This window comes from Amphiprion ocellaris, chromosome 4, assembly GCF_022539595.1.
Source record: "Amphiprion ocellaris isolate individual 3 ecotype Okinawa chromosome 4, ASM2253959v1, whole genome shotgun sequence".
NCBI classification, from domain to species: Eukaryota; Metazoa; Chordata; class Actinopteri; family Pomacentridae; genus Amphiprion; species Amphiprion ocellaris.
In genome coordinates, this window is record NC_072769.1 from 33,931,628 (window position 1) to 34,177,075 (window position 245,448).

Consider the following 245,448-nt stretch of genomic DNA (forward strand, 5'->3'; position numbering starts at 1 on the left):
AGACTCAAAAATGGAAACATTTGCAAAGATTAGAGTAAAAATCAGTGAAAAGAGTCCAAAATTAATGCTAGGATGAAAGAACTGGAACTCCTTTATGATGTTTTAAGGTTTATTTGGTTTTAAGGTTCTTTTATTTGCTTGTTCTGGAGCTTTTGACTGTATCACAGAGTCTTCATCACCAGACTGGCGTTTTCTAATTCTCAACAACTTTGTCTTTAAAGTGCAGTTTAGGAAACTATCCAAACTCAAGGTCTATTTACTCATTTGTTCTAAAGTTTTCAACTGTTTTCAGGTGTAAATAATAGCTTCATAATGGATAATAGCTACATATATTTTTTATTTTTATTTACTGGTCATTTCTGAGAACGCGCTATAAATGTCAGTACATTATTAATAAATGCACTCAGTGTTCTCGCTTTCTAACAACCCATTAACGCTGCAGTTTAGCAGCACATTAATAACAGCTCCTGAGTTTTCTAATAAGCAGCCAAGTCTGCAGCTTCACCGAGTGATTAATAAAGAGTTTTTTTTAATTATTCCATCCATTTTAATAGTTTCCTAATAAACAACTAACAAATAAATACAGATATTTTCCAGCTCTTTTCCAAGTTTAACCCTCCTGTTAGGTTAATTTCTCAGGAGCAGCAATGCTCAGGACATGTTTAATTATCCAAAAAATGTCAGAAACCAAAAAATACCTATGAACATCATTTATGTCTCATTATTAACTCCATTATGAACCAATCAATCAATATTTAGTATAACGGTGTTCTTTACCTCTCACAGATCATGGTTCAATGAAGATAATTCACTGGTTTTCATAAAACAACAAAAAAAAAGGCATGTTAAAAATTATTTAATGTACATTGGAAAGACTTATATATAAAATTCAATAGTTTTACAAGACTGATCTTTTTAAAATTTAATTTTGCATTTAGAATTGATAGCTGATAAATCAACATGATACACTTCCTCTGTTCCTCTTCTCTTCCTCTGGGTTTGCAAATGTGTGAATGAACCATTTTCATTTTATATGTCGATTACACTTATTAAGCCGAGAAGAAGTTTCATACAAAAAAATTAATAATTTTAACAATTAAAATTTATTTTCTTTACTTTAAAATGTTTGACCTGCAACATAATGGGAGGTCTAAAGACTAACCATGATAAAATAAGAACCACCAGAAACTTGGCAACACAAATATTCTTAATAAAACTTGGGATTCTACACAAACACACAGATCTCTGCTGGAGTTGGAAAGTCTTAATGTGTGTTTTCTCACATGATAGATTTTTCTTTAAAACAAAAAAAAGTCGCCTCCTTGCTCGTTTAAGGTCATGTGAGCCATGGATCAGGTCTTTGCAAATTTTATGGGACAAAATGTCAGACAGAAATCTTAAAAAGTTTCAGAAAACTCTTGTTCAAGTTGCAAATATATATTCATTTGGAATGTTTTGGTGCTGGAACTTCATCAGCAAATGGTTCATTACAAAGAGAAGCCATTTTAAACAGGGAGTTGCTTAAAGTCAGTGGTGATTCCTCAAGTGTGAATCGCAAACATCAGTCTACTGAATGACCCATTCAATAACATAGAGAACAACAACATGAAGACACTCTATATAGCAACAAATATAAATGTGCCCTGAAATTGTTTCTATTAAAGCAGGCATAAGGTGGCGTGAACATTTACAAACAGTTCAAGTAAAATATCTCTGAAATAGCAATATTTTAAGTTTTTCTCTTTATACTAGAAACATATCAACATATCCAGACTTTCTTTATGTTAGCCGGCTCAATAAAACCTAAAACTCCAATCACAGCTAACAGTGGTTAACAACTTTCTTTGTTAACAAGGTTTTCTTCTCAAAGCTCACTTCAAACGAAGTGTTTAACGCATCATGTGACTCTTTTGCACAAATTAAACTGATCTGGTGCCACCTTCAGCAGTCAAGAGGATCAGTTTGTTACAATCCAGAGCTATGATTAATCTAAAATAATATGCAACAAACACCAATAGACTAATCAGCTTCCTAACTGTGTTCTATCAGCTGCAGTGCCAGCAGAGTAAAACGGTCCTGGCAGCAAATCAGGAACAAACATAAAACGATATTTATGGATTTTACGCACCATCAGCTGAATGCATGTAGGTTTCCGTTGCCATGTATCACAGACAGTGTGCATTAATGAGAGTGTTTTGCTTTGTTCAGTGGTTTTAATGACATACAGCTCAACAGGTTTGTAGATAAAACATGTTTCCTTTGCTGAGAATCATCAGGAAGCAACCTGGTTAAAGAGAGACACTTTATACAGCTGATTTAAATCCTAACCTCCGAACAGGGTAGCTGTGCAGCATCAGTTACCACGGTGATCTAGGTTAAAGCTAAATCAACACGCTAACCCACTAATCTTGCTTTGTCGTCCAGAGGGCTGAACTATGAAGCAAGAATAATGTGTCAGCATCTAACTGAGTCCAAAGTCAGAGTTTTCAGTGTCATGAAGGTGGCTCTCTTTTAGATCTCCATGGTAACTGATGCTGTGGAGCTAATCTGGTCCAGACCAGCTTCTGTTCAGATTTTCAGATTTAAATCAACTGTAAGAAATGTCTGCCTTTCTTATTCTCAGCTGAGGGAAAATGTTTTATCTGCAAACCTGTTGAACTGTACGCTACTGAAACCACTGAATGAAGCCGTTTAGTTACAGCATCACACACTGTATGCATCGGGTTGCCATGGAAACCTGACATGTATTCAGCCGGTGAATATGTTTTTACTATGTTTGGTCCATTTTCATGCTGGTACTGCAGTTGACTGAACACAGATTGGAAAATTGATTAGTTTATTAGTATTTATTACAGAGAATATTCAATCAGTAACATTAATTTCACTTTGATTTTGGTCACAAATGAAAGCAATATCCTGCATTATGGGACAGTGTCAGATCTAAATGCACTGAAATACAATATCATGTTTAAATATATGAAGTTTAAAGCTTAATAGTTTTATTGTGCAGCTGTCAGAAATAAGTGGCTGCATTGATCAGCAAAATGAATATATTAACACATGTTTAACAGTTTTCTACTAGTATTCTTGACTTGCATCATTTGCAGTAGCAGCGCTTTATACTTCCTCACTGTTCCCCATTAAAACAACCTGTTGACTGAACACATGACGAGTTAAACATTCCCTTTAATATCAACACTCACAAAGTTTAAAGCAGAAAGTCTGATTTAATAGAGAAACTGAAAACCACCTTTATGACACCTGTGATCTCTGACTGGGGTTTTAGTTTTTGTCGAACCGACTTAGAAAAAGAAAGCCTGAATTTGTCAAACTGGTGTCATAGTTCAGCTCTCAGTCCTCAGCTTTGATCACGACATTAACTCCACCAAAACAACAACAGACAGCAGTGACTGGATTTAACTCCAGTTTTATGTCAGAAACAGAGCAGTGGAAGTTTCTTATATCAGCCTGTATCATGAATTTAAGTTGACGGTTCAGGGACACTGGCACAGGTGCCTTTTCTTGTCTGAAAACTGTTTTGAAAGAGGCTGAGCAGTGATGGTTCTTCTGGTCGAAACACACTAAAAGCATCAATCCACCATAAAACATCCCATTATGGCCTGTTGATAGTGTCCATGTATGCATTCATGATGCATGGATTTCTTGAGGCCTTGATGTTTATTTTACTTAAAAAGTACATTCATAAGTGATGTCAACTGATGTTTCCTACATGTTAAATGTTATCTGTTTAAATATGTGTTTTCCTCATTATCGGTGCTTTTGGTGGCCTGTGGGATCCATTTATAGTGAGTTTAATATGCACAGTCATGACAGAGTGAAGCTAAATTAGATTTTCAGTGTAAGTCTGTATCTACATTGGAAATGGAGGAGACCTTGTTGTATCTATTCTGAAGGATTCTTTTTATTCATTGATTCTCTTTTCATCTACATGTAACTTGCAAGGTTTTGCATGTATTTCTTGGGAATGTTTTGGCTTAGGGGGCTTTATGTATTCACGGCTGTTACAATATACAGTGTTTTGCCAAATCTAGCCCTGAAACATTGCAAATAAATGTATGTTTGATGCCGGAGTCCGTTTGATACTTTTTTAAAATTAATGTATGAACTAATCAAGATTTTAGAATCAGAATCTGAAGATAGTCTGGATGAAGAAGTTGTGTTTGTTTCCATCTAAATAATTAATGTTTTAACTTTGTTGTCACTTATTTATTCATGAGTATTTCGTGTTTTACAAAGATACTTTTTCAATTAGGGTTATAATTGATTTAAAACAACAAGTACATGATTTATTCATCCAAAATAAACACTGCAGGTGCCGGATGTTTTTACTGAGCACAGTTTTACTCACTGTGCAGCTGCAACCAGTAATTTATGCTTCAGGGAATTTCAGTTATTAATTTCATCTTATTTTTACTTCCAAATGCTTATATTTTAGATTCGTTTGTTTTTATATATTTAAATACTTCAGATAACATTTTTATTTATTTTTTAACTAACTTTGCTTTTTAATATTTTATTTGCTATTGTTATGCAACTTTTGAAAGATTAAAAAATGCAAAAACAATTTTTTAAAAAAACTGTCATTATACAAATTGTACTTATGTTAAATTGGAGATAATGTGCAGCAAAATCATACATAGGGGCATTAATTTATGTTCACTGCAGAAAAAAAAAACTGGTTAAAAGTGTGTTTTGATAAGTAACAGATAAAAATCCAGCTGCTGTGGTTGACAGAACAGTACCTTAAAATTACCGTAGAACATTTTCTTCATTTATGGTAAAGAAATGTATCGATACTGTTGATTTTACAATTTAAAAAATGTGCTTCATTCCATATGTTACTGTAAAAATAAAGTTTTAACCTTTAAAGAAATTTTAGTTTTACTTGAAAATTTTACATGAAAAAAAGAATATATCTATTCATGTAAAATAATGTTTGTATGAACTATTATCAATAATACAGCATTTTTCGATTATCAGCACATCAGTTAGAGTATTTCACATTTAATATATGTATTTTTAGCAACAATTATGGTTATAGTTGTCATGAATATGAAATAAATGCAAAAATCACCACGTTACTTGTTATAAATATTATGGCATGTTGCCATTATTAGCACAACAGTATGTACATTTAACTGGGAAAAACTGTATTTTTTTTTTTTTAAAGAAATAATTGCATAAATTACAGTACTGAATATTTGACATATTATAGCATTTTTCCATTAATAACTGTGCAGGAGCAGGGATTTTTACACAAAAGTTTACCGTATTAGTCTAATGACACACTTCTTAGGATTCTTGCACATGTTCCTCTGCACTTTCAGACTTTATTCTCTCTCATTTTCTCCCTCCAGCCTTCACTTCCTCCTCCTTCATCATCTTTATTTCTCTCACTGTGAAGGCAGCTCTTCCTATATTTTCCTTCCTACATTCCCCACAAATCCTTTTTTACTCTCATGTTCCCTCCCTCACTGCTTTCCTTCCCTCTCAGGGGAGGGTGGTGGTCTGCTGCATTGAGAAAACCTACAAGAAAAGAAGAAAGGTGTGGAGAGAAGATGATCATGGATTAGAGGAGGGAAAAGAAGGAATAAGATACCTGTAGGGAGTTGCAGGAATTCAGGTCAAATATAGATCTTCAGAGTCCCACCACTCACCAGAATCAGGTGATAGAGAGGTGTAGCTGTAAATGGGATGATGTAACCTCCCACTGGGTGAAATACAGATCTCATAGTCTCATAGTCAAGGATGGAACAATGACGTGCCCTCCTGGTGCACATTAATGTAGCTGCTGAGTTTTGATGGTAAAGAAGTGACAAAAATAAGTGAAGGTGAAAGAGGGACGAAGTAGATGGAGAAAGGTGCATCAAATGGAGCAGACAAGGGAGAAGTTAGAGACAAACAGATGGGAGAGGTGATGAGAAAATGAAATCGAGTGGAGGCTGCCACCTTGTAAATACATATTCCATCTCTAACGCTGCCTTTCATAGAAAACTCCCCCTTCTCTCTCCACTCCTTCCTCCTCCCTTCCCCTCTCTCTGAGCCACAGCGCCGCAATAGCAGTATGAATAATTGAACGAGCCTGAATCGGGATTGAGAATTTCTGTTGGTTGCGGTTGCTGGTGCAGGCAGGCTGGCGGGAAGGCAGGCGTTCACGACAAAAACAAAATAAAACACACAAACAATCCCAGACTGCCCCGTCTGCTCTGCTTAAGGAAAAAAAAAGGTGAGAATAACCTTGAATGAACACATAATGTGCAAGGTGAGGGCTTGCTATTCGGCCACAGATGCACCAGAGTCTCTTGCAGCTTTTGTTTGACATTGAGTCTGGAAGCAGGCGAAGGAAAACAGTTTGATGTGAATATTCCCAAGCAGATTCTTGAGGGGATTCTGTGCAGGATCAATCAGCTTTCCCAGTGGAGAGCTGGGGAAAAAAGCACACATAAAAGACAAAAGTTGTACTGCACCAGATGTATGTGATACTGTATGTGAGAGACAGGAGTGCTGCAGTGTGTGTGTGTGTGCAAGGGGAGGGACAAAATAAGAAAGCGCCGCAGTGGATGTGAATGCATTCAGTTGGTTTGTGTGGAAAGAAAACAGTACCTGCTTACGATGAGACGTGGAACAGAAGAGAAGCGTGGCCAAAAGAGCAGGAGGGTTTATCCACTGGATGTTGTCAGGCCGAGCCCGAAATGCAACTACATCTGCAGCACGAGCATGTTTGAATCTGTGTGTGTGTGTGTCTATATATATATATATATATATATATATATATATATATATATATATATATATATATATATATATATATATATATATATATATATATATATATATATATATATATACTGTATATGCATGCTCCAGTTCCAGCTTAATTGGCCCAAATCTGCCATTCAGCGAGGCCTCGGCCCTCCATGTGGCCTCAAGGGAAAGAGGGAACATAAGTGACATATTAAACCAATGCTCCCTCTCTCACTATTACACCTGCCCACCTGCCTTTCCTCCATCTGGGAACCATGCCAATAGATGTGCAAAGTAATTAGGTCAGCTGTGAATAGTTTAAGGCATATTCAGAGGTTTACAGTGTACACACACAACTTCATGATGCAATATTGGGCTTGTGAAGACTACTGGTTGATTATACAGTATTTGTTAGAGCATTTGTTGCAACCAAAGACAAAAAACAGTCTTATGTATATACTTGATCAATTCAGTCTCCAGAAAAATACTTTTCTATACAACTGAACTGCATTTTAATTATGTTTTGAGGGAAATGCTTTTTCAAAAATCATGAGACATCATGGACATCATTAAGCATCACATAAGTCTTTGTCATAGTGCCCATGGTGAGCTAAACCCCCACAATTTTCTCTGCTGCTGTAATCAGTGAATACATGTTTTGGGCCATAAAGTTGACTTTGTTGCATATGACAATGGGGCATAGAAATTACATCGTAGTCCATTCTGGTTTGCCGTATACAGCTATATTACTATACAGCTATAGTATACAGGAGCTCTGGTTGGAGGTCATCAAGCATCACATAAGTCTTTGTCATTGTGCCGGTTGCTACCTAAATCTGTGGTCTTCTGCTTGCCAACTTAGACTACCAGTTGTCTGAGTGAAAGCCTTGTCTGCTTGACCTAGCATTAAACAGTAGGATGTTCCACGTAATGCAACAACCAGGAACTATGGCTGCTTTTTTAAAGCTTGTTTTTGTGCATTTGTAACCTATCCCAAACAAGTTTCTCATCAACAAATCTTTGCCATTTATTTTATTTCTGCATGAGTGTTACAACCTTTAAACCCACGTCAACCTGATGGCAAGAAACAACATTTGTCCGGGAGGGTGAGGGTCCTCTTGGACGGGCCCCTGTTGGATGCTGGTAGACCTGGACCAAAAGCTCTGCTTCCCACCTGAGATCGCATCCACCAACCTGCGAACAGACCTAGTGCTATGGTCAGCTTCGCTTAGGCACGTCTACATCATCGAGCTTGCAGTGTCCTGGGAGAGCTCCGTAGAGGAGGCCTATGAGTGCAAGAAGCTGAGGTATATGGAGCTTGCCTTTGATGCAAAACAGCGAGGATGGAAGGTGAGGGTCCGACCAGTTGAAGTAGGCTGCAGAGGATTCGTAGTCACCTCGACATCCAGGATTCTCCGGGAGATGGGAGTATACGGGAAGGCCCACCGGCAGGCGATCAACGATTTCTCCAGAGCCACTAAAAGGGAAGTCAGTGGCTGTGGATGAAGAGAAAGGACTCCACCTGGGCCTTCAGGTGAGTAGATGGCATCTAGGGGGTGAACCTGGGATGCTGGGATTCACTGCTGAACCTTCTGGAGGTGTCGTGGGCCTATCAGCGAAACACAGATTAAGGAGGGCGCCCACTTGATAACCCAGAGGATGCCCTCACCCACTTGACCATCCCACAGAGTCTTAGGCGTCTCATGTATGCAAGAAGGTATATCAACATCTAGCCCTACACAACAGATCTTAACTGTCTTTTTAGCCAAACAATCATATACCAGATGGGGAGGGACTTGTCACCCAGGAAAAACAGAAAATGGGGGAGAAGTTTCAAACACATGAGCTCTGACTGGAGGTCATTAAGCATCATCGAAGTCTTTGTCATGGTGGCCCGTGGCTAGCTAAACCCTTACAATACTCTCTGCTAGCCAACGTGAAATTTCTGTAGTCCGAATGACTGCCCCTTCTGGTTTCAACAGTATTAAACAGTAGGATGATATTATTGTTGCAATCAATGAACACATGATTTGAACCACAAAGTTGGTTCTGTTGACAGTGGAGCATAGGGACGCTGACCTAGTCAATTCTGGTTTGCCTTAAATACATGAGCTCTCTATAGAAAGCTAACTCTGTTTAATTCAGTCAAGTTTTGGCTGAAGGTTATCAAGCATCACAGAAATCTTTATCTTGGTGGCCTGTTACTAGCTAAATCCCCACATTGCTCTCTGCTTGACAACTCCAACTGCTAGTAGTCTGAGTGACGCCTCCTCTGGTTTCTACAGTATGAAGCATTACGAGACTCCACCTGGAGGAACAGCCAGGTACTACAGCTAATCTACCATACACTTTCTGACATGCGTGAAGAGTGTACAAGTTTTTACCGTCTTTTAGAGCTTGCTGAGGCATGGTACCTCACCCTCTCCACACGACATTTCAGACAGTGTCCCACCAGAAACAAGGTTACAACAAGGTTCCTGTTGACCGTTATCCAGTACTGGACAACTGAAAAGTCTGTGGTGCTGTATGGAAAGTCGAGGGATCCCTAGAGTCATGAAGAATCATCCTTTGGACACTATGAATAACAAAATGTCATTGTTTAGTTCACCAAACACTGTCATCCCTTGAGCCTCGCTGTGAAAATGACTAAAATAAGGCTGCAAAGCAAAACAAAAAAATCAGCTTTGGCCACAAATCTGCATAATTTCATGTTGTTTCCCAGTTGGTTGGTTTGCAAACGTAGGCTGTAGAAGGAGTCACGTTTTCAGTCCAAGATTTCTGATACTGGCAGAAATTTGAAACAGACTGCCTTTGCTCACTGAAGCTCTAAATCAAGGCGCTGGTGAACATGTCTCACATGTGATCGAGAAACACGTTTGAAGAGTAAAGATTTCAAAATGTTTTTCTCAAAACTGTCAACTTGCACAGAGGCCTTAGACAAAAAAAGACAGAAAAAATATGAATCTGGCTGTTTTTCAGTCAGTGTTTTGAAGAGAAGAAGCCAGAAAGAAAACCAGTTGTTTGCCAACTACTAAAAAAAAGACTCAGAGAAGAAGAAACAAACTAAATTTTGGCATCTACAAGACAGAAATGGTGAGAAATATTAAGGAAATGTTTTTAATCAGAAAAGTAGTAATAAACTTGGTATCAATCATGTTTCATGCTGTCCAGAGACGAAGACAACGAAAGAAGCAGCTGATTAGTCAGGTGAGCTAAATGTTTGCAACTTCAAAACCTTTCAAGAAAACATGTTTTCAACATCCATTGTGCACATTATCTCATTTTAAAAAGTAAAGAAACACCTGAGGTAGGTGCAAAAACACAAATTGGGTATGTTTATTCAAATTTTGCTATTTCCATAAACTTTTCCTAAAGTGAGACTTCAAAATGCACAAAAATTCATTATGAAAAATGATTATTAATCATCTTATTACAATATCGTACAACAACATTCTGCTGAGAAGGCTTGAGTCCTGGCATGTGGATGTTACTTTGACAAACAGCCAATACTTAAACCAACACTGTTCTTTACAATATTGCATTCTTAAACAAGTGAACTGCATTCTCAGTGACAGTTACAACGCAGTTTAGCTTTAAAATACACACAATATGTTCCCTATGATGTAGAAAGGTGTAGAGTTTGAAAGAGCCACAAAAACCACATAAGGCAGCACAACAGAAGGAATGGAGGCACAAACCAGAGGCTGAACTTAGAGCCAGAAGATCAGGATTCGTATTCTGTAACAGATGAGATTGTCAGTTTTAAGTTTTGCTTTCTGTCCTTGTTTGCTGTAGGTTTGCACTCACTTTCTGGTTCAGTTTTGGCACCAACGCTATGTGGTTGGGTTTTGTAAAATACTACACTACGATTGAAACTTTTACTTGTTAGAAGATTATTAAAGGTTAGGCACCGAATTACGTGGTTAGGATTAGAAAAAATGTCATGGTTTGGGTTAAAAAAACAACCATTTCCCTTTATGTCCGCCTCCATTTCTGGGTCACCAGTGTGACAAGTCCAAATACATCTAATACATAATTGGTTGACTGAAATATGAGCTGCACCCGATTGGACCAACGCTTCACTTGCAGGCGGTCTGCTCCAGAAGACCAACATGGTGGCTCGTTTGGAAACTTTTGGTTACATTACCAGAACAGTGTTTCTCAAAAAATGTATTTCTGGAGACATTTCAAGTAAAAGAAATACATCATGCAATGGCTGAATCTGTTTTCATTTTAGCTCAGCAACGACCACCTAAACTTTGTGCAAATACAAAGCAGATTACACAACACCTTGTTTCTTGAAATTGTGAGACTATCAGAATGCATTTCATGGCTACTTGCACGGTCAGTGAAAGGAAGCATTGAAGTGATGGATCCGGTGGAAATCTACCATAAGAATAATGGTCTTGCTGAACCCTAGTCTCCTGGGTGAAGGACCTTCTGGCTGCATCCGCCATTTTCAACCTGAAGGTCTTTCCTACAATGTCATAGGTAAGAAAATAACTTTGTTTTAAAGCAAAATTTCTTGAAAAGCATAGAAGAGAAGGCAGCTTACCTGTTAGATTTATAGGAATGTAAGTTTGTGAAGATGGGGTTGCAGGAAAACCTTGAGGACCACGACAACATGGCCTTCAAACTCCTAAAATCTGATCTTAATTTAGTCAGTGGTATCACTCGTAGATGTTGAAACAAGCACCTCAGGACACCCCCAGAGGTTCCATGTTGTTACCCCGATGTGTATGAGCTGTTTTTGAGACACCAAAAAACCTGAGTCCTAATGTACTGTACGTTTTGCACACTGGATTCATAACACAGCTAGCACTAAAACTCAATTTCATGAGTTTACAAACCCAGCCATGTGTCACATCTTCACTGTCTTCAAACCCAATCTAAGACTCTCTGATAACATCATCGCTGTTATTTTCTTAGACCGGTTATGTTCTGAACAGACGGCATTGCATTAAACTGCACGGCTGCAGATGTAACTCCAAATGAGGCATCTGTTGTATTTAAACGGTAAAGCAGAGCCAACAATTAGGGGAAATGAAAGCAAAAATCTCCGGTGCCGAGTGAGCTTTGGTAAAAGCAGACTGCATCCCAACAAGCTAAATCAAACTAGCGAGGGCCAAGAGAGCTAGCTAGTCGGCCAGTGCAGCTATAATGCTTGACGAATGCTCTGCTCTCATGATTATGTCCAACACACCGCCGCTCATTAGTCGTGACGACCATTCGACTACACATGATTTATCTCCGCATAAAGCCTCACTGGCAGGGATATTGTTGTGCTGCTGCAGCAAAAAACATTACATAATATAACATATAAATAAGTTCAAATTACATAAGCAAAGCACAGAGAAGCAGCAACTTTTTCTCGGATCGGCGGCTGGGGACTGAGAGCTGGCAGATGATGGAGGGAAGCGAATCAAAGCGTTGATTCAGCAGCTGAGTGGAAGCCAAGCAGAAGCCGAGTGGCTGCAAAAGCAAACGATGACAAGGCAACGAGAGGAAGGAGAGACTTCAAAAGCAGCCGGGAGGGAAGAACCCGGGTTCCCCTCCAACAGAGGAGCTCCACAGTAAGAGCACATGAGAGAACAAAGAATACAGAGAAATGCAAACTGCTGAAGTGGAGGAATAATACAGGAAAACAGGAAAAAAATTACTACTTCCATAAACTTTTCCTAAAGTGAGACTTCAAAATGCACAAAAATACATTGGTTGAGAAAATATCACTAGTTGACGTCAATCAGTTATAACCGTCATTAACATGTACTCAAAGATGAATGTTTCATTTTTGTCATATTTCAATTCTCCCATCATTAGAGATTATTTGTCTAATATTACAGATTCTGAATCAATGACGTGCTGACAAATAACAGTGGAAGTTTCAGGCTTTTATCTTTAATAGTTCCTGAGAGAGCATTTGATGGATCAAGCTAAAACCTCACAACTATCTTTGCAAATATCCATATTTGCTGCTAAAAAAAACTTTAGGGACGTCAGAGATGGCCGAGCAGAAATTGTTTGAAAAATGTGCTGATTTAATATGGAATGACCCTTTAACAAATTTTAGATACAATTATCCTCTAAATAACTAATTGCTGAAAACATAAATAGAGTTGAACAAATTTTAGCTCTAACATTAGGGAATTGGTGCTTTAAGATGACAACACATCAGATAAAAATGATCACTTAAAGGAGATAAATCACAGTAAAGATGAGTAATTTTTCAGTTTATAAAAATGTATGACTACATATAGCAATCTGTTAAGACATGGATGATTTGTGTTGATATAATTTACTGTTTTATTAATTTTTTTCAAACAATGGAACGTAATTTAATTAAGTTTTTATTGTAATTTATCATATTACGCTCTGTAATTTAAAAAAAGGGGAAAATGTTATAAAAGAAACATTAAAGAACATTTATTATAGTGAAACTACAGTATATCATATATTCAATCTGCTTCTGTCACTCAATGATATATTTACCATTTTTGCTGCATTTTTTTATTCACTTATTTCAGAGCAAGCACTATCTATCTGTCTCCTCTGTCCCGACAATAAACACAGCAGATATTTTTAGGCTGAAGTATCTGTTTATTGTCAACAAATCCCACAAAACCACCAAACAGCAATTAATCTCTGCTGCTGACGTCTCTCTACAGACCTCCACTGTTACTCAGAAGCTATTAAAAATACTTATGGACTTTTACAGGTTTATAACACAGATCAACAGAATATTGGCCTGGCTGATTATCAGAGCCAGTATTTAACATTTTCCAGTTAGCAGTCAGCCAAATTAAATTGACCATAATTCAACATTGAAAAGCAATATAGGGAGGAAACACATAACGGGGTTTGGGCACAGTTTGCAGGGACTGCAACACAGGAAGGAAAACTCCAAAAAGCAGAATACTATCAGTTCAGCATTCGGTGTCCTGCAGCTGTAAATACTCACTACTGCACCAAATGTGGAGTAACCTGAGTCTGAAAATAGTCCTAGCTGTTGACAGGAATCCTTAATTCCTGCTAATGGAGGTCATAAAGCATCACAGAAGTTTCTGTCATGATGCCTGTTGCTAGCTAAACGCATCATTAACTGCCTGTAGTCTGAGTAACCACCACCTTTGGTCGCTACAGTGGTAAACAGTAAGGTGCTCCACCTGGTGGAACAACCAGGTACTACAGCTAATCTACAAGACATTTTCTGATATGCATGGAAGGAATACAGGTTTTACTGTCTTTTGGAGCTCGTCGAGCCACGATACACTCTACAATCTCCACATTACCCTTCAGATAGTGACCGACAGTGTTTTACAACAAGGTTTGTGATTATCTACATGCCATTAAGAAACAGCTCTGAAGCAGAAACACGTTTTAGGGCTGTTAAAATTAACACATTAATGCGGATTAATCCATCATCATGATTAATCTGACTAAAAATTTTAACGCAATTAACCCATCTGCAGCACAGAATGACCTAAAATCCCTGAAACGTCTCTGGCAACAAATTTTGGCCAGTTTGTCCAAGTAGATTTACCGTCGCAAATGTCACCGCACATGCGCAGATGGGCAGTTGACCCGGTAGTGGCAGGACCAAGCAACTTGAAATGGAAGACAATGAACAGCATGTTGGTTGTTTTGATTAATCGAAATTAATCCACAACAACCATGTGATTAATCTGACTAAACATTTTAATGACAGCACTAGTTTTTTTTCCTTAATGCATTGCAGAGATATTCAGTTGTCAAGCAGATACACTGTCTTGATTATAATAACTTTATTGTGACTTTCAATGGTGCCCCTTTACTGGCTAAACCCCCACATTGCTCTCTGCTTGCCAACGCAGAGATGACCAAGTCTTCTGGTTGCTACAGTAAGAAGATTGGGACTCAACACATACTTGCAGTGAACATTTGCTATTAGTTGAAAAATGTTCGAGGCCCTCGGAGGAGTAGTTTTGTAAAAAATCCTGAGTAATGACAGAAACAGTCCAACAGAGCAGCTGTTTCTGAATCATGCATCATTATAGATTTTTAACAATATAAAAGGGCCTCCAGTCTAATAATAATGTAGAGCTGCAACTTCACCAAAAACAACTGTCAGCTTCTTTTTCCCAGCAACACTTGATGACTGAATGAATAGCCCCTCGCGGCAATGCAATATTTTTGCGAGCAGACTGATTACAGTCAAATATGCTGGAATCATAAAAATGAACAATGTGTTGCGATCGTCCCATGGGGAGAAGGGAAAGAATTTGACCTCGTGAACCAGGCTCGACTCCGTGTGGGGTAAAGGCCAACCAATTCCCCGTCAGCTTCTCCCAGACGCCCCCCACCTTCCAATTACTGCACCGATGTCCCAAAGAGAGACAACCTGAGCTGTGTCCACACTGCAGAAATCCCTCCGTCTATCCTTTCACACACAAGTAGCTCAAAGCCTCATTAAAAATCCTTCTTCTTGGTCCTCTCTCATGCACACTCCCCTCAGGGATTTCTGACCACCCCTCCTCTATTCCACTTAACAGAGCCACAGACTGACCTTCACAAAGAGGAACAAGCAAAAGAGTCGCCTTACAAAGGTCCATCCAGACACATTTTATCATGTAGTAGCCTGGCAGTGAAAATGTTTTATGCAGAGGAGCCTTGGCAGAAACTTCTTATGACGATCACCCAGAAAGAGAAACAGTATTAAAAAGTAATGCATCTAATAAGAAAAAAGATAAAAAATAACAGAAGGGAAGATTTAAATATTAAACTTAGCCAAAAATATTTGGAATTTAAGATATAATATGTTTGTAACATCTTGCTCTGCTCTGCACTTCTGCCCAAAAGCATCTATAGTAGGAATTTTACGCACGCTGGAATAACTTATGAGGAACCCCAGTGGCACTAATCCATCATTAATGTGATTAGTTCAAGCTGTCTGCAGAGAAAAAAGAGAAGCATATGAAGAGAAACCAAGAGCAAATACAATTTAATCTCTATACTGATCCCTGCATAAAAAATGTCGCTTGTAGTGATGAACTCAGAACTATCAGCGGCTGCAGCAGCACAACAGTGAAAAAACACTGACAATGCAACATGACGTTTTCTGCAACATTAAAAATGCAGTAATTTTCACCAGATTTCCCCCAAATAACTCTATTTGGAGAGAATTAATCACTCTAAAAGCATTAAGAGGGTTTGTTTGGTTATTGTGGCATAAATCCAAAATTAGACTACATCGCTAGCATCTCAATAAACCACCAGCTGTCATTTTACATTTTATTTACTGCAGATTAAACAATATGCAATTTACTGAGCTTTGAAAGTGCTCATGCAACTTTTGTGGATGTCTATTTTAATGCTAAGCTAAGCTAACCAATGTATGGCTGTAGCTTCTTATTTACTCATCAGATGTTTGACAAGAAGTCAAATAAGTGTCTTTTGTTATTTCTACTTCTATTCCCTAGAGCTGGTTAAGATCCTTTTTTAAAGGATTATGTCAAGAAAAAGAGAGGGATGTGTGAGATACAGAACCAACAAAAAAAGTGCATGATAGCAACTAGCATGACACTGACACTGCAATATTTAGTTTTTCTGTTATACACTGCAAAATGAAAATACAAGAATTTTGATCAGATGATAATTTAGAGTAAAGATTTTTGTTTTAGATTTCACTTGTAGATTAGTCATAGAAAATGATGTCAGTTTTCTTTTTGCTTCAAACAGCAACACAAATTGTTGTGTAATGTGTGTTTATTATTACAATACATAGTAAAATATATTAATAGTGTGGTTCAAGTTAAGCAACTAAAACACCTGGTTAAAGGTAGAACAGAGCATTGTTTTGGTGTGAAAAGGTGAACTTTAATTGCATGAACTCAGTCTCCAGTCTGATACTCTGTATTGGCTGTATTTTTTATATTTATTTGTCTCACCCTTGCTTTTAAAGTCAGTTTGTGTTTTCCAGAATGTTAAACTATTCCTTGAAAGAAAAATAAAGAAAAAAAGTCAGCTTGCTTTTGAGGATTTCATCAACTTAAACTCTAAACTTTGTCTCTTTAAACTGTAATTCTAATGCCAGTGAAAGCATGAAAAATATATGTTTATTACTCCCTTAGCATTTGATGTCATCATGTCCACTACAAATTTTCTGCTGCTCAACCACTCGTTTCTTCAAGTGAGACTACAGAATAAAGAAAAGAAGAGAGTGTTAAGCTTAATGACAAAACCACATTTTACAATTTAGGTTTGAGTAAACTTAATACTTAAGTTGGACAAACTAAAAACTTCAAGTTCATTTTTTTGTAAAACTAATTTTCAGCAAAACCCATTTAATTGGAATCGGACCATTTAAGTGCATCTAACTTAAACAAGAGGCACTGATATTACTTGTTGATTTAATTAGGATGATCTTAATTCTATTGTGCGTTATCACTTGAAGCAATTTATTTACGTTGGTCCAACAATCCTAATTTTTCAGTGTATATAAAACAGGCTGTTAACATGTTTGTTTGGGCTGTAAAATTGAACATTTCTGTATGAGGATCCATGCAGATTGACTGGCCTTTGGAGTCAGCCTCCAGTGAACATTTGAGGAATAGCTACAGCCTTGATTCTTCGGCTTTGGGTCCTTTTTTCCATCTTGGAGATTGTTTTTTGGATGTGGTACATGCCCTACCACCAGACAGACCTCAGAAAGAGTGTAACACAGCTTCCGCTGGATATAAATACTCTGGACATCCTGAGCTATTATCACAGATCAGGATCAGGGTCAATCACAGCATTTTAAAAGTGATTGGCACCAATCCATGACCAATAATTAGTTTGTATCCACTGCTATGCAGATGTCAGAAAAGGATAGCACTAGTTCAGTGAGAATACATTTAGTGTTGCCAGAGGTCCTTATGCATCACATAAGTGTTTGTCATAGTTCCTGTTGCTTGATAGTACTTTTTCTGACATGTATGTAGAAAATCCTGGTTTTTATCGTCTTTTGGAGCTTGTGGAGCTACAGTATCCTCCAAAACTACATTTTAGACAGAGTCCCACTGGAGCTTTACAACAAGGTTCATGATCAGCTACATAACATTAAGGAACAGCTCAGGTCAGAAAATCCTTGATGTGATGCATTTTGTCATTTTGTCTGCAACACACATTAAATTCTGCTGCTCTAAAGTCATTTTACTACTTAACAGAACATGACAAAGGACCTGTCTGCACTTCTGGAATTTCAATATTTTCCAGCACTTCAGCTGCAAATTTTACCTGATCGTCCTTGAAAATCTCATCGGACAGCATCCAGTGACACGCAGATTAAAGCTTCGAGTTACACTTGATGCATGAGGAGGGTAAGAGTGTGGCAGCTCTGCAGAGGTGAAGGAGGAGACCACTGGGGGACTTTCACTCAGAGGACAGAGCTGAGCAGACGCAGATGAAAAACCTTCTCCGGAATCTCCAGCAAGGCTTCCCGCACATTACCTCAGGGTATCCTCAGCTGCTGCACACTAACACACACAAACACATGATCACCTGGACGACAGCACACAGTGTCCCTGATGCATCAAACAGTGTTACCTTCAATCAGGGAGACACAAAAGTGCCGGGGCGTGTTCTTTGTTCGTCTCCTGCGCAGCTCTGTATGATATGATTTCTGTCTCGACCGCTTTAATCTCCATCCAGCTGAAAACCACCACGAGGTCCCAGGTTTACTGCTGCAGGAGGGAGGCAGTTAATATTTCATGGCTGCAGACTTTCCGCTCACGAAGAGCTGGGGACCACATGAAACACTGTTTGATGGTTAAACCAAGTAGGTGAGAAATCAGCTGCACGAAACCTGCAGGATAAAAGCGACGGAAAGAGCCCGTTCTCTTCTTTCTCTTGGAAGTCATTCATCTAAGAGAATCAGATATTGTTTTGTGTCGTGAAAAAGCAAAGTCCCGGTGATTTTGCACAGTTAACAATGTGTGACAGTGTGTCTGCTCGCATAGCCACCAACATATCAAGGATACCCCATCGGTGTTTTATAGAAAACCAAGCAACAAACAGGGGAATCCCGTTCTGCTGCACGTGAGAAAATATCTGAATGTTCACTGTTGTGGTAAACAGAGGTGGAGACTTGAAACTCAGACTTTTTAGTTTGGTTGGACTCCAGTTGATCCACACTTGATTGGAGTGTGAAGTTGAAGTTGTTTTTAGTGACATGACTAGTTCAAACTAAGAACTGCTTGACATGTCATAAAAAAATATAGCATTGATGAAATTTTCATATGCAATATTTGAATGCAGAAATAAAACATTTTCTACTTTTAATTTTCCTCCTCTGTGTCTACATTACTGTTATTTCTCTCTAAAGAGGTAAAGAATTCTTCAGCCGGCCACAGACATATATTTTCTATGTATCTCTGGGTCTTACAGAAGCTTCAGCCTTCACCTCCGTCTCACTCACAGCTTCTGTAGCTCACAGAGAGAAACATCTCCAAGGCAGCATCAGTTTTGAGCTTCTTTTCATTTGCCCTGGTCAAAACCTTAAGAGCTTCTCAGACTGATTCTTGAGATTTTCTGTGATTCTCCTCATCATGTGGAGAGTGAAACACAGAGGAGCAGCAGTTATGTTCCCTCACTGCACTGTTTTCTTTTTATTCAACCTTGTGAACCTAAAAAACCTGCTGGCAGATTTGAAAGGCATTGTATCCTTTAAAAAAATGCCAAAATCTCACCATTTGTCATAACCACAATCTATAAAACTCTGACAGAACTGTCAGAGTTTTAACATTGAAGTGAATCACTAGAAAAGTTACAGAAATCTAAGCTTGAAATCCGATATTTTGTTAAAATAACTTCACTCTATATGCTTTATCTAAAAATTCATCAAAACTTAGACAAGATTCAGAAAAAAATAAATATTCTGTACTCTTTAGAGGAAACATGAAGTAATTAGTGACACAGTTGCAGCTAAAAGTCATATGACAATAATTCAGGAACTGTGTTTGCACAGAGAAGAATGAACAAAAGTTTGGAGACAAATTAAAAATGTAAGTAGTAAAACATCTATAGTATGTAGAGTCACCATTTTTTTCCTGTATTGGTGTCACCTGTGGTGACAATGTTGTATATGATGATTCCAGGTTTTTTCAACTTTTGTAAGATAAGTAATCAAAGGAATTTAGGTTTATTTTTGTCTTTTTTTTTTATGATTTATGACATTTTAACTGTCATACTGCTCAAGCCTTCCAGGGTCTGCTGCTGAGAAGCAATCCTAAATCATGATGCTGCCACCACCATGCTTCATGGTGGGTAGTGCTTGGTGCTGTATTTGCTTTTTTGTAAAGTGTCCTTGAGTGTCAAGAAAGGGGCTTACAAATAAAATGTATTATTATTATTTGGTGTCTGTACAGGACATTTTCAGCTCGCTTTCCGTCCAGCCACGGTTGCGCTGTTTCCATAGAGGTGCAGGACTTTATACTGCAGTGAAAAATGAGGCCACAGTGAGAGTAAAAAATGTAACAGGAGCAAAAACGTGAAGAAACTGCTTGGAGTTCAAAGTGTGAAAAAAGCACATTTTGTTTCTTCAGTAATTTTCTTTCAGTAATAACTCAGTAGATGAGAAAATCTAGATTGTTGTCCATTACTATGCTGGTAACACAAATTAGCTCTCCACTGTTTTCAAATTCATAAAGTTTATACCATATATTTAGAACAATCTTTGGCTTTGTTTTAGCTCCAAAAACAAGAAACTCAACCCAGCAATGGCACCGTCTTGAAGAGGTCAAGGCCAGAAACCTCAAATAAAACATGAAAAATGGTCAGATACAGAAGTCAGAATCTATTATAATGCTCAGAAAAAGCCTAAATAAGAATATAGGAAGAGATCGTGGTTGATGCTGAGCTGAAACAACCTGCTTTTCTTCAAAAAGAACAGGGAGGAAGAATGTAGACGAGGGAAAGGCTGCTGAGAGAGCAGTGGCAGAGCTGTCAGAGGAGACGGCAGGATCGCTGCCCTCTGTCAGCATCCTCAGGCCCGAAATAACCCAAAAGCAAATATGTCCGCCCAAGTTTCAACTGCTCGGGGCCTCTGAAGCAGCGAGAGTGAGAGGAGAAGATGGAGTGATTGCAAATGGGAAAACTCTGCAGCAAACAGAGAACTAAGAAACTGTCAGATTGTTTCTCTGAGTGTCAGCAGAGAGCAGAGATCTGACCTAAAGGTTAGCAAGGAAAGCAGGTAATTCTGTGCATCACAAGGTTAAAAAAAAAATCCAGCAGCATTAACACAGCTTAATTCTAATGCTTTTATTGTTTGGAAATAATACTGAAATCCTTGTGGGAGTCAGTTTAAAATATGAGCAGGTGGAATTCATTCTAAGTGAAGTTTTTGAGGAAAAAGAGTTTTGACAACTTGCACAGATGCACCGCACTAATTTGCTGCTATGAATAGCATCAGCAGGTTGGGCTGATGAAGACCTTGTACGCTGAAAATGTATGCTTGCTGCTTACTGTGGTTACTGTCTGGCCAAAACTGCATTTATTTGTATGATTTCAGGTTAGGTTGAAGACAAAACCTGACTCACAACTTGCACATCCACTCTGTAGAAGCCAGAGTCAGAGTTTAGGGTGACATTTGCAGCTCAGACGGCTGTACTACAAAGCAAATTTGACATATACAGGCTTTTTTGTGTTAGATGGCTCAGTAAAACCTGGAATTCCAGTGAGAGATAATTGGTATATCAGCTTTCTCTGTTTCTGCACAAAATGGACCAATAGCTTGCTGCCAATTTCTGTAAAAAGACTAGAAAAGACTAGACGCTATGTCTGGCAGATAAACACTTGTTTCATTTTTTAGAGATCTGTTTTCACTTTGACTTAAAGAGTCTTTTTTAAATTCTTCCTTTTCAAAAAAATGTTTTTGAACTGACCATGATAATACTGAAAGGTAATTAAACGGGAAAACTTTCAAGGGTGAGGCCACTGTACATATAGTACTGATCATTTAGAGCGTGGAAAACATTTCGGACTTGATGGTTTCTCAATTAAAAAACTGTCAGTTATTTAAAGTTTAATATTAGTTTGTAATCCTGGGTTTTGACTTTTAACAGATCAGGCTTTAACATTTAAGGTGCTAACGTTTCTCTTGACCTTTAAAAAATGCCAATCAGAGCAAATATTCCTACTGAGCATCACTAAAGGACTATTTCACATGACGTCAGCAGTCTGTTTTATTGCGCGCAGCATGGAATAACCTGCCCTCCTTCCCTTAAATGTCACAGTTTGCCCTCTCAGCGTCACTGTTTGCCCAGCGTCCTAAGATGTCCACCAGCTGATCCTCCGACCCCTCCTGCTGATCAATACTGCCCCATCTGACCACTTCTATTCCTGGACACCATCCCTGCAGAGTCAGCCCCCTTCCCTCCTGCCCTTCTTTTTCCGTTTGCCTCACCGGGACCAGAATGACTAAACACCGGATGCTGCCAAGTCTGACGAAGGGACACACTCGGTGACGACACGTACAATATGGCCAGTTCAACATAAAACACAATCCTCACCATCATACCAAACAGATGACCAACACTCTGTGGCAGATCAAGGACGTTTATGATTTATTTAAAAGGCTCCCTGAGTAAAAAAGCTGAGTGACCCAAAAAATGCAATGAGAACAGTATATAAAAAGAGCCAGTCTGACCCACATCCAGTTAAAAATATGGGGCAAGTACATAAAAAGATTCCCTTAATCTGATGGTGTTTTCTTGGTTTAGACTAAAACGGCTAATGCATACATACATTCACTCTGTTTCTCACACACACACACGGTCGAATCTTCTGTACTTGCTGGCCTTTAGTTTTTTTGGTCTTGAGATCCTTCGCTGCATCATCTGGAACCTGCAACAGAAGAACCGACAAACAACAAACCGTTTAATGCAACACATATGATATAGAGTCTTAATGCGTTTAGAATCCCTCAGACACTTTTGAAAGGCATGCTGTCTTTAAAAAATTGCCAGAATAACAGCATTTATTAGAGCTAGAAACTGTAAAAACAGGAGAAATTATTGAATTTTCAACTTTCTAACAGTCGGAGTTAATTCTGTTGCATTCTTTGGGGAAAATGAACCAAATCCAACCTTAAAATTGTGATATTTAATCAAAACTACTTTATGCCTCATTTAAAGTGGAGAGAGTAAAAATGTGACAGGAGCACAAAAAGTTTTGAGGGTTAAAGACAAAAAAAAAAAAAAAAAAAACCTACATTGCGAATGTTTAAAGTTAAGCAACCAGTATGTAGGATTTAGGGGGATTTGTTAACAGAAACGGTGTATAGTACAGATAATTATGTTTTTATTAGTTTATAAATTAGCTTTCCTTTCATGTGGAAATAGGAAGCAGATTCTTTGCAATGACATCTCAGAACAAACCAGCCAAACACTGGTTTTAAAGAGGGGTTTGGTGCAGCTTCTCCTGTAGATGCCAGTGAATCTACACTCAGGTCCTTCCTCACCTGAACATCACTCAGCATTCAGAAGCTGCTCTCAGCTCAGACTCTTAAGAACACCTGAGATATGCAGAGTCCAGCCTGAGCTGCTGTTTTTTAAAGCATCTCAGAATTACCCCGAGGATTTGTGCTGAAAATTATCCTCGGACTATAAACACTCAGAGCACATACGACAGGTTCTGCTTTTACTTTCAGAAAGGACTAATCCTCGGAGAGAAGAGGCTGTTTTACACTCAGAGCTGTGGAGGAGAGATTTTTGATGACATGTTGTTTGAAATATTTCTGCAGAAGATAGCATCACTTTATTATATGCAGCTATTATAGGTTTACATGTTGTCAAAAGAGATTTACATTAACATATTTTCATATGCAAACACAGTCAGTCATGTGGCCTGAAAAATAAATGTCACCTATCAGGTAAATGAACTACATGACTGTATTTAATGAAGTTTCACTCTGCTCTGACTGAGATCTCTTGCTGTGCCAATTATTTCAATCTTAAGGCTGATTTATGGAACATCAGTTGTGACAGAACTGGGTTTTGCTTTTGTTGGACAGTTGAGGAAACAGACGTTCAGGGGTGTTGAATCACTCCAGATTCATCACTATGGTGCCTGCACAGACAACATGTGTTGCATCTTATTCAAAGCCTGTTATCTAGAGGTTGGAACACAGATGCTGTCAGCAGTGAATCCTCAGTTTGAATCCCAACCTACTGGACCTTTACTGCTCTCTGTCCCTTATGTCTTGTTTGTCCTCAGTGCTCCGGCCTAAATAAAGGCAGCAAATCACCATTTGTCAAAACGATCTTTCACTAAACTTATTGTCATAAAGTGTTGTCAAAGCGTGTGAAACAAGGCAAAAAAACACATCAGGCTAGATTTTTTTTTGCTGCTTGACACAAAAAAAAACTTGAGCAATGAGCAATATATGAGCAATCTATAAGTCTGTCTGATAGAGCATCATGTACTCTAACTTAAGGGTTCTTGTGTGTGTGTGTGTGTGTGTGTGTGTGTGTGTGTGTGTGTGTGTGTGTGTGTGTGTGTGTGTGTGTGTGTGTGTGTGTGTGTGTGTGTGTGCCTTTTAAAACATTTTATTTAAAAGACAGGTTGTTGACATGACTCAGCAAAATGAGTGAGGAACATCTGAAAAATGCTGAAAAGGAAGCTATGGTTGCGAAAAGAAACACAAAGCCAGTTGTATGTTAATATTTCAGCTGCAGAAAGGACGATGTTGACCACAAGGGAACACAGCTAATTTGTTTGATCGTTTAAATCAGCGCCACAAAGCTCTGTGTGACCAGTAAACAGTCAGATCTGAATGTCACCCAAAGCTAAAAACTCTTCTCTTTCCAGAGTTACACCATATGAGAAAAGTTCCAAACAGTTTCTTTAATATGCAGATGCTATTCCCTACAAATCATCACAGTTCTTCTAGAATGATTCATTCTTTCTTTTATAAAAATGTACATTTCTGTGTTTTTTCATATCGCTTCATACATCACAGAAAAACTAAATATCACAAAATGATCTTTTTCCAATCTGTTCTATCATCGAGTCCCTCTGGCTGAATGTTCGAGCACAAAACAGGTCTGAACACTTGTTTCATTTGTAAACTAAACACAACAGGCAACATGATAATACCAAGTTTGATTCCGTTGACACTGATAATTATTGATTATTTAGAAAAAGACCTGGAGAAAAGAGGGTTCGAATTGAATTTAACCATGTTATTTTGAATTTAGTCATGTCAACCTACTCATGACAGGTAATAGTTTTAATGTCACTACAAGAATGTAGCCACACGAACCTACAGGGTTGGAGATCTAGAGAAAGTTCGATCTACTCTGATGGGAGCTGCTGATGAATTCTTGAAGCAGGTGGACAGACGAAATGTGCAGCAGGTCTGATAGTAAAACATATGCTGCAGGTGGCCACAGCATAAGGTGTGCTGTGTATCTTAAGTTTTTATTTTGTACATTTTTACATTTTGTTTCATTATTTTTTCTTCTTTTTTTAAATACCTGAGCTCCAAAAATGGCCTTAAAATTTCGATACTTCATCAAAACCACTTTATTCTACGTGTCATTTCAAATTTACCAAAAAGCAAAAAGTTTCTGTCAAAAGCAAAAAAATCTGCACACCTTGATGCAACTACGAAACTATTAGCTGTTACCAACAATCATGTTTCAAAAAAATCCATACATTTTACAGCTGACAAATGAACAAAGCAAAATAAAAATGTAAGTAGAAAAGTAGTAGTTGTTTTTATGTTATTTAGCCATTCACATGTGCATATTGGATGCTAAATCGAATTTTAGGGTCATATTCTTTGTGGTTCAAAACCCTTCAAATAAAGTGTACAAAGAGAAAACAAATAAACAAAAAAAACCAAATCTATTTTTCATTCCCTAAAGTTTTTTGTGAGCAATAATCTTGAAAAAGGTGATAAATTGCTTCAGTTCTTGGATCAGAGATGAATCATGCTTCAAAATTTTGACCAGTTAGGAGGAAGTTTCTTATTAGTTATCGGCCTTGATCTGCAGCCAGTAGAGTATCCACATCTGATGGTATAGAAGGAGTAGTTTCACATGGAGGCAAGTTTAAACCGAACAGCTTCATCACACAGCAGTGAACACATTACACTGTCACACCACACCTATTTATGCGCTGTAGCAGCAAAACCCGGAGCCCAACAGCGAGGCCCATTAGCGTCCGTCATTATTTCCCCCCCGAACGGCGAAAAGACCTCGGCCCTGTTAGCTAGGGCCCTATAGCCACACAACACAAAGCAATTTGCTGTGAATAGCCACCCAGGACATTTCCAGTGCATTACAGAGGCAATCAGCATCAGCAAGTTAACTGGAGCAGAGCGACAGGGAGGAAATAGAATAAGAGGCCACACGATGGATAAAGAAATAGAGAAAACAGAGAGAGAGCAAGATGGAGGGCTGTTATCATGTCGCAGTGCTGGTCAAGGTGCTGAATGGGCAATAAAAGAACAACATAACAGAGGTGGAACGGCATGAATGTGGACGTTACGTAAGTCTGAGCTGGAGGAGGAGGCTCCCAGCGGATCTGCTGCTAATATACCGCAGATATGGAAACAGTCGGTCATGGCTGGTAATTACAGAGAGGCTTTATTAGGTCTGTTGGTGGGATTTGATGTGCAGGTGGGAGGGTGAATGTATAGTGTTTTCTGCAACATCACGTCTGCAGGTAAGAACCTATTAAACACAAAGAGCAGTCTGGAGTCTGAGCACAAGGGATTGTTTCTTTACTTTTCTCTTGTACAAGAAACGTATCAAACTGCACTTTGCTTGTACTGTTTTGTTTTGCCTTATATTTCCATGCAGCTCAGTAAGCAGATCTGATTACCACCAATGCTAGGATTAAAGGATAATTTCATTTTTTTTTGCAACCTTTTTTGACCATAGTAAGAATATCTACTAATCAAGGTAATTGCTGATAGCTGGAACATAATAGCAATGTTATTTATATAGTACATTTAAAAACAAGGGTTGATCTAGTGGTTTGACAGACAAAGCAAATGCAGGATACCCAAAATTGAGGTGAAATTAAGATAAAAGTTAAAATAAGAAGACAAAACATGCAAAAACACAAAATGCATGTCAATATTAATGGAAAGAAAGTAAGAAGAGCAATAAAAAGACAACATCACATAAAAGAAAGTCTGTAAATTTTACTATCGATGTCATGATTAAAGGATGATTCCAGTTTTTTTGCAACCTGCCTCTTATTTTGGCCATAACAAGAACACTGCTAATACTAATCAGGTTAATTTCTGAGCTACCTGCAACATAACAGTGATGTTATTTTTGTAGGACTTTTAAAAACAAGAGCTAATAAAGCGACTTGACAGACAAATAAAAAGCAGGATGCCTGAAATTAAGGCAAAATTAAGATAAAAGTTAAAACAAGAACACAAAAGATGCGAATTGAATGTCAATATTAATACAAAAAAAATAATAAAAGCAATATAAGTACAAAAATATATATTATCCAGTCTATAAAAATGGGTTTTAAGAGACTCTGCAAGTCTTATTTCTTCAAACAGGCTGTTCCAAATCCAAAGGGTCCTGATGGTCAAAGCTGTGTCACCTTTAGATTTAAACCTGGACTTTAGATCAGCCAGAAGTGCTTCAGGTTCATAAGAGGTCAACAGTTCTGCTACGTAACTCGAGGCCAGACTGAAAAGTGCATTAAAAGTAATCGGTAAAATCTTAAAATATAATCCAAAATGAACAGAGAGTCAGTGAAGAGAAGGTGAGGCGATGCTGTTGAGCTGGTGCATTCTGAGCTCGTAGGAGGAAAAAGAGTCGTGATGTGTTGGAAGCAGAGAAGATGTGCAACGCAAGAATCTGAATCACTTTGACAAGGGTCAAACTGTGGGTCAAAGCATCTCCAAAACGGCAGGTGTTGTGGGTTGATGTCATTATCTATACAACCTTATACAAGTGTGTGCTGTACAGCCTCGTGGCAGGGCTGGAATGAGACCACAGGTCCATCACAGAGATGTGTCAACGTGCATGCAGCCAGTTGTGGTCATGCTGCACTTTTTCTATTTTTAGTTTCTTATTTAACACACTGTTTGTCTATTTTTTTTGTAAGAAACTTCCCCTCTGGGATTAAAAAAGCAGTTATGATTCTGATTCAGGGACACAGACAACCATTCACACTCAAATCTAATTAACCTAAGCATGTCTTTGGCCAGAGAACATGGAAACTCCACACAGAAAGGTCTCACGCTACGTTCTGAACCCAGAACCTTCCAGCTGTGAGGCAAAAGTGCAAGCTGCCACTGTGACACCATCTCGCCATTATGCAGTTCCCATTATTTAAAAAGCATTTGCATTATACTTTCCCATTATGCAGAGGCTAATACCTTCCAAAAGCAGTCCAAGGAGGAACAACCAACGAACCAGCATCACAGCTTGTGTATAAAGCTGTGTAGCTGTAATTAGGCTGACTTTGCTAACCTCTGTCCTTTAATAAAATCTCTTACAATGTGCACATAAATGTCAGAAGTAGACCATGGAACAATGAAAGAAGGTGGCCGGGCCTGATGAATCATTTTTGCTCCTGCAGACAGTTAGGTGTGATGTTTACCTGGGAAGAGATGCAGCAAGATGCACTATGGGGGCAGTGTGATGTTCTGGATGATGTTCTGCTGGGAAACCTTGAGTCCTGCACATGTGGATGTTACTTTGACACCTAAACATTGCTGCAGACCACCTTAATAGCATCAGCAGTATTCCCTAATGGCCTCTTTCAGAGGTATCACTGCAAACATTGTTCAGGAATGGTTTGAGGAACGCAACAAAGAGTTCAAGATGTCGACTCATTCTGCAAATTCTCTAAATCTCAATCTGATCAAGCCTTTGTGTCCAATTCATGGAAGCTCCACCTCGCAAGGTCCAGGGCTTAAAGCATCTGCTGCCACAGGACACCTGATTTAGAGCTGTTTTGGAGACCTACATGATATTTTTTTTATTAATGTGTTTTTAACCAGCTCTTTCAGTCTGTCTGCCAGTATCCATCTCCAGCAAGTATTTATACCAGCCCTGGGATTTTTGTTTAATTTCTTTTCTCCAGTTTCTTTATGATCTTCTGCTTGTTGTTTAATTTAGTTCCATTTTATGTGTTACTTTAATGGTAGCCCACCCTCGAGAAAACGTCCCTTTAAGAGCTTGTAAGAAATAAATGCTCTGAGGGCTGCAATGTTTCCAGATGATGGTCAAAACTATAAAAGACAAAAGACGATCCAAGAAAGCACGTGAGAAGAGATTGGATTTGTCAGGTTAAAGACCTCAAAAATCTATTTTCTCAAACACAACCGAGTCACTAGGAAGACAGGAGGGGTCTGTCATGAACAGATGATTTTTCAGCCAAAGTTTCAAAACTTCTGAGTAGATTTCATATGAGGAACTTTCAGCATTTGGTTTTCTGTGGGATATCACATATTTCTGGTAGCCAGCCAAAATTTACTAGCATTGGTGGTGCTTAAACTGCCAAATGTGAGTTAATCTTTCTATCTTAAACACTAACTGATACTTGAAACGCCAGAAACAACATTTATAAAACTCTGTGTTTTAAAAGTGGGTGCTGCTGCCTGCTTTCAGCACCACAGGGGGTCAGGTTTGCTTTTCTGCTTTGGTTCGCTACAAGACAGTTTGTTTGTGTCTGGATCTTTGAGTTAAAGTGAGTAAAGTTTATGATACTGCACTGCCATGCTTCAGTGAAGACAAAAAGAACAGAATGCATAAATCACCACTGTGCATGAATCATACATCAATAACAGCCTAATTTTAAACCAGATCAATGATGATGAAAATGCAGAAGACTGGTATAGTTTTTGATTTTTAAAATCAGTCTTGAATCATATAATTATCAGGTGTAATATTTTAGTTTTATTTGCAGTGTAGTTTTTTTTCGCATGTGTAATATTAATTTCCCACCTCAGAGTCATTGCTAGTATGAGTTCTTGCTTTCTATTCTAGCCCAGAATTTCCATCAGGATTAAAAAAGTTTTATCTTATCTTAACTTTATGACGGCATCTTCAAAGTATATAGGAGCTTTAACATGCAGTTTAATTCCTCTCTAAGCTGATGAATAAGCAATGGGGTGAATTTTGCAGTTGCTTTCCCAACACTTCCTGTTTTTCCAAAACAAAGTCAGTGTATCAGATCTGCATCTGATGTGACAGAAAGCTGGTGGTAGGAGAACAAAGAGGTAAACAAAGGAAAATGCATCATTTTCTGCTCTTCTATAAAATATCACACACACAAAATATCTTTTTTTTTAGCATCTGTTTCACAGAGAAACAGCATTTCTTGCTGTGCCTCTTATCTCAGTATACTGTAACAGGTGTAAAGCTGCTCCACTGTGCTCGCCTACAAATCATCGCTTTTGAAATGCGGAGCAAAGACAATGTCAGATCGACACGGAAAAGTTGGGAAAATTTAAGTGGCCTAATCCCGTTTTCACCTTCCCATGTGGTCTCTCCTATTATGCACAGTACTTATAGTAGCAATTATCCTCCCTATGAGTGTGGCCTCATTCTTTTCTTTGCTTGGAGTGAAACATTTTGACACTGCATGTTTTATCTATTACAAGGTTATTGTTGATCAAAGACAAATAATGGGCTTTGAAACCAACACCCTCTGTAAAGTACAACTTTGATGCTTATGACTCAGGTAGTTGGAGTTGTTCTAATAGGCTATTATAGATCTTCGCTAATTAGATATAAGACATGATGATTCATGAGGGGGTATTAAAGTGCTGCAGCAGTAATTAGAATTTTTAAATTTATATAAATCCAAGGATGATGCATTCATAGGCACATATGCATGAATGTCAAGGAGTTTTTCAGTTCTGATTAAGCACTCCAAGCAGAAAAGAAAGCATTTATTTGTAGTGTCTGGCAGGCTGTGTTCAGATTTAGTCAACAGCTTCAGGTTTCTTTGCTCCAATATTCCTTGCCGTGCTGTTAGATGCACCGCAAGCTGTGTGTCAAGCAGTACTGTAGCATTCTTCAAAAAGTAAAAGCCTCTAGTTCTTTGAAGGATGAAGGAAGTGAAAATCTACCGAGCCCCAAATTATTGATGTTGCAGCTACAGGTAAGCTCTGGAATAAAATAGAAACTCAGAGTAAAGAAGTGATAGAAACCGCTGGGCCACAGAGGTTCCCTTAACGCAAAAATCTCTCCAAATTTGATCATCTTCAACTTGCAGCTTTTCTATGGTTTGTTTAATTGCAATAAAACAAAGAGAGAGCAACAGATATAAAATGTTGTGTGTCTCGTAAATAAAAAAAAAAGCACAGTCACCACTGTAAATGCCAAGGTTGAAAATTGAAAAAACCTATACAGCACTAACAGAGTTATAGCTTCTTCTTCTTTTTTTTTTTTAATCAGTGACTCTCGACATCATCCAACTTGGCTGCTGTTATCTCTTATGAATGTGATACCTGGGGTCCCACAGTAATCCATCCTTGGATCACTTCTGTTATACTGGTGCTAGCAAAAAATAATCAAACAAATCTTTTCATCGAAGGCTTTTGCTTCCGTTCTTTCTTTAAATGCATCGGTTGTCCTTACAGTTGGCAAACAAAGCAAAATTTAGCATTAATTCACAGCCGACAGTCAGTATGAATCCACAGAAACCACAAAGCCCATCTGATAGAGATGTTTTACCTACGCAGACTGAAAACTGAAAGCATTGCTTCTACAGATGTTCAAAGGATTCAAAGAGTGACAGGTCAACATGACATCTTTGAGTTTTCACAAAATTACCTTTCTATATAACTAACTAGCATTGTCAGTTAAGTTTTTTTGTAAAGATATTCTCCGGCAGATTATGTTTGGTTCACAAATGTGCTCCTAATCAACATATCTTACTTTACTTACTTACTGTCACCCCTTCAATTATATATTCATTATCCTGGTAACTCAATCGGATCTTAATCTAAGATCTGAATCTTGAAACATTTTGTGAAAATGTCATATTTTAACCCAAACAATGACCTTTTCCACATAGTTTTCATACCTAAACCTAATTAAAGTGAAAACAAAACTTATGTCTAAGAATAACTGGTCCAAACATATATTAACACTTGAACTAGTCGCAAAATTCCCTGACTTGGATGTGGCAGATACCTGATGTTGTTGTAATAGTTTATTTTGAGATTCAGTTACCCTGTTTGGACTGACCCGCCTTCTGTTGTTCAATGTTCTTCCTGAATATCCTTCTTTTCGTCTTTGCTCTGTACGTAAAGCACTTTCTAAACTCTGCTTTTAAAAGGTGCTATATAAATAAAGCTATTATTGCTACAATTATTTATTTTAAAATGAATTCATGTTTACTTTAAAAGGTTAATGTCAATACACTGTAGTTGTATAGAATGCAGTTTTGTGGAGACCTTAACATAACTCAAGGAAGCGTGATTTATTTATGACAGGTTTCATGTTTTTATCTAACTTACAAGTGTGTCAGTGTTCACACCAGTAAAACAGTGAAATCAGATGTTCACAAGCATCCACATCAACAACACAAGTTATAAATAATGAACTGAATTCCCGCAGAAAGAGTGAAAGTAGGTGATTAAAATGTGTACAAAAGCACTGATGCACTCATCTCTGCAAGGATTCATCCTTTTATAAGCAGCAGTTTGACATGTGAAGGTGAAGAGATGTGCACATGTAATGATCTGAATGTAATATTAATGAAAGGTTTCTCTATTCCTGGTTGGATGTGAAAATATATGACACACAATGAGGTAATATTTTACTCCTGCTGTTTTATGGCTGGGCTGCACAGTGACGTGGTGGTTAGCACTTTTGCCTTGCAGCTAGAAGATCCCTGGTTCGCATCCCAGCCTTCCAGGGATCTTTCTGTATAGAGTTTGCATGTTCTCCCTGTGCATGTGTGGGTTTTCTCCAGGTACTCCGGCTTCCTCCAACAGTCCAAAAACATACTCAGGTTAATTAGTAACTCTAAATTGTCCATAGCTGTGAATATGAGTGTGATTGTTTGCCTGTATATGTATCCCTGTGATAGACTGGTGACCTGTCCAGGGTGTCTCCTGCCTTCGCCCTAAGTCATGCTGGGATAGACTCCAACCCCCCCACGATCCTAATGAGGATTACGCAGTATATAGATAATGGATGGATGGCTGTTTTATGGCTCATTTTCAAATCCTTCACTGTATTGCATTGTCAAAAAAATCTGTTTTTCTTTAATTAACCCTTTGAAGCACAAAAACTGCAGGTGGGTTTAAAAAATGTTCTACTTTTTAGAAAAAAAAACTACACTATTCGTCAGGACCAGAAACTGTAAAAACAAGAATAACTCACATTTTCAGCTTTTGGACTTTGGAATTTGAACTACTCTCTTATGTGATGCTGTCCAGTATATTTTATAAAATCCCTTTATTCTACAACCGGTATTCAAAAATAAGCCAAAAATAAGCTGTGTGCACTAACCAGATTCTGTAAAAAAAAAAAAAAAAAAAAAGGTATACTCCACTCTTCCATCCAGCTGAAAAGAAATTAACCACATAGCTGCACAGATTCTGTGACTTTTTGCCTGAACTGTAGGCTGTGTTTACACATGCATATAGCAGAAAAGCACAGAAACAAATTAAAAATGTAATTAGTAGCAAATATCTATAGTACATCGAGCCATCATTCTTTCCCAGTATTGGTAACACCTGTGGACACCTGGAAAAGTGTTGAAAAGATTTTTAAATTTTTGCAAAATAAATAAAGAAATTAAACCTACACTTCCACGGTCACATGATGAAAAAAGAGGGACTTTCAGTTGAACTGTTGGCAGTGTTCACAGACAGCAGAAAGGAGATTTTCATATTATATGGGATTAAAGAAAGTGCGTTATGCAGCACAAAAGATATTCAATGGTTCCCTGTTCTTCTAACCATGGCAGCGAAGTTTCCATAGATGTTCTCAACTTTATTTGCAGTGAAAAATGAGCCCAGAGCGAGGAAAAGATGTGTTCCATGGTTATTATTCCATTACTTTCCCAGTATTTTACATTTTTTGCTGAGGTAATATTATTTATGCCATCCAGCAACATGGCCCAGGAGTTTATCACTAACAAAGACTCTCACTTTTCCCCCGAAACTTGTTGTTTAACTTATCAATGTAGTTTGTTATACTCCAAAATAGAGAAAAACTAAATGCTCTGTATGTTCAGAATTCCAGGGTTCAAGTATGCTGAGTCAGTATAACAGTCAAACTTTTCAGCACTAATTTATTGTATAATGCACTACATGAAGTACTACAATATGCAGATAACATCCAACTACTCATTTTAAATACAGTATATCAAAAGGTACGACAAAATCCAAAATGTAGGTGTTAGATCCAAATAATAGATAACAGAAAACAACATAATAATAGTAGAATCATATTAACAATATCTGTGGTTTTCAGTTCCGGTCTGAATATGAAAACTCACATTTCCCATTACTGCATTTCCCTCTTGATTGGTTTTCCCACTAAAACCACTCACAAACTAGAATGCATTCAGAAACCTACTCTGCCTATTTGATATGTTTTCAGACTGCAATTCAATTTAAGATCCTCCATCTTATGTCCAAAGCTCTTAATGGCCTGTTTCTACACCACATATCAGACATGCTTTTAGTTTAAACCCGGCAGACCTCTAAGGCCTCAAGGCATCTTTGTCCTTCATCTTCTTAGAGTTTTCTCCAAATCTGGTGAGAACATTTAGCACTGATGTTCTTAAAACTGTAACCTCGCAGTTCTAAAACTGCCTCCTATCTTTTACATTTTCTCACTTTGGAGGATAATTTTAAATTCTTTTTGTGCCTTCTATACAGAGATTTAGAAGACAAGTTCTTTTAAAAGCAACCTTTATATCCATAGGTCTTCTTGCATGTTGATTTTTTGTTCCTCGTGCTTCTGTTCTGCTCTCCATTTTTTGCTTTTATGTTTTATTACCTTGTAACTTTAAACACTTTGAGCTTCACTCACATTAAGTGATGCTTTATGAATGAACTGGATTGATTATCAAAGTGTAGTATGCAACGTGTACAACAGTGTTTCAGTTGAACATTAGAACTAATTTCTATGCAGGAGTTTTGGACGTTGACAGAAGGAGTTGAGAGGGTTTAATGAAATGAGGAAAACACTGAAAAAAACAGTAGTAGTATTTTTCAATTTTTCAATAAAAGCAAAATTTTGTGCAAAATAAGTCTGGAAATACAACTTAAATGTTGTAATTTTTTTTATAATTTATTGCTTTAAGTTCTACTGCAGAAGGGCATTTCTGAGTTCTCTCTACTTCTAGTCATGACTGTGCCATTTCCAGAGAGGTGCATGACTTTACATTGGAGTGAAAAATGAGCCTACAGTGAGTAGTTCAGAGGGCTAATTAATGATTACTTGTTACAAATCTGTTCCACTATGGGTGTTTAAAACTTCACGGACAAATTAAAGTTTCACTAAGCTGCTAACAATAAGGACATGTTCATTTCTGTATTAAAAATTATTTCACTGTGAGGGCATCTTGCACAGCATCAGAGTTCAACTGTAAAAATGTATGCAAATCCCACAATTTCAGAAAGATGAGAAGAATTTGGCCTCTGCACATCCCTGCTTGCAAAAACTGCAATTACAGCAACTGCTCAGAGTGTTCTTTAAAATCTTTATTAACTTTGGGAGAACTGAGAGTATTTATATACCCTACAACTCATTACAAAGTAATGACACTGACCTATAATTTACATGACATGTGCAAATGGGCTTTAATCTCCACTGCCATCTAAGTCAGCTTCCCTCTCCCTGAGCACCGAGGTAATATAAAATAGATAAAATAAAGAAGGGAGATACAAAAAGGCTCACTGTAGAACATGGATTTAACAACAGCTGGCTTATGGATTTCATGATGTGCATAAATAAATATATACATGGCAGCAAACCTGCAGCTTCACATGGAGGTACTTCTGAAAACGCACACATGCAGAAACATTAGCACACAAAACCCCCTGAAGTCAGCACATTTCTAGATGGTAAACAAGCCTGTGAGCTGCTTTGCCATGCTGGTCAGGCTTCAGGCATTACTGGTGCACATAAGATTAACCCCCCTGCACACACTCACACACTCACAGGGCTGTAAACATTAGCAGTATTTTCCCATTTCCACTGCAGGGCAGACGTGAGAGCAGTAGATCTTCAGCCCTTCACTGGTAATAATCTCCTTTACACTTCACACTGCCAGGGAGATGAATCATGCTGGATGGGGTCACTGTGTGTGCTACAGAGAAGGGGGCTCTGATGTGCCCGGTGACGGCTGGCCTTTATGATCTTTGGCTGGGTGTTTGTGTGCATGTATTCAGGGGTGCAGATAGAGGCCAAGGATCTTGTTCAGATATTGTCTGAAGAGCTGCAGAGAGGTTTATGTACAGCCACGAGGAGCAGAGAATCACAAAAACCCTCTGATGTACCAAACAGCTTTTGCTAGCCTTTCCAGGCTGATACAGTGTCTACACAAAGTATTCATCCCTCCCTGAAGTTTTCCTCTTTAATTATTTTTTAACAGTGAATCAAGGTCATTATAACTTGGCTTTTTGGACAAGAATGTACAAAAAAGACTCTTTCCAATCAAAGAGAAAAAAGATTTCTACAAAGTAGTGTAAAAAAAAAAACACATACATGGTAAAATAAGTGATCACATAAGTATTCACCTCATTTAAGTCTGTATTTAGTAGATTCAACTTTGGCTGCAGTTACAGCATTGAGGCTGTGTGGATTAGTTTCAATCAGCCTGAACATCTGAACGTTGGAATTTTATCCCATTGTTTTTTCCAAAACTGCTCAATATCTGTCAGTTTACACAGGCATCATGAGTGAATACCTCTCTCAGTTGAACTGAGGTCTGAGTTCTGACTGGACTACTACAGAACTTTCACCTTGTGGTCTTTAAACCTTTTTTTTTGTGTAGCAGAGGTTGTATACTTTACTCAAAAACAAATCTCCTTCCAAGTGGCAGTTTTCTTGCAGACTGCATCAGGTTGTCCTCCAGGATATCTCTATACTCACCTCTTTACAAGCCTTCCAGCGCATCCCCACATCATGATGCTGCCACCACCATGCTTCCCATCATGATGCTGCCACCACCATGCTTCCCATCATGATGCTGCCACCACCATGCTTCACATCATGATGCTGCCACCACCATGCTTCCCATCATGATGCTGCCACCGCCATGCTTCACACATGATGCTGCCACCACCATGCTTCCCATCACGATGCTGCCACCGCCATGCTTCCCATCACGATGCTGCCACCACCATGCTTCACATCACGATGCTGCCACCACCATGCTTCCCATCACGATGCTGCCACCACCATACTTCCCATCACGATGCTGCCACCACCATGCTTCCCATCACGATGCTGTCACCACCATGCTTCCCATCACGATGCTGCCACCGCCATGCTTCCCATCACGATGCTGCCACCACCATGCTTCCCATCACGATGCTGCCACCGCCATGCTTCCCATCACGATGCTGCCACCACCATGCTTCACATCACGATGCTGTCACCACCATGCTTCCCATCACGATGCTGCCACCACCATGCTTCACATCACGATGCTGCCACCACCATGCTTCACATCACGATGCTGCCACCACCATGCTTCACATCACGATGCTGCCACCACCATGCTTCCCATCACGATGCTGCCACCACCATGCTTCACATCACGATGCTGCCACCACCATGCTTCCCATCACGATGCTGCCACCGCCATGCTTCACATCACGATGCTGCCACCACCATGCTTCCCATCACGATGCTGCCACCGCCATGCTTCCCATCACGATGCTGCCACCACCATGCTTCACATCACGATGCTGCCACCACCATGCTTCCCATCACGATGCTGCCACCACCATGCTTCACATCACGATGCTGCCACCACCATGCTTCACATCACGATGCTGTCACCACCATGCTTCACATCACGATGCTGCCACCGCCATGCTTCACATCACGATGCTGCCACCACCATGCTTCCCATCACGATGCTGCCACCGCCATGCTTCCCATCACGATGCTGCCACCACCATGCTTCCCATCATGATGCTGCCACCACCATGCTTCACATCACGATGTTGCCACCACCATGCTTCCCATCACGATGCTGCCACCGCCATGCTTCCCATCATGATGCTGCCACCACCATGCTTCACATCATGATGCTGCCACCACCATGCTTCACATCATGATGCTGCCACCACCATGCTTCACACATGATGCTGCCACCACCATGCTTCACATCATGATGCTGCCACCACCATGCCTCACAGTGGAATTTGTGTGTTTTGATAATGTCTCCCTCTTGTTTTACAAAGTTTTAAAAGTAAGAGGCAAAATCAAACAGCAAAAGCTTCATGACCACAAGGAGACAGACTGAAACTAAAGCACAGGACATTTGTGCATAACAGTAGCTCTGAGTGCAAGCAAACAGCTTTGAACAGGTTTGTACCTGAGCTGTGACTATTTAGGAGAGGCGGCAGGGTTGGGAGGAAAAGCATTACAATCTCTGAACAGAAACAGAATAAATAGTGCTCTCAAACTGAAAGACCACGCTTGTTGATTAAATACTGGAAAGTAACTCCACACATTTCTATCTGAAGTTTAAACGAAACCAACATGTCTTGGAAATGTGTTCATTAGCCTATGCATCATTCATGCCTTTGAATTGGTGGATTCATTCAAAAAAATGTGCTCACACACCAGCGTCTGACCTCAAGTTCCTTATACTTCACACAAATCCAAACCTTTTCCAACTTAATCAAAGTTCATCCTTTTTTTGAAATTCAGCCTTTAACAAACCAAATCAGAGTCAGGAAACCTAATTCACACTGAATTCCCCAGTGCTGAATATTCTCTCATCTGAAAAGAGTCTGATGAAACTGAATCTCATGAAAGACGCTGACTGCTGCTAAATAACACCTTTTCATCATTTCAAAAATCTTTTTTATAACATTACCACATTAGCCTTGCTCTCTGTGAACATTAAACATAAAATAGCCAGTTTAGTCGCGAGTTGAAAAAGAGGAAGCTTATGAAAACAGCTTTGAAAAATGGAGATTAAAGTGATGGAGTAGGTGAAATGAGGCTGGAGAAAGTCACTGACCTACACTGTGTGACGTTAGCAGTGACCTGAGTGATGAGGACAAGTTGGTTTGACAGTGAATGGGACACCAGCCATCGAGCCACTCCTCTGGAGATGCCGGCTACCTCCTCAAACCACTGACTGGCTTATGGAGGAAAAAAATTGCAGAAAATAGAAACACCTAAATTTATGGCTGACATGTACGGAGCGGTGACAGGCTGCAAGTCAAGATCAGACGCTGAGTTTATACGAACTTGTGCCTTCATGATTCAAAATGACACCAACAGCACATTTTATAGAAGCTGACACTCAGTATTTATGACAGACACTTGTAGTCGTAGTAGCAGAGTGCAAATGTGTCATTGCTTCATCTGAAAAAAACTGTACAATGTTACATCCATATGAGGTACTTTTACTTGAGTATCACGCTACTTTAATGCTTGTACTCCACTGCCTTTATTTCACAAGAAATGTGATTAACTCTCTGAACCCAAAGCAGTTTGTGGGCGATTTCTCCTCCTGTCACATTTTTTCTCACTGCATTTCATATTGCATGTTTCACTATAATATAAAATCCTGCACCTCTATGGAAACACCACAGCAATAACTAGAAGTAGAGACAACTTCATAATGTCCTTTGTACAGTATGACAAAGTCATAATCCCAATAATGATGAAAATCTCCGTAACATATGTATGTATGTGTAAACAATGCCTGCAGTTCAGCAGAAAAGTCCTGAATTTTCGTCATCTGACTGTTGATCGAAGTTGTGAAGCCCAGAATTTTTGTCTTAAACAGAAATCAGGTTGGAGCAAATTACTGATTTTTGGCAATATTTAATGACAAATGTAGAACATAGTAATTTTGATTAAATATCACAACTTTAAGCTTACATTTGGTTAATTTTCCCAAGCAAACTGGACATCACTGACGATGAGTTCTAGGACCATTAGAAAGTTGAAAATCTGGGCATTTTTTTCAGATTTTATTGGTTCTGGCTCTGACAAATGTTGCTATTTGGGTGATTTTCTAAAAACAGCAAACCTTTCAAATCCACAGGCAAGTTTGGGAATCAGATTAAACTACTGCCGTATATGGTTAATTTGTTTTACTATTTAGTCTCCCCTCAGTAATAGAGTTTAAATTAGGTGGATACAAATTAGAAAGAGTGGACTGTTCACATCCATGATAACTAAATCCAGTAAAATAAAATCTCTAATAATGAAACAGCAGGAAGAAATTCTATTCAATGAATTAATTTTACTGACAATATCACTACTTAATGAGCAACTTAAAAAGCACCTCATTACAGATTTATCATTTTATTTTAGAAATGTACAAGAATATATATACATGCAGAGTTTCCCACCTATATGATTGGAGTAAGTGTCATGTTTTCACCCAAACAATGCTATTTTCCTAAACCTAATCAAGTAGTTTTGGTAAACTTAATCAAGCTCCTAACAAGTAGTTATTGTTGCAAAAGTGTCAAGCGAAGTGTGACATTTTACTAAAGCAAACTATGTACTTTTTGGTGTGTAAACCTGTGTGAAAACTAAATTTAACTCTGTCTCTTAATTTTAGTTGTGCCTCCATCCTTTCTTCCTGCCTCCCCAGATAGACTTTTTCTCTTACCTTGGGGTGAGAATATTTTTCCAAACAAAAGCAAGTTGTATAGGAACATAATTTTTTGGGAGTTGGCGATGAACATAGAGAGATCATTCACCCTTTAACTATCCAACAAAGAATTAAAATAGTATAAAAAATGGATGACAGACAGACAGACAGTAGGAGCAGTTGTAAAAAGCAGAAAGAGTAACTATACATACTACAGGTTCAACAGGACAGTCTGTTATTAGCAACGCCTAAAGAGACTGTACAGTATTTTACATTAACACACTAAACTCAAAGGCAGCAGTAGAGACCAAAGACTGTTTCTGGCAGTGTTAATGCCAACAGCTTGCCTGCTGAAGCCCACTGGCTCCTTCCCAAAGAAAAACTATTTGCAAAACATCTAATATTGCCTCCTTTTCAGTTAGTGGAAATGAAAAGGAAGTAAATAGTTTATTGCTGTGAAGGTTGCTGACAGACACCGGCAGGTTTTACAACACACTTTCATAAAATGTTTTGAGAGTACAGTTAGTTTGTATTTGCTTCTTTAAATCCTGATCTGAATCCAGTCACTGAGCCTTTATCATTTCAGCCTGACTGATTACAAAATACCACAAAGGTAGTTTGCTGCCACTAGGTATAAAAGTACAGTGAGACAAGGCGACTGTCCTAAACATAAACTGTGTTCTGAGTAAGTCCGGTTTCTTGCTACCAGAAAACTTACTAAAGCCAAAGCGTCTTCTCTAAAGGTGCAACTTTGAGCATTAAACTCATGAACCATCAGCCCAAAACAAAACTCCACCAGACTATACCTCCATTCAGATACCTCCATTCAGAATTACATCAAAACCAGACAGGCAAGATAATCAAGTAGCAGGCTGATGGAAAAATATCATTCAATCAGTACATTGAGCTGGCCCACTCATCAACTATTTGACTGGGGTAAACTCCAAACTGTTAAAAAGTAACAGACTGCGCTCAAATGGATTATACTCACCATGCCAGGCCTCTAAAACTTCACAAGAGGGTCCAACCAGCACTGGACAAGCCATTTTAGTGAACAAGCTCAGTGGTTTATACTGCATTACAACTGGTGAAGTGAAGTAGATGTCAGTCAGCTTCATAGAAGTCTTTGTCATGGTGCTCCTTTACTAGTTAAACTCCCACAATGCTCTCTGCGTACCCAGCTTCCGAGACTTCTACACTAAGAGGTATACCTGGAGGTACAACCAGGTACTACAGCTAATCTACAGTGATCGACTTGTAATGTGTATAATCTAGGTAAATGGAATCAGGTATCGGCAGATACTCAGGATTTAGAGCAAAATACAAAAATTTGATGTGCCATTTCAAAGCTTAGTCAGGTGCCACTGATTAGTCAGCAGCAGTTCATTTATTGTACAGACCTCCTGAAACAAAGAAACAGAGCCGGCAGGTACAGAAACAACCAGTAGAAGCATCATTGGATGCAACAACCATCACTTCAGACATTCAGTGTTCTACATCTGGCGAATCAGACCAGAGCTTCAGAGGTCTTTGTCACGGTACTCCTTTACGAGTTCAACTCCCGCAATGCTCTCTTCTTGTCCAGTCTATAGCTACTACAGTATTAAACAGTAAGAGGCCTTCAACAAACAAAAAAGCACATCTGGCAGGTACAGACACACCAGTGCATGCAACAGTGGTCACTTTAAAACACCAACAGCATCTGGACTGATAAGTGATTACAAGCAGAGAGAATCAGTGAATCCCTGTTGCCTCACGTCCTTTTGTTGGACAATTTCAACATGATTTTTGCTCCAAAGCAGCTGCTTACCAATAACTGACAATCGCTTCATAAAGAAACACCCTCACACTTAATTCTGACTGGGTTGGTGCAATATAAATCAGGTCTGACAACTGAATGAGTGATGGAGGAGAGGCAGATTTAAGGAGATGGAGGTAAAGACAAACAAAAAAGCTGTAATGACAGAAAAAAACTGGAATGAGATGCAGCAGGAAGCGAGAAAGACAGAAATGTAGAAATATGGTATGTTTGAAGGTGCATGCCTGACATTAAAGCACAGGCTTTATAAGGCAGCTGACGCTGAATGGTTGGATGAGGAGGAAGAGAAAAGATGAAGCATCCCCCTGCTGCAGCCCGTCTGGGATGACAACTGACATAACGAATAGTACAATCTGTGCACCTCACAATCTGCACCGCGGCCAAGATTTACCACCATGTACAGTGTGTTCTATAGGTTCTGTAACTAAAACCATTGTAGCAAGGCGTCATTCATAAATTTATAAACACAGCAGATGTTTGCATGTGCAGAGGTAGAAAAAAAACACATTTGTGTGACATTTGAGCTCAAATATTACCATCCCTGATTCACTGCTCATCAAACCAACAAATCACACTCTCGCCTCGCCTGTAGTACAATGCTGTATTACTCTGATGCAAATAAGCTGCAGTGGGCGTGATGCATGGAGCTGGATGTGGCGTGTTTGCAGAAACTCGCAGGCCATACAAGCCACCACCAGTCATGTTGATCTACAGTGCACCAACACGCACATGTTCTGGCTAATGAATGGCAGTAAGGTGGGTAAAGAAGCCTGGAGGCGATGGGTTCTTTATGGTGATCTATGTGAGTGAAGGGGGCTGGATGTGGATGTGGGCGCTACTGTTTTTCCCACCGTAACAAGTCAGCGTGACTGTATGCTGCAAAAAAATGTATAAATAAGTTGAAAAAACGCACACATGCCGTATACATACGTACCCTTAGGGAAACCGAGAGAAATATGAAGGAATAAGCACACATGAAAAGCGGGATAATGACACTGGAGATGCTGATGGGATGTCGAGGTTGAGATGAGAGGCTGATGCTGATGCTGCAGATCAGCATGTGATTATTTCCAGGGCTTGAACCTGTGAGCTGCATTTATTATTTCCTCAGGGGTTATGATGAGTGTCTGTAGACATAACTGTGTGCATGTGTAATAGAAAGAGGGAGCGTGTACAGTAAGGTGTAGGTGTGTGTATGTGTAGATAAAAGAGACAGAAGAAAAGCTATTGTAGACAGATAAACAGGTTAAAAAGAAAATCTGCAAAAAAAAAAAAAAAAGTGAAAATCTGGCAGCAACAGAGCCAGGAAATAATACATTAAAAAATTGTAGAACACTGTGACATTCAAAAAAATGTGAAAAAAATATCCAATATCTCTGAAGTAACAGCATTTCTATTTGATTTAAATCAAGTAAAACTATTATGTTATTGTCATACATTGTAAAAGAAAACTTCTTTAAATACAAATCCTGATTTTGAATGTAAACAATATGTACTGTTTTAGTAATTTTTAAAAATATACATCAACATGTACCTTAATACTATTTTCTGTGATTTTACTGGATATTGTCCGTAAATGAGTAAAAGGAAAGTTTGTAATACAACAGGGTAAAAAATTGTATATTTTTCTATTTTCTAGGTAACTGCTTTGCTTCGTGAACCAGATGAACAATTTTCATTCAAGTCACTAGACACCAACTTTAAGTCTGCAGTCTCTGATTTTAGGTTGCAGTATTTCTGTTAGATGGAAGCTTGATTAGGAGAGACCAGTGTTAAGTTAGTGTGTGTGGCGTCCATTAGGAAGCTTTCCCTAATTTTGTAGTTAATTTCATGCTACATAACTTCATTTTTAACCGGCATTAGAGTAAAAACTAACTCCTTTGTTCTTTTTAAACCTTTAATATTATAATATGCTGACTCAGAATTAGGCTTTGTGGCTCCATTGACCAGCCAACACTTTTTTTTTTATAAAGGTTAAACAAAGGAAAAAAAATAGAAAAAACCTGGATCCATAACAGTGGAATATAATGTCAATATACTCTAAAATGCACTGGAACAGGAGCTTGACAGATTTTGACAGGCAAATACATGTTAAAGTCTACTGTACCAACAAACACTGTGGACCACACTAATAATATGCAATAATAAGTTAAGAATCAATAGAAAAAACGACACCAAACAAAACTGATGCAGAACTCATCATAAAATAATGTAGCAAGCTAAAAACTATGGTTAAATAGTTGAAGACAAAACACTTTTAAATGTCTGTGATCAGTTGTCATCACTCCAAACGGCACCTAGTAGTGGCCTAGCAGGAGTTGCATTATCATCCCGTCTGATCATAGATAAACACAGTGGCCACATTTCGTACATGATCTTCTGCAGTCGAGTAAATATGCGCATGGAAAATCTCGTGGCTCCCAACAAACTTCCTCAAACTAAACTTTAACAACTCACAAATCATCATATTCGAGTCAAAATCACTCACCAAATCCATCTGGTCCCTCACCATCAAACACTCCACTGCACTCTCTTCCCCTAACATCAGAAATCTCAGCATCACCTTTGACCAACATATTAAGCACATCACTAAAACAGCCTTCCTCCACCTCTAAAACATTGCTCAACTCCATCCAACCCTCCCACTTTGATTATGATTGATACACTGTTTAATCATGAGCTGATGATATGCCCTTGCTGAATTTACTCAATAAAACGCTATATTGCATTTAAAGAGAAGATTTAGGGATTCTTTGAGATTCACCTACTCCACATGCTAGTAAAAAGTTAAGTTGATTGTGTGCACCAGATCTAAAGGTTCCTATAGGTTGCTTTAGTCCTAACAGTCACTTTAAATCTTACCCCTGGGGTTTATTATTCCTAACCTCTAAAACCAACCTTGGAAAATCACCAAGTGCAACTAGTTATAAGAGGAAAGCTGTCGTTAACAGATGTGACTGATAGAATAGCTCTGCTACTGAGGCTACTATTTCTCAGTTGGAAATCATATAAGGAACAAATGATTAAACTGTGGGGTGTTTCTGAGTCCCATCAATTCCTGCCACCCGCTACATATTTAGGTCATGTGATGTAGCAAACCCCAGCCAGACAGTGGTGAAGCTCCTGATGTTTCACAAAGCCTTTATTTACATTCAGCCATCAGCCTTATTTTGAACACAAATTCAGGTTTCTGTCCTTCACTCCTTTCTTCAGGAAACACTGTCAGAGCTTGTCCCCATTCCAGCTGCTTCTAAGTTTAGACACATCCTTTGCTAGACAGCAGCAGCGTGGAATCATTTTCTTCCATCTTAATGTGAATTTTCTGAGTTTTCGGCAGCGTGTTCGTCAAGTCAAGAAACCGCTTCTTAGATACACACTTTCTGCGCTGCTGGAACGGTGACAAAATAAAAGCATAGAGGGAACGGTTATTTTAACAGTAGCAATACAAAGGCTTGCCAAAAGTGATGAACTGGTCAACAGACCTTTGTAAGAGTAATTTACACGCAATTCCGTATCCATACATAACATGCACATGCATAACACACGCCTGTGTTCAGCACAAGGTAATTTTTTATTAAAGATTTCATCCGTCGGAAATGATAGATCAACTGAGCAGCCTTGGCGGAGTACTGTGCTCTCTGAGTGTTTTTCTAGCATTCATAACTGTAAATACCACAAAGTGGGCTGCACAGTGACTCGGTGGTTAGCACTGTTGCCTCGAAGAAACTACAAGCCTGAGTCAACTGAAATAGACTTCAGCCTTCTGCAACCCTAATGAGGATTAAGTGGTGTATAGATAATGAATGGATATATACCATAAAGCTAACCATGTACAATTAGTGCCAAAACCAATCAGAACAGTGATTAATGACAAAAACCAGACAAGCGAAAAAGTAAAGAAGAAGAAAAAATGTCACCCCCGCTATAGCATAAAACCGTGGCTCATGGGTGAGAGTTTGCCACATAGGAGCAGATTTCACTGAACACACAGGTTACACATCCCCATCAGTATTTAGAACATATGCATTTGTTATCCCAAAACATGGACGTGTGATGTTTCGAATGTGCAAGACGTTTTGAAGAAATTTTGCTTGAGAGAACTGAAGAGTAAATAATGCAGATGTGTGTGTTGACTCAGCAGGGATAATATTAAAGGATATACAGAACAGTGTGGGTGACAGCATCACTGTAAGATATTATTTTATTTAAATTGTCAAAAGGTGCCTGAATTTTGTGTTTTACTTTGCACCACCACAATAAAGACATTTTCACCATAAAGTGCTGCAGAGAAAACTGAGTGTGTTTCCTGAGTTGGAAACACAGAGTTTAAACTGAGCGTATAAATCCGCTCTACACAGCTAGCAGCTCAGCTGAAAATTCACTGAATGTTGTACAAACAAATGGTTTGTTTTTTGGTGAATTTTTAAATGAGAGACAAAAAAAAGATTTTTGATGAAATATCATGATTTTAAGCTTAGATTTGGACAAATTTCCTGATGGAACAGCATGTCAAAGATGATTAGTTCAGGGACAGTCAGAAAATTGACAATCCAAAAATTCTTTCTGATTTTACAGTTTCTCGCTCTAGTAAATGCAGTCATTTTGTTGGTTTTTGAAAAGAAAAAATGCTTTTTGCACTACATATGTGTAACAAACTCCTAGAAAAATGCAGTTCTATCAAATTAAGGCTCACGACTTTTCTGTTTGCTTTTTATTAAACAATATCTGAGACATTTGGATATCCTAATCTGCACTGCACTTACTTGTTATATCTTCTTGTTTTTATTTTCTGTTTAACTCTATTTTAATTGTTTGGACATGGCTTTTTGTATTGTTTCATGTTTCTTTTACACTTTGTCTTGATGATTTTTATGTTTCATGTAAAGCATTTTGAATTGCCTTCATGTTGAAATGTGCTGTACAAATAAACTTGCTCTGATTTTAAACCAGTTGGCAGGTTTTTAGGGTTCAGAGGCACTTCAGTCTGCTTAAATAGAGTACAGACTAGACCTAACTTATTAAAAGCTTGACAAAACAATAAAATAACCTTAAAATCGACTTGAAAATCAACTTTTAATAAAACTAATAGCACTCACACAATTATTCTCTATTGATAAATGACACGGGAGCTCATTTTTTTCAGGTTAATCCATTCGGCTGAACATCTGGGCAGAACAACTGTCATGTATGTGCACACAAACAGTGGACTCCTACAAAAAGCAGTTCATTAACATTCTGACCATGGATGCAGCAGACATCTGGCAAATAGGCCTCTTCAATAGTTTAACACAACATCTCAATGTTACACCATGAAGCAAAGGTGGGAATCTCATTAAAAAACCTCTAGTCAGTGGGAAAAGCTTTGGAGAGCGTTAATCCTCGAACTCCTGATGAGGCCGAGCGTTGCTGCTGACTAAAGCACCTTGTAAGTGGGAATCCGGCGGCCTGCTGGCAGCGACGATGGAGTTACTGAGCAGGGGTGGACTTCACATAATGGCCACTCAATGAAAACAAAAGCCCCGACCATTTCAGCTGAGCCTCTCCTCCCCAGCGCCGGGAAATCTAATAACCAGTATCTCGTCCAAGGCTGACGCGTCCTTATTGCAATAGATTGGCCTCAATTGATTTGTCTTTAGAAGCTTGAGGGGGAGAAAAAAACAGGCCTCCATTGATCTTCTGGTTTACAGCGAGGCATGTGAAAGATACCTGAGGGTGTGCTACAAAGCAAGTTTGGCTTTCTTTGTGTAAGCCGTCTCTGCAAAAGCTAAAGTTCCAGTCAGAGATAACAGGTACGAACAGAAACTGTTGCTGCAAAAGCAGTTGACTGGACTGATGTCATTACCTTCAACTCCTACCGCGTGTTCCTCCCCTCAGTCGCCTAATTACTTCCTGCCTTTCCGTCTAAGTGTGTCTCCAGTTTTCAGTAAGTTATTGTATTTGAATGAGGATGTTATAAGATCTCCAGATATCTTTCTTGCTCAGCTGCCCCCAGCATTTCTCCTGAAATTTTAGCTTTTCTTTCTTTCGACAATGAAGCTATACGAAGTAGCAGAAGTCACTGGAACACAGATCTTTAGCTACAGATATACTTGTGTGTTCACGGACGAAGACCTGAGGGCTGAACTACAAAGCAGGTTTGACATAGTCAGGCTTTCTTTGAGTAAGTCGGCTTAACAAGAACTAATACCCCAGTAAGAGATAACGGATTTCATGAAGGTGGTTATCAACCGTCTTTGTAGACCCATTGTCTACTTTCTTCTTCTGCAAAAAATGGACCAATCATGTGCCGCCTCCTAATGGTTTTAATGGAGAACAGTGAGGAATAGAAAAAATTACATATTTAAGTACATTTAGGTCTGACACTGTCCCATAATGCAGTAAATCACTTTAATTTTGGCAAAACCAACGTAAAATTTACATTACTGATTATTATTGAATATTCTCTGTACTAATAAACTAATCAACTTTGTAATCTGTGTTCTGTCAGTTGCACATAAACATATTTATGTGATTTCTGCATCACCAGCTTAATACATGTTGGTTCCCATGGCAACGCGATCAATACAGCATGTGATACTGTAACTAAACGGCTTCATTCAGGGGTTTTAGCAATGTACAGATCAACATGTTTACAGAGAAAACATGTTCTCTCAGCTGAGAATCAGTATCGCTCATAATTAACTGTCAGGAAACACTTTGGTTGAAGGGAGACGCTTCTTCCAGCCGATTTAAAACTGAAACTCCGAACAAAACCTCCTCTGGACACGGTCAGCTCCACAGCATCAATTACTGTGGTGATCTAGCAGGTTAAAACGGACACATTCATGACACTGAAAACTCTGACTACAAACTCAACATAACTGCTGGCACACTCATCTTGCCTCATACTGCAGCCCTCAAATGCAGGGTTTCGTGTGCAGGCTTCTCTTCTATTGAATACAAACAAGGCCATTTGTCTGATGCTGCAGAGGTTCACGTGTCTTTATAACTCAGTCGGCGGCATCTATCAATCACACACACGTCAGGATGCCACAACAGAACAAGAGGCTGCAGACGGCGATGGAGAGTCAGTGCAATGAACCCCCTTTTTTCTCTCTCTCTCTTTTTTTTTTTTTAGTTTGAGAGTGAACAAATACACGGAGTTTGTCCTTGGAGAAAGAAACTCAAATGCCATTGATCTGAGCGGATGGAAAATTCTTGGACACTTTGCTTTCTTTTACTGCAGCATTTTCTTTTTTTTTTTACATTTTCATACTGAGCCCAGATGAGATGAAGTTTCTCATGAGAGCGAAATGACATTGAACCCAGCAGCGGTGTGCCAGAACGAAAGGTCGAATGAATTACAGCACAATAACAAGAGCTAAACAGGTCACGACTGGTTTGTCCACGACTCAAGTCACGATGATTTATCACTTGGACTCATCAGTTTTAAGGAATTGCCTGACTGTGTTAAAACATTTGGACTCTCTGAACCCAAAGCAGTTTCTGGGCTTTTTTGTCACATTTTCTTCACTGTGGGCTCATTTTTCATAATATATAAAGTCCTGCAGCTCTGTGGAAACAGACTAGGAGAGAGAACTCAAAATCAAAAAGTTACATTTTGTAGATTTTTTTTTTAAATTGCAAAAACCTGGAATCAGAATGTAAAGTGTTTTTTTCAAGCGTCCTCAGGTGTTACCAACATTTTTGTAATGTGACTGTTGGTCACAGCTGAGTCACTAATGGCTTCATACTTGCACTGATTAGTGCAGAATTTTTAGCTTTTTTTTTTTTTTTTTTACAGAATCTCTTTAACCCTCCTGTTGTCCTCATTTATGGGCACCAAAAAATATTGTTTCCTTGTCTGAAAAAAATCTAAAAATTCTGCAAAAAAAATTCCCCAGATTTCAGAAAATTTGCAAAACCTTCAGGAAGAAAATTCCAACAATTCCTTAAAAGTTTCCCTTAAAAGCTTTATTTTAAAAAAAAAAATCCCCCCAAATTTGACAAGAAAATTCTTGTAAATATTTTCAAAAAATGAGTAAAAATCTTCCAAAAAAAATCCTAAAAATATCTAAAGTGATTACATATATATCAGTAAAACTAATATTTTCTTTAAGAACATTCACAAAAAGGGTTCTTCAGAAACATTTTTAACATTTCTTTTTTTCCATCAATAAATGTTCAAAGATTTCCCAAAAAAATTGAAAATGTGGACATCAGAAGTTTCACTGTGAAAATTATTTTTTTTCCCACATTTTCAAACTTTAAAATGGGTCAATTCTGACCCCCAGGACAACACAAGGGTTAAATTAAATGCTTTGTAATGAGACATTTTGAATAAAGTGATTACGATGGGTTGAAGTGATTTTCATAAAACTGCAAGATTATTAGATTTGGTTAATATATGCAATGGAACAGCATGTCAGAGATGATTAGTTGAAGGACTGGCAGACGTGCAAATCTGAGCATTTTTGTCCGTTTTTACAGTTTCTGGCTCTGAGAAATGGAGTAATTTTGGTGACATTTCATAAATAAGCTGCCTGTCAAACTGAGGTTATGAGGTTTGGAGGGTTAACGTGGTTATTTCCACAGTTACTCCTGTCTTGAGGAGAAAAAGCTAAAGCTAAAGCGATATATATACCTCCACATTTTACTCTGAAACATGGAAGATCTTTCCACCCAGTGATTTGTCGCAGCGGTTCATCAGCGCATAAACCTGCAGGTCAGGAAAGTCTCGTTCTTGCCAACATCATTCACCAGCCGAAAAAAAAAATCCACAGGAGAAGGTCAAAGCATGATGGTAGTATGAAGGAATTGATGAATTTGTCTACGTGTCTTTTCCATGTCTGCGAGTCACCTCCGGACCTTCCTCCTGTTGGATCTGTGTCTTGTGAACACAGCAGCATGAATCCTTGGGGTGACTCAACCTTTTCTGCACGACTGATTTACAGCGACAGGGTTGCTGGAAATGAAGATATCGCAGCAATGGGGGGCTTTTACAGGAAATGAACGGATACATAATTTGTTGTCTTCATGAAGATGACACTTCTGGATGACTCGTAAGATTTACTGGAATTTTCTGAAAATATGTATATTTGTTTTCACTTGATTCATGAACAATAAAACTACATCTTATTCTTGCGTCATTGCCAAAAACTAAATGATGCAATGTTTGCTGGCGCTTTTTTTCCTTTTAATCTGACCCCACCCACTTATCCACCATTTGTCTTTTCTATGTCTTCCCAGTCCTGCAGATTGGCTAAAAAAAAAAAAATCCCGGAGTTTTTATCCTGTGTCCTCTGATCACAGCTAAGTCACTAATGGCTTCCAAGGTGCACTGAGAAGTGCAGAATTTTCCGTTTTTTTTTCAGAATCCAGTTAAAGCAAACAGTTTAACAATTTTTAAACGCAACACTGAGAATGAAATTCTAAAATATTGCAATTTTGAGACTAGATATAGTTAATCTCTCCAACAGTCAGAAAACGTTCAAACCAATTGAGCTGAAAAATTATAAGATACCTTCTGGGAACATGCGAAACTTTCCTTAATTTGTTAAACAAAAGGGGCAAAATATGTTTAAAATATGACTTTAAAGTGGCTAATTACCTGCAGAAATGGTACAAAAGCCGCACAAGATGTATGTCAACTGTGTGATGTGATTTTTTTTGGCTAAAAATGATAAAATAATTTAATAATTGGAGTCCTAGAGGTGAAGTTTATTTCTACTTTACATCTGGAAGAGCTCACTATACTCACTGAACCCACAGACAAGCAATTTTCCACACACAGCCTGCAGTTCAATCAAAAAAAACATGCAGATTTTTTTATGTAGTCTGGTTCCTGCAAATGGTTTACTTTTGGTGAATTCGATTTTATTTTTTTATTATAAAATATCACAATTTTGTGCTGAGATTTGGTTAATTTTTCTGAAGAAACCACAAGTGACAGATGAGTAGCTCCAGTGATTTATTCTTGCACATCCACAAAGTAGAGAGACTTGTGCAAGACAACAGAAAACCTTGGGTTATAAATTTCCCATAATGCAGCTCAATGAATTTCCATATACAGATATGTATATTTGTTTACACTTTATTCATCTATATTAAGACTAAGCTTCTTTAACAGTCATTGTGTCATTGCCAATTTGGGGCTCTACCTGCTGCTGCTTTCTTTCTCTCTATTTGACCGCACCCACCTCCCCATTTGTCCTTTCCATCCGCCTTCCCATCCCTCATTCTTGGAGCTCAGCGATTGTTCTTGTTATCGCTGAGGAGCGTACAGGGGTTTGGTGTCAGTGTGTTTGACGATGAGATGGCCGTGGTGAAAAATGAGGCAGCTGGTGGCAATTTATCAACAGCGGAGCTGCGCACGGCGGCTAAAACGCGACGCTGAGGGTTTTTCTGTGTGAGGCCAGGCGTGATGAAATGAATGCAGCTTCTCCTGCGCTGCATCAGACGGACAGGAGGGAGGATGGATAAAGAAGATGGAAGAGAAACGAGGGGAGAGGGTCTTTGCTCTGTCTGCAGAAGTCCACATCAAGCTTTTCTTCTTTAGAAACAGCAGTGAGCCTCTTTAACAAGGCCACAGACCCCCAGTGACACTGACTGTATGTGTCAAGAAACCCATATAACCACATGGGTTGGTTACAGTTTCTTGGTTCACTTCAGCATCTTCAACCAAGTACTTTATAAATGGACTAAAATTTGGATACCCTCTATCTCTATATATATACATATATCTATATCTATCTGTCTGTCTGTCTGTCTATCTATCAATCTATATCCATAAATAATAAATTATAAAAAAATAGATAACAATAATTAAGAGAATAATAAAATAAATAATTAAATTAGAACATTTTTAAATAAAAAGCTGAGAACACTTCGCTTCTAAATAAGTACAATTATGATCATTTTTGCACATTCTCAGAGGATTACTTTGTACAGTCCTGAACACTGGAAATATTTCTATTACTTTTTGCGACTTCTGTGTTTACTGTTATGCACTCAGTGATGCAGAAGACCTTCTGCATCAGGTAGAGCGAGAAACAACACTGATCTAACTCTTCCTGAATGCTGGAAAGACGAAGTTCATGTACCTTAACTCAACATCTGAAGAGACATTGCATGCACTAGATGGGTCCGAAATCGAAAAAGTTGACAATTTCCTATATCTTGGAGGTTACACGTGATACAGAAGCAAAAATTGGTAAAGCTTGGGGAGCATTAAACTGTCTGTCAAAAACATGGGTATCTCCAATTAAAACAACAGCCAAAATGAAAGTATTCAAGGCATCAGTGGAGTCCATCTTCCTCTATGGATCTGACTCCTGGTCACTATCGAAGGCACTCTCAAAAAGAATTGATGGGATTTAAACCAGAATGCTACAGTTGGTACAAAATATCTCCTGGAAATCACACCTCACCAACAAGTTGCTATATGACTCACATCCACGCTGGTCAACCGTCGTTGGGCAACGTAGACTAGCCTTGACTGGACATGTGGTGAGACACAACGAAGCAGCTGGTTGAGTACTGTTATGGAAACCTGATGCTGTCAAAAGGGTTGGAGACCTACCACAACATTAAGGAAGGTGCTAGAAGATGACACTGGTCTGGAAGTCAAAGAACTTTTGACTGCAATGCTGGACAGAGGGAGCTGGATGAAGAACTTTATTCATGTCACCGATTCCATCGGATGCAATTGACTGACTGACTGTTATGCACTTAAAAAGCAACACAAGTCAGATTCCTTGTATGAGAAAACCTGCTTGGCAGTAAATCCTTTTCTGATTCTGAAGCTCCCCTTCTTCCTCCTTCGTGCATCCCAGAGAGTCAGTCTTTAAGATTTTTGGTCCACAAATCTGCAACATACACTTTTTTACTTTGCTCTCTTGTGCAATTTGTATGTCTGTTGGCGTGGAAACAGATGACAGAATGCTGATAAGATGAACAAGGAGAGGAACTCTTTCACAGTCCAATGATGCCATGTCAACGCCCCACTCCTCGCTTCCACCCATCCTTTAACTCTCAAACCATCTCTTGATTTATCTCCCTCCCTATCATCTCCTTTCCCAACCCCCTCAATCAGCACCCACAAATCCCCAACCATCCTTACACTTCCTGACCTTCTTGCAATTTATCTCCTTACCTATCTCCTCTCCCAATGCGCCACTTCAATGCAGAAACACACAAATACACACTGGTCCTGTAGTATGTGTCAGCCTCGGGCTCATTGTGTAACTCTATCCACTGGGAGGTAATGCAGGAGGGGAATCACACATCAGAGTCAAGTAAAAAAAATGTCTGAAAAACAAGGAAACCAAAAAAGTGCCAGAGTGGTTTAATTAAAAAAACTCTTGGCTGAAAGTTGCCCTTCACTGCTTCATAATTACTGATGACTCCATCTGTTAATATCTCAACAAAAAAAAAGAGCAAAACATGCCAGCGATTTCATCCGACTGCCAGATAAAAGAGGAGTCACGAAGAATGGATCAGAGGGAGCTAAAAAGTGTATATACAAAGCACAAATAAATTCTGATGAAGCCAAAATGAGGAAACAGTAAGTGCAGGGGGAGAGGGATAGAAGTAATGCCTGCTGGGATTTTTAAACAGAGAAAAACGGCCTTGTCGTAATTCCAGCTTCGATTTTGACATCAAACTGAACAGGAGCATTTTCTGTTTTATGTTCATACTCGACGGACACACAAACAGAGCAAAGGGAGAAATATAAATAGCAGATGAAACAGTGACTTTTTAACTGCTTTGCACTGAATTCAGGGGTGTTTGAGGAAAAAGAAAGGAACATTGTACCAACAAGCTGGGCTGTTTGACTGCAGTTTGCTAATGCAGCATATAAAACAAGCTGATTGGACGTTGTAAAACTCACTGACTCTCCATATATTTGTATTTTAAATAGAAGATCCACCAAAAACTGCTACTTCGGGTGGATTTACAGAAGAAATAAACCCTCACAGAACAAGTTCCAGCAACAGAAATGCACTGTTTAAAACATAAAGCAGCATTAGTGAGTGTTTTTTTTGGCTGCTTGAGGCCAAAACATCACACAGAGGTTGGACATGTTATGGCCTTGTACTGTTGTTTTAACTAATGTGCTGCAAAAACTGCTGTTTACTCCTCCAGCATCCACTGTGCAACATTAGCATTCGTTTGAAATTCATGTTTCTGGATTCCTGACGAATTCAAGTAAAAAGAGATTATAGTTACAAAGCATAGTAAATCCATCATTAAGAAATGGAAGAAATATGGCATTCTGCATATCTGTCTAGAGCAGGCTGTCTTCAAAAAGTGAGTGACTGTACAAGTAAAAGACTAACTAGTTGCAAACTTCAGTGGTTGACAAAGCAGAGCCTGTCTATACAGCAAATGTTTACTATTCTTTTTGAGTCAAAGCTTTATCAGAGAAAGTGGCACCGTTGAAAAAAGCCCATTGCAAATGTCGACTAGAGTTAGACAGGTTAGACACTATGGTTGGTGGACACCAAACTCTGCACTTAATCACAAACACACCATCCCCAGTGTGAAGCATGGTGGTGGCAGCATCATGTGGGCAACTGAAACAATTTTATTTGTTCTGATGAGACCAAAATTGATCTCACCAACTCTAAAAAAGTCACAGAACAAACAAGCAACAGAACACAATTAGTATTCGACAATTAGTATCAGGACTGTAGTCTTGGTTGGTCGATGTGCTCTCATGGTCGTACAATAATTTCCATAAAGGATGTTTTACTTTCAAGAGGAGAAATGTGTTGCATTAACATCCTTTAGGAGTAATCCCGTATTTTCATCACTTTTCTACAACTTTGAATCACATCTTAACAAAACGGCAGCTAACTTGTCTGCGTTTTATTCCTCAATAGATCTTGTGCTGGGATCACAAGTTGATATAGTTCTATTTTCAGACATCATATGATTTCTGCCCTGAGTCTGTTTTTATCATTTCAGTGTAAAATAATCCTATTGAAATGATTTAATATGCTACAATATTAAAGTGCATCCACTTCATTGTGAAATATTTAGCTAATCTGGAGACAAGATGCACAAGTTTTTCCCCCACAATTTCCCCTTCCAGAAAAACTCGCCTAATCTCCTGTCTGGTCAATGTTTTTGGTAGTGATGCTGCCATCTTGTCACATCTCAGGAAATAACATACACCATTATTATGATTATTAGCAGTAGGTGAGTAAAGCTTCCAAAATGAGGATACAAGATTTCTAAAACAGTGAGAAAACTAATGATTTCTAATGGCACCATAAACAGACCAGATCAAATGTCTCACTAGTCACATTCTTTCCCCCAATAACAATCAGTTATAACTCTTATTCTCTACATTGCTTAAATTTTCATAACTAATGGTGCTGGTGTGGAGGAGAAACAATGACAGTGAGGAACAGAGGGGCAGAGAAGTGAGAGACAGACACATAGGAAAAAAACTCTATCATTACAGCTTTGTGGCCCTGTGTCACCTGAACATGTTTTATTTACTGTCCCACAGAAGCAGAGTTGGCGCTAGAAGTGTTTGCTCCGCATTCTGGGTCAGTCTGGGCCAAGAGCCTGAAACACACAGCCAGAGGCTACAGTCCTGCAGGACACACTGAGCCACACATGCACACAGTGATGAAGCAAACTTTGAGCTTCTGTGTCGACTTTTATTCACTATTAAATCTAACCTTTGGAAATAATAATCAACATATTCTTCCTTTTACGCATTAAAGGTTGAATTTATACATTTATAAAATGCCAGTAAAAAGTCCCCCCTTTACAGTTAGGCTTTAATTACAAGAAAAGACTTTCATTTCAGAGTGGAAAATTGATTTCTATTAAACATTGTCAATTAGCATAAAATGAAAAAGTAAAACAAGTGTTTGCGTAAGCATTTGCCTCCTTCAAATCAGTATTTGGTAGACAGCATTGAGGCTGTGTGGATAGGTTTTTAGGATTTCACCCTCTATCTTTACAAGCCTCTCACACCCTGCTGCTGTGAAGCATCCCCACATCATGATGCTGCCACCACCATGCTTCACGGTGAGGAGTGTGCTTGTGATGATGCACAGTGTTTAGTGTCACAGTGACTAGCCTGATGGTTAAATAGCTCAGTTTTGGTCTCATTAAACCAAAGAAGTTTCTTCCAGTTGACTTCAGAGACTCCCACGTCTTTGTTTTTGGTGGCCATCCCCAGACTTACTTTTCACTAAACTTTTTCACAGAGTTGGTTGGACTTCTGTTTTGTCTTCATGATGTAGTTATATCCAGGAGTACTGATTCACCTGTGACTGGACCTTCGGGATACAGGTGTCTTTACAGCACAATCAATCAGACACATTCACTCCACTTAGGTCATATACATTTTAAGAACTATGTGATCTTTATCACCAACTGGCTGCACCTGTGTTGAATTAGGCGAATCAGAAATTCAATCACTTATTATACCTTTTTAGTTAATTGGCATTATTTTGTAGAAATCTATTTTAACTTTAACATGAAACAGTATGTTTTTGTAAATACTTCCTCAAAAAGCCACATTATATTGATTATGCAAAAAAGCAAAAAAAATGGTAAAACTTCCAAGCAGTGTGAATACTGTTTATAAACACTAAAATGCACCCACGCTCAGTACAGATGACTCAAGTGTTCTGCTGCTACAGTCTCATTTGCTCTAGTATGAACAGTATCATAGCCTTATAACTAACAGCTCTGACCTCTCCACTGGTGCTACTGTTAAACTAGTTAGCACTTAGCACCATCTCTTAATTACCACTTTTTTGCCAAATTTGCCTCTGATCACTTCAGAACAACCCCTGAAGAGAAATCAAACCAATTTCTACTGAGCGGAATGAAAATTAAGTGACATCTGTGGTCCCCAGAATGACTCACTGGAGGACAAAAAAATACTAGATCCCGCTCTCCAATCACTTAATATGACTGCATGTGTGCACACAAATGAGCAATTATCATTTATGTTTAATGGGTATCAAATAAATGAATGTTGAAAATGAAAACTGCACAAAAGTACAAGTCACTCATTTGTGTGAATGTGTTAGTCTCTCCTGACATTTGCCAGACTCTGCAGAAATAAAACTTTAACTTGATTCTTGACTCCAGCACAAACACATGTACACACACATTCACACACATGGCGGCCGAATTAATCAGCCCAAAGTAAGGTGAGATACAGTGATGGTGTTTAAAAAATGTCAGGCTGACAGTCAGTGATGGACGGCAGGACTGGTGTTTCAGAGATGGAAGAAAAGGGTGGAGGAAGGCAATGAAACATTGACTGCCTCTGCAGCTCAGTCCTCCAGTTAATGCTCATGCTGAATAGTACCTCCAGCAACAAGCTGTGTCCTTGTACCACTATAACTTTTTAATGAGTCCGACTGCTCCCAACAGAGCTCATCGGACCAACCTTGGGCCGACTGCCTCTCCAGCATTTTCCATGACATTTTAGAAATGTTTTCGTAAAGGGCAGTTAAGTTTGTATACCAGCATGATGTTAATTGAACCCATCTCCATAACTGAGGCTGAATAGTTTCTTGATGAATTATTGAAAGTTTATTACAACGGCATTATATTGGTGTTAAAAATCACAGACAATAAGCCCAAAATATGCAGCAACTCGCACTAAAAACTAGTGAAAGTCATTGGTTTTCTTGAGGTCACATCAAAAAATCATATCAAATCATGATGTCCTTGGTTCAATTACAGCTGAGGCCCTTCATCCATTCATTCTCATGGTCTGTTCAAAACATCCACAACATTAAAACTTATCATGAAATGAACAACACTGATCATCCAAAGTTCTGCTGAGATGCCTCAAGTCCTGACTTTAATATCGATATTACTTTGACTCAAGCATTGTTGCAGTTTTGTCTCCCAAAAATACATTCCTATAAAGCTAAACTACACTCTCAATTATGTTTTGAAAGAGCGTATTTTCTGCCAGACTAAATTTATTTGTGACATATCTGTTAATTCCACTGCTTTAATGTTGCTCTTTTTCAGCCGAACAATCTTATAGTAGACTGATTTATCACCTTACAAACCCTGAAAATGGAGAAAATGCTTCAAAAATGCTGCAAAATGGTTGTATTTAAAAAAAACTGTGGCATCCAAACCTAACCAAGTAGTTTTTTTGCATAACTTTAACGAGGCTTCTAACAAGTAGCTATCACTGTGAAAGTGTCAACTACAGCATGATATTCCCCTAAAACCCAACAAAATGACGAGTGAAAACAAATTGAAAGTCTTTCTTACTATATCCCAGTCTCACCTGAGAAAATATGTTTCTTTCAAAGTACAAATAAGAATGAAGTTTAGGATTTTTTTGGGAGACAGAGCTGCTCCCTGTTGGTGCAGCAGCAGGACAATTTGCTCTGGAACCGCTCGAGGAACATGCCCAAGAGCTCAGGGTGTTGATTTTGCATCTAAACTTGGAACATACTCGATCCATTGAGGTTCCATCCCACAAGATCCGAGGTGTCCACTGCCGAAATCCAGACACTACAGGACACCTCCAGAGGTCTTGTATCCACAACCCGACAGTTCAGAGCTGTTTTGCCGGCACAAAAGGGATCTATACGATATTTGTCAGGTGCTTCTGATGTTGCGGCTGCAGTGAATCAGACATTTTGCAATGCTACTCAAATTCCCAAGTGTATACTTCATCCACTATACCAGTAGAGATAACTACAAAATCACCAACAGTGGTGTACAGAAGCTGCACAATAAATCCATCAACTTAGACCATCATGCATTGTGGTCTGTCTTTCTGTAGTGAGACAGAGAAGAAGAAACGTTGCTCATTAACGCAATTTTCTTTAAGCTGTTGAGACAGTCTGGTGAACATAACACTCCTCAGACATCTCAACTGAGCAGCATCAGGATTTCAAAATTAATATCATTAGTAATAAAAACTGCCCAGTGGAACCATATGTTAGACTTTGGTTTTTCAATCTAAACTGCAAATATGTTAGCAATACGTTGTTTAGGAGCTTTCTTATGAAATGTTTGCACACATGACTCTGTAGCTTTAGAAGTAAGTCGTTATTTTCATGTATTTGGCTTCGTTGCATGGTTTATTTTAAAGATTTTTCTATAATAGCACAGTTACAGCTGCAATCCACATCACGCTTGTGTAGGTAAATACAGTGCAGCCAAAGTATGTTTATAATAACATTAAATGTGCAGATTTGTGAGTTTTATTCACTGCTGAGGAGAGATATGTCAATTACAGTTGTTTAGAAAATAGCTTACTGATTTGTGCAAAGATAAAAATGAAGTCTACATTGCCATAGGTCTAATGTCCGTTATGTTTCTATGCCAAATCAATTTCCTTTGCACTTTGTAGTTTTGTCACTTTGTTATTTTTTTATCGAAACGCTGCCTTTCCCACCTTAGCCAAGAGTAAAAACTTTTTATGGATACTTAGTTTTTAGCGGTGCAAATTAAAAATGCACATAAAATAAAAGAGGTGCATGGCAATCCCCATTGCCATGTCTTTAAAGTAAATATTGTTCATAATTCATAAATGTGTATTCTCGCAATAATTTCCACACTAGTAATTACAGACATGAAAATCAGACAGTACCAACTGAATAAAGATCAGTGTAATACCCCCAATAATATTCCTATTAGTTTTACAGAACAAACTCAGCCTCTCAAAACAGTCACTTTAATTATGACGGATGTTGTTTTCATGATTAACTTGGTGCCGTGTTTAAATGGAGGATTAGTAGAAAGAGGAGCAGAAGTGAAAGTAAACTGCCATGTTGAAGAAATCACACCAGCTGCAGATGCCTTTTGTTTTTTATCAACAATTCAGGAATCAATAGCAGCAGATGCAGTTAAATCCACGAACAAGCAGCATGTCGCTCCGTCCCCCAAACTACTGATCAGCTTTTATCCATTTTCTGTGACTCCTTTGCTTTGCTCTCTTACTCAGTGATTGATTTTTCCAGCCTGAGCTCTCCTCGCCTCCCTGTGGTTCTCCTCCTCTGTTTGGATCTCCTCATCTCCTCTCCTGCTGCTCTGGCTTTCATGCGTCTCTCCTCTTTCTCTGACAGACAGAAACTCTTTCTCTGCCTCTGCCACCCGGGAACATGAACCTCGGCCTGCTGTCGAGCCACTAGTTGCCCAAGAATATCTGCAGGTGAGCGCTGGAAGGAGCTCTGCCCAATAGTAAAGGCAGATTTTCAACCTTCTCTTTCTGTTTCCATAATGGCATTTTACTGGAATCAGTAATCTGTATCCAACATGTGTCTGAAAACATGGACTTCCTCTGAACTATGCAGAAAATAGACAGTAAATAAGGGTGCATGTGACACACAAACAAACCTGATCTCCATCTATAACGGCTACTTTACTAGGAATCTAAAACTCCACCAACACATTGAAAATTGCACTTAGAGAGCACAAACATCTCAGAGGACGATCAATCCACCAGATTTAAAGATTACAAAAAAAACTAGCTGATGACAGATGATAAGGATGAATATTAGGGATTTTGTCTGTTTATGTTACATTCAAACAAAAAACAAAAAACCCCGACACAATTATAAATAGCAGAGATGAGAATAACATAATCAAAAAAAGAAAACAGTAATTTTTCTATTGTATTTCACACTACATACAATAATGTTTTTAAACAGTTTTTAACTGTTTTGCTTTGAATAATTTACTTTTATTTTTACAAAATTTCCCTGTTTTGTATAATATTGTAATGAATTTACATGTCCAAAAAACAGGCAAAAACACTGTCCGAATCAAAAAATAAAATTTTTACAAATCAGCAAAATTATTGTTAGTTTAAAGACATTTGCAATCAATTGAAAAAAATAATATGGTTAAAATATCAAATACATTTGAAAAATATTTTTCCTTGTTTCATTAAATTATGGATAACTGGAAAAATCACAGAAAAAAGTATGATTTTAAATGTTAACTGTAAAAAAAAAGATCAAAACTGTAAATATTGTCCACATGAAAATTATGCATATTTTACAGATAGTAATTAGACATTTTTGCAATATGTGTGCATGCAAACGTTTTGAAACTGCATTTAAATCTGCTAAAATAATAATTGCTCTTCAGATATTTGCCGTTATTTGAAAGAAAATTTCTGTTTATTATGGATTTAAAATTATACATAATTTTTAATCTGTTGTTTTACAAATTTCTCTGTTTTATTGAAGTAAGATAATATCTAATAATTTTAAAAATGCACACATCAAAAAATGTTTTTTGCTAGTTTTTTTTTTTTTTTTACAAAATGGTAAATCCTTTGTTTACACCATGTTACTGTAAGATCACACAATTTGTTATTGCATTTAAATCAGAAAAATATTGTTAGTGTACAGATATTTTCTGTTGAAAAATTTCTAAATATTTTGAACTATTTCACAGATTTTCTTTGTTTTGTGAAATTTTAGAATATCTCATAAAATCACTGAAAAAATGCATTAAATTACATGTTGACTTGAAAAAAACAGACCAAAACTGTAAGTAATGTCCAAATCAAACTTTGTATTTTTTATTTTTTTAAAAAAAGTAATTCATTCACAAAGTGTAACTGTAACATTACACTGTTTCACTGCATTTAAATCTGCTAGAAACAGTTATTTCACAGATATTTGCTCTTATTTTCACTTTTTGTATTGAAACATTCTTTCAAGATTTTTTCTGGCACTGATGCTGCCAGATTATTACCGTTTTCTTCATGGGATATGTTTTGACAGTGTATATCCAATGAATGTTCAGCGACATACGTGCACCAATGATAGTCCTGCTATAATGTAAATGCAGGGATCGCCTGCCTGAAGCACATTCTCCAGCTGCTCAGGTACAGTGCTCTGGTGAAATGTGCTGCCTGTTGAGTTAGAGGGTAAAGCTGGGTTAAGGCCTGCAGGAACCGGCTGCAGCCCTGCAGACTCAGCACAAAGCCCCATTGCCTGTCTCCGTCTCTTTGTAGAGAGGCTGATCAAAGACCTGAGCGCGCTCAGAGGATTCACAACGTCAGGCAGCTTCTCAGCGGATGAACATGGACATCCCATTATGTTTCCCAGTGGGGTATCGGGGATGTGAGAGTGCACACATCCTCTGGTCCCTGAGTGTGATCAAATCTGTGAGCTCACACATGAATCTGCACTTCGGTCCTGATGGTTTAATTCTGTGCACGTTGGGAAAAACTCAGGTTTGGAGGGCGAGAGCGCAAGATGAGTGAGTTTTGGAAAGCATCTGAGTATACTAAGGGTCTGCAGCTTTGATCGGTAATGAGGAAGGTAGGGTCAAACTCAGCAGCTCTGCCTGTTATTACAGATGAGAATCAAAGGATCAAAGGCTTTTTCTCTGCTCATCCTTCCTTCTCTCTTACTGCCTCTGCAGATCTGCTTAACCTCAGGCATCCTTGGCTCACCTCTGCCCCATCCACACCCCTCTGAAACTGCAGAGAACCTGTCAAAGGCTCTTAAACTCTTAAACTTCCCCCTCTGCTGGAGTAGGATGAATTTGTTTACTGTCACTGAACCAGAGCAAGTTTAAGCCTCTAAAGATGAACCCCAACCAGCTGCTGAACTGCAACCAGCCCTGTCGCCCCAAAATCAGATTTACAATCATGAACTAAAGTTCCCATACCTCCAGGGATGCCCGAGCAACTCGCCACTCAGACACAAGGCAGGGACTGATCATTCCCAGCTGGGTCGCCAGGGTGAGGGTGTATAAAGATTAAAGGCCTGAAACACCCTATGGCCCCAGTTCTTCACTGATGGCGTGTCCGAGTAGCACCAGAAGGTGTATCCAAACACTGTAAAGATCATGTACATCCTGGCAGTCCTGAGGCTCCAATGACTTCTACAACTCTTAATTTTCTATGATGGAAAGACTGAAACACAAGTGTCTTTGCCACAAAAAAACAATCATGCATTTCGGTTCTTTCATAGATGTTTTTAAAAGTTCTTCTGGAAATATGATAAAATCTGCCAGGTCAAAACTATACATAGAGTCCTGCTAATATTTCGTAAAATGTCCTTTGGCCACTTTTACCTTAAGCAGGCCTTTTAGTAGCCGTCCACAAGCTTCTGGGTGTATCTTTGACCTCTCCTTTTGACAGAATTGGTGCCGTTCAACTAAAGTTAAACTATATATACAACTAAACTGCATTCTCAATTATGTTTTGGGGAAATGGACTTTCTGTCAAACATGTTTCTAATCAGCAGATATTTGCCATGTAGTCTATTCTATTAATGTTGCTGCTTTTCAGCCACTGAGTCATATATTAGATCAGGCAGGATTCGTCACTGGTAATGAAGATAATGGAGGAAAAGCTTCAAAAACATTGTCAAAAGGTTGGATTCTCACCAAAACTGTGCTGTTTTCTGAAACTTAACCAGGTATTTTGGTGCCTAAACTTAATCATGCTTCTAAACAAGTAGTTATTGTTGTGAGAGAGGGATTTTTTACGGAAATACTATTATTGTGGTTGGCTAAGCTTAACTTAATCAAACAACGAGTGCTAAGAAAGTTAATCAAGAAGATAGTTGTTTGCATGCAACACGTGCGAGCAGTAACTGTCAGGATGTTGAAGGGCATCACCCAGTGGAATAGCTGTAGTTTCTAAAGCTGTACAAAGGAGCACCAGGTCAGGAGTGCCAGGAGTAAAGTCGTTGTTTACTTCAACATTCATGTGGTTAAGGACTGGGAATCTCAAAGAATCAGGCTGGCATGACAAAGTTCTAAACACAGGCAGTACCAATTAAATAAAAATCAATGTATTACCCTCCAAAAAATCTTCCGATTACTTTTACAGCGCAAACCCAGCCTTTGAGCCCAGTACAGTCAGTCTAATTATGACGGATTTTGTTTCCATGATTTACTTTGCGCTGCGTTTAAATGGACGAATCTTATAACAGCAGAAAGAGGAGCAGCAGTGAAACCAAACTGTCACGTTGAAGAAATCACACAAGCTGCAGATGATTTTAATCAACAATTCAGGAATCAACAGCAGCAGACGCAGTTAAATCCAAGAACAAGCAGCACATCACTCCGCCCCTCAAACTACTGATCAGCTTTTATCCTCTTTCCATGACTCTCTGCTCTGGTATAGAGTTCTACTGTAACGTTGCAATGCGTCTGAGGGAGAACATTTGGCACTGATAACCTGAACTGTGGCAACGACAGCAGACTGACGTTCACAGTGTGGCATTTATGTGAGTTTTTTGGCCATGACAGCGGTTATCACTCCCTAGCCACCCTATTCACCAGATTTGGCTCCCTGTGACTTCTTCCTCTTTCCCTAAATCAAAATCAAGTTGAAGTTTCGCCAATTTGTCACAGTTTAGGAGTTTAATCACAGAGAGTGCTTGCCATGTTTGAATAACAGGACTTTTAGGGAGTGTTGCAGGAGCACTGGGAGCAGAGTATCACCGCACAAACGCTTCAACCAGGATGACATATTTAAATCAGGTGCAGTTTTGGATTTTTATAGACACCGTCTCCTAAATTCTTGATCAACAGTAACACGTCACAGTCTTCGCTTTCAGGTACAAAATATACTTCCTACAAAGGTATTTCTTAGAACACCAGCTTATCTATGGTTGATCTTAAACCTGCCTGCTGAGGTAACATAATAAAAATCAGGACCTGCTATGCTACGTTGACGCCAAGCTTCTGTCACAGCTTCTATCTTGTTTTGTTCCTACTGTGCTGCAGCTAATAAGGCAGTGAGAGAAATAATCATCTGGCAAATCATGAAACTATTACACTTTTCCAAAGACACATCTGTCTTCTGTTTGTCCTCTTCTACAATAAATTTGCTGAGTTTAAGCAGCAAATTAGATGAGAATGATTAGGCTTTCTACCAACAAGCCCAGCTTTACTTTAGGATTTGGGGAATTCCTTGATGAGTCACTCACTGTGGCTTTTAAGCCTATTTTAAGCATATGGAGTTTATTGGTGTGAATGTGCACGCTGAAGTGCAAGAACCCACACTTGTATGACGACTGTTTTGTCACCTACCTCAGTTGTCTTTTTGGAGTCATGTATCTGCAGCTGGAAAGTGTTTGCGAAGGTATTCTCTGGAGCGACAGTCGGCCTGTGGAGGAAGAGATTCAACATTTAACAAGTTGTCACACTTTTTTTTTCCAGTTCAGGTGTGATTAGAGGTTAGCAGGAACACATTTTTCCACAGTTAGAAATGAAAACAAATTTAGACGGCACAAACTGAATTCTTGTGAGACTCTGATAAACAACATAAACCCCAGTTTCTGGCAATGTCTTCAACTAAACGTTATTTCAATTTTCAGACATTCAGAAGCAACTTTTAGGTTATGCAAAATATCATTAATTAAGTCATTTTCTGATTATATTTCCCACTCTCAAGTTCACTATGACATTAATTCAAAGGTTGGGGCTGCTCCATGCACAGATCAAACTAAAGCAACAGAAGCTGCATCATATGCAAATTATTATTGACAGGCAACAAAAGTACGGTGACATTAATTACATTTTTTGAGCTCAAATCCTCCACACTAAAAAAAAAAAGAATCCTTTTGAACAACAGTGAAAACCTAGCACCAAAGGGGCCACAAAAGACATGTTAAAAAAATGTTGTAAAACTGTAATGTTCAAAAATTGTAAAATAATTAAAATAGTGGCAAACATTAAAATATTGATATTTTAGCAGATTTAAATACAGTGAAACAATTTTTATTGTCACACATTGTGAAAGAACAATTGACTTTTTGTAAAAATACAGATTTTTGATCTTGAAATTATGTACAGCTTTATGTATTCGTTTTTCCAATATGAACAATCTACTTTTTTCTGTGATTTCACTAAATATTATTTGCAAATCAACAAAAAAAGCTTAGAAAGTAAATAAAATCTTCAAAAACATATACAATCTTTAATATAAATTTTTTTTCCTTTCTGTAAAGCAACTTTTTTCTAATTTAAATACAGTAAAATGCTGTTTGTTTGCAATCAGATGTTGTAAAACTACAAATTACAAATAACACATTTACATGTAATATAACAACATTTTTTTCAGTGATTTTACAAGTTATTTGTAGTTTTAAAAAACAATTTGCAAGCTTTATTATTTTCTGTATCGGTAATTTCATTTTGTATTTAATGACAATAAATAATGTGTAATTTTGTGGTGGAAGTTGTAAAAGAATGATTTACTATTTACAAAAATACAGATTTTAATGTGGATGCTATTTATAGCTTTGGCATTTTTTTGTCTTTTATGGTTAATGCATAAATTAATATTTTTCTGTGACTTTAGTAGTTATCTGCAATTTGAAAAAAAGGAAATCTGTAAAATGCTCTGAAACTTACTTAAAATCCTTTTTTTTTTTACAGTCTAGATTTGTTGTTACTTAGCTGTCTTGATGTGGGTATAGGAAATGTGTTCTCACTTTATTGTGTTTTCCCTTTAGATTTGTGTGTCTTGTAGATCTACAGATAAATCAATCCAATTAAATCCCAGACTCGAGGAAGGAGACACTATTAATTGTCTTAATAGCAAAAACCAGAAAAAAACGAGGCCCAGCTTAATTATTTTTTGTTGCCGTCTTCTTCTTCCCGGCAGCATCAAACAGAAGCTGCACCCACCAGCTTTTGATCAATGCTTTGATTCCATGAAGCTGTTTGACTTCATTAAGTCATATTGATGTGAAAGACTCGTGCCTATGTGTGTATATATACCAATTAAAAATGAAGCTGCTGTGTCAGAAAAACCAAATAAAAAATGAACACACAGTGAAGCTAACATCACGTTCCTGCAGGTGCAACATGTCTGCTATGTCTGCTTTCAACTATAATGTTTTCCAAAAAATGAAAAACAAAATAAGTTACTCAGCTCTTCACTGCCTGGAAATGTTGAAACGTGCTGCCTGATTCTTGCAGCTCTCTGCTGGCTGTGGAGTCTAACGTAGTGCATGAAGCTGCACTGCTTTTCTGCCTGGTGGGTAGAAACAATTATTTACATACCATACATGCTTATTTACATTGAGTAATAAAGGAAATATCTGGCTATTTTTTGTCCTTTGCTATTAAAAAAAACATATGAATTACATAAAAAAAAAAAAAACCAACAATCTGAAGTGCAAACAAACAGGCGGATATATAACCCTGAAGCCATGCTGGCCAATATGAAGCCTGAAAAAAGCTAATACCAGCTTCAGAAGGGAACCGACAATAGAAGGAAAGGATTCATACGTGTTTCTCAATATAATGTAACTGTACATTTATGTGTAAACATCAAAAAAAGTTGTGCAATTATACAAGATATGTCATTTAATAAACACAACTATGTAAAGAACAATCTATTTTTGTACTTGTATTCCTATTTTCCCGTATTTTAAAATTACTTGAAAAAAACCTGTAAAATGAAAATTTTAAAAGCTAATAAATTACAGTTTCTTTTTATAGTGTGGCATGATAAACCAACAACATATTTACAAGCCTGTGTTGTAATTAGGCGGAGTAGACCTAAAAATACTCATCGAACAAGGAAAATAGATTTCCCACTTCAGTTTGGAGGATCATTGCCCTTCTTTTGCTGTTAACTGTCACTTATTGTGTCTAAATTGAGAAAAAAAAATAAAACTTCATTCATTAAATCAATTGAAATATTTGTGAAATTATGATAAATCTTGTGAATGTATTTTAAGGTTAATAAAATAAAATAAAATCATTAATAAAATGACACAACCAGTATTTTTTTCTGCTAATTGTCATAGAAAGTATTTCCGAAATTATTATAAATCTTGCAAATGTATTTTTTGGTAAAATACAAATCAATTTATACTTAAAAGAATGATTTTATGGTCATTCTTTTATGTTTTTTGTTATTATTTCACATTAGACAGATAAATTCACTGTTTGTTTTTGTAATTTAATTAATATCTTCCTGTATTTCAAAAATACTGGGAAAAAAATCTTTAAAATTAAAAAGAAAAATTACATTAAATTTTTTTTCCTAGCGTGATAAAACCAGCCACTTATTTACAAGCCTGTGGTTGGCGTGTAATTAAGCAGAGTGGACCTTAAAAAACCTCATAGAAAATAAAAAAGAAAGTAAGTTTTCCCACTCAGTGAGGATTAACTGGCTGAATGTATCTGAAAAAAAGAAACTGGATGCGAAATAGTATAAATTGAGGGGAATCGGTTCCCTCTGCCCACAGCTCCTGGCAAGGTGAGGATGCAGAGGTGAACAGATGTGCACGGTTGGCTCTCTGCACGAGCTTTTGGTACATTCAGGCCACACACACTTATATATGAGCAGAGCGATGGCTTTGGTCCAGTGCCCTGAAGCAGCTCTTTATCCTGCAGCCTCCCGAAGGCTCTAAAGCCCTACAGCGATGCCCGTCTGCTTTATACCTTCTTCTGCTCCATATCCAGCTTCTCTTTTCCTAATCAGGTTTATAATTCTCCTTCTCCCTGGATTTCACCCTCCCTCACTTCCCTTTTTATCACTCTAATCAAACTTTTCCCTCCTTCCCTGCTCTATTCAAGCCCCACGGCTACTCTTGCGTCTCCATCCAGCGTCTCTCCATGGAGGTCCACAGTCCAGTGGCTTCAGCAGCAGAATGTCAGACAGCCATATATTAACATTTAGACAGCCTCGGGGCTCGAAAGGGAGCTCCGGTTTAAATCAGTCACATCCTTTTGGCACATTCGGAAAAGTTTCACAAGCCGACTGGTCTCAACCAGCGCCAGTGGAGCTCTGGTGTCAATCTTCACGGATGTTTTACTCTGTCAATCTTGACTGTTTTACGGCCGTGCAGGCTTCGCTTCCTCTCAGCTTCTCCTGTAAGACTTGTCTGTTCCCTTCAAATTCTACTAAACACACTGTTGTGTTGCAACGAGTGTCTGTCCTTGAGATGCAGCCGCTTCACTGAGGAACGAATGGGGAACGTTGTGTGTTTTATTGTCACCAATGCATCTGATCATTAACAGTACTGATGAATCGGTTAGTTTTTCTACAAATACTCAGAAAACTGTGAAAAACATCTTCCCAAAGCCCAAGACGACGTTTAAAAGTTGCCATTTTGCCCGACCACCAGTCCAAAACCCAAAGATGTTCAATTTGCACAGTTTATAAAAAAAATAAATAGAAGAGCACTAAATCCAACATCTGAGAGCCTGAGGCAATGTCAGCCTGTCAAACAGTCCACTCCACACTGAAATACCTCCATAAATAGTGGATGAATCACCATGGAATCTGATCCCCAGAAGATACATCACAATGACTGTGTTGATCTCATGACCGTCACAGTTTCTGTTTGTTCAGTACTTTGGTTTATGATCTGCAAAACTAATGATGTTCCCATCAGCCTCAGCTAGTTAGTGCTAATTACCAGCTCATCAACAAGCTACACTAAGATTGTAAACAGCTGGAAAACAGTTACACCTGCTAAATACCAGAATGTGACCTCTCAGCAGACTAACACTCCTTCATTATCATTGATCCTGTCAGTGCATTTACAAAATCAGACAGTTTTAAAGTACAGTAAGAAACGTGCGGATATAAAACTGTAGTAGAAAATCAAGTGTTTGTATGAAAACAGTGATGTAGCTGATTATTTAGTCTATTTGGTGTATTAAGGACTATAACACAGTAGAGTGACTGATGTTGCACATTCCTGAACATATGTGAAAATGTAAAGATTTAAAGAAGTGAAAAACTTTCGAATCATGCTTCCTGTTGGCCTAAATGCAAAAAAGTCTCTCCATTCTATTCAGGAACATTTAAAATATTGTGTAATATATTTTTCTTATGTTTCGCATTAAAAAATATGAAGACGAGGACGATATGAATTCAAAACATTTTACCATTTTGTACTCAAAAGATTCCTCCACAGTGGAGACAGTAAAGAACCCCAGAAGTTTCCTCGTGGCTCTTCTCCCACTAAGAGTGTACAATTCTAGGTACTTGTACTTTGCATTTAATGCTACTTTACACTTCCATTTCTATAATTTTAGATGGAAATATTGTACTTTCTACTCCACTACATTCCTCTGGGAGCTTTTTAAAGATATATATTTAGCATAATACAAAATATAACAGACTACTAAACATAACAAAAAATGGGAGATTAAACCACATCACTATTAACTTGGCACAAGTCTGAACTACATATAGTCACATTTACAGATAGACATGCACAAGCAACGTACTTCCAGGAGTCTTTCCTCTGAGTTTATTAAAAACCTGAAGCATCAGACAGCAGCTGAATCCATGTGAACATCTCCAAAAAGGGAAAGTTTCTGCACTTCCGAACATGAAACAACATCGTTAACTTCATGAATTACTCATAAATTTTGCCCGAAATGAAGACAGGATCAACCAGGCTCGAAGAGCAAATCACCTTTTGTAAGTTGCAGGTAAATCATTTGTTACGTAGCAGAGTTAGATTTTTATCTTTGGTCTCTCAATGCATTATAATGCATTATGTCACATGCTGTACTGTACAATCTCACATGTATGACAAAAACTGGATTCATATGTCTGAATGATAGAATGTCATCAATTCTTTTACACATCGATGAAGCAGCGGTGTTAAATATATTCCAATTCTGAAAATGGGCTGATGAGTTGTTATCTACTCCACCAAAAACTTTCCCCCTGAAGTTCTCACTTTGTTTTCATTTCTATAAATGTTTCTACATCTCACTAAAGATCACAGTAGAGAGAAAGTAAAAGCTGAAAATAGATCAGAACTTTCTACCTCCCATTAATCATGTTTGGATCCCTCAGATTTATCTTCTGTCCCTGTTTATAAAACTGGACATAAAGTAGTTCAAAGCTGCAGCAGCTACAACAGTAACCTGCTGCTGATGCTTCACTATTATGAACAAAAAAACACTCAGAGAATGCCGTGCTCCGCCAAGGCTGCTCAGTCGTCATATGATTTCAGACGGATGAAATCTTTAAAAAAAATTCATGGTCCGCAGCGGTCGACTGTTAGTCAGATCGCAATCATGTGATCGTTAGCAGGCAGCTCACGTAGTTGTTACCATAGTTACAATGATTCTGTGTCGCCATCTCGCAATGATACAGAAATCTTTAACAAATCCATGGATCCAGACTATAAGCCGCATCACTGCCAAAATCTAATCACTTGGTCCTTGTGTCATTTCTGACCTTCTCTGAAAATTTCATCCCAATCCGTTTCTGAGTAATGTTGCTAACAGACAAACCAACGCCGATCGTCACATGACTATAAAATGATGGAACATGTATAAATATATCAGTCAGAGAAAACAAGTCTTTAATACTTAACTTTCATTCTGCTGCTGTGTATTTTTACTTAAGCTGGATTTCTATTGAACTTTTCCTGTGAAAGAATATTATATTGCTATACTGGTACTTCTAATGCAGGAACTGAATTATTTTTCCACTACTGAGTGAACACTGGTGAAACTGGAAAGAATAGATATTCAAGGGTAAGACGAGAATCAATAACAGACATAAAATCATCACAATGACCAGAAACACAACTAAATGGATGCAACCTCATGATGTGATATTAATGTTGCCTTTTCTTTAAAAATAAAGTGAGTTATTACAGTCTAGCTGATGTCCGGTGGATGCAGTAGAGCTTGGAGAGTTTTTTTCTTCAAATTTAAAACTGGCCTTTAACTAATATGTAAATGTGCTGCTTTCTTCAGCAGATTTTACACTTTGCTTAAAGACAGATTCTTGATCTCAACGGGACTAATGAAGATAAATAATGATTACAATAATTAAAGCAAAGTGCGGCTGCCTCAACACAAAACCCTGCAGATACAAGAAAACAAATAAAAACTAAGAAGAATCTATGAGAGCAAATGCAAGTTCTGGAAGTTTTCCCCACACATTTGTCTGCAGCCCAACTTTGTAAAAAGACAAAGAAAAGTGAGATGTATTATTATTATTCAGCACTGGGACGGCAGAGTAGAGCAGGGCGGAGCACACTGATGCTGCAAAGTCCCTGAAAGTACAAATTCTTGGTAGTTAGCGAGCCTCAGCAGCCTGCTTGTTTGTGTGCATACGGGCCACGTTTGTGTTACTGCAGAGGTGACAACAACCGAAAATACACTATTGCTGTAGGTGTGAATTATTCAGAGATGGAGCAGCGGGTGGTTTGGCTGGAAGGATGGATGGATGGATGGAAGCAGTACAGTGAAGAAGAACCAAGTTGAAGGACTCATCAGAAGCCACACAGGCTGGTGACACAACACAACACGCACATATACAGAAAAACATACATTTCATTGCGGCCTACAGGGAGATGTAACAAATTGTTGCATCTGCAGCACTAAAAACAACTGAATTGTTTGCTTCTCGTATACAAATATATCCTGTGCTTCAGAGAAAACATGCATCAGCAGTATCTCTCAGTTTCCACCGCACACCGCCTCCTCCTCCGCTATTCTTTTATTCTATGCATGCAGCCTCCCCACTGTCTATCACTCACATTGAAATTCCATCTGTTTTTGCAATCTGGGAGCGCAGCTGTAGAGCTTTTTACATTCTCCGTCTCACCGGTCGGCGCAGAAGAGAAAGTATGGAAACCCTACAGGAAGCCCTACAGGAAGATGACTTAGTAGGTTTTTAGTGGATGTAAACATCAAAATGTCCAGCTAACAGACTGGACAGTGGCTCTTTATGAAGGAGAACACATGGAGCCAGCAGTGCACAGGTACAGTAGTGGAGGGAAACATAATTAGCGACTTCCGCTCTGTGCAAAGCACTCAGACAGAGAGGAGAGGTCTGGAAATAGGTTGTTCCTGTACATCTCTGCCTGGTCCTCAGAGTCCCATTACACTGCATGCCTTCCCATCAGTGAGTGGAGGAGGAGGAGTTGTAATGGATGTTAACCCCTCCAGCTTATTTTTTAATTAACACCTGAAAAAAATATCCCCAAATTCAGTCGGCAGCAGCTTCATAGCTGTGAGGCCAAAAGAGACTCGATAGATGGAAATTTTGAAGTCTTTTCTGTATAAAACTCAAACAAAAACTGATAGACTGTTAAAAAAAAAACAAAAAAAACCTTTTTAAAATAGTTTTTCCACTGATTTTTTTTTTTTACAATTTACAGTTATGTTACAAACTTTCTCGGTTTTGTTAAACCACAGATAGCAACTAGTAAAATCATTTTTGAAAAGTATTATTTACTTAAAAAAAAAAAAAAAAAAAGCCAAAATTGTAAATAATGTCAACATCAAAAATGGGACATTACCATAAAATTCCATTATTTTTTCTACTATTTAATTATAGTATCTAGAATATGTATAATAAATATCTAATAATTTCACAAATAACAATTTAGGACAGTACACTATAAATTTACTGTATTTTTAGTGTGTATTTAAATCAGCAAAAAGGATTGTTATTTTACAGATATTTGCTGATGTTTGAAAGGAAAACTATGTATAATAAGGATTGAAAAATTGTAAAAAAAAATAAATCTACAAAATGTTTAACTGTTTTAACTGTTTTGTTAAAGCAACTTGTAAAATCAAATTTAACTGCATGCCAATTGGAAAAAAAAACAAGCAAAACAGGTCAAAACTGTAAATAAACGATCAACACCAAAAAGTCTGTATTTTTGTTCGTGCCAATTCTTTCTTTTGCATACACTATTTTACCATATTAAACTCAGCAAATAATAGAATTATTTTATGGATATTTGCCATTATTCGAAAGAAAAAAATGCTCAAAACGCTGTATTTTTGGCAATTTGATAATTATATTAAGTTTCAAATCAGTTTTAAAATATTTTTGTTATATTTAACATTATTATAAGAAATAATGAAGGAAATATTTATGTGCATTAAAAATTGAACAATGGTAAATAGTTCTTTAATTACTATTTGAGGGTTTTACTTGTTTCAGTAATAGTAATGTGCTCTTTTACCATGCATGACCATACACTGTCTTCATGTATTTAAATATATATCATGATCAGCATAAAAAATATATAATTTTACCAATATCTGCTGTTATTTCCACCATTTTACCTTTTTTGAGATACACACAAAAGTGTTTCACCGCATTTTAAACAGCTGATTTTAATTTTGAGTTAATTTATGGTCCTTGCTGCCAGATCACTGCTTAATTACAGTTTTTAAAATGTATTTATTTATTTCACAGAATCAGAAAACATGTAAATTAGACAATAAACGGCTGCCTTAACAATGATTCAGTGAGTCTGATGTTATTAAATCTGAACTCCAGTCTGGAGATAATGATCAGTGGATGAAGTGTGTTCCAAGACTGCACAAACACAACAAGTACACCAAGGCCACAAACAGCATCAGCAATGTGTCTGAAGTCATTCAGATTGTTGTATGGGTCTGGAAATTATTTTATCTGAAAGGCTTCTTCTGTTCACTGAAATGAAAAAGACTCTTGAATGAGTCATCACGTGTTTCAATTGAAAAAAATAAAATATTTTCAAACTGAATCTGATTCACTGTATGAAAAAGTGGTTACATCAACCTCTGGATGTACTGACCTGGTTTTACTGCTAAAAGGAAAAGTGTAGGATTCAGTCGCTGTTTCATGTCACTATGTTCAGCTGTTTTCAGTCCCATTTGGAGTCACTGTTTTCAGTCATTTTCAGTTGCTGTTTTATGTTGTTTTCAGTCATCATTTTGTGTCACTATTTGCTGTCACTGTTTTATGCCACTGTTTTCAGTCGTTTTCAGTCGCTGTTTCATGTCACTATGATCAGCTGTTTTCAGTCCCATTTGGAGTCACTGTTTTCAGTCATTTTCAGTTGCTGTTTTCATACACTGTTTCTCAGTCTCTGTTTAATGTCATCGTTTTCAGTCATATTCAGTCACTATCTTACGTCACAGTTTTCAGTCATATTTAGTCACAGTCTGATGTCACTACTTCCAGTTGCTTTCGGCTACTGTTTTATGTCGCCACTTTATGTTACTGTTTCCATTCATTTTTAACTACTGTTTTATATCACTGTAGCAGTGTGCTAGATCCAGTATTTGATCCATTATACCCTGCATTAAAATTTAATAGAGATTTGCTGATATCAAACCACATGTGACACAAGTTACCAGCTTTGATTGGCTAGCCACTGCACAAGCGTGGTACCTATTATAAATCATACTTCTAATCATACTACTGCTAATTGATGCACCGGACCTCCTGATAAGGATTTTTTTTTTTTAAACCTCTGAACCCACTGATGGATTAGAAAGGCGTGTCACCTTTAAAGTAAAATTTATCAAAATGACACCATTTATCACAGCCAGAAAAGAAGGGAAAGGAAAAAAGGCTCAAACTGCACAGGGTTCCGGGGGCTGATGGCTCATATATTTGTGCAAAGCTACTTGTGCAGGTAATTTACTTGATATGACGCTGGGAGCTTTAATCTCCCATCTATTACTACTATTCTTTTGTATTATTTTTTCGTTCCAGTTTCCATTGAGGAAACAGGCAGGCCAGATAATTCCATGTGAAGTGTTCTGACAAGAGAGCAGTATGTTTGTCTAGGAACATTAGCTTGAAGAAAATTAGGTTTAAGTTCTACTGCTGTCCATTAGGGCTTTTAACTGACTGCTGAAGGAAGGAAGGAAGGAAGGAGCAGGAGATGGGACTGTTTGTATATGTGTGGACTGGCAGTGTGTCTGATGTTCTATCATTCATGTTTCTGAGCTTCTAACCAGAGGGCTGCATGTTTCAAAGCTCAAAATGTAATAGGGAAAAGTGAAAAAGTTGTTTTCTTTTTCAAACATTATTTTATGACCCATTTCCCATCATTTCTCAAAGCATTCCTCCTTTAAAATAGTTTGATTTTAATTGAAAGAAGAAATAAATTTGAAGTTCCGAGATTGTTATTGTACCTTAACAAGTTGTATTTTAATGTCACTGTTTGTGGTTTTCAGTAGCAGTTTTAAGTCAGTTTAATTTGTGCTGCACTGCTGAACTCTCCCTCTTAATATGTTTTCAAACTGCAAACTTCTAAATAATCAAAGTGTGGAGACCATTGCTGTTTATTTTTTTCCCATTAGAATTTGATATACTTGTAGAGTTCACAAATTAGTCTATAAGTATAAAAGTATAAAATAGTCTGTAAAAATAAGAATAATAAAACAACTGAAATATTTGCCAGCTGGGCACCAACAAAGTACTGCAAAATATTAGAAACTATTTATTTAAATATAGAGAGAATTTTCCATAGTGCAGAGCTGCTCAGTATTTGACAGGTTAAGAAAAAAAATTAAAGTAAAATAATCACCTAAATAGATTTTCACATTGAAATTTGTGCTGTCTGTTTCTGCAACTGAAGGAAAGTTTGAAATCATTTCTGTGCAGCTTGTTTTATTTTGAGGCTTTCAATTAAATTTGCCAGTGGGAGGTTCCATATTATAACGCTGCACTAAGCTTTATGTCACCTCTGCTAATCAGAACAAAAAAATCAACTCAAAAAGATTCAGTCGCACGTCAGATTAAAAGCATTATGAGTGTAAAAAACCTGCATGGCCACGAGATACTTCCAACTGTGTGCACAATTATCAGGCAAGTTATTATTCTCATCTTATTACTGTTTCTATGCACATTTTCCGACTCCAAAATGCAGAAACTTGGCTAAAATAATGAACAGCTTATAGTAAGCGTGCATAATTATAAAGCAGCTTCATTAATCATGCAAAAATGGGCCCAAAACACTGAAAATTGAAAAAATTTGAAAATGGCTTTCACATGGATGCAACATACAGCGAACGATCCACTGCTTTGTTGCAACTAATCAACAAGGTCGCAAGAAAGACATGGAGATGAAAAGGTGCAAATTAGTGTAAAGAAGTAAAAGGTGTCTCAGAGACACAGCCAAAGGTAAAAGAAGCAGAAACATCACAAATTAAAATTCACATGCTGGAGTGTCAAGACATTTGTCAAAGGTTAAGACCTGCAGTGAGGAAGAAGCTTTGAGCACCATTCTGGAGGCTGCAGTTGCTGCTTCAGTGGGGGTTGATGAATGACTGGTCCAGAAACTGCACTGGGATTCTGCAGGACCAGACACAAATCTCATGGCAGCAGGTGGTGAGGTGGTAAGTGAGAGCTGTCGAGTGAAAAATCTACTGAACGCTCATCAGAGAGGAAGAGGTCAATAAGCGAAGTTGAAAAAAAGATTATGACAGGTTTTCACGATACAAAAGCAAAGTGAGTCTGACATTTGAAGAAGCTTTCCAAGAGTAACTGACAAATATGGAAAAGAAGTGGACTTTGTGGTGACAAATGTGCAAAGTATTGATCTGCAATGGGCTTAAATCTGACACCTTTAGGTTGAGGCAAAACACCTGCTCTCCAGCACAAAATAAGTATGATACTATTGAGAAATGGCAGAAAAAAAGTAGTTAAAATTGAGTGTTACGAATCTAACTGTAATTTTGTGACATCATTACACATGGGGATACGTTTATTGATAATACTTCACTACACAATAACGTGTTTTCCCAGAAGAAAACTGTAAGACCAGATTTTCAACTGCCCCACAGTCCTTGAACTACATGTCAATCTAAGCTTAAAACATCACTTTATTCTACATGTCTCATTTAAAAATTTGTCAAAAATAAACTCCTTGCTCTAATCGGATTCTGTAAAAAACTACAAAATTCTGCTCTAATCAGCACAACCAAGAAATCTAATCTAATTGAGCTGAGGCGAATGCTCATGTGACAAAAATTCAAAGAACTTTTGACTGAAATCATTACACTGAGCAGCTCAGTCAAGTATAGAAACAGATTCCAAGTATAAATTGCTAAATATCTATTGTACATAGAGTCATCTTTTTTTTCCAGTATTGGTAACACCTGGACATTTGGAAAAATGCTTTACATGTTGATTCCATGGTTTGGCAATTTTTGGCAGATCAAATAATCAAAAAAATTCTACTCTTGATTTTTGCTTTGTTGGCATCATAACCGTCGCATTGCTCAAAAAAGATTTCCAAGTCATCCTTCCTTCTAGTCATGGTTGTACTGTTTCCACAAAAGCTGCAGGACTTTTATTGCAGCGAAAAAACTGTGAGCAAAAATGTGACAGGTAACAAGAAACTGTTTCTGACTGAGAGAATGGTATCTGTTCAAAAATGAAATAAACCATGATGAAAATAATCTCATAGCTGTGCATGCAGTGCAGATGTAGGGATCAGATGCGTGATTTCTGATCTGCAGCATCGTTCTGCTTTGTTATCTTCCTTTATCTGCCCTCTACCTGTTACTCTCCGGCTGTCATGGCGACGGTCGAGGCAGGTGTCTGCCAGCCGTCTGCCTCCATTCCAGGATCAGGTGGGGAGTGTGAGAATTTAAAGGTGTGAGGGAACACAGCTGAGACGGGTGTGAATTAGATCCCTTCGGTTCATGTGTTTCAGTCTTTTCCTCTATGAGATTCGGCTGCAGTGAGTTCACACATCATCCTTCAATGCGGGACACTAACATGATGTCATCTTTCCCTTTCAACTCTCTGAATCTCTCCTGCGGTGGAAGGCGGAGTTTTTTTCACTTGTGATGTAATGTCAGAGGGTTTTATAAAACAGCGAAGGACAGAATAAATAAAGGTTTTAAAGAGAAAGCAGCTAAAGGTTAATTTGCATTTGTGTTTTAGAAAACGAACGCCGAGCTGCTGTGACACCTGCTTCAAAATCTATGATCATTTTTGACTATCAATAACACAGAGAGCTGAAATAACCGATTCACTGATGTGCTGCCTCCTTACATTCTACTGCTTTTAAAAAAATATGAATAAAACAATAAGTCCTGCACCAATTTTTACCCTGTGGGACAGAAAGACTTCAGATTTTTTTCTAAGTATGTTAAAAAAATAAATAAAAAAAAAATCTAATAAATATGAAAGCATCCACCTCCCTAAAGAACAGGAGGGTTGGCACTCCCAAAACTACATTATATTTCTGTACAACTGCAACCCCATTTTCATTTTTGTAACACGAGTTATGCATAAAATAAAAGATATACAAAAATAAGGAAAAAAATATTTGGAATCCAGAATTAACAGCAGATACAGAAAAATACAAGAAAATGGGAAAAAAAAGAAAAGAAAAGAAAACATGACTCAAAATTATTTGTAAACATGAAAAAGTGGCAAAATAACTGCAATAGGGTCACAAGGGGGCTGGAGTCTATCCTGGACAGGTCACCAGTCTATCACAGGGCTACACATAGAGACAAACAATCACACTCACATCCATGCCTATGGACAACTTAGAATTCTGAAAACTTTGAGCTGGATGGCTCCTCATCTGGACTGTGGTACTTAGATAAAGTTCTAACTGGCTTCTAAAGTTGTGAGGAATGACAGAAATGAACATCTTTACATCTCCACATTTGTATAAAACACATGAAAAATGGATTTGCTAAACATGTCATATACAGTTCTGCTTCCTCTTTTCCTGCTACATACAGATGGGTGAAGGCAGATGCAGCAAACAGCCAAAACAGCACAAAAGTCGAGTCGCTGTTATTCTCAGCCAAATCACAGATACAGATGGGTGACAAATGAAAAGTCGCAGTGAGACACTGGCACCAAAGAAGTAACAAATGCAGATTCTTCTACGGAGCATTTCATTGGATGGACTAAATTCAAACCTGACTGTGAAGGCTTCAGATTTGAACACCTGCAGGAGATCTTAGATGCTGTTCACTTGTCTTTGCATTATTTTCTCCTCTAAATTTGATCTACATGACACTAGTATCAATACATCTCCAGACAACTCCTGTCATACATCTTCTCTCCTGACATTTGCTGATTTATACAGCTGATGCCATTTAACACTCACAATGTTTCTCTCCTGCATGCGCAAACTTTCATGTGGCCTTATCTGACAAACTGCTCTGCTCCTCTGGTGGTCAAACACACAACTAGACACAAACCACAACACATTATCTGCAACTGACACCACGACAAGCTTCGGTGTACATATCAGTGTGAGCATGGACACTGCTGCGTATTTGCGTTTTTGTAATCTGACCTCCATCTGGCCTGTTTCTGTCACCGCGTGCACAAAGAGTGAAACATCTCAGCTGTCAAAGTTCAAAAAGATCACTGTTGCGTAACTCTGCCCTTCCTGCCAGATTGATACGTGTTTGATTTATTTTTTCCACACGAGTTGTGACAGAGTTTTTTCACAAGCCCGAGGGCTGTGAACGCTGCTGTGCTCATACAAAAACAGCCGCAAATATGAAAGTGGTAAAAACACAATAGCAGAAATGCACAGAAAAGAAAGATAAAAGGATGTGGAGAAGAGTTGGAAGGATGGAGGTGAGGGTGTCCATGCTCAGAAACTGCTGCAGCCTCCACCTCCTCCACCGGCTAAAACACACCACACTTTGATGAAATAAACACACACACAGGAGGGGATGAGCTATAGCCGCCGTCACTGCTGCAGCTCCCCCGGAGAAAAAGATGATTTTGAGATGTGAAGATGCGTGTTTCCTGCGCAACCAGGTGAACAGAAGTCACACTGAATCCAACAGCAGAAACACAGCACAACCAAGTGGCAGAAAGAAAAAAACAAGTCTGCAGCGGGACGGGAGGAGGGATCAGTTCAGTTCAACGCATCCCCAAAATAGCAGTTAGTGAGCTTCTATGCTTTTAAGACTTTTAAGGAGAAAAAACGCAGAACAAAATGACTCATTTGACAACCAGGAAGGCTGCAAAACTGCCTCTTTACCCATTCATCCTATAAAGACTCCCAGCATGCAGTGGGCACATTATGGCTGGCCAGTATGAGGAAAAAGGGACACTAGAATATTCATAGAGATCTTAATCGCCACCACTGGACAACAGTTCAGTTTAGTTCATTGTTTTGTGTCAAACTGTCGCAGCCTGCGGTTAAACATAAGCAATCAACAGCACATTAGGACTAAAGCAAAAATATTTCAATACTCTCTCTTTTCTTTCAGGTTTGCTCAAATAAACAGTTTGTGAGCAGATTCACGTTTGTTTGCATAAGTGATGTTTTTAAAGTTTTAAACACAGATCTTAAAGTCTTCATGGTGAAAAGGAGAACACGACAACCTGAAACATTTAACAGCACTAGAAAGGATATTAACCCCCTGAACCACAAAACCTGTCAGCAGGTTGAAAAGTTTTGGAGATTACAAAAGCTCCAAAACTACACCATTTGTCAGAATCAGAAACTGCAAAAGCAAAAAACTAAATGTTAGATTTTCAACTTTCCAACAGAGAGATAACTGCGGGACACTAACATGATGTCATCTTTCCCTTTCAACTCTCTGAATCTCTCCTGCGGTGGAAGGCGGAGTTTTTTTTCACTTGTGATGTAATGTCAGAGGGTTTTATAAAACAGCGAAGGACAGAATAAAGGTTTTAAAGAGAAAGCAGCTAAAGGTTAATTTGCATTTGTGTTTTAGAAAACGAACGCCGAGCTGCTGTGACACCTGCTTCAAAATCTATGATCATTTTTGACTATCAATAACACAGAGAGCTGAAATAACCGATTCACTGATGTGCTGCCTCCTTACATTCTATTGCTTTTTAAAAAATATGAATAAAACAATAAGTCCTGCACCAATTTTTACCCTGTGGGACAGAAAGACTTCTGATTTTTTTCTAAGTATGTTAAAAAAAAAAAAAATAAAAAATCTAATAAATATGAAAGCATCCACCTCCCTAAAGAACAGGAGGGTTGGCACTCCCAAAACTATATTATATTTCTGTACAACTGCAACCCCTTTTTCATTTTTGTAACACGAGTTATGCATGAAATAAAAGATATACAAAAATAAGGAAAAAAATATTTGGAATCCAGAATTAACAGCAGATACAGAAAAATACAAGAAAATGGGAAAAAAAGAAAAGAAAACATGACTCAAAATTATTTGTAAACATGAAAAAGTGTCAAAATAACTGCAATAGGGTCACGAGGGGGCTGGAGTCTATCCTGGACCAGTCACCAGTCTATCACAGGGCTACACATAGAGACAAACAATCACACTCACATCCATGCCTATGGACAACTTAGAATTATGAAAACTTTAAGCTGGATGGCTCCTCATCTGGACTGTGGTACTTAGATAAAGTTCTAACTGGCTTCTAAAGTTGTGAGGAATGACAGAAATGAACATCTTTACATCTCCACATTTGTATAAAACACATGAAAAATGGATTTGCTAAACATGTCATATACAGTTCTGCTTCCTCTTTTCCTGCTACATACAGATGGGTGAAGGCAAATGCAGCAAACAGCCAAAACAGCACAAAAGTCGAGTCGCTGTTATTCTCAGCCAAATCACAGATACAGATGGGTGACAAATGAAAAGTCGCAGCGAGACACTGGCACCAAAGAAGTAACAAATGCAGATTCTTCTACGGAGCATTTCATTGGATGGACTAAATTCAAACCTGATTGTGAAGGCTTCAGATTTGAACACCTGCAGGAGATCTTAGATGCTGTTCACTTGTCTTTGCATTATTTTCTCCTCTAAATTTGATCTACATGACACTAGTATCAATACATCTCCAGACAACTCCTGTCATACATCTTCTCTCCTGACATTTGCTGATTTATACAGCTGATGCCATTTAACACTCACAATGTTTCTCTCCTGCATGCGCAAACATTCATGTGGCCTTATCTGACAAACTGCTCTGCTCCTCTGGTGGTCAAACACACAACTAGACACAAACCACAACACATTATCTGCAACTGACACCACAACAAGCTTCGGTGTACATATCAGTGTGAGCATGGACACTGCTGCGTATTTGCGTTTTTGTAATCTGACCTCCATCTGGCCTGTTTCTGTCACCGCGTGCACAAAGAGTGAAACATCTCAGCTAAGTTCAAAAAGATCACTGTTGCGTAACTCTGCCCTTCCTGCCAGATTGATACGTGTTTGATTTATTTTTTCCACACGAGTTGTGACGGAGTTTTTTCACAAGCCCGAGGGCTGTGAACGCTGCTGTGCTCATACAAAAACAGCCGCAAATATGAAAGTGGTAAAAACACAATAGCAGAAATGCACAGAAAAGAAAGATAAAAGGATGTGGAGAAGAGTTGGAAGGATGGAGGTGAGGGCGTCCATGCTCAGAAACTGCTGCAGCCTCCACCTCCTCCACCGGCTAAAACACACCACACTTTGATGAAATAAACACACACACAGGAGGGGATGAGCTATAGCCGCCGTCACTGCTGCAGCTCCCCCGGAGAAAAAGATGATTTTGAGATGTGAAGATGCGTGTTTCCTGCGCAACCAGGTGAACAGAAGTCACACTGAATCCAACAGCAGAAACACAGCACAACCAAGTGGCAGAAAGAAAAAAACAAGTCTGCAGCGGGACGGGAGGAGGGATCAGTTCAGTTCAACGCATCCCCAAAATAGCAGTTAGTGAGCTTCTATGCTTTTAAGACTTTTAAGGAGAAAAAACGCAGAACAAAATGACTCATTTGACAACCAGGAAGGCTGCAAAACTGCCTCTTTACCCATTCATCCTATAAAGACTCCCAGCATGCAGTGGGCACATTATGGCTGGCCAGTATGAGGAAAAAGGGACACTAGAATATTCATAGAGATCTTAATCGCCACCACTGGACAACAGTTCAGTTTAGTTCATTGTTTTGTGTCAAACTGTCGCAGCCTGCGGTTAAACATAAGCAATCAACAGCACATTAGGACTAAAGCAAAAATATTTCAATACTCTCTCTTTTCTTTCAGGTTTGCTCAAATAAACAGTTTGTGAGCAGATTCACGTTTGTTTGCATAAGTGATGTTTTTAAAGTTTTAAACACAGATCTTAAAGTCTTCATGGTGAAAAGGAGAACACGACAACCTGAAACATTTAACAGCACTAGAAAGGATATTAACCCCCTGAACCACAAAACCTGTCAGCAGGTTGAAAAGTTTTGGAGATTACAAAAGCTCCAAAACTACACCATTTGTCAGAATCAGAAACTGCAAAAGCAAAAAACTAAATGTTAGATTTTCAACTTTCCAACAGCCTTTAAGCTATGTATTGGTCATTCACGGTTTTGTCTGCAAAACTATCCAAATCTAAGCTTAAAATTAGGATATTTCATGACAGCAGATGTTGCTTCCAATAGAGAAATAACATTAATGGTAGAAAACCAAATTAATGCGTTAAGATTTATCAGTCTGCAGCTGTTACAACTTCAGCCAAGGTAAAGATTATTATTATTATTATTATTATTATTATTATTATTATTATATACATGCAGTGTATGTCTTAACAAGTGTTTATTCTGCTTCAGCACAAATTCAAGAAACATGGATCTACGCTTACTTTCGGACATTTAAACCTGCGAGGAGCAACATGATTTCCAATCGATACATTCAACAGGATTCAGGCAGCGTCTTGTTATTTTGGTTCTGTGCTTACTTTCACTTTACCACTGAAAAATGAATCATCCAGCTCTGTTCTCCTGCAACATGTTCACTTTGTAAATCTGAAACAACAGCAGAAGATAAAACATGAGCCTTACTTCTCAACAAGAGGCAAGTATTTAAAGGCAAACTCGAGATCAATCTTTTTAGTCAGGCTTTTGATTTATTTGATGGATTTTATTTATGTAATACTCTTCTTATTCACTTATTTAGTATATTCAATGTACCATTTACTATTTATTTTCTTGTTCTGTGTTTAAGAATTTTGACATCTATTTCGGACTATCTATATTTAAATAATAGACATTGCGTTGTATTTATTTTATTACATTTTATCTTATTTAATTTAGGTCATCTGGTGTTTACTCATTAAATGAGAAAGGCTGTAATAAAGTGGAGCTTCAGGGTACTAAAAGAAAATAAAATGCAGCATTTCCTTCCACCCAAACACTTGGATTTCATTATTTAAGATTGAGAAGATGACTGTAGATCTTTTTTTCTGTTATTTTTTTTTCTTGTCAACTTGTTTACAAAAACCTCTCTTTACCTTTTCTTTAACCTCTGTGACTTTAATTTTATTTACCAATTTCTCCTTTTATTCACATATGTACATATTTTAATCTATTCAATGTATTGGTTTTACTTCATTCTTTAAAATTATTTTCTTGTTTTAATGAATTTTGACTTCTGTTTTGCCCTTCACCTACTTGCTTACCTATCTATGTACCTATCTATGCATCTTGATATATGTTGTTTTCATTTTATTGCATCTGATGTTTATTCATTCAATCGTGTGCTTTTTATGATAATATTTACGTAGTTCCTTAATCCCTGTTTTAAAATCTTTCATTTACAACATGATGTTGTTTGTATTGTATCTGTGAAGCACTTTGTGTTATATTTCATTTGTGTGAAAAGTGCTTTATAAATAAAGTCTAACTGATTAACTGAAGAGAGAATTTAAATATTGTACTTTTTTTTCCACTTTAATTATAAATCTAACAGCATGGATCGAATAGGCTGAAAAAATTATTTGTCTGCCTCGGAGCTAAAACAATCCTCCCTGTCTGTCACACTGCAGCTCTGTCGCACTTGACAGCTGGCATCATATTATTGTCTGAAACTTTCTGCAGAGTTTTCTGCATCGGTGCTGGATTTTTTTTTTAACTTGAGCATCCCTAATTTGGCTGCATACATTGTGCTCTGCATTTCTACTTGTCTCCTGGTCCCTGCTGCTGGAAACGCAGCGTGATGCTTCACAGCAGGGCGCTGCCACATAGATCTTCAACTTTCCCACAAAACTTGAGCTACTCGTCGTTCACTTGAGGTTTTATCTGAAGAATTAATTAAATCTAAACTTAAAATCATGATCTTTCACAAAAATGTATTTATTCTGCTTGTGTCACAGAAAAATTTGCCAAAAATACACCATTTGTAGGAACCAAATTATGTGAAAAAAAACAAAAATTTCTGCACTCCTTGGTGAAACTATGAAGCCAGTAGTGACTCAGCTGTGACCAACAATCATGTGACAAAAATTCAGAGTCTGTTTGGTTGAACTGCAGGCTGTGTTTAAATAGTGCAGATAGGGGACAAGTATGGAAAATGAATCATCTGTGGTTTTAATGAGTCTAGTGAGCTCCTCCACACCTAAGGCATAAACAGGCTTTACCTCTAGGATGCAGATTAACAAATTATTTTATCTTTTAACAGGACAGATCATATCTCACAGTTAAATTACATCTTCTGCTGTTTTGTGACATTTTTGTAGTGAAATAACTATTTGAAAATGCCTCATATTTTGCCACTTTTCAGAAAATTAAGGAAAATCTCTCATCTCCTGAATCAATATTTCAGCTCATAACACCACAAAGATGCTTCATGTCACTATGACTGAATATGTCCTGGTTTTAGCCCTGTTCTAAAATGACTGTTTCAATGTCTGTAGCTTTAAAGTAGCTGCTGCTGGCCCCGCCCCCTTCAGGAAGAAGATGCTCTCTGCATCTGTGATTGACAGCACACAGCAAAACAGTTGGTGGATTGATTGTGCGAGATCAGGACTTTCTCTCTTAAGGTTATTTTACGTGGAAATATGTCACTGCACTGCTGCTGTTTTTAACTCCTGTTTGGTGAGTTTGTTGTTTCAAATGCACTATTATTCTAAAACATTATAATAATTTTATAAATCTGTCTTTTAATATTTATTATCATTCTTATCCAAGTTTCTCAATTGTGTGCCTTCATCTTTTATTTTTGTACTCAGCTACAGTATAAATGAGGCCTCCAAACCTTCGTGTGTTTTTAGTTTGAAGGTTGAATAAATTAAGAATTTTGCTCCAAATTAAATCCACTGCAAAACTCTAGAAAACAATTGGATGTCTACAGACTTCTGAAATAACTCTTTCATGTCATTAATATATTCCTTTCTACAACTAAGATGAGTTTCTTTTGGTATGTGGAGCAATATCTAAACTTTAGTCAGATTTCTCGCAATTTAAATCTGTCTGCAGCTGCTACAATTTCAGCCAAGATAAAGAGGATTATCACTTATAATTTTTAATTTTAATTATTATTATTATATACATGCATGTGTGTGCTGTGTACTGTATGCATTCGTGTGTTTATTCTGTTGGTTTTAGTGTCTGCAGTTTTAAATGTAGCTGCGCCGCTGCTGTCCCGCCCCCTTCAGGAAGAAGACTCTCTACATCTGTACATCAATTTATTTAAAATGCAGCATCCCTAATTTGGCTGCATACATTGTTCTCTGCATTTTGTATTATTTACAAGCTTCCTGGTCCCTGCTGCTGGAAACAGCGTGACGCTTCACAGCAGGACTCTGATACTTGAGTCTTCAAAACACTGTCCGAGTTCAACTTTTGTTTCTACTGATCACACACAGGCGTCTTGCTGCGACTTTCCTGCAGCTGTTGTAATGTAATACAGTGTTTTTGTACCTGTCTGATGGGTTCAGGGACTCGGTAGCGGCAGCAGGAATGTGTGAGGCGAACAGCAGTGTCCAGGCTGATCTTGTGGCCCACGGACACGTACACCGGCTTCACGCTCTTATCAGAGCTTCGCAGCGCCTGAAATCACAGAGAAAAATCTTGTGATAGTTATTAACTTTTTTTGACTTGCATCGGGGTGGGTGGCCTTTAAAGCTGCAACACAACACCTCTGTTAAAAGCGTTTGTTTCCATTTTGTTTTTAGCAGTGTGTCCTTTGCCGCACCTTTCCGAGCACTTTGCCCGAGGCGGCAGTGAGTGGGAAGCTGTCTCCTCCTTTTTGCAGAGCAGCGATCTGCGGAGGCAAAGAAACAAGAATCAAAGTCAGAGAGGATGTACAGCACACCAAAACAAACAGCAGCAGGCTGAAACAAAATATTAACCTGCTGCGGAGGCTTCGCTCTCTCTTCACTTTCGCTTTAACCTCAGTGAGACTCGAACAAATCTCTACTTTTGACAAAACGCACACGGTTGTTTACAGTCTCTGAATAAATAGAATACTAAGCTCCTACTGCAGCCAAAGAACAAAAACAACAAAATATATAACACCTGCTGTAAATTGTTGATGAGACATTTTTGCGGTTAAGATCTTCTTCTCAATTTATATACAAAAAAACCACCCTATAACAAAACAATATAATAAAACACTCTCTTTTCATTTCTGCTTTAACCTGTGAGGCTCGACTTTACATCCCACTCAAACTCTACTTCTGACAAAATGCATATGGTTGTATTTACTGTCTGAGTACATACAATTAAGCAAAATTTCTGCTGTCACCAAGAAATATAGACAACAAAAATGTGACTGACAGAAAAACTATCAAACAGGTTGAAAAAGAAGAGCATCAGGGCACTACTAGAAAGTATAGTGCAGCTTTTCCTTCCATTCAAACACTTGGACCAAGAGAATGTAATATCTGCTGTGAACTCTTAACTAGAACTTTTTCTGCAAATTTTTATAGCTAGCCTAAATAAAAGTAAATTTTTTAATTTGTCCAATTTTTTTTCTTTAAACCCAATTTTGTCATCTTTTCCTTTTAATGTGATACCATTGGTTTGCCACTAATTACTTAGCAAAGCAATTTCTTGTAAAGGATTGAAACCTGTTCATTAATTTGTAACGCCAATGATATTCTTTATTCTAATAGAAAGCACTTTATTGCAGTGGGTACTGTTTTAATTATAGGTTAAGCCGTTTTCTCTCAGGTAAACAGTTGGGATACTGATTTTAACATTATTTTTCAGAGTGGAGACATTTTTGTAAAAATGCCCTTTGTGTTTATTTCTAAAGTTTTGCCCCTGCAGCTGAAGGGACGGTGCAAAGTCAGATGTGTTGACAGGTGTGCTGTGGCCACAGTGATGAAGGGAGTTTAGCCTCGGTGATGGATGGAGTGTCAGCTCTGCTGTGACTGATTACAGCAAGCAGCCAGCGGGGAGACAGCAGGGGCCACACAGGGCCTCCGATCCCGGCTGGGACGAGGCCAACGCCGGGCCGAGAGACAGCGTTTGGCTGCTCTGAAGCAAGTGTAGGACCAAAGCCAGAACAGCAGAAGTCAGAAACACAGAGCGAGTCATCAATAACACACCAGTTTGAGTTACAGCCAGGCTGTCGGTGCGAAAGACAAGGAGAGAAGTAAGAAAAAAAAGATGAAAAAGTGAGAGGGAAAAGGGGAAGGGGAGGCAAGATGGACTGGAGGTTAATGAAGAAGAGAGGGACGAAGATCTGAAGGACTCTGAAGAACTTCAACAAGAATATCTTTTTCCAAAAGTGAAGCAAGGAAAAAACAGGAACATTTTCTACCCTCTTTCATCTTCTGACAAAAGAACACATTATGTTCAGAGCAAACATGGACACTGCAGTGAGATGCATGCATGTGCCTTAATGGACTTAATGGGTGGTCTGTGAGGAGGATGATACACTTCCCATCTTAGTACGTCAACAGATCCATTATTTATTTCTAAATATGGAAAACACATCCGTCATGCTTTCTTGTGTCATTTCAGACAGCAGGGTTTACTTATTTTATTAAAAATAGGTTCTGATCAACAAAATAAGCCTGATATGTTGATAAATTTCAACAGTAAGACAACATGGAAGCAGCTTGTAACATTGCACATGTAGTAACAGCTTTTATAAATAGAACTATTCTTATCTGTTTTCACATTTCAAGTTGTTTGTACTACATACTACGTAACCTTCCACATTCTCAAGCAATTAATTTGCACATTTCTGCACAATAGAAGTATTTCAATTATTTTTTCTGACCCATAATTCATGTATTTGCTACACTTGCTACTTATTTGACTGGAAACTGGAAACACATACACCTTTACTCATGAATCTTCCAAACTGAATTTGTTGCAAGTGAGAGAAAGTTCTGCAACCTTCAGAGACACTTCGCTAGACTGCATATTGGTTTTTAAATAGTGCGCTGTGGCAGTATTGTTGGAAACTCTGACGTCTAACTGAGTATGGCACCGTGTCGTCTGTCAGCGGAAAGTGTGTAGATCTGCGATGGTTAATCTTGTTTCTAAAAAGCTAATTTTCAGAAAGTTGGTAGGGAGCCTGATATGGCTTGAGTTTCACAGATTACTTCGCAGCTAATTTCCCACCGAGCACTCAAACGCCGAAGCCGGTGTTGCCTTGAAGCGTTGCAGTTCTGTTCGTGCCTGTAGACAGATTAGACAGAGCCCAAGAGAGCTGCAATTACATCAGTATGGACCAGAAGGGAGTTCTTAAATTTCATGCACAGAACACTGATCCAAAGCTAATAGCTCGAGCGGAAAGATGCAGCATGGGGGCTTAAGCCACCTGATACAGAAAACAAACGAGACTGGAGTACGTGGACGCAGATTGGATCAGAAAATGTGTGACTGCATCCTCGGGAGGCAGCTATGATCAGTGTAAACAAAGATCTCATTCCTCCCTGATGGCAGAGACGAGCTAATATTTTCTGACGCCAAAGCCAGTAACGCTAATTGAGCGAGATGGATTTACTCCTACAGAGAACTGGATTAGCATGTTACGCTACTGTATCGCCTGCTAATTGAGAAAGCAAATGTCCATTCTGCTTCACTTTCAAACTTCAGAGTGGCGCTTCTCATTAAGGAAATGCCCATCACTGCTGTCCTTCAGACCGACATCAATTACTATCACCTCAGACCAAAAACAAAAAAAAAAACAAGTTCAAGTGATTTCCATGAGGGATGTGGACGCTTCATATGAAGATCAAGTCTTTACCCTCTGCCTTGTAAGCAGGTTGTGAATGTTTTCTGCTCTGGTCACATTTTTCCTCAGTGTGGGTTTATTTTTCACTGCAATATAAAGTCCTGTATCTCTATAAAAACGGCACTATAGCTAGAATAGAAAACCTAAAAAGGTCTTTAAATGTCTTTTGGGCAGCTTAACACAGTTTTAATTCCACAAATCCTTAAAGAGCAAGAAAAAAAATAAAGTTCCATGTTTTTTATCATTTATTTTACAAAAATTTAAAACGCCTAGACCCGACATGTAGAACACTTTTCCAAATGCCGACAGTTGCTATCAATAATGGAAAAAAAACTGTCACTCTACTATAAATACTTTGCTATCTGTTAACTATTTGCTGTACATTTTTTATTTGCTTCCATCTTTGTCTACAATCTGCTCTGTGTAAACAAAACCTGCAGTTTAACAGAAAATTCCTTCAATTTTTCTCATGTAACAGTTAGTCAAATGAGTCACTATTAGCTGAGTCCCTCATGGCTTTATACTTACACTGAGGAGCACAGAATCTTTGACATTTTGCAGAATCTATTTAGAAGAAACAGTTTAGAACCACAGTATAATAGTGTAATTTTAGTGACATCTTTAAAGACAGCGTGTCTTTCACATCTGCCAGCGAGTTTTGGTGTTTAGAGGGTTAAACCATCTTGAAGAATAACATCTAAATATATGTGTAAATGGATCTACAGTCCGCAGAATTCAGGAAATGCTACTATCTTTATTATAAATCTCTGTGGTTTCAGAGCAGCAGCTACCAGAACCTCCACTGACCTCCACATCCTGATAAGTTACAAGAAAAAAAAATGTGTGTCATCTTATTTTAGACTCCAGCCAGACGCCTGTTCTTCTGATGGATTTTTTTTTTTTTTTTTTACTTTAAATTGTTTTTGTTCTTCCCTCAACAGGTCAGCAAGGCTGCACGCTGAAACAAAGTGAACATTTGCATATTAATGAAATCCAGATTTTGCTGTCCCACAGGTATACTTTGACCAATAGGCATTTGTTCCAGCTTGATTTGTATTCAAAAAGTCACATTAGCATTAGCTACACGAGGAGGCCTTGGTTCGCAATAAAAGTCACGCTGTCAAAACAGCAGCACACACTCACATGCACGTACAAATAAATGTGTAAGTGTAAGTTCACATGCACACAAAGGCGCACACTGAAAAGCAATTGAAGACTCTGTCCTTTGCTTCGTCCCTCTCTGACATTTCTTTGCTTTTTTTAGATACAGCGGGTGACAAAGACAACAGAAAAATGATTACACTTTTAAAACCCGATTCATTTAATGATGCTTGTTGACGATGGAAGCCTTTTACAGGAGAAGAATACGCACACAGCTATGAGAAACACCACAAATAAAGCAGCTTTTCATCATTTGTTTGGTAAAATAAATCACAAGAAAAGGCTTTACAGTGCAGTAATGAAAAACAGAATCACAGGTCTGAAACTCGAGTCAAAATAGCCTTGAATAGATGGTTTCTCAACAGTTTATAACATGATTTACAAACTCAAGTGAGCTCAGAACATGCAGGTCATGCCAGATTATCATGTATATGTGTTGTTCTAGCTATGCTGGGTTTTATGAGAAGCAGAGTAGAAGTAAGTCGTTTTGGCTTTGAATCTTAGTTTCAAACATCTAATACAGTCTCCTGTAGAAAGTATAACCCCCTTGGGAGGATTCCTTTTTAATTCATTTTCAGCATTGAATCATCATCAATATAATTCGGCTTTTGTGACAAGAATTTGCAAAAAAAAAAAAACTCATGTTAAAGTAAAAAAGATTTCCCTAGACTTTGCTGCAGTCATTTTATCCTCTACATTTACAAGCATTCTACATCCTGCTGCTGAGGAGCATCCCCACATCATGATGCTGCCACCACCGTGCTTCATATCATGATGCCGCCACCACCGTGCTTCACATCATGATGCTGCCACCACCATGCTTCATATCATGATGCCGCCACCACCATTGCTTCACATCATGATGCCGTCACCACCATACTTCACATGATGCTGCCACCTCCATGCTTCACATCATGATGCTGCCACCACCGTGCTTCACATCATGATGCTGTCACCTCCATGCTTCACATCATGATGCTGCCACCACCATGCTTCATATCATGATGCCGCCACCACCATGCTTCATATCATGATGCTGCCACCTCCATGCTTCACATCATGATGCTGCCACTTCCATGCTTCACATCATGATGCTGCCACCACCATGCTTCACATCATGATGCTGTCACCACCATGCTTCACATCATGATGCTGTCACCACCATGCTTCACATCATGATGCTGTCACCACATGCTTCACATCATGATGCTTCCACCACCATGCTTCACATCATGATGCTTCCACCACCATGCTTCACATCATGATGCCGCCACCACCATGCTTCACATCATGATGCTGTCACCACATGCTTCATATCATGATGCCGCCACCACCATGCTTCACACCATGATGCTGTCATCACCGTGCTGCAGGGGTGAATGCTTGTGCAATCACTTATTCTACATTTTTATTTTTGATTAATTGACATTACTCTGTAGTTAGCTGTTTTCAGTTGACATGGAAGAATCTTGACTTGTAAATTCTTGACGAAAAGCCAAATAAAATTGTCCATGATTCAAAGTTGAAAGCAACATAAAGGGAAGAACATTCAAAAGGGGAGTGAAAATGTTTTCATAGGTACTGTAAATATATTAAAACATTGTCAAACATGGCTTTGATCAGGTAAGAAAGTCAAATACAAAACGGGGTCAGTCTCACCTGTGACTGGTGCTCCTCGCTCTTGTATACCCCCTGCACCTGCAGCAGGTTCTTGGCCACGCCCACACACGGCAGCCCTGACAGAACTCCCAGGTGACACGCCAGGCCGAACTCTGCAACGGTCCCAACACAAATATTGTCAGTTTCTAGGGTGAAATTAAGTGACTACTGAGACAAAAGAACTAATGTAGATCAATGCAATGAATCTAAATATGTGACAAAGGGGCAGCATTGATCTAATAGATTTGTGGCCCTTACACAAATCATCATAGAATACTAAACAGCAACCCTCTGGAGAAAACCAAGAAAGATTGCAGAATATATTGAGCTGATCCACATGGAGCGCAGAGTTCATTATGAACTCTTAGCGAGCATTTTTCGACAAGCTCGAGGGGACCTGAATCTACTATATAAAAACGTGTGATTTATTGTAGCTACTTAACATTAGTGAGGTTAATAAATACTTTAGGTTCTAAGCCTTGTACTATACGTTATATATATATCATAGCCAAATAAAGTTTCATGTAACTTTTTTAGGGTTTAAACCCTTATATGTAAATTAGAACTATATGGTGATATTGGAAGTGACAAACACATTTTTAATTACATTTGCACTTTTCTTGCTTTGAAATGTCAAAATGTTTCTTATAAAACAAACACAACATTATTTTTTTGGGTTGATTATTCTCCCGTAAAACCACAATAACAAACCAGAAAATGCAAAAGACAATTTTATATCACCTCTGTAGTGGAAGAGACCATTCCCATCCACAAATACCACCTGTAGAGAGAGAACACAAACACAACTAAAAAAAAACCCCACTGTGTACCATTTTTTCATGCACATTTATTCATGTCACAGCAGGGAAAGCTCAGATGTGATGAATGATGCTAATCTTGGCTGCTTAGCTAATGTCATTAGTCCCACCCTGACTGAAACTTTGCTGCTCTACAGTCTGTGGCCTGAAATGATCCTGCATGCGACTGTGAGACAGCAGAGTGAAGCTGAGATCCTCCAGCTGATATTCTGGAAGCCAGAGGTGACTCCACAGACGTATTTCCGCAGCGACTCATAAGTCAACTTCAAAGGTTGCAGATAAAGAGAGCAGCGACTGCACCTGTCCAGAGCTAAATGTCACCGCAAGTAAATCCGAGTCTATGTGTGTGTGTGTGTGCATGGTTGTTGTGTATGTGGAAGTTGTGCATGTATTCGTCTCTGCAGAGCGGCGTGGACGGTGATGGGAGGCTGAGGAGGAGGAAGATGTGTGGGCTGCGACAAACAGAAGTGAGTGGGTGAGGATGAATTGGAGGTGAGAGGCAGCTGCAGTTCATTCAGTGGGTTTTAATGTGCAGGTTTGCAGCGAGCTGTCGGTGCTGTTGGGTGTCTGAATAATGCAGCGTTTCTTGTGCTTCATTGCTATTGCCATTTAGTTTGATTTGGTAGCGATGCAAGTCAGAGTTTTTAGATCAGGAATGGTTGGAGGCTCCAATCTCAGGATCACTCAGTCTCATATTATAAATCACATCACATCACAAGACAAGACGAGATGAGTCTGCGTTATTATTTTTCTGTTAATGTGAGCTCAAAGATGGGGATTTTCAAGCTTACTGTGATTCTTTTAAGATCAGATTTAATCAAAATCACTTTATGCTACATGTCTAAGTTTTTAAAAACTTACCAAAAGTAAGCCTTTTGCAGAAGCCTAGTTCTGTGAAAAACATTCAATTCTGTGCTCCTCACTGCAGTAATAAAGCTGTGAAAAACAGTCATATGACAAAAAATCAGGACTTTTCAGTGTAACTGAAGGCAGTGTTGACACAGACCATGTAGGAGACAAGTATGGAAACTTAAGATATGAATAGTCTAATATCTTTTAGTCACATGACGGCCTATTTTTTCCCAGTGATGTTCTGTGACTGTGTGCATCGGGTTTTTACATTTTTTGTAAAATTTCAGTCTTTCTTTTTTTACGATTTGTCGCATTATAACCGTCATCCTGCACAGAAGACATTTCTCTGTCTGACTAGCCATGGTTGTGCTGTTTCCACAGAGGTGCAGGACTTTATACTGCAGTGAAAAATGAGCCCACGGTGACTAAAAATGTGACTGGAGAAAAAAAAAAACCAAGGCTCAGAAGGTTAAACAACTACAAGACATAGTTATTTTAACAAAACAGTGAATATGTTTGTGTGTCAAGAGGCAAACCTGAGGCAGGAGCTCTGGCTGGTTCTTCTTCAGCCGCTGCAGAGCCTCCAGGAGATAAGGAGTTTCTCTGAAGGCCAGGAAACCGGCGATGTAGGGAGCCGTCAGAGTCACCATCTGACTGTCCTCATACAGCAGCTGGACGGAGGACACAGAAACTCTGCTTTATATTTTAAACCTCTGAGTGATGAGTGAGATGCTGTGGACTCACATAGTCACATTCGACCGCAGCCTCGCCGTGCAGATTCTACAAATGTTCTCCAGTGTAAATGTAAAAGTGAGTCCAGACACAAGCTGTGCAAGATAATCACCAACATCCCCCATATGCTGCAAAATGAAACATCTGTTACCTGTTGATGAAACACATTCTGAACATCGGACAGCTTATGCTCTGTAAATTACCTGCTGCATTAGGAAATAGACACAGCTGCAAATTAAGGTCATACAGCAATAAATTCCGTGTATTTGTCTGTTACAGGATCGGCTCTGTAAATCTGATGTTCCTGCTCTTCTTGGAGAAAACAGTCACACACAAAACATAGTTTTCATTCTCTATTTTTTCTTTCATGAACATCTATACATGCAACACCTGGAAAAATCTCACTGAACACAGAAAAAGCTTCTATTTTAAACAATTTACAGAGAGCAGCAACATCTTCATTCTGCACTGAGACAACTTAGAAATCAGACACAAAACAAAAATATCCCACATGAGCTGAACAGTTAATGTCTCCTCCTGCAACTGAGTTTTCTACACAAACTTCCAAACAAGCATCAACTGCAAAGAAACACCACAACTGAACTATTAAAAGATGCATAAATGAAACAACACAGCTACCAAATCACAAAGGCTGCTATTTGTTTTAATGCTAAAGAAATCTATTTTTCTAATAGATAAACACATTATTTTAAGAGGCACGGTCCGTGTTTGTACCAAAATTTCCACTTTTCAACAACTTCTGCTGCACAACTGGCTACATTTAACCTTTTTCTCACCACAACAATAGAAAACAAGTCAGAAAACAAGAGCATTTCCACGCTCTGTTCATATTTTTGAGCAGTCAAATAGATTACGCCAGTGACTACATATTGTAAACACAAGTATCACACATTGTTTGCTCCTCTGTGCTTCTTTCTGTCCACCTCTTGTATTTATTTTAAGCAGCAGATAATCACATCTCCCATGATGAGCCTTTATAACATCCTGCAGAGCGTCAGCTTACAATGAGAGGATGTTTCAAGGCCTCGAATGCTGTAAAATCCAAACCTTTCATTGCGGCTCACACGAATGGATACAAAGAGAATGTCGTCATCTGTGCACAAAGAAGAGTCAACAGCTTCAACACTGGAATATTTGCTGAAAACCTGCCTTTAGAAACGTCAGCTACCAATCGACTGTGGTGACCTTCATTTGCCTTCTGCTCAACAGCAACATCACCGAGAAGATTTTTATTCCAGTGTGCGGTTTAAAAGGTGTTAGGCTCCTGTTGTAATGCAAATCTTACAGTAAAAGCTGGACATGTGTTGCATCAGGCTCCAGTGTTACTCAGTGGCCTCAGGTGGCAGCATTGGAGTAAACTGAAAGCAAGCAGGGAACATAATCACATTATTGGGCAACATTTCATTAGCCTCAGCGGGTCCATGTATCAACAACGTATGGTGACACATGTCATTAACTATAACCAGTTACATAAGAAGGAAGGTGCCAGGACCTTGTGTTAATGCAGAGATAAACTGACTGTGAGGCTGCAGGAGAAGAAATGAACCGAATGAGATGTGGGAGTGTGAAGGTCACTTTAGCAACAGCCAGGTCAACGAGACTCGACCTGAATGTTGACATTCCTTTTCATGCAAGTCGGCTTTTCAGTGCCAAGACTGACGTGAAAATTTTTGCTTATATAACACATAAAGAAATCCCAGAGTGCCGTAGGTAAAGTTATTAGATTAGGTTGTGCTGTTTGCATTGAGGAACAGTGAAAAATGAGTTCAGCTTTACGTAACAAGAAGTCAACATGTTATTTACAAAGTGTTACTCTGCCCTATAGTGGTAAAAATAACACAATTTAAACAATGCTTGCTCAAATATAATTCAAAAACAGGCTGTTATAAGATATTTAATATTCAAATGAAGCTCCTGAGACACTTTCAAAGGCTGACAATACAAACCACAGAACTTAAACCATTAATCAGAGTCCATAGATGTTTCTTAAAAAATAGTCAGTTTTTAGCTTTCCAGTGGTCATTGAACTAGTCATCTCTGACATTCGATTCTGTTGCAAAAATCAACCAAATTGAAACGTAAAATTGTGATTTTTTTTTCCTTTATTCTATATGTCTCATTTAAAAATACACAAAAAATAAACTGTTTGCTATCATCAGATTCTTCAAAAAAAAAAAAAAAAAATTCTGCCCTCCTTGGTGCAGCCCTAAAGTTTGCCTGACTTGGCTGCAGTTTTCGATTATTTTAGTAATTGAGTATTATACCGATTATTCTGCCGATTAATGGAGTTGTCGGATTCGGCGCATGGCATGCGCGTTACAGCATCAAAAGCGGAAATGAGCACGCTGTGCAGCAGAAAAACCCATCCTGATGGAATGTGGGTGGACATCTGCAGAGTATTGTGTATATATATATATATATATATATATATATATATATATATATATATATATATATATATATATATCATGAAACTCAAAGCCATGGGAACCCACATTTACGATTATAGGTCCAGGTCCGTATTGGATGAAGTCTGAGTCCAGACTCGGACCACGGTCCACCAGTTCGTGACCTGGGGTCTAGGATGTAGTGGATTAAATGAAGCCTTTATTCAGAGAATTTTGCTTTGAGGAATTTTAGTAAGTATGAAAATAAATTAAAAATATAAATAGTTAAATATGTCTAGTATGTTGGAGCGGCACAGTGGCTCTGTGGTTAGCACCGTCACCTTGCAGCTAGAAGATCCCTGGTTTGTGTCTGCATGGAGTTTGCATGTTCTCCCTGTGCATGTGTACTCTGGTTTCCTCCCACAGTCCAAAAATATGCTGAGATTAACTGGTAATGTGAAACTGTCTGTATGTGTGAATGTGAGTGTGATTGTTTGTCTCTATGTGTAGCCCTGTGATAGACTGTTACCTGTCCAGGTGTCCCCTGCCTTCACCCTCAGTCAGCTGGGACAGACTCCAACCCCCCTCCAGTCTACCCTAATGAGGACTAAGTGGTGCATAGATGATGGATGGATGAATAGTATGTAGAGCCATCATTATTTTTTCAGCCCTGTACGCACTTGGAAAAATGTTGCACACGTTGATTCACATTTTTTTCTCCGTTTTTGTAAAATTAATAACCCAATAAATTCTGCTTTCATTTTTTTCTTTTTTATGATTTGTAGCCTTATAACTGCACTCTGAATCCAGTGATTCGAGTTAAAACCTCAGTGGAACCTAACCTTTAAGCAATTTCCCCTTGGGGATCAATAAAGTCTTTCTGATTCTGATTCTTCATGGCTGTGCTGTTTCCATAAAGGAGCAGGACTTTATATTGAAATGACAAATAAACCCACAGTGAGTTAAAACACCCAGAAACTGCTTAGAGGTCAGCAGGTTAAAGGTGTCTCTATTGGAAAGATGTGCAGATTTCTGTACTTTATCCTATCAGTGCTGCTGCAGTTCCTCTCTGCCACCACCAGGGGTAGAGACAGCTCATATATTCCTCATACTAACTGTATGTGTAGCTGGTTACCTCCATGTCGGGGTAACTCAGCACCACCAGCTGAGCACAGGCGTTCACATCATCCCCTTTAATGAAGGACAGATCCACCCCACCGACTCTCTGCAGGCCTGAGAAGTCCGGATTCTGCTGCCAGGCTTCGGTGTCGTCCTCCACCAGCTGCTGCCGGAGATGGGCCTGTTCACTGCACCAGATACACAAACACACACTCATGGTCAGGATGGAGTATACAGCCCAAAGGAGACAAACCACAGGAATCCACTGGAGAGTATTTAATTACACCGACCAAAGCTAGAAAACAACTATTTCTAATGTGCTCTAATAATATTAATAATCTTTGTAAAATCACCAACGTCTTCGGAATCAGTTGAAAAAAAAAAAACCTAAGGGTGGATGTAACAACAAGGAGGACAAATTTGTGTACTTTAAGAGTATTTGGATATTGCAAATTTCTCCACTGAGGGATTAATTAAAGCTTATCACCATCAGGTCATATTTATTTTCTGACTAATATGTTTTTAGGCCTTACAGTTAAAAATGAATTTGGTTTTCTTCATCAGTAACACAGCTGGAGACAGAACTGGCAGACAACATGATTAAAAAGAATAAAATGCTTTTTTTAAGCCTAAGAAAACTACATGGTTTGGTTAGAGGTTGGTTTTAAAAAAAAAAAAAAAAAAAAAAAAATATATATATATATATATATATATATATATATATATATATATATATATATATATCACAATCTCATCATCTAAATTACTACATGGTTAAGAATACAGATCGAGGTGCCAAACTTTTACTTGTTTGTTTTAGTTTCCCTAAGGTCTGTAAGCAGCCTTCTCACAATCCAATTGAAAGAAAAGCAGCAAGTAAAAGTAAGTTTATTTATTTTTATCAGTGACTTATACGCAAAGAGATTTTCTGATTGATCACTTGCTTAACTGTAATAATTTTTTGATTTATGTCACATTTGGTTGCTTTACTTGTATTTGATGTTACCTGCATTGTTTTATGTGTCTTCGAAGACATTCTGTGTCTCCTTGAGGTCATTTTGAGACACATTTTAGCCATTTTTTGTCACTGTGGACTTGGTTTTTATGCCTTTGTTTATATTTTGGTCAGTTTTTGTCTCATTTTGATTGATTTTATTGGCGGTTCCTGGATTTAAATTTTTTTATGTGTGTGTCAGATTTTTGTCTTGCACCTCTGTAATGTCATCTTTCTTTAAGGTGTGTTTGTGTCACATTTACATTTCACTGCCTCATTTGATCATTCTGCATCTCTTTGTTCTTGTCTGTATTCAGTTTTGGTTCTTTTGTATCATATTTATCTCTTTGTAACCATTCTGTGTCTCTTTTTAGTAACTTTTGTCTCACATTTGGGTTAATTTGTGTCTTAATTTGATTGTTTTCTATCTATTCGTGGTTGTTTGTCTCATTTTTTTTATTTTGTAACACAATACTGACATTTTCCATGTTTTTGTTGCCATTTATGTCTCTTTGAGGTGATTTTTGTGTCACACTTGCATTATATTAGCTCATTTAATCATTTTGCATCTATTTGCTGTTGCTTGCATTACATTTTGGTTGTTTTCTGTCATAGTTTGGTTGTTTTATATCTCTTTGTAGTCATTATGTTTCTCCTTTAGGTATTTTTTGTGTCACATTTCAGTTAGTCTTATCTGGCATCTATTTGTGGTCATTTGCTTTTCATTATGCACATTTTACGTAGCATTTTGGTTGGTTTGCATCTCCTTTCAGAAATTGCATCTCTTTGACGTCATTTTGTGTCACATTTGTGTCAGGTTGGTCATTTAACATCTATTTTGGATTCTCTGCATTTAATTTTGTTTATTTTTTGCCACATTATGATTATTTCCATCTCCTTGTTGTCATTCTGTGTCTCTTTGTGGTTATTTTGTGTCACACTTTGGTCGCTTTACATCTATATCTGGCTGTTTGCATTTACTTTTTGTCATTTTGTGTCACAAATTGGTTGTTTAACATCTATTTATGACCATTTGATCTCTTTGGAGTCATTTTACATCTCTTTCGGATCTCATTTTAGAATATATAATGAAGTGATTAGATCAAGTTGGCTGGTCAGCCCAGTTCAGTAAATTGTCTCTGATTCAGAAGGCATCCTGAGAACATTTTTTCCTGGGAAGCACTTTGTGTTACATTTTAATTGTATGAAAAGTGGTACACAATTACAATTTGATTTATTTTATTGTTTGACTCTGACTTACACATGATATTATGTGGAGTAACAACATTAAAATCACTGTCCTTGTAATTACGAAATCATTCATCAAAGAGCTGCTGAGGAAGCGTAGAAAAAGTCACCACAGACACTCAAGAAGTTTAACAAGCTCCTATTTTCAGTCAGCAAACAGAACCAGCAGGCACACTGAAGCAAACAGGAAGTGTTCTGTAAACGTGTTTTTCAGGTAAATAAAGGCCAGAACTTCAGTCTCACCTTTCCCACTGTCGGACCTGATCTTCTGCAGGAGCCGCGCTCATCTGTTCAGCTGCTGACGGACCAACATTCAGCTGCTAACACACATTTTAAAGAAGAAATCCACTGACTGCAGCCGGCCGTTTACTTCCGTACGCGCTGACGTCACTGCGAGGACGGCCCCACTGGCGTTTAATGGGTAAATCCTGACATCTAGTGGCCAAAATGGGGAATTACATCTGTTTTATTTCCCTGACACCACAACATTAATGCAAAAATACTGCTTGTAATTTGCAAAACTTTTTACAAGAACAACCCAGATGTAATAAATTAAGAAATCTTTTAATTGGGACTGATATTGCACAAACTACTGCAAAAAATATCTGATGTTTTAGCTGTCACAGTATTATATATATAAAGTCAAAGATGACGGCACCTCAGAGTACTTTTGTTATTCAATGGACCAAGGATGAGGCCAAAATCAAGTCAAATACCAAAAGGCAAAGTAAAAAGAGTAAAATGCCTTATTTGACTGACAGCACCGATAAAGCAGTGATGGAAGAAGTAGAAAAATGCTACATTGTAAGCGAAAATCCTGCAGGAAAAATCCTATTTAAGTAAAAGTACAGAGCTGAAAGATGTAGTTAAAGCACTGCAGTAACAATCCTGGTTTGGTTTCTCTGAGTGGCAAATTATTTTATGTGCTATCTTTCGATTAATAATAGTGAATCACCAATGTGTCAGCAATTTATTTACAGTATTAATAATCAATTAATATGTAAATAATTTTCTTGACTGATGACCTACTGAGTTTTGGTTGTTTTGTGTCACATTTTGCATGATGTCCATGTTTTTTTGTAGTCATTCTGTGTCTCTTTCATGACATTTTGTGTCTCATTTTAATCATTTTACATCTATTTCTGGTCACTGGCATTTAATTTCCATCATTTTGTGTCATACTTTGGTTGTTATCCATTTCTTTGTAGCCACTCTGGATCCTTTCATGGTTATTTTTGTGTCACATATAGGGGATTTTGTCTTTTTGTGGTCATTTGCATTGAATTGTTGCCATTTTTAAAATCATTTTACTTCTATTTCTGGTTGCCTGCATTAAATTTAGATTATTTTCAGTCTCTTTGTAACCGTTCTGTCTCTCTTGTTAGGTGATTGTTTTTGTCATGGTGCATCTCTGTGTTCACTGGCATTTCATTTTTGGCATTTTGTTTCACATCATAGTCATTTTCCATCTCTCTGTGCATATTCTGTGTCTCTTTTTAGGTTATTTTGTCTCATTTTGATCATTCTGCATCCGTTTGTTATTATATGTACCATTATTAAATTATCAATAGTAAATCATCAATGTATCAGTATCATGTTGCTGTTGTAGCTGCTGCTGGTTTGAACTACTTTATATCTAGTTTTACAGACAAGAACAGCAGATAAATCTGATGATTAATGGGAGAGGAAAGATGAATAATATTCCGTGAGAAGATTCAGGTCACTGGGGATGAATCAGCTTCTGTGATCGACCTACAAAAAATGTGACACAAATGACGTCAAAGAGACACCGAATGGCAAACAATTAAACAATTAAAACGTGACACACTATAACCAAAATTAAATGATAATTAAATGACCATAAACAGCTGCACAACGATCAAAATGAGACAGAAATGACCTCAAGGAGACAGAATGGCTGCATAGGCTCTGAAAATGACCTAAATGTGACCAAATTTGACTTCAAATAGACACAATGTGGCTAAAAAGAGAAGGAAAACAAAAATCTAACACAAAAATGATCAGAATTAAATACGACCACAAAGAGAAGCAAAATAAGAAAATATAACCAAAATGTGACTCTGAAAGGCATTTTACAATCTTTGACTTTCCAGAGTGTGTTAAATTTCTTTTTAGGCCCATTTTGTCTTAAAGAAGCTGCCTAACAATTCTGCACACCTTGATATAGTGTTGATCACTTTAGGCCACACCCTCCCTCATTCTAAAGATACACATCACCTGATAATGCTTAGAACCAATTCAAGTTTATATAGCTTGGAGTTAGAAATTATGCATGAAAATGACAATAAATATTCATTTGCTTAATAATTGTACACGCAATGTAGCTGCAGATATGCGGGTCTTTAATACAGATTGAGAGGAAATTGCTCATACATATCAGGATGTCAAAAGCACCTAATCTTAGAATAAATGTTTAGTAAAGTTGGAGCACAATCTGCACTTTTTAAAGCTTTAAATAAAATATTAAGCAACCCAAACCCTCTAGTTTTCTTAGAGTAAAAAAAACACAAGTACATTTTATTCTTTTAACTTTTACAGGCTAGACGAAAACAACTGGGATAAAAAAAATCCTGCCTGAAAAATCATGTTCTGTGGAATTTCAGGTCATCGAGGACGAATTATCTTCCGTGTTCATTAGTGAAGTCAGTGATGCAGCAAACACGAGACCCAGTTCCCCGATTCTCATTAATTATGAAGTCATTAGCAGATGAACGAAGCCAGCGGCGTTACAAAATGTACCGAGACACATTAACACAGTTTTCAGCCACAAAAACAAATCAATGCGACACAAGCAGTTTTCTCATAATTCAAGTTTAATGTTTTCAGAAAAATGTAAAGGCGCCATATTCTCTTTAATCCAAACATGTACTTTTTTTTTACACAATTCCTCACATCTAGGTAAAGAGAAGATATGCAAACGATGTCAGAAAAAGAAGGAGAGACGGACGAAACAGTTATAGCCCTCATTCGTCGATGAGATCCTGATGAGAAACGCTGCAGAAGACAGCGCAAGTTTTTCTAACACTGAGTTTAAATGGAAATAAAACAGTAACATGTGATCTCTCCTTTCAGTCCATTCTGCTTTCTGAGATAAACACAAAGAAAAAGGAGTGTACAAGTGATGAAGAGTAGAGAAATAAAAGGAGTTAGATTTTGAACTGACGCTGCTTCATCAGTCGAACCGCTCGAGAAAATTCCAACCTCACAGGTGACGTTACTCGTGTTGTTTTCGACTCCCATGAGCGTTGACACATTTTACAGGCATGTCTTAATTTTTTTTTTATTTTATATTTTTAACTCCCCTCCAAACATTCATTATTATACACCCTCACACACGCACACACACTTGTAGCCCTCATTCTCAGGTGAGGAGGTCCATTTTCCCAGAAAAGCATCATTTCTTGTTATTGCAGTTGACAACATATCGATGCCACCGGTTTAAAAAAACACAAGCGCTATGAAAAAACTAAATAGGCAGGTTTCCATACAAGAACTCGCTGCCTTATTTGTGATTTTATTTATTTTTTGCTCTCAGCTGCACTCTGTAACCATGGCGACAGCAACCCGATGACTTTTGGCAATTGTGATCAAACGGGGATCAATGAGAAAGTCATCGCAGATGCCGATTTAACCACATAAAAAAAAAACAACAAAAAAAAAAACGTCGCATCATGGATTGGTTGCATTTAGAAATGTTCATTCGATACACAATCCACTACAGCGGTGACCTAAGTGATGCTTACGAAGGCTAAAATGGTATTTTTATTGACACATGGCTCTGAAAAATGGCTATATCTTAATTCTTAAATAATAGATCCGTAAACCCAACCACCGTGTGAGTGACCGGACGCTGGCCGCGCTCTGAAACACAGTTAAACCAACGCTAGCACGTGTACAGTATCAATGATAATCACAGAAACATTCACCCCCTAATGCACACTGAAATCTACGTCACTCCGCCCAGTTACGTCGCAACCCTCAGGCGTTCTATTGGTTCGCAAGCCAATCAGTAGCACATTCACCAATCAGTGACAAGGCATCTGCTTGATGACTGGATTCGGGCTCGAGTTCCTTAATTGTGCAGACGCTGGACAGGAAGCAAACCAGCTCCGATCATTCGAAAAAAAAGATTAGTTAAGTTTCTGATGTATAACGTAGGGATGTCCTGATTCGACCTCTGTAAACTGATCAGTATCGGCTTCACTGAGCACAAATCTAAGCCTAATCCTTTGTCGCACAGGTGTCGCAAACAGAAAGCAAAATCAGTTACAGGATGCTAAGGACTTTAAATAATTTCTTACTTAATAATCAGAAGCATCAGCAACCAATACTTGATGGTAGGAATTAAGTTTTGTGGACATTGTCTTCAGTTAATGGATACCAGATTTGGGCCACTAATGCATATAGAATTGCCGTCCAAGTTTATGCCAGTTGCCATATATATATATACACAAGCGCTGGTCTGAGGTCATTAAGTGCCACGCAAGTCTTTGTCATGGTGCCCCTTTACCAGCTAAACCCCCACAATGCTCTCTGCTTGCTAACAAAACTGTCCACCTCCTCTGGTGGCTACAGTATTTAACAGTAAGTGTCTCCACCTGGTGTCTTCTGTCGTATTGGTCAGTACATTTTTAAATTGGTTGAATTGATAACAATGATTAATCAATTAACTGCTAACATCCCTACAGGCCTCAGCTGAAATGTGGACATTAATGCACTGCAGAGCTGTCCAGGTGTCAAGCACATACACTGGATTGGACTTCAACGTACATAAAGTATGTATTATCTACAAGAATGGTATTGGATTGGGACTCAGCAAACTTGATCAGGACATCCCTTGTATGATGATAAAATATTTTTGCTTCTTTCCTGTTATAGAAGATAAAACTGATGATGTTGGTGCCACAGAATTTCACCGTTCACTGGCTCAGTTTGCCCATCCGTCCGCTTGTACACAACAAAAATTTCATCTAGCAATCATCGAGATAAATAGAAGTATCGCACACAGTAGAAAGTCAAACTCGTGTTATTGCTTCTAGCGGATTACTTCGCTAAGAGTCAGACCTGGCTCAAATATTCAAACGCTTTCAAAAGTGTGATAAAAGCCCTCCCAAGACAGACGGGTGGAGCTCGCCACATGAGACAACGCAACGAATGTCAGCTAAGCACAGCTGACATTATCTGCACCGTTGTGATTCAGCGAGCTCCACACAGATTGAAAAACAAACCAGTTGCAGGTGATATTTGACCCAGATCTAGTTAAGATGTTGACCCCGCCCGCCCGTCCATATTCGACCTATAAACAGCTCACCAGAAACAAACTCCTCCCAGTAACAATATGGCAAACACTGTCAATTTTTGTCACTCATATGTGTAACAGCAAATCCAGTCTTATCCGCCAACGCACGTCAATGAGGTATGCGTCGTCTCAGTACTGTATATGTAGGTGTAAATGAAAATGCATATACATAACAGAGTGTCCAGTGTCTGTATCCAGTGTCCCCGTAGCTCCCTGGATGAGAATATTGCTTCATTTGACCTTCCCACCCTGCACGAGACACAAACATTCTGTAAAATGGTCTGATTCAAACTGCCGCCCAGCAGAGATGCCAGGCACAAAAAATGTTCAACCTTTGTGCAAAAATCAGCCCTTTAAATTGTACACATAGTTTCAGTTTGTTTCATCTTTTTGCCTCAGAATTTTTTTTATTCTTTGTCTTCTGTTTGTGCAAGCATGCATCAGTTCCATAGAGACTGGCTGTGCAATAGGAACAGAGTCCAAAGACGATGACGAAGGGGGGCAGGAAAAGAGGTGGCTTTGTTGTTGATGGTTTGGGCATTGGAGGGATCGGGGTTGTTGGAGTTTGAAGTCCTCCGCCGCCGGATTCTACCTGGAGATCATGGAGCTGGACTGGGATTGGTTGGAGGAGGTGGTGGCGGCGCTCAGCTGAGAGAAGCCGCTGTGGCTCGACTCCAGGCTGGTCATCGAACCCCTAAAAGAAGAAACAGATACTATGAGACAACACAAAGTTGCAGGAACTAAGTAAGATGCATTGTGTTTGCACAACTCGTGCTCATGATGCAGAACCATGCAGCCAGATCAAATCTACACTGTAAAAAAAAAAAAAAAAAAAGAAATGAAAAAAAAGACAGCTGCAGCTGGAGCACAAAAACTAAAAATAACAGTCTCATAAAAACAGTAATTTTCCATAGCTGAAATACATTTAGCCTTAGTTTTATCAGAAATCATGTGTAATTTTTTTGGCTTTTCAATGTTTATCGAAGGATGTGTAAAAACAATTAACTTACATGTGATAAACATTAATAATAACAATAATAATAATAATAATAATACATGTAATAATAAATTATATGTATGGTAAAAACTGTATTTGACTGATGGCCAAAGCTCATAAATATTATGCACTGATAAAAACCCATTCATTAAAACTTTTTGTTGTAAAAATACAATCTAATTTAATAAATCTACATAAAATTACAGAACTAATGCTTATCTATGAATTCTGTATCTATTTAATCGTTCCTCATTTTAGAAATACATTTACACTATTAAAGTTGCACTAATACATTAATCTACTGAATGAAAATAAAATTTGTCAAATTATGATGATTTCTGCACCAGTCTTTTTCAGTAAAAAAAAAAAATTAATTTTCTATGAAAACAATCAAAATTTCATGGTTATTCAACGTTTCAGGCTTTGTAATGTTATAGTTCATTAGACATGTAAATTCATAGTGTGTTTTTGTAATTTCACTGATATTATAGTGTATATTAAGAATACTGAAAGAAACTGACAGTAAAATGTTAGATAAAAAAATCTGTAAAATTTATTGTTTTTTTTTAATTTTTTTTTACAGTGTACAGGAAATAGATTGACTTTTTGTGGCACACAACAGGCTCTGCCATACCCTGCAACATCCACAGTCTGTCAGGCAGAGAAGTATTTGACATTAACCATTTATGTCAAAATTAGTTTGTGAGAGGATCTATGTGGGGTGATCAAAAAGTTCTAATGCTGTTTGTGGTGCACGGAGCGTGTTACGGTCATGTGCATGCAACGTGTGACATCAGCACCTGTTCAACAGATGGTTTTGTGATCACTCATAGGTGCAAATTTGGCATTTTTCCATGGAGCTCAAACTGGAGCATAATTAGCAGCTGGGATGATTGAGAGGTGACTCTGTGGCTACCAACAACAGAACAAACAGCAGTTTCCACAGTGGAAGAGTTGCACTTTCCAACACAGGAGACATAGACATTCATAGATTTTTGTCCAATTGCTGAGTTTTTCATTGTGAATTTGTTTCTCAGAGTTCTACTGTAACATCCAAAGGTATCTGAAGGTAAAACAACCTGAATTGTGGTGTAATGGCGTATAAGTGCTGCAGTACGACAATTAAGCAACAACACAGTGATCACTCCCCAGCAGCTTTACGAGATACATTTGTTTCCCTGTGACTTCCTCCTCTTCCCCAAAATGAAATTCAAGCTGCAAAGTCCCCTTTTGACACAGCATAAGAGTCTCATCGCAGATGACGCTTGACGTTCTTACATAACAGCACTTCCAGGGAGCTCTACCAGCTGCACAAGGAAACTACTTCAACAGGGATGATGGTCAAATTCAAACAGTTTTTGATTTCTGTAAGCACAGTCTCAAAACTTTTTGATCACTCCTTGTATAATGAAAAAAATGAAGTTAGCTTGTTTCAGTGAAGTATTTTCAAAAGTGCTATTGTTCAGGGTGTTTTGTTGAGGGCAGAAGAAGACCACAGCTGCTGGTATTAAGGGTTTCTTGGATGTATAAAGGCAAAGCACAAGGAATTTTTTGGTTGTTTTGTGTTTTTAATTTTGCATCATTAAGTTCAAGTGAGATTTAACAAATTTTATTAAAGTGCATGTTGAAGCTAGGCAGCTTTTTTTTCATTTATCAGTCAACATTTTGGCAACAATCTATGATCACACATGTCTGCAATGTGTCATACATGCTTGCAAAATGCATCAGGATGTTTTGTAGTGACACTAAAGGAAGTTGCAATACTTCAAAAAGGCAAATATGACAGTTTCTCGCGATAACTGCCTCCTATTTTGCATGAACGGTCATTAAACAGTATGAGAAGCTTCATAATCATCAAAACAAAATGATTAAAGTGATTGTGAAAAACTGTGATACCTGAACTTGTAAAGTACTACATGCATTTGAAATTCTGTGTAACCGATCCAATAGTAGTTTAATCCCAACCAAGGTAAAAAATAAATAAAATAAAAGGTATACACTACTTTTTAAGAATTGCACATCAGCCGTAAATATATGCAAGGCACTTTTTCAACCAGTTGGTGTCACCTTTGAGCTTTAGCTAATTACAATGCAGGTAGAAATTTTGAGTCCGGTGACAAGTGCTGCAGGACGAAGGAGCACAAATAGGTTTTGTGACTAGAAATATACTGGCTATACATAACATGCACAACCCTAAATCCAGCATAAATGATTCCACTGCACTGCATTTGTTAATGCTTGGCTGTATTACGCATTACAGACATGGCAAAATAAATAAAAAGATTACCTAAATTCTACATATAATCAGTTAGCTGTGGCATTTCATACATTCAGAAATTTAAATCTAGAACAAAAGTGTCAACTGTTAGCGAAACATCTTGTTAAATACTGAGTGAATAAGATGAGTCTGGTTAAGAGGGCAAAATAAAATGAAACAGCAAAGTGAGATTCAGTAAGTTGGTATTAAAAATGATGAATGTAAAAAAATTCATTCCAAATCTAGGGGTGTAACGATACACAAATGAATCTGAAAGTCTGCGTTTCATGGTTGTAATTATTGTAAACGCACACAAACCAAAGCTTAAAGACCATTAAGTATCATAAAAATGTGTTGTTAAAGAACACCATGGGTTTTCAGTGACTTAACTACAATGACGATTGACAAAGTCAGGTGAATTGGAAGAAATCGCTTTTTTTTTTCATTTGAGAGAATATTTATCTTGATTTATTAATAATTTTTTGCAAACTGATGTTTTTACAAAAGCAGACCACCATCGCTTCGACAGACTTTTTAAAAAATGACTATCAAAGTAAACTAGATATTATTTTTTTCTTTTAAAAAGTTTACTTTAATGTCTGTATTGTATTTTACGTACCAAACCGTAATGTTTGTGCACTGTTACACCCCTAATAAAAGCTAGAAAATGTCTTTTGATTGTCACATTTTGGTGTACGTTCTGTGTCTATGTGTAAAATTGAATATACAGTAGCTGAGAATTTAGTCCAGCTGAGGAATCCTGATATTGTCAATCATGCAAGCAGGAGCCTAAAGCCAGCAAGAGCGAGGTAAACTTCGGCCTTAGTGCAAGAAATCTTTCTCCAGTGCTGACAAGGCAACAACACCCTGTGAGCCAGCACTAACAAAAGTCATCAGCAACAACAGATGCAAACTAGCATTGTTTTGCTGCGTTGGAAGCCATGAAAAAAGGGGATTCACTCAGGTTAGCAGCCAAAAAGCAGCAATGGTGATGAGCTAGTGGTAAAAGGAAAAGGGGGGAAACACTGAGCCACTTACAAACTCTGCACATCACAGCAAGCCGTTCTTCACAGGAAGAAGACAGAGCAGGAAGAGGAGGAGGAGGAGGAGGGGGTTGTAAGCGATAAAACGGGAGTGGATTGGACAGAAAAAAGCTGGATTAAAGGAGTCTTCGAGGGAAGGAAGCATCCTCATCTCAAACCTCTGGGACCTAAAAACTTATGATGCTATTAAGGCATTTTCTAAAGGTACTTTGAGCAACATTACAGACTTAAATCATTCAAATATCATACGTGGCACTATGTGGTAGGTTGTAGAGAGGGAAAACTGAAAGGAGACAGGAGTGGAAAATGAGCAGCAATAAAGGAATACTAACTATCACAACATTATGGTGAAACAGCAAAAAAATATGGACATAATACGAAAATATGTCTTTGGCACACAGTCGGCTCAGTTACCAACCTGAAGTCCTCGGAGCCCAGCACCTCGGTGTAGTACATGACTTTACACTTGTGCGAGGAGACCTGCAGGGTGGCCAGAACGTCGTCAACTCGGGGCAGGTTGGTGGCCGAGCAGGCTGGCATGTTGTGGAACTTCCACTGGAGAATGTAGAAACCTGGCCATCGCGTTATATGAGAGCCCTGATGACAGAAAAGATGGCATGGTAAGACCTAAAAAGTGGTTTGAGAGGAATAAATGATAGGTAAATTCATCAAGTCATATGAGTACTTATCCATATATAAATTCATCATGCCTTGTACATTATCATGATGAGACCTCTATCTTTACTTTTTAGCCTTATTGTACTTGTGTAATTCTTGTCCTGCTTCTATCATGCCTTACCTGGATCCAGCTGCTGTAGCACTTTAATTTCCCCAGGGGATCAATAAAGTTTAGCTTATCTCTTATCAGAAAATAACTACATTTCTGCTGTTTGGCAATAGTCAAAAAAACTGTTTAGTTCAAATAAAGATTGATAAACATTAAAAGAGTATATAAAAATAAATTTCTAGGTGTGGTATTGGATCATAGTTGGAAAACTGATCAAATATTTTAGAGCAAAGTTGGCAAAAACTGCCTCATTACTCTGAAGGGCACGACAGATTCTGAATTCAAAAGTCTCATATATTATTACAGAAAAGCTTTGAAGATTAGGAGCATATCGTGGGGTATAACACTTTGAAATTTATTGATTTAGGTAATAAATAACGCAAATAATGTTCAAAGAAAACAATAAGTTACTCCCTGATAACTGTTCAGAAGCAACATTGGAAACTATCAATCAGGAGGAAATTTAAATTTTAGAAAGCCATAAAGAGTAGATGTCTATCAGTTTGTGGGATAAATGTATGGAACAGTCCGGGCAAGGAGCTTAAGCCGAGTACAATTCTAAAACAATTAAAGAAAATAAACTGAAAATAACTGTCTGAAAAATACAATACTATGGAGCAGCAAAGGTTGTTTTGGGATTTCTAAAGAGGTATTTAAGTATAAGGTTCGATGCAAACAAGAAACAGCAACATATTAGATGAACAGGCATGTAGCAGGTAAAAGTTAATAAATTAAACTTCACCCTACTTGTTTTCAGACATTATTTGAGATTTCGATTTTTTTGTTTGTTTGGGGAGTTTTTCTGTGTTTTATTTTCTCTTTTTCTGCCTCTATAATACTGTGGCACCCCTTAAGTAAATAAAATTAAAAAACAACAGACATGTTTTGCGACTGACAAGTAAAAAAAACCCTGATGAAGTGCATATGTTTGAAGAATAAAACAACAATATTTCGCTTGAAAATAGTGTTTTTGTGCACCATTTACCATCAAGAAAGACTTCATCGATCTTGAATTTTTGCATTTTCACTTGCTCCACCAAAGAACACCTGTTAGATCAGCCATTTGAGCTTTCCTTCTTCGTGTCTAAGCAAGAATTAATTTCTTTTGGGATGACAAACCCTCACCTGTACACTCTCGCCCTCCTTGCAGGTGAGGGGGGACTCCACCATGCTGTAATCTTGACCCAGCGTCCAGGATTTGTCAATGAGCTGCACGTTGTTGCCACCCGGGGATGTGATGCCGTGGGCTCCCAGCGGGTCTTTACGTGGCGCCTGAGGGGCTCGCTTTGAGTGGTAGATGTTGAAAACGACGTCACCTTTGCAAACATCGAAGTCCCACGTGATGACTGAGGAGGCATCGATGATCTCAATCAGCAGCTGGTCGGAGAAAAAGGATGAAGGAGGGTTAAGTAAATTCAAGAATTACAGAGGTAAATATTTCAATGTTCCCCAAGTGTATTATTCACTTTGCATTTGTCATTTCTATTATTTTTTGAAGCCCACATAACCTACCAGTGAGACTATTATTCTTAAAAAATATATATATCACCAAACTGAAACCAATTATCAGAGCAATAAACAAAGAAAACAGAAAGACTTGACAGATATTCAAGTTTTCTACAGTTACTGAACTACTCCTGTTCAGTTTCCCAACTAAAAATTCAGATCTTTCATGAAAATCACTGTTTCTGCATTCTCCAAAATTAAGCCATTTGCAATAACCAAAACAAAAAATTTAAAAATCTGCATTCCTCAGTGCAACACAAGACTAATATTTCAGGACTTTTTAAATAGTACGTAAAGCCACCATTGTTATTTTCCAGTATTAGCAATGTGTGTGGGCCATAAATAAATAAATGAATAAAATAATTTCAATAATAATAATAAAATATTAAATCTCTATAATACATTGAGCCGGAGTTTTTTTAGTATTGCTAACACCTTTAGGTACTTGAAAAATTGCTGTACATGTCGATTCTAGCATTGGAAAATGAATAGAGAAATAAATATAATTTTCTTTTTGCTTTGTTTTGATTTCTTTAATGATTTATGGAATTATAACTGTATCATACCACACAAAAAAGATCTCTGTGCTCTCTCTCCTTCTTCATGGTTGTGCTGTTTTGATAGAGGTGCAAGACTTTACATTGCAGTGAAAAATGAGCCCGCAGTGAGTAAAAATGTGACAGGAGCAAAAAGCACCCTGAAAAATGCTTGGGGTTCAGAGGGAAAAATGCAATAAGCCTATGACTGTGGGACTCAAGTAATGTTATTAAAATCATAGAACTAAAAATTCTACATTCACTTCACATAATTTCCATATTTAAGCCCCAGCTAAATGTGGCCAAACAGAGAAATCACTTGAAAAAAGCAGTGACAGATGAACATTTGCGTGAGGTTATGGATTCATTGACATGAAATCAAACCTTTTCCATGAGGGTGATTATGCATAACAGTGCATCTGTTCTCTTGGTATAAATTATATAACACAACACGGATGGCATGTCACTGCAGGCACATTGGGTTTTGTGATCCACGAATTCAGAGGAACAAGTAATCTTATAACCACTAGATGGCAGAACTTTCAACAAAACTTCACTCAGAGACACAGTGCAGCTCTCTGAAGTCCTGTCCTACATATTCATTTAAAACTACCACAGACCTTGCATCTTTTACTTCCATCTCTGGTGCACTGAGTTCAGCCTCACCTCGTGTGGAGCTCCCTTGAAGATGCTGGCGCTCTGGTAGATCGTCTCGGTCCACAGGCGGACGTCCTCATTCTCCAGCTCCTCAGCCGTGCGGTACATCGACTTGGGAACCAGGCCGCCCTCTGGTACCTCACACTGCAGAGAAAAAGGCGTGCACGTACATGAACGTACACAGAACTGGGTCAGTAAAGGAGATCTCGATGTGGGTGGTGTTGTGTCCCAGAAAGTTCACGTTCAGAACTAAATCCAATGACAACCTACACTCACCATACACTCGCCTCCCAGGAAGTCAGGGATGATCTCTTTGTCGATGTAATCCACAAGACCTCCAGGACCCTGGTAGTCGTTGCCTGCATAGATCAGAAACTTCTTACGGGTGTTTTCATCTATGAATGGACTCACCTAAGGGCAGAAGTGGACATGAGTTATTGATGCACCAAATGGCAAACTTGTAGGAATTTACAGCAACAACATGAAGCAAAACAGATTGTCATGTTGGTTTCGACTGAACTACAGCTTGACACCCTAATTTCACCTCATGGTGTGCTGTGTCCCATTTATTATTTCTATTATTTTATTGTCTTTCATTTGGTTTTGTTTATAGTTATTGTATTTTACTGTGTCTTATGAGTAGCTTTCAATTGTACTGCTCTTTGGTCCAATTCTAGTTGCTTTTTATTGGGCCTAATTCATAAATTTGACTCTGATGTTTACTAATTTCTTTGCTAATTTTCACAGTTCTGCTTGTCAGTTGAAACAGTCACGTTTCTCATCATTTCATAATGTAGGCTTAACAGTGGCGTACTGAATGTTGGAAATGTTTGTCAAACAACGTAACTGTCTCTGGTTTGTCTAAGTAATTAATCAGCGTTTTGCAATGCATACTTCAAAACAGCTGGTATTTACTCTATCTATTCTTGAAATTCCTGCTGTAACTTAGATGATTTAGTGGCGAAAAGTTATTGTGGTTAAAAATAGCTTTCTGAGCATATGGAAAAACCCCACTGTCTTTCATTCATTTTAACATTTAATTGATTATTCACTTTTAATGTGGCCAACTATTGGTTATTTCCATGTCTTGGTCAAATAATGGAAGATCTGTTCAGCCTAGGTTGCTCTGAAAAAAAAACAAACAAGATACAGCACACATAACTAGCCCTTATAAAGACAAAGATTAAAAAAAAAATTCGGGTGGAGAAATGACAGGGGATGTCCTGATCTAATCTCAAAGATCAGGACATCCTGTAACTGATCAGTATCAGCACAAACCTAAGCCTGAACCTTTGTTTACATCCACCGTCACACAGGGAGAACACAATATGCAGCAGGACACTAGAGCTGACAATTTTGCATAATTTTCTTAATAAATGCACCATTATCGATCAATAATTAACTAATTGATAGCACAAATTGAGTACTGTTCACATAGTACTCAACAGACATATACCACAGGAATATAGTACCACTGCTTTTTCTGATCTCAGCTTGTGTTTATGACATGGTCTCTGGTCGGAGGTCATTAAGCATTAAGGAAGTGTTTGTCATGGTGTCCACTGCTAGCTAAACCCCCCTCTCCCCAATGCACTCTGCTTGCCAACACCAAACTACCTGTAGTCCAAGTGACAACCTCTTCTAGTCGCTACAGTATTCAATAGTAAGATGCTCCACCTTTTCTACAACTACAATGCTGGAAGTGTGTACTATTTAGGAAAATGGTATCAGTTTGGATCATTAGATAGAAAATATTAAGTGACTTGGATCAGATTAGGACATCTCTGAATATCACCTTAGAAACAGCCTAGGCCTTATAGGGTTAACAAAGGCAGCTAAAGTGTATTCGTCGATCTATAGGTAATTAATGCTTATCTGGTATACTGAAGGTGTTACTCCAAAGACTTGGTTATTATTAGTTCACAGTGCAGTAGCATATTAATATTATGATTTGAAGGTGGATGCCATGTTACACTTTTCAACCACTGGCACCATAAGAGGATGGCGCCACATTTTTTGAATTTGAGTTGAGTTGTCCCCTCCCGGTTCTCACCAGCGTCCAAAGAACAGGGAAGACTCTTGGTGCTCTCAGAATGAGCAGTCGTCCCAGAGTCTCAGGGTAGTTTGCTTCCACAACCTCAATGATCCTCAGCAGCGCCTTGACTCCCGGTCGCCACAGATGACGCATGTTCAGCCCTTCCAGATCTACTAGACATGTCCAACAGCTACAGGGGAAGAAGCCAGAGGATTAGTGTGTGGATAAACTCGAGTCACAAACAGACACCCAACTGGGCTGCAGCCTTCTTCCTGACCACTTAACACCTGTCACCCTGAAGTGAGGCTTAAGTGGTGAAGGCAGCGCTGGCTAATTCTGAATCCCTCCACCCCTTCCACATCTTCCATTTCCCTGTATCTATTCCTGCTGAATGCTGTGACGTGACAACCATTCATAGTTCGCATGCCTTCCTGCACAGCTCTTATCCCTCCTCCTGTTTGAGAGGGCTGACAGATGACAGATACCATCTCCGTTCCCTCCCTCTCACTCTGTCCTTTGCTATCTGAATGAGCCTTGTGCATTCTTTCCATTTTGAGGGAGATAATTCTCCTCTGGACTTGCTCCTGCTGTGTCTGCGTGCACCTGAGTCCAGGATACAACAGCTGGAGTGAAACCAAACAGCTTATATGGTGTCTATTTTTGCTTCCTTTCCACTTAATCCTGTTTCTATTCATGTCCGAACACATTTAAAAGTTACACTGTACTTCAAATTCAAAATTAGCACTGATCTAGAGCTGCAATTGATGATTATTTTCATCACTAATCATGATATGGATTTATTTTTTGTATTAATTGTTGCTGATTAAAACTGTAATTTTTGCCTGTAAATAAATAACTGATTATTAGAAGTGTTGCTTACCAATTTTCTGTGTAACGTTAATGATTAATTGTTAATCTACTATTTGCCATTAATAATTTAAACAATTACAGGTATATTCGTCAAAGGGGAAGAAGATGAGGCACATGCATGTCACAAGATTGGAGATTTGCTGTATTACCTGGTTGGTTACCTACTATGATTTTGTAGGGCGAATTGTTCAACTGCAATTTAAATTAGGTCATTGTTTTTCGGTATTTAATTCAATTACTAATTCAATAACTTGGGGATTACTTAACTGCTTTTCAAATTTTCTAATGTAACCGAGCTGACATTGCTTCAAAAATGACATGTCAGTGGTTAGAAACAGATATATCAGTACCTATATTTCATTATTTCTGTTCTGGAAAATGTTTAAAATTTGCCTCCCTATCTGTACGGATTAATTTTTTCAGTCCTTTATGTGCTAAAGGCTTACCTGATGGGTCGGCCAAACACCTTGGTGTTCTCTTCACAGCGTCTCAGACCCTCTTCATTGATTGACAACACCTGAAAATACACAAGAACATGATTTTACATTTCACACACTTGGCTTTCACAGTGGCATCCCTTCCCAGTACGTGCAGCTTTGTCAACAAGCAGACTATTTATACATGTCGTGACTGCACACATCCTGCTGTTAACACACTCAGGACAAACTGCTGGACATCAATTCCTCAACCTGTAATCCAAACCGAAACCGGCCTGACCTATAAACGTATCAACCTACACGCCCACATGCAAACATGCGCTGCATTAGAAGTTGTGTTACGTACATGTCTGAGCAGAGACTCCTCCCCAAGAGCGCGAACCAATCCTTTGGTGTCCATCTGGCCCAGCCTCAGGATGTACAAAGGACGGCCGTCTATTGGGATAAAGCAAATATTGACATGATCTATTACGCTGTTTACATTCTACAAGATGGCACGTTAAGTGGAAAGGCCTGCATTGTTAGCCATCTGCTTTTGTGTGTGGCGATAAATGACTGTGTACACGGAGAAATGCTTTAATGTTTTGTCCCTGACAACGCCATACAAATTTTAAATGAAAAAGACTGAATGTGCTCTGATGTGGGAACATAAGAGCCAAATTTGATTTACACGGCCATCCTCTTCTCTAAATAAGGAATCCAAAGTGCGCACCCAAATGAGGAATGTGAGTGTTTGTGTGGGGAACCAAGCAGTGCCAACAAACTGAATCATTTTTATTTCACTTGCATAGCTGAGAGCTGTGGGTTGTGAAGAATGACTGAAATCTGTGTACACAGTCACATTATGTATGTCAATGTAAAGCATGGAGACATGATGGTGTGTGTGTGTGTGTGTGTAAGTTAACAGTAAGAAACTTCTTGTAGCTATCAGTAAAGTCAGCTCCCAGCCTACATTAATTATAAGTAAGTGTCTGTTTGCGTACATATGCACATGAGATTCCAGCATGTTTACTTGCTCAGCTGGCTTTAGGTGTGGCTGCAGATACAATGCTACCTCTGTCATGGTGGTGCCAGCCGCCGGTGTAATAGTCCTGTAGGACCTGCGGGGAGCTCCAGGTCTCCAGCAGATAGTCCACCTGGTGCTGCTTCCTCCAGGTCAGAGACTGGCACAAGATCTCCCGTGCCTTGTCCATGTTGAAGTCCCGGGCTCGCAAGAAACGCAGGATGTGTTCATCTTTGGGGATCTGGATAAAGAGGGGAAAGCATTGAGCTTAACTTAGCAATTCAGTAAAAAATATTGCAACTGAACAATATCCTTCACAACTTTCAGAACACTCCATTACCTTTCCCTTGTGTGTCTCCTGAAGCCATTTGCGAAGTCTGATCAGGCAGCTCTCCTGCAGGGGGGTCAGGTCACCCAGGTAACGTTTGATATAATCTGCATCCAGTTTATCTGCAGCACAAAAAATACAAAAGCTCCAATCAAATCAACTGCTGCACTGGCCATTAATGTAGAATATGCCTTCAATGAACACAAAAACATCTTTCTAGATAATTATACTATTTTAAATTGTTTCTCTCAGAAATACAGTTTTGTTGACACTGTAGCTGTATAGTTAAAAAAATGACATAATTCATCTTTATATGGAGAACAACTTGACTGTCATTTTTACAAAGCAATAGAAACCACACTGTGCTGTGCTCCAGAGGTCAATCTTCACAATCCTAATTTATAATAATAACAACAACAATAATAATCAAATGTGTCAAATATAGTCTCTTTTATATTGTTTATAGATAACATAAAACCCTTTTTTTCAGTCACTGAATAAAGTCATTAATTGTGGTTTATCTGCTTATGCTGAATTCTAAATATCTTGTTTTATCATTTTAACTCTCTGAACCCTAAACCCCACTGTTAGACCCAGAAATTGTACCAACAGAAAGTATAATCAGTCTTTAACTTTGTCCAGTATTAGAGTTCAGAGGGTTAAACAAAGATATGTGAAAACTCCTCAAAGATCACACTTGAAGAATCCTATCTTGAGTGCAAATATTTTTTTTTTAAATGATTCAAATTCGGGCTACAAAAGATAAACTAAATGTGTTACAAGGCTTCATATCCTTAATTATTGTTTAATATATCGTTATTTTTCATTCAGTACAATCTGGGCAAATGCATTTGCCGCTACTTTTCACAATGTTTTTCTTCTACTTTCAAAAAAGCTTTGCAACAAGTTTTGCTCTCCATCTGCTCCTCTACTTCAAGAAATTCCACTTCTGACAAACTATGACATAAAAATGAAATGTGCACTTCTAAGAGATGACTCAAGCAAAGAAATATTCTAGGTAATTTCTAGTGTCATTTCAAAGTCAATTCTCTGATTCATTCCTACTCAGTTACATAATCAGGAAAGCTTCACCTTCCCAAACAGCTGACAACTATATGTGAATCAGACACGGGTCAACTTTAAAAATGTACATTTAAGTTCAAATTTCAGAGCAATTTAGTTTGGTTCTGTGACTCTTACATTTTGAATGTTTTTCATTTATATGTACACTATAAATATATTTGGCTAGCAATAAACCACAAGCTCATTTGTTTTTTTCTCTCTCAGTCCACTATTTTTGTATTCTCTTGTTGTTTTTGATTCATATCTGTACAAACCAGTCATTCTGTCTCTTATATAAGAAAAACATGTAAGTAAAGCTGGTATCCATATTTCAGCTGACTGTAGGTACAGACCTTCAGGTGTACCGGCCAGGATCTCAGTGAGGCTGTCTGCCTGAATAACACTGCTGTCCTGCTTAACATCCTGTGCAGTGCCGTCTTTAGCTTCAGCGGCCAGCGGGATGGAAACGGCAGGTGTGATGGCGAGTTTGGGGAGGACAGGTGGGCTAGAGAGGCTGGTTGGTCTAGGCAGAGGCAGGGAGAGTGACGAAGGAGTCCAGCGGGGCACATGAGTGATGCCCTCATCCTCTAGCTCTTTCAGGTAGTACTCTATGATTTCTTTTCCCTGTCCAGTGAAGAAAAGAAGCGTGTGAATGCAGAAAAGCAACACTCTTTTCAAACTGAAAAAGGCTAAGGCCCTACATATTCATTTAGGATTTCCTACTGTGTAAGGTAATGGAAACAGAGGGAAAGAACAAATGAAATGCATCAAAATGAAAGCAGATGACTCACTGGGTTCACAACAGAAGGCCCCTGTCCAGTATGAGAGATTATACAAGCTCAATTATGTAATTACAGCATGAGATGAACTGACTCATGCTTCAAAAACCATCAAACCACATAAAATAGATTGATCTCAATTCTGCATAATTACATCACTGTGAACTTCTGGTTGTGTGCATACTGAGAAAGCACAAAGACAGAAGGAACATGTAGTGATCAGACCGAATGACGCACCTTCTTGATACTGCTGGCGTACTGCTTCATAGCAATCTTTTCCACGGTGCTTTCAAAGCCGAAGAAGGACTTGATGTCCAGGCTGGCGGTCTGCTCGAAACACGTCCAGTCCTCGTTCTCCGGGTGGACCTGTGCCAACACACAAAAACACACACTTTGTATTATACTGCACACACATGCAGAAGCAGGATGTTACTATGGCAACCACACACCCAGCTACTTTCACTAGATGATGACGCACACAGAGAGTTTTCACACTGTGCACTGCGAGTGGGAGAGCGTGTCAGTCTGTCCATGTAAAATTAGTCAGTTATTCACACACAAATAGTTTGGACAGAATTGATCTTATAAGGACACACGTAAAGGTTTTCTGAGGCAATGTCAAACGGGACAGATTCAGACGAAACTGAACAAAGTGTCAGAATTGGTTGGTCGGTATACTGTACGATCGAGCACAATTATTTTACATTAACCTTTCAAGTGATTCTCTTAAGCTTTATGCTGCTGATGCTTAACCGTCTGAACTTCAGGTACATTCTGGATGCTTTTTGCTCGTGTCACATTTTTTTTTTCCACTGTGGGCTAATTTTTCACTGCAATATAAAGTAGCATAACCATGAATGTAAGTAGAGACAACTCAAATCTCTTTTGTGCTGTCTGACCCAGTAAAAATTCCATAAATTTGATTTTTTTTTTTGAAAAAAAAAAGAAAAAATTGAATCCTGAATTTCTTTAATCATCTATAAAACCTGGAATATACACATACAACATTTCACTACTTACATTTTTAATTTGTTTTCATACTTGTTTCCTCGTTCTCTGTGCAAACACAGCCTGCAGTTCAATCCAGTTCACCCGAAAACTTTCAATTTTTGTCGCATTACTGTTGGTCACAGGTCATGGTAACATTGTGGAGGACAGAACTTTTAGTCTGTACAGATTCAGAATAGGGCATCACAGATGAACCGATTAAGGACCTTCAGAAAGTTGAAAATCCAAAGATTCTATCAATTTCTACAGTTTCTGGTTCTAATAAATGGTGTTATTTTAGCAATTTTATTAAAACATAAAACAGATTTCAAACAGACTGGTGGGTTTTGGGGTTCAAAGGGTAAAAATTAATCTAAAAAAAAACTTTTTCCACACTCATTTTGATATATCTTATGTGTATTTTAACAAAAACTCTGAGCGAAATTCATTTTGATACAAGGTATAAAACCATTAATTTTCACAAATCAAGAGATAAATGCTTTCTGAAGGCACAGTGCTGGTAGTTTAGTTACCCTTGACTACCAAAATATTTCAGCTATAAGTGAGTCAATTAGCTCAGTCTAACTGTGCTGTCCATCCTGGTTACAGTTAGCACAGCGAGCTAAAGCACACAATAAGAAGCAGCCTTGAACCTAAAATTAATACTACAGTTGGTTGGAGGCTGATACAACACGCTTGACCTCATTAACTCAGAGCGCATCCATTCATGAACAGGCAGATCTGCGGTCAGAGTGAAGCGTGAGGGGAACAGAAGTGCAGTGAAAGAAAAGGCAAGACAAGCTGGTTTCAGATCAGTATTTGTGAGCATTCAGCCAGAATGTAGAGGTCTGAATAATTCAGAAGGAGAGCGATGGGCAGAGATAACTAGCAACACGCTCAGCGCTAGTCTAAACATGGTTCTCCCTGCAGAGAGGCAGCAGAGAGATTAAAGGAGGCACAAACAGTAACATGGGTGTGCTGGCGGCAGCTGAACAACAGCTCTACGGAACATTTGCTCATTTCTCTGTGTTTGTAACTGACTCTGTAAAACAAAATGGGTCGAGCATGTCACAAACAGCTGGGTTCGGGGTTTGACTTTCGCTGTGATAAAACCTGCGCTAAGAATATACACACTAGTGTGGTACAAGCTGCTTCTGGACAGGATGTATCCTACTAACCGAGTAGCAGCAGGTCTCATGGATGATGACCCTGTTGGAAAAGGTTTCATTGTGGGACTCGATGTGCAGCGTTCTCTCCTTTCGGTTCAATGTGTTTTTCTGGATGAAGTAGACGTAGTCCACACCTGCAATCTGTGAATCAAACACAACAAGTCATATTAAAAGAAGTGAAACCGAAATGAGACACAACCATTAACCCCGTAAAACCTCAAAATCTTCCAGCAGGTTTGAAAGGTATGTTATTTGTTTATTATCTTAAAAATGGACCAAAATTACACCATTTCTTAGAGAAGAAAACTGCAACAACATAAGAAATTGTTGGATTTTCAACTTTCCAAAAATAAAATTAAAAAAAAAAAAATTTCTCTCTTCAGCACAACCATGAAGCCTTTAGTGACTCAGCTGTGACCGACACTCAAAAATTCAGGGACTTTCCAGCTGTACTACAGGCTGTTTACATAGAACTGATAGGAGACGTGTACGAAAACAAAAACAAAAATGAAAGTAATAAAATATCTTTAGTACATAGAGTCACCAACCTTTCAGCATCAGTGACACATGTGGGCCTTTGTACATGCTGATAAATAAATAGTCAAAGGAATTTAAATTTCACTTTGTCTTATTTTATGATTTAAGGCAGTAGAACTTTATTATATAGCATAAAAGAGATTTCTGAATTTTCTGTATCTCTTGCAATGGTTGTTCTGTTTCCGTAGAGGTGCAGGTCTTTTATTGTCATAAAAAATGAGCCTAAAGTAAGTTTAAAAAATGTAATGGGGAAAAAAAAACAAAACACAAACAACACTCAGAATCTGCTTGGGGTTAAAGATATGGTTGCAGCTTAATAAACCACTTTACCTTTTGTAAGAAATTAACCCCTTCAAATTTTATAAAAATAGAAAAGAATCTTGTCAACTACTGAACTGTATTGCTTTCTAAGCGATGGTTAAGAAGTGAGTAAAAGTCAGAATAGCAATAGTATTTGATATTTGCTTATTTTTCACTGCAGGAACTTAGTGTATGCGTGAAGTGGTGTGAACATTTACAGAAGGATCCCTCTAATTGATCTTTTCAGCCTTCCTGTTTCCATTATGGTGTAGAATCCAACAGCTTCGACCACAACATCAATTTGGACGTAGTTACTGAACATAATTCTAAATCTAAGAGCACACAGGAAATAGAACAATAGAGGATCTGTTACGTGAGTTTACAGTGTGAATTTCAAAAGTCAAAGTGAACTTTTTTGTCAGTATCTCGTGTAGTTCACAGAGCCTGAAATGCTGTTTCTCAATGTTCCTCAATATAGAAAAAGAAAAAAATACACGTTTAAAATAACACAAATACAAAATATAAATACAGTGCAAAAAGTACAGGTGTGCAAAATTGGGAGTAGCACATTTTATACTTCCTAATTTTACATTGTTGTTGTTGATGTTTAAGAATGGAAAGATGCAAAAATGTTTCATAGAGGACTGTACTTGCAATGTACATTTGCTGAAGATCTGAAGTTGAACATACCCTTTTGAGAAGGCGTGGAGCATCCACATCCAGCGCACAGCGACGCTCAATCCTGTTGGTGGATCCATCCTCGCTGGTCTCCTCATCCACCACGTCACTCGCCACAAACATGGGGATAAGGTGACAGGTGGGGAAGCGGCGTTCATAAGCCTGAAACACAAAAGAGAAACAGTGCTGGCTTTTAACAGTTTTTTTTTAACTGGAAAGATATCTTTAGGGTTCAAGTTTCATGATAGTGAATGAAATAGGAACAAAAGAACAGAGTTTCCCTGAACTCTATTGTCATTGCTTTACATGACGTAGACTTAAAGAAACAAGTGATTGCAGTATCTGACCTTTCTTAAAAGACGGGTTATTGTATACTGCCTTTGGTGTTGTAATAAAGATAGCTGAATGGGAAAAATTCTCCATCTCCTGTCTTTAGATCTTCGGAGAAGCTTTTTTTAAACCACCCATGTAGATTTTTCTTACTAAATGAGAAAATGTTCAGCTACAGGGAGTTACATAATTCATTTCAATTACTTTCTTAACATGGTATTCTTTTTAGGTCTCAAGAATTTTCAGCACTTGTTAAAGGCAGCTTGTGTTGGTTTCAATAAACCTTATTTAAAGGCTCAGGATAAACTCAGCTACAATGGGTCTTGTAATGCCAGCTTTGAAAAAAAATCCATCTGAAAACACTTCACGTATTCTTCAAGAATGGAGGCACTGAGCTGTGAGGGACTGGAGAATTTAAATAGGTGGGCAGAGAGGAGCTCTGTGCCACAAACAAGTGAAAGGCCAAACAAAAAGCTGATTCAACTTTGCACCGTTTCCAAACTCCTCACTTTAAGCCACACCAGCGAATGGCTAAAACTTGACTGAAACATTTTTTAATTGCTTTACAACAAAGCGCTCCATACACAATAGCAGGCTCAGTGCCCACAAGCCATGCCATGTCTCCAAAATATGTGTACTCATAAAGGCAAAACACTGGCAGAGGTCAGCCAGCTGTTATGCAACTCACAGCAGCAGCAGCAGCATCCCGTTCTTCCTTTTCAATCGCCACCACTCTCCTATCTTGGATCTGACTGGTGCAGTTGCATAAGTAGCAAGTCTAAACAGCAGACTGGGAGGGCAAGTCATCAGGGAGCTGAGTGATATTTACGATAAAGTTCACTAAAAATGGCTGGAGTTAGTCATAAAGCTGAGCTACTCATGTATCCTCCAAAAAAGGTATTTCTCATTTTTAATAACTTGCTGTGAAACTCCATCCTGAAATGTAACGCTCTAGGATATGAATGAAGGCATTTATGAAGCAATAAATATTACAGGTTATAAAAAAACTAAGAAAAGACATGAAGAAAGGCAAAAGAAAGCGCAACGATGTGGGGAATGTAGTAGCACAATCCTATTGACTGCAAATTTATCAATTCATCACTGTGGACATAGAAAAGATACATACAGATAGAACAGATATTTACAGGGTGCTTCAGAGTAAATGGGCGCAGATCGAGATTTAAATCTGAAAGTGACAGACCGTTTGAGATAAACTGAAAGAGCAAGTGCTGCTCACAAGACTTTTAGGGTCGGCTGAGTTGGCGTCAGCTGAATCTCAGTGATAAAGGAGCTGTGTTCTGTGGAGCATTGGACAAGTCATATATCTTTGAAAACTATGAAAACAGAAGATTCGTGTGAAATCAGATGGAGCCTGAAGTTCACCAACCAAAGCTAAACAGGAAGCTCAGACACAGTCCTTAAAGGCAAGTCTTACTCCTCGTAAGACAACTTGATAACACACAGTTGTTTTGGACTAACAAGACCAGGTCCCTATTTAAATTAATGAGGAGAGGGACAAACTTGCAATTTCAATAGTCTGACAAAAAACAATTAACCCTCTGAGCACCAAGCAGTGTCTGTGCCCATCTCATTTTTATCCACTGTTTTCATTGCAATATGAAGTGCTGCACCTCTTCAGAAAACAGCACAACCATGGCTAGAAGTAGAAAAAACTCAAAAAATAGTCATCTGTGTAGTCTGAAACTGTTATGCAGTAAATCATGACAAAAACATTATTCACTTTACAAAAATTTGAACAACCATGAATCAGGAATCTATACGTTTTCAAGTGCCAACAGCTGTTACTAATACTAGGCAGAAATGGTAACTACATACTATAGATAATTTACATTTTTTATTTGTCTCCATGCTTCTCTCCTATCTGTAATCTATTAACACAGCCTGCATTTCCCACAAAAAGTTTCAAAAAGTTTTTGTCATGTGACTGTTGGTTGCAGTTCAGTCAGTCGTGCTTTCTCTGTTACACAGAGGATTGTAGATTGTAGACTCTGGTTACTGCAAATGGTTTGTTTTTACATTTTTTTAATGAAGCATGTAGAATAAAGTGATTTTGATAAAGTAACTCAACTTGTAACTTGTCTATCCTAATGAAAAATGGTACAAGAGCTGTCTAAAAGTAGAATGTCACAATTCTTTCTGTATTTTTAGAGTTTTCTGCTATGATGAATGGTGTAATTTTGGCATTTTTTTCAGCAATTATAATATGCTTTTCAAACAAGACTGCGAGTTGTGGTGTCACAGGGTTAGAAAGTATGATGACTGTGCCTCAACATAAGGCTTATAAAGTGTTTCACATAGTTTCACATCAGCACACTTCCATCACTGCAAGGACACCAATGCGTGGATGTTTGCCATTTGACAAAGAGGATTGCCATGTTCAGGAATTTTCCTGTAGATTTCTATTCAGATTTTCTGGTCTTTCCGTTGTGATGTGTCTAGCTCACTGTAACGAGAGGCTCATTTTCTCATCACTGTCCTTGAAAAAAAAAGAAGTAGTCTTTATGACTAATTAGAACAAAACTGTCTTTTGTAGAGCAGTTTGACATAAAGGAACAAGTAAAACAGTATGTTTAAATTGTTTAGTATGGTGAGCAGCAGTAGTTGTTTTGTGCCCGTCTAGGCGGTCAGTGGGGTTCAGCAGCTCATAGCACACCGCTGCCAGGACAACAGATCTGCTCAGCTGCCCACTGTCAACTGACTGAGTGAATGCTGAGCTCTGTTTTTCAGCCCTGATGCTCTGGAACACTGGACGTATGGCTTTGTCCTGCCGTCAGCACAACAGCACTGACAGTAAACATCAGTTTCACCCATTAAAAACAACTGTACATCAACAACAAACTCAACCACAAATGCCACAAGTCTTGAAAAACACCACTACTTTCTCTGCCCAACAATGGGCTTCCATACCGTACAAATTTACTGGCCATCAGACAGTGAACTAAGTGCACTAAGAGGAACAAAAGAATAAAATAAACAAACAGCTTGTAACTGCCTCTGGTGCTCTGAAAATAGCCAGACTGTATTAATATCGAAAACAGGAAAGAGGGAGGTCATGATACCAGGGTATTCCTGAAAACGGGGGGATGTAAGGGAATGTTGCTCGCCTACGGTGATATTTTAAAAAAAAAAAAAAAAAAAAAAAAACTAAAAAAACTGGCCACATCAGACTGGGTGACATTGTTGAACAGAAAGTCAGTATTACAGTGGAACTTCTGAACAATAATGTGTAACATAATTGTGAAAGAACATTAAGATTGAAGTTTATGAATCATTTGTTACAACACAATGTAGTAATCTTTTGGCAACTCACTTTTACAGTACATATGACGCTAATGATGGCAAAAACTGAAAAAAATCATACAAGCTAACAAACATATTTTGTCACACACCAGCATTTTCAATGCAAACCTCAACAACACAGCTCATCCAGAATGTGTCAACTCACCTCTACCAGGATCTAACCTACATTTATCTCCTCTGACCCTCTAGTAGAAAACCTCTTTCAGTCATACATCATGTTATGAAATGTTCTGCAGACGTGACTTAAAATACAGGGCGAAATGTAAGTGTGCCAACACTGAGTAAATATTCAGGTCATTTGGTATTTATCCAGATAATTACTTAAGTCTATACTGACCTACAATTTAATGCTGGCAAGCGTTGTGGAAGTGTGTTGCACTTGGAGTATTCCATTAAGACATCTTTTCATTATTATCTACTCCTCCCTGCTGTTAGAGAGAAATGCTACTGATGACTGGAAAAGTTGGATGTTGTTCCTGAACTTACTGTTGAATATGCTGAATTCAGCAATAATGCATATACATAAAAACACCGAGTGAATTCTGTACTTAAAAGCGATTATTTCAGTGTACACTTTACACCTGCAATACTCTCTATTCAACAGATTTCCATACTTCATTGTAAGCAGTCAGTTAATAAAATGCCCTGTGGTCATTCAGTGGAATATGGAGCAGCAACGATGACACATCACCCCAACTGACATGGTAACCAAACTCCAACACAGTAAACATTCATTTGTCCTTTACCACAAGTCTTTCCTGGAACCCATTAGCACAAACACAATACGAAAAAAAACATCAAACAAACCAAAAACCTTTAAAGCTTCCAGATTAGCTCAAACACCAAGTGTGCTACAACATCATCCTCCAGTCTCCATGGTGACAGGTTATGTTCAGACACACCTCAACTGGCCAAGTCATGAGTAATGGTCTCTGGAATTTGGCTGGAGACTTTATGTGCTTTCCAGGGGCGAATGAGAGATGTGAATGAGAATATAAAAACAATACATAGTTACTTAATTCCTTCCTGCATACATAGAAAACAGTTTCCCCTTTGGGCAAAAAGCAATCTGTGGATAAGGGCACAGGTATGAAAAATAAGATCTCTTCTGCTCAGGAAGGGAGACTCAGGAAATCCAGCAGTTCCGAGGGGATACACAATACACTTAAAGGCTACAAAGGGCTGCACAGTGCATGTATACGTGGGTAACCAAGCAAGAAAACAAGAGTGCTGGCAGGCAGCCCAGCTATTATCTGGCCAGAAGTTATGGCACGCAAAAAAAACAAATATTAACATATCTGCACGCACAGTCAAAACAAATTCAGGACACAGAAATGTCAAGTTGATAGTCAATTGATTAGTCACTTAAAAAAATATATCTGTATCTATTTTGATAATAAATTCTTTGTTTTTCAAGGAGAAAGGTCAAATCTGGCAAGACTGTTTTACATGAGGGATGATTCTAGTGACAAATCTTTAGTCGATTTAGTGGAAATTTCAATTCAGGCTAATTTAAAAGTAAGAAAACAGCGTCTGATGGCTGAAATCATACCTACTCCTCAACCACTCAATTGGTTGAAAGAAAAAAAATCTGCACATTAACTCTGGATTACCTCAACTGACCACAGTGTATTGAGTGAATTCTACTTGCTAGACTTACTAGCCTATATGAAATAGAAATAAACACAAAAAGATACTATTTGCAGCATAATTAAAATTTTGAACCTGTTAATTTTATACTGAAATGATAAAAACAGACTTGGAGCAGAGCAGTTGCACATATTTACCGGTACATAATTTCTGAAAATTGAACTATTGAGGAATATAACACAGACAGTTAGCTTCTGTTTTAAAACTATCTGACATGTTGGTTGTTAAACTGTGATCTGATGTGGTAAATTATGTTACGATATGTGAGCTGCAAGATTTCATATTGCAGTGAAAGATTAACCACTGTGACTAAAAATGTGATGCCCAGAAACTGCTCTGAGGTCACAGGGTTAAACAACATCAGTCAACACAACTTCATATAGAAATCAATCCAGAAACTATTCATACCAAACAACAACAAAATGAGTGGGTGTGAGTTATCATTAGGTGTGGTACAAGTTGGCCTAGCTTTGCTTTTATAATCTCAGAGAAAATGCACACTGGAACAGCTAGTTTGACAGTTATGGAGAGTCACATAATTTAGCCACAACATAAAACAAAATAGTTGGAAGTGAAATAAGGAACAACTCTACCCAAAGGCAGAGCTGTCAAAGTACCTCTGATGCAATGTTTACGCAAATTTACAGCTGTTCCTGAGTATAGAGACCTGCAGGTTGCAGCAGGCATTAACAAAGTTGATGTTAGATACACTGATGTTATCAAGTTTTGCACAGCTTTCACATGAACTTCAGTCAAGGACAAAATGCAGCGAACACTGCTCACTCAACACGCAGTTTTTGAAAGACAAGACCATTCTCCTGTTCCTGCTCAAGAAGTGGGACTTCCACTTAATTCCACTTCTTGGGTGTGCTGCATCTCAGATAAAGCCATTTGCTCATCTAGTCAATCATGAAAGTGAGACTAGGGTCAATCTGCAATGGCTCAGACAAAAATCCTCAGCCAATAGGTCTCCCAGGACCAACACTAGCCACAGAACACTTCTAACTTCCTCGGCAGCGGCGTCACAATTCTGGAGCTTATGAAAATGGTTGTGTAACAGACACGGCAGCCGCCGAGAGGTCAGCCTCAGCTATTTTTATCGACCAGCTGGGAAAATGGGAACATTTTGGTTGGGGGCACTTTTAAGATTAAGATGCTTGATGAGGACAGCTTAGAGATGATCAAAACACACCAGCAAACACTGAACACAAAAGCTGGGAAGCCACAGTTGAACCGACTCAGGAAAGTCATGAGAACAAGATGTTTAAGAAACACTCGGACATATTCTATTCACATGTTCATTTCAGTTTATACATAGATACGTTTATTTCCTCTTCTAACAAACCGGGAAGGATGACTTAAACAAAGTAAATAGTACAAATACTAGCATGTGTCACTTAGTGATTCCTGAGACACTAAAACTTCCCTGCTTTTTCAGTAACTTTCAGTGCCGTCGGACAGCTAACAGCAGGCTACAATATCGAGAGTGCTGCAACATTGCAGGCATTCTCTGAATCTGCTCTCTGTTGTTTCCTCTTAAAACACCCAATACTTATTGCATAACTAATGCACACCGTCCTTGACGTAAGACTCAAACAAAAACTGGCTTTGAGAGAGGTTCATTGGCAGGGGGGTGACGTCAGTTAGCCTGTGTTTGGCGGTAAAAATCATTAGGAGTTCCCACCCACCACCTCAGGCGGCCCTGGGCCTTGACCTGTCCAGGATGTCATTCAGGGGTTGAGACCACACTACACCAGTCATATATTTGTAGTTCTATTGAGCATCATCTGCGATGTGCATGCATCTAATTAATCCGACTGATTGAGTCGTGATGTCTGATGGACAATTAAGGTCACAAGAACGTTTGAAAGACTATTAGGCCTACAGATTAGTGATTTGCTGTTTGTTATTACTGGGCACTAGTACGGTCCAAACATTGCAAAATGACAGATAATGTCACGCTCATTCATGAGACAAGTTGCTGCTGACGCACAACTCCCTTCTGATATAACAGTTGTTGAAACACAAGACTTCACTGGCATTTGTTTACATAATTTGAGGTAAATGGGTGAGGTATAGGGAACGACATATGGAGAGGAAAATTCCTCCTGGTTTTATTTCAGAGAGCAAAGCTATAAACTTAAAGTAGGTCATTAACAAGGACAGGGAAGAGAGGAAGGAAAGAGGCCACTAGAAAATTATGGGTTTCTTTAGACTGTCTACATGCATAGAAAGTACAGAAAAGCATACATCGATGTTTAATGTTTCCTTTCTTTATACGTGAACTGGTAAGTTCCGATTCAAGGTACCAGTCATTATCAGGAGTAGGAACCAAGACACATGAAGAGAGAAAGTCTTCGTACAAGCTCTGTGTTCAGATTTATTCTAGCTGCATAAATTTCATAGGTCTAGTTCCTAAAGTTTCTCTAATAATCTGAACACCTAATCTCCTGCAGTGATTGTAATCTTTTGTTATACATTCAGTTCCAGAGCTTCAGCCTGTGCCTTCAAGAATTGAAGTCGCAACACTTTAGCATATGCTGTGCAGGGATGCAAATTCTAAAGCTTTAAAGTCTTATTTAAAACACTGGCATGGATATTTTCATAGAAAGGCTCAAGGAAATACAAGCAATACATCTGAACCCTAAATCAACAAAAATGCTTCCACAAAAAGTCTGAGTTTGTCCTGTCTATTATTATGTAACAAACGGTCAGACTAAATCCTAAAGAGTGAAACGTAATTCTGCATCACATAAACCTTGCCAGTTTTTAGGGCGAGAACAAATGCGGTCAATTAAGGTTTTCAACAAGTCTGGTTTAACTATGACTCATGTTACCTTGTAAGTGAATATGTACAGACTCAGCATTTGAACAGGGAGCAGCTCATGTGAGGATAAGCAATTCCTGGCAAAACACCATGCAGTGCATGAGGAAGTTTAATGTACTGGTTATCCATGACTGGGCTGACCAGTTAAACAGCTTTAGGCCTAAGACACTCCGATGATGCTGTATCTCCTGCTTCCTCTGTTAAAACAGAGCTATGAGTCCTTTATTTGTAGAGTGCTGAATGCAATATTTGCTATACAACAGAAGTATGCTGCGCTACCGGATATCTAAAGAGAAAGAAATTAAAATGTATGGTTACGAAAGGTTTACTAAGGCACATCAAGATGAAGATAAAGATGATTTTATTCCCCAAAAATCTTTTGAGCATAGGTGTAGACCTACTGACGGGTAGGAGAGAGAACAAGGTCCTGATTGAAAAGATGTAACAATAGAGCCTTTGGCCTCTGCGAGCCATAACACCCACTTCTCTCCTTCCAGTGATCTCACTGATACAGTGTGCATTGTAATGGCAGAACCGCCTAGAACTACCAACTGGGAGGGAGGAGAGGAAAATTTACCAAGTACGCAGACCTTACATAAACGCAGGGTCCTAAATATTTCGAGCAATATGAGAAAATGTAGTGGAAAGTTATGCATGCATGATTGGATATATGTGCGCACTAGGGAGCAAAAAGCAGCAGGACGGCCATCTGTCGGCTATCAAAAAGACATCACAGTAAGAACAAGAAATGCTCGGCTATATGCGTTTTTGCTGGTGTAAGGCTTACTGAGACATAATTCTGTCAATGCTTTCACACTGTCAGCTCGTTATAAACAAAAAACTGCTGAAACAGTGATGTTCCTAAATGGTGAAATGAGCAAACTCATGAGGACTCATTTAGGTGGGATTCAACTCCATTTTACAAAATTCAATCCTGTATGCAATAAATTACCTCCTTAATTTCAACACCAACTTTTGTAGAATGGCAAGTACAACTGCGACATGTTTTTGGGACTGGACATTGTATAATATGTGACAACATTTAGAAACTTGTATAGGTTTTCCCAAAAGTAATGTTCCTACACCTGATGCTTCCATTAATGTGCAGGAAAAAAATGCTTAAAAAGTACTACAGTACTTCAAAAAACAGAAAAGCTTATCAAATCATTACATACTTGTGCAGCCTGTCTCACCACCTTAAAATGAACCAAACCAGTGCATATAGGTTTATGAGAATTCCTCATGGGCAAAGGGTTACAGGAAACTGGGGCATTATTAATATCCAGCTTTACAGTAAAGGAAAGAGAGCTGCTGGCAAAGCATTTTCATTCCTGCCATTTCTCATTCTGCCACCACTGTTACAAGAATGGGCTATTTAATTTACGAAATGTACCTCTCTTTGGTGAAGCTTTTAGGACATTTGAAGTTGAAATAGCAGGAGTAGATTTACAGAATGCAAAGGACATTATGGGAACACATTTTTGCATTTACCAGCACTCAAAAGCAGGCTAGTCTAGCTATGCAAAACATTTAACATATGCAAGATGCAAGTGAGGAGTAAGAGCTTTAACCAGCCCACACATATTATTAAAAAAATACAGCATACTGTCACAGTATACTCTATAAAGTCCTCTAACGTCACAGTGCTGCCGCATAGATCTGAGTCACTATTCATTGCCACTCTGTAGGATGATTGCAGTGTAAAAAGCGCTAAAGGGTCATTGTGTAAGAGTATGTGTGTGCACATTCATCAGTGTCTAGCAGAGGGAAGCAGCAAGGGGGAGGGGAACCGCTGGAGCAGCATCTCGACCTTGCAGCAGAAAGAGGGTGAATGAGTGTCCTGGTGATCAGTGACTGAAATCAGCTCCAGAATATTCTCATAGGCCTCCCAGAGTCACATGGTGGTAGCTGCACGGTCCTCTGCTAATGCTGTTTGAAGCAGCACGCCAGATGACAAGCTCCACTCCCCAATGCAGGCCATTCTTCATTGCTTTTGGCAAACATCATCTGGCCGAGTAAGGGAATTAGACACTGCAGGCAAAGCTCTGACTGGTTGATTCAGAAGAGTGGATAGAAATTCTCTGAATCAGAACAGACAGGTGTAATGCTGGGAAAAGCTAATGATAAAAGCATCCCTAAATAAGCAAACACTTCAATGTAGCAGGCATGTTAAATTTCCTTCTTGATATTCTGTCTCCCTTGAGGACCTCTGTTCAAATAAATAGCATGAATTAAGTGTAATCAGGTTTTGCTCCATTTGTCTGTCCTCTCTTTTTCAATGGAAGCATGCCACCACGAAGACAAATTGTGTTAATTCATAAAATGACCCCATTTCTCTGACAAAGTAAGTCTGACATGAAGAGGAATCTCTGCTTGTTTAAGTAAACGCCTTTAGATATCAGACCATTAAGTGACACGAGTTACAGACAAGCCAAAAGCTCAAAGGCGGATTAAAACAATAGAGTAAAGCCTGGGATTGCTTCTGCACCAGAGAATTGGGCTGTAAAAGCCTTAACCAGACCTGGCCATAAGTGGGTCAGGACATGGTGGGACAGGATGTCACCCTGGCTGGGGTGCTTTGCACTGAGCTAGGCCAGACAAAAAGAAAGGGGACAGCGGGATGAGCCAAGTTTAGAAATGTTGGCACAGCCGTAAACACTCACAAAACATTGTGTTGACAAGTTGGCATTGGGAAAAACGTGCTGAGGATGACTCAAATATAGACAGTTAAAGAAGGAACAAGGAGCTCAAAGTAGATCACAGAGCAAACAATGACAAAATGCGCAGATTTGACAAGATCTGAGCTCTTGAGTGCAGCTCGAAAAATCATCTCTTTGCAGTAAATGCATGTCAACTGATGTACTCTTATCTTTAACAGCTGAGATGTGGTGCTAATTAACCCAAAGACAGAATAGACACTGACATGCATCAACAGGACACATGCACACCTCAGAATAAAATGTTCTTATTTCTGCTGTGCATGAAGGGAGCTCTAAACATTCCCTGCAATCAGGCATGATTCAGTGCGATAGCTTATCTCACGAGTCTCGCTGGCAGATGATACATGAACTAGTTTTTGAGAATGGCCCCAGAGACACAGCAACACACCAGATGAACAAAGCGGGGTGGAATAGGGAGAACAAAGCAAGGGTACGGCACACTTTGGATGGGAATCAAATGCAGAGCTGGTAATAAGTATTCAAATGACACAATAGTTCAAAGATGAGGTCTCCTGTCAGCTATCACAGGTGTCCATGAGATGAGGACTTGTCTGATTAGGCCAGCTTTTGTTCAAATGTTAAACCTGTTACACTGCTAGTTCTGTTGCATTCACTCTCCAAAACAGCTTGTGCATAATCAGTAAGGTGAGAGGATACTGAACTGGGCTACTCACTCAAACAACACTCTCAGCCACACATTAAGGGACTCACTAACCCTCTGAACAACAGGTTTTAAAGGCATGATGTTTTTAAAAATCGCAACCAAGAAACTAAAAACAGCAGCCTCGTTGTCAGTTTTGTTCTGTAAAACAACCAAATCTAAGCATAAAAATTGGGACGCTTCGTCAAAATCTATTTAATCAGCATGTTTCATTAAAAAAAAAATTCTAAAAATAAACCACTGACAGTAACTACATTCAGTTAAAAATTTTCAAAAATTCTGTGCTCCTCTGTGCAACTGTAAAGCCATTAGTGACTCAGCTGTGACCGTGAGTTATGTAACGACATTTCATTATCAAATTTCTTAGCTGAACTGCAGGTCGTGTTAACACAAAACAGAGAGAAGACAATGGAAACAAATAAAAATACAAGTCGCAAAACATCTATGGCATGTAGAGAAACCATTTCTTTCCAGTGTCATAAAAAATGGTAGTGTATACCGAGGTTTTTTATGCCATTATAACTGTCACACTGCACAAAATACATTTTTAGTTCTCTCTACTTCTAGCCATGGTTTTGCAGGACTTTATATTGTGGTGACAGTGAGCCAAAAGTGAGTAAGAATGTGACAGGAGCAAAAAATACCCTGACTCCGCATGGGGTTCAGAGAGTTCCGAGAGCTTGTTATACAGCAAAATGTTCCAGTCTAGAGCTGTATTGTGTGCAAGTGTAAAAATGCCTTAGAAGAAAGTGTTAGCAATGCACACTTTCACCCTTCAATTTCAGTCCAGTTAAACGAGTTGTGAGGGTCCAACAGAAGGGCAAACACAGCAATTCAAAGGATCTGAGGCCTCACTGCTGTAGCCCAAAGGCTACTGTATTTACATGCAAAGCTTAGTCTAATAAGTAGCTAACGCAGTCTGGGTCAGACTGCCTCTTCCTTTAATCCTCTTCCGTTTTGTCTGTCTTGTTATGGCACTTTCGTTTAGACCTACAAGTTATACTTAATCGAGATAAGTTTTTATTGCCTCACAGTCTGTCCATAAATGACATGCAGATAAATGCCACATGTAACACAGCTTTCATTTACCTACACTTGCTGGTGTACATGAACAGAAATGATCAATGATCCAGAGTTAGTTTGTTCAAAACAAGCAGAAAAATAAAGGAATGCGAAAGGGCCAAGAACTGGAGTTCCTCAAATGTCCAGCTGAAGCTGCCACCAAAAGTGAGTGAATCTCCATAGATCTCCATGTTAAAACATTAAATGTTAGAGCAGGAATAAAAATGTTTATAGCCTGGTATGAAAAACGGTTTTAGTGAATTTCCCTGTTCATGATAATTGTACAAGGGGTGACTTTTTACATAGTTCCCCTGTTTAAATGGTGTTCAGGCTTTAAGTTATGCATATCTCTGTTACAAAGTTAAAATCAAGGCCACACTTGCTTTGAATAACAGGTGAGTGTCATCATAGGACAGTCCATGGACCATCTCAGCCCCAATCACCCTCCAATTCTTTGTTCATCTCTGAAATAGCTGGATGTTAGAAGGAGTCCAGCATCACCAAGATTGTGACAGTCAGAGCCACCACAGAGTTTCAAAACTTTTTGTGTTCAGCAGACCCTTTGTTAACGTCACAGAGGGTTTGTCCATGTTTATATACAATGGTTCAGAGCTGCAATGGCAGATGGAATGAAATTTCTGCCAAAGAAAACTCATCTTATTTTTTCATTCATAGTTACCAAACTGTATCTGTAAAGCTACTTTTAGTTGGTTTTTCAACATGATCAGGTTTTACAAGTTAATTGCATATTTCTGGTTGTCTTTTTAATTCTGTTCACTTTTGAAACTGTCTGCTGCCATTAAAACATTCAGTATATTGTTCGTTACTGTTCCTTCGCCTTATAAAGCACGTTTTCAGTTACTAAGAGGCTAATGTCCCCAGTCGTTGATAGTGTCAACAATTCCAGCAGGCATTACACCAACATGGCACATCCTGTTCTTTACCCTGCAGAAACTCTGCTGGAACAGGGCAGGACTAGAGTTCTTTGTCCTTGTGGATTAGCTACAGACCCATACGTTTCCATGGAGCACGGTGGGCCTTGATTCTCTTAATGCCCTCTCTCTCTGCAGCAGGAATCTGAAAGTTGAGGGACTTCAGGGATAGTCATTGTCGTCTAAGCTCAACTACAACAGCACTGTGTTAGTGGTTCATTACTATTCCAGACTCCGACAGTTTTTTGTTTCTTTTTTTTATTCCTCTTGTGGCTACTGAAGTCATTCTTCATCTGTGGATGTGCTCTAGAAACAACTGTCCCTGCAGGCCTGAAACAACAGCGAGAGGGGTATTGTGTTGTGCTTTTGACATTCCACTGTGACTCCCCGAGGACCGACTAGAGACTCTGAGGCTGGACTGCTGTGATAATGGCAGCAACAGCATCGACTACATTTCCTGTTATTGAGATGCGGCAGCAGAAAACAGGTGCTGCTTATTTTCTTTTTCTTTTTTTTTTTTTTTAAGAAAACAGAACCAACTTTGTGGAACAATAAGGAGGCTATCAAGGTCGATACTAATGCACCTTGATGTTTGTGTGCTTTCGGGCAGCTCAAACAAACCCAGTCAGCTGTTGCTGCTGTTGCATAGCCACCGATAGCTTTCTGACAGATGAGTGTCGATGGCTTAGTTGACTTAAACTACAACGGAAGTTCAGCGTTTCCTATTAGAGTACATACTGACAGTGATGTGGTGTGCGTTACACTCTGCTACTCTTTTAATCCAGTGTGTACTGGCCTCTCAAGTTGCATGCAGTCCTCAGCATCATAAATCATTTGGCAGGACATCAGAGCAGAATCCTTAATTATACGTCAAGTTTATTTGAATTGTCCTTAATCACTGTTGCAATCACAACATGCTTCACAATATCCACACACCAAATCAAAACACGGAAAACGACAACACCCAAAAATGCACAACATTCTCTTAATAGACAGCTTTCGATTTATTATTTTGTTGGTGTTGTGGCAGAGGTGGATTTATGATTTAGCAATCAGTAATTGCATTTTTTTTTAAATAAACCTGATAACCTTCAGTTTTACATAGCCGGGTATTTTTTCTAGAGCAGGTAAGTAATAACTGTTACAGGAAAAAATTTATGGATGTGTGATGAGAGCCAAAAAGCTGCCAAGACTCGGAGTACTGAGAAATAACATGTTCAAAAGGAGGGGTAACCGCTGCAGAACAAAAACAGCTGAAGGGCATCTGAGATCCAAACCTGACTTATGCAATACTACATCTAAGCCACAACAGCGTTAGCCAGAGGTTGAAAAAAACTTTGAAGGCACCTGTCAGTGAGCCGAGGGAAGAACGGCTGCATTTCATCCAGACTAAAGGAATGCATTTAAAGGCTTTAAAAGAGGAATGTAGAGCCTTGGTTTTGAGCCTCAAACGAGTAAACTGGTATTCTGAAGAACTGACAGTATCCAAACGGCATAGTCAAGTGGAGAGAGAACACCAAATTCCTCAAAGCTAAATGTCAAATATAATCCCCCAGCAGACGAAAGGGAGAAGCCATTACTGGCAAATATTTCAGAAGCCTCTGACAGAACTAGAGGAAGGAATAACAAGACTGAGCTACGCTAGAGTCCAACACAGTAATACTCATACTATTTGGAAATACCCTGCATGATGCTAATGCCTACCTAATATGCAAAATTTATATACACATGCTGAAAAATTTAAGTATTCGTAACATGAAGAAGCTGATTCCTGTCAGCACAGAGCATACGCAGTACTCTGTGTTAATGCTTCGTGATGGTTTCCCACAAACTCAGGATGTTGCTGTACTGCTGTGTTGCAATGGTGACAGATCAGCTCGAGAAGGAAGTGAGAGGGGAGAGGTTTCACTGGGTTTTCAATAAAAAGAGCCAGCAAGTGTTGTGACGCACCATTAAGTCTGCTCTGCAGTGTCTGCAAAAATACTCACTGCAGAGAAAAAGAAGGGGCAAGATTCAAGATGCACCAAAACTCACCTTCATACTGACTGAAATGTACATTTTGTCCACTTACCAACTCACAACCTAAGTACAGATCCTGATCGAATTGTGTCTTTACTGAACAACAAATAAATATTATCAAGGGACAGGAGCTACAGTCAAACTGCAGGAGCTGCAAATTTCTGATAAAGGTTTCAAACGTACTACTGTGGTAAAACACAGATGCTCCAGCCAATAAATCATTCTCCAGATGAAAGAGGGGGTATATTTATTGGGTATACAGCGCAGCAAAACTTACATTATCATTTTTGTATTTTTTTCTCTGGAAAAGAAACGCAAAAAGTGCTAAAAATGTGACAAATAATGCAATACATGCCGAAAAAAATCGCAATATGATTATTTTTCTGAATCTTGTTCAGCACTTGTCTTACTTTCGTGTTATACTACACAAAGAAAAGTGTTTTTTCTACATCCAACTTATCTGTTGCTGCCCTAGTTTAGAAACACCCAGGGTTACTCCATTAGTTTTCCAAAAGTAAGCCTATCCCATCTACAAATAGCCCACGAGGTGGGTCATCTCCTGCTTACAAATCGTGTACTTCTGCTTTGCTCTGCTTTTATTATAGTCCCCCCCACCCCCTTTGGCTGCATGTGTAGACCCAGGTGTAGGTACCAGAACTCTATTTATAGCCATCTATTTGCCCGCAACTCAATCCAGTCTGTGCTAAGGAGATTTAGTCTTCCTGCATTCTCTTCCTTGCCGGTGTAGAAAGCTGATTTCCATTTAAAGAAAACAGCACACGTCTGGAACGTGGTGTACTAAAACAGCACATGACAGACTGTTAAAAGGGAAGTAATGCTAACACTACCAGCTAACGTCCAGGAGATTGGCAGTTGTTTAAATAAATTAAGAAGGAACATGTGCACATTGCTGAAATTTTCTTTTACCAGTTAAACTGGCTGAATTTGACAGTTGTATAATCAGGCTGCAGGCATGTACTTATATATTATACAGCAGCTGAGGTCAAAACACTGCTAAGTTCATGGTGAAGTGTGTCTGTTTTAACCTCTCTCCACCGCCGTTTTGCAAAAACAAAATCAATCTCACTTTAATGATACAGAGTTAGGGTTTGAAAACATATATAAATCAGTGCTATCATTGTCTTCCAGACCTGGTGTTGTCATGACACTACAGCAGGAAGAGGCGTTAAACTGCAGGGGCTCCAGCAGTTAGTGTTTCCCATTTGCTGGCTGCAGGAGCAATTCACCAGCAAACCCTCTCTAATGTCCAACAATCTCCTGTTCAACAGTACTCTAATAACCACTGACTGGCAACCAAGACATTAACAAGGGGGCATTAACAAAAAATAAAAAAATAGGGACAGAGATGGAAAAATGGGAAAGATGGGGCTGCAAGGCCAGAAAGTACAAAAAGTAAGGCGATGAGCAGACAAATCCAGTCTGTGCTCTGAAGCTCGAGGACGAACGAAAACATGCAGTAAGCCAGTCTCTCACTAAAAGCAAAGAAGGGCACTGAATTTTTTACACTGCAAATGGACCAGCAACACTAAGTCTGCAGAGGGACCTCTGTTTGACATAACAGCACAGCCATGTTGTGTGTTCAGATGATGAGTGTGCAAATGTACACCACGATGAGTGCACGATTCATGAATGAAACCTCAAGATGAAAGGAAACAAGAGGGAAAGAAACATTTTAGAGGGCCTCATGGCATGAGAAGGTGTGATTTATGTCCAAAATTTACAAAATTATCGTTTGGGATCGTTAATCACGGGCTTGTTTAAGGCTGCGATCTGTTTTCACACCAGGGCTGCACAATATGTCACTTCTGCATTGACACTGCAACATGTGCAATAGTCACATAAGGCAGTTTAACTTCAATATGTTACACAACAACTGCTGGTTTTGCTGGCTTGTAGATAAAGAAAACTCACACGGTTCTCATTTTCCATTAATAATGTACAGAGAAGTCTGATAGAACCTAATAACATTTAGGGATTCTTAGAGATGTTTGTACTTTTATTTAAAAGGCACTCGGTTTATTGACATGTAGGCCCTGCGATATTAGTGAGGAACAGGACAGAAACACTGAAGATGAAGATTTACTTGCAAAAAGAATCACAAGTGCAGTTTTATAAAAATATTTCAGCAACAGAGAGGATGATGTTGACCAAAAACAGGTACATTGCCTTGCAATTTCTGGTACTACACAATGGAACAGATTTGTTTGATGATTGAATTCAGCATCACAAAGCTTCGTATAACTAGCATAAAACCAACAGAGTTCCATCCAAAGCAAGAAGCCTTTGCAAGTGTTAACCCATATGAGAAAGGCTCCATGCAGCAAGGAGAAATCACTGAAATCCCTTTTCACCTCGCAAAAGACATAATACCATTTAACACAGCTAAAAAAAGAGGTTTAAAGACATGATCTAGTCATTTAACAAGTTTTATGTAACACTACGAGGCACATAGTTTTGTAAATTGTCATCCCTGCACTGTATTAAAAAATGCAAGCCATGAGTGGAACAGCCATGACTGGAATATCATGCAGCTACACTGGACTTGTGGTTCAGCCAGACAACAGAGCCCTACGTAAGTCTGATGGTCCACTTTACTAATAAAGACTAACAATGGAAAAGTTGCTGTTTCCATTTTCCCTGGATGATCGTATCTGTGAGAACTTAGAAACACAGCTCAGAGAAGATGCTTAGGGCTTCGATAAGAGATATCAAGTCTTTTCTTAACAGCAGACTGCGCAGTAAACACGGTGAAGGCCAAACAAGTGGACAAGACTGCAGAACTCTTACCATAGATTGCCTCTTAAAGTATACTTATGCCATTGCGCAGCCCTCATTCCTCTACAAGTACCTGCTTCAAGTCCATTTACATGATTATAGATGTTACCTGTGACGGTGATGCAGGAACATGAAGTTTCCCCTTCAAAGGCAGCATTTTTAATTCATGAGCCAATCACATGCAAGGTACTTAAGTCTATGACTACCTTCTGAGGATGACCTTTTGAAGCACCCACCTGCCAGCAATGCGTAACTCTGCATCTATAGCATGCAATATTCATGTGTACAGATGGCTGACTGTGACTACAAGTAAAGACACTTACCGCCATGACCAGCTCAAAGGGATGTTTGTACACCCGCACAGGTGACTGGTACTTCTGCACCATGATGGGGATTATAGTAACACCAACAACCTGAACAAGCCAAGGCAGAAAAGGAAAGAATAAGCAATGATCACAGGCATTTGTGAAAGACAGCTGAGGTGTTGGGCTGCATCTGATTCACTCTTGGCATCCTCAGAATAACTGTTGGCCAAATTAAAGCAGTGAAGCTTCATCTGGCACCACAACAGATTGCCGTGCAGTTAAGCAAAGGTGTGTTTTGGGCTGGCTGCTGGGATGATGCCAGTGTTTTTGGTTTTTTTTTTTTATTTGTGTATTTCTGGTTCGCAACCATAAGAACTTGAAAACGGTGTACAGTGATGAACTGCAGAAGGGAAATCTCCTGAGCCGTGACCGGACTGATCAATGGATGCAGCATTTCCCGCTCATTTATCAACACCACTGCAATGTCTTTTTCACTGCAAACTGCTGGGGATACAACTAAGCTAACTTCAGGTGCAGTCTCTGCAGAGGCCGGGGAGTCATAACTACACATGACGAGATGCTTTACGTAATGATAAAAAGGCAGGTACTGTTTGTTCTTTACAGTGTAAACAGCACATTTCACATGCTGGAGAATTTGACCAGGAGTTAAAATATATACCTGCAAATGTAGTCACTGGTAAAACACATGCATATTGTTTAGATAAACCAAACAAGATGTGGTGGTAATTTTGCATGAGTAAAATGTGTGCTTTGGTGTGTGGAGTTTTTGCTCAGCGTGTTATTACATGTCTGTAACTCCTGTTGTGCTGTGATGGGAACATGTCTGCAAGCAGGGGTGTGAGCTAACGTCCCAGCACTACTTACAGAGGGATCAGGGAAGGCAGACTAATAATAACCAGGCTGGGACACAGAGAATCCAAACAGGTCGCTCTCTGCGCAACACAAAGCTAACCACTGCTAACCAACGCTACTGCAACACATATTTACCGTCATGCTTCAGGATCGCTCAGCAACTTAGGAGACACGTCAAAACAACACAATTACTTCAAGTGTACGTTAATTAGGAGGCTTAATTAACACATTTACACCCACTCAGAGTGTTAAGGACATGCTGTTCCCTGACTACTATGTCAACCTATGTTAACTTTTAACTGCATGTGCACTTTTCGTGGTTTCATATTGAAAGTTAGCTTCATGTTTTCTGAACCGTTTCATCTTGGTTTGTTTTGGTTTTCTGAGAATTGCTTAAGAGCAACGTTTAAAACTCTCCATAAAATCTGAAGAAAAAAACTCAAGAATTAAGTAAATAAGATGTGCCACCACCACAGTACTAACAACGTTTGCCACACCGACTTGTTAGCTAACAGAAAGAAAAAACACTGCTGGCTAATTGAGACTAGCCCGTCAGCTAGCGCTAACTTTACAAAACGGTAATGCTTACCGGTGATTCAGGGAACTAAAAGTAATTTGGTTTAGCCTGGTTAGTCGTCCTTGCTTCTCAAAGTGCTCTCCGGGTGAACTCTTTCCATTCCCCTCCTCGGCTCTTCACTCACTTCGCCGGGTCCAGCAGCTAACGGCGGTTAGCTTTGTTGTGCTAGTTGGCCATTTAGCCGGAGCGAGGAGCTAACAGGCTAACGGCGACGGCAGCAGTCTTCCTCGCGGCCCGGTGTTAGGAGATCAACGCCGCTAAATATCCCGAAGAGTCCGCCGGTAAATCGCGCCTTTAAGTGGATGAAGTGTCGACACCGGAGGACAGTTCGCCTCTCCCGGTCCTCTCCTCTCCTCCTCTCCCTGTCATGTCTGTGGACGAGTTGCTCCTCCCCGTTTCGTAAGCTGTTTTTTTTCCAGCGCAGCTCCACGTTCATAAAAACCTTCTGTCCGATGGTGAAGTCAGCTTCAGGTTCGACGGTTAAATGGAAAAGTTAAGGGACACTTAACTTACAGCCCCTTGTTTCGATGGTTTCTCTGTTTTTCTCCTACATTTTTATGATTTGAAACCGTTAGACGTTTTAGGTTAAGAATTAATCCTATCTGAATCACACTTTTACGATTTATGGCAGATTTAACTGCATTTTTATGCATCTCTACCACACTAGACGACTGGTGGATATGCAAGAAATTAAGATTTAGATCAGGTCCAAATCCAAAGACGCTATATGTAACTGGGTCAAATCTGGACTAGATTGTCTCTGAGGGGCTAACAAGTCTTAAAAACATTATTTCTGATTTGTGAAACCTTTGTTCTAGTAGTGAAAACTCCTTCTTTTTTCTCTCTCTCTCTCTCTCTCTCGCATATAGATCGCATTAGAACGGGTCTAAATCCAAAACCATTCTACTTAGAAAGGTCAGCTCTGGACTAGATTGTCCAGAGTGTAAAGAGTCTTAAAAACACAGTTTCTGGTTTGTGAAAGCTTTGATGCATTCGTGAAAATAAAGATTTTATTTTCGTATGGACCATGACAGACCATGTCAGATGTAAAATTTCTACATATAAATAAGTCAAATCTGGACTAGAGTAACTTACAGACAATGAAGATTCTTGAAGACATAGTTTCTGATTCATGAAACTGTTTTTCTATTTGTGAAAATGCAAATAATGAAGGTTTCTTTGTTTTGTTTTCTTTTATGCATGTAGATCACATTATACCAGGTCCAGATCTAAAACCATTCAACCTAGGTGGGTCAAATCTGGGCTAAAGTCTTTCAAACAGTTTCTGGTTTGTGAAACTTTTGTTGTATGTGTGAAAAGGAATATTTTACAGTTTTTTGTTCTTATCTGGACCACGTGTCCAGGTCTAGATGTAAAGCCACTATATATATGTGGCTCAAATCTGGACAAGATTATCTCACAGATTCTTGAAAACGGTGTTTCTGATTCATAAAGCCTTCATTCTATTTATGAAAGTGCTGAAAAGGGGAGATTTTTCTGCCTTCTCACATGTAGACCACAATAGACCAGGTTACTCTTAGAAAGACCAAATCTGGACTAGATTGTTCCTGAGATGCTAAAGACTCTTTAAAACACAGTTTCTAGTTTGTGAAACTTTATTATATTAGTAAAATGAAGATGTTGCTGCTTTTTTTCTCATTAGGACCACATTTAGACCAGGTCCAGATCTAAAACCGCTATAAATAAATGAGTCAAACTTGACTAGATTATGATACAGACACCTGACATTCTTCAATACTCAGTTATTATTATTTGTTAAACCTTTATTCTATTTGTGAAAATGTTTTAAAAGAGGGAGACAGATTTCATTGGTTTTGTTTTTGTTTTGTTTTTTGTTTTTCATCTAGACCACTTCATTAGACCAGGTCCAGATCTAAAACCATTCTACTTCGGCGGGTCAAATCTGATTTGAGAAACTTTGATTCTACTATTGAAAACAAAGATTTTACTGCTTTTTTCACATCTGGGCCACATTAGACCAGGTTCAGAGCTAAAACCACTGTACATAAATGGGTCACATCTGGACTAGATTATCTTACAGAGGCTGAAGATTCTTCAAAACAGAGTTATTATTTGTAAAAACGTTTATTCTATTTGTGACAATGCTAAAAATGGAGATTTCTGTTGTTTTTTTCTTCACCTTGACCACATTAAATTAGGTCCAGATCTAAAACCCTTCTGCTTAGATAGATCAGATCTGGACTAAATTGTCCCAAGGATTCTAAAGGGTCTCTAAAACAAAGTGTCTGGTTTGTGAAATCCTTTTTCTACTGGTGAGTATGCAATCATCTGGACCACATTATATCAGATCTAAAACAACTACACACAAATGGGTTAAATCTCGACAACTTTATCTTCCAACTGAATTTTTTTTTAGACTTTTTGAAACTATGTAGCCCAGATTGGACCAGTCTATAAAACAAGCTTTTACTTCTGTAACTGGTCCAATGAAGTCAACATGCCAAACTTTGAAATTTCCCTTGCATATTCAAAAATCCAAATAAAGGTTTCATAAATCAGAAACTGTTTTAAATAATCATTTGTCTCTCTCTGGGACAGTGTAGTCCAGATTTGACCAGTCTGTAGCAGTTTTAGAACTGGACATTTTACCCAAAGTGTCTAACAAGATTTTACATGATTATAATGTGAAGAAAAGAGTAGATCGGTGCTCAGTCGGAGTTTCCCTTAGTTTGTCCTTTAACTACGAATTTAAGGCCGACTTCAGCGTCTCAGTGTGCCCACATCTGTTGAAGTGAAGGACAAACACCAGGGGACAGACAGCAATGAGCAACTAATCAGATCAAAATGAAGACAACTGTCCTCACGGCACTGCATCAGAGTTTTATTTGAGATAATGTGTAATTAATTACAGTGCAGTCATGAGGGATGTGCAGGGATTATTAGCACTATTATGCAACCAGCTCAGCAGCAGATTAATTACAGTCTTCATCTTCTTCATCACAGTTCAGAGCACCAGTTCCACTGACAGAAAAACAACCCCAGAGTAGGATAGTGCCACCACCATGCTTTACAGTGGGTTAGGTGTTCTTGGGGTTAAAGGCCTCACCTTATCTCCTTCAAACATAGTTCTTCTAATTGTGGCCAAGAAGTTCAATTTTTGCTTCATCTCCACAGAACTTTTCTCTAGAAGGCTTTTTCTTTGTCCATGTGAACAGCAGCAAACCTCATGTGAGCTTTAAGATGCCACTTCTAGAGGAAGAACTTCTCATTTGAGCCTTTCAGGCCACAGTGATGTAAACACTGAAGGCACTGACACCTGTGTTCTAGCAGCTTCTGATTCATTGCAGATCTGCTTTTGGTGATTTTTGGTTGACTCTTGACTATTCTGCCTTTTGCTTTTGTTTAACAATGACAGTGGAGATCTGTCCCATCCTGACCAATAGTCTCTCAGTAGCAGGTGATAATTACTCCACCAAGGAACGCGATGGAGGTACGTGACTCTTGGCATACGTTTGTCTGTCTGTGCACAACATTACTCAAAAACGTAATAACGGATTTGGATGAAATTTTCAGGGAAGGTCAGGAATGACACAAGGACCACCTCATTGGATTTTGGCAGTGATGTGGCTTATAGTCTGGATTCACAGATTTGTTAAGGATTTATGTATCATTGCGAGATAGTGGCATGTAACTATGACAAGTGAACGCTACATCAGCTGCCTGCTGATGATCACATGATCCCGATCCTACTACAATTCGACCACTGCGGAAATGATACAAGGAACAAATGATTAAATTGTGGGGGTGTCTCCGAGTCCCATCATTTCTCGCCATTGCTACATATTTAGGTCACACAGTTCGGTATCCGTACATAACGTACACATGCATAACATACACCTGTGCTCAGCACAAGGTCACTTTGTTTGTGGGTACATCTATATTAAATGGATACATTCTATGTTGCCATGATTTCTGATCATCAGTAACTAATAAAAAAAATGTTGCATTTCTTCAAAAAAGTGCTGCATTTCTGACAATGCCATATGAGGCCTTGGCGGAGGACTGCACTTTCTGAGTGCTTTTCTTGTTTTTTTTTGTTTGTTTGTTTGTTTTTTGCCTTTTTAGGATTTATTTTATAGGACAGTTGAGAGACAGGAAACATGGGTAAAAGAGTGGGGGAAAAACATGCAGCAAATGGCCGTGGATCAGACTTGAACCCCTGACCGCTGCGTTGGGGACTATAGCTCCTGTTTATGGGTCACCTGCTACCAGGGCGCCCAGCAGGTGGTAATTTGTGTTTTCTTCATGATCGTGGCAGTGAGACAACTGTACCATGCACTTCATACTTACAAACAATTGTCTGCACAGAATATATTGGGATCTGTAGCTGCTATAAAATAACTCCAAGTTTCTTTCCTGACTTGTTCAGGTCAATGATTTGCTTCTTCAGATCTGTACTAAACTGTAGCGGTTGTGGGTGACTCTAATGAGTGTATCAAATTGGCCCTAAATACTGTCATAAAACACACATGGAATAAAATGATTTTTGAAGAAATATAACAATTTTAAGCTTAGATTTGGTTCAGTTTCACAACATAGCAGCACATCACAGGTAATTAGTTCACAATCCATCAGAAAGTTCAAAATCTGATCATTTCTTCTGTTTTAACAGTTTCTACCTCTAATAAATGGTGTGTTTTGGTGATTTCTTTAAGACAACACACAGGCAGGTTTCGAGGTTCAGATGATTTATATTGCTATTGTTTAAGCATTATGGTTTTAATAAACTATACATCAATAACAGTGTCTATGTGTCATATTTAATCAGTGTTATGTCTGATTAAATATGACACTGTATTCAATTTTCTACATTGATCATCTGTGTTACAGCACAAACTTTAACTTAACAGGAGAATCAGAAATATTTTTGTTGCAAAAATGTGTTTCAATTTTTATCATAATGCTTGTTTGGTTTATGATTATTATTATTTTTATGTTGATGAGCAGCGCTGCCGAAACCTCAACAGTTTATTTTGAAATTGTGTTGCCACCTAGTGGAGCAGAAGAGAATAAGAAAAGCAATCAATGAATGGATGAACCTACAGTTAACTGGACAGTCTGTCACTACAACTCAGGAAAATAACCTTTCAAAATATGCTTTTCAACTGAAATCACCTGAGCTGTCATTTAACGCCACCAGCAGGCTAATGGCTTCTATTCCACTGAAAATATCCACATTTGCTGGTGGATTTCTACAAAATCTGAAGCATTCATGTTTAGCATTTGTGGTTCTTTTTTTTTTTACACATTTAACATAAAATCTGCACAACATCTGCATTTTAGTCTTTTTTTTGTGAGCATATTATCACAATGTGCCTCAGTAGACCTCACAGAGGTGAGCCAGACTTTTAATTAAGTTCATGTTAAAGGATTGATGATATTTTATATCAATCAATCAATCAAACTTTTTTTTATATAGCACTTTTCATTCAATAAAAATGCAACACAAAGTGCTTTACAACATTAAAAACATTAAATTAAAAACAAGAAAACTCGTCCCTCCCACCCTCGATATGTACATATATACACGCAACTGCACATACACACGCATACACACACACGCGCGCGCGCGCGCACGCACACACACACACACACACACACACACACACACACACACACACACTCTCACCACGGTCTCTCACCATGGCATTTATTATTGATAAATATAAGAAAATATGACTAAAGACAGTCAAAAATCCAACAGAAACATCACTTGAATTAGACTTTACAGCAAAAATGCTACTGCTGGAAGAGATTTTGACAGAAAAACTTCAACTCAACTCAGCCTTCAGCTGATAACTATTATCATCACTGAATTATCATCTGAGCCCCAACACATTTTCAGGTATTTTCTGCTCCTGTTACATTTTTTCTTACTGTGGGCTCATATTTCACTGCCGTATAAAGGCTTGCACCTCTATGGAAACAGCACAACACTTAAGAAGGAGAGAGAACTCAGATATGTCTTCTGTGCTGTATAAATAAGATATAATGCAAAACAACGCTAATCAAAACAAAGCTGATTATTTAGTTTACAAAAACTGAAAACCTGCAATGTCAATGGGCTCTTTATGCTATGTATATTTACCTATTTACATTTTTGTTTCCGTACCTGTCTCCTCTCTGCTCTGTGTAAACACCGCCCATAGTTGAATCAAAAAGTCTCAGATTTTTTGTCACATCACTGATAGTCACAACTGATTCATTAACGTGGATGCAACTTAAAACGTGAATGAAACATGCAGAATAGCGGGATTTGAAAATATGGCAATTTTGAGCTTAGATTCAGTTACGATTCCTGATCGAACAGTCCGTCACAGATGAGCAGTTTAAGCACTACTGGAAAGGCTGAAATTTTGTCATGTAGCCCTTGTTGACAGGTGATTCCCTGAAACCTTCATGACTGCGATGAAGAACACAAAATCTTTTGTACTTCACAGAATCTGGCTAGAGCAAATCATTCATTTTTGACAGCTGTTTTAATTAGACTTGCAGAATAGTATGACTTAAAGCTGAAATTTGACTGTGGAAAGGCCTGTTGCTGAGAAGCATCACCACACCATGATGTTGCCACCACCATGCTTCACACTGAGAATGGTACGTTTGTGATGACGTGTAGCTTTTGGTGTAAACGGTTCTTTCTGTTTTTTTACAGTCTCGGGGTCTGATATGAAACCTACATTAGAATATTCAGACATCAGGTCCTGTGCTGCCATTAGTACCTCTCTGTTCACCTGCTTGCTGCAATCAGATAGACGTATTGAGAACTGAAAAAGAGAAATATCCTGCAGGTGTGAGTGAACAGAAAGAAGTATGAAGGCAGGATGTGGTTTTTCAGAGACTGACAAACTGAATTCAGCCGAAAGAGCAGCTTCGCTTTGACAGGAAACTGATCTCAACAGTCAACAGTCCAAACACCCACAGGTAGCTGATCAGCAGTGGATGCTCAGAGATACTGTCACTCTTTCTCCTATGGATAACAGACTATTTATCACGATCAGAGTTTAACTGTGACGTAGTTGTCGAATAGAAACGTCAGTGTATTTCTGTTTATTTTATCTGACATATTTGACAGGAAAGATGTTACTGCAAAAAAAGTATTAATTTACATATTAAATGTAAAACACAATACAAAATAACAGATAAATAATATCCACATGACATTTTAATTAGCAGATAATTTATTTTTATTACAGTGCATGATTGCAACTCATTTTTATTGTCGTCATTTTACAGACATTTGTTGTTATTCTCACCAATTTTAGTTTTTGAATGGTATAGTATTTATTGCTTTTTAAGATTTTTTTTTCTGGGACTGTTGCTGTCAGATTTTTAGCATTTCTATCCACATTTTTGCTTGTTAACAGTGTACATTTATTCAGTCCTGTAGTATGTTGATACATTTGTACTGATATTAGAAGTCAGATGTGTTAACCATGTCATTTTCATTAACTAGCCTCCAAAACCACACCTCTCACAACGTGACAGAACAAAATGACACAAAATCTGGCAGGTTTTCTCTGAGGTGAATGCGGTGCTTTGACAATAGCACCTGCATACATTTCTTTGAGTTACAAACACAAATTTAATGTAGATTTAGCTAAGTGAAGGTTGTTTTGCAGGAAACAAAAAACTTTGACATAAAAGCAGAACAGGAAGAAAAGAAGAAGAGGGGAAGTATTAAATTAAAACATTAAGGGCAAAAATGAAATTTCTGTAAATAGGTGAACTTCTCTGTGGCATCTGATGAGGAAGCAAGCAGCCTGTGAGAGAGGAGTTGCAGCAAAAGCGACCACAGACGAAGCAGCTTAGTTGCATGTTGTTGCCGGATAACGTTTTTGCAAGACAGGAAACGAGAGAAGCACACAGACAGAAGCAGAGAGGACTCGTTTGTCATCTTCTGCACGCACAACTCCAACATCTACAAGAGAGCAGGGGAAGAAAATAAGGAGGAATTCAAGGTTAAAAATCTAAAATGGGCACTGAGGAGAAAGATCCAGAGCCTGTAGCTCAGCCAAAAGAGCAGGAATCCCCAGAGAAGGAAAAGGAGTTACATGTGGAGTCACCACAAGGACCAACACCCGAGACCACCGACCCCCTCAACACCTACAAGTGGCACACCGGCTCCAAGGGGACGCTCAATGAGCTGAAAGAAGAAGCAGAAACAGGAGCAGCGGCTTCTTCCACATCCACCCTCGATAAGATTCAGAAGGCCTCCAGCAACAAATGGAGCAAGATGCAAAACTGGCGCAAGGCCCTGAGCGAGGACACCGGAGAAAAAAACTCACACAGGGAGGGAGCCAAGCCGGATAAAGCGGCCGGAGGAGGCAAGAAGAACCCGTTCAGGAGGGCCTTGTCTGAGCCTCCAGGGTCGCTGTTTGCAGCCCTGTCGCCCTCCTCCGCCTCCACCAGCGCAGCTCCGTCCTCGGCTGCACCTGCCGAGGCCTCGGGGGTTTCCTCTTCCGCTGACCCCTCGCAGAGGGCCGGAGGTGGGACGCTCCTCAAAAAGTACCTGAGGACAGTTTCCCAGAAGCTCAAGAGGCCTCGACTGCATACTCGCAGCAGCACACCAGCATTACTGCAAGGTAATCTAAGTATACTTTCAGTAGTAACACCATCCATCCATCCATTATCTATACACCGCTTAATCCTCACTAGGGTCGGGGGGGGGGGCTGGAGTCTATCCCAGCTGACTCGGGCGAAGGCAGGGGACACCCTAGACAGGTCGCCAGTCTGTCGCAGGGCCACATACAAAGACAAACAAGCACTCTCACATTCACACCTACAGACAATTTAGAATGATCAATTAACCTCAGCATATTTTTGGACTGTGGAAGGAAGCTGGAGTACCTGGAGAAAACCCACGCATGCACAGGGAGAACATGCAAACTCCATGCAGAAAGATCCCGGGAAAGCCGGGACGCGAACCAGGGATCTTCTTGCTACAAGGCGAAAGTGCTAACCACTACACCACTGTGCAGCCCCAGTAGTAACACATTATATGTAAAAGAACCTCAATGTAAAGTCATTGAAACCACCCTTATCATATTTGTAATGTTACACCTGACCTTAAAGTTTTAGCTGAGGCCTGCAGTGTCAGCCTTGTCACATATAATAGTCAAGTACCACCTTTTAATGTAAAATACTGAGGGCTGTAGGATTTTTTCTACATTGTACTGTAATTATAATTTCTAATAATATACTATACACATAGAGGGTTTCACCATATTAAACATTAACAGTACATGTAGTTTTGTGTCTCATTTGTGTCATTTTTGTGTCTCGTGTCATTTTGTGATGTTTTCTGTCTAATTTTTGTCATTTGACGTCATTATGTTTCTTGTTTGTGTCATTTTTTTGTCGCATTTGTGTGGTTTTGTGCACTGTTGGTATCATTTTGAGATTTAAGTCGTTTTGTGACTGTTTTTTGTTGTTTTGTTTTGTTAGTGTCATTTTATGTCTTTTTTGTGTCATTTTGTGTCTGCTTTATGTTGTTCTGCCTTGTTTCTGCATTTTTGTGTCTGGCTTGTATCGTTTTGTGTCTGTTAGTGTCTGGTTTGTGTCATATTGTGTTTCATTTGTGCTGTTTTATGACATTTTCTGTCTAATTTTTGTCATTTTCTGTCCCATTTGTGTTGTTCTGTGTTTGGTTTGTGTGGTTTTATGTGGTGTTTGTGTCATTTCGTGTCTGGTTTGTGTTGTTTTATGTCTAATTTGTGCCCGTTTGCATCTGGTTATTGTTGTCTTGTGTCCAATTTGTGCCCTTTTATAGCTCCTTTGTGTTGTTTTGTGTGTTATTTGTGTAATTTTAATCCTTTTTCGCATTTTTGTTGTTTTGTGTCTTATTTTTGTTGTTTTATGTCTTGTTTGTATCCCTTTGTGTTTCATTGGTGTCATTTCTATGACTACTTTTTGTGATATTGTCTTGTTGAGGTCGTTATGTGTCTGCTTTTTAATTTTCTGTCTCATTTGCATCATTTTGTGACTAGTTTTTATCATTTTGTCTTGTTGATGTCCTTCTGTGCTCTGTTTGTCTCTTTTCTTTTTTTGTTGTTTGGTTTCTCTCTCCTTTTTGTCATTATGTGCATTGCTTTTGCAGTTTTCACATAGTTGTGCCCAACCTTTGTGGTTTCTTCCAAACAGCAGCTCACATTTCAGACGTCTTTGAATTGTTAAAAGTTCCACCAAACTCGTATTTTTCCCTACAAACTTCTCACATGGTTCCATTTCAATAAAATTATCCAATATCTCAATTAAAAAAATCAAAGATTGGAGAAAAACTAAAAACAGATTTGTGTATCAGAACTTAGATTTTTCTTCTTTCTTTTCTCATTAATCAGATTAATCTTCTGTCCCTGAATATAAAACTGGATATAAAGTAGTTCAAACTGCAGCAGCTACAACAGTAACATGCTGCTGACACACCGATGCTTCATGATTAATAATATAATAAGGTATCAGTCTGAGGGACCAAACCAGGGCTTTTACTGCAATAATTTAACAATATTTTGTGACTATTACTATAACCATATATAAAATAGAGCAACACTTCTTCCTGTCAGTATATCTTTATCTTTTCTTTACAGATACTTCACCGGTGCAATGTTGTGTTATGACTTACACTAGAAAAGCTACCGCCTGTAACTAAAGGGTAAATACGAGGCTCATGCAAATATAAGAGGAACAACGTGTACATTGTGAGGAAAAACAACTACACAAACCACAGGAAGTGCAGTGCAGCTCAACCTGGTGTGTCATGAAAAGAGAGAGGGCAATAGTATCAGCAGCACCAACAGGAGTGGCCAAACGCTGTGGGAGATAAGTGTCATCAGGGCCATAATTATCAGAAAGGAAAAACAAACTGGGGGTCGGCATGTGCCTGCAATTAAGCTGCTGCAGTGTCGACATACTGCACACGCAGCGAGAGAATCTATTTATTTATTTTGTACAATGTTTTTATCATGTGATTAATATCTTGTGCATTGACCTCACAGCAGTGTCATCTCCCTATAACCTGTGGACACTGAAAAAACACATTATGTAAGGAAAAAGAAAGAAGACGAAGAAGAAAAAGGGGAAAATATGGCAGCAAGGGTGCCAGAAAAAATATGTCTAAAAATAATGGAAAACTATCCAGTTCAAAAACAATAAAAATTGTTAAAAATAGCAGAAAATATCTGTAAAATAATGACATTTTTCAGCTGATTTAAAAACAAAAAAACTACGTATTTTTTTTACAATCACATGTAAAAGTATTACTTTTTGTAAAAAAAAAAAAAAGTTATTTTTTTTTACAGCAAATGTGTAAATTAATGTTTTTTCTGTGATTTTAGTGGATATTGTGTACACAACAAAACAGGAAAAGATCCAATAACAGTTAAAACTTCTTTTTTTAACCTTTTTTCAATCCTTTGTATGTATAATTTTTCTTTAAAATAGTAGAATAACAATAGTTTTGGCTGATTTAAATACAGTTAAATAAGTTTTTAATGTAGATGTTATATATTTGGGCCTATTTTTTCATGGTTAATATCTAAATTTTTTTAAATTATTATTTTACTAGTTATTGTCTGTAGTTTAACAATGGAATCATGGAAAATCTGTAAAATAATAATTTTAAAACAATATTCCCATTTTAAAAAAATCCTTAATATGCATAATTTTTCATTCAATTAATGTGTCATTACATGGTCAAACACTGTCAAGACAAAAGACCAGCTATGATTTAGCTATTATCTGTAATGTAATAAATAATGTTTCAAATAATCAAAAATATCTGGAACATAACAGTATTTAAGTCTTTAATGTAGACATTATTTACAGTTTTGGTGTTCCTTTTTCACAGAAAACAAGAAAATTATTTACTTTTTGTGATTTTACTAGATGTTGTCTCTACAGTAAACTGCTGCTTTTTAAAAATTGCAAAATTAAAACTGTGTATATAAAATGCTTATTATTTGCAGTGTAGTGATGAATATTGATGTGTGTGTAATGTCATGTCAGATGTGGCTGAACCAGTGGTACCAACTGAACTCCCTCGACTACAATGGGCTCCGCCTCAGGAGGTTCCTTTATGGGACATCAGCAACTGTATGCTGGAAGATGGACAAATTCTCATTTCTCCAGAGGAAGAGGTACCAGAACACACATCTATATATCACTCACCAACCACTGACAAGCTCAAACTTTTGTCTTAGTGTATTTTTTTTTTTCAAAGAGTTGCTTTTCTCTGGTTTCTGGATTATTCTATTTAATTTGATGTGTAATAATAAATTATCCCCAACATGAAGACAGGATCAGTCCAGTCCAGGATTCAGCAGCAAGTCACATTATGTATTTTTCTTCTTGTGTCACTCACAGCAGCACGGTGTAGTTTGTTGCTTCCAGCTGTTTAGGACTATTTCCTCTGAGTTTATTGAATATCTGCAGCATCAGACATCAGCAGGATTCATCTGAGAGTAGAATTAGTATTCATGGCTGTAACGAAGCAGGAGAGTTGTGTGCATGCAGCAACTGGTATCTTTATTAATTACCTATAATTCTAAACTAATCAATAATGATGTGTAATACATCACTTGATGTTCTGCCAAATCTTGTGTGAATGACAAACAACTTCCTGAGAGCCTGAATGCCATCGTTTAAACAGAACAATTTTTAATATTTTTTTGACAAAGCATTAACAAGGGTTCAGTGCGTCGCTTCCAGCTGTTTAGGATTATATCGTCTGTGTTTATTAAAAACCTGTAGCATCAGACAGCAGCAGGATCCAAATGAGAACAAAACATCCAATTAATAATAATGGCTGTATATGAAGTGAGAGAGCTGCATGCATGGACACACCAGTAGCTTTATTAATTACTTCTAATTATAAATTAGTGAATTATTATGTATCATACATCACTTGATGTCTTGTCCAGTCTTGCAGGGATGATAAATACCTGCCTGAAAGACAGAATGTTTGCAGTATTACAGAGCTCTCTGTCTGCTAAACCTCTACTCTCTAATAATCTCAAGCCTCTTAAAACTTCTTTGTTAAAGCTTTTTGAGCGGTTTTATATCCTGCATTTTTTGTTTATGCCCTTTATACTTATCCTTATATTACCTGCATTTTTAGCTTTATGAAATACATATTTAAATATTATTTTTAGAGAGTGACATAATGCGTATTTTTCCTCTCAGCCAACGATGTGGACCAGAAACCGGGTCAGCAGTTACTTGTCCAACGTCAGCCTGATGAACCTGATGGACATCGACTCAGGTCAACACACACACACAGAAATCAAACTGTATGAAAGGCAGATTAATGCAGCGAAAACCATCAGGAACCACCACCAGACCAGCAGCTACTGACATCACTATGAGTGTGCAGACGGTCACAGAGGAAATGGCTGGATGTTTATTCGTGAGAATGACTGTCAAATTGCTTCCTCTACGTTTTTTTGGGGAAGATAACATCAAGCCGGGGCGTTCTAGCAGTCCAATGAAAACTCACAGAGAAAGAGAGAGAGAGAAGCCTTAGAGAAGTCAGTATCTTTCTTCCATTTAACTCATTTTGCTTAGAAGAAGCTCTGAAGCTGCTCTGTGGATCCTGCGTTTATACTCAGTTCTGACAGCAGCAGCATAAGTTAACGAAGACAGAAGGGAAATGTTAAAGAGATCAAATTAATAAGACTCTGGCACATTACTGGACTAAATGATGGGATTTAGACGCTGGATTGTTTGTGGTGGGGCTTTGGGTAAGCAATGACTGTAAACTTTCACCTTTACCAAAAAACTTAAGTATTCAACAAAGGACACAAAACATACAAATTGAGAATTATTGCAGAAAGTCAGTACGATTAGTAAATTTTACTTAGGTAGCTGCATCTATCAGCTTACAGCAAACAGCCACATCCTGTGTGATATAATCTAAACCTATTTTGTAATACTACATCCTGCACTATTGTTTTGTGAGTCTTTTGTTAGTAAAAATGCAGAAATGAGTGCTGGTAATGGTGTTGGTGAGGTGGAACAAATTTTATTAGTGGAAAAACTAGTCCAATCAAGTGTCTGAGTAGACAGGAACAGCAAAAAAACAACAAAACTACAAAATAATCAACTTAAATTAGAAATAAAAATGAAAATAAAGTTTACTCACAGGGAATCTAGGGAATCCTTGAAATGTTGGGTTTTTAATCAATGTTTTTGCAGGATCACAACTTTAGTTCAAAGTTAGCTAATATCTGTAGTTATTGATGCTGTCGGATGTTAAATGAGCTAAGTTTTCCAATTAGTAATACCAAAGACTCTTAACTATAATAATACATTAATTAGGTGAAGCTCCATAATTAATAACACTGATAATTGAAAGACTGAAGGCACTACTGCAAGATACAAATTAAAATTTATTGAGTTGGATAAACCTTTGAAGCTGCCAACATCATTTTGATGAGTTCATGTGACATAATAATATTGCATCAACTTAATATCAACATATACCATTATTGCATTACATTCACTCTGTTTCTTTCTGTGTCCTTTCTCCGAGTGTCCCTGGTCCCAGAGCTGGATGCTGGATGCTTCAGATGTGTGGCTGTGTTTTATGGTCCTTGTGTCCCACCCCCCCACCTCTCTATCTCTACCCCTCTATCTGTATCCCTCTATCTCTACCTCTACCCCTCTACTTCTATCCCTCTATCTCTACCTTTCTACCTCTTCTGTCCCTCTCAACCCGCCCGGCCAGCAGGCAGATGGGTCCCCCCACATTAGAGCCGGGTTCTGCTCGAGGTTTTTTTCCCTGTTAAAAGGGTGTTTTCCTTGCCACTGTCGCCTTTTGGCTTGCTCTGGGGGTCAGGCATATGGGTTCTGTAAAGCGTCTCGAGACAATTTGACTGTAATTGGCGCTATATAAATAAAATTGAATTGAAAAAATTGAATTGAATTTCAACTGAAATATTTTGATTTACACTAAATTAACAATGCAGTAACTCTTCACTTTTCAACTACACATGCCTGGACAATTTCTGAAAGCAATGAATTTTGGAATATTTTCAGTTGTGATATGATTAATTTTTAGCAGTGGAATTCGTCTGGCCTAGCCTACAGTTTAGCAAACTAGTGGAAGACATGGTAAAATCTAATGTTACAAATCTGTTCGGCTAGAGTGAACTTTTCATGTTTATTTAGAATTTGTGGGGCAATTTCCATGTGTGAAAATGCCTGAAGAAAATCAATTGGAGCAACTTCATTTTTAAAACGTTTGTCAGCTGAAAAACTTGTGTTCATGATTAGTGTAATTAATCATGTAGCACGCAAAATACATTTTAAAACTAGTTGGGACAACTTGATTTTTATTAGTAATCCTTTATGCTACCATCATTTAAATGAAAAAAAATAAAATAAAAAATTTAAAGGGGAGAAGCTAATTCCTCTAACTCAGTTTTGGTGGAAGAGCTTTATTAGAAGTTGTTGAAACTCAAAAAGACTGATGCAAACTATAATTTTTAAATTTTTTGTTAAGCCTGAACAATATATTTAGAGTGTATGGTCTTAGCCCTAATATTATAATCAGGTAAAGTACTGTTTTATCTAATTTTTGGAGGGTTTTAATCCCTAATAAGTAAATTACTCAGGCAAAAATCACACCATAAATAACAGTGTAAGAGTTTAACCCCAATGTTTAAGCTTGTCAGGTTAATTCACACTGCCAGTCTTAACATTTGTTTACTGGAAAGCTCTTCATTTAAGTAATTACTTAATGCTATCAATTAGATCTTTGACAAGTCAAAATGTCAGCTGTGAAAAAAGGTCATCAGACACTAGCTGGAAACAAATTGCTCACAAAAATGTACTAGGAATTTACAAAGCTCCAACCACAAATTGTAAATGGATAGAATAATGATGGAAAATGTTTAATTTTATGTCAATAATTTCATTAAGCTAACACATGTGGCCAAGAATACAGAAAAGCACTGAGATAAAAAATTACTTTGTACCCCTTGTAATTATTCAATCTAGAATGCAGCCCAGACCATGTGGGTCTGCCAGGAGGCCCTCGACCAAAGAGTCAAGATGGTGGTGTGAGGGTGAGTGTTGTACGCACCAGAGATGATATTTCCCGTCGGCCTGCATGTCCTGTTGATGTGGTTTGTAATCACTCTGAAGCTCCATGCGTGCCATCTTCACCCTCAGGCGCTGATCAAGCGACGTCTGGACAAGGCCAAGAGGAACAGCAACACCCAGCTGGGACTGAGCAAAGGAAGCAGGTAAAGTACACTGTTATGGTTCTGAAGGAAAAGATACAGTCACACTCTGTAGTGGCCTTGTGGGGTCCCTCAGGTCTCCAGTTTGGGCCCGATCTTGTTTTCATTGTATATGCTGCTCCTGTGGTTCATATTTAAGACGCAAAAGATTTTTTCATTGTTTTGCAGACGACATGCAAATCTATCTGCATGCAAAAATAAAATGTAGCAGCCCCTGCTCGGCTGCTTAAAAGATATTAAAATCTGAATCGATCAAAATTTTCTGAATTCTAATGAAAATGAAGAATGTCACAATTGGTTGACAGGACCTTTTGGATGATAAGTAAAAGTACTCAGTGCAGTAAAATGTCTGCTGTTATTGTTATGCTGTTAAATAGGGTATCATTACATAAATTTTTCTCACGATTAATGTATAAGTAGGATTTTACTCTTGTAGTACGCTGAGGTGGAGCTTTGAACTATTTTGCTTCCAACTAATGAGTAGGTTTACTACATATTAATCTGCTGATTAGCTTTTTCTAGTGAAGTACCTCAAATTTGTACTTAGTTACATTTTGTCACTGGTCTGCATGTCCCAAGTATGAAATAATGGGTGGTGAAAAGTAAAACAAAACAGATAAAATATTTATAATTCCTTTTCTGACTGGCTTTTTCCACTGTGTTTTATTTTAAGGCACTATGGTTCCCGGGATTCTGTTTCAATTCCAGTCAGTCCAGTGGGGAGTTTAGATCTGAGTGCAGACACCAGCACTGTCATCAGGCCGGTTCACAGCTCTATTCTGGGGGAGAAGTACTGCTTTGAGGTAAACTCTGACATGTGCATTGAAGGAGTAAAGTAAAACCCATTTTTAGACATGCACTCCATTCTTGTAATCTGATGGCAACTGAACATGTCAGCTTCATGTCACTTTTCTGTAGAAGTTGCAAAGTTACTAGGTCAGGATTTTCTGAATGACTTTCAGCAGCACAATTCTGAACCGCATGCAGTCATATTAACGGATAGACATGCACAAGCTAAGTCACTCTGAGTTGTATGAAGTGATTTGGGGAAGACTTTTTTACATTTCAGTGCTAATATTCATCCAAAAACTTGACAGAGAGCAAAATATACAATTTGTTTGGCAAACACACACTTAGAACACATCTTTTTCCATCACTGTGCTTTACAGTGTCTAATTTATTGGGATACGAATTGAAATGTCCATAATAAGAAAACTTTAACACGATAAAAATAGATGATATTCAACAATAATTAATGTAATTCAATTTTTTTTTTTTTGCACAATTCATTAACATGAGCTTAAGTTTAGTTTGTTGCCTCCAGCTGTTTAGGACTATTTTCTCGGAGTTTATTAATCACCTGCATCATCAGTCAGTAGCAGGATCCATTTGAGTATCTTCAAAGCAAGAAAGCTGCAGGCAACTGTGAATGTGGAGTAACATTGCCAGTATTGTCATTAAATAAATACCTATAATTAAAAATGACCCTATGCAGTCCAGGTCATGATCCAACTGAAAGTCACACTGTGTATCTGCTAGTCTTCATATTAGAGTCACAGTTTAGTTTGTCTTCCAGCTTTTTGTAGAAGTCTTTCTTATGAGCTTATTAAATACCTGCAGTATCAGACAGGAGCAGGATCCATAGGGGCATTAAACAACAGCAGCAGCTAGGTAAATTCAGCAATTAATTATCTGAACAGTTTGATGAGCTGCTACTAGATTAGCTTTAGTATTTTCTTTGCATTATATGTCACTTTGTGTAATTTCGTGTGAATTAAAAATACTGCATAAGTACTGTGGTTCTCTCCATCAACACTGGAGTATCTCTGACTGAAGTCGAAAGACATTAATGGAAAATTGGCTTGTGTTTGAATGACAGAATGTCGTCACTTGGCCTAACTGATGAAGCCAGCAATCTTATGTATTCCACGTCTGAAAACTTTTTAATGCAGTCCCATTGGTTTCAATTTGCTGTAGGTGATAAACTCTGAGAACACCCACTGCTTCGGCTGTTCCTCAGCTGCCGAACGTGACCGCTGGATTGAAGACTTGAGACGGGCTGCCCAGCCTAATAAGGTGAGCCATTTACTCTACAATATGCTTCATTCAACATTAAATGTTTTTAAATGATCATAATGCATCAATGTTTACAGGATAACATTGAGCGCACAGAGAACTCCCTGAGTCTGTGGGTTAATGAAGCAAAGGATCTGCCACCCAAACGGCGTTATTACTGCGAGGTGCATCTGGACGGAACTCTGTTTGCCCGAACCAGCAGTCGAGCTGTTGGCAAGCTGCCAAACCGCTCCAGCCTGGCAGGAGATGGATCTTCTGGGTCTTTGGGAGGCCTGGGGGCCAGTGGAGGTGCAACTGGAGGGTGTCAACTATTCTGGGGGGAATTCTTTGAGCTTGACAACTTGCCCTGCGTCTCCCAAATCAGCTTGCACCTCTTCCGCGAAGAAGACCCCAAGAAAAAGCGCCACTCCCGAGACGAATCCAGCTTGCACCCACTGGGCAGCGTGGCCATACCACTGGCTGACATTCGAGGGAGGACATATCAGGAGAAGTGGTACCCCATCACTCCATTCAAATCGTCTGGCACAACAGGGAACAAAGAACTGCTGGGTCCACAGGCTTCACTCCGCATCAAAGCCCGCTTCCAGAATTTGCAAGTGCTGCCAATGGAGAAATACAAGGAGTTTGCAGAGTATGTGACAGTGGATTATGTAGAAATGTGCAGAAACCTGGAGCCACTCCTGAATGTGAAGGAGAAGGAAGAGCTGGCAGGAGCTCTGGTCCATGTTCTGCAGAGCATCGGCAAAGCCAAGGTGGAGTATAAGCATTAAATGCATAATACAACTGAGAGACAATGCAAATTTTAAATACAAGATTGTATAATCAGACATGTTTATAAACTGAATATGTCTGTTTCAGAAATTTCTCATTGATTTGGGCAGCGCTGAGGTAGAACGTCTTGGTGAGAAAGAAGCATTGATCTTCAGAGAGAACACACTGGCCACAAAAGCCATAGATGAATATATGAAGCTGGTTGGCCAGAAGTACCTCATTGGCACACTAGGTAAGGTAGTTGAGAGACAAACATCTTCTTTCAGATGGTGTTGAGTGGTCCTTTGCTTTCACTGTGTTTTCTTTCTCAATACAGGGGACTTCATCACCCGTCTTTATGCCTCAGTGGAGAACTGTGAGGTAGATCCTCGTAAATGCCCGGCCTCTGAACTGTCAAACAACCAGAAGCACTTAAGTGAAACCTGTGAGGAGGTGGTGCAGAAGATTGTAGAGATCCATGGGTGAGAACAAGAATTAACAAATGCTAAAGCTTTTAGCTAGGAGTTGGTGTTTGAGCTGATGTTTGACATGTTTCTTGCCTCCAGACCCTTTCCCGAAGAGTTACACATGATCTTCTCCAGCTGGGCAGAGCTGTGTGAAGACCAGGGCAGAGTGGAGATCGGCCAGCGTCTTATCTCGGCTTCCCTTTTCCTTCGCTTCTTATGTCCTGCTATTCTCAGTCCTTCTCTTTTTGGTCTGATGCAACCATATCCAGAATCAAACACCCTGCGTACCCTCACCCTCACTGCCAAAGTCATCCAGAATCTGGCCAACTTCACCCTGTGAGTGGTTTCTTATATATCTGCTTAGTAGGGATGTCCTGATCAAGTTTTTTTTTTTACCATGGTCCCAATTCGATATTATTTTCTCAGGTAATATGTGCTTCAAGTACATTAAAGTTATTAAAATGGATCCACTGAATATATTTTCAATGCAGCAAGAAAACAGCTCATTTCTGTACCCAAGCTAGTCCTTTATGTTATGTTCGTTATCATGAACCTTGTTGTAAAACTCCATAAGGCACTGTCTGAAATGTAGTGTGGAGAGGGTGGGGTGTAACGAGGCTCCACAAGCTCCAAAATATGGCAAAACCTGTATTCTTTACATTTATGTAAAAAAATGCATTGCAGATTAGTGGTGGTACCTGGTTTCGCTACCTGTTTAATGCTATAGCCACCCAAGGAGGCGATCAATTGTTCTACAAACTGTTCCACGTTGGCAAGCAGAGAGCATCGTGAAGATTTAGCTAGCAATGGGCACCATGACAAAGACATCTGTGACACTTAATGGCCTCCCGCCAGAGCTCATGTGTTTAAGACAAATGAGGACAGACTAGGAAATGGTCTTATATCCCAGTGACATATATAATAGATTCGCCTTTGAGGAATAAATCGTGAGTCAACTAAAACAGCATTATTGACACAGGGAAAATGTTCACTAACATTTATCTTCAAAGTTTTCACCCTAAGCATTCTGCCACAAATAGTGCTGCCCCTCTAAGATCCCTATATGGCAGCAATCAGGCTGCAAAAGCAAAACTTACTGAAAACAAACTATAGAACTGGCAATAAAGATATCCCCCTTGTTGTGATTCAGATTTGGAGAGAAGGAGGAGTATATGCTGTTTATGAACGAATTCCTGCAGCAGCACTGGGATGGAATGAGGGGCTTCCTGCAAACAGTGTCCAACCCAGACACTGAAATCACAATGTCTTCCTTCGATGGCTATGTAGATTTGCCTCTGCGATTGGCTGTACTGCACGGTCTGCTGGTGGACATAGTCTATCAGAGGAACCAGGTAAGATGGGAGAAAAAATGAGTTGGATTTGCTCAAGTTTTGATTAACCCTCGGAGCATTTAATTTTTTAACTTAAAGCATCTGTATGATTGGAACACTTGGCTGATTAATGTGTTGTATAGTTTCCAGTGTGCAGGATTAACAGTTTTTCAGTCGATACCCCCTAAGCCTTTAGGCCTGGTGATGCTAGAAAAGAACTAGCCTGTACGACATGTTGTCCATGTTGACTGTGACATCAAAAGGCAATGATGTTTATAAGCAACAAGGAAAGAAATGTATTTGATGATAGAGCTCTGGTAGAGATCACAACTTCTTTCTCACCACCTTAAACCTGGCAAAGCACTTCCTGAAGTCAGAGTATGTAAATGCTGGATTTGAAGTTTAGCAAAGTAAATTTAAAAAATACCCAAAAGCAGAACCCCTAAATTCTAGTCTTGAAAAGGTATTTTTACAAAGGAGGTTCTCAAAGCTATTGAATAATCCTACAGGCACCTGTGGAGAAGTAAACTGGTGTCCTGACCTTAATCTTTAATGTCATGTGGAAACAAGATTTTAGCATTCACGTTCCACAAAACCTAAGATTTGGACCTAGTTATTGTGTATGTTCTTTTAACCAAGTGTTATGCTTTATGTAATTTTGTAGGGTTTTAATCTTTAGTATTTATATTGCTCAGGTAACTTCACTGTATTTAGACTAGTTAAGTTAGTTGGTTCCATTTCTTCCTGTCTGCATGTCATCACTGCAAACAGAGTTTCTGAAAATCTTCAACCTTGCAGTAATTTTCAGTGATATTCAGTCACAGTCTGTATTGTACTATTAGACGTTTTCATGTCAGTCTAACAGTATCAAGATACAGAGGATATGGTAAATCAGCCCTAACATGCAGCTTGTTTCTTCCTCAGGAAACAATCGACAAGCTGCACCCCCTCCCTTCTATTCTGAACCAGATAACAGATTCACTGGGCCCTGAAGCACCTCGGATTATTGTTAACAGGTACGCTCAAGTCCTGTATCTTTTCTGACCACGGACAAACTTGAACATATCTTGTTTATGTTACTGAAGCAACTTCTTTCTTGCAGCCAAATGGGACAAGTCAAACCAGATTACATTCCACCGAGAGATTTGGAAAAGTACAGCCCACACCTGTCATCCCTCCAGCAGCTTCCCGTTGACTCCAAAGGCCTACGAGATGGGTATGATAGATGATGATTTGATTATTAGACATGCATTCTCTTAAGTCAGGGTTGGACTGCAGGAATTTTGTGCTGATGTTTCCTTGTGTAGCTCCTCTCAACAATCAGAGGAGAGATCTGATCTGGGATCTCTGTCTAAAGCGATGTTGAGCCCAGATTATAATGTAAGGGGTTTGCAGATCCAGGGTAAAACCTCTGTCCTAATAATACCTAACATGTTTAATATTTATGAGACAAAAATGGACGATTATGATTATCGTGTTTCAAGCAGGAGATGCTTTTGCCAAGCAAAGCAAGTTATATTACAACTTGAGGCTAACCTAGGTTAGCATACAGATATTGAATGCTTTGAACAATTCAAAGTACCAGGCATCCTAAATACGTACAAAGCCATCACTTGATGCATGGAATTTAAATAATAAACGCACTAATCCACTTGTTTAACAGGGATGGCAGAACTCGCAGGAGAGAAAGGAAACCAGTCGCCAGAACTCAGAGCGCTCCCCACCGACGTCCCGGTCATGCAAAACATGCCTTAAAGAGGCAGACGAGTTCTGAAGCTCTGCCGACATCTGACCACGAACAAGAGGTGGAGGTCAACCAGCCGCACATCTCGCTGCCAAATACTGTGAGTACAAAGAGAAACTGCCACTGGAATATAAGAATGTTGTACCTAGATTATTCAAGCTTGATTTAACCCCTATACACTCGCTGGAGGTCATTAAGCTTCAGAAAGCTCTGTCTTGGTGGCCCTTTACTGGTTAAACCCCTGCAATGTTTGCCAACATGGATGTGCCTGCCTCCTCTGGTCACTACAATGTTTAACAGTAAGAGACTCCACCTGATGGTGCAACCAGGTACTACAGCTAATCTAAAATCAAGTGTATATTATCTAGGAAAGATAAGATAAGACTTTATTTATCCCACAGCTGGAAATTTTCATCAAAATAAACCATAATATACATAAGTACTAGTTGACAGGAACAAGAAAAAGCCCAAAACACTTGACTGGGACATCCCTAATTTCAGGTTTTAAAAATCTAGAATGAACACAGAGATAGTAGCAGAAACAGAGATAGTATTAATGAATTATGGTGACAGTCACTCTTGTTTTCTTCAGAATACCAGCATCAAACGTCAACCTGCACCGGTTCCCTGGATTAAATACATCCAGACCAGGGAGTCAAGTGAGATGAAGACTGAGAACGAGCAGTTAACCTTACTGGACAGGGTAAGTCAAGCCTGCTACCTGTTGACCTAAAGTAATTGTGGTTATGTGTGATTTAATAACTGCACTACATACACTGTAAACCTGTGATTCAACCCACCAGCATGCTCAGGAGCTGTCAGAGCTTCGTCTGGGGATCGAGCAGGTGACCGAGCGAGAGCTGGACATGGCAAAGCGCCTGGAGGACTTCATCAACCAAAGCCAGGACCAGAATGCAATGCTGCAGTCGGAGGTGAACGAGCTCCGTGATCTGCTGGCTGTGCGAGAAGAGCAGCTCGCCAGCGCCACCTTCAGGTGAGACTGCAAACAGCACATTGTTAAAAAAATTACAAATTGTTAACTGTTTTTAACTGTTTTAACTGTAATTTTTGTAACAATTTGATGTTTTTTACAAATAAATTGGTATTATTTTAAAGAAAAACTATGCATATTAAAGACTGAAATACTGTTATATTTTTCAATTATTATTTTTACAGACTTTGGTTAAGTTACAGATAATGACTTGTAAAATCAGGTAAACAATAATCATATAAAATTACACAGTGGCTGTACAAAGAACAGGTAAAAACTATGCATAATGTCCACATCTAAAATCTGTATTTTTACAAATAGTAATTCATTCTTTTACAATGTTTGACTGCAAAATTATACTGTTTCACTGTATTTAAATCAGTTTAAAAATATTACTTTTCAGATATTTTGTTATTTTCATTTTTAGTTCATCTCAACAGTTTTTGAGCATTATAATATTCCATTGTTGTTGCTGTTTTTAAACATTTTGTTTACTCTGTGTGTTGCAGGTTGGGTGTGATTGAGGAGGAAAGGGAGGAAGATGAGAGGAAGCTAAGTGTTGCCATTGCAGCGGCGGAGAGGATGAATGCTCTGGTAAGAAAGACGATTATCAAACAGGAACAAAGTGCATGTACAGCATTATGAAAGGAATAGTTCACCTTACAATTTACATTTTTAATATGGATGGATGGATGGATGGATGGATGGATGGATGGATGGATGGATGGATGGATGGATGGATGGATGGATGGATGGATAGATGGATAGATAGATAGATAGATAGATAGATAGATAGATAGATAGATAGATAGATAGATAGATAGATAGATAGATAGATAGATAGATAGATAATATTTATTCAACCCCCTAACAGCCAAAACTGCACTGGACTTTGTAAGATATTTAAAAACTGATGTTTTTACAGCATCAAGTGCCCATGTTAGCAATACTGGGAAAAAATAGTGATGCTTCATAATATAGTGATTGTCTCCTCTGCTCTGTGTCAACACAGCTTGCAGTTCAGTCTAGAAGTCCCAGAATTTTTATTATGTGACTGTTGGTTGCAGCTGAGTCATAAAGTCTTCACTTTTACAGAATCTGATTCAAGCAAATGGTTTATTTTTGCTAATTTTTTAATTTAGACAATTAAAATGCAGAATACGCAAGCCAAAAAGTCCCTGAATTGCTATCATATAACTGTTGGTTACAGCTGAGTCACTAATGGCTTCACAGTTGTGCCATGCAGTACAGATTGTTTTTTTTTTTGTTGTTGTTTTTTGCATAATCTGGCTAATTCAAATGATTAATTGTTGGCAGATTTTGAAAGCAGAATAAAGTGATTTTGATGAAATATTTTTAAGGTTCAGTTTGGCTATTTTTTCAGATGCATGAGTAGTTCAAGGACCATGAGATAGATGAAAATCCAATGACTCTTTCTGTTTTGACAACAATAGAATTTTAATGTTTTTCGGTGATAAAATGAGTTTCTAACCTGCTGATGGGTTTTGGGGTTCAGAGGGTTATGGACAATTTGATGTGACTATATAAAAGTAATTATTTTAAAAGAAAACTGACAGTTTGAAATAATCCACAGTGACAGTATACAGCAGTTGAAACTCATACATGGCTGGCACTATGGTTTCAAAACAACAATGTCTGTTTTTCACCTGCAGGAGGAGCAGTTTGCAGGTTTGATGAGGGACCTTCAGCAGCTGAGCAGCCAAAACAACATCCAGCATCCTGAAAAGCTTCACATCAACAGCAACTGAACCCTGATGGAAAAATAAAAAAGGTTTAGCTTTGCAATTTTGTATAAATGAACATACTGAACTCATAAGGAAACTGCAGCCTAAAGTCACAGTGATGGTCTGTTTGTTTGTTTTCTGAATATGTTCAGAATGAAACTGAGATGAACATGAAACCAACAGTGTTTGTCTGCATTCCTGCTTTTGTTGAGATGTGTTTGACTTGTAAACCTTTAAATAAAAACTGCTTCTCTTGTGTGTTTTGCAATGTGTCAGTTTAAGTGTAAAAACGGTAAAAAAAATACATCTACTTCAGTACTGTACTTTTCACAGTATAAGAATAGTTTTAAAGCAGTTGTAGCCGATTTTAATTCCAAGTAACCACTACAAGCTGCTTTTTCACGACACTACTGCAATTCAGCTACGACTGAGCAGCTAGCTCGGTTAGCATCACTAATTCACATTAAAACTAACATTTACTGGATGCTAACTCTCTTCTCTGGTCAAAAAACACAGAAATATTAGTAGGGAGATTAAGTGACTTTTGACTTCAAGTCATCATGCAATGGTTCCCTTTGACATGGAAATACCTGAGGGCCATAGACATAAATTTATCGTAAGACACAAGTGAGATCATATTTTGGCCATACTTTAGAGGCCCATATCTTTGCTTCGGTTATAGCTCTAATGACAAACTTGGTGTCAAAGTGTAAATTTTTGGGGTCAAGGAATCCAATAAAATGCATGCCAAAAACACAGTCTATTCACAACTCAATAATAATTCAATAAATAACTTAAAGTGTTGAATATGTGTATTGTGGATGCAGAGAAACTGAGTAGTGAGACAAGTTCATAACTACAGTCATGGAAAAAATTATTAGACCACCCTTGTTTTCTTCAATTTCTTGTTCATTTCAATGCCTGGTACCACTAAAGGTATCTCGTAGGAGATTCTGATTGGTCGGGAGTGACAGACCAAGGAGGAAGCGCAGGAACAAGGCCAGGTGTCCGTTTGAACTCTGTCAAAGTCAATCATGTTACCTTGATGCTGCAGAATTCATATGATTCATCTGTGGAGGAAACAGCCCGAGCAGAGCTGAAACATGAGAACAATAAAGTCTGATCTGACCTTTAATGTTAACATGTTGCTGTGATTTTTCCTCATGTTCACATGAACCACATCTACATCCTTTAGAAAAACTACTTTCTGAAACACGATGACTGTGAAGAGTCTGAAGATCAAAAGCCAGAAATGAGAAATGAATGTGACTGTGGATGTAGAAACTGGTCAGTATGAACTTCTGATAGAAATGTTTCATTGACAGGTAGAAATGTTGAGTCAGACAGATCCTTCAGGCTCAGCAGGAGTCAGAGAGACAGTCAGAATCTGTTACCATGGTAACTGGACTTTCCTTCATCTCAGAGCAACGAAGTCAGAGTTTTCACTATAAACCTGCTTTTTGGATCAGAGTCCTGCTGCAGATCCCGTGTTTGCAGAAAGTCATAAAAGCGTGGTTCTATTCTTTCAGCTTTGATTTGAACATTTTTACATTTCATTTCTGCTGCCTGTCTGTCCTCAGTTCTATTCCTGATACCAAATGACAAACGAAACACAGAATCTTCAAAATCCAAGATTAGACATTAGATAGAGTTGCTTCTGTCATTGGTTTTTTTTTATCTTGAAACCAGAAAAAAGTTGGTTTTAAATTAAATAAAACAGAAAAGAACAAAGACCACACGCAGTTAAGTTTGTGTCGTCGTGTCACAGTCAGAAACAAGGAAACAGGAAATGATGTCGTATTTACTAGTTTCTGACACTTTGGATTAAATCCACTAATAAACTATCAGACGTCTGATCAGCTGAACTGGTTGGATTTAGTTCAGACACAAACACCAACATTATTCTGGACTATTTCCTCCTTCAGTTTCACACATGAATACAGTTACAGACATCTGGAACAAGAGTTCAACATGTAGGGAGGAGTTTTACTGCTTTTATCTACTTTTCTACTGTAGCTGGCATGAATATCTGTGATGTTGTTCTCTGCAGCCCTGCCTCAGTCCAAAGCTCACTGTTTGCTCTGTAATTTTCACATCTTTAACAAACTCTCCTCATAGCTGCTGGTATGCTGACATCTGCTGGACAAACACAACAACTACACTGTGTATAAAGAGAAGCAGGTGGCTTCAGAAACAGGATTTTAACAACTAAAAGTGTCAATAATCTGGATACTAACGCACAAAAGTGTCAAAAATCTTGATATTAACACACAGAAATGTAAATAATCTGGATATTAACAACTAAAAGTGTCAATAATCTGGATGTTAACACACAAAGATGTCAATAATCTGGATATTAACGACTAAAAGTGTCAATAATCTGGATATTAATTCACAGATGTCAATAATCTTGATATTGATGCACAAAAGTGTCAATAATCTGGACATTAATAACTAAAAGTGTCAACACTGGATATTAGCGCACAAAAATGTCAATAATCTGGATATTAACGACTAAATGTCAATAATCTGTATATTAACACACAAAAATGTCAATAATCTTGATATTAATGCACAAAAGTGCCAATAATATGAATATTAATGTCTAAAAGTGCCAATAATCTGGATATTAATGTCTATAAGTGTCACTAATCTGGATACTAACGCACAAAAGTGTCAATAATCTGGATATTAACAGACAAAAATGTCAATAATCTGGATATTAACACACAAAAATGTCCATAATCTGGATATTAACAACTAAAAGTGTCAATAATCTGGATATTAATGTCTAAAAGTGCCAATAATCTGGATATTAATGTCTAAAAGTGCCAATAATTTGGATATTAATGTCTAAAAGTGTCACTAATCTGGATATTAACACACAAAAGTGTCAATAATCTGGATTTTAAATGAGTCACTGAGTCAACCTGCTGCACATTCATTACAAAGATGTGTTTGTTTCTGGATTTGTTTCACTGTTGAAACTGGTAGAAAGGTTCCTTAGGTTCATATTAAAGCTCCTTAATGAAACTGACTGAAAGGAAACAGACATTAGCCGCTTGGAACAACATTTAGCTAAAAAGCAGCACATATGTGGAGTCATTACACAAGTATTTGATGCATGTTTAGAATAAAATCAGTATTTCTGTGTGCTTTTCTTTGATATGAGGTTATTTTATCATACTTCCTGCATATTCACACCATCAGGTTAAAGTGATCCTTTAAACAGCTCAGCAGGAAAGATGCAGCTGAACAAATTTTAGGGTCACCGGGGCAATTACACGTTTTCCATGTTTCACACTTTTCATGTTTCACACTTTTATTTGTGTGCTAACATAATTGCACAAGGCTTTTCTAATCATCAAATAGCCTTTCAACACCATTAGTTAACACAATGTAGCATTAGAACACAGGAGTGATGGTTGCTGGAAATGTTCCTCTGTACCCCTATGGAGATATTCCATTAAAAATCATCTTGAATAGTCATTTACCACATTAACAATGTCTAGACTGGATTTCTGATTGATTTAATGTTATCTTCATTTTTTTTAAAAAAATGTTTTTCTTTCAAAAATAAGGACATTTCCAAGTGACCCCAAACTTTTTCAACGGTAATGTACATATTTATTTATTTACTTATTAAGTTTCAAGCAAATCAGAGGTGGCTGAAGCTGTGATTTGAGATAAAATAACGCAAAGTGATGCGGAAAAGGAACAAGCCGCACCAGGCTGATATTACAGCTCGTCATGCTGCGACGTTCTACGTGAGTCCCACGCACGGAGTGGGAGGGACCGAGGAGGACTTCGGAGTTGATACGTGGTCAGTGCGCAGCGCCGTACCTTCCAGCTGACCGATCTCTCCTGCGATTACTGCTCACTAGAGGACTAAAGGTACGGTTTAGACTCGGTTTGGATATTTAAACATCTGAAATTTTCTGCTTCATTTGTTTTGAATGTGTGTGTGTTTGTGAAATCAGTGTTTGGACACAGTTTGTCTTCGCGCGTCATGATCAGATTTCACAAAACATCAGTGTTTTTGAAGTTTATCGTCGATTTTACGGATTCATTTCGCTGTAGAAGCGGATCGACACCGACCTCTTTACTTTCGTTTTCACGCACTTGACTTAAGTTTCGTTTGTGTCCGTGCAGTGTGATGATGGCGGCCGTGGAGGATCCTCCGTTCTCTCTGCTCAGTCTGGAGGATGAGCTGACCTGCAGCATCTGTCTGAGCCCCTTCGACTGTCCGGTCACCATCCCCTGCGGACACAACTTCTGCCAGGACTGTCTGCTGGCCACCTGGAAGAACTCCTACAGCTGCCCTCAGTGTCGGACCCTGTTCGCCACCAGACCGGAGCTGAAGAAGAACACGGTCCTCAGCACCGTGGTGGAGACGTTCAGGAGCCGAGCCGGAGGTCCGAAGGAAGAGTCGAGCGGAGCCGAGGAGGAGAAGAAGAAGGAGGAGGTGAAGGTCCGCTGCGACGCGTGTATGGAGGCGGAGGCGGCGCAGACCTGCCTCACCTGCATGGCCTCTTTCTGCGAGGAGCACCTGCGGCCTCACCGGGAGAATCCCATCTTCCGGGTCCACCAGCTGAGCGAGCCTGTCGGCGACCTGTCGGAGCGCATCTGCCCCGATCACCACAAGCTGATGGAGCTGTTCTGCAGCCAGCACGGCCGTCCGATCTGCAGCCTCTGTCTGCAGCAAGTCCACAGAGGATGTGCCTTCAGGAGCCCGGAGGAGCAGCGGAGCCTCCTGGAGGTCAGTGGGCACCGAGAAAACAACGTTTTTAACACGTTTCAACTAGTAGTTTTTTGTTTGTTTGTTTGTTTTTTTAAAAAAAATACTTTTTAGAGCGTTTCCCTGTTTTGTTAGACTACAGATAACATCCAGTAAAATGCCAGAAAAAAACTGAACCACAACTGTACATAACACTTATTCGTTCTTCTACAACGTTTTACTTTTAAATTACACATCTTTAACAGCATTTAAATCAGCAAAAAATATGTTAACATAATTCCATGTATTCTTTTATTTTTCAAAAAAAATGAACATACTACCATTCAAAAGTTTTGGGTCACTTCAAAATGTCCTTTTTTTTTTTTTTTTTTTTTTTTTTTAAAGAAAAGCATTTTTTTTTCAATGAAGATAGCATTAAATGAATCAGAAATCCAGTCTAGACATTGTTAGTGGTAAATGACTATTCTAGCTTTAAAGGGCCCCCTCACTCAAATTAAAGGTCCCATGTTGGAAAAGTTCTTAACAGGTTAATCAAAGTGTCATATGTTCCCAGAACGTGTCTTAAATTTTTAAACACTGCAAATATGGTTAATTTCACCATGATAGTATGAGGATTAGGGATTAGCCAATCTAGATTTTTTTAGAGCAGATAATGATGTCAGTTATTGGTAATCGAGAAAGGCTGTATATGTGGAGCAATAAAACAGCATGTGATAGCAGAGAACCTGTTATTCATAATTAGGCTTCTTCATTAATAAGGGTGACTATAACTGAATATGTCAAATAGAAATAAGAGTGATTAAATTAAGAGTCTCTCCTCTGTTTATGTGAGATCGACTGAGATTGATCAGTTTGTCTCCTGCTGTTCTGTCTGCTGTTCTTCTGTTTTCTTAATATTTCACAATTTCACTTATATTACCCACGAAGGCTTAAATCTTAAAGTGTTATAAATTATTGTTTCCAGCCTCCGTTTCAGGGTAATCTGTATCTGCCTCCTAACTTAACTCCTAGCCCTTACCATAGCTTTAGCCACTGTGAGAGTAGCTAATTTCCAGGTTTGTGGCAAAGGCTTGTGTTTCTTGTTCAGTTTCTGCTTCAGAGACATTTCTGAGATCACAGAGTGACGACAGAGAGAGGAGGCTGCATCAGACTTGAAATAGTAGCATTAATTTATCAATAATCAGCCAATAAAAAAACAATACGATAATCGGGAAAATGACAGCTATTGGCCACAATAATCGGACAGGCCACAAACCAGGAAATTAGCTACAGTGGCTAAGGCTATGCTAGCAGCAAGTTAGGAGGCAGATACAGATTACCTTGAGACAGGCTTCCTTGATGGGCCCTAATTGGCATCGGTATCGGTTGATCTCTAGCCTGTGGACAAATATTTGCATGCATTATGTCAGAATGTAGCACAATAACACTGTGAAACATCAAATGTAAATACACAGGTAGGTCAAAGGAAGTTAGGTCTCAGGACTGTGAAGCTTTATTTAAGGCAGCAACACACCTGACACAAAATACTTTACCCAAAAATCTAGGTGTTCTCCTGAGTGTAACTGGTGCTCATGCTGTCTAGTGATGTTTGTTTGCAGGATCTTGTGCTGCGGATGTTGTTCATGGTTTGCAGGTTCATCATTTTCACAAATAATCAGCCACCTGGAGACCAGACAGATAGATAGATAGATAGATAGATAGATAGATAGATAGATAGATAGATAGATAGATAGATAGATAGATAGATAGATAGATAGATAGATAGAGAGATAGAGAGATAGAGAGATACTTCAGTTTCTGTAGCTTTAAATGAAGCCGAGCTACCATTGTTCCCACCCCTTTCAGGAAGAAGACTCTCCCTGTGTCTGTGATTGACAGCATGAAGGTCAATAGATGACCTCACAGCAGCCAACATAGACTAATATGAGACTTTCTATCACCCTCTAACTTTATTTCTGAGGATCGTTTTACATGGAAATATCTCTAGAATTCACATCACAGCTGAATATGTCATCTTAATGAGCTGTGTTTCATCCTTGCTCTACTGTCCAACAACAGAAACAGAAAAATCTCTGAGAGCAGCTCTGTTGGGAATTCAGCTGTATTAAAATATCATTGCTGATCTGTATGAGAGTCTGTCTGAGTTAACTGAATGTATCACGTTTCTCCATTTGCAGTCCGACCTCCGAAGCAAGTTGAGTTTACTGGATGGGAAGATCACGAAGAACGAGACTGTAATAACTCAAATGACCGACACGCAGAGCAAGCTGAAGGTAAAACTCAGAGTTTCACTGTTATCCACGCAAAGGGCAAAAATGATTATTAGTTTTTCATAGATTTATTGCACTTTCACATTTACATAAACTCACTGCTTTTGTTCAGTGTTGTGCTACATTCTTACTAATGTTCAAAACCTTGCAGCAAAACCAGACTTCACCTTTATTCACTATATTTTCAAGTGACAAAGTCTAAATCAAACTGCACCCAAAACACATCTGCTTATCAATAGACAGTGCATTTTTTCAGCGTTCCACAAACACCTCACATGCAAACGACAGCAGAAGCTAGCTAGTTGGCGGTGCACAGAGAAGCTTGTAGTCTCCACTCAGTTACTGCAGCTCAGGCAGGTGTTTCACTAAAAATATTCATAAAAGAGTAAAATAAAGTGTTCTAATGTCAGATTTATCCAAAGCTGGAACCAGTTGAGTTTATTGGCATGCACTGTGTTCTATGAATATTCCATTTTAAGTGTCAATATCATGCTCATTCAATTGTGGGAAGCCGAAGTCTTAATTAATATCCAATTATTGTGTTTGTTTTTTTGAATTAAGTCTTCCTTTTCAGTGTTTCTCTCCTGTTTCTCACTAATTCTGCTGTGGACATGTAGAGCCTGGATGTTGAACAAACTTGGTGTCTTGTAAATAAAGTCAGAAAAACCTTTCAGCCTAGAAATCGGAGTGAATTCTGGTTGGTCTGTTTTAGATCAGTCGTGAAAAATGAGAACCTCTTTTTGTATGAAGCAGCAAAAAAACATTGCGTGATGTGTTTAAGTAAATTTATCTTACTTCCCACTGCAATGTCGCTACTGAAACAATATATCATGCAGCCCTAATTATTAATATTTTTCTGCTGTTCTGTTAAAAAAAAATCAGCAAAACAAAGAGCATTGTATGGGTTAAGCTAGTAAAGGGGCACCATGCCAAGACTTTATGTGAAGCCTAACAATCTTCGACAGGGATCAGCTAGAAGAGTGTTTCTGTATCCCAGTGGCACATACCCAGTGTGCCCTATTTTCTATTATAAATTAATCATTGATAATTACAATTATACATTGATAATTTTTCATTTATTGGGAAAGCAAATTAATAAAATTGTCTGTGTGACAGCAGACGTAAAGGATTGAGCTTCAGTTGAGCTTCTGATACAGATTAATTAAAAATTGGAACACTTGTTACAATGATCTAAAGCATTTTAGAAAATTAGATTGTTAGATTAGATTGTTCAGGCTCCATGTCCTGTTTACTGTTCAATTAATGACCTTTGGATGGTGTCATGGCCCTCCCCAGGACTCGGCGGTCAAGAGGAAGCAGTCTGTGGCGGCCGAGTACCAGCAGATCCGAGACATGTTGGCCCGAGACGAGCGTGATGCTCTGAACGCTGTGGACCGAGAGGTGGAGAGCGGTCAAACCAAACTCAGGGGTCTCATGAAGAAGTTCACCGAGAATGTCTACAACATGAACAAGGCTAAAGACGACATCCACGGTCTGCTGAGTCAGTCCAGAAGCCTGGCCTTCCTGCAGGTAAGACTGCTGTGATTAGTCCACACATCTGCATTAGCAATGGTAGCGTCACTCTGGAACAATAGTAGCAGTAGTAGTAATGCACCTGTTTTAAGTATCTGGAAATGGTTTGAATCTGTGAAGAGATCCCTTCCTGAAGAGATGGAGGACAAAATCCACACTTTAGAACATTCAGCCAAAACTAACATCACATTTACGCAGAATTAGTCAATCATTGGTTCTGTTCAGTCTGAATTTCTCTAATGTTTCAGGGGAAAGGTAGATCTAATGTAGGGCAGGTGAAAATAGCTGGAAGGGCTATCATCACAGAATGTTCTATTTCAGTCAATACTGATAGTTGACCGTTTTTTAAAGTACTTATTTCTAAGGAGAAAAAAGTATTATATAGAATTTAACCACTTCAGTCTATTAGTCAATGTTTACATGGGATCATTTTAGTGTTAACACACCAAAATAAATAAATGTACACACATAAATAAAAAACAATGATAAAGGAACCCCCCCACTCGAAACCTAGAAAGAAAGCAAACAAGTAAAACCCAGTGAGTTCTGCAGGTCTGGACCAGGTATTACTGGGCAGGACCCTACATCGGCCTCCACCAAAACATAAGATAACCATATCACAGCGTGTAACACATGGCCTTAATTTACCTATCCTTGACTGTGTACATGAATAAATATGATCTGTGCTACCAGTTTAGTTCGCTTCAAACAAGTCGTAACTTCAGGTGGAGAAGTTATATTGCTGTAATTGATATTATATTCAGGTTTTATTATTAGAAATATTATACCAAAGTATTCTTATGTCACATTTACACCTGTGATATTTTATCAAAATGCATTTATTTCACGTGTCTCAATTAATTGTATGTCCAAAAAAATACACTGTTGGCTGTAATCAGATTCTGTAAAACAAAATGTAAAAAATTCTGCAACCCCCAGGGTGATTGTGAAACCATTAGTTACTTGGCTGTGATCTACAATCAAAAATTCTGGGACTTTTTTAGCTGAACTGAGTAAGAAACTAAAAAAAACAATAATAAGGCTCTTGTACAAGTCTATTTGGGATGTAAAATAGCAGAGCATTTAGAAAAACATGGTGTTCCTCTTTTCACAGGCTTCATTTAACCTTCCCGAAGCGGTGAAGTTCGAACCTTACAGCCCTCGAATCAACCTGGACTCTAAGAAGGTGTTAGCATCTCAGGTTTTCGCTGCTGCCCTGAAGGACCATCTGACGGAGATCCTCAAACAGCCTGTCGAAAACAGACTACCGCTACCTAAACCAGGTGAATATACAAGTGCCTCTTTGAACAGGAGGTTTTTACGGTTGAAGACGCTCTGAGAAAGAACAGCAAAGCCAACTCTGTCCAATTTTGTTGCAGAAATTATCACAGATACATGTGCACCTGGTGAGTTGTTTCATGTGGGGATTGATGGAAACTGAAACCCAATCAGACCTTTTGTTTGGGATTCTTCTGCAGTTTAGTGCTAATTAAAAAACTTCTTACTAAAGTTTTACTAACTTTTTAAACTACTAATATTAAATAAACTAATTAGAGTAACTGTTTACATTAACTGGGGGATCATTCTGTCTCTGATTTGCTTGAAACCTTGTTGTAATAAGTTACAGATATTTAAAATGGTATCTGTGAAATTTGAGCTTAATATATCAAATACTTTCCAAAAAAATAAATCAGATCTGTCACGAAAAGCTCCACAATAAAATAATAATGCAGAAGTCAACTAGTGATATTTTCTGAGCCATATGTATCTGTGTCACGATATTTCAAAACAAAACACTTTTTTTTTTTATAATGAAATACAAATGGGGAAAAAGAAGTTATTTTCGCTGAATTTCATCAAAACATCTTGGAAAGTAATTAATTTGAAAATGAAATCTAAAATTTCACAAACATCTTTAAAAATAACCGTACTTCATAGAATAAAAACTTCAGGCAAATCAAAGGTGGCTGAGCAGAAATTATTTAACAGATTTGAGACCGAAAGACTTTCAGGTACAAAGACATTAACACGGTGTTGCCTGTTCTCAGGTGAAAGACCAGTTTTTCCCTTAGGATTCAAACCTCCAAGCCCTGGAATGTACCAGACATATGGTATGTTCATCTGTCCAGCATGTTTTATAATGTAAATCTAATTTTTCTAAATATTTTATGAATGTAAATATATTTCACCTGTTGCTTTTTCAGAGCCTCAGTGGCATCTGGAACCTAACAGACCACCCCCAAGGTCCCACAGTCCAGGTCCTCAATCCAAAACAGGCCAGAAGAAGAAACCACAAAGTAAGAAAATGTGACTTTTTAGTTTACTATAGTACTGAAACTAACCAATTTCACTGCACTGCGAAAAATCGGAGAGCCTGAATCCTACTAAATGTTTTCAATCAGCTACCAAGTATCAGCAGTGGGGACAACAACACGCATTTCTGCCAGAATATATTTCAGTTTTGCTCTTGTGGGCGTGGCCTGTATAGACAGAGATGATGTCATTTTCTTCCATTCATCAATCAGAGTTCAGCAACAATTGAATCAAAATGTAAAGACAGTTGTTGGGTTGTTTGTCCCAGCAGTCGAAACTGATGGAGTCACACTGATACCTGTTTTTTTATAACTTAAAATTTCATTGTTGTGTCTTTTTTAAAGCATATAAATACCAAAATGACACCATTTATCAGAGCCAGAAACTGTTAAAACAGGGCAAGATGTCAGATTTTGAACTTTCTGACTGTCCTTGAACTTACCATGTGTACTTCTGATTCGGTTTGGAAAATTAGCCAAGTCTCAGATTCAAATGGTGATATTTAATCAAAATCACTTTATTTTCTCAATTAGAAATTGACCAAAACGTTTTGCTCAAGGCAACTGTGAAGCCATTGCTGACTCAGCTGTGACCAACAATCACATGGCAAAAATTCAGGAAGTTTTTGTTTTTTGGCTGAAATGGATTGAACTGCATGCAATGTATACACAGAGCAGATAGGAGACAAGCATGGAAACAAGTTATGAATGTGAATATTAAAATATCTATAGTATACCAGTACTGGTAACGCCTGTAGACACTTTGATAGTTATGTGTTTGGTGATTTCAGGGTTGTTGTTTTTTTTTATTAATAAATATTCAGAGAAATTATATTTTCTTTTTTGATGATTTATTACGTTCTATGTCATACACTACAGAAGACATTTCTCTCTCCGTCTTCAAGGTTGTGCTGTTACCATAGAGGTGCAGGACTTTATATTGCAGTGAAAATTGAGCCCACAGTGAGTAAAAATGTGACAGTATTTTATTGGCTCTTCAGAAACCAAAAAGCCCCAGTCCAACGACGACAAGACAGGAAATAAGATTCAGGCCCGTTCAATGGAAAACCTGTTGAACATTGATGAGAAAGATACATCCAGAGGCCGAAATCCTGCAGCTGACGCCAAAGAGAACCCAGGTAGATGCCAGATACCACTTACACAGAGTTTTATCATTTTTAAAGACCCAACTTTCACTGCTTATTTAGTAACAACATTTATTTCATCCCTCTGGAGCAGTATAAGCAACACATTTTTCATTGCTGGAACTTGAATTCACTGTAAATATTCCCCATACAGGCAAACATAATATTGTCATATTTCCTGCATAGAACCAGAGTTATGTCCAGAAGCTACTTTTTCGCATTGTCTTGGGGCACATGGAGACAACCTCTGACGAATTTGTATGCTAATTTTGACCAAATTTTACACAGTTATCTCATTAAAAAAGGCATTATATATCTAAAAGATCAACTCTACTTTTCCGGCCATTATTCATCCAATTACTCTAGAACAGATGGGGAGATTGTGGTCAGATTTCACATTTGTTTGGATGCAGATTTGGCTAAATGAGATTTTTTTCAACCACACTTAACTGGTTTAGGACAGCATAAAGCCTGTGCAAGAACAGCCGCTGTAGAACCTCTTCTAGGGCTGTTTTTCAGAAAGAAAAGATCTGCAACGAGTTCCTGCAATGAAAAAACATCCACAGTCCATAGCAGCTATAAACAGACTCTGATATGCAGAATCAATGGACTTTTTAAAAAACTTTCATTTATGTTTTCATCAGATTACAAATAACTGTTTCATCTTCTTCTGTTATAGAAACTGTGGACATTCCCCCCGATGTAAGTGCTGCTATGAAAAGAAATGACCTTCTGAAACGTAAGTGCAGCTTTTTGGCATCTGGTTTTGATTTAGTTTCAATCTTTGATGGAAATGTGTTTTGGTTTTAATCAGATGTTAGTCGTATTAGTCAGTAAAAACTAAATACATTTCAGCATACACTGTAAAAAATAAGTCCTGTCAGAAAAAGAAAAGTCTGGCAGCAAGCTGGTGATCCAGCTGTCCAGCATCAGTTACCATGGTGATCCGGCTGTCCAGCATCAGTTACCATGGTGATCTAGCTGTCCAGCATCAGTTACCGTGGTGATCTAGCTGTCCAACATCAGTTACCATGGTGATCCAGCTGTCCAGCATCAGTTACCATGGTGATCCGGCTGTCCAGCATCAGTTACCATGGTGATCCGGCTGTCCAGCATCAGTTACCATGGTGATCCGGCTGTCCAGCATCAGTTACCATGGTGATCCGGCTGTCCAGCATCAGTTACCATGGTGATCTAGCTGTCCAGCATTAGTTACCGTGGTGATCTAGCTGTGGAAACTGACTTTAGACTTGACATACTTCACTAACCCATTTTTCTCACTTCCTGATGCCGCCCACAGTTGTCTTTTCACATTTTTTAAAGCTTTCATCTGTGTTCTCTCCTTGCAGATGGCACAGTGCTCACTCTGGATCCGAGGACGGCCCATAAACGCATCGCGCTGAGTGACGGCTTCACTAAGGCCGCCGTGTCCGACAACCACACAAACTACCCCGACTGCCCCGAGCGCTTCACCGTCTGCTCCCAGGTTCTCGCCTCTAAGGGCTTCTCTCGCGGACGGCACTACTGGGAGGTCCGACTGAGCAGCAACAACTTCATCGGCATCGGCCTGGCCTACGGCACCATCGACCGCAAAGGCCCCACCAGCAGACTGGGCCGCAACAACCAGTCCTGGTGCGTCGAGTGGTTCAACGTCAAGCTGTCAGCCTGGCACAACAGCAGCGAGACCGTGCTGGCCAATCCCAATCCGAAGCGCATCGGCGTGCTGTTGGATTGCGAGAATGGTTTGGCCACTTTCTATAACGTGGCTGACCGGGCGTATCCCTTCCATACCTTTGTGTTTCCCTTCGCTGAAGCTGTCTATCCAGCTTTCTGGATTTTCTCAAGTGGCTCTTCCATCACTTTGTGCAAGCTGCAGGGATGAGCAGCACACAAACACACAGTCAGGCTTTTGTTGTCATTGCTAACGCTAACAATGTGAAAGAAAATTAAGCTAGTTATAAAGTAAGGCTGCGCAATATTGGAAAATACTGAAATATTTAGCTTGTTCATCATTTTAGAGTGATTGGAGGGATTTTGCAGGAGAGTGAATCTACACTGAAAATATACAGTTATTAAAAAAAAATGTCAGAAAAAAAGAACGGTGTACACTGACATTAGTTTTTTGCTTTGCATAGCATTCAGATCTGGCTTTGCATTCATCATACGGAGCTTTGTGGTGCTGATTTAAATAGTCGGGCTAATCAGTTGTGTTGCCTTGTGTCGTGGGCTGTTTTTTCCTTTCTGTAACCAAACTATTTCCATACAACTGAAATATTCCTTTTCAGAATTTCTCCTTGTTCGTCACTCATTTTGCTGAGGACAGGTGGAATCTGCATGCCAGCAAACTCTGCATTTTGTGAACAAATTTTTAAAAAACATGAAACTCTGTGTAACCAGGAAGCTTTAAATCGAAATTGAGTCTTATCAGACAGACTTCTCCTGTAGGTTCGTCATGGAAAATAAGACCCATGCAAGTTTTTTGTATCTAGCAGCAAAATTAGTTGGACCTATCCACATTACAGCTATTATAAACTAGTGTTTAATGTTTGGAACAGGAAAGATGAAAAGCTATATTGGCTAGAACCCTGCAGCTAACTGTTTTATTGTTATCACTTGTAAATGAGGAAAACCAGTGTTTCCTGTACATTTCCAGCATTTTCACGCTGCTGGCAGGTACAACAATCATTATCCCCACTACTAAAGCTTCTTGCAAACTCTTTAATCCCTTTCTGTTAGATCTCAGTCAAACCAAGAGAACCAAGCAGTCCAGTCTGAGAATTTTCCAGATTGAGGTGTCACAGCAGGAACAGATGTGAGGAGTTAATGCCGTATCATAGCTTTAGTCATTAGCTCTTGTTGGCAGCACTGCAGAAAATGCAGCAAAAACACTATAACTTGTGTTTAATAAGTGATTGTGATGCACTTACGTGTTCCGGTCGCTTTATGATGAGCATTTTAAGACAAAGTCAGTTTTTAACACTTGTTTGCTGAAGGAATAAACCAGAAAATTGTGTGTTTTGGTGTGGAGATGCAGTACATTTACAGAAAGTAGCTTGCAACAGTGGCTGGGTTTCAATCGTTGAGATTTGATTCATTTCCTCCCTTAACACTGTTCACTAATTACATATGTGTGCAGCAGGGTGTTCTGTTTTACCTGTGCAGATTATTTATCATCACATGGTAATGAATGCATTTAGATGAAGAAGTGAATTTATCACTGCAGCGTGGCAAGTTCTGTCAAAGGAGTGTTGCACTGGGTGATACAGTGAAAATCACTATTTGAAGATGGGAAACTTAAAATCCTTCAGCAGTAGATTCAAAATTTAAAAACCTGCCTGGACTGCAAACTGAAGAAGGATTTTTGATTTCTGCATATAAAGTGTAGATTTCAGTCCGTTTGCTGATCCTGGAAGTTTCTTCTGTCTGGAGGAGGTTCTTTATCAAAGAAATAAATTGTGCTTTTAGAAGTACGTGTCATGTATAGTAGTTGGCCAGAATTACGTTTGTTTCTGTGATATCGCTGTGATGGAACTCATGTTCATGTGGAAGTTTTTCTGCGATTATTGAATGTATTGTTTGCTCACTCCTTCAGTTCTATGACTGGTTTGTTTGATGGGACCAGAAGTCATACAGACTCAGGTTTTACAGTTGTGGAGTCAGAATATAGAGAGGAAACAACATGCAGCAATGCTCCTTGGATAGATTTAAACCTAGGGTCTTGTGCTTGCATTGTATGCTTCCTAGAGATAAAACTCGGTACGGTCTTATCTATAGTAGGCAGGTTGAACCAACAAGCCATCACTGAGTTCTGCTGGCTTTTCACAGGGTGGAAGGAAGGTCGTGAGATGTATAATTATTTGTTGTGCGGTAGGAATTTACCTGTAAAATGTGTTGCTGAATCACCGGTGTAGCTCCAGTGTGGTGCTGCAGCCATACGTCAGCTATTAAGTGGTTGCAGAAGATTTAAAGTACACAGATTTTGCAGTAAAGTTGGGAAAATACAAACTGTACAGGTGTCTAAAAGACAGTTGTGAAGTTAGCTGTTTTGTCATGGTTCTGTTTGTTCTTTTTGACAAAGTTAGACTACGCACTAACTTCTAGAGCCTGACCGATATACCTGGCGGCCGATACAGATATTGGTCTGTATTGACATATATGTTGTCAGAGGTGAAAACTGTCTTCTATGGAATATAATCCAAAAAAAAGATATTTGGAGTAATTTGAAAACGGAGTCATGGTATAGTTTGTCCATTAGAGCAGCCATGACTCCAGTCAGCACTGTCTGCAGCACATGCAGCAGAGTAAGGTGCGGAGTGTGGCTTTGCTGTTGACTAGTTTGTGTGATTCATTGCTGGAAGGTTAATAGCAATGACCCAATCATTTTCCCTTTTCAGCGCAAGTCTAACATATTTATAGACAATCTTAGCTGATATATCGATATCAGAATTTGTTACTCCCGAAAATTGATACTGGCAACAAACATCCAGCATCAGTCGGGTTCTGCTAACTTCACTGTTTTAAAGAGGTTCACTGTTCCAGAGTGACCTCAGTGATATGCAAGGGAAGGTTCTGCAGTACATACATCTCTGCAATGTGTTTCTACCAAAGCAGTTCAGGTACGGAGCTTCATTATTGGGTTTTATGGCGATACTGCTGTACCTGGTCTGGACCTATTTGGTGAAATCTCCTGTGTCATTGCATATCATCACAAAGGGGACTTTTGGGGTGGGACAGGAAACTTTTTGAAACTATTCACATCTTTTATGTACCACAGTGATTCCTGTTTTTTCTCATTACTGAGTCTTAATCACATATTTGCAGCAGAATTCAGGAAAATTCATGTTCGTTGGCTCCGTTGTAGTTTCACCTGAATTGTAGTTCCTTGTTTTTTTGCCTGAAATAATATTCAATGCATTGACTTTTCCTCAAACTGTATATTGTCAGAAGTTAATATCAAACCAACCTATATGCAATGCTTCAATATTTAACTGTCTAGAAAATGGGTAAATGAAAAGTTCTGGTTAGTACTTAATGTCCTGTATTATTGTTGTATTAGTTTAATCACTGCTGTTTGTATTAGAAATTAACCCCATAATAAAAGCTTTTCTGCCTCAGACACTTGTCTTTTCTTTTTTTTAATAAGCCAAAAATGATGTAAAGGAACAGATAGAATAAATGTCATCAAACAAACGTTGCTGTCTCACCTACAGACTAGTCTGGAATAGTTAGACCATTTTACAGCGCTTTATAGCATGGTCTGACTGCACCTCAGTATAATTCTGCTACAAGAACTGTCATTAAAATTGATCATTTACCCAAAAAAAAGCAGAACTGCCTTATTGCATGATCCAAACTTTCAACAAACGTTAAAATTTTCAATGTGGTATGTTGCTGCCTAGAAGTTGTTATTGCTTGGAATGCACAGATTAGAAACAGTTACATGTAAACAGCTGAAGAAGAGGAGAAAGCTGCATGACAGTTTTATACTCCAAGTCTACATCTGGTGAGTCAGACTATGTATAAATGATAACATCAGTATAAACCTCGATTGCTGTAGATCAGGGGTCACCAACCTTTTTGAACCTGAGAGCAACTTCAAGGGTACTGAGTAGTATGAAGGGCACCTTGTTTGATATAAACTTCCTTAATAGCAAACTTGCGCCATCATCTTTAAACAATAATAACAATAATGAAAATAATATGTAAAAAGACTGTCTGATCACATTTATGTTAATTATTCCTTACAGTAATTATTAACAATGATTTCCACAACAATGACGGTAGGAAACACACACACACACAACACACATATATATGGAAATCTGTTCCAATATTTAAAAGTCAGAGGTATCCCATCTCTGAAACTTTTGTAAATATCTTCTTCTTGGCAGTTTTGTATGAATCAGCATATTTGCAGCATTTTGTTCAAAATCACACCAGTTACATTTCTGTGCAAATTATCACTTCTAACATTTTTAGGAAATCATTAACTGTCATCAAATCATGCTTCATTTGTGCAAACCACTACCTTTGTAACATTTTTGAACAATTCATGAACTCTGTCCCATGTTTGTACAAATTATCAGTTATGTAAGAAAAAAAATCAACTCTTTCACATTTTGAAATGAATCCTATCACATTAGTACTAATCACCAGCATTTTTCACCAGCATTGCAACATTTTTAACAGATCATAACAACAAATCATTACATGTTTTCAACAAATTATTTTTCACATTTTTGTGTAATGGCACGGTGTTTTGAATGACAACATGTTACCTCTTTCTCTGTCTGTAAATGTGTGTTAGTGGGAAGCCTGGCATTGCAGAGCTTATCATGTCTTACCTTTACCTTGCAGCTCACAGTTCAGATGGTTCAGTTTCCCAGTGATGTCCGTTAAAAATGCAAGGTCAAGAATCCACTCAGTGTCCTCAAGCAGCAAGGTGTCTTCCCCTTTGGATTGCATCAACTCTTTGATTTCGGCCAACAGTGACAAAAAACGCTGCAAAACTGGTCCCCTGCTGATCCATGGGGTTTCTGTGTGTAGTAACAGATCACAATGTTCAGCTGACAGCTCCTCCAGCAGCACCTTCAATGTCCTGGTTGTTTGGCTTTGGAGCCATTTATGATCTTCACAACACGAGTCATCACATGATCAAATCCGGCCACTTGTGTACATACATATGTGTTGCTGGTGAATGATGCAGTGGTAATGTAGGAATGTTGGGAAGTCTGGATCCCCTCTGCATCGTACAATGAAGCCTGCATGCCGACCCGTCATGGAGGAGCCCCGTCTGTCGTCAGTAAAACAAGCCTTTCTAATGGTACAGGTTTTTTCTGTCCGTAGTGCGCATACAGTCCGTGTGCTACCAGGTGGCTAGTTAGCATGGAAGCTTTGTAGCGGCTAAAGTAGCGTCTCTCCACATTGTGCCGCTTTGCCGACGCAATAGTCGCCCCGCAAATAGGACACATTATCTTTCACTGTCGTGAAAAAGAACTCTTACTCCCAGACATCGTGAAAATAGTGTTTTCTCTTTCACTTCTCTGTCATGTTTTGGGAGTAAAAACCACATCTAACTTCCCAAAGTGTCTGCTTCCGGATGCTGCAGCAGCGTGACGTGGTGGTTTGACATGCGCAGTGAACTCTGACTCGGACAAGGTCAAAGTTCATTTACACCGAAGACATTTTTGTTTTAAAAAAAATTATAATAAATATTGTAATTTAAAATCTGCATTAATGTAAGTATTTCTGATTTAAAAAGGACAGCAACTATAATTTTTTATAAGGAATTTCATGGTGACTAGTGTTATTTTTAGAACATGTGCCAGGGGCAACTCACATGGTCTCTGCGGGCAACCAGGCGCCTGCGGGCACCGTGTTGGCTACCCCTGTTTTAGAGTTTAGCAGAAGCAGCTGTAGAAAGCGAATAAACCTGCTGGACTGAGAGGCAGCTCGAGACAGTCTGAATGGTTCACCTGGAAGCATCAATGGGGCAGATTTATATAAAGTTTAAACTATATTCCAATTGGTTTATCAATTTATACATAGAAATTGAATACAGTTCTTACTGGCTTGTAAGGCTGGGAGTGTATCCAGCTGTGAAGAAAGGCAGGAGTAAACGTCTTCATATCATATTAGGTTGTAATTTATACCTCCAAGTTTTTAACGATAACACAATAAAAATGGATTTTTTTTTAACCATATGGGACCTTAGACTCTGCTGCAGAAATCAACAAAATGTCATTTGCTCATGTTTCTGTCTTCATAAATGGTTCATTGGTTTATTCACACTATTAAAACATAAAAAGATGTTGAATCTGTGGTTGCAAGCTCAATATCCTGTTTTGCATTTTCTTGTCACTGCTTTTTCTAAGTGTTGTGGATGACTTGTAAATGACTGCCAGTGCTCACATGATGGAGCTGAATGTAATCATGGAAATCTGCTGTTTGACCTGCAGTGCACCGAGAGGGAGGGACAGTCTTCACCAGTCTTGTTATATAACTAGGCTGAAGTTACTCCACTTGGCTGGAGTAACCTGCACTGGCAGCAAAGGTAAGTGGAGGTAAAAGGACTGATGCATGATGACAGACACATTCTGTATGCGTGGATCCTTTCTGTACACTGTTGCAGGAAGACAGTTATGTGTCAGACTGCTTTAATGTTTATTTGGGGAAAGTGGTGTGAGTGGACCAGTTAAGGTTCGTTTGTGTCCGTGCAGTGTGATGATGGCGGCCGTGGAGGATCCTCCGTTCTCTCTGCTCAGTCTGGAGGATGAGCTGACCTGCAGCATCTGTCTGAGCCCCTTCGACTGTCCGGTCACCATCCCCTGCGGACACAACTTCTGCCAGGACTGTCTGCTGGCCACCTGGAAGAACTCCTACAGCTGCCCTCAGTGTCGGACCCTGTTCGCCACCAGACCGGAGCTGAAGAAGAACACGGTCCTCAGCACCGTGGTGGAGACGTTCAGGAGCCGAGCCGGAGGTCCGAAGGAAGAGTCGAGCGGAGCCGAGGAGGAGAAGAAGAAGGAGGAGGTGAAGGTCCGCTGCGACGCGTGTATGGAGGCGGAGGCGGCGCAGACCTGCCTCACCTGCATGGCCTCTTTCTGCGAGGAGCACCTGCGGCCTCACCGGGAGAATCCCATCTTCCGGGTCCACCAGCTGAGCGAGCCTGTCGGCGACCTGTCGGAGCGCATCTGCCCCGATCACCACAAGCTGATGGAGCTGTTCTGCAGCCAGCACGGCCGTCCGATCTGCAGCCTCTGTCTGCAGCAAGTCCACAGAGGATGTGCCTTCAGGAGCCCAGAAGAGCAGCGGAGCCTCCTGGAGGTCAGTGGGCACCGAGAAAACAACGTTTTTAACACGTTTCAACTAGTAGTTTTTTGTTTTTGTTTGTTTGTTTGTTTTAAACAATTTACTTTTCAGAGCGTTTCCCTGTTTTGTTACATTATAGATAACATGTAGTAAAATCACAGAAAAAAACTGAACCACAACTGTACATAACACTTATTCGTTCTTCTACAACGTTTTACTTCTAAATTACACATTTTTTACTGCATTTAAATCATCAAAAAAAATCTTATGTTACAGATATTTCCTTGTGAAATATCAGTATTAATCTACAATGTAGAAAATAATACAAATAAATAAAAAGCATTGAATGAGAAAATGTCCAAATTTTTGAATGGTATTATATATATATAACTTAACATAATTCCATATCTATTCTTTTATTTTTCAAAAAAAATGAACATACTACCATTCAAAAGTTTTGGGTCACTTCAAAATGTCCTTTTTTTTTTTTTTTTTTTTTTTTTAAAGAAAAGCTTTTTTTTTCAATGAAGATAGCATTAAATGAATCAGAAATCCAGTCTAGACATTGTTAATGTGGTAAATGACTATTCTAGCTTTAAAGGGCCCCCTCACTCAAACTAAAGGTCCCATGTTGGAAAAGTTCTTAACAGGTTAATCAAAGTCTCATGTTCCCAGAACGTGTCTTAAATTTTTAAACACTGCAAATATGGTTAATTTCACCATGATAGTATGAGGACTAGGGATTAGCCAATCTAGATTTTTTTTTAGAGCAGATAATGATGTCAGTTATTGGTAATCGAGAAAGGCTGTATATGTGGAGCAATAAAACAGCATGTGATAGCAGAGAACCTGTTATTCATAATTAGGCTTCTTCATTAATAAGGGTGACTATAACTGAATATGTCAAATAGAAATAGGAGTGATTAAATTAAGAGTCTCTCCTCTGTTTATGTGAGATCGACTGAGATTGATCAGTTTGTCTCCTGCTGTTCTGTCTGCTGTTCTTCTGTTTTCTTAATATTTCATAATTTCACTTATATTACCCACTAAGGCTTAAATCTTAAAGTGTTATAAATTATTGTTTCCAGCCTCCGTTTCAGGGTAATCTGTATCTGCCTCCTAACTTAACTCCTAGCCCTTACCATAGCTTTAGCCACTGTGAGAGTAGCTAATTTCCAGGTTTGTGGCAAAGGCTTGTGTTTCTTGTTCAGTTTCTGCTTCAGAGACATTTCTGAGATCACAGAGTGACGACAGAGAGAGGAGGTTGCATCAGACTTGAAATAATAGCATTAATTTATCAATAATCAGCCAATAAAAAAACAATACGATAATCGGGAAAATGACAGCTATTGACCACAATAATCGGACAGGCCACAAACCAGGAAATTTAAAAAAAAAAAAAAAAACGGTGAAAATCCACACATACTTAGGTAAAACAATCCCATGTTCTTCATGGGATTCTTATCTTACAGTGTAGGATTTAGACTACTAGTTGTAAAAGTCAACAATGACTACTAATAACCCTAACCCCTAGTCAACCATTTTCTTTCTAGTCAGTTTTCCTACAAGTTAAGAATGAATGATTAACAAAGTTAACCCCTGTCTGATAACTTAAAGTAATATATTTTTCTGTCATCAGAGAATTTGATATGTACATTTCCACTGTAGTTGATGTATGGCCTCACACTTAAACAATGATCACTTTCGTTCCAATAATCAGTTAATCTCCAACATTTTTGGTTTCATTTTCCAGTTAATAGTCTATTGGAAAGAGCAAAGGACTAAGTTTCATTTTCTAGGAAAGAGGCTGACAGGCTGCAGCACAGCTCTGACAAATCATCGCTTTCCAGAATGGGTGTGAAGCTGAACAATGACGAATTAATGACTGAGTAGTCAGGAACAAAGTCTGCAGTCCAACAACCAGCAGCAGCAACACTCCCTTCAGTTCAGGGCTTTAAATAAATAAATGAATAAAAGTAGTAATTAAATAAAGAGCCTGTATGATATCTAGTAGCACACAAACACTGTTTCTGTGTAGTTCACTCTGTTAATGCCGTATTTCCTACTTGTAGTTCTGTGGTTATGTTTCGTCGCTAAAATCAATTTGGAGATTCATTGCCCAGATTTAACCAATTTAATTTACTGTCAAAGTTACCTGTCGACTCATTGATTGATGATTTTTTTATTAGTTGTCCAAAAGTCACAAGTTTAAAAGGGAACTTAAATTAACTCCAAGTGCTTTGTATAACATACATGGCCTGCAGTTCAGCTGAGAAATCAATGGATATTTGTCAAGTGACTGTTGGTTGCAGCTGACTGGCTAAAGCTAATGGCTTTGTGATTGTGATTTGAAGAGTAGGACTTTATTTGTTTACATAATCTGATTGAATTCAAAGCATTATATTTTTTAGATGTAGAATATAGGGATATTGATGAAATCACACAATTTCAAACTCAGATTTGGTTATTTTTAGCAACAGAACTGAACAACACACATAATTAATTCAAAGATCATTGAAAATCCAACAATTCTTAGTGATTTTACAGTTTCCGGCTGATAAATAGTGTGACTTTGGAGATTTTTAAAATGCTAACTTGCTTTTCAAACTTGCTAGCTTGTTTTGAGGTACAGGGGGTTCAAAAAATTCACCAAAATGATGTCATTTATCAGAGCCAGAAGGTGTAAAAATGAAAGAATTGTTAGATTTGTAGGAAACAAGTATGGAAACAAATGAGAGAGATTAGAGAACAGATCAGAGCACAAAATAAAACATACGTGATTATATTAAAAATGCAGCATGGTTCATTAACAGGCATGTTCTGGGGTTCAGAGTTTTAATATTTAAATTAGTGCGTTGAATTTCTATATTAGATAATGTTGTCGTTTCTTCACCATAATATATGAAGTTGTTGGACAAATTTGTAACATAAATCTTGTTTCTCTTTTTGAAAGACATTTTAGAAACATAAAAAACAGTGAGAAGATAGTTTCATTTAATAATAAGCTGACAGGAATAATAAAGACGATGAACGTGTAATATAAAAAGCAGAATCTTTACCAAACTTTACATAATTCTCAGGGTAGTGAAGCTTCTGTATGTTTGTCTTTGTAGTCCAGCTTCAGAGACAAGCTGGCTTTGCTGAACGGTAAGATTGAGAAGACCGAGACGACGATATGTCAGTTAAACGAGGCTCAGAACAAGCTGAAGGTAATTTTCACACATTAGATTTCATGTGAATTGTTACCTAAAGTACGCAAACCAGTCAGTGATTCATTCCTAGTTGTACACTTGTCTGTGTATGCGTCTTCACCCAGGACGCAGCAGCCAAAAGAAAGGCAGCTCTGTCAGCTTTGTATCAGCAGATTCAGGACATGTTGGCTCAGGATGAACGTGAGGCCCAACATGAGGTCAGTCATGAGCTGGAGGCCGGTCAGACGAAGCTCCGGGACCTGGCGAAGAGGTACACTGATAACAACAAGAAGATGAGAAAAGCCAGAGAAGATATCAACAACCTGCTGAGTCGATCCCAAACCCCAACTTTCCTACAGGTGAGATTACAGACAGGTGTCGCACGACTTGGAGGAAAAAAGTAAAATTATAGTAAGCTCTTCCCCTTGTTCCTTTAAGGCTTCATTCAACTTGCCTAAAGTCGTAAAGACTGAGCCTAATGTACCTCGAATTAACCTGGACTCCAAGAAGGTGACAGCAGCAGAGACTTTTGCCACTAAGCTGAAGGAAAATCTGATGGAGATACTTAAGCAGCCAGTGGAGGCCAGATTAGCTTTAATTAAACCAGGTGAGTGTGCAGGTATATTATTAATGGGAGGTTTGTATTATGAAAGAATATTGAAGCCAATTATGTTCAATTTTGTTGCAGAACTGAACCCCAGAAATGTTGCATCTGGTGAGTGTCGTGTGGGAAATACTGCTTGATACTGATACTAATTGAATGTTGATTATTTTCACATACGAGGGTTGATCAAAAAGTTCAGGGACTCTTTGTGGTGCATTAGCACGTGGAAATCAGAGTCACATGAACAAGCAGGGCGGTTGTGTGAGGAATCAGACCCAAACCATTACTATTTTGCACCATGCAGACATTTATCCTGGTAACACAGACACATAACAGGTCCCTCACAGCCAACTTTGCAGTAATTATCTCCAAAAATTACACATAAACAGGATACAGCGCACAGGCAACAGTATGTAAACTAAACAGAATGTATACCTGGCAACACAGACTTGTCAAGGTTTTTGGTTTGTCGCTCTCAGTCCAAAGACAAAAGACGCTTTGGAACAAGGAAATGGCCAACTTTGCCATACTAAGCTCCAGAAATTTCAAAAAAACCCAAAAATAAATAATTCAGCTAACTGTTAGCTAGCAGAGCCACCACACAGATTTCTTATGAACCAATATCTTCAAAAAAAAGCATTTTGCATGAATTTTGTGAACCCCATTTTACAAAACACCTGCAACAATTACACTTTAACCAATAGAAATAAACTTATGTCAGCATTTTAGCAGAGCTGATTACCAATAAACTTCTACGAGGACAGGATTCGGCAGACTGGTAACTCAACGTGGGGCCCTCAAGTCTGCAGGGGCCCAGCAGGGGGTTCTCAACATCAGTTCCTGTGGGAAATCAACAATAATATATTATCAGCGAGGCACATAATGGCAGGTGATGGTGAGTGGCATTATTAACTCTGCTATAGGAGCATAAAAATGGAACGTGTCAGGATATTGCATGACATAGCACAACATCCTGACCTGTGTTACGCAGGTTTTTGTTACCACTGGTTGGTGCAGCTTTGAATTCAAACTGGAACAGAGAAGAAAACATCACATCTGGTGTCAGTCAGAAGCCTGAAGATCCGACCTTCATGTGGAGGATCATCACTGGTGATGAAAGGCGGATCTGCTGCTACCATCAAGAGAAGAAACAACATTTGAAGAGCTCCAGTTTCTGAAACCAAAGAAGTAGCAAGTTTCTTCATCGTTCATTGTGCACCTGAAATTTGACCCCAGAGTCAAACTGTCAAAGCAGAGTGCTACTGTCGCATCCTGAAGCCTCCGAGAACATTGAAACGACCCGAACTGTGGCGTGGTAGCCTGTAAATGTTCCGTTGTGCTGTGCACCCGATAACAGCACAAGTTTTTTTAGTCACAGACTCCATGTGACTGCGTCCTCTACCCTAAAATGAAATTCAGGTTGTCGTTTTGATACAGTTTACAGCATTTATGGTGCTTGGCGTGTTTCATGAACGGGACTTCCGAGTGTTGCAGGAGCACTGGCAGTGGTGTCTGAATTTAAAGCCAGTGCAGTTTTTGATGTTTATAAGCACAGAATCCTAACGTTTTGATCAACCCTCATGGATGCTGTGTCCTGTGGTGGTTGCTGACTGTTTCTGAATGTATAAAATTCCTTTAATCATTGCACCAGGAATCTTCATAGGTGGCTGTAAAGGTCTGCAGTTTGATCTCCAGCTCCTTTTGTTTACGTGTCCTTTGAGCAAGAGACTGAAACCCAAATTCCTTCTAGTATTCAGTTTTGTAGCACTCTGCAATTGCTGTGTGTGTTTGTTGTGAATGGATGAACGAGGGGCAAAACTTTATAAAAGTCTTTACCATTTACTATTCACAGGTGAAAAAGCAGCTCCAGCCTCAGGACCTACGAGTACCAGAAATACTGGATCCCAGCCTGAATCTGGTGCGTTCGTCTCTATGAAGGAATGATTTTAGCAAAACATCCCAATACAGTCTCACTTCCACCTATAAAGATCTGAAAACCTGAAGAGTTCATTTGCAAAAACTGATAAACACCGTCCTTTAAAAAACACACACTGCACATTCTCAATCCTAAATGTGTTTAAAAAAAACCTGTTGTCAAGCAAGTTGATGTTTTACAGCTAATAGCATCAAACAACAGAGCTGCTCTTCAACAAAACCACAAACAGATTCAATTAGTGAATCAGCACATGGTATTAAGGTGATGCAACCTGGCTCTACCTCTGTTTGGACTGAAAAATAAATTACATAGAACACTGTAAAATACTGAGTAACAATTGGGAAATATGATTAAGACGTAATATTTAGTTTTTTGCAGTACTGAACACAATAAACAGTTTTTTTTTTCCCGATAGATGTCTTGTCCCTGAATTTTTGTCATGTGACTGTTGGTCGCAGTTGTGTCACTAATGGCTTTAGAATTGCAACTGGAAATGCAGAATTTTTAGGGTTTTACAGAATGTGGTTAGTACAAGCCCTTTCTTTGTTATAATTTTTTATATGAGGCATGTAGAATAAAATATTTTGATGAAATATCACTAGATTTGGTTACTTTTTGATTTCTTTTTCAAATTTTACAGTTTCTGACTTTGATAAAGTGTAATTTTGACAGTTCTTTTCATGCACACTTTATATACTATCTGTACAAACAGTATATGATTGCAATTTTCAGCACTTTACCCATCTATTTTATGTTGAAGAATGTTAATTATTGCACTTTGAAGAAACCGAGTACCCATTACATGGCATTGTTTAACTGTGGAACATGAAATATGAAGCAGTTCAAAGAAACTTTTTGTCACATGGAGTGTAAATTACGTATATTATATAGGTTTATTATCAGTAAATCAAACAACCCCACTGCAGTTTGATTGGTACTACATTTTCAAAATAGTAAAAATTAAGATATCAGTTTTTTTCAAATGAACTCTTCACCTCCATTTAAGTGTATGATAAGTATCTACACATGTAGCAGTCAAACACAAGAAAGCTTGAGTTGTGGATTTTGCTCGTCGTGATGCCTTTGCAGCTTTCATACTGAACCTCTGAAGTTTTGATAGAATATCCTGTGTCTGTCATGCACAAAGGTAAAAACTGTAGAACAGATTTTACAAGCATTTGCAGCACATGATCCTTTATAATGCCATAAAACACTAACAGCTGTTCTGCTTGTTTTCTTATTTTCTCCAGAGCTTTCAAAGCAGAAACATCGGAGCAGGTCCCAAAGTCCAGGTCGCCCACCCATCCGGCCACACTTCCAGCCAGTTTTTATACCGAGTTATTCCTACATGGGGCCTCAGACGGGCTGGAGTCAGTCCCAGTACACTCAGTTCCAGTCACCAGGCTCTCCATTTCTGTCAGCACAAATGACAAGTAAGTAAAATAAAACCTACAGTCACCCAAAAAAAAAATCCACTCATTCACTTAAATGAATGTAGCGTAGATGCATACACTGCAAAGAGTAAAAGCAGTCAACCAACAATCTGTTAACCCTCTGAACCCCAACAGGTGGTTTCTGTGCTTTTTTTTTTTTTTTTTTTGCTTCTGTCACATATGTAACGACCAGAAAGACCAAAATCTAACAATTCTTTAACTTTTTACTGCTTCTAGATCTACTAAATGGTGCGATTATGGCAAAAGATAATGTGCTTTTCAAACCTCCCGGCAGATTTTGGGTTCAGAGGGTTAAAGAGAAAAATATAACTCTCCAAACTTTAGATCCTCAGAAAAGTCATTAACAAAAAATACAGGAAAAAAACTAGTGGCATTTTTGAACAGTAATGCAGCACATGTAGAATACTTTTAATATGAAATACTTGGTCACAAAAGTGAAAATAAAGTTATTCTAGTTTAGCTGTCACAACTGATTGAGCAGGTATGATAAGTTATTCTGGAGTTTCTGGAGTGATTCTTTAAATATAACTAAAAAAATATATAATTTTTATGAGTATATGCTTCATTTTCAGAGTCTACTTTTATTTTCAGTGCTATTAAGTTCACCTGTCAGTGTTTTTAATGCTGTGTCTGACCTGTTTTTTGTGTCAGATAGACAGAATTTATGAAGTACAAGATGCTGTTTTACACATTTCAGCCGACTTGTTTTTTGGTATCTGCAGTTTTAGCATCTTTGACCAAAATCCTGATCATTTCTGTGTTTTCTTTTGTCTAGATCTGACTTCTGATCTGTGTTTTATGAAACATGATGCTATTAGTCAGCAACTTTGCTGCATAGCTTCACCTGTGGAATCACTGGCAGGAGTTTTGTCATTCCAACATGATTGTTCGAACTGGGTGTGGATTATTTTGTTCTTGTGCTTCAGCTGTTTGGTATGAAGGCGGTGGACGAGCAAACATGTACACTAAGACGTTATTCTTTGAGGTTTTTAATGTAGAGGTTAGTTGGACTGATGGGTGTTGCTTTAGTTTCGTTTCTAAATTACTATTCAGGTGTTGACTTGAGTCATTTCCTAATCTTCTAATAAAAACACAGGATGTACATTCATTTGTAACACCAATACAATGAATGTTATCTGTAAAGAAGTGTAGCTTGAGCTAAAATAATGGGAATTTTTTATGGTTTACTTGGACTTGCTGAATAGTTGTGCTCCAAGTGTCTTGTGTTTAAATTAAAATATTAATTTTACTTTGGGCTTGCGTAATAGTTTAACATTTTATAAAGTAAGCGTTAATTTTGTCCAGTTGGCAGTGCAACTGGTTTTAAACAAATTCACTTTTAGTAATTCATATGCTTAACACTGGTCATTTATTTTATTTGTGTGCAATTTTGGAAAATCTTGTATTTATCACACCACAGAGGACCTACTGAGGAAAACTTTATGCAAATTTTTCTCCAGAACAAGACAAAAAGCCGCCCAGTGCTCCAGGAGGAAATAAGCAGGCTGGGAAAGATAAACCCAGAAACCATCCACCTTCGGCACAACATCCACATCCTGATTTGTAGAAGCAGCATTTTGCATTTATTTCTGCCACACGGAGGCAATGTGGGGTTCATGCATTATATTATTATTAACTTAGGGACACTATTCTACTGCTTAAAACCTCTGAACTCTAATAAAATGGTAAAATTACACTATTTCCTAGAGCCAGAAACTAGTAGAATGTCAACTTTCCAACAGTCCCTGGAATCATCATCTGTAGTGTCCCTCAATCTAAACTTAAAATTGTGATATTTCATCAAAATCACTTTATTCTGTCCCATTTAAAACATTTGCCAAAAAGCCTACTGTTTGCTCTCAACAGATTCTGTACAAATAAAAATAAAAATGAGCTCCTCGTGACAACCGAGAAGCCATTCATGCCTCGGCTGTGACCAACAGCCAGGTGACAAAAATTTAGCAATTTTTCAGCTGAACTGCAGGCAGTGTTTCCACAAAGCACCGTTAAAGTTTGCACAGACATTCATGATCCATGAATGGTGTTTAACTCTCTGAACCCTAAAACCTGGTTTATAAAGGGTTGTAGTTAATAAAAATGCAGCATTAATCAGAGCCTGAAACTGTAAAAATAGAAAGAATCGCTGGACTTTTTTAAACTTTCTGACAGCCCTTGAAATACTCATTTGCGACACAGTTCTGCCAGGAAAACACTGTACATTAAAAAAAAAGCCAAAATTACACCATTTATCAGAGCCAGAAGCTGTTAAAACAGAAAAAACTGTCATATTTACAGCTTTTCCAGCAGTTCTTGAACTACTCATCTGTGATGGGCTGGTCTCTTTAATTTATCTAATAATCGTGGTTTAAAATTGTGATCACTATTGTTGCTACTGCTATTACTATAACATGTCTCTTAAATTCACCAAAAAATAACAAAACAATAATAAAATAATAATAATAATAATAATAATAATAATAATAATAATAATAATAATAATAATAATAATAATAAAATAAATAAGAATAATTCTGGAACATTTTGCTCTGTTGGTCTGTTGGGACAAAGAAATGGGTTCAGATTGTTAAATAAACATTATACATATATACAGAGCAGCTACTGTTGCCTTTAAGCTATAATTTAAATACTAAAGGGTAGATATGTATGATTATGTTTGAGTGTAAATGATTAATTGAATATATGGAAATGAACATCTGATGTTCAGCAGCTCAGTGTATGTTAAACTGGTAAATGTTTAACTGTGATCTATGACCAATGATCAGAGCAGATGTTTTCTTTTTTCTACTTTATAATATAATGAAAACACAGAGGCACCTTGCTTATATATGAAAATATTTATGGGAATGTCTTCAAATTCAAAAGTTTGCTTCGTTACATTCATGTCAATCAAAATCGATTTTTGTCACCTGTAGTACAAGTAATTCACCAAACCCTCTTTTACTTTGTAAACAGCTCTGTTTTGAATGATTGTTAGCAATAAAAGCTTATTTTCTCTCTTTCTATGTTCATTCCTGCTCCACATAAAGCTTCTAAATAGGATCGCGTTGTCATCAAAATTAAGCAGATTATGTATGTTTTCTGCAGATTCTTATCAGCTTACAGCTTTTTGTTATTCTTACACATACTCGACAGCAAAGAAATAAGCATATTCCAATGCACATTAATAATGAAAGCATTTTGGTACATTTAACGTGATAAATTGTGACAGTTAACTGACTTTCGAATGCAGAAGCCCAGTGCTAATAATTTAACGTTAGCTATAGATAGCTACACAGTATGACACAGTTTCACTCAGTTTGGCTGTTTGAATATAAACAGGAATAAATGTATGTTAAGTTCTCACAAATTGTAAACCGTCAGCTATGAACTGAGAGCATTAAACACAACCAATGTCACAACCGTCCCTCGACCCTTCACAATAAAACGAGGAAATGTCATTATTAACCACGCTAGCATCACAGTGAGGTGGTTGTTATATAAGATGGTTAAAAACTAGAGAAAGCACCGTGGTGTTAAATTCTCAACACTGGTGCAACAAAGAAAACACCATTTTGATACATGAATAAATTTACATCCCACATATTTGGTATATTATTTCCTAAAAATGTCCATATATGTCCACATAACCAGCGACATGATTATGTCTGTGCTTATTAAGGGAGTGTTTTCCTGGATCAGCATGATGCTAACATGCTAATATTTAGCATGTTAGCATAGTGTTAGTCTCGACTGCAGTTGCAGCTGAGACAAATTGTGGTAGGAGTTTGGCCGTGTCACCTTTTAAATTTAGAGATTCCCTCCAATCAAAATACAGTTTTTTGTTTTTTTGTTTTTTTAGCTTTTTAGCATGTCAAAATGGTGTTATTCAGACTTTCAGGTTTTCATACGTAACAAACTTAAAAGAATCAATCCTGTCAACAAGATGGGATTTTCTGCATCATTATTCTTCCTCTGCGTTTGTTCCCCAAAAAAATTACAAAGAGCGTGGATTAGGCATTTTTCCATAAACTGGTTTGGAGTGAATAAACTCAGTTGTGTAGAGTTGTGCCAAGTTGGCGGTATTGACGATGTTTTGTATAGCTGTAATACACAGACAAGAAGAGGGCAGAAATTACACCACTTGTTTCCCAAAAGACCTTGAAGAAGAAACAAACATGACTCTGTCCATCTATGAGACAAAATTGCAGAGAAGTCTTCAGGTATTGTTTTCAGTCATGCAAATTGTAAATATTCTTTTATGTCAGCTGGTACTGCTCATGATGTTTCATGCTACTGGAAATGAAGAAACAGCGGAAACAGCTAATCAGTCATGTGAATTAAGTGTTCACACCTTATGAACTTCATCAGAAAAGGTGTTTCCATCTCACATGAAGCGGACTGGCGCTTTTTTGACAAAGTCAAAAACCAACTGACGCAAGTGTGAAAACTTTTCTGAAAACTTTAGGATGCTTTATCAAATTCTGCAGTTTCCATTCCATCATGCTTGGAAATGTGAATAAAAATGTCACATCTAGGCCATTTTAAAGCAGGACGGGGTCATTTTCGAGGGAAAAAATCTCTCTAAATGTGTAACTTTGTTACACGGAGTTAAGTTTATTGGGGATTTAATTAATGACCGGAGAGGGGCTTTAAGTTTGATGGTTGCAAAGATTCAATCTGTGGAGACAGTTCTGATATTTGACATGTGAACTAAAACCACACTGCTAGCGTGGCTAAAAGGAGAGCCCCATCGATATACCAGCTGGATGATATCGGCCTGTCACAGATATGTAGGTATTGACGTATGTGTTGTTCAATATGAAAACTTTCTTTTAGAGAACATAATACAGAAAAAGTTCCTGGAGAATGGTTCACACTCCACTGATTACAACACTGTCAGCACTGTCTGCAGCACATGTAGCAGAGTACGTTTTAAAGCTGAGCAGATAGTGGTGCAAATTAACCTTGACAAGGCACAGCTGTGAAGTGAAAACCATTTCAGGTTCTACCTCATGAAGCTCATGGAGAGAATGTCAAGAGTGTGCAAAGCGATAATCAAAGCAAAGGGTGGCTATTTTGAAGAATCTAAAATATAAAACATGTTTTGACTTATTTTACACTCTTTTGTTTACTACATAATTCCACGTGTTTAATCATAGCTTTGATGCCTTCAGTAAAAATCTACAATGTGAAAAGTCATGAAAATAAAGAAAAACCATTAAATGAGAAGGTGCGTCCAAACTTTTGACTGGTAGTGTATGTCTTCATAGTAAGTTGCTAACTAGTTTGTCAAATACATTTCTGAAAAGTTAATAAACAATGACCTCATCATTTTCCCTTTTAAATATAACTGGAACAATATAACTAGAACAATATAACTAGAACCTAAACGGTACTGGATTTTTGGGTCCAATATCATATTCTGATAACGATATACTGCAGATATTGTTTATATTTATGTTAGATTCATACTGAAAAAGGAAAATAATGGGGTCATTGTTTATTACATTTCCAGTGATGTATTTCACAAAGGAGTCAGCAACTTGCCAAAAAGACACTTGACTCCGCATCACCACCTGCTCAGCTGTAATATGTGTTCTGCTACATGTGCTGCACACAGTGCTGACAAGACTATTGCAAACAATGGAGTCGACTGTATTATGTTCTGTAGAAGAAGGCATTTCTCGACAACATATACAGTGATATCAATATATCTGTGACAGGCCAATGTAATTCAATAATATCGGCCAGGTTCTAAATATAACATATATATTACCAATATCAGTATCTGAAAATCCAATATCAGTTAAGCTCTACTTACATTTAAACAAATTCAGTGCAACACATCACAAACAACTCTGGTAAACACGGATGTTGGGTACATGATCCAACAGGTGTCCTTGAGCAACAAGACATTCACCAAACAAAAAGAGTGTGATGAAACCACAAGGTTTGGTTACCTGCCGAGGAGGTGCATATTTCAAAAGCGTAGGCATCATGCGGCTAAAAACTGATCCCTGTTCAGCCTTATGAGCAGCAAATCAGCTCCAAAGCACAAACTAACATTCTAAAGACTTTTAGGGTATGGCTCTGAGCAACAAACAAACATTCTGCAATACACAGGACCACCTCAAAATGGCAAAATTCTTTTTCCTGGCTATCTGACACACAGAAACACAAATGTCCTCTTGCAGACATTATGCAGCAAAGAGGCAGTCAGTGAAACTCCACAGGTAGACCAAAGCCCCCTGAACACCACACAGACATGCAAGTGATGGCATAATTACAGAAATATAGAGATTTGAGACCAACTCTACTTTTCCTGTCTACAAAAATACTGGTTTTACGTCGCCACCTTGTGGTGACTACTGGGTAAAACACAAACAAGGAGGCAAGAGGACTGCTTGAACAATGTGAAAGAACAACATGGGATAGCATAATCTCATCAGCAGTTCTAACTATGGGCAGTAACATCAAAAGTCAATGTCACAGTTCCATGTACACTTGTAAACAAAAGTTTCCATACACTTGCAAAGACCATGTATATCATGACAGTCCTGAGTTTCCAATTATTCCTATAACAATTTTTTTTTCAATGATTCCATTAAAGAAAATTCAGAGTTATAGGAGTCAGTGGAAGCTCAAGACTGCCATGATATGCGTGGTCTTTACAAGTGTGTGTAAACATTTGCTCATGTCTGTATATAAGCTATGGCCTAGGCAGTGTAAGGTTTTCATCAGTGTAAGTGCCAAAACAGTGCAACACAAAATATGTAAACGGGACGAACTGTGTAAAGACGAGGAAAAACAAAAGGCTTTACATGTTAGCAAAATGAATCCTCTGAACGACAGCTACTTGGCAGCACTTTCCTAACAAGTCAGGCTGTTTCCTGCAGGAGCATCACATACAGTTTTAAGATTGTGGACAAGCTACTTGAGACTTCATGAAGTAAACAAATCGATGTCCAGTGATTGACAACACATATCAGACCTCAGCCTACACACACACAACAAAGTTTAGCCACAAAAGCAGGAGAATAAAAACTATCAACGATGTGATGAGGAGCCTAAAAGAGGACTCTTTTTAACATCTTAGCGCTTCTCAGAAAATGTGTCTGATTGTTTGTGCTTTGTGTGGATAAGTTTTGAAGAAATAAACCATTCATCAGAGCTCCACAACCACCATGTGACAGTACATTTCTGTCTTTCAACTTCTTCAACCTGCTGCTGATTTTAAACATGGCTTTACTGGATCAACTGAACCTGGGCAACCTATTAAAATGGCTCACTGATACCTGCAGGGCTGCACTGAGCGTTCAGTTGTAAATACAGTAGAATAAATACACTACAGACTATCTATGGCACATGGGCTCAGTGCAAATAAACAGCAATCATTCACCATAACGTTCACCTCCTGACTGCCCCACCTGCAGAGGGGAAACTGCCTGAGCTCTGGGTTACAAGATAAAAGATCAAAAACAACACACAGCAGCTCAGTTCCAAACTAATCTTTCTAACTCATCTGTGCACATCAGTGTGACTGTGTGGACAAAGACCTGGGAGGAGGACGACTAATGCACACAAGGAATTAAGGAGAATGGGGCTGAAAGAAGCAAAAGGATAAGAAAGGCTTCATATCACATGATGTTCAGGGTGGGTCATGCGCGAGCCGAGGCCGGCCCCGGGGGTCTGGGGGAGTCATGAGGGGTCGGGCTCTCTGTCTCAGAGGCGCTGGATTCATCATCATCGTCATCCGTCTGCTCGGCGCTGTGGTACAGCATGAGGGCCTGGGTCTTGTGGGTGATGGTGATGGTGCAGGGACCCTGGGCCCATGGCTCCCCGTCCACCTGCATGGGCATCTTGGAACTCTTCAGAACCAGCTGGAGAGAAAAAAGGTTACTGTCAAGTCAACGTCATTTATACAGCACATTTAAAACAACAACAGTTGAGGCAACATGTTTTACAGAAGACAGGTAAGATTAAGGCTGCACATTTACCTAACCAGCTAAGATTAGGGATGTCCCCTGGCAATGTTGCAGATCAGGATCAGGGCCGAACACTGCATTTTTGAAGGTACTGGTATCGACACAAATCTAAACTAGGGATCAACCGAAATGGGTATTTTTTACGGGTTGATAGAGATGCTGGCTATCTGTAATCAAGAAAAGCAAATAACCGATATTTGGAACCGTGATACATTAGATGACATAATTTTTTTGAACAGGGAATCTGTCATTTATAAGTATGCCTCCTAATCACAAGGGATTACTATAGCTAAATATGTACGCTTGCAATAGAAACGATGTCGGAGCATCACAGGATGTTAGGATGTTCTCCCCTGTTCTCTGTTGTGAGATTGATTGATTGATTGATTGATTGATTGATTGATTGATTGATTGATTGATTGATTGATTGATTGATTGATCGATCGATTGATTGATTGAGATTGAACAGTTTGGCTCCCGCAGTTACGTCTGCTGTTCTTCTCTGATTTGTGAATCTTTCATTGTTCTATCACTTTTATTGTCTACTAAGGTCTAAATCTTCAAGTATTATTAATTATTGTTTTCCAGACTCTGTTTCAGGGTAATCTGTGGCTGCTTCCTACCTTAGCTGCTAGCTGTTAGCGTAGCCTTAGCCACTGCAAGAGTAGCTAATTCACCCCGTCTGTGGTGACGGCTTGTGTTTCTTATTCAGTTTTTCAGTGTCTGCTAGAGAGACATTGCAGAGACCACAGAGTGACTACAGAGAGAAAGAGCCAGCCCAAAATAGTGCATTTAAAGGCTGATAATCGGTTTATCCCTGATCTAAACCCTATCATTTGTTGGCATCTACTGCCACACGGGTACAGAAAAAGAGAAGGATGCTTTGTATTTAATATATTATTTTTGGCTGGGTGTCATTAGACGTCACATGAGTCTTCGTCATGGTGCCCCTTGCTAGCTAAACCCTTTGCCTGTTTAACTTAAGAATTAAACCATATAACACTATACACGCAAATCCAAAGATTCTCAAGAGCAGCATATGTGTGACAGTGGAGAGGAAGAGCTCCCTTTTAAAAGCAAGAAACCTCCAGCAGAACCAGGCACAGACAGGGTGGATGTCCACCTCGACCAGATGGGGTGAGGGGAAAGGAGAGCAAAAACAATAGCAGATAGAAAACAGATAATAGGACATAAATGTTGGACGGATTAGTGGATCCAGCAGCTGCAGGTAACACCCAACATCTCAGCATTATCTACTGTACCATAGAGTATCTTGCCAGTGATTGCGATTGACAGGTTTACTTTTCCTTGGAACAACTGCTTGGTTGAAGAACAGGTACAATTTCAGTCCAACATGATTTCCTTTGGCAAGATCTCTTGCAGTTACCACTACATGCTCCCCTTAGTGATACTTCTGCTCTGTGTTTTGACTCAGAAAAGCCGGGCTGCCTCTGTTGCCATGGCTACACCATCATTTAGCATCCATTAAAGGCTGCTATCTGCCTTTCATCATGTAACCTTTTAAACTGCAGCTCAAAACAAGCAAGGGTGTAATTTCACAAGCGCATACAGACTCCTGGTTTCTATGCAGAACCTACCCTCAGTTTCAAGGAAAACTTATTTTTCTTATCCTGGTATTCTCATGTGACACAAATTCTAAAGACTCCTAGAACTGAGCATAAATCAAAGCTAAGGCAGTGCAGAGTAACTTCTGGTAACTATGAGCATAACTACTGCATGAAAGGTATTCAAATATCAAGAAAATCAGTTTGTTGTTGTGGATACAATCAAATATTCATGCAGGTGCACAACATCGGCAGCTGTCCTCTCACTCCTTTCTTTTGTGCATCAGAAGTGAGTACCTTCAGTGCTCTTATTGGTGGTTTAGCAAAAGATTGGTACTGAGGGGTTTAAGATTGCCACATAAAAGAGCAAAGGGACATTGGTGAAATGAGCAGCAGCTGAGCAGCATATGCTTAATCAGATTAGCTAAAATTAGATTCTCAAGCACTGCATTGAGGAAAATGGCAGTGAAAACTAATTTGACTCCCTTATTGTGCCACTTAATGAGGTAAACAGGAAGCGCTGTGTGCTGCTGTAGCCTCACCCTGACAGTGTGGGCCTGACCGAGCCGGACCGGGTTGGCCAGCTTCACCTGGATCTGAGCACAGTGGAAGGAACCAAACACTCCCACCACCTCCAGCAGCCCATCGTCCAGCCTACAGGCAGGAGAAAAACACTTTTAGCTGCCAAAGTCACCTGAAGCAATGTGTAAAAATGCTCCAGTATGAGAAAAAACACAAGAGAATCCTACTTTTATCTGGCTATTGCCTCTCACAGTGGTAATTATGTGTTGGCCCATGTCTTACCGTGTCGGGGGACATGGTTCGTCTCCCATCCCCTCCCAGAGTCTGCAGCCTCCCCCCCAATATCCAATGTTACAGACAATGATGCCCTCCAGACTGGGCAGCACCACCCTCTCTCCATCCAGCTCTAGCTACAACCACAAACACACATTTATGTTGTTAACTACACAATAAATACCAGTATCTGAGTTATAAAACTCTAGTAACAACACAATACTAACATATAAACTGTATAACTTCTCCTCTTTCTGTAGAACTTACAACGGACACCTAAATCTAAACATCTAGCTGAATATCAATATTATTTGCGATATTATTTTATATTATTTTGTTGTATTACTTCACTACCTCAGGATCATTGTCAGTATTAGTTCTCACATTTTCTATTCTAGTCTTATTTTTAGCTCATTTATTTTTATTATATATCTATTGCTTTTCTACTAGGCATTACATTTATTCTCATTTTGTAATGTTTTCTGGGCTATATCTCATGAGAGATTTCCTTTGGGATTAATAAGGTTTGATCTTATCTTAAAACAAACATTTTTGAGAAAGATTCCTCTAAATTTGGTTACTGAAGTGCTGTGTCCAAGATAGACAAACATTTTAGAGGCCATTCTATGTAAAACTGGCACATTTTCAGAACCAATGATTTGCCTGAAATTTTATCACATAAAATATGGATAATTATGAAGATATTTGTTATATATGTTTGTTTGAATCACAATATATTAATTTCATATGACAAAGTGTTGTACAACTTTTGTTTGGCATTACTTTGAAATACAGATGCATATGGTTCAGAAAATATCACTAGCTCACTTCTACATTATCAATTTTTTGTTAATATAAGGTCAATGATGGGATTTTTTCTATTAAATTGCAGATTCTGAATCGATGACATGATGAGGATTAACAGTGAAAAATGCAATTTATCTTTATTAGTTTCTAAGACATTTTTTTCCAAATAGTTTCAAATTTCATTGCACAAAAAAATGTTGAAAACAGAACTGGCGTGATCTTTTAATCACATGCACGAGTCTAATGTACCTCAATCCTCTTATCCAGATCTTTACATTCCTGCACTAAACAATCTTTGGTGCCATACAGGAAATAAACTGCCTGCGGAGAGAGAAAAACAGTAATAATGTAAAACACTCCTGATGTCTCTTTTGTACACATATTAAAATCTTTTGCATATGATTTGTGTACAGCATTCAGACCTTGTTGATGATGCGGCTGGAGAAGAAGGAGGGCGTTTTCTCACGGTGAGTGTGGAAGTTAAGCGCCATCAGAGCGTCGGGACCCACAGAGAAATAGTTGTTCATGGACAGAACCTGAGCAGGAGTTCACAGTTTATGCTTTAAATTAATGCAAAACACTTCAGTTGGTCAAGTGTCAGCTGTCACGGTTTTACATTGTTTTTAAAAAATCGACACAGATCAAACTCGCCTTTGGTTTACGGAAGTAGAGGCCTTTTGAAGCTACCTGCACTTTCCACCTGAAAATGAATACGGAGGCAATTAGCAGAATGAAGACAAACACAAGCAGGGAATAACCACGATTTCAGAAAAACACGTGAAGAGACACCTTCCACTCAGAGGAATTTTAATAAACAACACACAAAAAGTTCATTCAATGTTTAATCATGTTTGACTACTGATCTACAGCCTTCTTAACATTCACAAAAAATCATTTTGGTCATCAAATACTGCATTTTTTTATTGGCCCAAAAGTAGTAATATTTACATAATAATACCAGAATCAGCCTCTAAAAGATCCACCATTTTAACCTTCCGAACTCCAACAAGCAGTTTATTTTATGGGCTTTTTTTTATTTACTCCTGTCACATTTTTACTCACTGTGGTCTCAGTTTTCACTGCAATATAAAGTCCTTCACCTCTATGGAAACAGAACAACCATGAGTCACTCATAGCCTTTCAGTTGCACCAAAGAAGGTGTGATTTTTTTTGTTTTTAAATAATTTTTTAGGGCAAACGGTGTATTTTTGGTGAATTTTAAAATGATACATAGAATGAAGGGATTTCACAAAGTATTAGGATTTTAAACTTTAAATTTAGATACATTTCTCAAGAAAATACAAAGTCCTTCATGAGTTCCAGCATCAGTGGAAGGCTGAAAATCTGATGATTCTTTTGGTTTTTACAGGTTATGGCTCTGAAAAATGGTGTCTTTTGGTGGAAGCTAGTAATGTTACATATCTCATGTCTGAAAAGAGCTACAACAGCTATATTGATGAGGAATATGACAGACTGAGATAAATCAGAACTCTCAGCACTCAGTAGACATTCACACTCTTCCCACTCAACACATCAGGAGATCCAGAAAAAACACATTACACAATTAACAGCCTAGTAGCACAAACATAGAGGAATAATTGGCATAAAACAAAAAAAAAACAAAAGCAGCATCATCTCCTCACCTGTCCATTTTAACCACTTCAGCATCGAGGACGTTCCGGAGGACCTGCTCCACGGGGATCTCACCAGCATACCCGGCTCCCCAACCTAAAGTATTAGAGAGGTCATTCCCTGTCCCCAGAGGCAGGATGGTCACCCTCGGGATGAACTGGTCTTGGCCCTGACACAGGAAACAACAAGAGGGGCAGGTTTCTTAAAATCAACATGGCGGAGACAATAAAGAAACATGTCAGTGCATTAGGAGGACAAATAAAGCGTCCCACCTTTAGCTTCATAGTGTCGATGGCATCCAGCACCCAGCCCACCGTGCCGTCACCTCCACACACCAGCACCCGAACACTGCCAGGGGGCAGCAAGGTGCACAGCTGGAGGGCTTTGGAGGGAGTCAGCTCAGATAGGTCAAACACCTGGATGTGAGAGGGGGAGGAACACAGGTGCACTGGACTGAATAACCCCACTGTTACAGTTACACCATTATTCTGTCTACCTATAACCAGCACACCTGGTTATAGTCTGTCCTGGGCCAAAATACTCACTTAGATATAAATAAAAAAATCTGCATTTCATTGTCCAGACTTTCTTTGCAAATTTAAGTTTAAAAAATAACATGCTACTGCAACATCAATAGCACATCAACATCAACTGGGGTAACAATAAAAACGATTTCTAAAAATCTTTTTGCCCGTTTCGTTGTCAGGATAAGCCCTTTTTTTCAATAACATAATCGGTTATTCACATCAGAGCTATTGGTAATATGATGCTATAGTCTGCTTTGCTGTGAAACATAATTATTGACCAACAACGAGAGAAAAAATTGTAAATCCACTCATAATATATGGACATAATGGAGATTTTGTACCCCATAAAGGAGTGTCTGAACCCTGGGTATAGCTTTTGCAGTGGATATATTTTGGTCTGTTATAGGTGGTTCCAACAGGTTTTGGTGCAGAAAACAAACTAGATTAGGCTCTGAAAAAACTACTCCGACTCCCAAAGTCTAAAATGAGACAAAGGAGCTGCACACTGACCTGCACAGGGTTGAGGAGGGTACGGAATTCTCCCAGCAGAGCCTCCCCCATGTTGTTACCGCTACGCGTGTTAGCCAAGACCAGAACTGGAGTCCATCCACTGCCGCAGGAAGACCCCAGCTGCAGAAGCCCAACCACAAAACAGCTGTAAAGCAGCTCAGAAAGCATCACACAATACCTGCAATGGGTTCAAAGGCTCAAACAACCCAGTCAGAGCTTCCGTACCTTGCTGTATTCGTCGGGGTGACGCCGGCGGAGCTTGTTGACCCGGTAGAGGTAGTGAGGAGGGATGATGAGGCTGTGAAACTCACCAAGGTCACAAACGTCTGCATCGGCCAGGCTGTCCATGCAGTCGTCATGCACTGTGGTCTGACACCACACACATCTGGAGGGGTCCAAAAGGACATGGGAAAGTTACATGAGCTAAAAAAGCAAGACCCTGAACACTGTACAACCTGCAGGCATTCTGGTTTATCTCTAATACTAGGATAAAACTGTCATTAGAAGTAGGAATGATGTCTCCAGAAGTTTCTTGCATGAGCATGTCTTGGGGTGGCAAAACCCGTAACTGATGTTGTTGTTTAGAGGTTAGCTGAAATGATGTCAACATGAGATTTAAGGAATTGCATACTTGTAATTATTTGATGTGTACAGACTAAAACAGTTGGCATTTTGGTTAATACACTGACCAGTGTTCAAAATCTAGTCCAGGAGAAGAGATGCTGCGATAAAAAAAAAAAAAAAATCAACCAAAATCCATTGAAATTTGCTGGATTTTGGTTGATTTTTTTCCGAATGTTCTTAAAGAAACATTTTTTAAAGCATTTTTTTGCACCAAAAAATGTTCAAAAATTTCCCCAAAATGTTGAAAATGTAGAAGTTTTCACTGTGAAAATATATTTTTTTCCACATTTTCAACTTTAAAATGGGACAATTTGACCCGCAGGACGACACAAGGGTTAAACTCAGAAGAAAGACTCCTACAAACAGCTGGAAACAAACAAACTAAACTTGTTCAACTTTCCCCAATAAGGGATCAATACAGCTAATCTTTTCTTAAACTTTGGCTCCTGCTGACACTTTGAGGTCTGTGTGTGAATCCAACACAAAAAGGCAAACTTTTGCACTTTCTATGATGTCTAGCTGCCGGTACATTTGAGGCCAATTCATGCTTTCTGGGTAGTAGAAACGTAAAATTAGTTAACCGCAGTTCTTTGTCATGCATGCCTTTATAATTCCTCATTACCAGAGTTGTAATTGAAGTAGTTGCTGTTGGATTTTGGAGATGCTTTGATTTGTACGTGCTTCCCATCAACTGAACCCAAAAACAGTCAGAAGTCCTGATTTCTCCAGATATCCCGTGCTATGTCCTTCCACTGTGCTCAAAACGATCACATTATAGCACGGTACTATGGTGCAATCTGTAACCAGCTGCTGTGTAACCTGTATCCGTTTTTCTGTGTGTAATATGAGAGAAAATGCAACCATCTACAGACAATGCATACCTACTGTAGTGTGAAAAAAACACAGTAGTATTAGTCTGCACGCATGTACACAGAAAGCATGGATTTGCCCTTAACTGTATGGTCACCTACTGCTGCTTTCACTAGAAACTTGGACATCAGAGGTTCAGTGAATGAACTTGACTTCTCAGATCTGAGCAGTGGCCACTCAGATTTCAGTGTTAGCTGTGGTCCTCTCCAACCCCACACTGGTGGCTCCTCTGAGGATAAGGATGAGAAGTGTTTGATTCATCTGACAGTATGAGATTATACCAGCGTTTGCGTGCAGCAGCAGCAGCCCATCAGACCACATTAAAGACAGATTAAAATGAAAGCTCCATTATGTAATGAAAAGCACACAAGGTTTAGAGTGTGCAGCAGCAGGCTTTCATACAAGGAAACCGTATTTTTTCTGTATTATTTCACAGCTATCCATCTGTTTACCAGACTGCTCCTTCAACCCCGTGGCGACAGAACAAGCCCAGACCTTTTCCTGTTGCAGATGTGCTGTTACGCACACCTGAGTGTTTCACCTACACACGCATTTGACTGCAACAACTACCTGAAGTCGCAGAGCTTCGGCTGAGTCCCACACTGCTGCTTACATACGGCACAGTAACTGGCCAGAGGCACATTTCCGCGGACCCAGCGGTGCTCCATGGCCCCATCACGGCCGGATGGAGCCACGATCTCCTTGCAGGACAGGCTCCGGTCGGCCCGGCGCAGGCACAGCTCGTCGGCGCACACACCGCAGCAGTCGCAGAAAGCGCCTTGCAGGATGTGCTGGGAACAGACGCAGCAGTAGGTGGGTTTGTTGAACAGGTCAGTGTAGTGCCAGCCGTGCTTGCTCTTACGAAAGAAGTCCTTCATGTGCGTTTTCCGCTTGGAGCGCTGCGCGCTGCACCACAGCGTGATGATGACCGGGACGATGACGGCCAGAGAGGTCCAGAACAGCAGCGTCCACTCCTCCCGGGAGCCGCAGTCATCCTGCGCCTCGTCGCCCTCTCTGCACATCCTGCTGGACGGGTGGCTACAAGTGATGCTAACGTGCGGAAATCAGCGAAGAGGAGCGCTGCGTAAAGAACAGCGGATGGAAACAGGACGTACGACTCGGTGCCGTGACACGTTCATGGTCACACACTCCCACAGGACCGCGGAGCTGGTTTCACCTCAGATCTCTGCGTGTAATTAGCTGTAAACAGGAGGACAACGACGTGATGTTGAACCCATGAGTCACCGCGTTCACAGCTCCACCACAGAGTGTTTACACGGCGAGATAGTTCACCCGCAGCCACAATGCGCCTGCGCCCAACAACCAGGAAGCGTTTTTTTTTTTTTTTTAAATAAATCTTTATTTAAAGGAACATGCAGTACAGTGCAACCATAGACTGCATATACAGTTTATGAGTGCAACACAATACAATGTGAAGACAATCGCCAGGGGACTACAAACATTCAGGAGCAGCACCTCAGAACATAACACTACACAAACATATTAAAAAGAGCACACAAATCAAGAGTCTAATAGTTTTAATATACTGTTTGATTTCATTATCAAAGATAGAAAGAAGCGGTTTCTGATTAGTGTATCGACATTTGTGAATATACCATTTGGCTAAATATATAATGAGATTAATAACGTAAAATTGTTTTTTTTTTTTTTTTTTTTGGTTTTTTTTTTGGTAAATGGACAGTCAGTGAAGCCAAACAATATATGTTCAAAGCATAAGGAAAAATCTGATTCAATGCAAATAGAAATCAATTTGAAAATATCTTCCCATAATTTGGTGGAGAAGGGGCAAGACCAAAATAAATGAAACACATCTTCAGGGTGTCCTTCACAGAAAGAGCAAATTATATCTATGTCTCTTTTGAATCGTTGCAAAAAGACTTTTGATGGGTAAAATCTGTGAATTATTTTAAAAGATACTTCTTTTACTTTATTATTTGTCATATATCTAGCTGGCAGGTTCCACGTCCTTTTCCAGTTAAGGTTATTACCGTAATAAAGGTGTTCCAATAAGCTACCACATATGGGACTGGACAACATGTTTCTGAAATAATGAGAGTATACGACAATTGCTATTGCTTGTTGAGGAGAAACAAATTTGACCAATTTCAAGTTTGGTTGGATCAATGGGTAATAATGTCGGATTCTGTGCTGCTGTACTTTTAAATAACATAATTACTCCTTTAGGGATTGCATTTATATCAATATTGAATTCATTAATAGGGATTATGATACTATATTTTAAAATAAATTCTTGATATGTCATTAGTGACCAATCTGGGTTAAACAACTGATGAACCAAGAGTATGTTGTGAGTGAACCAAAAAGGGTAAAATAAGGATTTGTTTCTTTATGTGATGTCTTTATTGTTCCATATGTAGTATCTATGTGGGGAAAATTATCTTTGTAGATTAATGACCAAGAGAGAAGCATGTGTTTATGAAAGTTGGATAGTTTTGAGGGTATTTTTTCAACACTGTAATTACAAAATAAAAGGAAATTTAGGCCTCCTAATTTAGAGAAAATAAAATTTGGTATGAAGTTGAAGCGTTTCAGTTCCTCAAAGACTTACAAAGATTTAATAAAATGTCACCAGGCACATAAATCAGTTTGCAAACAGTCTCCAATCACTTTGATTAAGACAAGTTGGTTGAATTAAAACTGCTGAAAAGCTATACATAAAATTTCATATAAATCAGGCTCAGACCAATTTGTATTTAATTCAGCGGAGCACATCTGTCCTTCAAAAACTACATAAAGTAAAAACATTGATAAATACGCAAATCCAGGCAAAATGAAAGACAAGATACCAGTTTTCAAATACCAAGATTAAAACGTAATTATATATTTACCTGGGAACCAGTAAAAATGAGCCATAATTTGGGTGAGATGTTTTTTCCCATACCAGTCAAAAGCCTGGCTGTTGCATTTTGTACTAACTGGAGTCAGTTAATTTAAATACAGCTAAAAACGCAAATTTCTTTGAGAATATACACTTAGAAATGACTGGCAATTTGGGTTTAGAACATGTATTCAGTTTCTTACCAAAAAAAAACATGTTTAACAACGATGATTTTAGAAAGACGTGAGTCTACAGATGGTGGCGATAGCGTTTCAAAATAGCGACATGGGAAGGAGAAGAAGAAAAAAGGCGGAAGAAGAGGGAGGCGGAGCTTCTGGCGATCGTCACTTCCGCTGATTTCAACACCGCGCCATCGGTCATCTCAACAGATAAATAAGTGCCGTTGGTACCTCTTTGTTCGTCCCCGTCTCCGGCTTTAAACCTCAACGACACGATGTCCGACAAGATGAACATGTCCCTGGACGACATTATCAAGATGAACAAGAAGGGAGGCCGCGGAGGAGGGCCGTCCGGGCGGGCTGGAAGTTCAGGTCGAGCCGGTGGATCGTCGAGGCCGGTGCGGAGCCGACAGAGTAACTTCAACCGGGACAGAAACAACAGATCCGCGCCGTATACCAGGGTAAGAAAGAGAAGCAGTCAGAATGTAGAGTGGAAATGAAGTTAGCGTGTCGAGGTGTTTCATAATGAGATTACATGATTAACTAGTGAGGTTCAGTCGAGGCCGGCGACCCCGAGTTGCCTGGAAAAATCATGTCCTCCCTCCAAATCCTGATTTCTACTCAAATCTGTACCGAGTTTTCTGCATCGTTGGGATGTTTGTTATCACCATGTTTTATCATAAAATGTTTTAAAATGACAGAGTAAGTAGTTATATAGAAAATGTAGATATTTTGTAAATGGAAATCTGTGGAGGAAGCCACTGAATACCATTTTCATATTCAACTAGAAACGAGGAGCTCCTCTATAAGACCAGCTCTTACACGTTTCCACCTTTGCTTCTGATTATAAGCAGACAAATCTTTTACTTTAGTGCACATTTTAATCACCCACTTCCACTCAGTTCACCATTATGACTAGTGCTGTAGAGCTGCATGCTTGTGCTGATTTTTAGCAGCTTGTAGTAGCATGAGTTAATGTCCCCAGTGTGAAAACTATATAGAGATGCATTTCACATTGGCAAGTTAGCTCAAAAAGATATGGACAAATTAAACGATTATCATTGCTCTCAACTAAGTACCTCGTTCATCTCCAATGGTGAGAAATACCTGCATATTTGAAAATCACACATTTGATAACCTGTTGCTTTTAATTCTTTTTGTGAGTCAGCAAAAGGCTTCTCTAATTTGAGTATACAGCTTTAAAACATGGTGGACTTTGTGGTATCCACCTGATAAGTGGTGTCGTACACTCCCCCTTTTGTTTAGAGATGTCTGTGTCCCTCTCACTAATCTCTCAAACAATCTGACCAGAATGTGAACATTGCTGGACATTTAGTCTTGTGGAAAATCTGGATGATGCCCCAGCCAGAATTCCATGCAATTTATAGAGAGTAATTGTCATTAAATAGAAGTTTTTTACTCCCAAAGGAAATTCTTACCAGCTCTACATTAATTGGTCTCTAGATCATCTTAATGGTGCCTTTTTATAGTCTTCAGTTATGTCATATCCGTTGCCTGTGGTAACAAGCTTGTAGCAGTCATTACAAGAAATAAGACAACTATATTTTTTTCTCTCCACAGCCCAGAGAGCTGCCAGACAAATGGCAGCATGACATGTTCGAAGACTACGCTGATGTACACAGAGGACCGACTGCAGCACCAGAAAGAAGTGTAGAAAGTAATGGCAAACTGCTGGTTTCCAATCTGGACTTTGGCGTCTCTGATTCAGATATCAAGGTAATTACCTAAATATAATTAACTCTCTGAACTCAAGCAGTTTCTGTGTGTTTTTGTTGCTCCTAGCACATTTCCTCACTGTATGCAAAATTTTCCCTGAAATAAATAGTCCTGCACCTCTGTAGAAAAAGCATGTTTAGAAGTAGAGAGAACTCAAACCTTAAAAGTTGTAATCCCTTAAAATTTAACAAGAAAACAAAGTTGAAATCTGTTAATTATTTAATTTACAAAAATTGAAAAACGTACATATGACACTAAAAGTCATGCGCTAAGTTTCGATCTAAACGTTGAAAATCTAGCAATTCTTTTTGTTTGATAAACAGTGTGGTTTATTTCATTACACGCCTGTTTAGCCTGCCAGTGGGTTTGGGGGGGTGCAGATATTTAATCCTTACACCAAATGCTGCATACTTTACTGATGTTTCTCTTTTGCTCTTCAGGAGCTGTTCGCAGAGTTCGGGGCATTAAAGAAAGCATCAGTCCACTATGATCGCTCTGGTCGCAGTAAAGGAACTGCAGACGTCCACTTTGAAACCAAAGCAGACGCACTGAAAGCCATGAAGCACTACAACGGTGTCCCACTAGATGGTGAGGATTTGTTTCTTTTGTCATAATGATGGTAGTAAATTGGGTGCTTCTATAGAGGCACGTGAGGTCACTGTGCTTACATGTCTTAACTTCAATTGTTTTGTAACTTTTTCAGGCCGACCCATGAAAATCCAGCAAGTGACTTCAGAATTCAGTGCACAGAGTCGACAGTCTTCACAGAGGTAAGTCATTGGAGTTCCTCATAGCTTCATTCAGACATATACCCTGCTGCTGTGTAATGCTGTAGGTATTTAACCCTTACCAGTTTCTGGGCATATTATTTTTGCTCCCGTCACATTTTAACTCACTGAGGGCTCATTTTTTACTGCAATATAAAGTCTGGCACCTCTGTGGAAACAGCACAACCATGAAGAAGGAGAGAGAACTCAGAAATGTCTTGCATGTAGTATGACAATGTTAAAATAAAATATTTTAAAACAACATGGAATCACAGGCGTTCCCAGTACTGGAAAATCATGACTCTTAATACTATAGACACTTCACTGTTTGCATTTTAATTGGTTTTAATATTTGCTCCCTCTCTGCTCTGTGTAAACACTGCCTGCAGTCCAGCTGAAAAGTCACAGGGTTTTGTCACATGACTGTTTGTTGCAGATGAGTCACTTCTGTCTTTTTGGTTGTTTTTCACACAGTCTGCTTAATGCAATCATTTTCTTTTTAAATGAGACATGCAGAATGAAGTAATTTTGATTAAATGTTGTCATTGGTGCTGTTCCTTTTTGTAAAAGAAAAGCACTGCGGAGTAGTTCAGGGACCACTGGAAAGTTTAAAATCTGATGATTGTTTCTAAAAATATTTTCACAGTTCAAACAGTGGCTTCGACCGTAGCAGGCTCGGTCAGCCCAGGTTTGAAAGGAGGCAGGGTGGCGGCGGTGGAGGCTTCAGAGGTCGTGGAAGGGGCGGCGGAAACAGACCCCAACTGTCTGCAGAGGAGCTGGATGCCCAGTTGGATGCTTATAATGCCAAGGTATCTACCTGGATTGCTTAAAATCATTTTTTATTTGTTAATGTGGACATTTATTGACAGTTTTATAACCCTATTTCTCTTTCAGTTTCAGATGGACACAAGTTAAAATGACTCAGAACAGATGCTGCTTCTTTCCCTTAGTTTTTTTTTTTTTTTTTATAAATCTCAAATGTGATGAATCTGACTTTATTACACTTGTATTTTGAAGTCATTTTATTGTATGGACCATTGTTATTCGTTATTTTCATTGTAAATTTTGCTGTATTTTTATAGCCACGTTTTCTGAGGCAGAATTCTTTTTTTTATTTATATAGACAATTGCCTTAAACCTGCAATGTGATTAATTGGTGATTGATTTAAAAAAATGGAAACAGGATTCAATGACAGGCTCTTAAATGTGATGTTAAAAATGTTAAATGTTGATGTACATTTTTTCTGTCACTTTGTACTGTATACTTGACATATGGACATGTTTAAAGGCTTTTGTACATAAATATATCGAATCATCTTTGGAAAACGCCTGTTGGTCCGTACTGACGTCTGATTCTTAAGAGTAATATATAATTTTGTTTTTACTTCTACAAGTTTTTCTCCTATTTCAATAGTTACCAAATAGTTTTTTGAAAAGAATTTCTGACCACAGTTCTAATTACTTAATAAGTGTGTAATAATTATTCGAGATTTTAATTTAATTTAATTTAATTTAATTAAATTAATTAATTAATTAATTATTCGATATTTAGTCCTGAAGATTCTGCACTTCAGTAAAAGTACCATACACTTGTAAAAATACTGAATCAAAAATACTGCTTAAGTAATAAGACATGGCAGCAAACTGATACATTATATGTGCCATCATTATATTATTAATAGTGAAGCATGGACATAATAAAGAACCTAAAAAATGTCCAAGTGCAGTACTTAAGTAAATGTAGTTACTTTGAATTACTGGCACTAAATAATACAAATGTCCCGGAAAATATCTTTATCGCCAAGTGTTCGAGAACTATAAGAGCCCATTGACTGATTTCATGAAAATTTTTACTTTAGTAAATACACATAACAGTAAAACCCAGTTAAAGTAATGAAGTAAATGATATGTCAGTTTGGTCCCTCTCCAGTATTGACTGATTTTTGGAAGAAGCTAAGTTTAAAACCACTGGTTTTATCGTTAACTATGTGTTGTATTTTTTAACGCTTAGAAGGTTACTCATCATGGTTAACTGGCATCTTTAAAAATCTGTCAGATGAATGCAGTGGATTAATAAGCACAATATTTCTCTCTGAAATGTGGTTGGAGTGGAAGGAGAAAGTAGTAAAACATGGAACTACTTAAGTAGGAACCTAAAAGCTCTCCTTCAGTACTGTACTTGAGTAAATGTACTTAATTACCCAGTAGAGATGTTGAGATTCTACTATATTGAGCAGTATATTAGTACCCAGAATATTAATAATTGACAAATGCAGTTCTTACAGTCCTACTTTGACTTGAGCAAAAAAAAAATCTTGCGAACATGAGGCATCATTTGTGAGCTGTTTCAGGAACCTTCACTCAAGTACAACATAATAATACATTTTTATTTGTATAGCGCTTTTCAAAACACTCAAAGACGCATGTATTTTATTACATGTATTATGCATGTATTATGATGTATTTTATGACTCAAGTCATAAAATACATCATAATAATAACATGGAGGTACTTGTACTTTAGTTGAGTATTGTTATATTCTCCCACTTTCTTCTTCCACTCCTCTGCATTTATCAGACAGTTTTCATTCAGATGAAATAAATTAACTGAAATGTGATCTGTGTTGTCGCGTCACCTGCGTCCAGCGTGCGCGCAACTGTTACCGGAAACGTGTTGCGCGGGCGGCGCACGGGGCGGCGCCGTTCCGTTGTTCGCCATAGTTCCACCGGAGCGCGGAGCACCGAGCGCACGAACTGCGAAGGCACCTGGAATCACTGCTGCATTTAACGGACAGGTGGGTCCCCGAGCCTCCACCGGCAGCTCGTATAAACCTGTAGCCGCGGTGCAGGACGCCGAAACCGGTCTGTTGTCGCTGCGTCTACCGGTTAACGGCTGATAACTCGTCATGCTAACGTTAGCCGCAGGCTGCGGTTAGCTCGGCTGGATTGTTCCCAGCAGCAGCAGCAGTTAGCCGCCGCTTGTCTCAGCCTCAGTCCCACCCTGAAAAGAGGGTCGGCGCCAGGAAAAGTTGAGCCGCATTGTTTAGTGTAAACCCACTGAATCGGTCGGGCTCGGTAATCGGTGTGTTGCCGTTTTACCGGCGTGCTGTCAAATTGTTTGTATGCTAGCCGGTTTTTTGGAGAGATGCCAGTCTGGTTCCAGCTGCCACAGTCATGACATGTAGTTTTATCGCCGGTTAACCTCCTGACATACTTGTGTTGTTACATAATCCAGCAGCATTTGTAAAAAATGACCGCAATAATTACGGATCTGTTGGTTAGAATCAAAAATTCAAGTACACTGGCCTCCTTAAATGTATAATTAATGTGCCCGAATGAAGCCAGAATTCTACATTCTTCACTGTGGGAAAATATATATTTACGCTCCTTTTGTTTACATCTTTCTTATATAATTCTGTATAACTTCTTATGCATTCTTTGCTTGAGGCGTGCAGGCATGGAAAGAGGCTAAAGATGTAGTGCTGCTATTGTGTAATCCAAAAACAGGGCTGGGCTATGTAGAAGTTCATCACGATAAATCTTTAATTACCGATCGATATTGATACTTATAGATCATTTTTCATAGCTTACTCTTAAGGAAGACCAGTAGAATAAAGGTTTGAGTGGAATTCAATCACTTTTGCCAAATGAAGGCACGCAGGTAATTTATTTATTTTTTGGTTAGTACAATATTAAAAAAATACACAAATGAATAGAAGTACACATGAATATAAGTAAATAAAGATAAAGGAATAATCTCTTCCAGAAACATAATAAATAATGAAAGTCAATTAAACCTGGAGGTGCACAAAGGGCGACCACAGTGAAAGACCCCCCACTGGCCTAGAAAGTATTAAAGTACCAGATCAATAAGCAGTATCGGCAATAGTAACATTGGAGTTAAAATACTGAAAGTGCCATTCTCTGTTTATAATGTAAGCCACCTTCTTGGCATATGATTTTAGGGCATTTTCCATCTGATGCATTCACTATTGATCAATATATCGAACTATTAATATTGATGAAGTGACTATTGTCTGTACATGTCACAATTCTTTTTATCTCCCAGGTCTGATACAAAAATATGCAAACCTACCCTCTAAATTCACCCTCTCCGACAGATACTGCGATTTATTTTGCGTTCCAATTTTTTAAAGTCAAGCTTTAGTTCAGTATTCACTTATTTAAGATTTTTAAATGTGATAGAGCTTTACCACACACAACATCAGTGTCACAGGAGGACGGCATGAATCTGTAAAATAACTAACTGTTTAAACTGTGGGTCAGACGTGCTGCATAACGTACAAGGTGTGGCTATAAAATAATGAGACTGCACTCATGTCAGTCGACTCACGGCATGCATGGTAAACCACGTAGTATGTATTGATCATCGGGCAAGAGCAGAACACTCCACAAAGTTTCAATATGCCCGGATTAAAAAAAAACAAACTGAAATAGCAGCATCAGTGTCATTCTTTATTGGCCACGTCTCGTATAGTCAAAGCTGCAGGCCTTTGCAGGGATTTGCTAATTGAATTGTTCTAAACCGTGATTTGAACCCAATTAATTGTTCACTCTCGTGTGCTTCCTCTGTCAATGTGAATTTGAAGTTTGTATTTTCCAGTCTTGTTTTGGTGAGCATTTTGTACATTATAACGGCGGCTTTGGGTGTGGCAGGTCTGTCACATTGGATTCCAGCTCAGTCCTGAAATTTCCTGACGTTGATATTTGCATGACGGGACATGATGTGACCTCTGAAATATTACTTTTTTTTGTCATTTTAAGTGTAACGTACGTGAATTAATTGCAAAATCACAACACGTTAATCCTTTTCCACCTACAGAGAGGGGAAAGAGGAACCTCTGATTTTTCACCAGTGACAGAGGCTTTAATCCCTGCAGTTACATAATGCTTTCAGTCTGAAGCCCCCTCCCTCCACCTCCACCTCTCCTGTCATTACAAACAGCCTTGATCTAAATTTTGTCTCTTGCGTATATAAAATTTAGTTATGCAAAACAGCAGAGCGACTCTGGGAGCAGAGGAATGTTGAATAAATAGTGTTGTGATGTGACCTGTCCTCAACTGCGGCTACACAGTCATTTCTATTAAGGATGAAGGATATTTGAAGTCACAGTGTACCAGAGAGGTAGGCCTTCATAAATCACATTTCAAATTTTATCAGAAAAGATTGTCATTTACAGGATCAAAGAATCATCAGCTGAGGTCAATTTTTAGTGTAAGAGCATTATGCAAGCTTTGAGGTAGTCTCTTGTTATCGGTTTCTCGTTGCCAAAATATCTGTGTACAGTGGTTCAATAGTGAGGAAGAAAAAGGTGGAAATTTTGAGCAGGTTCTTGGACCCTGCTCAGGCACGTTTATAGCTGCAGCTCCTCGGTCGGTTCGCTTCTTTACTGCCTCTAGACATTCCTCTGACGGCTGCTAGTCGGGGCAGGTCAGAGGAGAGACCAGCAGCGAGGTATGCAGACCAACTTCAAACCATAGAGAGAAACACAATAGGCTTTACAGAAGTCTGCAGGGTTGTTTGCAGATATTATCTGAATCAACATGACTTTGCCTCCTCATTACAATTTTGCAATATACAAAAATAATTTCATTTGAGAGATACATATATGTTATCCTTCCTTAAACCTTTAATTCCTTTAAGACTTGCTGTCAGTTCCACTGTTTACTCAGTGTGGTGGCTGCTGCGAGCATTTAAGTCCCTCTGTGGCTGCGGTGATGTAAACTGATGTAGAGCAGGTATTAAAACATCACTTTCTGAGAACTACTCAGCAGAGATGAGGTAAAATTAGCTCACAGTTGTGTTTCATGTTAGACTGAATAGAGTAGTTAATTTTTTTTATGCGTAATCTCTAAATTGACCAAAGATCTTTAGCTAACCCTCTGAACTCCAAGCGGTTTCTGGGTGTTTCTTTTCTCTGGTCACATTTTTAGTCACTGTGGGCTCATTTTTGTTTGCAATATAAAGTCCTGCACCTCTGTGGAAACAGAACAACCATGGTTATCAGTAGAGACAACTCACACATGTCCTCTGTATAGTACAACAAAGTTATAAATAAGAAGAGAAAATCTGCAAGCAGTATGTACTGCATTTTTTTTTCCAAATGCCCACAGGTGTTACTAATATTTGAGAAAATAATGTGACTCTGCTATTTACATTGTTCCATTTGTTTCCATACCTGTCTTCTGTCTCCTCTGTGAAAAATCTTTGAATTTTTGTAGGGTGAATTACAGAACAGCTTTACGTTTTGTTTTTGTTTGTATTTTTTACAGAATCTGATGCAAGTGGTTTGTTGTTTGCATTTTTTAAAAATGAAACACGCAGACTAACTTTATCTAGATATTTATAGATAATTTATATAGATTTTACAATTTCTGGTTCTGTTAAATGGTGTCATTTTGGCAAAAAAAAAAATACAATATGTCTTTTAAACTGTCTGATACATTTTGGGGTTGAGAGGATTCAAAGTCAGTAAGTTCTAAGAAAAACAGTACATTTAAATATTTTTTCCCCAAAAAAATTACTTAAAAATTAACAATTCATCAAAATAGTCGCATATTACGGCTTCAGCTGAGAATTTTTGAATGATCAATTCATTGTGTGGTCTATAAAATGGTGAAAAATGTTCATTTTAATTTAGTACAACTTTATTTTGTCTAACCAACATTACAAAACCTGAAGGTGTTAAGTTTATAATTGACAAAACAGAGAAAAGAAGCAGTTCTCATATTTAAGAAGCTGCAACCACAACATTTTGTAGCATTTTTTCTTTTAAGTAAACAATAGTCTTAAATCTTATTAAAATAGTGCTAGATATATATTAATCCATAATCGTTTAATGCAGGGGTCACCAACCTTTTTGAACCTGAGAGCAACTTCAAGGGTACTGAGTAGTACGAAGGGCACCTTGTTTGATACAAACTTCCTCAATAGCAAACTTGCGCCATCATCTTTAAACAATAATAATAATAATAATGAAAATAATATGTAAAAAGACTCTCTGATCACATTTATGTTAATTATTCCTTACAATAATTATTAACGATTTCCACAACAATGACGATAGGAAACACACACACACACACACACACACACACACACACACACACACACACACACACACACACACACACACACACACGCACACATATGGAAATCTGTTCCAATATTTAAAAGTCAGAGGTATCCCATCTCTGAAACTTTGGTAAATATCTTTCTTGGCAGTTTTGTATGAATCAGCATATTTGCAGCATTTTGTTCAAAATCACACCAGTTACATTTCTGTACAAATTATCACTTCTAACATCTTTAGGAAATCATTAACTGTCATCAAATCATGCTTCATTTGTGCAAACCACTACCTTTGTAACATTTTTGAACAATTCATGAACTCTGTCCCATGTTTGTACAAATTATCAGTTATGTAAGAAAAAATATAAACTCTTTCACATTTTGAAATGAATCCTATCACATTAGTACTAATCACCAGCATTTTTCACCAGCATTGCAACATTTTTAACAAATCGTAACAACAAATCATTAAGTTTTCAACAAATTTCACATTTTTGTGTAATGGCACGGTGTTTTGAATGACAACATATGTTACCTCTTTCTTTGTCTGTAAATGTGTGTTAGTGGGAAGCCTGGCATTGCAGAGCTTATCATGTCTTACCTTTACCTTGCAGCTCACAGTTCAGATGGTTCAGTTTCCCAGTGATGTCTGTTAAAAATGCCAGGGCAAGAATCCACTCAGTGTTTTCAAGCAGCAAGGTGTCTTCCCCTTTGGATTGCATGAACTCTTTGATTTCGGCCAACAGTGACAAAAAACGCTGCAAAACTGGTCCCCTGCTGATCCATGGGGTTTCTGTGTGTAGTAACAGGTCTCCATGTTCAGCTAACAGCTCCTCCAGCAGCACCTTCAATGTCCTGGTTGTTTGGCTTTGGAGCCATTTATGATCTTCACGACACGAGTCATCACATGATCAAATCTGGCCACTTTTGCACATACATATGTCCTGCTGGTGAATGCTGCAGTGGTAATGTAGGAATGTTGGGAAGTCTGGATCACCTCTGCATCGTACAATGAAGCCTGCATGGCGACCCGTCATGGAGGAGCCCCGTCTGTCGTCACTAAAACATGCCTTTCTAATGGTACAGGTTTTTCCTGTCCGTAATGCGCATACAGTCCGTGTGCTACCAGGTGGCTAGTTAGCATGGAAGCTTTTGTGGCGAGTAAAGTAGCGTCTCTCCACATTGTGCCGCTTTGTCGACGCAATAGTCGCCCCGCAAATAGGACACATTATCTTTCACTGTCGCGAAAAAGAACTCTTACTCCCAGACATCGTGAAAATAGTGTTTTGTCTTTCACTTCTCTGTCATGTTTTGGGGGTAAAAACCACATCTAGCTTCCCAAAGTGTCTGCTTCCGGATGCTGCAGCAGAATGACGTGGTGGTTTGACATGCGCAGTGAACTCTGACTCGGACAAGGTCAAAGTTCATTTACACCAAAGACATTTTTGTTTTTAAAAAAATTATAATAAATATTGTAATTTAAAATCTGCATTCATGTAAGTATTTCTGATTTAAAAAGAACAGCAACTATAATTTTTTATAAGGAATTTCATGGTGACTAGTGTTATTTTTAGAGCATGTGTGGCGGGCAACTCACATGGTCTCTGCGGGCAACCAGGCGCCTGCGGGCACCATGTTGGTTACCCCTGGTTTAATGATTATCTGTTCTCAGCAAGTCTGAAGTGTTAGACTTATTACAAATGCCCAAAGAGTCTTTCCATCCTTGCAGGTTTTACCCACATCAGTGCGAATTCATGTTGTGCACAGAATCGGCCTTAAGGTTTCTCAAAATGTTGCTGTAACTGTTTACAGTATTAAAATGGCTGCACTAAGGTAATATAATAACAGCAACAAGTGTAAAGGTGGTGCAGGAGAATGTAATTTCAAGTGTCTACACTGCCACTTGCTGTGGGTGGGATAGCTTCGATGTGAATGTCAAGACTCTTGGCGTAAACAGAGCTCTTCCTGCTTTTGTTAGCCGTTATTTTGGAGCGGAGGGAATTGTTCCAACTTCAACCTCCTCAGCCGAGCCGACCCTGCCGTGGGGAAACGCAGAAAGAACACACAGTTACTTGCTCTCAGAATGAAGCCTTGTCATAGCATTAATGTAAGTTTTCTTTTCCTGACTAAATGGATTCCTCATCTGGAATTAAATAAATCTTCACAGAACAAGGGATTTGCGGGGTGAAAATATCCCCTTAAAAACAGAACTATATATGCGTGTGTGTTTTACAGTGTCTCAAGGTTGTTGCATGGAAATTGCATGAATGAATAAAACATTGCTGCGGGCTCATTTTCCTCAAGCCAGAGCCCCTTTCCAATGACTTAAATAATGTGTAGGCATGTAAAGCTTCCACTTAACACCCCCAGTCAAGGCTTTTTATTTCATGTGACTCCTCTCCTCATGGTCAAGGTCTAGTTTCCTAGAAATGTGCATGGATGATGTCACAGAGCAGAGTTAGGTCATCAGCTCTGACCCACAGCAGAGCAGCTGTAGATGCAGCAGGCTGGACACGCTCCGTCAGCATTACATTATTGTTGTGCTTCAGTTTGTCCAGTGATTTATAGCCTTTTAAGTATCCAGTAGGAATCCAGGAAGAGATCTTTACGAGTGTTTGAATATCCTCCCTGTTTTAACTCCACTTACAGACATGGCTGACGATGACGTGACTCCAGAGCAGCTAGCAGCCATTGCCGCCGAAAACGAGGAGCCAGAACCGGTGAACTACAAGCCGCCGGCCCAGAAGTCGGTGAAAGAGATCCACGAGCTGGATAAGGACGATGAAAGTCTACGCAAATATAAGGAAGCCCTGCTCGGATCTGGAGTCAATGCGGCTGGTAAGGCAGCATCTGCTGGAGAGAGCAAGAAACAGAAAATTGATGTTTGTTAAATGGATGCTTGTCCTACTTTATCCCAAATCTATCTTTGTGTAGAAGCTGCCTCTGCTTTGTTAATGAGCTGGGAATGATGCTACATGTTTGGCTAATAGCGTAGCATCAATCAAGCTTTGAGGTATCGACTGCATTTAAAGCGCTGATTCGGGCAAGGGGTGAAATAAAACCTAAAACTAAAATAAAACCCCGTGGTTTTGTTGACCAATATTGTGATTTAAATTGTGTGTGTTTGTAGTCAAAGAATTCAATCTGATACATCTGAAATAAACATGATCACAAATTCATCTTACAATAATTTAAAGTTCTTTTCAGACATAAGGTGCATAGATAGATGCTGATTACCTTCTACTTCTGAAGAAGGCAAGAACTTTCGCTGAAACATGTCAAGGTAATCAACATCTATCTATGCACCTTATGTCTGAAAAGAAGAACTCAAAATTATTGCATTAGTAAGAAGACATGATTAACGTTTTTGAGATACAAATTCATCTTGTTTTAAGTAATAACTTGCCAAGATTGTTTGTAAAAATTCAACTTTTAAATCAACTTTGCCTTTTTTTTAAATTGAAAATTAAACAAGTAGAACGGTCACCAACCAAATCAAGTCATGGTTGACTGCAATCATACCTACTTCCACCTGCACGTTATTAGCCTTAATAGCAGATCATTTTACCATTATTTAATCTGACAGTTCTCATCATGATTCAGTTTTTCTATTGTAATGAGAAAGGAGGCCTCACATCCAGCCTGGCCATTATAACACACATAAAATGTGCCAGTTCTGATAGGTTTTCATTCAAAGTGTTGAACACAAAAGTTGGTTGAACAAGTTAGCTGCTGTTTTTAGATGATCTGCATGTTGGTTGTTGAGCTGCAAGCTGCTGTTTAAAATGTTTACACTTCACTTTTTGCTCATCAGTTTGAAGAAAATGCAGCCACACCGCTGACTAGTTTGGAGCCACTCAGAATAAACGTTAAATAGATTAGCCCTAGCAGCCTTCATCAGGTTGGGTCAGTTCAAAGTTGTGAAAACCTGGGGGTGTTCACAGCTCATCTGTTCCTGCTGCTCCCAAAAATAATGGATTAATCTGGAAAGGTTATTGATTTAGTGCTTTTCTTCTTATGAAAGTAACACAAGAGATTGTCTGACTAATAAGAATTTAGCTTTAAGACCTGGAGACTGCAGCCCTACAAGTAATCTAATGTAAATAATTCTATTAACAACTGATTTATCAGTAAATATAATATTGACAAACTGTTGGTGAGCAGTATTATCATATCACACTGACAACTTTCATTAAACTGAGAATTCTTCACTATTAGCTTTATCTGACTTCAACTCTTTTCTTTTTTAAAACCTGCTGCCTACATTATCCATAATGCAGCTAAGCTACCCACAGTTTAGTTGGTGATTCAGGTGCATTATGCTACTTGCTGCTAATGGAGCCACAATTAGAGTTGAGTTCTGGGAAGCATTGTGTTTGCCTGCACACTGGACTTCCTTTCCCTGCTGAGATTCGGCCTTTAGGTGCCTCAATGACTTTTTGATTTTGAGTTTTGTTTTATTTGTATGTCGTAATCCAAATTAGCCTGCTAAGGGGAGTTGTGCGTTTTCACTCTAAATTCATTCATAGTTACCTGCGATCCACTGTCTTTAACTTTGTTGAATCTGGGTTTGTCAACTATCAAACAGCTCAATTAGACGTTGCTACCCTCACTAGCTGACGGTGAAGTATTTTGATCTACAAACTGGGAAAAAAAAGGTTTTATATGGGCTATGTTGAGTAAATACACATGAAGCCCTTTGGCCCCTTACTAATGTTGACCACACTCAGAAAACGAGTTCTGACTCCTTTGCTTTCAGACTAGTCGAGGAATCTAAATGTATATGGCCATTTAATCAACAGAGAAATTAGACACCTCTAGCTGAACCACTGTTAATCCGTGTGGTTCCCCTCGACAAAGAAAGAAGTTTTCTTTACTGGAACTGAGAATAAACTGAAATATAATTAATGCAGAAGCTATCCCAGCTACAGCAGAGATGTCCTGATTTCATCTCTCCTGAGTCTGATTTGCTGTTATAGGACACACGTCATGTGCTGGCATCTTACAAGTATCTGCAGCCTCCTTTAGGTTTCCTACATACTGACTTTTAGAATGGGTTAACTGATAGAAATGATGTACGCCAACAAAAATCTGCAAATTGTAAAAATACTATGTGGCTAAAATTAAATGTCTCGAGGTTGATGCTGTCGTGGTTGTTTGTATTGATAGGTATGTTTCTTTGATCCTGTCTCAGATCCCAGTGCTCCAAATGTCCAGTTGACCCGGATGTCTCTTGTCTGTGAGGCCGCCCCAAACCCCCTGATCTTGGACCTGATGGGTGAGTCCCTGGTAGAGCACAAATGTAGAGTTTTTACATAAATGTTTATCTTTTAAAGGGAAATAACTCGTCAGAAACATGCCGCCTTCTCTTGTACGTTGAACTGCAATCTCTGAATGGATCCAAACGTTCATAGTTGAACTGAGGCCAAGCAGCATGTTAATCCATCACATTCATCATTTCAACACATTTTCTTCCTTGTCATTCTCTTTACATCCTGTCTCAAAGGGTTAGTAACTATGTTTGTCCCAGTCGCTGTTTATTTAGATTTTCTTCCATCACTATTTATGCACTAATCTGCAGAGGTTTGAATCTGAGCTGAACCTGCTGCTGTGAATACAGAGGTAAAGGATGCATACATGGATTGGATTCTTTCTTTTCTATCTGGCTCACAACTTTAAGAATGTCCAGACCCCCTCGTCTCTGGAGCTGCTTTTGCCCCAGCTGGCCTAGATTTGAATGTGTCCAGAACATTCTGCCCTGCGGCTCCTTTTCCCCGCATCACTCAGGCTTTTCCTACTTTCTCATCTAAAAATAATGACTTTCCACTTGTTAAAAAAAAGGAAAACAACTGAGTTTGAGTTTGAGTATAAAGTAAATCAGAGTATAGTACAGACAAGTTTGAATTACAATTTAAAGAATATGTCCAAGTTAACAAGATCTTCTTTATCATTTTTGCTTTAAACCAAAATTTGCTCACAGCAGTGCTGCAGCGTTTGACTTTGCAACTACATCTATGATGTTAACGATGGATGGTCATTGAAGTTTAACACCTTGACATTAAGAGTTGGTGCCATTAAACCGTCGCAGATGAACGAAACGGTGGAAATAGTGATTAAACCATGATTTCAGTTAGATTCATCTAGCTGGTTTCATTCAGGCAAATAGAATCAATTCTCACTATTTTGCAGAATGATCTATATCAGCTTTAGCTATTATGATCAGGGTCTTATGTAAAGATCAGGTGAAATGCAGAGAAAGCCAAAGCCATGTGACAAATATGTAGACTTTTTGGCTGAACTGCAGGCTGTGTTCGCTCAGAGATGAGACAAGTATGCAAATGAACTGGAAATTTAAGTATAAATGGAAATGAAGAGGCAGCATTTTTCCACAATTAGTACCACCAGTGGGCCCTTGCAAAACTTTAACAGAAACCAAAATAAATTCAACTTTAGTTTTTCATATTTTTATGATTTACGGCATTATAACTTCCATAAGCCCTGAAACTGCTTCGGATTCGGAGGGTTAAAGCTTAGTTTGATGCAAAGATTTGTACGTTAGCGAGGATGTAGCACAACGTGACAGTGCTCTCTTTATTTAAATGAAAGTGCAGAGAGAATATTTGTCCCTAAAACCAATGAACAATAGTGATAAAATCACCTTAATATTGTAAAGGAACGCTTGTGTGTAACAAGCCCATCTAATGTTGGAGCATAATGAAGCTTAGGTTTTAAGAGAAGGACTCTGAGGTAGAGCATGAACTTTGTAGAAGCTAAAACTCCATTCAAGAGCCTGTTTTTAGAGTTCTGGGAACTTAGAGGAGGCGGTGGTCAACACCCAGGAGACTGATAATTTTAGAGGCCTCTCCATTTACTGAATAAGAAAAACTGTAAATGTGTTCTTGTAATGTAGTTTTATGGCTCCAAGCATCTTCAACTCTATCAATCTGGAGAAATATACTTGATTGCCATTTCATCGAGAATCTGAAGAGAAAATGGATACGTTTCAATGTTTCACAAAGGGCTGAGCAACATTAAGATTTCACAGCATGATTTTTTTTATCAAGAAAAAATGTTTTTTTAATTTATGGGTATATCTAACAGACTCATAAAACAAACCATGTCAGTGTCTGAATTATTGAACATTCAGTATTATAGATAGATGGATCCTGAGCTGTTGATTTTTGGCCAATAATATATAATGTTTTCTAACATTTGATGGTAAATTCTGCCAGATTAATGTGGGACAAGATTCAGAATGACTGAACTAAAGTGAATTTATACCCAATATTTGCCTGAACTCTCCCAATAACAGGCTAGAGTCGCTTTGATTAATCGATTGGTTGTCCAATGTTAAATTAATTATTTGCTATTTTGATAATCGAATAATCAGTTTGAGTAATTTTTTAAGGAAAAAAAAAATCCAAATTCTCTGATTTCAGTTTCATAAATGTGAATATTTAAAGGTTGTTTTTGTTTTGTTTTTTTTTTGCTTTTTTTCTTCATCATGACAAATAACTGATTATTTTTGGTTTATGGACAAAACTAGACATTTGTCATCTTGAGCACTGGAAAACAGATTGAGGTTTTTCACCATTTTCTGACAACAACTAATTGATTATTCAATAAAATTAATACCAGCTAAACTGATTATAATAGCTAGTTGCAGTCTTGGGACTGCAATAAACTAGATATTGATGCTTGTGCTTTTTCCTCTTTTTGTTTTGTAACAGGAGACCTGGAGGAATTTAAGAAGCAGGCGTTTGTCCTGAAGGAGGGAGTAGAATACAAAATAAAGATCAGCTTTAAGGTGAGAGCTGTTGGAGTAACATGTCAGTCTGTTTTTATGAGCTAACAGTGCATCTGTGTGTTTTCTGCTCCTCCCAGTAGATCAGTCAGAGCTGATCCAATTTGACACGTGATATTTGGGTCACATTTGGGTGAACAAAGATATGTCTTCCAAGACATATAGAAATATTGGTGGTAGAGGATTCACTTTGTTTGTTTTGATATCAATAACATGAGCTGAGTCTCGTTTCGGCTCTGAGGAAAAACACGTTAAATGGCGAAATAGACCCGTCAAGTTTTTTTAAAAAAATATTTAGCACATTTTAAAACAACGTTAGACAAAATCTTAATTTCTGCTTCTGTTGAATGGCGTCTTTACATGCCATATGGACTTGTGCAAAGATTATGATTCTGCCAAACAAAGTGCAATATGTAAAAGGCTGTAATTGTGTCTGGCTTGCTCAAAATGCAAACAAAAGAGTGTTTAATTATGTAAAATCAATCAAATCTGGGTTAAAAGTTCCCACTTAACCCCCTCAGAATCAGCTTTTTTTATTTCAATAAGTTTTAACATATTTAATGAAGTCATGCAAAATTTTACCTTCATACTATGAATATTTCAGAGTTACAGGCCTTTGAAGTAGATATGGGTGCATCCTATTTTGCTTTTTTTTTTTTTTTTTTTTTTTTATATTTGCATTATTTTTTCCAGGATTTCTGAGCCTCATAACTTCAGAGGTACAGGAGATACACACATGATTTTTTAAAATTTTTACTCTAACCAACTTTGAATGTCAGTATCATGGGATATATCATGATATCATCATCATTTCAACGGCAAAACTGCAGCAGTTTAATGTCTGTGACATAGAGTCGTAGAAATAAGCATTGGTATCCTGGATGTGTTTTCTAATAATTCACCAGAGAAAACTTTAAAAGGGGGATTGTTTCAGGGTATATCTGCATGTGTGATAGGTGGCTGGTCAGAAAAAGTCATACCAAATGAAAGGTCTCATTCTTACCTACATTTGATACCAGGATCATCTTTTAGAAATTATTTCTTCTGTGGCAAAATAGTTTTCTAATACAGGCATACAGTTTCCAACAGAGTCTGAAATTTTCATGTGGCTATTTCCTGGGCTAATTAAGTTATGAATGCTCAAAAATGCTAGAAAAAAATTACATGAAATTTCATCTCACCCCTTCAGGCCTATAACTCAGAGAACTCGTGTCTTTTAAGAATTTTGTGAATCTGTTCTGCACAAGGTCATCAGTGGCTGCTTCTGGGCTCTGACGTGGCTAGAGTGTGTATTGTGTGCTTCAGGCTGCTGTTTCCAGAACATTATCACATCCATATCATTTATAGTTACTGTTCCTGATGCCCTTAAATCGTTTAGTAAAAATACAGAACATCTGTTGCTTTTTCAGATGTCTTACACAATGTCTCGTGTGTCCTCAGGTGAACAGCGAGATTGTTTCGGGTCTGAAGTATGTGCAGCAGACGTACAGGAAAGGAATGAAGAGTAAGTGGACAGCTTCTCTTAAGCGGTTGTAAAATTATTTTTTAAAACTCAGCAGTTCTGAGTTGTCTTAGTCAGTTTCTTTTTTACGAAAAGAGAATGTGACAAGTTAATTTTTCTTCACAAGGCCCTGATATATAAGACACAGGCAAAACAAAAATATGTGCCAGAATGCAAAGATAAAAACTTGTAAAATCAATTTGTTGATTAAAATAAATGTAAAATACGAAAAGAATAAAAAAAAAAAAAAAGAAAAATGTAAGATCAAATTCTAAAATATAATCAAGTTATGAAATATTAAGACCACTAAGAAATCAAACAAGCCATAATATTGTTTATGTGCTGTCATTCTTGCACCATCGTAGAGGCAAATACAGAGTTCAGGTTTGGAGATTATGATGTCCTGTTTATTCTGTATTATAGTTTTGCAAAAAAGTCACTGTGTTACACCTACCATCTTTATCTGAGAGGCTTCTTGAGTTCTGACTGATTGATGGGGTGTCTCAGGTGTAGTCACCCCCAACTAACATGGCTAATCCTCCGTTAACAACCAAATACTTGAGGTGTGAATATTTGTGAAGCTGCCCGGTCAGGTGTTAATGGTGGTGAAACTTTCTGCCATGAGATCTCAACACTGCATTTTAAGTATCTGATAAACGGTGTCACAGAAGTCTTCCTGTATTTAGAGAGGGCTTGTTCCAGCTAAACAAAGATGGCTTCCCTCACTCCTCTGTCTATTGTCTCTGTTCAGAATATTTGTGTCTCTTATCATGAGATGATGGAGGCCTGTTGAAATGTGTCCTGAAAAGCTGCTCTGCTGTGTTGGTTTGGTCTCCTGGCTGTATTGGACTGCATATACAATGTAGTTCAACTTGTATTTGGCTGTTTTATCCTCAGAGTGAACCAGGTTTCAGTTCTCTTGCTTCTAAATTGACTCGGGATCTTGAGTTTTTGGAGAAAATTCTGCTAAATTTCTCAGACGCTCCAGATGATAATAAACCTATTTTTCTTTTATTTTTCATGTCTTTGCAGACTTAATGAGGGCCCAGTTGGGGATAGCAACATTTGGAATGCTTTCTTAAGGGCCCCTTTGACTTTTCTCTGTATGGCGTTTTTTATGTGCTAAAATACATACTATGAGCAAAGAAAGCAGCCAACACCATGGATGAGCATTTTCTCCTTGAAATGGCAGTTTACCCATGACGGTCTCAAAAACACAAATTCAGACTTCCTCAGTTTCATAGGAAACCAGTCCTCCGAACTTGCCATTATGTAACAGTTTTTTTGCACGGTCATTGGTGAGCTGGTGAGCTTGAGCTGCAGTGAGGAAAGAGGGGCGAATGGAGAGTGAGGCAGGGATAGATATGCACATTCTACATCTGACTTACATGCAAGTCATTCTAATGCAGGAAAAGATTCATGAAAAAAAACTCTGAGGCACAGAGATGAGTTTTTATTGGTTTATTCAATGGCTTAGATGTAAGTCTACACCGTTGCCACCTCTAGAAAGTGCAGATCTATAAAGCCACTGCAGCTCAAACACACCAGCTTACCTATGACTTAGTTCAAACACTGTTAAACTACTCTATGCTACACAATTGGAATTATTCATTCATACATACGAAAACCTGAAACTGATTTTGAAAAACAATGATACATAAAGCTCTACCCTGCAAATCAACAGGATAGTTTGTTTAAATCTGTTGCATATGAAGCTGTGGAGGTCTGAATCTGTGTTTTTGGGACTGTCATTGACACACTGCAGTTTCAAGATAGAAACCCTGATTACTAATTTCCCTCATGATATGTCTTCTAGCATTTAAAAACACCATACAGACAAGTTAAAGAGGTAATAACTTGGCTTTTATCACAGGAGTTTTTAATTAGTGTGTGCTCCTTTTTTCCCTTCTTTATTAGTATGGCTGAAAAGATCCCGACCAAACAAAGGAAAAAGAAAAGGAGCAAACACAACTTAAGAAAGCACTTCATACTTACTGCTATCCTAACCGGGCCTTCATTGAGCCAGTAAAGACATCTCGATAAAACATCATTCTATATGTGGCCAAAGTGTCTGAGAAACTAGGAAGGATTTCCTTTGAATACGACATTCCTGTGCACAACATGACAACACTTTAAAACAAAAACCGGTTCACCCTGAGAATAAAACAACTCAACACAAGCTGAGCTTTGTTGTACATGCTGTCCGATGCAGCGAGGAGAGCACAGACCTCTATAGGAGAGGATAAAAACCACAGGACAGCAGCTCCTCAGGACAAACTCAGCTGTCCTCCTTCAATCAAAGGATATTGAACACTATTTTCAGGACAGCAATGTCCACATTATGGACAAAGGCGTGAAGGAGGCCATCTCTAAACAAAACAGGGGCTCTACAGCACCACTTATCAGGTACTTATAATGCAGTCGTTTCACAGTCGTGTCCAGCTGTTTTCCACTAAAGCCCTCAGGAAGGTGGTTGCTTTTGCTAATATTGTTCCTCCTTTGCTGACAGTTGACAAGTCAGACTACATGGTGGGCAGCTACGGGCCTCGTCCAACTGAATACGACTTCCTGACCACTATGGAAGAGGCTCCCAAAGGCGTTCTGGCCCGTGGCAACTATGTCATCAAATCCAAGTTTACTGACGACGACAAGAACGACCACCTGTCCTGGGAGTGGAACCTCAACATCAAGAAAGACTGGACAGATTAAAAGAGGCCTTTGTGTTGAAGGGGTGGGGGGGCAGAGGAAGGAGAATCCCTCAGCCCCCCTCCCCTCCTCCCATCCTCGCCCTGCGTCTACTATTTCAGCCTTGTTTGTTCTTACTTTGTTGTGCATTTCATTTCCATGTCGTACATTTCATGCCTTCATTCCCGCCTCGCTGTCTTAACTCCTCAAATTCCTCCCTCCCGCCCCCGACCCCTCAGCATCAGTAGCAGCAGCAGTAGCAGTATCTCCCCCACCTCCACCTCCACCTCCACCTCCCGTCCGTCCATCACCTCCCCACCTGCTCTTGGTTGCACACAAGCCATTCATGCCATCCTCCACCCCTCCACCGAGCTGTGCCATGTAGCTCCTTACCTCCTCACACCTCTTCTTCTTCTTGTCCTGGTTTTTTGCTGCTTGAAGAGATTAACCCCCCGCCTTCCACCTCTCCAGAATGGTGTCTTCCTCTCTCAGTATGAAGTACATGTGGAAAAGCAACTGTACAATCAAGTTTTGTTTGCCTTTTTTTATATAATTGTATCAATGGTTGTGTAATGTGACTGTATTCACATCAGCTGTTGTGTTCATAGCAGGCCCCACCGCATCCACCCCCCACCCCCTCCTCGCTGCCCACTATCACTACAGCATTCCTTTGCTTGCCTACTCGCTTGCTGTCTTTTGATATAATTACCAAAACCTGCCTTGTGAAAACAGCTGATTCAGAGCTGCTCTACGGCACCTCCCTCCCTTCCATAAATGTATTCACCCGCTCCCCTTCAAATGGGGACTGGGGCCAAAGTAAACAAGGGAGTAAAGGAAATAAAAAATAGCTGCCTTATGTCTGAACTAAACTTATTAATATTTATTTGCCTTGTGTGCACGAGCGGCGCTTGCTACCAGGTAGTCTGTATACGAAGGGCTTACTCTCGCTACCAACTAGTAACCACCTGTAGCCCTGTTGTAGTGGAGACCGATTGTACAGATTACTCAGATGCAGCTGTGCACACGCCCACTGCTCCCCCAGATTAAAATTTGGATGGAGCTGAATGTTAAGAATTAGTGAAAAGGTCCAAAAACAAAAACACTACAAAATCAACGATTGGCACCCTCGTTCCTTTCAGCCATGAGGCCTTAGCACCAACTACAAAAAAAACGGCAACAAACATTTCTACAAAGTCTTTTTGTTGTTCCCCTTTGCCTTAATGTACATCATTCCCCCTACAATGCCCCGTCACTCACCTCTGTTTGTTCAGATGCTTCATAAGCCTGCAGTTAGGAGACCCTCGGTGTGGAGATCCAGAGAAAGCACAGGAGGAGGCAGAGCCAGACACCGTCTGCTGCTGCTGGAGACCTCGGCGGTGTCTGGCCTCAGCCACAGACTGACCCTGGTAGTGGACAGAAAACTGACCAGGCCTTTTTGTTTTATTTTTTTAAACCCAGAGACCCTCGGGTCAGACGACACTACCACAGAAAACTACATTTCACCAAGTAGGAAGGTTTCAAAAACTGACCAGTAACATTAAATACAAATCAACTCGTACTGTACCAGAGCATATGGATGTAAAACATTTTTGTTTGTTTCTTCTATGTATTCCTGCTACATACATTCCTTCACATTGTACAGTTTCTACGATAACGCTGGCATGCTGGTGGGGTTGTATATTCTATCATCATTTGTGGTTGCTCTTGTGTCAATAAAGATTTTGCTCAACTTGGCCTCTAACATTGTGGTGTCTTGCAAATAAGGAGTTTTTCTTACATTGTACAGCCAGTAATTGTGTTGCCAAAGGGACAGAATTTAGATTGCATATCATGAGAACCTCTTAGGTTCTGAAAATGTTTTCTGTGGCAGTGAAGAAATCACATCACAACTGACCAAAGGCTAGGAACAACAAGTGAGCAAAGTGTAAACATTACAGACAGAACTTTGCACCAACATTCAAGATGTCATCACTACTATAGAGTCAACCATCAGAAACAAACACAAGAATTGGAAGCCTCAACAAAATAACATCAGCATAATGGCCGACAACATCAGGTTCACCCAGGACAATGTCAGAGGAAACTGTCCGTAAACTAAGAACCCACAAACCTGTATTAATATTTACCTTTTGATCCTCAATTCATTGGAAGACAACAATGTCCACTAGGGATGCACAATGATAGAAGCATCATTATCAGCTGATGAAGGCTTAAAAAATTGCCACAAAGGAACATTAACAGGTAGATAACACCTGTTAGGCTAAACTAAAGTTGAAAATATATCACACATCCAATGTTCCCTGTAATTTTTCCTGAGTCTGAGCAAACACACAAACTCCCTGAGCGTCCCTTGGACCACTGTGAGCAACATCAGACGTGTGCACTGTGGTCACACCAGCATCACATCCATTCAAGTTACATGGTTCATTAAAAGAATCAAATTACAGCATTTACATTTCTGTTAAAACACTTTGTCAACAGGAGCCAGTTGAAGGCTGCAGTGATTTTAGTGACACTACAATGTATAAGAGTGAAGTTATTGAATATTTGTCTCTCTTTACTGTTGCAGCGGTTTTGCAAATTGCAGACGGACCCTGTTCACTCCATAGACACCAATGTTATTCCTGTAGCTTGAAAGACAGCTACTTTTGATAAAACTGGGCTTGTAGCACATTGTCTGCCTTGCAACAATGGGAAAGAGGCACCGTTTATGTTTTGACAACCTATATCTAATGAGTTATTGATGCTGGAAGTCCGAATCTGTGAATATCTTTCCAACTTTACTGAACTTGGGGCCACTACCACCTAAGGAGTGATATATTTAATTTTGAAAAAAGCATTTAGCCATACTTAAAGCTTTAAGTGCTTTATTAACACGGAACTAAAAATTTTGTATTGTTTTATTATCACAGGTTCTGTCTGAAAAGAGGTGGCATCATTTTAAACAGTGAAATCAAACTAACAAAATGTAATGACCAACCAGTGAGCAATACTGGATTCTGCAAAAACATAAACAACTTTTTTAAAAATCTAAATCTTATCTTAACACAGTTAATGTATTAACTTATTTTTGTGTGTATGCATGTATTTATTGATTTATTTAGTACTGTTAACATATCAGAGTTCTGAGTGAATTTTTCTTAAGATAGGCAAAGGCCATTTATTGATTACATATAGGCTTAAATGTTTATTAAAAACTAAAAAGCATTTAAAAAAAACAACTTAGGCATTTATTGAGTCACTAAAATACTGTAGAGTACAGACCACATCAGCATGATTATAAGCATCCTCTGGTAAATTAACAACCAGATACTGATGTCTCTCACCATATGGACTTCAGGAGATGACTGGGGGATGATAAACTGTGACCTACTGGTTGGGTTCTCTCTGTTCTCATGTTTCTTACATGTTTGTCCCCTGACAGCCGGGTCCTAATGTTTTTTGAGCAACACACCATACTATGACGTTTTTACAATGATGGTTCTACTATGGAACCAGTTTGACATGTTCAGGTGTTCTTTGTGTGAAAACTCAGAGATTTCAGGTATCAGAAGGTGGTTTTCAACTTTCTTTGTTAACTTTCTGCTTCAACTTTAAATTTCCTTCACTAACCCAGCCCTCTGGACTTCCAGTAAGCTGTGTTCCTATTGGCTGTCCAGGTGGCTGCTTGGTGTTATCAGGAACACCTGAGCAGCTCAGTGTCTTCCTGCTTTATTTAGCTGCAGACAAACATTTCCTCTGCTTCTCTTCACCACATGAACTGGGTTTGGCTCCATTGCTTTAGTTTGTTCTTTAGGCGTTGGCTTGCAGCTTCCAGCAGTAAAATCGTCTTTAATGTGTTTCTTGGTGTGTTTTAGGGCTTTGTACTGGATAGTTGTCTTGGTAAATGTGGTTCTTTAGCCACAGTTAGCACATGGTGCTAATGTGTGCAGTGATTAGTGGATTTGGTGCAGCTGAGTTGTGTCTTTATCTTGGCTGTAGTGAGTCTTCAGAGGTTTTTGGTCAGACACATTCTGTATTCTTGTTTGTGAACCAACGTTGGTTGTCCAGAAGGTAAGAGTTCCTGTCCTGATTCTCTGTTCTCAGAGGTTCTCTGGTAGGCTGCAGGAGACTTTAGCGTTTGGGTTGTGCTAGTTTGGTTTTTGTATGGTTTCATTTGGACGACTATCTTGAGGCCCCTCCATGTGGTTTAGTGAGGTTTTCTGGAACAGTTCTACAAAGCAACCTGCAGCAGAAGAGACTTTGAGAGTTTTTAGGAAGTTCTGGAGACCAGACTTTAGAGCAGCAGAAACATTTGTCAGCAGTTTGAGCAGGAGAAGGTGAGCTTCAGAGTAGAAATGAGACGGAAACCTTCTTGACCCGTGTGGTGAGGTCCTGTACCAAGAGTTTGAGCAGGTTGTGAAGAGTCTGTAGTTCTTTGGTCTGAAAGCACAAGAAAAGTCGACTCATTAAAGGAGAAAACAGAAGATATTGTTGCTTCTTCTGTCACTCTGCAATTTCCTTAGACTGAATATCAAGTTTATATTTTAAATGATTTCCCATGTGAGCCCAAGAAGACTTCAATAAACTCTCTCCACCCCCTGGACACAACATATTTTATTACCATGTTAAATTTTTTTTTTAGAAAGGTTTTTGAGTTTTAATCATAGTTTTAGCATAGTTTTTTCTCTTTGCTTGGTTAGTTTTGTCATCTGTGTGAAAGGTGCTAAACAAATAAAGTTGAATTGATAAACTGAATAATTGACTAACTCATGATTGTGACAAAAGAAGTATTTTCATTGTGATTTAAGGGTTTGTTTCATTTTTAAGGTTGGGGTTAAAATCTTGACAGAAAAAAATGATTAAAGAAATAAACTACAGTAAAAAAAAAAAGCAATTAAATCAAAAGAAAAAAACATTTCATATAATAAAACTTTTAAAAGGAAAATTAAACATTAAATACAATTAAATTATATTAGACAAAATATTTAATTAGATAATTAAACAGAAGATACAAAGCATGTAATTATGAAATTAAACAAAAATATTAAACATTAAAGATGAAATATTTTAGACAATTAAACATTTAAAAAATACAAACAAACAAGAATATTACACATTTAGAAAAATACAAAACATTTAATTAGATTATTAAACCTTTAAAAGTCAAAACATTTAATTAAAAAATTAAATGTTTAATTAGAAAATTAAATCTTAAAGACCATAAAACTAAATAGGAATTAAACAGAAAATACAACGAAGCATTAAAAAAGAAAATTAAACATCAAAAGGTGGTAAAACATTTAAAAAGAAAAACCTTAACAAAGATTTAATCGAAAAATTAAACATTGGGAAAGAAAAGGAAATTTTTCAAACAAGCCGATAAAACATTTGAAAAAACAACAAACATTAAAAAGACAAAACATTTCAAAATCAGATCAGACATTAGAACAGAATAAAATGTGAGAAAAGAGCAAAACTAAACATTTAAGAATCAAACTAAAGATAAAACCTTTGAAAGGGCACCAGTTAGACTTTAGAAGATCAAATTAAACAGAAGAAACAATAAAATGATCAAAAGAGCAAAAACAGATAAAGGCATTAAAGTGTTTTCTAGTCTGAAATGAAAACATCAAGTTGTTTCTTCAAACATTTCCTCTTTCTATGTTCTTGGTTTGATTGTGGAAAGATTTACTAAGAACTCATTTCAGAAAACTGATTTCCAGATAAAGTCTACTAGAGGTTGAAGGCATTGATCAAACTAATGTTACCTTCTGATCTCCACAAACTGTGCTGTTCAGTGAAG

At 38.5% G+C, this 245,448-nt stretch overlaps 8 protein-coding genes across 14 annotated transcripts; 5 read left to right on the plus strand and 3 right to left on the minus strand.

Moving 5' to 3' along the window:
* Window positions 1–22,326: 22,326 nt before the first annotated feature.
* On the minus strand, window positions 22,327–103,361 carry LOC111577946 (endonuclease V). Of its 2 annotated transcripts, XM_023284478.3 has the most exons (9): window positions 103,225–103,361; window positions 100,756–100,927; window positions 97,017–97,151; window positions 95,552–95,591; window positions 94,811–94,923; window positions 88,988–89,056; window positions 88,714–88,842; window positions 66,374–66,449; window positions 22,327–22,623 (listed from the first exon to the last, which is right to left on the minus strand). In XM_023284478.3, the coding sequence occupies exons 1-8, from the start codon at window positions 103,266–103,268 to the stop codon at window positions 66,393–66,395; spliced, it is 759 nt and encodes a 252-aa protein (XP_023140246.2). In that variant the 5' UTR covers window positions 103,269–103,361; the 3' UTR covers window positions 22,327–22,623; window positions 66,374–66,392. The 2 variants fall into 2 exon arrangements, with proteins under 2 accessions (XP_023140246.2, XP_054865520.1); XM_055009545.1 differs by lacking the exons at window positions 22,327–22,623; window positions 66,374–66,449 and adding an exon at window positions 68,160–68,324.
* Window positions 103,362–105,797: 2,436 nt separating this feature from the next.
* Window positions 105,798–146,716, minus strand: si:dkey-237i9.1 (SEC14-like protein 1). Of its 2 annotated transcripts, XM_023284473.3 has the most exons (17): window positions 146,355–146,716; window positions 144,911–145,000; window positions 126,282–126,431; window positions 124,764–124,895; window positions 122,836–122,964; window positions 122,173–122,443; window positions 120,770–120,879; window positions 120,481–120,670; window positions 119,773–119,861; window positions 119,436–119,506; window positions 118,138–118,309; window positions 116,361–116,495; window positions 116,094–116,228; window positions 114,511–114,762; window positions 113,017–113,195; window positions 112,594–112,620; window positions 105,798–108,995 (listed from the first exon to the last, which is right to left on the minus strand). In XM_023284473.3, exons 2-17 carry the CDS (start codon window positions 144,971–144,973, stop codon window positions 108,890–108,892), a joined length of 2,211 nt encoding a protein of 736 aa, XP_023140241.2. In that variant the 5' UTR covers window positions 144,974–145,000; window positions 146,355–146,716; the 3' UTR covers window positions 105,798–108,889. The 2 variants fall into 2 exon arrangements, with proteins under 2 accessions (XP_023140241.2, XP_023140242.2); XM_023284474.3 differs by lacking the exon at window positions 112,594–112,620 and having other exon boundaries at window positions 146,355–146,715.
* A 7,479-nt stretch (window positions 146,717–154,195) lies between these two features.
* On the plus strand, window positions 154,196–171,985 carry rasal3 (RAS protein activator like 3). 2 transcript variants are annotated; one of them, XM_023279935.3, is made up of 19 exons: window positions 154,196–154,969; window positions 158,388–158,518; window positions 159,564–159,642; window positions 162,381–162,448; window positions 162,555–162,628; window positions 163,299–163,428; window positions 164,603–164,701; window positions 164,779–165,453; window positions 165,560–165,704; window positions 165,789–165,933; window positions 166,018–166,254; window positions 167,069–167,270; window positions 168,174–168,265; window positions 168,352–168,465; window positions 168,913–169,093; window positions 169,586–169,696; window positions 169,797–169,987; window positions 170,494–170,578; window positions 171,658–171,985. In XM_023279935.3, the coding sequence occupies exons 1-19, from the start codon at window positions 154,360–154,362 to the stop codon at window positions 171,751–171,753; spliced, it is 3,465 nt and encodes a 1,154-aa protein (XP_023135703.2). In that variant the 5' UTR covers window positions 154,196–154,359; the 3' UTR covers window positions 171,754–171,985. The 2 variants fall into 2 exon arrangements, with proteins under 2 accessions (XP_023135703.2, XP_054866064.1); XM_055010089.1 differs by lacking the exons at window positions 154,196–154,969; window positions 158,388–158,518; window positions 159,564–159,642 and adding an exon at window positions 159,679–160,120.
* A 3,524-nt stretch (window positions 171,986–175,509) lies between these two features.
* On the plus strand, window positions 175,510–188,841 carry trim25 (tripartite motif containing 25). Of its 2 annotated transcripts, XM_023279936.3 has the most exons (11): window positions 175,510–175,623; window positions 175,882–176,488; window positions 178,645–178,740; window positions 180,034–180,267; window positions 181,385–181,553; window positions 181,650–181,676; window positions 182,319–182,381; window positions 182,475–182,567; window positions 183,584–183,721; window positions 184,407–184,466; window positions 185,077–188,841. In XM_023279936.3, exons 2-11 carry the CDS (start codon window positions 175,886–175,888, stop codon window positions 185,607–185,609), a joined length of 2,016 nt encoding a protein of 671 aa, XP_023135704.2. In that variant the 5' UTR covers window positions 175,510–175,623; window positions 175,882–175,885; the 3' UTR covers window positions 185,610–188,841. The 2 variants fall into 2 exon arrangements, with proteins under 2 accessions (XP_023135704.2, XP_023135705.2); XM_023279937.3 differs by lacking the exon at window positions 181,650–181,676.
* Window positions 188,842–191,707: 2,866 nt separating this feature from the next.
* LOC111575066 (E3 ubiquitin/ISG15 ligase TRIM25-like) lies at window positions 191,708–202,740 on the plus strand. 3 transcript variants are annotated; one of them, XM_035952683.2, is made up of 9 exons: window positions 191,708–191,780; window positions 191,947–192,553; window positions 195,652–195,747; window positions 195,855–196,088; window positions 196,168–196,336; window positions 196,418–196,444; window positions 198,186–198,251; window positions 199,520–199,702; window positions 200,499–202,740. In XM_035952683.2, exons 2-9 carry the CDS (start codon window positions 191,951–191,953, stop codon window positions 200,660–200,662), a joined length of 1,542 nt encoding a protein of 513 aa, XP_035808576.2. In that variant the 5' UTR covers window positions 191,708–191,780; window positions 191,947–191,950; the 3' UTR covers window positions 200,663–202,740. The 3 variants fall into 3 exon arrangements, with proteins under 3 accessions (XP_035808576.2, XP_035808574.2, XP_035808575.2); XM_035952682.2 differs by lacking the exon at window positions 191,708–191,780 and having other exon boundaries at window positions 191,806–192,553; window positions 201,184–202,740; XM_035952681.2 differs by lacking the exons at window positions 191,708–191,780; window positions 196,418–196,444 and having other exon boundaries at window positions 191,803–192,553.
* dgke (diacylglycerol kinase, epsilon) lies at window positions 202,564–216,348 on the minus strand. The gene is made up of 11 exons (XM_023279944.3): window positions 215,609–216,348; window positions 213,770–213,929; window positions 213,545–213,664; window positions 212,780–212,923; window positions 212,519–212,676; window positions 211,527–211,575; window positions 211,298–211,411; window positions 211,125–211,196; window positions 210,078–210,205; window positions 209,816–209,927; window positions 202,564–207,603 (listed from the first exon to the last, which is right to left on the minus strand). Exons 1-11 carry the CDS (start codon window positions 216,058–216,060, stop codon window positions 207,382–207,384), a joined length of 1,731 nt encoding a protein of 576 aa, XP_023135712.2. The 5' UTR covers window positions 216,061–216,348; the 3' UTR covers window positions 202,564–207,381.
* Window positions 216,349–218,240: 1,892 nt separating this feature from the next.
* Window positions 218,241–221,911, plus strand: LOC111575058 (THO complex subunit 4-like). Its single transcript, XM_023279965.3, has 6 exons — window positions 218,241–218,538; window positions 219,659–219,814; window positions 220,255–220,402; window positions 220,518–220,584; window positions 221,228–221,390; window positions 221,476–221,911. The coding sequence occupies exons 1-6, from the start codon at window positions 218,353–218,355 to the stop codon at window positions 221,494–221,496; spliced, it is 741 nt and encodes a 246-aa protein (XP_023135733.1). The 5' UTR covers window positions 218,241–218,352; the 3' UTR covers window positions 221,497–221,911.
* Window positions 221,912–223,231: 1,320 nt separating this feature from the next.
* Window positions 223,232–241,392, plus strand: LOC111575062 (rho GDP-dissociation inhibitor 1-like). Its single transcript, XM_023279971.3, has 6 exons — window positions 223,232–223,375; window positions 230,323–230,511; window positions 232,868–232,951; window positions 235,404–235,480; window positions 236,918–236,981; window positions 239,488–241,392. Exons 2-6 carry the CDS (start codon window positions 230,325–230,327, stop codon window positions 239,685–239,687), a joined length of 612 nt encoding a protein of 203 aa, XP_023135739.1. The 5' UTR covers window positions 223,232–223,375; window positions 230,323–230,324; the 3' UTR covers window positions 239,688–241,392.
* The last annotated feature ends 4,056 nt before the right edge of the window (window positions 241,393–245,448 follow it).

Bases quoted from the DNA above. Each gene is read 5' to 3' on its own strand.
- LOC111575058 (XM_023279965.3), top strand. From the start codon at position 218,353: ATGTCCGACAAGATGAACATGTCCCTGGACGACATTATCAAGATGAAC. The intron at 219,815-220,254 runs GTAATTACCTAA...TTTGCTCTTCAG, and splicing joins TCTCTGATTCAGATATCAAG to GAGCTGTTCGCAGAGTTCGG. The intron at 220,403-220,517 runs GTGAGGATTTGT...TAACTTTTTCAG, and splicing joins CAACGGTGTCCCACTAGATG to GCCGACCCATGAAAATCCAG.
- si:dkey-237i9.1 (XM_023284473.3), bottom strand. From the start codon at position 144,973: ATGGTGCAGAAGTACCAGTCACCTGTGCGGGTGTACAAACATCCCTTT. The intron at 119,507-119,772 runs GTACGTAACACA...GTGTATTTTCAG, and splicing joins AGGAGTCTCTGCTCAGACAT to GTGTTGTCAATCAATGAAGA. The intron at 114,763-116,093 runs GTGAGGCTGAAC...TTCTCCGACCAG, and splicing joins TCAAGGGAGCTCCACACGAG to CTGCTGATTGAGATCATCGA.
- LOC111577946 (XM_055009545.1), bottom strand. From the start codon at position 103,268: ATGAGCGCGGCTCCTGCAGAAGATCAGGTCCGACAGTGGGAAAG. The intron at 97,152-100,755 runs GTAACCAGCTAC...TCCTCCGTCCAG, and splicing joins TGAGTTACCCCGACATGGAG to CTGCTGTATGAGGACAGTCA. The intron at 88,843-88,987 runs GTGCGGCAAAGG...CTGTGATTTCAG, and splicing joins CGGGCAAAGTGCTCGGAAAG to GCGCTGCGAAGCTCTGATAA.
- LOC111575066 (XM_035952683.2), top strand. From the start codon at position 191,951: ATGATGGCGGCCGTGGAGGATCCTCCGTTCTCTCTGCTCAGTCTGGAG. The intron at 192,554-195,651 runs GTCAGTGGGCAC...TTGTCTTTGTAG, and splicing joins AGCAGCGGAGCCTCCTGGAG to TCCAGCTTCAGAGACAAGCT. The intron at 196,337-196,417 runs GTGAGTGTGCAG...ATTTTGTTGCAG, and splicing joins ATTAGCTTTAATTAAACCAG to AACTGAACCCCAGAAATGTT.
- LOC111575062 (XM_023279971.3), top strand. From the start codon at position 230,325: ATGGCTGACGATGACGTGACTCCAGAGCAGCTAGCAGCCATTGCCGCC. The intron at 230,512-232,867 runs GTAAGGCAGCAT...ATCCTGTCTCAG, and splicing joins ATCTGGAGTCAATGCGGCTG to ATCCCAGTGCTCCAAATGTC. The intron at 232,952-235,403 runs GTGAGTCCCTGG...GTTTTGTAACAG, and splicing joins CCTGATCTTGGACCTGATGG to GAGACCTGGAGGAATTTAAG.
- dgke (XM_023279944.3), bottom strand. From the start codon at position 216,060: ATGTGCAGAGAGGGCGACGAGGCGCAGGATGACTGCGGCTCCCGGGAG. The intron at 210,206-211,124 runs GTACATTAGACT...TTGTGGTTGTAG, and splicing joins ATCTGGATAAGAGGATTGAG to CTAGAGCTGGATGGAGAGAG. The intron at 209,928-210,077 runs GTAAGACATGGG...TCCTGCCTGTAG, and splicing joins GAACCATGTCCCCCGACACG to GCTGGACGATGGGCTGCTGG.
- rasal3 (XM_023279935.3), top strand. From the start codon at position 154,360: ATGGGCACTGAGGAGAAAGATCCAGAGCCTGTAGCTCAGCCAAAAGAG. The intron at 166,255-167,068 runs GTGAGTGGTTTC...GTTGTGATTCAG, and splicing joins AATCTGGCCAACTTCACCCT to ATTTGGAGAGAAGGAGGAGT. The intron at 168,466-168,912 runs GTATGATAGATG...CTTGTTTAACAG, and splicing joins TCCAAAGGCCTACGAGATGG to GGATGGCAGAACTCGCAGGA.
- trim25 (XM_023279936.3), top strand. From the start codon at position 175,886: ATGATGGCGGCCGTGGAGGATCCTCCGTTCTCTCTGCTCAGTCTGGAG. The intron at 182,568-183,583 runs GTAAGAAAATGT...TTGGCTCTTCAG, and splicing joins CCAGAAGAAGAAACCACAAA to AAACCAAAAAGCCCCAGTCC. The intron at 184,467-185,076 runs GTAAGTGCAGCT...CTCTCCTTGCAG, and splicing joins AAGAAATGACCTTCTGAAAC to ATGGCACAGTGCTCACTCTG.